General features: G+C 38.7%; 3 protein-coding genes and 1 non-coding gene across 9 annotated transcripts; 1 reads left to right on the top strand and 3 right to left on the bottom strand.

The window, feature by feature from the left end:
• The first annotated feature begins 50,119 nt into the window (after nt 1-50,119).
• On the top strand, nt 50,120-95,013 carry LOC126336973 (mitochondrial import inner membrane translocase subunit Tim21). Of its 5 annotated transcripts, none has more exons than XM_050001191.1 (6): nt 50,120-50,215; nt 83,294-83,529; nt 85,518-85,752; nt 86,147-86,246; nt 94,197-94,376; nt 94,750-95,013. In XM_050001191.1, the coding sequence occupies exons 2-5, from the start codon at nt 83,307-83,309 to the stop codon at nt 94,332-94,334; spliced, it is 696 nt and encodes a 231-aa protein (XP_049857148.1). In that variant the 5' UTR covers nt 50,120-50,215; nt 83,294-83,306; the 3' UTR covers nt 94,335-94,376; nt 94,750-95,013. The 5 variants fall into 5 exon arrangements, with proteins under 5 accessions (XP_049857148.1, XP_049857147.1, XP_049857146.1 ...); XM_050001189.1 differs by having other exon boundaries at nt 50,151-50,305; XM_050001190.1 differs by lacking the exon at nt 94,750-95,013 and having other exon boundaries at nt 94,197-94,726.
• Nucleotides 95,014-95,098: 85 nt separating this feature from the next.
• LOC126336971 (transmembrane protein 231) lies at nt 95,099-129,277 on the bottom strand. 2 transcript variants are annotated; one of them, XM_050001187.1, is made up of 5 exons: nt 129,117-129,277; nt 128,865-129,031; nt 110,112-110,240; nt 103,406-103,631; nt 95,099-97,027 (listed from the first exon to the last, which is right to left on the bottom strand). In XM_050001187.1, the coding sequence occupies exons 1-5, from the start codon at nt 129,253-129,255 to the stop codon at nt 96,762-96,764; spliced, it is 927 nt and encodes a 308-aa protein (XP_049857144.1). In that variant the 5' UTR covers nt 129,256-129,277; the 3' UTR covers nt 95,099-96,761. The 2 variants fall into 2 exon arrangements, with proteins under 2 accessions (XP_049857144.1, XP_049857142.1); XM_050001185.1 differs by lacking the exon at nt 95,099-97,027 and adding an exon at nt 101,886-103,179 and having other exon boundaries at nt 129,117-129,266.
• On the bottom strand, nt 108,428-110,118 carry LOC126336970 (prolyl 3-hydroxylase OGFOD1-like). Its single transcript, XM_050001184.1, has one exon. It carries the CDS (start codon nt 109,971-109,973, stop codon nt 108,519-108,521), a length of 1,455 nt encoding a protein of 484 aa, XP_049857141.1. The 5' UTR covers nt 109,974-110,118; the 3' UTR covers nt 108,428-108,518.
• A 67,072-nt stretch (nt 129,278-196,349) lies between the features above and the next one.
• Trnas-cga (transfer RNA serine (anticodon CGA)) lies at nt 196,350-196,424 on the bottom strand. Its single transcript has one exon. It is a non-coding gene; the product is annotated as a tRNA-Ser (tRNA).
• Nucleotides 196,425-230,228: the final 33,804 nt, after the last annotated feature.

Here is a 230,228-nt window from a genome sequence, read left to right as displayed (position 1 = left end):
GAATTCTATAAGATATGTGCACTAAATTATTGGTCATCTACTACATTTACAAAGTAGATTTTTATACATAATAATGAAAGAGAATGCTACATGGCTGCTACTTGTAGTGAAAAAAGTACTGTGGCTAGAATCTGATTGATTAGATCATAGAATTTATTTGTATGTTGTCAGACACTTTTATACAAGATGACACAAATTTCAGTCATATTTATCATGAGTTTGTTGGTGGCAATTTGTAGTTCATGATTTTAAAGAAATGTACAGTAAATATTGGAATTATGAGTTTGGACTTTGTATGATAGACATGACAAGGAAAGCGGGTGAAGGAAAATATAGAGCCAAAGTAAAAGATTTCTTTACAACATAAGGGTAACGAATCGCTCCTCTTGAACAATGAACATAAACACTTAACACATTCAAGATAAACATAAAGCATTCAACATAAACATAAAACAGTTGACATAAACATACAACGTCTAACACAAACATAAAACGTTCAACACAAACGTTAAGAAACGTTTAATTAATGTTTTTTCATCCCTAATAAATGTTTGCAAAATGTGATATACAAGTTGTTAAAAAAGCTAGGTGAAAGAGAAGAGTAAAAGAACAATACAAAGAAGAATTTTAAAAATGGAAGGAAGTATCAGAAACGGAATACGAAAAATTTGAAAAAAATATCAACCCAGTATCAATGCAATTGAAAAAGTTAGACAAGGTAAAAAAGGATTAGGAGTTAATGTTTTGAAAGCTATTGAAGAAAATAGAGAAGTTGAAAAGCAAATGCATACTTATTCCCATTATCAGTTACAAGAATTAAATGATATACCACCAATTAAATAATATGAAAGTCGATGGTGTGACCACACTTTAAGTGGATCAGAAATACAATACCTATTAACGAAATATGAAGAGCAGAGAAAAAAGAATAAAAATGTTAAAAAATAAATGTAAGTGAAGAAATGTTAGAACATATTAATTTCAGTGAAGATACAACTTTTTAATTAAGACATGTTGGTTCATTTAAATTCTTTGGTAAATTACCAGTAAATTTTAATAGAGATAAATTAACTATTCGTGATAGGACATATGAAGGTGCAGATGGATTAATAAATCTTTGAACTAAAAAACTGATGACTATAGAAGACATGAATAAACTATTTACAGGTACTGACTTAGCAAGTTATGCATATATATTGTATCATTGAGGAGCATTACATTCTGTTAATAATCCAAATAAAATAAAATCGACTAAAGGAAATAGGTAGACATACAAATATCTGATAAAGAAAATCGTTTATGACTTTTTACAGCATTTAGACAAATAATAGGTGATTCGTTGCGAAGTGATGGAGAAAACGTTGGTGAAGGCTTAGTAAAATAGTATTCAGAAAAACCAATTGAATGTGTCTGAATGAATGATTTTCATCAATTAATTGTTAGAGTAGCTGTAATACATGTGGAAGAATTAGCTGGAAATAAAAATTATCACATTGAAAAAGTGGGAATAATGCAAATCTTGACAAATAAATTTAGCGATTTCGTCGTCAAAAATCCAAAAGGAATTCAATATTTGATTAGATTTTTGGATAATCTTCATCAGACATTTTGGGCAAGTGAAAAATATGGTAAAGGATTAGTCTATTGGGATTTCAATTTTCGTACCAATGCCAGAAAAATTCACCTACCAGGATATCCGTACTGCAGGCCTTTTACTAAACTTGAAGAAAGAGTAGCACATGGTGAGTAAATAAATTAGTTGAAGCTTGCAAACGACATGACATTGCCTATCGTGATAATAAAGATTTAGAAAAACAACATGAAGCTGATAAAAAAATTAGCCATAAAAGAAGAATGGAAGGAAGCGATGCTTCATTAGGAGAAAAATTAGCAGCAACTGCAGTTTGAGGAGTGGGATTAGGCATGGATGACAATGGTTGGAGAGTGTAAAAAATATTAATACCTATAAAATTTTTAATCTATATAAATGAATAACTTATCAACCGATTATACTTTGCTACCAAGTGGCAAGACTAAACCAAAATCAATTACATTTAAACTAAATAGTATTGAACGGTTTTTACCTGATGCTCAGAAAAAAGAAAGAGAAAAAACTGGTGGTAATAATTAATTATTATTCAACTCTTACTGAATTAAAAGCATCTGTTGAAGAACGATTTAACAGAACACTTAAAGAAAAAATGTCGAAGGAATTTGCTCTTCAAGAAAATTACTAATGGGTTGACTTAGTCTCTAGATTGGTTGATGAATACAATAAAACGAGACATACAACTATAAAAATGGTTCCAAAAGACGCAGAAAAGATCTTATTGAAAACTGTTTATGCAACAAATTTGCTAGATGCTGAGCCCAAATTTAAAAATTAGCCAGAAAGAGAGAATAAGCAAATTGAAAAGACTTTTTGGAAAGTATATACCGCCAATTGGTCAACAGAAAATTTCGAAATTGTAGATGTTATCCTCTCCGATCCAATCACATATAAATTGAAGTATATTGACGGACATTTTTATGTACGAGAACTAAAAAACAAAAAATCGTGATGTTTATCTAGTTGAAAAACTTTTGAGGATGAAAGGAGATAAAGTAAAATAAGTACTACATCAATCTATGTTCTTATTTATACATACTCCATTCTTATTCTCTGCCCAGCTCTTGTAACATATAATTCACTTTTAGCTTTCAGATATCTCTCTCTCTTGTGGAATAACAATCAATGTCTCCATATAATCATGTAATAATTGCAGTGTGTCATCGAACTAAAGTAAATGATGCACAATACGACGACACAGAAATACGAAATATTCGTTCACATAGCGAAAACAAACATCTGGTTTAGCAGAATATGACACCACTCTCTCACGAACATCATTTCTTTCATCCTGAGAAACCTTGACTGTGACATCACGTTTCATTTGTCCTTGTTCCATTCTGTTGGCGGCCTGTAAGAATGCTACCATTGAAACGTACTGTGTAATGTTTGAAGATTCTGTCCCATCACATTCCATTCCATCAACTGTGAATCAGATTTTAGCTTTTATAATACCTGCACAAGAAAAGCCTATACTGTCTCTAGATAATAACATAAATCGATGTGACAGCTTTCATTAAAAACATTAACAATGAAACAGTTAGCTAGAATGAATAAAAAATTACTATAGTTTTGGACATTATTTGGTACTTCGAATGAAAAATATGTAATGGATTATTTAAAAGAGCTATTATATCTATTGCATTATAAGTTTCTTTGTATGTATATATTTTCTTGAGCGAATAAATGTCGTTCTTAGGAAATGTTTGTATGATGCTTTTCCCTTTGTTTCACTTCTCAGGAGTTCTCCATACAAACTAAGTCAACAACATACAGTGTGAATTTTGTTTCTGTAATTAATAAATTTCATCATAGCTAGTTCCTTGATTCAGATACTACATTCTTACTGTTTGTATCACAAATGGTCTCTCTTTAGCTTTTCCATATTGTGCTAAGTGGAGCTACAGCGTGTTGATGTTCCATCTAGTGTGAATACACCACCATCCGAAGGTGAGATTGCCTTCTGTCTTGGTCTGTTTCATTCATTTCCAGTGTGAATCGGCCTCAAATGGTCTTCACATGGAGTATCTGAAGAAGATGATTCTGTCTTTGTAATTTAGCTAGAATTTTAGTTGTGAACAGTACTTCATATCCTATTACTATTTTCCACAGGTATTCCAATTTGTTGTTAATGAAAGTATTAATAACTGCAATAAATGTAGGTTTGCAAATTCTGCAAGCACATTTCTGTTCTTATTAATTAATTTAAAACATATGTATAAACCACTGTGAAATTCTTGGTAGAGAGTTAAGAGTTCATATTCCAGTCACTTATGAAGTGCAAGTAAGATGATTGATTAAATCTCTCTGTTTGTGATGTAATTAGTCTAACCTTGTCTTTACAGTTCTTATGGAGCAATATGTAGTTTGTAAACCTATTACATCAGTAGTAACTGTACATTAAAAACCATGTGAATGAGACCTCATCTGTGAAGCAAATGAAGTGCTCTTTAAGGGCTGGTTGCACAATCTCTGGATAAATCCAGGGATAGAAAATGGAGGAACAGGCTAACCATGGGTTAACTTGGAGTGTGCATTGTACAATGCCATTTGATTTCCTTGTTAGTTATACCCAAAACAGTGTTGTCATTCGGTTAAGTTGGCAACAGCTGCAGAGCACTCTGGGAATTTTCACTTATATCATTTCATACTACCACAGTTGCTGACTGCAGACATATTTGTCAAATGTGAGTAATCAGCATTCTAGACCGGAAAACTATTGGCTGTGGGATATTTTGAGGTCGGTAGATATTGTAAACAAGCTCAAGAGTGTAGCAAAAAACACAAAAACTGTTGCAGTCTCATTCAGTGAAAATATTAGTGCAAAACATTTAATTAAATTGGTAGAGTACTTACATGTATGTCAACATAACGATCTATCTTTAAATTAGTTGAAGGATCAGATATTTGTTGCTTGACCAGTAAGACATCTTTCTTGATTTCCGAAAAAAGTGTGACAAATAATATGCAACTGTTTCTATTCATAAATAACTTTACACAGATGGGCAGAGCAGCTGTAACAGATGTACGATTTTTTAAAGAAATAATAACGTAATTATTATGCCCAGAATAGGCAAAAGGGGGAACGAATTGGTGGCACCCCATATGTGGACTCTATGTTCCAAATTCTGTACAACGAAATACACAATTTGATAAAGTTGTCAATTGAAGAACGCCACAGTCAGTTCAGTTCAGCTGCAACATTTCTACACACGATAGTATTCCATTAAATGTACCTGTTTGGTAGATGGTAAACTGTAGGCAGTCACATAAATATAGAAGCAACTATGAAATGCAGTCTGCTTTTTGAAACAATTGGTCTTTCAGCCTCTCAAACAAACTGTGATGATACAGACATCATGATATTGATTTGTCTGGAAATTCTGAGAGGGTTTAATGGTTAACATGCTGTTGTATTTATGTCTTAGAATGATTAATTCAACCGAGTGAGGTGGCGCAGTGGTTAGCATTCGGGAGGACGACGGTTCAATCCCGCGTCTGGCCATCCTGATTTAGATTTTCAGTGATTTCCCTAAATCGCTCCAGGCAAATGCCAAGATGGTTCCTTTGAAAGGACACGGCCGACTTCCTTCCCCATCCTTCCCTAATCCAATGACCTCACAGTTTGGTCTCTTCCCCCAAACAACCAACTAACCCACCAATGATTAATTCATTATAGCAGCAATGGGCTTTCTACAGAAAATACCCTTGCTGAATTACTGAACACTATTTGTGCATCCACTTTAGCAGCTCTTGGTTGTATATAAATCCTGTTCCTATGATGTGGTGATTATTAATTATATTGAGGGTATGTAAGATGAATAAGATGCCAACATTTACAGTAAGAAACCACTATCTTTTTATGGTCATAGGGTAGAAATGTCCCTATGGCACACATCAAACTGGAGGGTGTTATTGTTCTCATCCTAAATGTTTGAGGAACAGTAATATTTCATATATAATTTTGGCCTGTTACAATCATCTCTAGCAGCTGTGTGTAATCTGAGAGGGAAGGAGAAGTAACATGAGGATTGACACTCTCACTGTGTTCTTCCTTTGTTTTTCTACAGTCATCTCAGCTTAGAACTGTCAGTTTTCTTTTCAGAATAAAAGCACATGTTCTCAAATGTGAAAAGTTAACAGAGTTCCAAATGGTCCTGCTTCAAAAGAAGCTTGACAAGAAGCACAGAAGGGAGGAAGAGATATTTTGTTTAAAAAACAGCATAAAGCTCAAAATTATGACCAGAAAATAACAATTAAAACAAAATGATTTCAGAATAAAAATATACTGATACATATATCTTTGTTTATTTTATTTACATTTAATTACTTCAGAGAACTGAAATAACTGAAAAACTGTGTCCTGTGCATGTTGTCCAGTGTCATACACATCCTTTTAATAATCCTGCTGGTTGTTCCATTACCAGTGGACAGAAGGTATCACCAGGAGCAAAAATCAGAGTGTCCATAGTAGCTGGTTCATTGGTGGAACAGAGTCATTTCTGAAAAAAGGAAAGACTGACATGAGACAGTTCAAGAGCCACTTGTCAGCCACTCCTTCCACTGTTATGATTATATAGACTCAATAACTAAAAATTCTCAGCCACTCCTTCCACTGTTATGATTATGAAGATTGAATTACTAAAGATTTCTGAGAGCTGAAAAACAAGTATATATGTTCTAGTAACACATAGATAACAACTACTTTATGGTAATTATGGGTGTGGTTATGTGGGTAATACTAGTAACTGAGAATTACAACAGCGATCTGCTATAGTTTTCTGCAAAAAGCTGATTTTCCTGCTAATTTTGCAAAATCAAGCTTAGTTCCAGTAAGCACAAATGATTGATTTGTTTATGGAAATAATGCTAGTTGGTGAACAATTCTGTTGCTCTGAAGCATTCACTGAAATATTGAAAGTTTTTATCACAATGAAAGATAAGAGTCAACAATCTGTTTTTGCTATAGATGTGGCTGAGTGAACTCAGGATATTAGTGTACAATCAAACTTTTTGTTACATTAAAGAATCATAATAAGTTATTAGTTCACATAAAAATTGTACTTCATACAAGCACAACATAACACATTTCAGTTTATGTTATCTTCAACTAGCTACAATTTGACATAAAGGAGGACTTGAAATTAACACGTTATTCAAGGAAAGTTAAAAATATCGCATTCCAGGCTCTGCTTCCACATGCCATAATTATGCAGATTCAGTAATTACATTCTCGTTCTGCTCTTATAATGTACACATATAGCTACCATTTTATTATAATTATGGATAGGCTTATGTGGATAATACTGACACTCGAGTAACGCAACAGCTATGTTCTACAGCTGGGGAAGCATCACCTTTCTTAAAAAAGAAAAAGGAAAAAATGCTGACTTTTTCTTAATCTTACTGTGTTAAATTCAGCCTGAGTAAGCAGAAAAAGTTCATACACCTCAGTGAATAATGGTAAGTGGGAGTCAATGTTGTTGAACTGAAGCATTAATGGGCCTATGATCCTAATATCTTCACTAAAAGGCGGAATGTTGTTTTGACACTGCTGTGGTGTATGCAAAAAGGGGCATTCTCAATAGAAAACAGAGTGGAACAATGCTCTCTGCTACTGCTGTAGTGTGGTTAAGTGAAACTGGTACACTACTGGTATATCAAAACATTCTGCAACACGAAAAATCGACGTTTTGTCTAAAACAGGAGAAAGCTGTTAATACAAATAGTACAGAAAACTTGTGTGGTTTTTCGATTTGGTTACGTCTATTATGGCATTGACTGCTAAATAAAACGAAATGGTCCTTTTCACTATTGCAGCAACATTATCACACTCCAGCCTATTTGGCCACGAATCGCAGTTTGAATGTGCCTGAATTACAGAAATAACACAACGCAATTCACGAGGTACTAAAATCAAATGCATCTTACTACAAATAAAAAGTTTTATTTAAGAAAACAGAAAAATAGTCTCACTTGTCTGTGATACTCTCCAGTTTCTCATGTACAATATTGAAAAGACGAAGTACGGCGTCCTTTGATAAGCGAAATCTGGAATTAAATTTGGAATCATGTCGTCTCACTTTCTTCTCCATCCTCATACTCATGAACAATTCAGTCAAAATCTCTGGCTGCATCCGTCACTATTCCCACCATCTTGAAAAAATATTCCCCCGGTTAAGCTAACTGCCCAGAAATGCCCGGTTAAGTTATCAGCTGACTACAGATTAATAATGGAATCTGGAAATTTGTTAATGCCCCATCCAAACACAATTTCTTATCAGCTGCCTCTTCCAGCTGTGCTGCTACGAGACTGATGGCTTTGTATGATTTGTGAGCTCCTTCAGTGAAGTTATTATCACTTTTCTTCTTGGCTTCTTCCATGTCAATTCTAAAAATTCTTTTTGCCGTAATTATTTGCTGTAAAAATTTCCTTTGAGCTGGGACCTGTTGGCGCTTTGAAGTGATCATGTAACTGTGATAAAATTATTTTCAATGTTTTCATTTCGCTAGTATAACACATTTTTTCTTTCCCTAATTTTACCTATGTTACAACATGCTTGCACAAAAATTTTTGGTCTTCTATGGATAGATATAGTCAAATTTGGTTTTAACAGTATGGAAGACTGCTTGAAATTCATCAGTTGCCGCAATATCCTGTAATCCAGGATATCATTCTACTGCAGACTGCATTGTTTGAAAATCAATTAATGTTTCCTTGTTTATGACCCTCTTGTGAACAAGTAGAATGCCAGGAAACAGCTGTATGGTTATTAAGTCTTTTCGTATATTGTTCTATAAATAATCAGCTGTAGCTGCTGCAAACCTTGTGACGCAAACTGATTGGGGAGGAATGGTTTAAATTCGCGACTGGTTATCTTTTATTGCTTTGTTTTAAGCATTTTCTATTGCTTTTTGTCATTTTCTTTATTCGTTCATTGATACATCATGTTCCATAAATCTCATTCAGCACATTAACCATCAGAAGGATGTTGACATTCCCAGTGGTGTAACTCATGGTGAAAAAAGTCTCTTCACTGATGACAGCAATATTATAGTCGCTGAGGAAACAAGAGGACTGCTTGCCAAGAAAACAAATGAAACTCTCAACGATGTTTATGATTGGCCAATTGGAAATAAAGTGACATTGAAGAGGAAAAATGACAATCTTAAATTAAGTGTAGATGGCACCTCTATAGACTGTGTAACAAATGCAAAATTTTTAGGAATGAATATTGATTCTTAGTTAAGTCATCAGCATGTTATGCCCTTAGAATCCTATCATCAGTGTGCAACATGCCATGTCTTTTAGTAACCTATTATTCATATGTTCACTTAATTCTTAGCTATGACATTCTTTTTTGGGGAACAAATGCACAAAATGTGAACACAATTTTCAAACTCCAGAAAAGAGTCACAAGAATAATAACCAAAAATACTAGTCGAGCTCATTGTAAAGATCTGTTCAAAACACTGGGCATTTTAACTGCTCTATGTGAATACATTTATTAGTCATTTGTGCACATAAAAAATAACATTGGTACTTACGGTACAAACAGCTCTGCCAATGACCATGCAACAAGAGATAGACTCAACTTACACTTACCAAGAAAAATAAACATAAAACTCCAAATAGCATTTTCTACCAAGGAATAAAACTGTACAATAAATTACCAAAAGAGATTAAAGACATTTCAAAAATGCACTTATTTAAAAAGGCAACTAAAAAGTACCTGTTATGCAATACATTTTATACATTGAAGGATTGCTTAGCTAAAACATAGTAGGGGTTTGATAAAATTATGTTATACAAATAAATAATAATAATATTGATTATAAAATATCCAGCATTCCACACAACAGCTTCACTTTATGTTTTTTTCCTTTCTATAAATACTTACTCCCAAGCTATGCATAGCACAATACTAACACCTCTTCCTTTTTCTGAGCTCAACGTCTCACTCATTATGGAGGGATGCTGACTTAGTTTTTCAGGATAGCAAATGGGAAGTTGTGGTACGAAAATGGCCCAGAGATCACCAGTGTGTGTGTGTGTGTGTGTGTGTGTGTGTGTTGTGAGTGAAGTGTTATGAAACAACGGCTGTATAGTGTGTGTGGTGACTGATAGTGAGATATGAGTGAACAGTGTGGCATTACATTATTTAATAAGTTATTTGTAAAAAAGTATTGTATATCAGGAGTAAATCTAATGATTGTCTCTAGCCGGAAGTCTGTAAATATATGCAAATATGAATTAGATTATTTAAATTGATCTAAATTTGTAAATACTTTCATATGTCCTGTGTCCTTGTAAAAGAGATCTACGGATGAATAAAATATTACTACTACTACTACTATTCATAAGGAGTATACAAATAATAAATCATGGCAGGAGAGAAGTAGTTGGTTTGAAACAAAATCACCACATTACTTTTGTAATATCCATCTGCTGTTTTTATTTACTATTTCATGCTAAATATTTATGTAACTTTATCTATTTTACAGATTATCATCATCTGTCTACATTTTGGAATAAAAAACTAGTTAATAATATGCAATAGTGTGCACTGGAAGTTACATACCCGAGTCTGAAGATTCTGATGAAATATGGGAGTGGCTAGTAATAACACCCTTTTAGTTTTTTTAATATCTTGGGATTTCTGATTTTCTGGCTGTTATCTTCCAAGACTTGTTAGATTTTTTAGCGGAAGCAACTTCTGTTTCCTCTTCTGTTACCTCTGAAATATTTTAAAGGGAAAGTGTATTCATAACACTGTGGCAATGTTTTTTGGAGAAATATTTAATTCTCACCTTTATGACCTTAGTAAACTTCCTCTCATTGTTCATGTAGAAAATTCTAACTGAATGATCAGCATTTATGATTCCGAATAACTGTACTTTCTCTTCTTTAACTGAACATGACGGATGAAGATGTTTTATTGCTGAACTATGACCATCATTGGCAGCTAAACCATTTACTATGGAGTTCAGATCTGTTTCATGAAAGACAACTATAATTAGAGCATCAATGATTGATAAATTATTCTATGTCCTCTTTTAGTTGGGACTATTACTATGCAAAAGATATCTAAGTTGAACAACAATGCTCTCAACCAGTATTTTGGTATTATTCAAGAGGAAATTAATATCGAAACAGGCACTTTCTAGTTATTTCTACTATTTTGTTGTTGTTGTTGTTGTTGTTGTTGTGGTCTTCAGTCCAGAGACTGATTTCATGCAGCTCCCCATGCTACTCTATCCTGTGCAAGCTTCTTCATCTCCCAGTACCTACTGCAACCTACATCCTTCTGAATCTGCTTAGTGTAGTCATCTCGTGGTCTCCTTCTACGATTTTTACCCTCCACACTGCCCTCCAATACGAAATTGGTGATCCCTTGATGCCTCAGAACATGTCCCTTCTTCTGGTCAAGTTGTGCCACAAACTTCTCTTCTCCCCAATCCTATTCAATACTTCCTCATTAGTTATGTGATCTACCCATCTAATCTTCAGCATTCTTCTGTACCACCACATTTCGAAAGCTTCTATTCTCTTCTTGTCCAAACTATTTATCGTCCATGTTTCACTTCCATACATGGCTACACTCCATACAAATACTTCCAGAAATGACTTCCTGACACTTAAATCTATACTCGATGTTAACAAATTTCTCTTCTTCAGAAACGTTTTCCTTGCCATTGCCAGTCTACATTTTATATCCTCTCTACTTGGACCATCATCAGTTATTTTGCTCCCCAAATAACAAAGCTCTTTTACTACTTTAAGTGTCTCATTTCCTAATCTAATTCCCTCAGCATCACCCGACTTAATTCGACTACATTCCATTATCCTCGTTTTGCTTTTGTTGATGTTCATCTTATATCCTCCTTTCAAGACACTATCCATTCCGTTCAACTGCTCTTCCAAGTCCTTGGCTATCTCTGACAGAATGACAATGTCATCGGCGAACCTCAAAGTTTTTATTTCTTCTACATGGAAATTATTTTGAAATGACGGATGGAACAGCCATGGGTTCGCCACTGGCACCAGCAATAGCGAATTTTTTCATGGAAGATTTAGAAGAACGAGGGTTGAGCAGTGCTCACCTCCGCCCATAATGCTTCTACAGATACGTCGACGATACTTTCTTAATCTGGCCACATGGCAGAGACATGCTGCAGCAGTTTGTCGAACATTTAAATGGTGCACATCCAAACATAAAATTTACATTGGAGGTAGAGAAGGAAGGGAAGTTATCTTTTTTAGATGTGTTGGTGGAGCGAAAGCCAGATGGACGACTGGGCCATTCTGTGTACAGCAAGCCAACCCATACAGACTTATATCTGCAAAGCCACAGCTTCCATCATCTGTCTCAGAAGACAGCTATGCTGAATACTTTAGTTCACAGAGCCAGGACTATTTCCGACAAGGACCACCTCGGTCCCGAGATTAACCATTTGATGACTGTTTTCAAGTGGAATTGTTATTCTGCCAGTGAAATTAAATCAGTATTGTCCAAGAAAGTAAGACACGATGCCAACCATATACAAGAAGAGGACCAACACATAGTGCGGCTTCCTTTTTGCGGTGCTACAACAAGCAAGGTAGGCAGAGTCCTAAAGCGGCAAGGAATAAAATCTGTTTTCCGACCACCTAGGAAAATTAAGGAAATGTTGAGGCCAGTTAAAGATAGTCTCGGCTTAAGAGTGCCGGGAATTTATACTATTCATTGCGAATGCGGCAAGAATTACGTGGGCCAGTCTGTAAGAACCGTTGCCGACCGCTGCATCGAGCACCAGCGCCGCCTGAAATACAGGTATTTGGAAAAATCAGCGGTGGCTGAACATAGCCTGCTCAACAAGCACAAGATTTTATTTGAAGAAACCAGAGTAATAGCTCACGCATCGAATTACTGGGACTCTGTGATCCGGTAAGCAGTCGAAATTAGTCTTAGCGATAATAACTTTAATAGAGACAACGACTATGCACTTAGAAACGCTTGGAAGAGTGCACTGGACAAAGAAAAATCTCACGGAAAAACTTCCCGAACTTTACCTCCTGATTCAAGGGATGGCGCTGCAAGCAACGCAGGATAGAAACTACACCTATGGAAGTAGAGGGCACCACCTCACTACGCGCCATATCGCTGTTGCTATGACTTATTCCAGCCAATCAGAAGCCTTCCTTTGCATATAAATGTGGGAGCCTCGCGAGTTCACGACAGTCAGTTTTAGCCCTGACGACGACCATGGAGGTAGTGGTCGAAAGCTTGGAGTTTTACCCTGAATTGAAGCGACATGTACACCGAGAGAGTTTTATTCAAGAAATACGTCGCGAAAGACTTCGTAGCCATATTACAAATGATTTTTGTTGGATATAATAGAGCTGTAGGTTTACTTTTCGATTTTTCTGTTACTTTTAGTTATATGAGAATCTCATCTTCCTTATTTGTCATGCCTATTATGTTTTCATGAAAAAGACTAAATTTATTTCGATAAGGTATCCTGCAAAGTTAAGAGTGGGCATAATTTTACTTCTGTAAAGTTTGACTTTTAGTTTGTGCACAACTTTCTGCAGCAGATACGAAGAAATGGATTTGTTTCTACAGTGAGACAAAAAACTGTAAGTACCTTGTATTGTATTGCTGCATGTGTTATGTATCTGTTTGACTTTTTGTAATGGTTTAATGATTCATATTAGCATGCAACTTTTTTGTACTGAGCAATAAATTTACATCTCTCTTGATTTTTGTGTTTTGAGGATATTTTATTTCAAAGATCTGCAGGATAATTTTGGTAACTTATACGAATATAGCTATTCCTTAAAGAATTCTCAACTTAAATAATCTTTGACACTTTTTAATGAGTACAATGTTTCACAGGTTAAGCAATGAAGGAAGTAAAATTTCAAGTTAAGTGCCTCACAATTAAATTAATAGCACACACTGCCAGAATTTTCAGTTAGGGATATAAACTTCACATAAAATATCCATGTTTAAGGTTCCTACAGACATGGAAAATCAGGGAAGTAAAAGATCTTTGTCACGTTTCTTGATTTAATGAGCATTGTCTCAGGAGATGCTTCATTCCATCGAATGATATGGGTTTCATGTGCAGTCAGCACATCTTGAAAGATATGTGGAAACGAAAATCTACTAAAGTACCCCACAAAATGAATACTAATGTTCTGTAGGAGCCCTGTTGGTTGATTGCAAAATGGAAACGTCTCGGTGTTGATGCATATGAGTGATTTTTAACTGCAAGAAAAGGTAAATCTCCAAGGCGAGAGAGAAAGAACGAAATTAAAAGTACAATTTGTCTTCAGGCCTATAAATGCATATTTACAGTATATTGACAAAACAATTTTAGATGCTAACAAATTCTGAGGAAGTTTTATTCGATTATTTTATGGAATAGTACAAAATTTCCTTAGTTTATTTATAAGGCTATGTAGGAAAGGAAAGCACAAAAAAACTCTTTCCATTCTGACAGAGATTCGGCCATCTGTGTGTGATGTTACCAGGGTGCATGCAGGTCTGTAGTCACATAGTTTTGATCAGATCAGTGGAAACCCATCCAAGGTAGAAGTTACTACAGTACGTCAAAGAATAGTTTCTCCCAAGGAGAGTGCCAGAAATTTCATAAAGCCTATGAGCAGCTGCAAGGACAGATGCTTCGAGTAGTAGAGTTGGTGCAGCATTCACTACATCAGCAGAAGAGAGTTTTGGTGACATAAGGGAACTGAACAGGACAATGAAGGCAGTCAAGAAGTTGGCTAAGTATAAAAAGTAAGAGGTGATGTAGCATACCACACAGTAGAGGACTTGTAGAGAAGAGTGCTAAACAACACATGTATGCACCAGAACCGAGAGGATGGACTAACAAAAGGCATGAGAGAACAACATGAACTGGGACATGGGTATCATGCAAGCTCGAGCAGAAGTTCTAGACACAAGAGTAACCTTGAAAAGTTTGCAAGCCTTTGGTTGCTTTAATCATAAATATATATCTGAGTGATGCCAAAATTTATTATTTTACTTAAATGAAAATATTATCTTCTCAATAACCTTCAAATCGTGAGCTACACCCTTAATTTTTATATATTAATTAATGAATTTATTCACGTCACTTTTGTTGCCTTTGCTTGTGCTCACTTTTAGAATTCAATTTAATAATCATGTTAATTAATTTAATAATACTGAACCTTAAATTCCTGGTGTACCCATGTACCACCACAATAAAAGGAAAACAGTGAGTAGTTGAGGGAGTATGAATAAGAATAGTGGTGTACTTAAGTTTACAAAATAATGACAAGTTTTATTAATCCTTCTGTAACTGCAACTAGCTGATAACTCTAACACAAAAATGACAAACACAAACGAGAAGAGGACTGGTGTTTGATTTACAAAGCATATGTTGTGGTGGAAGCTATACAAATTCTCCACTGAATTAGTCCCTTTTACAGTGCACTCTGATTTTGTTTGCATGAATCCACTGTGAGGAGCAACTCTATTCAAATGGAATCAACTACAGCCAAGTATACCACAAACTACGGTTCACATGAGAACAGAGAGCTGTGAATATCATTTAACAACTCTACACCAGTGCAACAGTATTTTACCATTTCACTTTGATTCAGGCAGCAGCAGAAAACAGCGCACTGTGAGCGAGGAGCAGTGCGCTGAAACAGCTGTAATGTACTGACACATCCACGAAAATTTAGCATATATGCGCTCTGGCGTTCTGATTATCAGAATGTAGGAAACTTCCCTATCAGTGCCCTAAAATCCCGACAGATTTCAGTGTGCAGTTCACCCATTTGCTGCTCTGGTCAAACCAATTTGACTCACAGGTATGACGGTGCACGCTGAAATTATCAGATGTCAAATGGCCTACTCAGGACGTTTAAGTTCGTCATTGTGACACATGATATGTCCGAGATGAAATGCAGTTCCACTGTCGGTACAGTTGGTAACTGCCACTGGCTCTTAGTCCACCACAACATACACATCACAAAGGAAAGACATAAAGTTCTCCATCAGGGGAGGACCAGAAGATGCAAAGAATCACAACCACTTTCCACCAAGCCGAATTAGGAAAAACGAAACCTCCCACACATTGCACAAACCAATCGAACTATCCTGTACTCATTGAACCTCCCCTTTTGACTGTTCTGTTGACCTGGTAGCCAGTCCAGGCACAGAATTGGAGGCCTCACGAGAAGCATGGCCATGTTTTGGCAAAAAAAACATCTACCTAGATGGGACCACAGTCTCTAATTTATGGATGGATCTAATGTTACGGGGCCGACCATTTCCAATTTGTAAAAGAGGGCTGTTAAGTTTCACAGTCAGTCATACCTGTGAAATTTATGTTTTTGCCATTCTCTAAAATAACCAGGTGACTTCCTGTTGTCAGAGGGAAGGTGGGGGGGGGGGGGGGAGGGTTACAGTCTTGCCTCCGCTAAAAATGTGTGCTAGCCGCTCTGCCTGTACCGTCCCAGCTTCTAACATGAAAATGCACGGAGTTTTAAGACTTCGCACCGTTTGCACAGAAGCTCATTTTACAGTAGTCTCTCTTCAATGGCTTCCTCCACCCATTTTCACCACCTGCCTGTCTTCGCGACAGACTGCCGCCTGGCTAAGGTAAAATGTTTTGCAAACGCATCCTACTGTCTGACCCTAAAGGGAAGGAGGAGAGGGCTTTGGCCAGAAGTCCCTATGCAGTACAATCCACTAACCGCTGCTTCTCAGAATCACTCACACAGCCAGGCCACTGCACTCAGCATATGACCCCCAATTCGTCTCTGTCCCTGTCCTCTGTCACCGCCACTGTGGCCCCCAATTTGTCTCTGTCCTTGTTCTCTGTCTCCACCACTATGGCCCCTCGTGTACACATTCTCTACAGGTTACACGTGCAATTATAAGAACATAATTTCCCCATGTAAAAAGTCACATACCACACATACCAAATGTAGTACTGAGGAACACCGAGATCATGATCTAAAATATTAACGTTAATCTAACTGACAGTGTTTTTAAAGTGACAGAGTGGCGTCCCACCTCTCAGCAACCACTAGTGGACAGTATCTGAGATGCAAGAGTGGAGATGAGGAGTTTCCAAGAGGCTATTCATCACCTGTTACATATGAAGTTGACTCCTTTCTTGTTGTCACAAGAAAAGTATGTGTCGAGATTGAGAAAAGTGCAGAGAGTAAGACATGCCTAGGATTGATAATGGGGCATAGTGGGCAAAACTGCCTTTTTATTACCATGTTGCATCAGTGGAAGTGCGGATCGACCAGGCACAATTGTATGTGCTGGTCAGAATCCTAGTATCAGGCAGATATGCTCATTTTAAGTGCTACATCAAACCATCCTATCTAATGAAATTGGGAGCCATATCGAAATTTGTGCAGGTGAGAACAGGTGGTGTGTTACTGATATCTGAAGAGGAAGACAGTTGTGCAGTGTTGACAGTGGAAAAGATGCAGCAATGTCAGAGGGAGGAAGTTACAGTCTGTCCACTCCATGTGATTCAGACAAGTGTGAATGAATGTGACTGCAGTTATTCATGGACAGAGCAGAGTGTCAGCATTGTCCAAGGGTGCAGCACAGTGTCTTTCCAAGAAACGGATCTACACTGGATTTATTGAATATATGACAGGGTGGTAGTAGTAGCGAGATGCTGCAAGCAAATAAGGCTCACGGGGGGAAGACGGTTGGAACTGGAAGTTAGTGTGTTGTTAATTAATAGGACAGCATTCATTATAACCTGACCAACTTTCTTCCATTTACGAGCCATGATGACTGAAGTTATTCACTTGAATGTAACATGCCCACAGCTGTATTGGCTGCACTAACCACTATAGATACTCTCTAAGCCAAACCTAAGCCTCTAAACCAAAATCTCTGTGCAGCAGTTAATACAGCATGTTAAACAATACTGGGATAGGCAGCGATAAGTAACTGTGACCTTCAGTGTCATGACACCTTGCACCTTAGTGACTGTAACTGCTGCACATAGCCTTCATCTATCTGAGGTGGACAGGCACCCGGCAGACCAGTCCACCGATAATACAGATCCTGGTAAATTGGATTCTTAGAGCAGAAAAGGAAATATGGTCTTGTGAAAAAAAATTGTATCTGATAGAATTTAAGAGGATATAAGGCTGTGAAATTAGCAGCGAATGTTTGCAAATTGTCAAAGGCATATGTTTTGACAAAATGTGAGAAGCGCAGAAGCACAAAGTGATGTATGCTCTCGAGGAACTAATAGACTGTTAAATAGCGTAGATGTAAGCAAAATAGCATAAGAAGTCATTTAGCATGTAGTTGTTGTGGACAGATATGGACTGTGAACTTTGAAAATGTTTTGTAAGGCGAACTGGTATTGTGTATGTGACACATGGTGGGAAACCGGTCCAAAGGAACACCTGAGAGGCTGAGTCTCCTCCATGGACAGGGTATCAGATTAAAAATAACATTTGTGAGATGCAGTGGAACATCACATTAGCTACTGGTGGTCAATGACACTGGCATGTTGACGTTTGGGTTAAGACGAAAAGTCAGTGCAATTATTACCATATGGCCTAGCCTCAGTCGATGTGACTTGTTTAAAGGCACATTTGCAGTATGGGCATCGATGCATTGCAAAAAAACGTACATATAAGTTGAGAATATAAATAAAGAATTACAATATTAATTAGTATATGCAGATGTTTCGACTGTGGTGAGCAACCGCTGAAAAATTAGAGTAATTACGCAGTTCACTTGTTTTGCCGAGAAGGCGGCACCTTTTTTGTTCTTGTAGTGGCCCAGATCTGATGCAAATCTACCATCACTGCAGATAATTATTTGGCACACCGCAGTTGTTCTATTTTATTGAGAAGCAACCTCACTAGGCCTACTCATAGTTGCACACAGCAACAGAATTAATGTAAGTGTCTGTAATTTAATTCAGTATAATATTTTGTGAATACAATGATATTATTTAATCTTGTATTTCATTTATGTTGTAAGCTATAGTTACAATTGAATGGTGTCTTGGTATGGCTAAAGGTTACATGCTACAAATCTTATGGGCGATGCAGCAGGAGCCAAAAAATTTGGAATTATTAAATCTATGATGTCCGATAAAGAAATATTTTCAGATTAGTCACTAATGGTCAAACTTAGAATGAACAGACCTTATGCACAGAGCCATTGTCAAGGGCGCAAAGTTTTTATTAAGCACCATTTGAAATTTATACTCTGATCACATAATATTATCATTATCTATTATTATTATTGTTTGTCTGTTGTCTGATATACCAACTGAATCCAACTTGGGCATTGAACAAAACACTGACAATGACTTCAGAGTTGACTCCAATAATAATGATCAGTCAGCAGTTAACATACCCTAGTGACGTAAATTTAGTAAACAGGCCGACCACTAGTCAAAGAGTTAAATCCAGCTCAGAGCCTATTCATGTCCGTGACATATTGCCAAACGACATGGCGGGGGCAGAGCAGTTTACGTTGACACTTATTGCCAATATGTTTGACGCAATTATCAAGCAAATGACGGAAAACAAAAATCACATGACATCAATACATACTCAGATGACTGAAAACAAGAAGGACACATTGACAAACACATGACAGTTTTAAAACTGCGACCTGACGAGACTAAGGCTGAATTAAGAACACTAAAAACTTTGTGTGAAAGAGTAGACGAGATTAACAGGAGACTGAGCGGCCAAGCGTCCAAACTTGACTCAAAATTTTCCGAACTGAACTTACAGCAGGAAAAACCACAAAAGACGTAAAAGATATTCAAATTGTAGTCAAACATTTAAACGCTACATGCGAGGCTGTTACCACTCAAGTCAAATCTTATCTGTCAGTTCATGACTCAATAAAAACATGCCTTACTGTAATTGAAGACGAAGTTAACACAATGGATAAACAACTTTCAGAGAAACTGCAATTACACACTGACAACCATTTTGCCAATAGAAATAAAGAATTTCATGACTGGGTTTATCAGAAAAATAAATATTTTGACCAATGTGTAGAGGAAAAATTACCAACGGTTGTGCATGACACCGTAGCCGAATTTGTCAAAGATAATAAACATGTCATAGGTGAGGCAGTTCAATCCAAAGCTGCACAACAAAAATAACTAAATGTTAACATACGACTGGAGTGTAGTAGTGGTAATAATCAAAATGCTCACTTTGGTAACCTGAACAGATACGTGTATGACACCTAATTACAGTCGTGACATTTATGGGCAGTGCATTCCTTTCCATTCACCAGCCGATCACTACTATAATTACAGTGAAAGCAATCGACATTTCAGTGGCAAAGAAGAAGAAAGTCTGATTAAACATCGGCAATTTCAACCTTTCATCCCAGAAAAACGGACTTTACAATCTGTTATTTTTCATAAAGCGTTTAGAAATGCGTCCCCAAGGGCATGGAGTGACCGAAAGAGAATTTCTTACATCCAGGGCGACGGAGCTGTCTGGGCATGTAACGAAGACGACAGATGCGTGACATATGAGCAGGAAACAGATTGTGGAACCAAGGCCTTTCAGTACTAAACATCGTAATTTACGCAGTTGTTTTGAGAAATACTTGAATATGGGACACTTCCTTGCTGAACCTGTAGCTAAGCGCTATATATTCCGGGCACTGAAAGCCAGATTGCCTTTTAACATGAAAGAGAAGTTACAGCACATTCCAGCCAATGATGAAGAATATTTTCCGACTGTGCTTGATTCTGTTGATATGTGAGATCAACGTTCTGCTCGGCAAAACAACTGCCACAATGTTTATGTCAGTGGCATGCAAAACGCGAAGGCTAGCCAACTTAATCCTGGCGCGCCGGCCTCTGTCGGTTATGTAGCGCAGCAGAATCAACAGCATCCTTCCGCAAACCAATACACATACAAAAATCAGCAGACACACGCCATTACGAACAAGAATCGTATCACAGACAACAAGAGACAACCCACAAAGAGCCATTGCAACAACAATAATGGAAACAACAGAAACGGAGACAACAAAAACAGAAACAATTATCAGCCTGTACAAAATCAACAGCAAAACTGAAATAATAACTACGGTAATGCGTACCAAAATGCTGGTTCCCCATCTCAGTACAGCATCAACACAGGACCGTGGAAAATGCTGCCACAGCGTGTACAAAATCAAAATTGGACTTTACCCACCAATTAGCAGGTAAGTCAAAAAGCACAACCACAAAATCCACAGCAGATTGGAGAGTGGAATACACAATACCCCAATGTAAACGTGATAGAAGTGTCAAGTGAAACTCCACTTCCGCCTGTATCATCACCTGCACCAATTACGACAACATCAAATTAAAGACACTCACTACTGTGCTCCAGGTCGTGGCTGAAGAGGGTTTGGGGGCCGACTTCAATATCAAATCACTGCTTGACACACCCACTGAACAACAACATAATGATTATGTAGCAAATAGTTTTAAGCAGCAACCATTGTTATTTATACGCTGAAATAATGATGAGAGCTCATCTTTTAACTATTGCAGGAAAATTCACAATGTCGTTCATCTAGCAAAAAATAGTTTTAGCTACAACTATTTGTATAGTAGGAGGTATTACAACCCGTATTGTTTTGGACACAGGAGCTGCTGTGAGTGTTCGGTCGTATAATATCTATAAGAAAATGACTGAATTTGAACCTGTACCAGAGCGTCCAGTTCAAAAGTATAAGATTTTAATTGCCATAGGTAATAAGTCTAGAGTTACGAAACAGTTTTTTGTGACCATTAAGACAGGAAATGGAACAGTACAATGGCCATTCCTCGTGGTTCCGAATCTAGTTAGTAATTGTATTATGGGTTTAGATATGTTATGTGAGAAGGACAGTATTATTGACATCTTGAAACATACATAAGGGCAGTGAAATTACGATTGACTTGGATACCATGACTCTCAAACATGGCAAGTATTGTGCTGGGTACAAAATTCAATTTTTGCAAGAGAGCGACGAAACAAACTTAGAGACACTCGCACCTGATGCAGAATATGATGATTTGAAAACACTGATTAGCCATAAGTGAAGTGAAACCAATGCTATTACTGGGGATAAACGCAATAAGTTTTAATTAGTACTGTCTAAGTATATGCAGGTCTTTACTAAACGACCAGGTGTCATTAAGACATACACTTATAAAATTGAAGTCAAACATCGCCAAATCTTCTATCACAAAACCTACAATGTACCTCTATCTCAACGATATGTGCTGTGGCAAGAACTTAAACCGATGATACAGTGGAAGATCATCGAACCTTCCACATCTCCCTACTGTAGTCCATTACCCGTTGTCAAGAAACCTAATGGAAACATTAGAGTGGTGTTGGACACACGTGCTATAAATGAAAATACTACCTATGCACACTAAACCAGAAAATTTAGAGGAACAATTTCAGAAATTTTTTAATTCTAATTACTTTTCCATGATCGACTTGACACATTCTTTTTGGCAAGTGGCAATCACTCCTGATTCCAGAAAATGTACTGCTATCATATTCCAGGGGTGAAAATATCAGTTCTGTGTTCTTCCTTTCGGATTTAGCGTCAGTTCTGGCGTATTTATTACTACTTTGGATACTGTGCATGGTGATGAGTTAGTTGAGACTGTTACACATTATGTCAATGATCTTTCGATAGCCACTAAAATTTGGAATGAACATCGTGACACCCTTGAAAAGATTCTGGATAAATTTGCACAATCTTGTGTAACAGCTAACCTAAAGAAGTCAAAATTTGCTTGTAGGGGGGTTAGGTATCTTGGACACATAATTAATGCAGGTAAGTTGGACGCTACTAGAAATTTTCGTAGTCATCGCACTAAAAAGCAACTAAAGTCATTTTTAGGACTCTGTTCTTCCTTTCGTCGTTTCCTGCCACAACTATTGAACAGTAAGCAGCCCCTGGATTTACTTAAGAAGAATCAGGTATGGATCTGGTCTGAGAAGTGCCAACAAGTTTTTGCTAGCATTAAGCACACATTTGTGAATGCAAACATTTTAGACCATCCAGACTTAAGCTTAGATATTTGTATGACGTGTGACACGATAGGCAGTGGCTCAGGTTGTTACCTATTTCAAGTGGTTAAGAACAGAGACGAGGAACAGGCAAAATCACTGGATTTGCATGCCGTACTTTAAGCGAATGTGAATGGACTTATTCAGCCACAGAACTTGAAACTCTTTCTACTATCTGGGCTTCCAAAAAGTTTAACTATTATTTGTATGGTAACCACACAAAAATTTATACAGATCACCAAGCTCTGACATTTTTGTTAACATGGAAGTTAGTTCCTCCCAGATGATCATGTTGAGTTTTATCTATGGAGAATTACTCATTTGAGATTGTATACATTAAAGGTAAAGATAACATCATTGCTGATACTTTTTCTCGTCTTCCACAAGGTATGAATGATTGTAACAATGATCTTGATGATATGAATGACTACAGAATACTAATAATGCAGGGTAAGCAATATTACCAATATTAAATTGATTTGTGTAGAAATATGTCAGCTTTACAAACATCTGATCTGCACTGGAACAAGGTAAGAACTTTAGTCATAGATCAACTTGACCATTCACTGTCTAGGCGTTTTCTGATATATAATGATGTGTTATTCTATCATCGTCATCCTGACGGCTCTAAAAGGTGTGTATATATTCCCAGGGACTCTGAACACAATTTAATCTGGCTCACACACTTAGTTTGGGGTCATCATGGAACAAAGAAGTGGCTTGTAAAACTTAGCTTGTATTGTTATTTCCCTAATATGAGACAAAAGATTCACAATGTACTTAAAACATGAATATCTTGTCAGAAATCTAAAACTCAGAACCTATCTTCAAAGACAGATCTACAGTCCATACTACCAGCAAACCCCTGGAGACTGTAAATACAGACGTAAGTGGTTCACATTCAACAAGTAGTGGTGGTGTGAAGTATATTTTTGCATATTATGACACATTTTCCAAACATGTTAAGGTGTATGCTAGAAGATCTGCAACTACTAATGCAATCATCATACGATTCTCGTGTGACTACATTCCTGACGTGGGAAAACCCAAGGCAATTTTATCTGACAACGCCACATACTACACAGGGTACACACGTCGTAAATTCTTAAAGGACAGTAGCATTAAGAGCATTTTTATCTCGAAGTTTAGCTCAGAATCTAATCCAACTAGACGAATTTTCAGAGAACTGAACAAATTTATAGGGACATATACATCTACACAACGTTCTAATTGGGTAAGTTATTTGTCACTATTTGAAGATGTTCACAACAACCTGAATATGTATGACACAACCTATACATCTAACGAGTTTATGTTCGACCGCAAAGAATGAAATGAGTAGAGCGATGTGTTGTAAAAGCTTTTATCTTAGCAGTTGTCACATGAAGAAAAAGAGAAGTACTAACCAAGCTGACGCTGCATGCTAATGGAAGAAATAGATACTACACTAGTACTATTAAGGGAAAGCAGGAATTCAAGTTAGGCATGCAAGTACTATTGTGTACTCATCACAAATATTCTTCATGAAATATTTTCAGAAGAGTCACTAACGGTCAAACTTAGAATGAACGGACCTTAGGCAAATAGCCATTCTCAAGCGCCCAAAGTTTGTGTTAAGCACCATTTGAAATGTATGCTCTGATCACATACTATTATCATTATCTATTATAATTTGACTGTTGTCTCACATACTCAAACCAGACCGGAAATTCCGATAAATTAAACTTCCCAACACAGCGGTAATGCAAGGCACAGGCAAAGCGATGGCTCAATCATCAGGGTTTTCGTTGCATTGCCGAGTATGTGACGAGAAGCAGTACATTAGCACAACAAGTGCACTGCTATCTAGTGTAAAATGGTTCAAATGGCTCTGAGCACTATGCGACTTAACTTCTGAGGTCATCAGTCGCCTAGAACTTAGAACTAATTAAACCTAACTAACCTAAGGATATCACACACATCCATGCCCCAGGCAGGATTCGAACCTGCGACCATAGCGGTCACGCGGTTCCAGACTGAAGCGCCTAGAACCGCACAGCCACACCGACCGGCCTATCTAGTGTAAATAACTATTGATTTTGTAGCAAATTCTTTCACAGTCCAGCAATAACAAAGAGACACAGGAGCTATACTATATGAGGAGATGTAGTGGAACCACTAACCACAGCCATAGGTATGAGGTTTCCCCAGGGTACGTGCTTCCTGCACTAAGTCTACCCATTGGACTTGGTGCTGCAGTGCAGTGGGCCCGCCCGTCTACTCCAGCAGCAGCCAGAGTGCCAGGAGGCAGCTGGTCGGTCGCACCCTGGGCATGGCAGCCACCTTCCACAACACAGTCGACATGCCCCTTGCAGCTCACCTTGGCTGCATCAGTACAGTCATTCCTCTAAGAGATGCTACCTCTGAAAGAGTCCGGTACACGCAACTGACGTCGGTGGCATGACTCACACGGGCCTGAAGTGAAGCAAAGCAGGGCAGGGCACCAGTGTTACAACCAGTTGGACAGACGCTAGCCACTGGCTGACCAAGGACTGTCTGAAAAGTTCTTGGCCCCACACAGAGATTACAGCACTACTCGCCTGATTTTCTCTCGTTATGTTGCCACACGTGTTAGTAGACGCTGCATAAAATTACAAGGCGTTCCAAGAAGCAGGTGTGATGTGCAGGGTGTTGAAAATGGAAAAAAATATATTATCGCGAAGTGATTAAATTCTTCGTAAAAGAAGGTTTAACAGCGACCGGAATTCATTTGTGGCTTGTAAATATGTATGGCGGCTCTTCACTGTCTATTTTACATGATGAAGAAATGGGCAGCCGAGTTTAAACGTGGCGTGAAAGTGTGTGAAATGATCCACGCCAAGGACGCCCAAAAAGTGCGAGCACGCCACAAATCATCGACAAAGTGCATTGATAAAATTAGGTAACATCGCTGTATAAAGGTGTATGTAATTGATAATGCTCTAGGGTTATCAAAGTCATATACTGGTCACGTCTTTCACCAGGAATTCTAAGTAAGAAAGCTTCCTGAAAGATGGGTGCAACATGTGCTCAATGCAGATCACAAACACATTGGCATGACACTTTTTGAGAACTGTTTGGTGCGTTTAAAGAAAAACAGAAATGACTTTTTGAGTCAACTCGTGACACGGGAAGAAGATCACCACTACACACAAAGCAGCAATCTATGCAATGGGCAAAGGCCAGTTCTTCAGTTCCAGAGAAGGCAATGATGGTTCCACAGCGGGTAAGATAATAGCGTCGTTGTTTTGGGATGCAAAAGGTAGTTTGTTGATTGACCATCTTGAAAAGGTAAAACCATTCCTGAATAATACGACTCTCGACTTCTAATGAAACTGGACGCAAGCATTCTTTCATCTTACATCAGCACAATGCACCTGCCCATAAAAGTTTATTGGCAGTGGGAAAATGAGGGATTTGCACTATAAAGTGCAACAACATCCACCCCATTCCCCAGATTTGGCTCCTTACATGAAGAAATTCCTCGCTGGTCAGCCCTTTTTGTCCAGCCAAGAAGCTATTGCGTCTGTAGTTGGGAATTTCGCAGCACTTCTACAGAGAGGGGTAATGGAATTGGAACTCCTCTGGATGAAATATATTGATATTAGAGCAGATTATGCTGAAAACAAAATATTTTTGAAAGGCTTAATTGTCGTTTTCACTATCAGGACAACGACTTCCCTGACTGCCCTCACATTGTTAATTTTGACAGCCACTTCTACATGGGCCTCATTGGTCTGCCATCCAGTATCACCCATCGGCCACCCACCCCCCTGACAATGTAGTTGTCCCGCGGCACTCCGCTATGATACTAATGAAATATGCCTCAGTGTCAACCACAAAAATACTGACTGATTATGTATCGGTCATTTCCTACTAATTTAGTTATTTGGGTGTTGGACGTTCTCAAATTCACCTGATCTGTGGTATGAAACAAAGAAATTTTAGAATCTTGTCCTCTACTTCATTAAATCTCTGCAGACACCCAAAGGGTTCCAGTCAGCATGAGCGACGGCCTCTATAGTGTTTTTCTGTGCATGATGGACTCCAAGGAAGCCTGTATGGCATTAAATATACAGGAAGTTTTTCGATTTGTGCAGTCGATCAAGGGTCGCGTAACAATACGCAATGTGATGTAATGCTGTTTTTGAAAACTTATAGGACGTTCTGGGCTCTGCTGAAGGTTCTCGCTTGTGTAAAATTGCATTTGCTTTCAGATATATTTCTGCTACCTTCGAGACCCATTACAGCACTATATCAGCCTGAAGAATAGCTTCTAATGCACTTGCTATTGTTTACTATTTCTTCTTTGTGGATAGATGCCTTCCTTACATTGCTTGGTCTAGCAGTTCTAGGCGCACAGTCTGGAACCGCGCGACTGCTACGGTCGCAGGTTCGAATCCTGCCTCGGGCATGGATGTGTGTGATGTCCTTAGGTTAGTTAGGTTTAAGTAGTTCTAAGTTCTAGGGGACTGATGACCACAGATGTTAAGTCCCATAGTGCTCAGAGCCATTTAAACCATTTGAACATTACATGCTGAATCATTGTGACCCTAACCATCATATCTGCGTATGGAATTTCAGAATAGAATTTTCGCATTTAAACTGACATCGCATAAGTCTGTGATCCGCTGTTTATATGACACATGTGGCCATTTCAGAATCGAATTTTCGTATTTGAACTGATACCGCGTAAGTATGTGATTCACTGATTATATGACACATGTTGCCATTTAGTGGGCCAAAATAAAGAGAAATGGAGTGATCCACTAAGAAGTTTTCCAAAAACCGCTGAAACAGATGCTTCTAATGTATAGAAGACAGATTTTTTGGAATAATGTGAAACATGGCGCACCGCTGACGCTCGTTATTTGTTTTGGGATCTTGAAAATGTTGGTATGAGTGTGGCACATAAAGTGTCTCAACCATACTTGGTGGTACAGAACTATGAAAGAGTAGGCAGATTTGATGACACTGACGGCGGTGTGTGTCCCTGGTGGTGACTGTGGAGTCCGTTATTTCTGCTGGGTCACTAGTTTACTACACTGTCTGTTGTAGCTGCTGTTGTCGTTAACTCGAGTTTTTAAGCTTTCGGCAACAGCTGAATCGATGTTGTCTCACTGTGCGGTATCACATGTCAATTCTTTGTAGGGTAAGGTGTCCCATTTTCGAATGGTGCCCAAATTTCGTATAGATGGTGTAAGATGGCTATCTTTTGATGATGTCATTGAATGTGTTAATATTCGTAGAAAATGATATATTTGGAGAATTGTGGTCAAAGAACAGTTGTTAGGCAAGAGTATCTGTGTCTGCAATGGCAGCATTGTGGAATCGTAGAATCTCTGACAGCCAGTAGTGGATAGCTTCAGGGTGATTTTATTCTTTGAGTGTACTGTGTAATACATGAACACGTTTTTGGAACTATGTGAGTTGCAGATTTATTATGAGGAGGAATGATGACTCAGAACAACGGCTGGATAGCATACGGACATAAAAAAGTTTTTGAAATGAAGAACGAGGAATTATTTGATGAGGTAAAAAGTTTATTTTTATTTTGTAGACTTGTATTGTTGGTCCATTTCACCCTTGTCACAGTTGAGTTTTTGATAATTATTCTATTGATTGAGCTTCTTAGTTAATTTGCAGTAACATGAAACTTATTAGATTAAATGAATTTTCAGTTACAGTATATAATTGTTTTCTTTGATAAGTTCCTTCATAAATGAAATTTCAAAACTTAAAGGTTGAGTCATGTGTTTAATTGACATTCTGTGTCAAGTTTATGAACCAAATTTCCCTGGACCAACTATAGTTAGTTTTTAGCAGTATTTTTTGGCTGTTGTGAAGTCTTGCTGTATTTCTGTCTCTGCCAGAACATCATTTTGCAGGTGAGATTCATAATACCTGATTGTTTCATTTCCTTTGCGAAAAGTAGGTTCTGTCAGTTTCTTTATTTTACCAGGGCCATATGTCAGTGCACAAAATATCGTGTGTTTCAGGTTGTGTTCTTACACCGGCCGACATTGGAGGTTTTTTTTTATGCAGTTACGTTTCTTCAAACAGTTCGCACTGACCAAGTCTACTAAGCATGAAATTATTGGTTTGCTGATTTATTTGCTTATGAGTGAGATCGTTTATCACACACATAGGATTCTTTGCAGTTTCATGTAAGTGATATGGCTTTGATCTCAGTATCACATTTAGGTCCTTAGTTCATATTCCCAGGTTTGTATTTAAGATAACACACACTCACGTAAGGACTACTCACTTACAATGGATATTTGCTCAAGGGACATTACTGCTGATGTGGAAATTACGTAAACTTCTTTTTACTTCCGCCACTTCAGTGTCCTGCTAAGTCCCAAGAGTGTCATTTGCATTCTGTAGTTGACTTTTTCTTAACATCTTTCATCTGATTTTTCAATGTAACATTTTTTAGGCACAAAAAAGCATCACAGCTGCATAGTAAGTAATTTGATATTTGGTATCAGTTATTAATGATACTTCATATTTAATTAAACTTATGAGCATGTTTCGGTGTAACATAATCCAGGTTGTGGCTAAACCATGTCTCCACAAAATTCTTTCATCCAGGAGTACTAGTCCACAAGTTTTGCAGGAGAACTTCTGTGAAATTTGGAGGGTAGGAAATGTGGTAGTGGTGGAAGTACATCTGTCAGGATGGGTTGTGAGTAGCACTTGGGTATCTCAGTCACTAAAGCACTTAGCTGTTTAAGGCATAGGTCCTCAGGTCGAGTCTCGGCACAACACACAGTTTTAGTCTGAACGGAAGTATCATATTCCCAAAGGTACGCAATCTTGAATTTTCCTTACAAAATTACCCTATCCAAAATCAGGGCCTACACTATCCGAAACTGCGCATCCTTTCAGTACAATTCTCCAAAACGCACAAGTTTCCTAAACACAAATTATTAAATATAATCTGTTGTCTTTCGCTATAAAAGGTAATATGTAACCAAATTAATTATGTGTTACCTACATAAATCGTTTTCAGAGAGCTTTCAGCTCATTTGTAACCAAGCATCTCCCTAGATTTCCTTAGCTACCTAGATTTGCTTGGGGAACATAACCCAATTATTACTGGCGGTAGGTACAACAACTATAATTTTGTTTCACACTTTGTCCACTCGATTTGCATCTTAAACCGCTGCTAGGCACAAGGGTCGATAACGAAGTGGCGTATTTTGTCTAGGAGCCCAGCAGCTGGATGATACCCTAGCCCAGAGACAGATATTCTTGGCTGTGACACGATGGTTACGAAACCTATGTGAGGTGTACTGGTGACCAGTAGGGTACTATCAGTTTGAGTCTTGTGTAACGCAAGAACAGCGGAAACATGTGCACAAGCACAGTGGCTACGCCAGCTAGGAGGGAGGGGCTGCCAGACTAGCATCACAAATGAGATTTGATTTCACGTGATCTGGACTCTCGTGGAAGCAGACAGCTGGAGGCAGTTGTGTGAGCAGCTGGTGAACGACGGAAGGAGGGACGGCGGCGGTACCTGATGCTGCTGTGGCGCAACGAATATGAGGAAGAGTTTAAAATAAGCGGCGGTGACTTCGGACCTTATACCGTTGGTGTACAAAGCTGGTTGACCGACAAACTGGCCTCTCACTTGATATCTGTCTCCTGGTATTGGGCAAATATCATTTCTGCGGAGCGAGGTGGCGCAGTGGCTAGACACTGGACTCGCATTCGGGAGGACGACGGTTCAATCCCGCGTTCGGCCATCCTAATTTAGGTTTTCCGTGATTTCCCTAAATCACTCCAGGCAAATGCCGGGATGGTTCCTCTGAAAGGGCATGGCCGACTTCCTTCCCCATCCTTCCCCATCCTTTCCTAATCCGATGAGACCGATGACCACGCTGTCTGGCCTCCTTCCCCAAAACAACCAACCATCATTTCTGCGACTTCAGGGGAAGGCGTTGCCCCTTCGAGTTGGACATAACGTTGCTCAGCGATCTTGCATCTTCTGGAGGCGCGGAAAATTAGGTGCCACACGCTTCAGACAGTGCCACACATGAAGGAAAGATTTCTAATCCCAAGCAGTTGCAGAAAGAGGACATCTGTACCTCATTGTTGTTCCATCATCCAATATTTCACTTTTCGTCCAACCATGGGAAAAGAAGAAGCTATGAAATGTAGGCAATAAATGAATATAATACGTTTAAGATACTTGGTGAAACACATCTGATAGAGGAAAGATCAGTCCTAAAATACTCTTTACATAACAACAGAAGCGGAAGGCAATAGCAAACTGACTTCATTAAGGCCTTCTTCCTGACAATTTATGCATACCCAGTGCCCACTTTGTTTTTTGTACAAAGATCTGAAGAGCTCTCAGTATTTGTATTGACTTACCCATAGAATTATCATTCGTCTTGAAAAACTGCTGGTGTCACTGTGAAAAAAAGTGCAGTTATTGAATAAGAAGGCCTTGTGAAGTCTTGCTAAGGGCTCAGTGGAGCATGGTCATCAGAACTAGGTCGGTGAGACAAATGTGGTCAGGCTGCACAATCAGATGTGAAAGGATAGGCGATGCTAGTCCAGATACTGTTAGCTGTAACAGTGTCATCTTTGGACATCCTGACTGTTGATATGTGATATCTGTTTGGTGTACTCGTCTGTCTGACTTCCGTCTTATTTCCGTCGTGCTGGCATGTCTCTTTCGTAATGCTGTGCAGTTTCTTCTCATAACTGTTATAGAGTAATTTTGTTTGGTCCATTACGTTTCAAGGCGATCCGACTATAATTTACTCGTATTTTCAACGGAATGCTAGTTATACAGAGTGTCCATAAAAGATTGTCCCGATTATAAATTTTAACAGTATCAACTGTAGGCGTTGTAGCACGGGTTCAAGGTTACAATGAAATAGTAAGAGTAATTCAAAGAGTTTTAGATAAATGCATACACGAATACTGCTTTGTTGTTTTCCCTCTTGCAACAGCGCAAATTCAAAATGGCAAATTCTGAGTGTAAAGCGTTTTGTGTTCCGCTGCTTGCTAAGCGTGAATCTGTAATTTCAGATCAACATTCGTTTCTTTTAAAGTTTAAGTGCGATTCCCCATATAGCGAAAACATCCGAAGATGGTACAGTCAATTCGAACCGACCAGATGTGTGATCAGAAGTGTCTAAAGAGGGTGTTGATCATGTCAGAGCGTCTTACCCACATAGTCACTTCAGCAACCTCAGTTGCCAAAGACGATAGTGTTGAAGGTTTTAAGAAGTCGTTTACAAATGTATCCACACCGTTTACAGTTTGTATACGCTTTAACGCCAGATGACTATGGTGTTCTTTATAACTTTTCAAGTGAAGTATTGCAGTGGGAAGATGACATTCTTGATGATGTGGTGTTCAGTAACAAGTCAGCTTTTTAACTAAGTGGAAAGGTAAATATCCATAATGTTCGTATCTGCGGCAAGAACATCCTCATTAACCTGTTCGATACCAAAGAGATTCCAAAAAATTAAACGTTTTCTGTGCTATGTCACATTGTCGAGTAAGCGAACTTTTTTTTTTCGAGAAGCAACCGTAAAAGGGAAATTATCTGGGTACGATGCAAGAATGGTTCTTTCCCCAGATAGAAAATGAACCTCAATATTTTATTTGGCAACAAGATGGAATCAGTCTTCATTGACATCTCTTTACACGAGAGTGGGTGAATGCTGAAGACCCTGACCTTAGGATTCATCGTAATGGTCAATACGACAGAGGTCTTTTCCACTGACTTCCATGTACACCTGACAGCACGTCAGGCGATTTTTTCCCTTGGGGCTTTGTAAAAGGTCGTGTATACGTTCTGCCACTACCTAATGATTTGCCAGAGTTGAGACACAGGATTGAAGGGGCTTTTGCTTCCATTACTCAAGACTTGTTAACCAAAGTGTGGGCAGAATCGGACTTCAGGTTGGATGTGTACTGTATAACTAAGGTGCACTTATTGAACATCTGTAAGAAAACGAAATTAGTTTATCCTCAATTTTAGGTATGATTTGATGTAAACAGTATAAATTAAACTGTTGTATCATCCTACTGAAACTGGGAAATTCTTTTATGGAACCCTGTATTGTTATTGCTATAATTTAAATACACTTTTGGCAATTAAACTTACAACAATAGGAAGGATATTCAATAACACAATTTTATCTGTTATTGATCATGTGCAGTATACTAGACAGAACGCATGATTAAATCTGTAGATTATTTGGCGGTATACAGGGTGTGAACTAAAGTATGCAAGTGGCAACAGTGGTTCAACACTGCTAGGCATCAAGTCAAACTGATACAGATTTTGGTACACCGTCTTATCCCACTTCAATTCTATGTCAGAGTTCATCAGTTGAATTGGCTGGTGAATTGTAATGGTCTTGCATTATGTTGTTTAAAGATAGTCACAGAGACCTCAAAGCTATGGTACAGCCACCGGCCTTAACATCTAAGAAATTTAGCACATGCTGTCCACATGACCTTGCAAACCAGAGGTGATAGTGCTGTGTATCCAATGACACCCTATGCCATGAAGCCATGTATGAGGTCCATATAATGATGAAAAATGCGATCTGGCAACATTGGTTCTCTGGCAACGTTCGTCTCCACATATGGCCCATGGTGATGCTTTACACAGATATAGAGCTTACCTGAAAAAATGGCATTGTTCCTCTCCTCTGTGCAGTGTTTTCATTGGGCACACCACTGTCACATCACCTCTCTTCGCTTACATGTCAAGGAAAGCCACAACAACAGTCGCCATGCTTACAGTCCATGGTTCTCCAGGACTCATCGTAGTAGCCACATGAATATTTATTTTGCTGTAAACAAGCCCGCTTCTCAAGGTCGAAAAACGGAGCTACGATTCTGCACGGCTGAGAGAACAATATGTCTGTCCTTTCAGGAGCTGTGGGGCTGTTGAGATCATGCATGGCGTTGAGTGTGGCCCCCTTGAACACACCAATTATATATTTGCATGACGTTCGTGGAATCCTGTCCAATGTGAGCGGCAATATTGTGAAACGATAAGCTACCGTCTCTTCAAGCCATGATCCTGCCACTGTTCCTCCTTGTTACACAAGACACAAAACGATCTTCTCACAAGCAACCAACAGTCAAATGCGATTTCTGGATGAAAAACTCAATGTGTAATCTGTCTTATAATACAGGGTGTAGATGGCGATACTTCTACGTACTTCATGAGGCTATACTGAAATGATAAATGTGTTGCATATACAAGCATTAGTACTCTTCACGCCACTTTTAAGTTTCAAAGATTTTCGATGAAATTAGCCACGTCTGGGCATTGAAATGAAATTTTCACGTTATCATCGATTTGTTTAGATGTCCAAATGCGGCTAAAGTAATTGAAAACTGTTGAATAGCATTTGTACAGCTGCTGGAGCACATAAGGTGTCTGTTCTATCGCATACGTCCGAAACAACAGGCCACACACGCACGCGTACACGCACACACACACACACACACACACACACACACACACACACACACACACACATAAAATTTTTAAGTCTGTTGAATGTAGTAATTTTACTGACAGGACCGTATGTGATTTCTAAGTAACTTAATGTTCCTAGTCTTCCAATCACATTCCTTGTATTCCCTCAGTTTATGAGTTTCTATATATAACAATACATGCCATTGAATGAGGTGATGAAGTGTATATTACATTGGGTTCGCATATAATAGGATCCCTATCTGGTTATCCTGATTTAGATATTCTGTATTTACTTCAATGCCAGGACGATTCATTTGAGGACACATTCTTGTTTCCGTTATTCCCTTTCTGAGCTTGAGTTCAATCGTCGATGGAATGCTCAACGCTATTCTTCCTGCCTTCATTCGCACCAAGTCGGTGACAACTTGGGGGCATTCAGGGGTAACACTTAGTCCTCTGACAACCATATTCAAGGCAGACTAACCTGACATTATCGAAAAATACTGTTAGCCAAGAGACCACCACAACTGAGATCACGCTAGTTTCGTTGTATCACAGGCTGCTTGTAAATGCCTCAACTTGGCTACTGGTTCACAAGCAGAACCTTTATTCGCAAATATTCATCCTATGAAAGGGAGTCGACGTTGATCGGAAAGTATTAGAATGTAATGTCAACTGTCTCTGAAGTCTGAGACATTTAAGTCGAATTTATGTATGCAACTAAAGCGACTCCTCATTAGCGACGTCACAGAGGTAACAAGTGGAAACATTCAAATGCAAGTGGCGACACTCTACCTTGTATAATTTTAATGACACATTGAGGCATTACCTGTCATCGATTAGTGTCATTCGATTGCCATCTGGTGTCTGCATTTCAAAATATGGTCTGATACAGTTTGCATGGCTGAGTCCTCATGTGCGAGATTCATTATACTCCCATCCTATTCTATATTGTCGTGGGTGGCACACAAGAAGTAAAGTAGTCGACACATGTCAGTATATCTCTAACTTCCCCACTATGGTCATTTAACAAGATATATTTTGGAGAAAATAGTATGTTTGTTGACACATTTTGAAACATGGACTCTCAGAATTTAATGAATGGGGCTTTTAGCGCTGGACGTCACATTTTCCACTGCAGTGCGTTGAGTATTTCCAGCAACCTCAGGCTGAATTAACAAATCTGTAATGAAAAGAGCAATACTTCTTGGGACCATGTATCTCTCTGTCTCTTCCATTAATCCAACTGACAAGATTTCCTTACAGTCGAATAATGTTCACGAACTATTTCAGTTATGGTTTTATTAGCAACCACTTCAGTGCACGAAATGCTCCTCTGGAATATTCATTCAAGAAATCTGAGTGTAGCGTCTACTTTCTATTTGGCTAGATGTATGTATTCGTTACATTTTAAATCACTCTGAACAAACTCTTCCATATTTTTTGTTGTGAATATCGATGGTTGTGTAGTCAAACGACATAAAACTTTCTCGTTTACCTATGCACACAGGTGACTACAGAAATTTTTTGAAGAAGGGATAAAATTCTGGAACAGGCATTTATTATGTAACGAAACTGCTTTGCTGAGTTTGAAAACTTGTCGTGCCCCAATAGCTAAATTTGACAAGAAGTACACAAAACCTATTGTATCTCAAACGAATGGTAGTTATCAAATTACTATTTTAAGAAAGGTTGCTTTGGTGTTGAAATGGTAAATGTATTCAATTACATAATCAAAATCCATGTTTTTTGTTACGAACGTGGATGTTACTTTTTTTGGTTTGACTATGTAAAATTTGACAAACTGCCCATTGGCTTCTGTCTCGGGTTCTTCAGCCGACGCTCGTCTGATGATTTCACTGATCAAATATTAAATGCTCTGAATAACCGGACATCACCCATTGGTATTTTTTGTGATCTCTCAAAGGCCTTTGATTGTGTAAATCATGGAATTCGTTTAGATAAGCTAAATCATTATGGTTTGAGGGGGCAGTGCACAAATGGTTTAATTCATACTTAACTGGAAGAATGCAGAAAGTTGAAATAAGTGGTTCATGTAATGTTAATACAACAGCTGATTCCTCAAACTGGGGGGCTATCAAGTATGGGTCCTTTACTGTTCTTGATATACATTAATGACTTACCATTCCATATTGATGAAGATGCAAAGTTAGTTCTTTTTGCTGATGATACAAGTATAGTAATAACATCCAAAAACCACGAACTAAGTGATGTAATTGTAGATGATGTTTTTCACAAAATTATTAAGTGGTTCTCAGCAAACAGACTCTCTTTAAATTTTGATAAAACACAGTATATACAGTTCCATACAGTAAATGGCACAACTCCAGTAATAAATATAGACTTTGAACATAAGTCTGTAGCTAAGGTAGAATTTTCAAAATTTTGAGGTGTGTCCATTGATGAGAGGTTAAACTGGAAGCAACACATTGATGGTCTGCTGAAACGTCTGAGTTCGGCTACGTATGCTATTAGGGTTATTGCAAATTTTGGTGATAAGAATCTCAGTAAATTAGCTTACTATGCCTACTTTCATTCACTGCTTTCGTATGGTATCATATTCTGGGGTAATTCATCGTTGAGTAGAAAAGTATTCATTACTCAAAAACGTGTAATCAGAATAATTGCTGGAGCCCAGCCACGGTCATCCTGCAGACATCTATTTAAGGATCTAGGGATCCTCACAGTAACCTCACAGTATATATTTTCACTTATGAAATTTGTTGTAAATAATCCAGCCCAGTTCAAAAGTAATAGCAGTGTGCATAGCTATAACACCAGGAGAAAGGATGATCTTCATTATGCAGGGTTAAATCTGACTTTGGCACAGAAGGGGGTAAATTATGCTGCCACAAAAGTCTTTGGTCACCTACCAAACAGCATCAAAAGCCTGAGATAGTTAACCAACATTTAAAAATAAATTAAAAGAATTTCTAGATGACAACTCCTTCTACTCATTGGCTAAATTTTTAGATATAAATTAAGGGAGGGAAAAAAACTAACTTAAGCATTAGTGTCATGCAATATTTTGTGTAATGAAATATCTTGTACAGACATCTTTCATTAACCTGACACATTCCACATCATTACGAAGTATCGTATTCATGATCTATGGAACAAGTATTAATCTAATCTAACTGACGTTTCGCCAGCACGAGTGGCTGGCATTGTCATAGCTTCACCCTCCATTGCCGGTGGTGAACTGGAGCTGAGCTCGAGGCCGCAGACTATACATACCGTACCTGTTGCGGCAACGACCGAAGGTATCTACGCGGTCATTTCCAGTTGGGTTCTCCTCTTGCTACCTGTGGCGGTCGTTCGCTGCAGCGCGGGAAGTGAGGATCCGTTTACCTTAAGGCTTTCTTCTTTCTCATAGAAGCTATTCCCGTGTTTTTGTATTTCTATAGCTTCTCTGAACAAGCGGGTGCGATAGTGATTCTCTACAGCCAGAACTTCCGTGTAGGCGAATTTTATTACGTGATCTGTCTCATTCAGTGCTCTCTCATCGGTTCCATTTTCCCGCTAGACATCCCAAAGCTGTTTCATGCATGTCTCACCACGAGCTATTTTACGTGCAATGGCAATTTCTACGAACAGCTAGAAGGCGTCGCCATGGTTAGTCCTCTTAGTCCAGTGGTGGCCAACTTTTTCATGGAACATTTCGAGCACAGGCACTGGACTTGGCGACTTGTAAACCTAAGGTGTGGTACAGGCGCGTCGATGATACTTTCTTGTGTGGAGCCATGGTGAAGAACAGCTCGGTGACTTCCTAAGACATCTGAACAGCCTCCATGTCAACATAAAATTTACCCTGGAAGTAGAAAAGGACAAAAAACCACCATTTCTAGATGTGCTGGTCACGAGGGATGGCGAAAACTTGGAACACAGCATGTATCGAAAGCCGACACACATGGACCGATACATGCACAAGCTATCAAACCACCACCCGAGCCAGAAGAGAGGCATGATTAATACGCTCGTAACGCGAGCACGACGAATATGTGAGCCACAGCACCTCAGACGCGAAATACGACACCTGGAACTTGTTCTGAGGAGCAATGGTAACTCCATATTAGAAGTGTAACAGAGCCAAACACTAGGCGAAGTAACAAATTAGAAAAAGAATGTCGGGTATGGCCTTTCTGCATTACATTCCCAGAGTGACGGACAGAATAGGCCGTATATTGCGCAAACATGGTGTAAATACGATTTTCAAACCGACAAGGAAGATCAAAGAGTGTCTTAGATCGGCAAAGGAGAAAAGGGACCTACTCGCAATACCATGCATACCATGCATATGCGGAAAAGCTTATGTCGGAATGACTGGACGATCAATCAACACCAAGATCAAAGAACATAAGCGACATTGCAGGGTGGGGCAGGTGGAGTAATCGACCTTGGCAGAGCACGCACTGAGACAGACCACGTAATAAAATTCGCCTACATGGAAGTTCTGGCTGTAGAGAAGCGCTATCACACCTGCTTGTTCAGAGAAGCTATAAAAATACAAAAACACGGGAATAGCTTCAACAAGAAAGAAGAAAGCCTTAAGGTAAACGGATCCTAGCTTCCCGCGCTGCAGCGAACGACCGTCGCAAGAGGAGAAACCAACCGGAAATGACCACGCAAAGTCGCTACATATAGTCTGCGGCCGCGAGTTCGGCTCTAGTTCATCACCAGCAATGGAGGGTAAAGATTTGACAGTGCCAGCCACTCGTGCTGGCGAAACGTCAGTAAAACTCATCGGTCGAAGAACCCGACACAGAAGCCAACAGGCAGTTTGTCAACAAGTGGTCACGGAAGCCTTAACAATTCTGTAACGTCAAATTTCATCATCATATGATTAAATCCAGTGTATCCAACCAGTCTTGAAATGAAGCTAGAAAATATTTACAAAAAAAAATATTTATAGCCCCATAATGTTGTATGAAACGAAAATTAAAATCCGAAACAGAAAAGGGTCAGAGACTGTGAGAAAATCCTGTTAGGGATCAGCAAAAAGGAAGAGAAAAAATCTATGAAAAAAAGACTTACTAGATTTGATGTCATTTACAATACTTCCTTTGCTCTGAAAAATTTCTGACCATATTAATGGACTTTATCACTTTCATACTTTTTATTTTTTGAAGTTAATTGGTATAATTAATACTGAACAACAGTGTTTTGAGAACCATTATTTTGGCTTGGCTATGTAAAGTGGAGCTTACAGTCTGTAACTGACTAGATGAAAGTGAGAAGCATTCCACAACAGCCCTCAAATTCGCCACTAGATCTACTTTTAATGGCCTTGGACTGAAGCAAGTTAATCCTCATCTCTCCAGTTTGTCACATTACTGTGCAGCTCTGCTAAGTCGATTGCTGAATCCGTAGCTCCACAACTGCATGTGGCACTAGGTTACACCCCACAGGCATGAGAAGGTTCCATTTCATGGAGAGGATATTTTTTTGACCTCGAATTTTCACACCTTTTTCGTTTTGACTAAAGCACCTGATCTCATAGATTAAATGCAGACTGCAGTGTTTTCAGAGTCTAATGCAGTAGCTTAAAACATGTCAGTGGCATGCCATGACACTGCACATGCTCATCTCAGCGTTAATAATTTGGCAATTGAAATAATGAAGGGGAGAAGGAATCAGATGGAATCACATGTAGAGGGATGTAAAATGTCATTAAAGTGATCTCGGTTAAAACCACACCATGATTGAGTGAAGAATCATGAGACATTGGAATTTTAAAAATAAATTTTCACTCTGCAGTGGAGTGTGTGTTGATACGAAACTTCATGGCAGGTTAAAACTATGTGCTGGACCAAGACCTAACTCAGGACCTTTACCTTTCATAGAGAAGTGCCCTACCAACAGAGCTACCCAAGCACACTCGCGACCCATCCTTACAACTTTACTTCCCCAGTTCCTTATCTCCTGCCTTCCAAATTTCATAGAAGTCCTTATTTGAATTTTAATTATGCTTAATGATACGCATTCAGCACACAGCCATTTCCGCTGGGCCGGGTGAAGGTGGGCACAAAAATACAAGTTATCATGGTGGGAATTTAGACTATGGCATTTGGATGTTCGAAGGTGGGTGTCAGATTACTAACAGTGACTGAAATAAAAATATAGCGAAGTCTTTATGGATGGACACGCCTCAGTTATGACCTAGTGGAACAGTCCAAGGGATTGCAGAAGGGGGAGGAAAAATAAACCATCTCAAAACTGCAGACAGCCTTAGTTGGAGATATGAGAAATTGTGTTATGTACCATTCCATGAGCGTCTGCACTGGAGCCATCGATTTAACCTATTATATTATCAGAGGCATTAATATTCCTAAAGTGAGTGGTCTGGCGTCACTGCAGCCCTGGAAAGGTAGCAGTGGAGGTGACACACCATTGTTAGGGTGAACATCGGTGGTGTTGGAAGAGGTCGGATGTTTAGTGAATGTCAGCTTCACTTCTATATCATAGTAGACTTTGTTTTTGCTCCTATTGAGTTAACAACGTCTAATAAAGTACAGTCACTTAGACAATACACACAGGTTTAGACGATGCGAGGTAATGAGCAAAGTTTATGGCATGGTACACGCCATCACTTCAACTCATATCAGTAAGCTGGATGCTGCGACTATTCCAATGTTCACTACATCAGTGTTGCGAGTTCTTGTTGCAGATGACCACTTGATTCCGACAGTGCATTTAGCTTATTTTTGTGTCTTGAAGAAGATTGGGCTATTAATTGCCAATCCTAAACTATCCTGGCACTGTAGTTTGAAGCCCATATGGCAGATAGCATAAATCATATGCCTCACAACTTGTCAAAGTTGTGGCAGCTTAGAACTAATAGATTCGCATATATGTAATTTTTCTGTAGTATTGATAGTATCGAGTCGGGAGGAAGGAGTTACGGTCGTCTGAGCTCCACAAGCTCTGATAAGAGCACTTGTAACTTTTTTGAAATTGATATAACAACTGCACACCTACAAAACTGTAACACATTGGGCATCAACAATATACTGTATTAAGATTTTACCAGATTTGTTTGCCATTCATTTACAAATGAACCAACCTCTCCTAGTGTTGTGATCTTAGAATAATTAATCATTAGATTTCATATATTAGAGCACAAATACGAAAAACTGCGCTGCAGGTAAGGCCAGGTAAGTTTAACAGGTGTGCAGATGGACATGAAAACGTAGGGCGAACAGGTAGATCTGCAATTCAGTTGAGTCATGCACCTTGGTTAGGCTTCCACTTCCCGATACAGGCATTTTTTATCATAGTACATCGTTGGTTAGGGTCTGAACGGTTTTCTCTCGACGTTAGTCGCTGTATTTTGTGTCAATTAGCACCAAAAGGCAGATCAGGAAGTAACAGAAATGTTTCAAGCCCTGATCTGTAAAACAGAATACAGAATTTGCAAGCCATCATAGGTATTCTTCGTCCACAGACAAACGATAAACTACTATTGAAATCCCATTGTGGAAGGACATAGCCAGAATTTTGTCAAAGGGGGAGGAGTTTGAATGCGATTTGTTAAAGAGCACCTTGAACGGCTCCTATACGAGAGGCGTTTGAAATGTTGGTGCAAAGTCCGAGAGATGGCACCACCAGCGCGTATCGAGGTCACATTTAGTTAGTAGCATCTTTGGGAAAAACGCATACCAAGTTTCAGCCATATTGGTCTATTTTTTGTGTTCGGCATTCGTGTGAATGAAGGAAGTCGATTGATTGTCAAGGAATGGACGAAAAAGCATTTCATGTGGTGATTAAACATTACTTTATAAAAGGCAAAACGCCTCAGGTGACGAAAGAGAAGCTTGATAAACATTACAGTGATTCTGCACCTTCCTTTATAAGTGTTTTCAAAGTTTTCGGAATGGCCATATGGGTACAAGTGATGCTGAGCGTTCTGGACGCCCTGTGGAGGTTACGATTCCAGAAATTATTGATAAAATCCATGATATGGTGATGGATGACAGAAGAGTTAAGGTGAGTTAGGTTGCTAGTGCTGTGGGCATCTCGAATGAATAGGTAGATAATATTTTGCTATACATTTGGACATGAGCAAGCTATTCACAAGATAGGTTCTGCGATTGCTCACACTTGACCAAAATCGGGATTGTGTGGAGTGTTGGAAGGGTGCAGCTGTTCACGAAGAATCCACAGGACTTAAAACATCGTTTCGTCCCTGTGGATGAAACATGGATACATTACTATACTCCTAAGACCAAACAACAATCTCAACAATGGGTTACCAAGGGAGAATCCGCACAACAAAGGCGAAGACCATCCCTTCAGCCAGAAAGGTTATGGCGACTGTCTTTTGGGATTCGCAAGGAACAATCCTCATCAACTATCTGGAAAAGGATAAAACTATTGCAGGTGCATATTATTCATCGTTATTTTATTCAACCGAGGAGGTGATTGCAGGAACCAATAGCTATTTTGCAGACTTCGACAATTCCTATTATTCAGAAGTGATCAACAAATCAGAACAGCGTTGGGCGAAGTATATAAGACTAAAAGGAGACTATGTCGAAAAATAAAAAAGGTTTACCTCAAACGCGTAAGTAGTTTTTATATTTTTACCGGTTTTTCAAATGCCCCTCGTATATGGTACGCATAAAAACCTCGTAACTCCATCTGTCTGTGAAAACTCCTAATTATAGTAACGAGTAACTCCACAATCAAAGAGAGATTAAAAAGTGCATGGATTTCTCTAATCTGTCAAAACTAAGCTTCTACTATACAGTTACGTGTGTCAACTTTCTTTATCACTTTATATTATTTTTTAACCTTTTTTGCCTCACCTGCAAAATTTAACAAAACGGAGTTATGAGGTCGATATAGACTGAATCACTTAAAATTTGCACAGCAAATGTTGCAGAAATGGAAACTGTTATTGATATGCAGTTTTCACTGAATGGATTGGTAGTCAGGAGTTCGTATTATTAGCTAATCAACAAACTTTAGTAATACTTAATAAAGTGTATTTTTGTGCTACCATACAATTTTTAAATGGAACAATGCCTATTGACATTAACAAACTAATATTAGGGTAACTTAGAATGCTAGTCGTGTTTGTTGCAGGATTCTAGTGCGAGTCGTTTACGAGTCGCCATATTTTGAGACGTTCTCCTACCGACACTCTGTACGTTACCTGTGGTAGCACACACTAAAGAACAGCACAAGTCCATACACTAGCTGTGTGGATTATGCTCAGTAACGAGGCAACTGACCATCACAAATTGTGTTCAAAATGACCACCAACAGTGGCAATACACGCTTTCAGTATGACATGGAAAGACTGCTGCACATTTTCTAACATTTCAGCGTTGAGTTGCAGCATATGTCATTGTATCAGGGAGATTTGGCTGTTTTAGATGTATATCATGATCAGTCATGTGCCTTGATAATTTACTAGTGCTTGGAATAATGTAACAACTGTTTTGCTAATTAACTAGAACAATAGTTCAAAACAAATTTTAACTTTACGACTTATTTCTCCGCGCTTTGGGTGCTAATGTCGCACCAACTGTCAGACGGAAACAATTTTCACAGCAGTGAATGTCGTAGCTGTATATGTTAAGGTGCGTTTACATCTGTGAGCCTTGCGGCTAGTCGCCGTGCGCATGTAGCTTGCCCCTCACGTAAGAGAGGCGCCTAGTATGAAAACAGGTGCGAACGGACTCCACTCGCACGCACATGCTGAGGAAGAGGCATGCAGCTGCACACATGCCTCTACTTGCATGTGGGTCAAGCACACCGGCTACAGTGTTTGACACAACAAAACTCCTCTGTGATTTCCAACATATGTTATCGCCTATTTGACGTTTATTTACAGATACGTTAGAATTGTGACGATTGGACTTACTGTACCAAGGATATTACGAGTAAGACATTTCACCATCTTTCTTGCAGTGAAACTTGAAAACATGATGTATCGCTGTTTCAAAAGTGAGCCATCTTTATGCACAGATACATAGCACAAAATGATTATCGCTAGCTGCATTCCAATGTAAGTATCGCTGATCTGCGGACATTGTCGAAGTATTATGCAAAAGAACATTAAAATAAATACTGCCTGCCAGAGAAATAAATAACTATTCACCAAATAAAGGTAAGTATTGTTAGGAAAGTAACGAAAAAATTCGGAAAAATTATTTTTTATATTATTGTTTCTACAATTTAAAAAGATTAAACTTTGAAGATAATCATATGTCTCAAAAAGCTTGAGCTATTTATATAGAGTATGGAGGAGAGTGGAGGCGGAGGGGCAAGGGGGGGGGGGATGAAGGTGCAGTTGACTTGGACGAATTCAAGTGGCCCACTGAAAAAAATCTTTATGAACGAACTAACTATAGAATGTGTTACCATCATATACCTCTTCCACTCTCCACAGATCAGTCCCTATCGTTAAATCGCAACTAGTTTTCGTAACTGAGTACTGCCGAGGTGACCATATTGGGCGATAATTTGACATTGGGCTACTAGTGACATAATTTCGAAATTTTTTGCAAGGAAATGCAGCCATCGCAGCTTGTGCGATATTTCTGTTAATCAGTGCGATTTTTGGGCGACACAGGCACATACATGTGTTTCTAAGCAATTATTTTAATTAAATGTTATTTATAGTTATTTTTACTGCTCCGCTATTTTGTGAAATACTAAACCCCAAAGTTCTATCAGTACCCAAATAACGACTCCAGTGCGTACATTAAATTGCTACAGATAGGTAATTGTACTATTATAGTAGTGCATTAATATTTTCAACTCATCTTAACGTCAGTGGACGAACAAAATTGTTTTTTCTCTTCTTTATTGTTATAAATTTACCTGCAACTAGAAACTATCACAATAGCTCACAGAAAAACGCAGCAAATGGCAGCATGTACATCAAATTCAACTGCAAGTGAAAACTGAACTGATTAACAAAAGAACTGAGCTCAAGTTAGGCAAAAAACGTATAGTAGTTGGTCTTGGCTAAAGTATGGATGGGCGACAGCTGATAATGCTTTCGAGATATTGATAATTTAAAGCTAATGAGTGCTTGTTTGACTACTGACAGTGCATATCCCTTTTTTGTCATGTGACTGAAACTCAAAATCTCTTTCAATTACACCACATGCCAACTAAGTTCTGTGTAATTTCATTCAGGTGAAAGGGGGCGCCCAGATCCCTGGACGCTCCTTTGGTTATGTTCTTGCGTTGTGAAACAAAGGGAAGGGACATTCTTGATGAAGTTGGTCTGATGAAAGGCATGTATACTGCTCCTGTGCTCATGTCGTTCAGGGTACTGGATCAGTCTTCTTCCACCTCAAAAAGGGCTGTACGAAGAAGAGCCTGGTGACACTACACCAGCACTGTTCTGTAAAGGTTGATGTACACTAGTACTAAAACTGGCTGGCACAAAGGAGTCAGTATAATTTCTCGTAAGTGGAATGGAAACCAAAAATTACGAAGACAGACAGTCATTGCTAAAGTCACAGGCAATTTTAATCTGTGGTTCAGTAATGTTGCGGACAGTTATTGCTAAAATTTCAAGGGAATTCTCTAATGAATAAAAAACCTGCACTAGGTTCCTAATGGGGGCAAGTGTCCTCTCTTGTCCCACCCTGCGAACGCCTATGCTTTCTCGCAATACATTATATGTTAGGTGCTGCAATATTTTCAACAGATGCTGGTCATCTTTCTCTCAGAATTTCGTAGCATTTCCTGGTGATGTCATCTTTCTGTATACGACTACACCGTATGTAAACAAGTTCAGACAGCCTGCAGTTTCACTCAGAACCAGTACCAGATTCCTCATGTGAATAACTAATTTATGAATGGATCTCAATAAATGTCTCAACAAGTTCTAAAAATTTTAGTAACTTGGAAACGGTTCTCAGATAAATATTCGTCTTTGAGTGCTATTTATTTGTTTGATGCCTCCCTGTTAATTCTACTTGGAATTCTCTTTTGCCGCCAGCATTTACGTTTTACGTTCTTCTTGTTGTTGGCGTAGTTCTAATACTATAACAAGTATGAGAACTACCTTTATCTGGATAATCTCAGCTGACACTATGTCTAAAACCGTGCCATTAGATGTCGCGTGTATGAACGGCAAAAAGGCGCATCAACAGTCCTTGAAGTCCCTTCACAAGTGGTGGCGTCACAATTACTGCACACGAAATGCTGCTTACTTTCTACACTCTGTATAATGCATGTTGTTTGCCAGAGCTCTCCTTGGTACAAAATTTAAATAATACTCTGATGAGCTATAACATTTTTCCACCTGCTTAATATCGTGTTGGTCCACTTTTGCAATACAATAGAGCAAGAATTCTGCTTGGCATGGATTCGACAAGTCCTTCATAGGTTTCCAGGAGTATGCAAAGCCAGATGTATATGTACAGGTCACGTGGTTATAGTAAATAAGGGGTACATTGTTTGGGCGCGGAGCTGGCATCCAGTACCAGCCCAGATGTTTCCCAGCTAGGTTCAAATCAGGCAAATTTAGTGGCCAAGACATCAACCTGAGTTCACTATGATGCTGCTGATACCATTGTAGCACGATTCTACTGTTGTGACATAGACTGTTATCCCTCAAGACATCAAACACCAAGAGATGTAGGTGGTTCGCAGTAATGTTCATGATGTGTTCATTTATTACCACAGCTCCCAGGGAAGCCCAGGCGAATGTCGCCCTGCAGCCTATAGCGTCCCACTAGCCTGTTTCTCTGGTGTAACGCATGTTTCGAACAGTTGTTCGGCTTGATGACCCAACCATGGGCCTAGTGTAGCAATAAACGTGATTTATCCGACCAAGGAAAACGTTTCCATTCATCCACTGTCCAATCTCGATGATTACATGCGTGCAGTAAACGTAATTGAAGATGTTGGCTCAACATGGGAATACGTAAAGGTCATCGTCTGTGGTGCACCATGTTTAACTATGTACACTGAGCGATGTGATCTTATACAAGTGTGACTGCATTAGCACCGTGCTCTGTCATCAGATCTGCCACAGATAACTGTCTATCCTGCATTACAGTGAAGGCAAGATTCTGACCTCCACATTTTCTGATGAAGTGTGGATGTTCAACACATTGTCGATCACTCATGGTTTTACCTTCTTTCAACCACTTTCCATAGAGCTCGTGACAGTAACATCTGGAGGACCAGCTTCGCCATTTCTGACACACTCATATCCAGTTTCCGGTCCATAACAATCCTCCTTTGTCACAAGTCCCTTATGTTAGAGGGTTTCCCGATTTCGTGCCTGTATCGTCACTAGAACGATTCCTAATTAGTCTGCGCTCTTTCCTTGTTGTGTCAAATGCCTGAAATGCCACAGCGACTTCAATATTGCAGTATGCAGCGGTCTTAATGTTTTTGCTCATCAGTTAAAGCCTCTACTACAGAAGGTAAATGTGTGAAATACCCAGTGTTTCTAAACAATTATCGGTGTTTTAAGGCTTACATACAACTTACAATTATAAATAAGCCATAAAATGGAAGAGCAGCACAAACAGCTTTTCTAACAAGTGTTCAATACGAGATAAGTCACACATCAAGTCGATATGTGTGTTCTTCCCAATCCTTGATAATAATGCCTGGAGTAATTCCTGCAACAACGCTGTTTCTAAAGTCAGGTATATCAGCTGGTAGCAGAGGACATACAAGTGATACTTCATGAAGCCCCAAAGGCAAAAATAACACAGCATCAGATCGAGTAATTGTTGGTGGCATGCAAAAAACACGCTCTGTCATTCAGCCACTTGCAGCCAATACAGCGACTGGGCACAATGTGATGTAACCAATCATATACTGGTTATGCCAATGAGCTGGCACAGTATCTTGCTGGCAAATAAAGTTCTGTGGTTCGGCCTCTTCCAGTTAAGGAAAGAGCCATAGGTATAGCACATCTAGTAAGAAACACCAGTAAGGCTTGCTTTTCCTTCCAAAAACTGTCCTGTTTGTCATGAAAGAGGTTATTGCCTTCCACATAAGTTAAAAGTTGGCATTTCATTATTTATTCCATCACGGGGATCATATAGAGAGGCCTGTAGCTTGATATTTCACTGTTGTCACTTTTCTTTGCAAACTGGTACAATGCCTGCTAGTCTGAAGAAGTTAGGGAATTCACCAGCAGTTGAACCAAATTACACCCCACAAATCGCCATACTCATGTGTATCAGGTGTTTCTAAAGAATATCAGGGTTTTAAGACTTTGTGCGTAGCATTTATTACATTCAACTTATAAATAATACTTCAAATAAAAGAGCAACTCAAACAGTTTTATTTGTATGCTTGTGCGCTCGTGAATGCACTGTTTCATATGTCTTCCATTAGAAAGTGCTAGTAGCAAAGATGGCGACTAGCGATCAGAAAGTGTTTCGTGTTTTACATGTCGAAAAGACTAATCTGTTGACACAGCGCAACATGTGTACCGTAAATGGTACCATGAATTTGAAGACACTGGTTGTCTTTGAAAAGGAAAGAGTATGTGACAACCAAGAGTGACTGAAGACTGTGTTGAACAACAGAGAGAATCTTTCACAGCTAGCAACAAAAAATCAGTTGATAAGGCTAGTTGTGCATTGCATTAGGAATTTCAGTGACATCTGTGTAGAGACTTTTAAAGAGATGCTTACAAATATGTCCTTATCATCTCCAGGTGTTACAAGCTCTAAAGCCAACAAACTATAGTTTCATGTCAACTTTGCAAATAAAATGTTGCTTCCTGACAATGAAGATTTTCTGTATAATGTCTTCAGTGATGAATGGACATTTCACCTTAGCAGAAATGTGAACACAATGTGCACACCTGGGGGTCACAAAATCCCTACAAGATGGCACGGTAGCAGTTGAATTGAATATCAGTTATACAGATGATGGTTGCCTATACATTTCTTGTATTTCATAACGGCTGTAATTGCCGCATTTCCTATTGAACATGCATGCATGTCCGAAAGATCTTTGCACCGTAATTCGTAATAACACAGGCACTACGACCAATGACCTTGCTGTTTGGTCCCCTGCCCCAAATTAACCAACATAGGCACTACAACGCCGCAAAAGGACATCTGTCGATGAATCCTTTTTTAACGATAGAACATTAACTATGTGGATGCAACTCAATGCTATGCCACTAGCAAGAACATTATTATACTTTAAACGTTATTATAATGTCAATTTTATTGTTGTACCACTATTGTACGTTAATGTAATCCTAGTACACCCCATCCCGTACTAACTGATCAGTGATGCAGCACTGGCATGGTGTAGCACTTAGTTTAGTAGGAACCCAGAAACTCTTCATCGGCTAGCACAGTGGTGGTTGAAGGCAATGCAGCCAGGAGAGGGATTTTGTAGAAATATTCCTTCTATAATATTCTTCACAACGATGCCACGAAAGGATTTTAAATCCGCAACTTGTTAACTTGTTATAGCACGTATTTCTTTCATGCTAGGTGAAACAGTTATTTTGCTAATATTCTTATATCCTTCGGCAGCATTTCTAGTACCAATGAGAAACAAACATGCGATATGTATGATATGTATGCCCATAACACAGCACCAAAACACAGTACACGAAATGGCGAGCGGCAGTAGACCTTCACAACAAGAAATCGTGAATATTCAGTGTTACAGAAAGTGCTGTGTGCCAAAATAGACCACATTTATGTAGAAGGGCGTGACGAACGGCGTAAGATGCAAAAAAAATTGACCACTGGAGATTCTTTATTATAAAACGACACGCGTTTGGTCTTAATAAGACTTTTATTAGTCACACAAGACGGTATTAACCAAGCTGACTTTATTCTTCCAGCTACATTTAGTTAGAACTACTCCTAAACACCAGAACACTGGTATTAGAGCAGTAATTCTCACGATACATCTTAAAATGTTTCTCATTACTCTGACCAGCAATCAGGCGCATCGCTACTGCTGCAAGTGGATACTCTATGATGCGATTGTGTACCTTTGAGACTCGTCTCAAAGTAATTGGTAGAGTTGTCTGCTGCCGGTGCGTAGAAAAATAAAGTAGATAAAACCAAGGGGGTGACTGGAGAAACTATCAGGAATATGTTGATTGTAATTACTTAATACGCGAAGTGTAAGTTTGGGAAAATTTTAAACTGGCTTGAAGTTATCGAACGTCTTGTGATATTAATATATCTATAATCCTTATTGCTGCTGTTCACTTTATACTGAAGTGGTTCACTAGCTGACGAGACGTATGCATGGCAAAACTTCTAATGTGCCCCAAACTTTCTGTTATTGTAAAGGAAAACATATTTTGAACAGTTTTTACTCCTGTTTTGTATCTCCACAGCCCCCGGCTCTGCTCTCTTGACGGGTCAGGATTTGTTCCCGCCATTGCGCGTACAGCTTTATATTAAAGGATACTGTCAAAAATGCTGTTACTTAGACGGTTGAATTATGTCAGCATTTTTATTGTTATTCCGATATAATCCCTTTTATGTAGTTAAGATACTGACTGTTCCAATCTGTGAGATATTTCTTGGTGAGAGTCACATTTCTTGGGACATGTATATCAGTAACCGTGTGCTTTTTTTCATATTGCTGCAGTGGAGCAACCCTATACCGTGTTGTAATTACTTTCTATGTTTAGCACTGACCTTGCAAACGACCTGTTCAGGACTTATTTGCTATCCTTTTGAAGTAGGTTTAGTTTTCATATATGTCAGTGAGTGAGAGACATTACTTTTATGCGAATTAGAGACACAGAAGTCGGCGGAAACAGATATGTTACTGTGAGTGATACTGGTAATAGTTATAAATGACAAATGTTGATATCAGACACGAATATTTTCAATAACTCTTATATTTCAGGTTGTATACGTCCCTAACATTCTCTATATTAGTGGCAGCCTGTACTCCTTTGGGGCAGCCTGTACTCCTTTGGATATATTTCTCATCTACTTCTTCCACAAAGCTTTAGCTCAGCGCTAAAGACTTTATTGCCATGTGTGTAGTATTTTCTTATGTGCTCTTATTCGTTGTGGCAGATAGCTTCTTTCTCCATAAAATTTAGTTTTTTGGAAATTATTTTCTTTGTGGAAGATTAAGATAAAGTCCAGTTAATAGAATCAATTGTAAAATTTAATTTTTTGGGACATACAGTGAGAGTACATTCAGTGAGTAAAACTGCACATACATGAAGAACTGTAAACATTTTGTACCTAAATTTACAAATTGTTTACCTGATAAGGCACAACTCTCACAATTACTAATGGATTCACATGACAATAACAGCCTCCAGAACAAAAGGTTCCTACTTCAGAGATTAGTGTGAAATTTTTATGGAGTAAAATGTGTTGTAGGGGAGGAGATGGGGTAGCTGGCCACTTAAAACTTGTGCTAAAAGGAATCCACTTTGTAGTTTCTGCTTCAACCAACACAAGTTTAAGAAAGAGCAAATTAAAGTAACGAAGAGAAGAAATGTATCAATTACTGATATGCCAATCTCATTAGAACTCTACTGTAAAGGAACTACTAATTGTATAACATTTCATAGGAGAGCTAATATTGGCTGAAAGTTGTATAGAGCAGGGAGATTAAGACTCAGGAGTATAATGATGGTTTATTGCTAGTACAGTATACAGATTGTTTCTGTGAGCTGCTTGTCTTTCATTAATGTATATCTTTACTTGTTACACATCATTGGAGGTTCACTTCCATGATAGGCTTGAGATAGAACAATGTGTAACTAAATGACTTCTCTCCAAAGTACATAGTTACATACCTTGTGTACAGTATCAGATCTCTCAAACTGTACCATCAAAGTCAGTAATTCACTCTTAGCAGCAATCATTACTCAAAAATGTACAATAAGTATAGAAAGTGCTGAACGATAGGTCTAGCAAATGGCTTTTCCAACAACTGTGCACACTGAAACTAGTTTCAAACAAAAGTAACATCCCTAAAGATGGTACTAACAAGGAAAACTCATCACATGCCTCTCAGGTTTAGTGGTACAAGGGCTCATTGGACAGCCTGACAAAAACTAAAAACAGATCAAGCATGGAAACAGGTGTACTGGACTGTGAAGAATTTTTATTTATTTACTTTTTTTTCACACTTCAGTACAGCTTGTTGCTATTTTCATACCTTGTCGGTGTTGAGTTTTTGACAGGCTATTCACTGGACTGTATTACCACTAAATCTGAGGGTGTATGATGGGAGTTTCCCTTGTGAGAATTAAAACATCTCAGCCAGTCATGATCTATTCAATTGTGGCAATGTCCCCCATCAAACTCTTGTTTGTGGTAACAGTTATCTGTAGCATAACCCAAGGTGTAAGATGGATTGGAAGGTTACAGCACGAAGTGAAATAAATGTTGTGGTAACAGACAGAACTGTAGCTCAGCCCAAGACCTATGTTCACCCATATGTAATGCATGTAATAAATTGCTAAAACTGTACTGTAGGTTCAGAAAATGTATATTGTGTAATAGACAAATCTTGGATGAGTTTTTAGTGCTTATTGTTTACATATATCATACATCAACAATGAAAAATAAAAGGAGTGGAAAGAGGGGAGGCACAGCAAGTCTTACAGCTATGGTTTGAAGAAAGAAAAGAATGAGTTGTGTAGGCCTCAGTGCTACCCACTGTCCTGATGCACAGGGTGTGTCGGTGGCCTACGTATATAAACCTAACTCAAAATTATATGATGGACAGCATATTATTGTTCCGACAAATTTTGAATAGGCTATGTATAATCATCAACTTCATGAGTAGGTAATTGATCAATAACTAAACCTAGAATATGTATACAAAATAAACAGCTTAGTAAACACCAACTTTCATATCCTTCTGGCGTGTAGTAGCGTCCACTACAGTGGACAGCTGTCAGTGGTCGCTTCTGTGAGTTTTTCAATCAGTCCTGAGGCTGGAAATGCACAGAGTCCACTGCAGTGGGAACTCCCTACTGGTGTTGTGCCGTGCATGCATTTACAGCCTCATGGCTGAAATAGCAGGAGAAGTCCAGTCCACTGCAGTGAAAATGGTGTACCACAGGGAAATATTGGTCCACTGAATAAAAGTATTGCGAGCATATAGGTAAATTATGTATCATCACAAGTTATTGTGAATATAGGTCATGGATCTTGCAACAAACTATTTACTTTATGCAAAAAGAAAATTCTCTTGAGAAACCTAAAATGAGAGAGAATTGATGACCAGTTCTTACATTGAGAAATATCTGTTCTGCCAATACAAACATTTAAATTACACACACTATCCTATCTTTCAGAACTCATCCTATGATCTGGGTAATCTGTCCTTCCTTTTTAAGCTTCCCAGTTCTATCCCTCTCTCCTGGCAAAGGAATGATTACTTCCTTCCATTTATTTTCTTGATACATAAAATTTACTGTGATACAGGAACTACTTTTGCTGTTGCCACTGTCATCCAAATGTCTCTACCACAAAAATTAAATAATTCATGTTGAGCTACTTTTAGACTGTGAAATACTTCTGGTATAGTGTTGCAGTATTTATAAATTAATAGCTGCAACTGCTATTTATAAGGCCCAGTTAACTGTGCAGTAGCTCTTCAAGATGTATGTAACCATATTCTTTGACTCGAAAAGAAAAGTATTTGTGTAGTAGTATTCATATCTGGCTTAATTGTTATGTTCTCCATCTGTAAACAACTGGTGTGCCAATAGTTGATCAATGTTTTATGTTCTTTATTGAAAAATCCTTGAAACTTAGTAGTCCACCAGAATGAAAGTAAGAAATTCCCTCTAATGAATTCACTGTTGATAGGATGTTAACCAATGTTTCCCTTGCTCTTTTTTTATTTTTTACTGTGAGACATAAGGCTTGTCTTTTGTGTGTTAATTCATTTCAGCAGTGGGCTTACCAGTTAATATTTTAACAGGGTACAATAGTTAACCAAGGAACACAAAATGCTACTGAACATTTGGAGGCAGGTTTGTGGGTCTCTGAAGCTATCATATGGAACTGTGGCCCTAAACTTATTTATTAACACTTCAGTCCCTTCAATTTCAATCATGACTTACCAGCTGACAGTTAACTATTTTGTGGTAGAACATGCTTGGCCTATGAATAAAAGACTTTTCTTTTTGCATATATTGCTCAAGTAGATACAGCAAATTGATGCACACCAGCACATTGTGGCTCATATGTCCTATACTGAACTGTTCAGTGATAGACAATGCCAACAACTCAGTCAAGGTTCAGGTTTACCTCAAAGCCGAGTTTGTTGTTGGTTCACTTCTCTGCTATTACAGTGACCACACACTTTTGTATTGCTGAGTTGCTGGAAACATACCCTTTCATGTATATTAGATGTTTTTCCAGCATGACAGAGCACCATTCCAAATCTGTGTGTCAACAACCATCTTGTAGCTGCATTTCCTGGATTCTAGAGTAAAAGAAGAACTACCCCCCTCTTTTTAGAGTTCTTGGAAAAAATTCCTGAAGAGATAGCTAAAATATGGTTGTCCATGAAACTTCTGTGAGCAGGGACATGAAGTTGTTACTTTAAAGCTTTCCCAATTGATAACTTATGATACTCTTCTCCAGTTTGCAGCTGGATCTTCAAGTCAAGTTGGCACAATATTTCGACAGTCCATCTGGCTGCCATCTGCACTGAGAGAGATGTCGCAGTGATCAGTACACTGGACTCACATTCAGGAGGACAACAGTTCAAAAACCGTGTCTAGTCATCCTGATTTAGGTTTTCCACGATTTTCCTAAATCGCTTCAGGCAAATGCCAGGATGCTTCTTTGAAAGGGCATGGCTGACTGCCTTACCCACCCTTTCCTAACCCACTGGGACTGATGACCTTGCTGTTTGATCCCCTCCCCAAAATCAACCAACCAACCAGCTGTCATATTCAGGTGAGACACAGTTGTTGCTGTGTCTCATTGCTTAACTGATCATCAAAATCTTCTGCAACTAAGTACTTTTTTTAAAATACAGGTCAGTGCAAGGTTCCACGACTTGCTCAGATGATAGCCCTTGTTCCTGTTAATAAGGATATCAGCCAATTTCATTCAAAACACAGACCCAGTAATGAGAAGGGGCAGCAACCATCTGTCTCATGTTTCATTGTGTGCCTTAGCTAAGCAATGCTCCATCAATGAGGATTTTTCCATTTTGTTGTGATTATATGGAGGTGATCCACACATCTTTCCTCAGCAGTATGAATAATTTCAGTATTATACACTTTACCACAGTTGCATGGAATCTTGTAAAAACTGAGCTTCCTTTGTGCTAGATAGTCTTTAACAGAACCTAAAAGCGTATTAATCTTGGATAGCACATGTTGCTGTCCTGCCATATGCTGGGAGTGTACAAGCTAAAAAAGGGATAATTTTAGGAAATTTTAACATTGAGACTGCATTTTGTATGTCAGCCAAGATTAATGTCCTCTTTGGATCTGTTTAAGATAACCTGGGGCTAAGGAAGCTGTTTTTTAATATTTTGTTTATGTATAAATAAGATTCCATGCTACTGTGTTCAAGCATACACTGGTCAAATTATTCAGTTGGTTGAGAACAGACATGTGGAGCACTGCTGCCACACGAGATTACAACATACCAAAATATCAGGTCATGGTGTAGTATTGCGTAGCTGAGGGGGGCCAATAAAAGATTAAACAATGCACTGATTTGTATTACATCAAGATGTTCTCAATTGACAGAAAATATCAATGGTTAGTTATGACAACACATTGTTTTTGTTTGCCTTTCCCACCAGCGGCAGCACTAGTACCTTTTCCGATGTTAGCAACATTCATGGCACTTGTTGTATGTGATAAGTAATTTGTGCTGGTATATGAAGGGGGTGTCAATTCCAATTTACCACAATTTGGCAAGACTCGACAACAGCAGCATCTCACCTGAAGATGACAGACAGGTGGTCTGTTAAATATTGTATCAACATGACTTCATTCAGCTGCAAACTTGAGAAGTATATGGACATGGAATTACTTGCCAGCAATCGTTGTGATATGTGTAACACAACAGGGACGTTGTAAAGAGGGTAGCATATTATTGTGCACCAATTTCTTATGTGTCTTGAAGCTCATGGCCATCACTGCGAGTATTTTATGTCAGAGCTGTGAGTAGTGAACCATTAATATATACCTGTAAATGTCAGTACCGAAGCAAGTTTATGTACAAGTGTGTAAGTAATATGTAAAAATCTGTGTAATTAGTAAATGGATGACATTAAAGTAATTAAAAAATAAGAAGACATAGAGTTGTCTGCAAAGCTTACAGATTTGGTTTAGCATTTCAAGAAATCATCCACCCAGCCCCACACTTCATTGATATACTGGTGTGATGGTTTATTACTAACAATCATAAATATTTATTTTTACATTGAAATGACACTTAGGACATACAAAGAAAGAGGGTACTTCATTACCTTAATTATTGTGTTTACGAAATCATATACACATTGAACTTCAAATGACACATGCTTCACAGGTACAAATTTAGCATTGTGGAAAGCTACATTTTGCACTTGTAATAAAATATTAATTTTGCATCTGTCTCTAGAAACTACTTCCACAAATGTCAATACAACATACTACAACATGTACAGCTTTGTTTCTGCCATTTTTACATAACATTTGAGGCTTTAATGACACAAATTGGTTACACATGAATCATTCACAGTATTTTCCATCGCTGGCCACTACTTTCTCCCATCTTTTGGGCAGTGTATGACTCCTGCGTCGAAAAAATTGTTCATCTTTTGAAGCGATCCACGAATCGAACAAATTTGTGACTTCATGAGATCGGAAGTGTTGGTCAGCCAGGGCATGCGCCATTGATCAAAAGAGGTGATAGTCAGAGGGAGCAATGTCTGGAGAATACGCGGGTGGGGTAGGAAATCCCGTTTTAACGTTTCCAAGTACGTTTTGACCTCTTTTGCAACTTGGGGTCGAGCGTTGTCATGCTGCAAAATCACTTTATCGTGCCTCTCGCTGTGTTGCGGCCATTTGTCTTTTAATGCTCTGCTCAAATGCATTAACTGTGTTTGATAATGAGCAACTGTGATTGTTTCACTTTGTTTTAACACTTCATAGTACACGATGCAGAACTGGTCACACCAAATGCAGAGCATTATCGTGGAGCCGTGAATATTCGGTTTGGCTGTCAACTTGGAAGCATGGCCGGGATATCCATGTGATTTTTTGTTTTTAGGGTTATGGTAATGAACCCATTTTTCGTGCCCGGTCACAATGCAATGCAGAAGTCCCTACCGTTTTTGCCTCTGAAGCAACTGTTCACAAACATACAAATGCTGTTCAACATCTCTTGGTTTCAGCTCACATGGGACCAAAGTTCCTTCATTCTGAATTGTGCCTATAGCCTTGAGACAATTTGAAATGGCTTGCTGTGTCACTCCCATTAATTGTACCAATTCTTCTTGGGTTTGACGTGAGTCTTCACTCAGCAATGTCTCCAATTTTGCATCTTTGAAAACATTCTCTCTTCCACCACTATGCCGGTCTATGACATTAAAATTGCTATTCTTGAAGCATTGAAACCATTCACAACACGTTCTTTCACTAATAGCATTCTTACCATACGTACTTGAGAGCATTCGATGAGACTCAGCCACTGTTTCTTTATATTAAAACAAAACAGTAACACCTCCCGCAAATTAAGAGAATTAGGCTCGTAAACTGACATTTTCAATCAAGAACAACTTTATGATAGACACAAATCAACTAATGTTTGAATGAGGTTATGTTGACCGAGGTCCAAGCTTACTGCCTGACATCTGCAATCTGTTTTTTTCCCCCCAACCGTTGTCGCCATCTTTCGGCAAAAGGCAGAAGCAAAGTTGTACACCTTGTTTCTATTTTATATCATAATGTAAACAGGATCTCAAACACTTAAATGCACCTCGTCCATTATTTATTTTGTTTGTTATGATAAGTTAGCTAATAAATGTGATAATGTACATGTAATTGTTTTCAGTATTACGAGAAGGAAATTTGCTGCACACCATGTAGCAGAGATGCTGAGTCGCAGATAGGCACAACAAAAAGATTTTCACACTTAAAGCTTTCAGCCAGACCAGTGTGATTTCAGTTGCCTGAGACTGCAGTCGTATGTATGTTGCATTTGCAGGAGTGTTTGTGTGCATATGTGTGTCTATATTTGACAAAGGCCATTAGCCAAAAGCTTTAAGTGTGAAAATCTTTTTGTTGTGTTTATCTTTGACTCTGCATCTCCGTTATATGGTGAATAGCAACTTTCATTCTCATTATATTGTACATTTCATCTTGGATTTTCCATTGTTTGATTTGTAAGTGTTTTCACTTATTTCCTATTACATTTTTCCAACCCACACCGACATCGGTGACTGACCTGTGCTGTTTCTTTCCTTCAGTGCATATATAAACTTGTGATTGACCTACATAAAAGATCCATCAATGACTAAAAGTCTGTTCAAAAACCATGATGATTGCTTGTGCTCAAAAGGTAAAGTGCGACAGTTTGTGCTAATCTCATATTATTCAATTCCAAAAAAGCACAAATAACTCACTGCCACCAAAAATGCACATTATTGTCATGTACAATGCAACAATGTGTGTAAAATTTTTGTGTTCCAACTGAAAAACATGACTGAAGAAAGAACACAGTAAACTAACCAAGAAGCTCCGTTTAACATGTTTCACACCTAGTACGCTCGCTTATTGTGTTGACTTGGAAGAGTAGGATGCTACTCATTTCCCAGTTTGTATACTCTTTGTAAGGGTATTCATTTGTTATAATAAAAATTGTTTCTGATTAGCTGTAATTTACAAAATCAGAATATAAGGCACGAAAATAATTTGTATGTAGACCTCATCTCCATTAGGGTTTATAGTTGGTTTCTATAATCTGGTACAAAGGTATTCAGGAAGTATTAAAGAGAGAAACTGCTCTGGGGAAAAAAAAAACTGTTAGTAGGACAAGTTTGGTACATTGCTATAAGTTGGCATCACTGGGATGAGCCCTGATCAGCTGATATATCAACATTATTTTGTTTATAACCTCAAAAATTTGTTTTTTACTTGCTGAAGGTGAGAAACCAAGTGAATACATACTGCAGAATGTCTGAAGTTCATGGTGAAGGTTGTATGAATTGTGCAAATTTTTATAGTTGAGTCGAGTATTTCAAAAATGGTCGTGACAAACACCGATGTGGCCTACCAGTTGCTGTTTCAACTCCATCACTTGAAAGTCGAACTGATGGCATTATTTGTGCTGACCGCCATGTGGCTGTGGAAATGGTAATTGATAAAGTTCAAGTTAGTATTGGTACAGTTAATAACATTACATGTAAGAATCTGAAGTACCACAAAACACCTACAAGATGGGTCCCAAAGGAGTTGACGCGGCTACACAAGGAAATAAGGTTGAGAATGTGCACAGAGCTAAAGGAATGTTATGAAAGAGAAGGTAGGCACCTCAACAAAATTTTGACTTGTGATGAAACTCGAGTTCACTATTATGAGCCAGAATCAAAAAGACAAAGCATGGAGTGGAAGCACACCATCTCACCTGTCAAGAAAAAATTCAAAACTCAAGCATCAGCAGGAAAAGTTGTGTTGACGGTGTTTTGGGATGCTGAAGGTCCAGTTTTTGTGATTATCTTGAAGAGCTGCGTACAGTGAACAGCCAGTACTATTTGAATTTGTTTTTAACAAGGGGAAGCCAGTCATGAGAGAGAGATGACGTGGATCTCAAGAGGAGAGGTGTGATTCTCCAGCAAGACAACGCACATCCTCATATTGCTCAACCAACCGATGAAACCATTGACAAAATGGACTGGGAAGTACTGCCTCATCCCCCTTACATTCCTGGTTTAGCACGTAGTGCTTTCCATTTGTTTGGTGCACTGAAGGAGGCATTACATGGGAAGAGGTTCCAGGACAATGAGGACGAGGACGTGAAAAAGTTTGTGAGGAAATTGATTCAAACATCAAGATAAAAAGAGTTCTTTGCAGCTGGAATAAAAAAGCTTGTAGCCCATTGGGACAAGTGTATAAATGTTGAAACGGATTATGTTGAAAAGTAGAAAATGTATTTTTTTGTAAATATAAATGCTTTTTTCTCCAGACAAATTTGTCTCTCTAATTGTTGAATGAGCCTCATATATTTATGCCAGGGCTTTTTACAATCTTGGAAGCACTTCTTGAACTCACTTTTCATCATGGTGTTCAGCTCCTTCAGTGATTCTGTTTTCATCTTGTCAATGATGGCAAAACAATATCTTTTTATGGTTCTCTTCAGCCTCAAGAATAGCAAGAAGTCACAGGGGGGGGGGGGGGGGCATGGTGAATACAATGGCCCAGGCAAAACAGGTTTGTTTTTCACTAAAAAATCTGACATAAATTGAGTTGTGAACAGGAGCATTATCATGATGCAATTTCCACAAGTGATTTTGACACAATTCTGGTCATTTTATTTGGATTACGTCACATAAATAGCATATAACTCCCAGGTAGTATGCCTTATTGACCATATGACTATAAGACAGGAACTCATGATGCACTATCTCACTGTAATCATAAAACAGTGAGAAGAACCTTCGCATGTGATTGTACTTGAAATTTTTTGGTTTTAGCTCTTCAGGCAGTTTCTCTTGGGGTGATCTGGCCTTATTTCAATGTCATACCCTTATCCTCATTTTTGTCACCTGTTGTAACATTGCTGTCAACTTCATTTGGAAATTTCTGAGCCATGTTTATGAAACACAGCTTTGGTCAAACTTTAACAATTCCGGAACAAACTTTGCTGCTAAACATTTCGTGCTTAGAATCTTTGAAAATTGCTTGGCATTAACCAAAGGGAATGCCGACATTATCAGCAACTCCTCTGATGGTGATTCAGCAATTTCTAGAACCATTTTCTTTACTACTTCTACATTGTTGTCAGTAATTGATGTGCTAGGGTATCCAGGGCAGTTACTGTCTTTGGTGTCTTCTTGACCCTCTCCGAAGTATTTATACAACTCGTAAAACATTGTCTTACTCACAGTACATTCACCAAAAGCCAAGTCAACATTTTGAATGTGGTGCTGAACTTTATTCCATGTTTAAGTAAAATTTAATGCACACTCTTTGATTTATCTTTTTCAAAAATAAAAATTTGTCAACCACTTAAAACATGCATAACCTTTTTGACTGTCAACAATAAATTAAACACTCAAACAGCTGAAAATGCAAACATGCATGAGGAACGTGTACTAACATGATTAAGAAAAGTATGAAAATTGGATGTATAAGGTGAGGGAAATTAAAAAAAAATCCTGTTACTTTTTTATCACACTTCACAGTCTAATTTCTGTCATCATACCAATTTTACCCTCTATGGATCTCTAGTAAAACTACTGTAACCTTTCACACCATTTCTCCAGAAAATTTTGTTTCTCATTAGTCTGCTTGATTTTCAGCATGCTGCTAAACACATCTCACACACACATGTGTTGATTCCCTTCTGTTACAGTTTTTGCTCATTCAGTGGTACCCTACCCTACTAAACCATGCTATCCTCCAGAGGTTCATTTCCAAAAAAAATAATTTTTTTTTCAGATTAAGGCCTGTGTTTCATTTGAGGTATGTTAAGAAAGTAAGTGTATTTGGTGAAAAAGAAAAAGATATTGTTGATACACTTGTTGACTATTTTTCCATATAACTGCCATCCTGTTCTGTGCATATGGTGAGCCATGGCACAAGCTTATTTATACCCTCCTCAAAGAACTCTCCTGCCAGTTCCTTCCTCCCACTTCAGAACCTTTATCTGCAACTGCTTGTCGGTTGAAAATTAGTTCCACTCATGTGTGCCTTCAGAGAGGGAAAAGACGATAATCTGAAGGCATCAAATCAGGGGGAAAAGGGTGTGGGGGTTGAAGACATCCCAACTGAATGAGACCCAGAGCATCTTGGTGGCTAATTCTGTGTAAGGCTGGATGTCCTCGTGCAACAAGCACATCCCTCTTGTCAGCATTCCCCTCTCCTCCTTTTGTTTCAAACACTCCTTTTGAGATTTTAGGGTCTCACAAAATTATTGAGATTAATGGTCCTCCCCTGAGCCAGAAATTCGACCAAAATGATGACTTTTCAGCACCAAAACATTGAGGCCCTGGCATTTTTGCCTGAAATTGTTTTTGAATTATTTGGTTGATAGGGAATTGGTGTGACTTCTGTCTTTTTGTCTTAGGCATATAATAAGTTACCATGTTTCTTCTCTAGACACAATAGAGCTCAGAAAATCCTCACCTTCCAATTCAAGTCACTTGACAAACTCACAGCTGCTATTAACCCGAGTTTTCTTGTGCTGTTGTGTCAGCTATTTTGAGACCCATCTTGAGCATGATTTCCAGTATCCCAGCATTTCTGTGTCTCATATAAGAGAGTGCTGGAGAGTTGTGGAAATATCACAGAAATTTTATCCACTGTCAATCTGCAGTCTTCACGAACAGTTCCCTCTTTTTTTTTCCACCAACTCTTTGACTTCTTTGTTCATCATGAACATTTGTTCTGCCTCCACTAAACTCCTTGCACCAATTACACACTCTTTCTGTTCATAACACCTTAGCCGTAAAACTTTTGATTCACAAAAACATTTTGGTAGGTGTTATTCTTTCCATAAGTAGGAAATGGATCGCAGCTCATGGCTCGCAGCTCATGGCTCGCACTGGATGGGATTATTGAAAACACACAACTGGACACTACAATGTGAGTTTACATACTATGATGTTTCAGCGATGCTTGCTCTGATCACGGTATCCCCCTTTACCACTCAGTGAAGCCAAATCTCAAAAAACAAAAAGACCACGGCCTGTTATAGTCACAGTACACTTACTATCTGAACAAGTCTCATAATAATAAACTTCTTTCTGAGGAAATGCTCTATAACTGTGCTTGAGGATTTCTTACCTCTTTGCTTCACCTTATTGTTCTACCAAGATAGCAGTATTTTTTTACTTCGGCTATGTTGTCCCCAATTTCAATGTCAAGTTTCTGCTACTCCTCATTACGTTCATCTTTTTTTTTTGTTTCCTTTCCATCCATATTGTGTACTCGGTAAACTATTATTCCATTCAACATACCCTGTAATTCTTCCTGACTTACAAAGAAGACATAAGTGTCCTCAGCGAATCTTATTATAGATTTCCTTTCCTCTGAATATTAGTTCCACAACTGTACCTTTCTTTTATTTCCTTAATTGCTTCTTCTGTACATAGAAGAAACAATACAGGAGAAATACTGCAGCTTTGCTGTATGCTCTATTTAATCTGAGCACTCTTCACTTGATATTCAATTCTTATTAGTATCCTCTTGGTCTTGTTCCTATTGTATAATATCCATCTTTCCCTATAGAATATACCTACTTTTCTGAGGATTTCAAAAATCTTGCACCATTTTACAAAGTTGACTCCTTCTGCTCATTTGACAAATCATATAGCAGTGTGCTGATTTTTCATAGACTTTGTTTCCATTATAAAGTGTAACATCGGCACTGCCTCTGTAGTACCTTTCCTAAACCCAAACTGGTGTCATTAACATAAACTTAATTTTTTTTCCATTCTTCTGTATGTGCCTCTAATCAGCATCTTGGATGCATCAGCTGCCAAGTTGACTGCCCTTGCTAATCTTGAGATTGTGTGGAATATATTCTTCTGAAAGTCTGATTCTGAACACTCATATGACGCAAGACATAAAGAAAACTTTATGCTCACCTCTCATCACTTAAAACTATGTGCACAGACTCCTCAGAATATACCCATGAAAATCACAACACAATAAAAGGGTGTGACATAATGAATATGAAGATAAATATTTTAAAAAGCAAGTTGCATGATATTTGAGCCGGATCCCTAAAATAGAATAACATTTATGATAGTTATAGTAGATGTAAATAACGTAGGCTTGACTAATGTTAAGTAAGTAAATTCTCCACAAAGTATTATTGTAAGTGTGACAAAATTTTAAATAAGCAAATTGTAACCTTGACATGTCTCCTGTACATCAGACATATGTTCTGAAATTGTGTGCATTATGAGATGAATAAAACACATTTCACATATCTAATCTAATAGATCGTACACACAAATTGAGAATTTGTTTAGGCTGTAACTTCCTCATGTTCTGCCGTGTTTCCTTACAAGTCTACTTTGTCAAAAACTGACTCTAATGTAAAATACTCTCCGTCCTCCGAATCAACGCCCATTTTTTCTTCTTCCATGTTAGAGGATCTCAGGGTACTGTTCCTGTCTACCTGCTCTGAATTGTTGACAGCTTTCCTTTTAAATTATCTAACAGTTTTTTTTTTTAAATTTTCTACCGCTAATCCCTCTTCTCAACTGCCATTTATATTTCAATTTCTTCACTCTTTTTCTGCAGCCATTTTGTTTTAGCTTCCTTGCAATTTTTATTAAGTTAATTTATACATGACTTAAATTGCATTTGTTATTACAAGGTGACACAATGACTGGCCAGTATACATTTTCAGGAGGCGAAATTGTAAGTGCAGCCAATAAACTCACATAAAAGTCAACACAAGTAATTTTCTCTACCTCTATGTTCGTCTACTGCCAGTACTTCGAATTTTTCCCACAGAAGATAAATAATGACCAGCCATTCCATCTCCTTACAGTTTTTGAAATTTACTGTTTCCTCAAGTGACACTTTCTTTGTGATATGTGATTTATTCATCTCATTATGTACAATTTTTCAAATAATTTGTTTTGATGTACAGGAGACATGTCAAGGTTTACAAAAGAAACTGTTTTCACTTTTTTAAAGAGAAATACAAAACTTTACAGTATATTTTACATTTGTAAGTTACAGCTACACATGTACATAAAATAATACATGTAATACAATCCCTGTGCTGAGACTGTGAAGCTGTCCTCAATGAATTCATCGACAGAATAATAACACTTTTCCACCAGAAGAGTAAAGAGCAATCTTTTCAGTGAACCAAACTCCATTTTAAATATATACTGCCTTTTATTTTATTGAAAATTTTTAACACCATATACGCTGGGGTTTGGGCATAAAGTTTTAAACGATGTGTTGGAAGTTTGAAGTTATATTGTTGTACTCCTTTCCTCTCCCAGACATTTTTGTATTTCCTTCTTTCATTTATCAATTGGAGGTTTTCTTCTCAAAATAAATTATTTAGATAGACAAAAAAATCTACTCACAAAGTGGCGGCAGAACACACACATAAGTAGAGGCTATAATTAGGCAAGCTTTCAGAGCCAGTGGCTTCTTCAGGAAGAAGGATTCAAGGGGAAGGAAGAGGGGTGAAGGAAAATGACTGGAGAGGTCTAGGAAAAGGGGGAAAATTTTGGAAAGTCACCCAGAACTGTGGGTCTGGGGAGACTTACTGGATGGGATGAGAAGGAAAGACTCAGTAGAGGAGGATTTCTTCTGTTCTCAATTTCATCCAGGACTCTTATATTGTATTGTATTGCCCAAGCCAAGCATGTACATGGAGTACTTTACTGAAAACAAGGGAGGTTTAAACCTGGATAACCACCTAACTTTAAAGGAGCCTTTTTACTGTAACGCTGTATGTGTGTGTGTGTGTGTGTGTGTGTGTGTGTGTGTGTGTGTGTGTGAGAGAGAGAGAGAGAGAGAGAGAGAGAGAGAGAGAGGGAGAGGGGGGGGGGGAGGGGGGGACTACCACGTTCTTTGGCTACTAAGCTGTCCCCATAATTCTGTTGCCTCTTGTGCATAACTGGCAGAACTACACTGAAGAGCCAAAACATTGTAACTACTTACTTAATAACATATTGTTCTGCATTTGGAATGCAATATAGCATGGATTTGACAAGTCTTCAGTAGGTTTCCTTAGGTGTGTGGCATAAAATGTCTACATGCGGGTTATGCAGTTCCCATAACATTGAGACTGGTGGTTTGCGGGCACAGAGCTGGTGCATGATTGCATGTCAGATGTGTTCTATCAGGATCAGTTCAGCCAAATTTATGGCCAAGCCGTCAACATGAATTCACTAACAAGCTCCTCGAAATCACAGTAGCAAGGGTCTTGCCTTGTGAAATGGACAGTTATCCTGCTAGGTGATGCCACCACTGTCAGAGAAGACATCAAGCATAAAGTGATACAGATGGTCTGCAGTAATACTAACTTAGTCCACAGCCATCATGGTGCTTTTGATTACTATCAGAGGCTCCTTGGAAGCCCATGTGAACGTACTGCATGTTATCTCCACTGTCCTCCATCCAGGCACGATGCGTGTTTCGAACAACTGTTCACCTGGATGATGGCGTTTCGACACACAGCCATTGACAGGTGTAACAAGAAATGTGATTCATCTGGTCAAAAACACAGTACCTGTGAACCACAGTCCAATCTTGATGATCCCATACCCATTGCAATCATAACTGAAGATGAAACTTCCTGGCAGATTAAAACTGTGTGCCCGACCGAGACTCGAACTCGGGACCTTTGCCTTTCGCGGGCAAGTGCTCTACCAACTGAGCTACCGAAGCACGACTCACGTCCGGTACTCACAGCTTTACTTCTGCCAGTACCTCGTCTCCTACCTTCCAAACTTTACAGAAGCTCTTCTGCGAACCTTGCAGAACTAGCACTCCTGAAAGAAAGGATATTGCGGAGACATGGCTTAGCCACAGCCTGGGGGATGTTTCCAGAATGAGATTTTCACTCTGCAGCGGAGTGTGCGCTGATATGAAACTTCCTGGCAGATTAAAACTGTGTGCCCGACCGAGACTCGAACTCGGGACCTTTGCCTTTCGCGGGCAAGTGCTCTACCAACTGAGCTACCGAAGCACGACTCACGTCCGGTACTCACAGCTTTACTTCTGCCAGTACCTCGTCTCCTACCTTCCAAACTTTACAGAAGCTCTTCTGCGAACCTTGCAGAACTAGCACTCCTGAAAGAAAGGATATTGCGGAGACATGGCTTAGCCACAGCCTGGGGGATGTTTCCAGAATGAGATTTTCACTCTGCAGCGGAGTGTGCGCTGATATGAAACTTCCTGGCAGATTAAAACTGTGTGCCCGACCGAGACTCGAACTCGGGACCTTTGCCTTTCGCGGGCAAGTGCTCTACCAACTGAGCTACCGAAGCACGACTCACGTCCGGTACTCACAGCTTTACTTCTGCCAGTACCTCGTCTCCTACCTTCCAAACTTTACAGAAGCTCTTCTGCGAACCTTGCAGAACTAGCACTCCTGAAAGAAAGGATATTGCGGAGACATGGCTTAGCCACAGCCTGGGGGATGTTTCCAGAATGAGATTTTCACTCTGCAGCGGAGTGTGCGCTGATATGAAACTTCCTGGCAGATTAAAACTGTGTGCCCGACCGAGACTCGAACTCGGGACCTTTGCCTTTCGCGGGCAAGTGCTCTACCAACTGAGCTACCGAAGCACGACTCACGTCCGGTACTCACAGCTTTACTTCTGCCAGTACCTCGTCTCCTACCTTCCAAACTTTACAGAAGCTCTTCTGCGAACCTTGCAGAACTAGCACTCCTGAAAGAAAGGATATTGCGGAGACATGGCTTAGCCACAGCCTGGGGGATGTTTCCAGAATGAGATTTTCACTCTGCAGCGGAGTGTGCGCTGATATGAAACTTCCTGGCAGATTAAAACTGTGTGCCCGACCGAGACTCGAACTCGGGACCTTTGCCTTTCGCAGGCAAGTGCTCTACCAACTGAGCTACCGAAGCACGACTCACGTCCGGTACTCACAGCTTTACTTCTGCCAGTACCTCGTCTCCTACCTTCCAAACTTTACAGAAGCTCTTCTGCGAACCTTGCAGAACTAGCACTCCTGAAAGAAAGGATATTGCGGAGACATGGCTTAGCCACAGCCTGGGGGATGTTTCCAGAATGAGATTTTCACTCTGCAGCGGAGTGTGCGCTGATATGAAACTTCCTGGCAGATTAAAACTGTGTGCCCGACCGAGACTCGAACTCGGGACCTTTGCCTTTCGCGGGCAAGTGCTCTACCAACTGAGCTACCGAAGCACGACTCACGTCCGGTACTCACAGCTTTACTTCTGCCAGTACCTCGTCTCCTACCTTCCAAACTTTACAGAAGCTCTTCTGCGAACCTTGCAGAACTAGCACTCCTGAAAGAAAGGATATTGCGGAGACATGGCTTAGCCACAGCCTGGGGGATGTTTCCAGAATGAGATTTTCACTCTGCAGCGGAGTGTGCGCTGATATGAAACTTCCTGGCAGATTAAAACTGTGTGCCCGACCGAGACTCGAACTCGGGACCTTTGCCTTTCGCGGGCAAGTGCTCTACCAACTGAGCTACCGAAGCACGACTCACGTCCGGTACTCACAGCTTTACTTCTGCCAGTACCTCGTCTCCTACCTTCCAAACTTTACAGAAGCTCTTCTGCGAACCTTGCAGAACTAGCACTCCTGAAAGAAAGGATATTGCGGAGACATGGCTTAGCCACAGCCTGGGGGATGTTTCCAGAATGAGATTTTCACTCTGCAGCGGAGTGTGCGCTGATATGAAACTTCCTGGCAGATTAAAACTGTGTGCCCGACCGAGACTCGAACTCGGGACCTTTGCCTTTCGCGGGCAAGTGCTCTACCAACTGAGCTACCGAAGCACGACTCACGTCCGGTACTCACAGCTTTACTTCTGCCAGTACCTCGTCTCCTACCTTCCAAGGCAAAGGTCCCGAGTTCGAGTCTCGGTCGGGCACACAGTTTTAATCTGCCAGGAAGTTTCATATCAGCGCACACTCCGCTGCAGAGTGAAAATCTCATTCTGGAAACATCCCCCAGGCTGTGGCTAAGCCATGTCTCCGCAATATCCTTTCTTTCAGGAGTGCTAGTTCTGCATGGTTCGCAGAAGAGCTTCTGTAAAGTTTGGAAGGTAGGAGACGAGGTACTGGCAGAAGTAAAGCTGTGAGTACCGGACGTGAGTCGTGCTTCGGTAGCTCAGTTGGTAGAGCACTTGCCCGCGAAAGGCAAAGGTCCCGAGTTCGAGTCTCGGTCGGGCACACAGTTTTAATCTGCCAGGAAGTTTCATATCAGCGCACACTCCGCTGCAGAGTGAAAATCTCATTCTGGAAACATCCCCCAGGCTGTGGCTAAGCCATGTCTCCGCAATATCCTTTCTTTCAGGAGTGCTAGTTCTGCAAGGTTCGCAGAAGAGCTTCTGTAAAGTTTGGAAGGTAGGAGACGAGGTACTGGCAGAAGTAAAGCTGTGAGTACCGGACGTGAGTCGTGCTTCGGTAGCTCAGTTGGTAGAGCACTTGCCCGCGAAAGGCAAAGGTCCCGAGTTCGAGTCTCGGTCGGGCACACAGTTTTAATCTGCCAGGAAGTTTCATATCAGCGCACACTCCGCTGCAGAGTGAAAATCTCATTCTGGAAACATCCCCCAGGCTGTGGCTAAGCCATGTCTCCGCAATATCCTTTCTTTCAGGAGTGCTAGTTCTGCAAGGTTCGCAGAAGAGCTTCTGTAAAGTTTGGAAGGTAGGAGACGAGGTACTGGCAGAAGTAAAGCTGTGAGTACCGGACGTGAGTCGTGCTTCGGTAGCTCAGTTGGTAGAGCACTTGCCCGCGAAAGGCAAAGGTCCCGAGTTCGAGTCTCGGTCGGGCACACAGTTTTAATCTGCCAGGAAGTTTCATATCAGCGCACACTCCACTGCAGAGTGAAAATCTCATTCTGGAAACATCCCCCAGGCTGTGGCTAAGCCATGTCTCCGCAATATCCTTTCTTTCAGGAGTGCTAGTTCTGCAAGGTTCGCAGAAGAGCTTCTGTAAAGTTTGGAAGGTAGGAGACGAGGTACTGGCAGAAGTAAAGCTGTGAGTACCGGACGTGAGTCGTGCTTCGGTAGCTCAGTTGGTAGAGCACTTGCCCGCGAAAGGCAAAGGTCCCGAGTTCGAGTCTTGGTCGGGCACACAGTTTTAATCTGCCAGGAAGTTTCATATCAGCGCACACTCCGCTGCAGAGTGAAAATCTCATTCTGGAAACATCCCCCAGGCTGTGGCTAAGCCATGTCTCCGCAATATCCTTTCTTTCAGGAGTGCTAGTTCTGCAAGGTTCGCAGAAGAGCTTCTGTAAAGTTTGGAAGGTAGGAGACGAGGTACTGGCAGAAGTAAAGCTGTGAGTACCGGACGTGAGTCGTGCTTCGGTAGCTCAGTTGGTAGAGCACTTGCCCGCGAAAGGCAAAGGTCCCGAGTTCGAGTCTCGGTCGGGCACACAGTTTTAATCTGCCAGGAAGTTTCATATCAGCGCACACTCCGCTGCAGAGTGAAAATCTCATTCTGGAAACATCCCCCAGGCTGTGGCTAAGCCATGTCTCCGCAATATCCTTTCTTTCAGGAGTGCTAGTTCTGCAAGGTTCGCAGAAGAGCTTCTGTAAAGTTTGGAAGGTAGGAGACGAGGTACTGGCAGAAGTAAAGCTGTGAGTACCGGACGTGAGTCGTGCTTCGGTAGCTCAGTTGGTAGAGCACTTGCCCGCGAAAGGCAAAGGTCCCGAGTTCGAGTCTCGGTCGGGCACACAGTTTTAATCTGCCAGGAAGTTTCATATCAGCGCACACTCCGCTGCAGAGTGAAAATCTCATTCTGGAAACATCCCCCAGGCTGTGGCTAAGCCATGTCTCCGCAATATCCTTTCTTTCAGGAGTGCTAGTTCTGCAAGGTTCGCAGAAGAGCTTCTGTAAAGTTTGGAAGGTAGGAGACGAGGTACTGGCAGAAGTAAAGCTGTGAGTACCGGACGTGAGTCGTGCTTCGGTAGCTCAGTTGGTAGAGCACTTGCCCGCGAAAGGCAAAGGTCCCGAGTTCGAGTCTCGGTCGGGCACACAGTTTTAATCTGCCAGGAAGTTTCATATCAGCGCACACTCCGCTGCAGAGTGAAAATCTCATTCTAGAAACATCCCCCAGGCTGTGGCTAAGCCATGTCTCCGCAATATCCTTTCTTTCAGGAGTGCTAGTTCTGCAAGGTTCGCAGAAGAGCTTCTGTAAAGTTTGGAAGGTAGGAGACGAGGTACTGGCAGAAGTAAAGCTGTGAGTACCGGACGTGAGTCGTGCTTCGGTAGCTCAGTTGGTAGAGCACTTGCCCGCGAAAGGCAAAGGTCCCGAGTTCGAGTCTCGGTCGGGCACACAGTTTTAATCTGCCAGGAAGTTTCATATCAGCGCACACTCCGCTGCAGAGTGAAAATCTCATTCTGGAAACATCCCCCAGGCTGTGGCTAAGCCATGTCTCCGCAATATCCTTTCTTTCAGGAGTGCTAGTTCTGCAAGGTTCGCAGAAGAGCTTCTGTAAAGTTTGGAAGGTAGGAGACGAGGTACTGGCAGAAGTAAAGCTGTGAGTACCGGACGTGAGTCGTGCTTCGGTAGCTCAGTTGGTAGAGCACTTGCCCGCGAAAGGCAAAGGTCCCGAGTTCGAGTCTCGGTCGGGCACACAGTTTTAATCTGCCAGGAAGTTTCATATCAGCGCACACTCCGCTGCAGAGTGAAAATCTCATTCTGGAAACATCCCCCAGGCTGTGGCTAAGCCATGTCTCCGCAATATCCTTTCTTTCAGGAGTGCTAGTTCTGCAAGGTTCGCAGAAGAGCTTCTGTAAAGTTTGGAAGGTAGGAGACGAGGTACTGGCAGAAGTAAAGCTGTGAGTACCGGACGTGAGTCGTGCTTCGGTAGCTCAGTTGGTAGAGCACTTGCCCGCGAAAGGCAAAGGTCCCGAGTTCGAGTCTCGGTCGGGCACACAGTTTTAATCTGCCAGGAAGTTTCATATCAGCGCACACTCCGCTGCAGAGTGAAAATCTCATTCTGGAAACATCCCCCAGGCTGTGGCTAAGCCATGTCTCCGCAATATCCTTTCTTTCAGGAGTGCTAGTTCTGCAAGGTTCGCAGAAGAGCTTCTGTAAAGTTTGGAAGGTAGGAGACGAGGTACTGGCAGAAGTAAAGCTGTGAGTACCGGACGTGAGTCGTGCTTCGGTAGCTCAGTTGGTAGAGCACTTGCCCGCGAAAGGCAAAGGTCCCGAGTTCGAGTCTCGGTCGGGCACACAGTTTTAATCTGCCAGGAAGTTTCATATCAGCGCACACTCCGCTGCAGAGTGAAAATCTCATTCTGGAAACATCCCCCAGGCTGTGGCTAAGCCATGTCTCCGCAATATCCTTTCTTTCAGGAGTGCTAGTTCTGCAAGGTTCGCAGAAGAGCTTCTGTAAAGTTTGGAAGGTAGGAGACGAGGTACTGGCAGAAGTAAAGCTGTGAGTACCGGACGTGAGTCGTGCTTCGGTAGCTCAGTTGGTAGAGCACTTGCCCGCGAAAGGCAAAGGTCCCGAGTTCGAGTCTCGGTCGGGCACACAGTTTTAATCTGCCAGGAAGTTTCATATCAGCGCACACTCCGCTGCAGAGTGAAAATCTCATTCTGGAAACATCCCCCAGGCTGTGGCTAAGCCATGTCTCCGCAATATCCTTTCTTTCAGGAGTGCTAGTTCTGCAAGGTTCGCAGAAGAGCTTCTGTAAAGTTTGGAAGGTAGGAGACGAGGTACTGGCAGAAGTAAAGCTGTGAGTACCGGACGTGAGTCGTGCTTCGGTAGCTCAGTTGGTAGAGCACTTGCCCGCGAAAGGCAAAGGTCCCGAGTTCGAGTCTCGGTCGGGCACACAGTTTTAATCTGCCAGGAAGTTTCATATCAGCGCACACTCCGCTGCAGAGTGAAAATCTCATTCTGGAAACATCCCCCAGGCTGTGGCTAAGCCATGTCTCCGCAATATCCTTTCTTTCAGGAGTGCTAGTTCTGCAAGGTTCGCAGAAGAGCTTCTGTAAAGTTTGGAAGGTAGGAGACGAGGTACTGGCAGAAGTAAAGCTGTGAGTACCGGACGTGAGTCGTGCTTCGGTAGCTCAGTTGGTAGAGCACTTGCCCGCGAAAGGCAAAGGTCCCGAGTTCGAGTCTCGGTCGGGCACACAGTTTTAATCTGCCAGGAAGTTTCATATCAGCGCACACTCCGCTGCAGAGTGAAAATCTCATTCTGGATAACTGAAGATGTTGCTGGAAGCTGGGAACACATGGGGGTCATCCGCTGAGGATCCCCAACTTCAGCAATGTGCACTCAACAGTGTGCTCCAAAACATATGTGGCTGCACTAGTATTACACTCAAGCATCAAATCTGCCACAGATTGTCAATTATCGTGCTATAAAGACAGGACAAGCCTATGACCTCTACATTCTGTAAGAAGGTGTGGGTACACAGCACTTCGTTGCCTATTCATGGATCCACTGATCTTCAATCACTTTACACAGATGCCGATGACAGCAGCATGTGTAAACCTGACCAGCTTCACCATTTGTGGATATCTGTTCTCAGGCACTGGACCATAACAGTCTGCTCTTCTCGTTTTGAAGTCCCTTATGTAAGTGAACTTTTGTGGCCCTTATCATACTGAGAAAGATTCCCCACTTTCCTCTGATTATCTACTTCACTAAAAAGTCATGTACTCACTCTGTAATTCCAGAAGGAAGAATATTCAAGACACCCAGCATATCCTTCTTGTTACTTTGTGACAGGGTGCTAAATGTCGTTTTGACAAACACTGATACTGTCATTCTCTTGAGACGGCTTTCTTGTGAGATTGCTGATTGTACTGTGATTGCTGAATATAATTTTAACTTCCTTACATGCAAATGAGAAAAAAATCTGCCCTTAAAGACTTGCAGCAGTAAACTCCAGGTATAATTGTTAACACGTTTTTACTACTGAGATAAGGCATATACTGCCAGCATTGATCAAATTTAGTGTGGGTATCTGCTTGTCATCTTGTTCGTTTCTGCCTGCATTTAATAATTTTTAGTGCACTAGACTGTTTTTTTTTATATATCATAGCGGTCCTTGTTCTTCTTTGGTGTAAACAGTTAATGATACAGCCATATTTTTGCAAATGGTTGTATGCTAGATGATGTGCAAAAAGTGATAGATTAGGAAAATTACATCAGTAGGTGACAGATGGATCAGATTTCCTAGATTGCATGCATATATGTATCAGCTTTGCTGCCATTGTCTTGCAACATTTTACAATTGTCATTTGATTACAAATTTTCAAAGTAAGATAGACTAAAATTTTTGCTGTTTTTAAATTGGACATGCATTGTATTATTTTCACACAAAATTAGAATGAATGACTATTTAACTGTCACAAAATACTTGATTAACTTTGTATGTAATGCTGTTTGTGATCTGTGACACACTTAGCACCACATCCCTCCTCTCACAAATCTGACTGATTTTCAATATTTCATATAATTGTGCACCTAATTTAAAATGCTCAGTATATGTTAAAGGTTTCATACAGTAAGACAAGTATTACTGTTAGAAACTGTGTAACATATCTTAAGATAGAGTAACTCACAGCACTGTTGTAACATTAGTTGCAAAAGTTCATTGAATCACATCAACAGCTCATAATAGTAATTCAATTATCACAGCATATTGTTACAAAGGCACAACATAAAAGGATAAGAAAAAGGAACATAATTTGACGAACTTTCAAACTGTAAATGAGAGGGAGGGGAACACTACATTCATGTAGGAAATAAGTAACAGCACTTCATACAATGATCTGTTGCTGAGCTTTCATGCTCTTTTTCATTGATGGTAAGTAATCAAAAAGATGACAGTGTTGTTGTCATCTCACATTCCCACGTACTTGGAGTCTTGAAATGTGTCAACACTTTTACAGTAATGAAAATAATAAATTTCTGACAATATGATGTAATTGGATAGGTAAAAAATCTGCTCACCAATCAGTGGCAGCAATATATAAAGTGGAAGAGTTCCAGAAAAGTCACCCAGAACCCTGGTCAAGGGGGGCTTCCTTTCTCATCCTGTCTGATAAGTATCCCCTGACGGGTTCTGTGTGACTTTTCTAAATTCTACCCCTTTATATAAAACTTGTTTATGGTGATACACATATTTGCCTATGTTATTAGGCGACCCAAGAAGAGTAAGAGAATTATTATTTATGAGAAGAACACTCTGTGAGTAAACTCTCTCTGTTACATTAGAAATTACATAAGTTCATATTTTACAAATGTTCAAACATATTAGCTTTTGTGAAATGTGTTATTTAATTAGTTGACTAGCTGGATGGATTATAATTAGTTGATATGATAGGAAAAAAAACCTCAAATCTCACAAAGAAACTGTATTGTTGATAAGCGTTTATTTCAAAGTGCCAGATAGTTGGCGATGTTTGTCGACTATGAAAATAATTATTGATATTGAAAAGCACTAATTTGGAGGAATCAACAATGCGTTCATAAGGTTAGTCTGAAATCAAAAAATTCAAGTTTTGAGCCATTACTAACAACTCTGAATAAAAATGCCCAGTCACAGCCTGTGATGATATACTAGATGTGGTTGCAGAAGACTCAAGAACCAGGCAGGAAAGAAAACCATGTGATGTGTTTGGTATGATGCAAAAGTGTTACTCATGTAATAAATTGTAAAGCACAGCAAGTAAGACTACGTACCAGTGGTTCAGTGGCAACCTCTCCCACTCTGAGAATTGGGGAAGCTCTAGTCTGCTGAACAGAGGTATGTAAGTTTTTAGACACACAACTGAATGAGAGGCATAACTTTCACACGTGCATCTCTCAAATATTTCAGAAATCAGCCAATGTTACAAATAACATTCGGCAAGACTGGGCACAATTGACTTTAAGATCCCATTGTAACTGCTTACACACTATCAAAAGCAATTCCCACTGGCATTATAGGGTTTGCAGTCAGTGCTTGGGCACACGAATTGTGATATAATTGATAAGTCAATTGTAAGGTGGGGGTTTACTAAGACTCTTGACACAAAATTAGCAGCTGCTTGAATAAAGAAGCAGCCAGCATCATCAGGATTAATCTACTGGCAATAAGGGCCTGCGGGATTGGTGACGTGCTGATCATGTGTCACGATCATACACTGAGGTGACAAAGGTTGTGGAATACCTCCTAATATTGTGTCAGACCACCTTTTGCCCAGCTAAGTACAACGATTCGACATGGCAGGGACATAACAAGTTGTTGGAAGTCCCCTACAGAAATACTGAGCCATACTTACCCCTATAGCCATCCATAATTGTGATAGTGATGCTGGTGCAGGGTTTTATGCACAAACTGACTTCTTGATTGCCCCATAAATGTTCAGTGGGATTCATGTGAGTTATCTGGGTGGCCAAATCATTCACTCAAATTATCCAGAATCTTCTTCAAACCAATAGTGAATAATCATGATCCAGTGAAATGGTGCAATGTCGTCCATAAAAATTCCATCATTATTTGGGAACACGGAGTCCATGAATGGCTGCAAATGGTCTATTCTAGTCCATGGTCAGTTGTACCAGAGGATGCAGTCCATTCGATGTAAACACAGACCACACTGTTTTGGAGTCAACCTAGGTCCATGCTTTGTGGGGCCTGAACCACACTGGATACCTACCATCACCTATTACCAACTGTCATTGAGATTCAACTGACAGGCCATGGTTTTTCAGTCATCTAAAATCCAACTGATATGGTCACGAGCCCAGGAGAGGTGCTGCAGGCAATGTTGTGCTGTTAGCACAGGCACTTGTCTGCTGCCATAGCCCATTAATGCGCATTGTCCTAACAGATATGTTTGTCGTACATTTCACACTGATTTCTGCAGTTATTTCATGCAGTGCACACTACTACCACTATCCGTGTATGTGCATTTTGTTGCTCCATGACTTTTGTCACCTCAGTGGAGATTATTTACTGCCCCTTCTTTGAAGGCAGCAGTCGGAACATACCTAATGTCTGAGTGGTGTTCACATTTTACTACAACTAAAATTACAGTAAGTGCATGAGTGGCAAAGAGATTGGGACAGTAGCACAACAGATCACAGTGAAGATGACAGATTTCCAAACATGAAGAAGAATATGCTTATGAACCATATAGGTCCATCTACATGTATGATTCACTTTGTGACAGACCATACACCATACCCAGAATATTTACATATGCCGGCATGTTGCGTCATAGGTACAACAGACTATATGCTACTGGGGACCTTGATTGTGAAATTTTGAGGACTCAAATAACAGGCATTGAAAGACTAAGTGACAATGTTGGAGAGAAATGGCACTTATGAACGAAGTGGCTAATTGGGTATCTGGGGCGCAATTTAGAAAATATTTAAAAAATAAATGCACTGTTAGTGAGAACCACATTTTATGTGATGGTGCTGAAGTAAATACTGTGACCGCAGTGAATATTACAGAGCATTCACCAATGTCAGAATTCATTGCTACGTAGAGGATGATCAGATGCAGTGGATATGTGGTCAACAACATGACAGCTGTGGCAGATTCAGCAGACTGAATGAGAACTTTTTGGTGACTTGTGTGGTTTCCTAGCTAGAGCCGGCTGCTGTATGGTGGTGTGTTGGATCCAATAGGTCCTACTGGTTGACTCCACTGGGACTGTGGACAACTGTGTTACATCACCTTTGGCTACATCTCAGGGCTGATGCATGATGGATTTGATTGTTTGGGTTTCCTGCAACTTCGATTCTAGATATTTTGCTCATTATCTCTGGTGATCAGGGGCTCACTTGCGTAGACAAAGTGTAGGTCATAGGTGCAGAATTCTGCAAGAGTGGTTTCTTGAAGAATATAACTTTCTTAGCCCTGAGTGTCGCAGTGGTTAAGATCAGGAACTGCCAGTATGCCATCTGTGTAGATTACTAACAAATGTGTTACCATGCTGTATTTAGGGTAGATTTTCATTCTTTCTTTTATATTTAATTTAATCAGTTATTGTAAATGCTTTAAGTACATTACCTAACAGGAAGTGAATTTTTAATCAAAGGTGAATACAATTTTCTGTAGCTATAGGGAAATAAGACCCACATTAGAATCTAGGTGAAGGGTACTGAGATTGTAAGCAGTAATAAATAAATATCCAAAAATATAAATCTTGAAACACACAAGAAATGAAAAGCCCTGTCTGGAGCATGGCTCTGTATCGGTAGAAATCCTGAGCAATGGGGCAAATGGAAATAAGCTTTCTAAATATATTACTGGAGACTGTTGAAGATCGGATGAGTTGACTGAATAGGCGAGGAAGATTTCCAGCAAAGACTCAATGATGAAAATTACCTATTGAATAATATAATGAATTAAAGAGACAAAATAGTATGGCACACAATGTGGCATGAGTTGCAGCTGGAAAGTGTGATTGGAGGGATGGCAGAAGGGAACAATTACATGACTATATAATGTATATCAGAAATGATACAACAACCTTGCTGTCATGCTGAAATGAAGATGACTGAAGAACTGCACCTGACCACCCTTAGGATTTACAATCAGAACAAAAGATGTAGTGAAATAGGTTACAGTACCAGCAAAGAGATTAATTCAGTCATTGGAGCTATGCTGATCATGTTGGAGATATTATTTTAAACTGATCTTCATGTACTTCATTAACTGTGCCAGTGTTTTAATTGCCCAGCACTCAATTTTTTATAGATATTTTAGTAATTCTTTTTTCCAATAAGTATGCCTAGGATCTGTTCTGCTAGTAACTAAAGAAGAGTCTTACTGTGGCTAAGTAGACAACCAAATGACAGTCTTACTTCGGCTTTAATTTTGGGGTTACATCAAGTATTTGTTTTCCAGTACAACAATATTTCAACCTGCCATCAAAAATTGGTGTGTGTGACATACTGTTTCCTTGTTTGGGGAACATGTCTTCTTTATCACATAAGTAACAAAAGACATTAATGTAAATGTGTTTGGTTAGTAGGTACTGGGAGATGAAGCAGCTTGCACAGGATAGAGTAGCATGGAGAGCTGCATCAAACCAGTCTCAGGACTGAAGACAACAACAACAACAACAACAACAACAACATCAGAAAGGCAACATGTGAAATCTTCAGTAACTACCCAGGACAAATATTGTCATAAGACCTGCCAGGAACCCCAAGAAATTTTGGCCCTACATTAACCGTGTTATTGTTGTGAAAAACACTGCCCATACACTTATGAGACAGCATTTAATACAAAATTTGAAAATGAAGCATGAAATTTTGAATTCTGGCTTCAAATCTTCCATTACAAAGAAAAACAAACAATGTTTCCATATTCAATAGTTGTATAGCTGCTGAGAAGAGTTTCAAAGAAATCACTACTAGTTGTGTTTGAAAAGCAGAAATACACAAAACTTAATAACGTATCTCAGCCCAATTGAATTCTACCAAGCTTTGTAGGGGTTGTTAGATAACTGACTACACTCTCAACCTTAATTTACTGCAGATCCCTTGAGCAGAGAGGTGGTCCCCATGACTGGAAAAAAGTACAGGTCAAAGTAGAACTGATCCAGAGAAGTACATTCCTATATCACTTACATTTGGTGGTAGCATAATCCTAGAACATACTCAGATTTTAAACATTATGACTACCTTGACACTTCCCACGTAAATCAGCATAGGTTCCCAAAACATTGCTCATATTAAACTCAATGCACTGTTTTCACAGATTATATCCACAGTTCCGAGAATAGCAGAAACCAGGCTGATATGACTGTTTGTGGACTTTTGATCCAGTATTACATAGGTGCTTTCTAAAGAAATTATGTTTCTGTAGGATATCTAATCAGGTTTTTGACAGGATTGAAAACCCCCTAACATTATCCAGGATGGAAAGTCATCTACAGTTGGATATGTCCCAGAGGAACTGCTATTCCTGTTACACATTAATGACTTACCAAGCAGTATTGGTTGCAGTCTCAGGCTTATTACAGACAATTCAGTCTGTGAAGAAATTCTGTCTGATAAGAGTAGCAGTAATGTGCCAATAACTCTCAACAAAACATTAGTCTTGTGGAACTACTGGCAACTGGTACTTAACTCTCGAGCAGTGTGCCTTTCTACAAAGTGTGCCACTCACAAATAACTTTGTTTTGTACCATTTCCTGTTGTTTAACAATTTTGAGCCCATATCTATTTCTTTATTATTGCTTCAGCTAACACAGCGTTGTCGTACATTCAAGTGAGCAGCCACAATATAAAAAAGCCGCAAAATAGATGAGAAAAAATTTACAATTGGTGCAAGAAAATGACACAGATTATGAGCTAGCAGCACAGTTATTTATGAGATAGTTAGTAATCAAATAAATGAATGGCAGAAATCTGATGCAACTGTGCTATTTGATGCCTCAGGTGGGTCATTTCTATGGGGTAACACTTGTTTATGGCAATAGAGGGATTCAATGCAAGGTTTATTTTATTACTATCTTAATTAAATAGTGATTTAGCACACACAATATTAGTTTACTTAATTGCTGATTAATTAAACTAAGAGTAAACTGTAATCTTGTTCATACACGTTTACCTTGGTAACATAAAGGTATTCTTTGTATATGTGTGAAGTGTGCCGCACACCTGCCTGTGTTATGAAAAATGGCATGCCTGATCAAGGGTTAATTGAGAAGTCCACCTTCATAGATCCGTATGTCTGAGTGCTGTGCAGAGGAACTTGGTTTGATTCGCAGTACTGCCAAGGACTTCTTCCTTTGTGGGAGGACTGGATGGGATGTACAAACACTTGTGTAGCCGACTGAGGAGCTACTTGAGTGAGAAGAAGTGGCTGCAAGGTTTAGGCAGCTGATGATGTCCACTGTAATGGTGTGTTGACCTTGTGGCTCTCTATAGCACATCCGAATGATGCCACTGACAAGGATGATACAGCGGACAGTTGATACTGAATAGCTAATAGATGCAGGTTTACTTAACTGAGAAATTCATGTTGGACACTTCATGAGATATAGTGTGAGGGTTAATTGGTCACAACTACATTCATACAAATATTTTGTAGTAATAATGTATAGAGATTCGAAATGTGATGACCACATAGTTCAATTGTGGGTAAAGCAACTGGCAGGCTACAATTTGTCAGCAAGATATCGAAAAACTGCAGCTTGTCTACAAAGAGACTGGATACAAAACACTTGTATTACCCATACTTCAGTACTGCTCTAGTGTATGACGTGTATATCTGATTAGACTGACAGGGGACAGTGAGTGTACACAACAAAGTGTGGTGTAAGTGCTCACAGGCATATCTGACTGGTGAACAGAATAGTAACTGAATATTGAAAAATCTTAATTTGCAGGCACTCTGACAAATATGCTATACACCTTGCAAAATAAAGTATAGCAAACTTCAAGAACAATCTTACACAGCAGAGACTATGAAGATTTTTCATCCACTTATGTATCTATGCATAGAGATCATACAGATGAAATAGGCAAATAAAGGGCTCAAGACAGGTATGCAAGTAGTCATTTTTTACATGCTTCATCCATGAATGAAACAAAAGACAGCTTTGATAAATGATACAATAAAAAGTACCTCTGCTGGGTAGGCTTTCTTCTTGGGAATAAATTTGAAATACATTAGACATGATGTCATACTGCTGCAGCTGTGAGGTAAATCATAGATCTGCTCAGTGTATCCGGATAAACACTGAAGTCAACAATGTAGGAAAAGATAGATTGCTACTTTTCGTAAAGATGACACCTTAAGTTGCAGACAGGCACAATTAAAAGACTTTTACATGTAAGTTTTCAACCACAGCCTACGTCAGAAAAAGCAGCACACAACGTTCATTCACACAAGCAAGCACACCTCGTGTGCACACATGACCGCCAGCTTGGATCAGGGGAAGTCTTCTGAATAGGGCACTCCCTCCTGTTGCCACTGATACTACCATAAAATCTGAAATAAAGTCCAGGCAGAACAAATGGAGGGGTCAACCGTTTTTATAGTGGGGCTGGCTAACTGATGATTAATTTGTAGCTGCTGCATTGTTCACTCTCTCTGCTTCTCTGGTCTTTGATGGAAGGCAGCGGAGACACATTGACACTGTGTGCTCTAATACACTTTGAGTCACACAGGGAGGCAGGTGCATTAAAGTTAATATAGATTCAAGGATTCTTCAAGAGAAAGTTATTTACTTGAGAATATTCTTACATTTGTCATTGGAAATTTTTTTATATACATCAAAACTACTGAAATTTGATGCATTGCAGTCTCTTTAAAAAGAAAGGGACAAAAACAAGCTATATGTAGCTTGTGTGGCGTCCTATGCCATGGGTGAAGAAATGCCTAATCACTACACTCATTTTAAAACAATGCCCCCAAAAATTATTGTAATGATGAAGGAGAAAAAACTGGAAGAGTTGAAGTAGGGGATATGTTGGCTGTGTCAGGCCAATCCACACAGCTAAAGAAGCCATCTGGACTGGCCTAACACAGCTGCAACATTTCTGCTGTTGCAGAAAATGAAACACTTCACAAAACTCCATTTTGTCAATAGGCTGCACCATTTTGCTTTGTGTACTCTAGGTCAAGGGTGTGCAGACTTGCTGGTAATGTGAGCCATAAACCCATCACTGTGCCTACATAGGGACTGAAATAGAGAGAGAGAGAGAGAGAGAGAGAGAGAGAGAGAGAGAGAGAGAGAGAGAGGCACGTGAGCAGTGGGCCACATGCAGCCCGGGGCTGGTGCATTACTGCACTAGTGGTTGCTACAATAATGTGGTGTGGCAATTTTGATGTGTATCAGAACTGAAGACATGTGTCTACAACAAACAAAATAAATTATGTAACTTTATTTTTTCAAGTTGGTAATCAAAATTTTATGACTACCCCTTGTATTTGTTTCTTTTCCCTTGGCTCTTAAGTTATTCTCAACATGTGTTTCTCAGGTGCCCACAGAACTTCTCAATACTTTTGGCATTAACAATGCAAAAGTTCAAGTTGATTGTAAAATTTGTATTCGCCTACACACGATGGCAGGTTAATATTGGAAACTATTTTGTTCACCAAAAATTCAGTTTTTTTTATTCTTATATTTATTGCTTTTGTAATATATTCAGTTGTTATCATAAACTATCCCAAATACGAGATGTCATCAATTGGCTCTGTGAAGTCATAGTGCATTTCTACAGTATAATATGATCTTAAATTCTTACTGTGTGTGTCACATGAAATACCTGATGTGACTTTATCACTTGTGTAATTTCCTTTCCGCAGAAATAGTTGACAAATGACTTCATTTGCAAAAACAATATTACGTTACTACACACTGCATTCAGGAAGATTGGCTATAACATTTTGTGGCTGCCAAGCACAAGACAGAGCAGTAACAAAAATTGTTAAGCAGAGTTCACTTATAAACAGAAGATTTTATAGTAATGAAGAGAAAAAGAAGTCGTCACTTACTGTCAAGAGGAAAGATGAAGTTGGAGCACCAAAAACACTTGAAAATGGTTTGTATACATTATTTAATTTTAGGAAAAACAACTGTAGGTTAAAATGATGGAAGCTGACTGTTTCATTATTAAGTCATTGTGCATCCTGTTTTTTAATTGTTTACGTCTCTCTTGGGTTTAGTTCATATTAACCACGAGTGATAATAGATGAGGTTACACATTATTTATCACACGCTTGATTCACGAATGAATTGTTTCAGAACTTTTCTCTTTTAACAACAATTTTGTCTGTATAGTCACATTAATAATTATTATTTAGGATACTGCTGGAGAGTATTCTGTAACCTACCTTAGTAGTCATGGTCATATGCTGTGCTTATTAGTGATGCTTTCCAGGATGGTCAATTTAATGGTCATTTATGTGCATATTTTATCTCTCAATATAAAGGCCAAACAATGACCTTTAAAAAATGGTAAATGTAATCTGAGTGAAGTAGGATGGATGGTGTTGGCATATCATCAATGGATGATGACAAGTGACAACAACACACAGAATTTGTAGCATCAAAGTCAAATAATAAATTTTGAGAATGGAGTGAAAACAAATTAAAATACATTTATTAATCAATAAATACAACAGCTACAAACACCACATTTTGTGTAGGGACTGTCATACCACTTTTGAGAGCAATTCTCCTCTCAGTCTACTGCATTGTTAACTGAGAGTGTATCCTGCTTGTGAGATCAGTCATTCAGAAGCTAATAATGTGACTAAACAGCTCAAATATTTAAGTGTAATTTTTTGTTGCTCTCGATAGGCAGTGTTACCAGTGAAGTGATTCCATACTTCTATTGGATCTATTTTAAGATCTAGAAGGTGATCTGTCAGTTAAAAACTGGACTGTGATGGTAGGCCTGTTTCTGTTCCACTTAGAAAATTATTCTTTTTTGTGCTATCTTATAATGTTTACTCCACGAATCAAATATGGTTTCTCTGTTTCCCTGCTGTGTATCAATGTATTGACCATCCTCACTTAGAGTTGTCTCAATGTTCTTGAATCTAGGCTCAAGCACTGTTGATATGACTAATATTTTAACATGTTCAGTTGGTAGCAATCACATTTTCATGTGTGTAATGACATTACTCTTCAGATTATCTTCAGTGTCTGTATTGTTTGCATGCCAGATGTTTCACTTACCTGTTATTGGGTTTACTTTACTGCGTGAAAGACATTTTTTTCCACAAGTAGACACTTCCACAGGTTTTAAATGCCACAACCATCTGCCAGTTTACAGTTTCCGCAGCCGTTAGCACAGGTGGTGCACTAGCATGGCAATTCTTAACATTCTTAATCACTAGGTATGACTGCAAAAATCTTTCAATAATATACAATGTTGAATTCCATCTAGTGTTTACTTCATGAGTTAATTTGATGTATGATTTTTTTTCTCATTACATGCTACTGCACTATGTTTAAACCACATTTCAATCCTTTTCACAGAATCAATCAGCTCTGGCAATAGAATTTTTTGCTACCAAATTGAGCATATGTGCGAAAGAGGATGGTATGACTTTTTCTTCCATATATTATTTATACTCCTCTAACCACAGCACTGATGTCTTCATAAGATACGTTTAAAAAATATATTATTTTAATGATGAAAAAAAGTATTGACAGTATTAACAAGCCAATGTCGAAGGTTGATATATTCTCTTTAATGTCCATGTTATGTTGTTTCAAAGACTTTGGTATCGATATTTTTAAACTCCTAACATTGATATTTTGTAAATATTGATAATCATTGCTCATCCCTAGACTGTGGTGTCTGCTCATTATATTCAATAGTGTGTGTGTGTGTGTGTGTAAATGAGTTTGCCACTACTTTTATGTGATAGGATTTTGTATTTATTTTGTTATGCTGTACAGATACCAACAGAATTTGCATTGTTCTTACTTGTTTCTTACACATTTCATTTAACTTTTGAATTTGCGTATTATGCACATTTTAATTTATTGTAATTTTAATAATTTACTTTCTTGCAGTGAAAGAAGCAACAAAAACTGTTTCCTATATGGGAATCATTCTTGCTGGTTTGGGATTAACAGGTGTCATGTTTTATACAGTGTTCAAGGAATTATTTTCTAGTAAAAGCCCAAATAGTGTTTACTCAAAAACTTTGGAGAGATGCATTGAAGATCCTCGTATTATAAATGCTCTTGGTGAACCAATTAAGGGTTTCGGCGAACAAACAAGAAGAGGCAGAAGACGACATGTCAGGTAGGACAATTTTTTTAAACTGTTTAGTCCATATAAGCATTACCACATTCATAAAATGATATGTGAGAGGCAGCATTCTGTCATTCACCAGCCATGTCTAAGAATATGAAAAGTAAAAACAAGAGGCAATGGTTTGGAGGAACAAACAGAGAAAAAACATTCAGAATGGGTAACAGGAGACAAATGACTGAACTTGGTACATCATCATGAATCATTCAAAGGTTACCGTAAAAAAATTTTATTGACCAACTACAAATCATTACCTTTTTTGTGTCTGTTTTTCATATGTTTTGCACTTAATGCTTCTTTCATTACATAGATTTGTTTGATTTTTAAAAATGAACATCCACTCTTTACTTAAACTTTCCTCAATTGTCTGCTTATTTAATTGCAGCCACCTGTTCTACGAACGAGATGGAATCAACCACCTAAGAATGAAATTTTATATTCAAGGCAGCATGAGACGTGGGACAGTGCACTTAGAAATGAGAGAGGTAATTGCATGGTATTATTTCTTTATGTCAGTTCTAATGATTTTTTCCCCCTTTGGAACTCTGCGCAGTTTTTATTGTCTGACTATCCAGAGTAATTAGTTAGCATCTTAACTTTACAGATATTGTACTGTTTATTGAGTAGGTAAGGTAAATTTTGCTTGCCTACTAGTGGAACACTGAATCTAATCTCAGAGAACCTGAACACAGACTGTCAGTTTACTAGCACAAACAGGAAGCTGTTCTTTGAATCTGAATCAGGACTGATTAGTGGCAAGAGTACATCTAAATAGCAGTGATAAGACAGCTAAAACACACACACACACACACACACACACACACACACACACACACACACACAAGGCTTTTAAATTAAATGAAGAGATTTATAGAAAGCAATTGCAACATGATACTGGCACAAACCAGAAACTATTTAATCAGTGTGGGGAAAAAATTAAGTGATGAAAGAATATGATAATGATTGGTGACCTGCTATTGTCTGTCTGAAAGCCTTCTTATGGATTCCCCCAATTCCCAGGATGCAGTGGAACAATTTATTAAGTATTTCTATCTCAGACTGATTGTGGTTTCGCCTTCACTATGTGAAATGATGCAACATACTCTGCAAGTTAGCATTTGAAGATCTGCAGAGCCTTAGAGCCAAGTTTAATTGAAGAATGACACTTGTAGTTCCACTGTGAGACAGTGTTGCATCAGAGGCTCGTTTGGAGCTTTTGGGCACCTGTTTCAGTAGCATTGTTAGTATCCTTGTAATGTGATCCACCTAGTGTAAGGTACAACCTAGGTGCCCTAGACCAAACCTGTGTAACAGCAGCAAGCTTGCATGTGTTGATCATTCATCTTGCCAACTTCCTTTTCAGTACTGCTTTACCTGGTGGGAGGATCATACAAAGTGGTTACTTGAGGAAAGTGAACAGTCACTTTCCACTGAGCAATGTTTGTAAAGCCAAAGGGTGTAGTGTGATGTGAAAAGGTGACCCAATTCCAGTGTTGATGCATTCTTCTGACAATATGATGCTCTCAACAACTCAACTCTGGGGTGTATGGAGGCAGTTCCTCTAACCCCTCCTCCCAATCCACATGTGCATTGTAATCTCTTGAGTGCTCTTTACTTTCTTTAGTTGTGAGGAATGGAGGATTTGAAAACAAATTATTGTTTTCAGTCTGCAGTGCTACTAAAATGATTTGTAGGAATCATTTCAATGATTAATGCCACTATATTTGAGAAAGTGCTAAGGTTTTTTTTTTTTTTTTTTTTTTTTTTTTTTTTTTTTTTTTTTTTTTTTTTTTTTCAGTGAGAGAGGTATTGGGGTTGTCAGCTATGAGTTACCACTTTATGATCTGGATTATCCTGCACGATAGAAGAATGCCTTAACTGTATCCAAGTGTCTTGCTTCCATGTGGGATCTTGATTCTGCATTGTCTGCAGTCTGTGATAAATAACTTAGTCATATTGGGATCAATTACAATGTGTTAAAGGATTTTATAGAAGACACTAACCAATCATCCTCACCCTTTATAGTTTTACCTGTATGTAACATAACCCGCAAACTGCTGTGCAGTGAATGGCAGAGGGTACTTAGTACCACTATTGGTAATGTTCTTTCACATTCTATTAATGTATGGTGCAAGGGTAAAAAAATGACTATCTATATATCTTGATACATACTTTAATCTCTAATATGTTACTGTCACTATCCCCAACAATACATGAGGGAGGCAGCGATGTTACTGAAATTTTCCTTGAACACTGGTTCTCTGAATGTGCTCAACAGGATTCTACAAGAACAGACATTTCTCTATCAGGGAGGACTATTTTAGTTCCGTCATCACCTCTGTTACACTTTCAGATTGGTTGTATTGATTTGTTATGATGTAGCAACAGATTTCTGAATTTATTCTATTACTGTTGTAAAGTCTACTTGATAAGGACTTCAAACACTGGAGCAATACTTGAGAAGTGGCCACACAAGTATCGTGTATGTGTGTTTTTTTTGCTGATGCATTGTACTGTCCGTGAACAGCATGATTTCTTACTTCTAGATACTTAATCTTGCCGATAGCACAATTTCCTAACTCAGGGCAGGATCCCATTTTACAAGGGCCATTTTTACCTTTTTACAAAAACAGTTGAGGAGAACCATTTTTTGGTACAAATAATACTACTGTTCCTCAGAATATTCGCCCCTAACATTTTGCATGTGTTCTAACCATTTTTCTTGTCCGATGTTGGTAACTCAAAAACAAGATTTCGGAAGGTTTAACAGCTTTTCTTGCGATGATAAAAAATAACTGTCAACATATTTTCGGTTTGATATGAGGTAACAAAGAGAAGTTGTAATGTGATGAGACATTAATTTGATGATGTTTTCATTTGACAAATAATCAATTGTTTTATGCACAGTATGGGCTGATGTTGTCATAATGAATAGGGATTTAACATTTTTGGTAATTTTTCTTGGTGTTCGTATGTAAATTATGGCTACTAATTGTGTTATGATTCAGCATTAACTGCTATTTGATGATTCCAACAAGTCTGTATAATCAAAGAAACAGCTGATCTTAATCTTGGAAGTGCTTCAATAAAGGACCATTTCAGTTAGTTTTGGTTCACCTTGAAACACCTGAACAGCTGATTGCTGCTTAGTTTCTGACTCATATGAAAATATGTAAGTGTCACTTCCTGTTACGATGATGTATGTGGATTTCGATTTTCCAGAAATGAATTTTCTTTTTATTATTTTCTTACACCAGTTAACACGGGCCTGTTTCTGAGCATGTGTGGCACAATTGGTAAGGAATCTCTTTCATAACTAAGTCTCCATACTAAATCAAATCCAAATTCGTCTCCTCTACACCTTAAGATACCTCCATCTCCCAGTAAGTCACATTCCAGTCCTCTTTTTAGTTTTCAGATTCCCCTTCCAGCCCAAGTATCTGTACGGAAAAAAGATTAGATACTTGGGCTTCATACCACAGCCAGGGCGACAGCTTGCTCATACATGCAGGGCGCTGCTGCTGCTGCAGCAGCAGGAATTTCATATAGACTCAACTATGACATGAGTGTGTCTATAAAAACTGTGGTCCACATTTGTCTGGCAGTTGTCGCTATTCTCTGAATTCTTCGAAATGCTCCGATGTTAGTAGAGTGATTGACCTTGCTTGTGTTTACATTTCTCGATTTGGATTGCTTGATGGACTATTTGAGCATGCTTATGGTGACTTTTGCTATGTTCTGGACTTTGCTTCTGTCCAAACATTAGCTTCATGCCATCCTTGACCGCAGTAACCACCTGTGTCAGTGCCAGTATGAGTATAAACTGTGTTCTACATACATGGTACAGAAAACTCTTCTATCATGTTGCACACAGCATCAGTGGTTTTTGGAACAACTGATTTTGTTCAGCCATTACAAAATTTATTGCTGATGGAAGCATGATCTTGGCAAAATTCTACAAAAGAATTTAGAGAGTCCTTTTTTAAGGTAATTGATTACCAAATGTTGAATGAAGCAGTTTGTGATGTGAAAACCTTCGCATGAAATTTCTATTCCTTTCTGAACGCTGTTTCTGAAATCACTTAACAAAGGAGTATTTGGCCAATTTAATAGCTGCCATTGTTTTAACAGTAACAGATTTTGAAATGATAGTAATTTTATGTCAAAATTCACTCTCTAGTGGCTGTTGGTAAAAAGCGGCCTGTCTAGAGAACTGGGTGAGTACGAGGTATGTCCAGAAATAAAGAGTATTCAGTTATTTAAAAATAGAAAAGGCAATATATTTAAGAAAAATTTTCAAATTCATAGATGTACATTGAACATTATTTTTCAACATAGTCGTTTTTGTTCTCAATGTACTTTGTGAGGTGGAAGATGAGTTTTCTATCTTCAGTAAAGTCGTCTCTTGCCGCCTTATTGCCCCATTGTTTGACAACACTGTGGGCCTTTTCCCATCCATACATAATTTCACAAAAATAAAATGATGAAAATCTTGAGGTCCCATATCAGGACTAATTGCGGTGCAGTGTTCATAATGCCCTAACTGCTGAATAAATCCAAGAGGCCTCTTTATTCTTTATGGTGGTGCTTACATGCGAATGTGCACCACGATGCAGCAAGCACAGTCCGTTTGTTAGCATTCCCCTTCTCTTGTTCTTTATCATCCTCAATACTTCTTTAGGGATTAACAGTACCACAAAACATTAATTGTTTCTCCCTGAGACAAAAAATTCAATGAGAACACCTTTACAGTCTCAAAAGACAGACAGTGCTAACTGTGGCCGAAACAACAATTTTGAATGTTTTGACTGATGATGAAGAGGGTTGATGCTGCTGCATTGATTGTCTCTGTATCAGGGGCGTAGTGGGCCCCCCACATTTTGTCACGATTCACCTGTTCGAGCCACTCAAGTAATTTCCATGACGGTGCGATTCTAGTGACTTTGTGTTGATCTGTGAGCTGTTTTGGTACCAACACTGCACACAATTTTAAAAAACAAAGTGTTTCAGTAATGATTTCCTGCGGAAGAGATTTGGAGATTTCAGGAAACATTGTGATCATCTCGCCCAAAGTGAAATGAGGGTCACAATGAATCATTTCTGTAATTTGTTCCAGCTTATCAGTCGTAATTGAGAGAAGACCTTCCTTCGTCCGTCATGATCATTTGTTTTGTCAGCATTAAACCTGCATCACATTAGTACGATCATTACACCACTCCCATAAACAGTTTTAAATTCTGTTTCCCTTTGCAAGAAGAAAATAGATTTTGCTTGTAATTCCCCTGCTTTCAGTGTAAACAAAAGTTGCCACAAAATCATTTCAGTTTTTACAAGTAATAAAATGAGTTTATTGCAGCATCTTAGATGTTTTAAAGCAGAAATTGATGCTAATAATGATTGATCGTCATCCCCCCCCCCCCCCCTGCCTCCAGCAAATGTCCAGGATGTGGAATATGTTTTGTAGTTTTGAAACAAGTTTCAACATCCAAGTTAGTAATTTCCTCATTCATAAACAATTTCCACTCCTGGAATTCCAACTACTGAACATCTATTTTACTTGTACTTGCATACTGGTCACAACAACTGCTTTAAAATAGTATCATAACTGCTTTCGTCTAATACTGGCCCTTATGTAGAATTTTGACAATACCTCACAATCATAGTATTATTACAATTTATGCTATATCACAAAAGATTTGTATACATAATTTAACATGTAACATCAAGACAAGAGAAGAGTCAGTGTAGCAGAAATGGTTACCAATGTGCTAATAAAAAGTAAAAAGGTTTCAAACGCTATGCATATTTTTTGATTTAAATAAGGTGTTTGATTGTGTTGATCACAAAATATTGCTTCAGAAGTTGGAACATTACGGAATATGGGGAGTAGCTCACAATTGGTTCACCTCTTACTTTAAAAACAGACAGCAAAAGGTCTTATTCACAGTTTTGAGCTTCCTTATTTATGTAAGTGATATGCCCTATAGTATTATAGGTAACTCTAAAATATTTCTGTTTGCTGATGACACTAGCTTGGTAGTAAAGGGTGTGTGCAACATTGGCTCGGTTTCAAATAGTGTAATTCATGACACAAGTTCATGACTTGCAGAAAATAAACAAATGATAAATCACAGTAAGACTGAAGTTTTAGTTTCTAACACCCAGTTCAACAAAACCCGATATTTCAATTTTGCAGAATGGGCTTATGATTAGTGAAACTGAACAGTTCAAATTTCTATGTTTTCAGATAGATAGTGACCTGCCATGGAAAGCCGGCGTTCAGGATCTTGTTCAAAGACTTAATGCTGCCATTTTTATTATTTGAACGGTATCTGAAGTAAGTCATTGTTCAACACGAAAATTAGTCTGCTTCGCTTGTGTCATATGGCATTATATTTGGGGTAACTCTTCCCTTTCTAAAAGGATACGTTTGGCTCAGAAACGGGTGGTTCGTGCAGTAAGTGGTGTAAGTTTGCGAACCTCTTGTTGACCCCTGTTCACTAGTCTAGATATTTTTGACATTGGCCTCTCAATATACATATTCTTTACTGTCATATCTTGTTATCAATATCAGCGTATTCCCAAGAATAAGCAGCTTTCACTCAGTTAATACTCGGCAGAAATCCAACCTGCATTTGGATCGGACTTCCTTAACTCTTGTGCAGAAAGGTGTGCAGCATACTGCTGTATCCATTTTCAATAAGCTACCACGAGAATTAAAGAATCCAAGCACACTAATCCACATGCTTTCAAATCGAAAGTGAAGAATTTCTCATGGGTCACACCTATTCTGTTGAGGAGTTCCTCGAAAAATTAAGCTGATTCTTATGTTATATTGTTGATTGCGTTTACTGAAACATATGGGTTGACTGTTTTGGGTTCATAAACATTTTATTTTTATCTGTTATAACTTTTATGTTGTAATTTCACCTACTGACATGTTCCGTGACCTTGGAGATTTGCTCCTCAATTTGGTCCTACGGAACGAATAATAAATAACCAGGTCATTGACATACATGGTGGTTCTGTCAGCACAGTCAAGGTTCTCCACAAGATTTAATAGACGTTCTACTGTTAGGTCCCAGAAGATGGGCCCACACATGGATCCTTGTCGGCATGCCTTAGTGAGACTTACAACCATTCCCCGGTTACCTGGTAGGCAGTCAGCAACCCTGTCCCTACAGTAATCTTCGGAGGCTGGTACCTACAGCTCCCTAAGATGTGAAACTCTGCAGGCCCACACGGCCTGCAATGTCTATCATTATGGTTACACATATTTCCGATCTGTGTTTTCTATTATGCAGAGTGCTTGGTTCATGGTGTCATCATTAGTCTGTCACACAGAAGGCTTTCTTTGACCTTCAAGATTGTGCATTCAGTAAGCAGATTGCTAGGTAGGATTGTCGATAGGTTGGGTTTTTATGCGCAGCTTTTTGTGGATTACAGTATTAGCTGGTATTTCTTTTGTGTCTCCATTGGGAAAGGGGTAATGAGCCTGCCATCTGTTATGCCATTGGAGCCAGGGACTTTGTTCCTCTTTAATTGCTCAGACACTTCCTGTTGCATAAAAGGACACGTGATGTTTCACTTTTGTAGCCAACTACTAGTTCTGTTTTTAGGTTGGTGTGTATCTATAGATCTGTGTTTTCATCATCAGGTAGAAGATTTGCAGCAAATACTCTGGGGAGCATCTCCAACTGGGCATTCGCATGCCTTCATGCTGTTGAGGGCGATACACAGTCACCGGAGGGGGGGGGGGGGGAAGCTTAACCAATATTCAATCAGATGTTGATAATCTTGTTAAGTGGTGCAGAGTGGCAAATTCATCCACGATAAATGTCAATTATCCTGTAAAAGTGTACTTACAAGGTTTCAAGTATCAGTATGAAGTATATTTCTTCGATAGGGCCCATGACAACATGATTAGATTAATTACAGTGCATACAGAGGCATTTAAGCAGTCTTTTATCCTTTGCTCTGCATGTGATTGTAATAGGAAAAATTGTAACAAGTCATACAATGGAAATTACCCATTCTCGTGTTGTTCAGAGGATGGAGACATAGGACTTGACCAATCCCCAAACAGTGGTACCAGTAAAGAGTTTTGGAGTATTTTACTTTTCAGACACACACAGTATATATAGTTTGTACCTGCAATATTGTTGTTTCAGTAATACATATTTTGCATTACATTTATATAGCTCAAGTAATTGAATAGATAAAAACTCTAATCACATGAAATGGTGGTAAGGGAACACACATACAAACGATATTACAGTGTGCAAGCTTTCGGAACCAGTGGCTCCTCCTTTTGCTGCAGCTTGGGGAGGAGGCTTTTTATCTATCCAATTACATTATATTTTCAAGAATTGATTATTTTGTTGATTTATATAGCTTGGTCATATACAACAACCTATCTTCTTGTCTCTTTCCAGAATGATAAGAAGGAGTTTGAATACAGGTATTTATTCGTACAGATGGATGATTTTCCAAGAGAAACAATAATTCTTGAAGACAATAGATATGATGTGCCATCACCAGTTGAAAAGCCATTTGACAATCTGCTTGTGTAAAGCAGTTAATTGATTTCCTTGTGCTGTCAGGATCTCTTTTGTGTGGGTATATTTTATACAAGAATGCATAGAATGCTTTATACAAATAAGGTAATCATTGTCAGGAATAATTTAACTCAATTGATGCAGCAGATATATTTTGAAAGAACATCTTATGTCGATCATGTATAATACTTGGTAATTAATATTTTTCTTTTTTGGATATTTTTAACTCTTCTATACAATATAAGATTGTGGAGACTGAATTGTGCAAAGAGCACATATACAAGTCATGTACAAAACAAACACAGTACCTTTACAATATTCTGATGTCAAGTTTCAATGAGTAATTAATATCTTTAGAATCCTTTTACTGAAAAAGAAAATTTATAATAAAAATTGAGAATAATTTAGGTGTCTTTTTTATTGCCTTCAGACTCTCACTCACAACAGTCATGTAGACTGAGCCATCCCATAGGTGCTGGAAGTGGAGTGATTATAGATTTCGCAGTGAAGATCAAATGGTTGCACATTATGAGAGGTGACAGTCCTTATCACATACTTTCAAAGTAAATGTTAGCTTACATAAATCCCTGGAGGATGACAGAAGGGTAGCTTGGTTGAGAATGGTGGTTACTAAGATAACTGGTTATGACAGATTATAGTCTCTTTTAAAATAATGAAATCTCTTCCGACTTCATATCATTGTTATGTGTATTTATTTTTCTGTTTGATTTTTCATTGATGAATGTTTGTAGAATTTTTTTCCAGAAGCTTCCCATTTTATTACAGCAGCTGTGAATAGTTAATGCAAAGAGGTTTAGTGACACGGCTGAAAGGTACTGCAGTCATGTATCAAGAAACAGCACTCATCAAAAAAGGAGTAGAGGACAGCAAAAGAAATTTCTTGTTACAGGCAGTGTCTTGGAAATATACCATGGAGGTCTACACCACAACTTCCCTCTGATAAGCTGACAGAATAAGTGCCAAGTACACATTTAAAATCCTTTATAAAAATTTCACTTAGAATTACTGTAGGTAACACACTGTCATTAATAGATGACTGTATTGAGGCCAGCTACATGGGTTGCTCTTCCGAAAAACATATGTACAATGTGTACACAATCTCATAGTGGGAACTTCAATGGCTGAACTCATATATACATGGAAGAGTCACTCTCCTGAGGCACGAAGCATGGTATTGAAATATGCCTGAGAGATACTTCACGAAACTGATGCACAAGTGTCTGTTACAAGCTATGTTCACTGATGAAACCACATTTTTCCCACAATGTGTAATAATTAGGTACAATGTTCAAACTTGAGAGCCCAAACAACAGCACAGCATCATCTAAATACATGCAGCAGTTATAAACTGAGTCTTTTTAATACAACACTCTCAGGCATGCTATGTTGACCTCTTTCCTTGATGGAGAAACTCTTAAGTCTCTTAAATGTGGATATACTGGTACTGAGGCAGAAGGAATACACAGCAAGAGGTCACATTGTTATCGCACAAATCTAAAGGCTATAAATTCAACTAAATACTTGGGGATTACAATTACAAATAAACTGCAACAATTATACACACAATTTTGTGGATAAAGCAAAGCAAAGCAAAGCAAAGACAGTGATTTATTGGCAAGTGCAACTGTTTTACTAAAGGGACTGCTTACAAAACACTTGTCAGCCCTCTGCTGGAGTATTGCTTTGCAGTGTTACATGTCAAGAAATTTCTAAACCAAATACACGTTATCTGACCGTACATTCAGTATTAGGCAGTCAAGATCACTTTCTTTTAGTGGTGTATTTGTGATAGTCATTAATTTCATAGTTTTGTCAATAACTGGCAACAGATTTCATTAGAGAGATAATGTGCTATGCGCATTCTCAATGGCTTACATATTGACGGCAACAGCATGAACTAAGTGTTCTAAGAAATAATGGAATCTGCATAGGGGTAGAAGTCCGGAGGCCAACTATATATATATTACAGGAACAAATTTGTAAAACAATGCTGTTTGAATTCATAACTTGGTCTCAATTTCAAAAGTTAGTGACCAGTTCTGCTACAGTTCCATATTTTATCCCTATAATTAATTTCTCCTTATCTATGAGTCCCTTAATACTTACAACACACATGTGTGTGCTAAGTTTGGTGTGGTTTATGGCAACACCATTTTTTTAGTTCCTTAATTAAAGGATTATTCAAACACTTCTAAAGCTGTTACACTTAGCTCTTACTTAACTTGCTTGAGGCAACTCGTTTTGCTGTTTACTGCAAGATCTCAGGACTGGCCAAGGTTTAAGTTATAGTACAAAGTTTGTATACATCTATTTTATTACATAAAAAGGTAAAAAATGTTCATACAAAATTACGAGTGGCATTATTAACCACAGAAATATCACAGATGTAAATATACTTTGAGTCAACAAGTGAAATAGCACTCATACACCTTTTTTCCAAGGTACAATTCTGAAGCTGGAGATGAGGTAGTTCCCAAATACATAGCCTTTTATTTTGTTGGTAATATACATTATTACCACCAGCACTGATAAATACTGTACCCATGCCCACTTGACAACTTGCCAGAAACCAGGCTTATACAGAATAGTATCTTCTGGATAGTAAATTGTGGCTGATATAACAAATGGGGCACCAGCAGCTCTTCCGACAGTCCACAGTGGATATGAATTTGTTACTGCAGTAGAAACTGAAATGATTTAACCATTTAAACTAAGTTCATTACATTAAAAAACTGAAATACTATACCGACATATATGCATTTACAGCAAGAACAATGGAATAAGCAAAGAAACGCACATGTTCTACAGTGCAGGCACTACAATGAATCACCACATAGACACACTCCTAGCACCATGATCTGACTTGTACCAATTGTTTTTATTATTTCCATTTCAAATGTGTAAAATAATGATATTCACAAGTTTTCTACTAAACCTTGTGCTGTTTAGTGAGCTAATTGCACAAAGAAGGTCAAATGACAACTAACTGAAGAAATGACAAAACTCTTAAACAGCATAAATAAAAAAGGGCACACAAAACATCAGTTGTAAGATTATTATCTAATTAGGCTAGACTACACTAGTTGTATCATTTGCCTTGAAGCCTTTTCTAATGCATTAATGCCATATGCAGAGAAATTTCACGTTACAAACTAAAGAAGTTTCTTATATGTGTGTTAAACTACTTCATTGGTACCCACCATGTTTCTATAATGAGGGGGCTAATGTTGTGTAGCACTAAAATTAAATTAGTACAGAACTAAAAATTTTTGATGCATTGTGTCAGAAACATTTTTTAGCTTCACATCATTGATAGCAAAGAACATCCTGTTATATCACACATCAGTTTGGAATATGTCCTAAAACTTGTGCGAGACAGTGATGACCGTAATACAATATGCACTTTTCATCGTGCTTCTACTACAAGGAAAATTTGAATTTTGTTTTATGACAGCAAAAGAAGCACATTTCGTGTTACCATGCAGTGAATTCATGCAAACTGCTCAACAATTTTTCATCATCTGCTTCTGCAAATGTGTATGCACTTCAATTCAAGGGGAGCAAAGAATAAACCTTATGGAATAAACTTAACTACCTTCACTGTTAAATTAAAAAAAAAAAAGCAAATTAAAACAATTATGTTTAAAAGTGCACTATTCTGAGACCAAAATCTGCTTCTGGTTGACATTTAATACTGTGTTGTTCCATCCTGTGTACTGTAAGATGATCAGATACTATTTGACATGCTGTCCTGGTATGAGACTTGTCAATCAAATCTGTCCCACTTTTCATTGGCAGCCCTCTTGAGATCACCCACTGCAGGTTTCAAATAGTTCCAAACACAGCAGATCATTCCACTTGGTTAATTGCTGCCTCCTGGACAAAGATGGGTGGTCGCAAACCCTGACAACAACACGAGGCATCTGACATTAGTAAATGATGGTATTTGAATGTTCAAATGATGTCACTGAGGCATATGTCTGTCTGAGTATGTTCCTCTGGAAACGATTCCTCTTGCTGTTAAATTATTATATATGTACCACATAACATAAGCTTATAATGACCCTTCATCGGTTCAAATCCACGTCCAGTCATCCTGATTTAGGTTTTTCATGATTTCCCTAAATTGCTTCATGTTACACAAATGTATGTGTTCAAAAGAGTATCCAGATAAATTTAACGGGGGTGGTGCAATTTTTTTTTTAATTTTTTTTTTTTAGCAGTTTAGAACTGACTTGTCCAGTTCTTGACTTTCCTGCTACATGCAATACCACTTAAACATCACTTTACAAAATTAGATTTTTATTGCCGATTACTGATTGACATGAGTGTCATCACTTCAAGCGTCATGTAAACAAGTAATGGAAAGTCCAGTATGGAATAATAACAATATGGATAGGTTGCTACTCACCACATAAATCAGGTGTTGAGTTTGTCACAATGAAAAAGACTGCTAAAATATTAAGTGTTTGGGCAAGGTCCTCCTCCTGTCATGTTTGAATGTGAAAAAGATGGGGAAATACCTGGCAAGCACATAAATGTTCCTACAAGTCGATAGTACAAGGGCATCATTAATGATCGTTATCAGGAAAATCCGTTCATCCACCTGGTCTCAATTGCCTGAGGCTGCAGTCGTGTGTGAGTTGCGTTTGCATTTGTGTGTTTTATTTAATTTTGACAAAGGCCTTACTGACCAAAAGCTATATTTGTGACAGTCTTTGTATTGTACCTATCTAAAACTCATCATCTTCTCACATTATATTGACAGATAGAACAGTTGTGGAGCTGTAATGTCTTCCACAGTGAAACATTTAACAACAGCAATTCTGGCACGCATATCTGCACCAAAACATCTTGCAATACGTAAAACCTCCAGTGCCCATACAATGACATATCTGTCAAATCTCCATCTGTCTTAATGTAACTTATTTACATGCCGAGCATTTCTTAAAATTCAGTGATACTATTGCTTGTAATTAAGAATCTCCACAATGGCTATAATTTCCTGAACTAGCAACTGGACTGAGGGCAACCACTGTTCAATGCTCACCACAAAATCTTCCATCAAATATTCAGTCTTCAGTGAGTGGCTATATCTCACTTATCACTGACAAGTTATCTGGTTATTTGTCTCCAGCAAGAAGAAAGAGGAAAGTTCAAACTTAATACTGTATTGATATGAAGATCTCTTCGTTATGAGCAATAGCTTGCTCCGATGATGCAGCAAAAGGAATATGCCATTTCCATACAGAAGGAATAATCACGGCATTTACCAGAAGTGATGACAGAAATTACGAAAGTCCTAAACAAGAACTGTTGGGAACCAATTTTTGTTAGTGACTGATGATGATTAAAATTGCTGTTTTTATACAAACTGCTAAAATATTGCTGCATAATTAAAAAAAAAATTAGTATTTTGTCAGCACAAGACTGAATTATTTTTTTAAATACAGCTGTAAATAATTTAATTTAAAACCATGTTTACATGATTATAAGATGACCTCCACCTTTTTTTTTTTTTAAAAAAAAAAAAAAAAGTGACTCCTTCAGAAAGATTTATTTTTTAACCCATTCTGACTAATCAAAATTATAAACTTTTTATTGATGTAAAGGAGCTGTTTAAAAAGTGGAAAAATAAAATAAATAAATAAATAAATAAAATTGTTTATCTCTGTTGTATTTTTTGTTTGTTTAGAACACAGCTACCATCCCCCTGTGGATCTTGCTTCTATACTGATGTGAGACTGTTAGTGTCTCTTGCTTCCGAACATACTGTCTTCCCGCCACTCTCTCACTGACTGTGTAGAACCAGCAGCTGACACACCCCCAACCATTACCGTCACTCCTCAAAATGAATGTTGACAACATTTCTGCATGAAACATGTAAATATGGCACTGACCCCATCACTTTTAGCACCTCCTATAGACACGTATGCTATTCTTCAATATTTGTCCAATTTTGAAGTCAATTTGATTCTGAGTGCAAACAGATTCAAGCAAAGTCAAGTTTTATAACTATGCCCCCTCCAACTTTCTGTTGTGCTGTGTTCAAGCAACAGCAAAACATGGACGGCAATATCTTCTAGGGTGCAGGTCATATGTAACAGCAGCAACTAATACATAAATAAAAGATCACAATCACTATTCAGTCCTAGAACTGAACTATCACTTGCCCCATAATAGAATGACATCTGTTTGTACTATCTCCGTAACAGGTCTTTCAACTGTAATTTATCCTCTTGACAATAATAGTCAGTTTAATTTGTTTCATTCTGGATTAATTTTCCTTCTAATTTCATCTGAATGTCATCATCTTGTTCTGAAGCTGATTAATAGCTGATAACAATTTTCTCCAATATGAAATGTTTGTATAGTGATTGAATTTCTCATTTGCAACCCACTTGGTCAATCACTGGTTTCTCATACCCAAATAAAATATTAACTTTGGTTCAGCATCAAGTAATGGTTTTTGAAGGAGAAGATTTTCGCGTATGAAATTTATCTTTACTTAAAAAGCAGCGTGAATGAATGTATGTATGTATATGGCATCAATACACGTATGAGATCTTTTATTGCAAATCAGTTGAACTACAACAAAAGTTTGTAAGTTAACAGTATTTAATGTTATTTACTCCTGTGTTTAACAAATTCGTCCATTTTTAAGCAGAGTATTTTATTATTCTTGTAGCTAGTTCATAGTTTGTTGAATACCCTTTGCCATACAGCCCTAGGGCCATGAGTCATACGTCATGTCATTGTTCAAGCAAGGTCGATACTATTGAAAGTGCATTCAAACATAAGTATTGTTTGCTATGTCCTACCCTTCAGTATTGTTCAAAATAAATCTGTACAAAACCTCAATAGCCAAAGCTTCTTCTGTAAATGTAAAACAACCCCTATCTTAATCTATTATACACTGTATAAAAGTTGATCGCAGCAGCACTAGTTTAATCTACAAATGAAAGTTGACCCCCTAATTTGGGAAAAAACCACGTCTTACAATCGGGTTACTACAATTTGTCATTTACAGAGTATAAAATGTGATCCCTGGTTCTAATTCATGATCTCTGTTACTTGTGGAAATAAATTAGGTCTGTAAGCTGCATTCCATTATTTAAAGTATACTATATCGTTTTAAAAGCAATTTATTAAAAAGCGGTGAATGCGAGTGAAACATCATCTGTAGCATGATCGTTGGATAAAGTTAAGTTTCTAGAAGCATTGAAAACTTGCATGTTACTCCACTACCAGCTCTTGTGCCAACTACCTCGCTTGTGGAAACTTCAAAGTACTGGGCCACTGTCATAGCAGCCAGGAAAGTTAAAAGCGGTTTGACTTCCTGTCCTAATGCAGCTTGCCCCACTACTGCACAAGAGCTTCAGCAACTACAGCTACATGGAACTACTCTCATTCTTTCGTTTGCTCAACAACACAAGTATTTAGCTGTCTGCTTGTGTTGAGGGTTAACTATTTGCTTACAACAATATTGAAAAGTCAGAATGTTCTTAAAGCTTCTGGCCTGCAGCAGTCCTTTTTAATCACTGATTAATAGTACAGTAACACAGCATCATTTGCAGTAATGCAACACATTGTTAAAGTACTTTGACTTAAGGAGTGACCTTGCTGAGGTTCACATTACTGCAGAACTAGTTAACCACTTAACATAAAACCGTGAGTTACCATGTTTTCATTATTCCGACACGGAAACTAAATCCCAAGTACACTTGGGCAACTTAACAACAGACCTTCAAAAAGTGAAACCCCAGTTATATCCATTTCAGCACTGATAGTTCAATGTTTGACTGCTAGAGAGCACATGGTCCTACATTTGTAGCCTGGCTGAGGTGGTTGCCTCCACAGATCGTAGGCAGCTTTGGATGCTTCACAACAAAATGTGCGCTTTCAGTGTCTCTCCTGTCTTTTTGTTTAGCCTATGCTTTCAAAAAAGGATGGGTTTGTCCTGTGATCCTGAGTTCAAAACTGAATCTAACGGCTCAGAAAGTGAAGGAGGAAGGTAGGACAGTTGGTCAGTTAATAGACAAGTGCTTATCAGTGGTACAACATATATTCACTCTGCTCTAGTGAGCTACTACAACATTTATGTGAAATACACCGTTAGACTTAATAGCGAGGACGTTTTAGTGAAAGTCCAGTACACAACTATACTTGGGATTTTATTATTGATGATCTTCAAAATTTTGTAACTCATTATTTTGAGCTTTATAAGCTATCTTATATGTCTATGTGTGATGCCATTGATTATTATAACACCTGTGATTTTTCAGAACACTAACTACGAGGGAGAAAAAAAGGGCAGAACTAGTGAGATTAGAGCTTTACTTTCAGATATATCTTAAGAGTATTGTAAATAGCACCAAGCATTCGACAGACAAATTTAGAAATTGAGCTAATGGGAATGCAGTAAGCGTACAACAGTGAGAGTGTTTCCAGTTGTCTGGTGTGTGACTGTTACTTGTAGCTTCATGTGAACTGGCATGACATGTCACACACATGTATCTGACCTTTGCGTAGAAGAAGAAATAAAGCTCAATTTTACTTATTCAAAAGTTATTTACAAACATACAGTGTCTCCTGCTAACAACTGTTTGATCGGCACATTTGACAACCACAAATGATTTACATGAGAAATCTATTTTTGTATCCATTTGCTCTTCATTAAAGTCTTCTGCAAGCTCCTTAGCTAAAATCTGTGCTACCACAATAACACTTGTATCAATTACCTCATTTGATGCCATCAAGAAAAAACTGTGAGAGTGGAAAAAAGAGGACTTTTGCAAACACACAAATTGGCCTCTGAAGATGGTGATTCCTATGCTTGCTGAAAGACAATTTAACTACTGTTAGAGTGTCCACAAAGAAGCAAAAAAGTAAGCAACTACAGCGACAGCCCCATGCTACCAAATGTTTCTACGTGACGAAAGAATGAAAGCTTGTGAACTTATAACCTCTAAACTGATATGAAGAAATCAGTTTGTAGTAATGTTGTAATATATCTGCTTAAAAAAAATCCAACACACCAATTTTTTGTAAGCTGTAATACTTACCATTCCTGCCAACATATTCTTTTATAATTTTCTGCAAATTAAACACTTGCGGGTCAGTGCTTTCTTCATCTATGCAAGAATAATTTAAGCTCACATCTCTTCCATCATGAAAAAGTGGTTGTTTTTGAACTAGTTTCAGGTCACCTACTATGTCAAATCTTGCACCTGGCAGACTAGATGAATGCTGAATGATGGCAAGTGACTCCATTTGAAATGCACTGTACTTCTGCAATAAAAATTTACAATTACTTCTGAAACATTTTCTTACGTTTATGACAAAATGTAATGAATTTCGAAAACTGTCCTGTGGGCGATTGCATCTCAAATCACATAGGTCAAGAGTGAATGTGTCACATCACTATTTCAAAGTTTGCTGGGAAAAAATAAAAATAAATAAATAAAAATGTTAAGTTCCACATGATACCTCTCCAAAACTACAATAATTTTGATTTTCTGATGATTTGTTAAAATGCTGCAGACCTATCTAAATGAGAGTGTTTGCAAAAATGTCGTAATGAATGGGAAAGTTGAAAAATTATGATTAAAAAACCGAAAGTGATAGAGATCAGAATTTATTTTTAGTGAACACTTTGTTCCCAAGTTATGAAAATTTGTAATGCGAATTTAAAAATTATGTTCTGAAAATATGTGTAGTCACAGGATGTTAAGTGTCTTGAGAAATGATAGAGCAGAAGGACTGCTAACTGTCAGTTATGACATTAATGCATGAAATTCTTAAATTGTTAAAATAATTGGAACATAAAGATGAAAAAATCTGAATTTTTTTGGTTCTTTGACCTACCTCTGTCCTCAAGGTAAAAAAGCCATGGACATTTAAATATTTAAATTGATCGCTGATTTTATGTAAAACTGGTATTTATGAATCAAAATAATTACTTTACAACATTATGAGCAAATGGAAAAGCAATTCATAACTTTGTTCGAAAGCATTTTATAACAAAAATGAGATATAAAATATTTATACCCATTTTTCTTTTTGTGATGTTATTCACAAATTGTTATCGTCTTCGGTAATGATTTTACTTCTTTGTGACTTTCCACGAATTAAAATCGCCTACAGTGTAACAATCAACAATGCACTATTGAAAAGAGTCAATTTGTTTTTTTCATCTGCTCCTCATTGAAGTTATATAGCCGAGCTGAATTTGCACACAGACCAAGGGCGATTCAACAAGAGCAGTACTTGGGAAATAGAAACAGGACACTGGTCTTATGAGGATAGCCATTGGAAAGCATTAGCAGTACCATGAGGTGTCAAAGGAGACATTTATACCTTTCAGCTCATTAGACACACTTATTATCTGTCCTGCCCACCACTGATTGTCATACACATCAGAAAAATGAAGTGCTTCACACAAAGTCTTCTAATGTATACCATGATCTCTGCATTTCACATACAGTAACAGGCTGCATTTCGTGAAGAACTGTTCTTGCAATGTATGTGCCACTCCAGGATGCAACCCAGTAGTTAACTGATTGCATTACTACCACACGCTTAATAGCGGACCACTTTTCTCGTTTTTTAAACGGAACTCCCTTAATGTACCTTCATTTAGAATTAAGAGTTTCAGGTTTGTTACTAATGTTGATATGGTGTGTACAGATCCAGTAACATCTCTTATAGCATCAACAGTTTCATGCTGGAGATTAAATCTTTTTTCAAGATGTTTAAGAGGCCTCCTACTCCATCATATGCACTTTTTCTGTTACCTGTTGCTGAAAACATCCATTTTTTGTCTTAATTCCCATACTATAGTGTAGACAAGCCCACACAGCTGAAAACGAATTTTAAAATGAGATGCTGCACCATCAGTATCATACACATGTTTAGGACACGCATGGCCTCTAAATGCTACGCCATCAATTTATGTAGAATGCGTGTGCACTGTGATGAAAGAGATCATCACTGACAATAGCAAAACAGACCGATGTTCCAAGGAAGTGTGCACCACTTGTGAATATTGATACCTGTGATGTGTGCCAGTGGTAACTTTGAATTTCATTCCGCAAGGCAACAGATCAGTTCTCAGCCAAGTCAAAATGGAGAACTAATATGTCCGTATTCTGAGATGTGGCCGATTTTACTTCTGCTATGGCCTATCTCTGAATCCTCTGGATAAGATGGTGAGCTATTTCTTTCATGACCCAATGCCTAATGTCTGTTAACAAACTTCTCTGGCTCTACTGTCTTCTTCACTAAACTTTCTCCCTCCCACAACTCAACTCATAGGTTACGTCATTGTCAGCACCCTGAAGGTGTAATGCTTCAACAGTCATTACCTTAGCACCAGGACATATTGCATACTCCTGCAACCAACATATATCTTGCTGCTCTCGAAATATACACAAAAGCATCAGGTCCATCTCTGTGAACATCTTTCCTGTGACACTGCTTATGGCAAAACAAACACGTTTCAAATTAGTGCAGTAAATACATAAGCACACTTCCTTCACTGGCTGGCATTTTGTGTGTTTTAGTTGTAAGGGGTAGAATTTTGAGACACCAATTTTTAAATTCGTGTTCTTCTTTTTCATTAGGAGATATGCTCCTCTTATTGTTCTTGTCATATATCTTTTAACTTTTTCACCATTTTCACTAACAGAGATGACATTAGCCCGGTTAGGACTTTGCTGTTGCAATCTTTGTCATCGCTTAGGTAATATTCCAGAGCAACAGTAAGCATATCATCTTGCAATGGATGCCCACAGTAAGAATATGGGCATGCTCAACTGCCTTTCTCATTCTTGACTTTACGAGCTTTTGAAATCAAATAATGTGAAGAAGTGGGTGTGCGTTTCTGTATCTGCTGATTAGAGCAGCTACCTGGTATCAGTGTCAGTAACTGTATCTTCTCAGTATAAGTGGCGGCTGAGAGAGCAGTATTTAGGTTTTCAAATCACACATCACATTTCATGAACAATTCACTATCTTCAGGTTTTGCACCAAGTGCATCTACATTATACACTTCACAAAGTTTTGAAGATGTTGCTTGTGTAAAACTCGTTTCAATTTCTTATTCTTTTCTTTTTGCATAATGTTTTGTTCTTGTGCTTCTTACCTTTCCTGGTAAGCAGGAATGCTAACATTCAACACTCAACGATTTCACACCCAGGAATATAAACATCTGCATTGTCTTCTTCAGTTTCACATTTGAGTGACTGTAATCGTTCAGGTAGGTTGTCACCAAGTTCCTTCCGGTAGTGAGTGTACCAACTCCTGCACAATGGATATGACGCTAATACCATTACTTGAGGACCAAGACATTTCTGCAATACCTCTAACAGGTTTCCAACAACTGGGAAGCATTTTTCACCTTTCTTAAACACCATCTTCTTGTGTTTTTTTTTCATAGTCCACCCACCTCATTCTTTCACTACTGTATTTTCTCACTGTCATTGTGTCTAACAAAAAGTTCAAACCAAACACAAAACTTAATGCAGAATGGTTTACGTGCTAGCTCTCACTCATTTGTTATAAACAGAAGAGCGATGTAAACGGTGTTGCCAACAAGCATATTTTACACTAGACAATTCAGTGTTGCGAAATATGTTGAAATTTTTTTAACACTTTACACTCAAAAATACTCCTCACTGTGTTTGCACTGATTACTAACATATCAACCAAACAATATTGTGTATATAATAGAGGAAAACATTCCACATGGGAAAAATATATCTAAAAACAAAGATGATGTAACTTACCAAACGAAAGCGTTGGTATGTTGATACACACAAACACACACACAAAATTCAAGCTTTCGCAACCCACGGTTGTTTCATTGGGAAAGAGGGAAGGAGAGGGAAAGAGGGAAGGATGTAGGTTTTAAGAGAGAGGTTAAAGAGTCATTTCAATCCCGAGAGCGGAAAGATTTACCTTAGGGAGAAAAAAAGGGCAGGTATACACTCGCGCGCACACACACACACACACACATATCCATCCCCACATATACAGGCACAAGCAGAGATATGTAAAGGCAAAGAGTTTGGGCAGATTTGTCAGTCGAGGTGGAAGTACAGAGGCAAAGATATTGTTGAATGACAGGTGAGGTATGAGTGGCAGCAACTTGAAATTAGCGAACGTTGAGGCCTGGTGGGTAACGGGAAGAGAGGATATATTGAAGGGCAAGTTCCCATCTCTGGAGTTCTGATAAGTTGGTGTTAGTGGGAAGTATCCAGATAACTCGGACGGTGTAACACTGTGCCAAGATGTGCTGGTTGTGCACCAAGGCATGATTAGCCACAGGGTGATCCTCATTACCAACAAACACTGTCTGCCTGTGTCCTTTCATGCGAATGGACAGTTTGTTGCTGGTCATTCCCACATAGAAAGCTTCACAGTGTAGGCAGGTCAGTTGGTAAATCACGTGGCTCTGCCTTTGATCGTGTACACCTTCCGGGTTACAGGACTGGACTAGGTGGTGGTGGGAGGGTGCATGGGACAGGTTTTACACCGGGGATGGTTACAAGGGTAGGAGCCAGAGGGTAGGGAAGGTGGTTTAAGAGCCCCAAAAGTGCCCCACTTGTGACAGGATACTTTCCGGGACTGGATCAGACTCTGAATGTGGCTCTCCAGCAGGGATACGACTTCCTCAAATCCTGCCCTGAAATGAGATCCATTCTTCATGAAATCCTCCCCACTCCACCAAGTGTGTCTTTCCGCCGTCCACCTAACCTTCGTAACCTCTTGGTTCATCCATATGAAATCCCCAAATCACCTTCCCTACCCTCTGGTGTTATTTAGCTCTGCTTTCATTTTTTTGCAATACCTTGAGATGTGCGAACACACACACACACACACACACACACACACACAGTGATTTCAGTCTGATAAGCTTTCGTAGACTAATCACAACAGACAAAACACCACTGTCGATGGCTAAAAGAGAAAATACAACAACATTTGACAATGAAAACTTCTGATAATTCTATCAATTCTGGATTCATCAACTACTTCCCAGTCATGCAGATAACTCTGAGGAATGGTTTGTATGGAAACACTGTTTTGTATTTCATAGTTTATTTACTTATAAGTACAAAGCTGGCAATTAATTGTCTTTACATTCAAACACAATCTGTAACAAACTGGTGAATTTCAAGCCTGTTCCACACAAGAAAAATTAATTGTGTAGAAATCTCCTCTGAAGTTATGATTAATGTACTTAACAAAACAAGCAGTATTTGATTCTCTGTATGTAACAGATAGAGAATTAGGTCTAGGAGAAGCACAAAGTAGTTCTTCCTCCTCTTCTGGAGAAATGTACACTGTTGATCCTCCACATTCACTACAGTTCTCACAATTCAAGTAAAGTGTGACATCTAACAAGCTTTCTTTAGAAAAGCTTGTATCATTTACCAATGAATAATATCCTGACTTCCACCTTCTAATTTCATATGAGCAAGCAGAAACTTTGATAGTTTTGTCACAAGATTTCTTCATCTTACCAATGCATGTGAGATCTAGACATGTCAACACGGAAAGTAACTGGAACAGCTTTTCTGATTTCATAAGCGTAAGTAATCCTTGTACCTCAGAACTCAGAGTGGACTCATCTGCTGTATCATATAACCAATAATTAACAGGTCTTTTTCTTAACCAAGATACTGTACTTCTAGAAAGTGCTTTACAACAACTGTCATAAAATTCTTTACAGAGAAAATCTTCCAGCATGATTGAACTAGTCTTCTCAAAATGTAAATTAAGTGTTTTCAGTAATTCATCACCATTATAATATACACTGTTTATCACATTTGAGGAAAATGAATCTTCAACCCGCAACAGAGGAACTGTAACAGAGTCACTATTTCCCAACTTATGCTCCCTTCTTTTAATTTTTCTGGAACCATAAAACCAACCATTCACAGTTATTCTCGTTCTATCCATCGTAAATACTTCTTGTACCTGATGGAATGATATTTCTGACACCTCAAAGAAAACAAAAGAATTAAATTGTGGCAATATTGATTTAACAATATTTCCTGGCTCTGTTTCCATGGTGTTAAATAGTTGCAACGCTCCACCATCATCTGCAGTCCAGTTACGATTCAGATAAAAAATATACGCTATGCATCTATCCTCACACTGGTCATCATGACAGAGAAGATAATCTGTATCATCATAACATGAACAATTTGCAGATATTTTCTCCCTCAGTTGTATATTGGTAACATCTTCTAACCATTGTCGAATGGTATTATTTAGAAGGTATCTGAACGAATTAATAGCAGGCAAGTCAAAACCAAAAAGATCATCAGATTGACGATACTGGTATAAGTCATTATTCTTCATTTGGAATTCTAAGCTAAGTAGCTCAACCTTCAGTTTCTCCAAGTATGCATGATCAGATATAAGATTCGTCAAAGTGCAAATCTTAAAAGGTTCACTAAGTAGAGAAATGCCCCACTTCTCACTAGGGCCTGAATCAGATTTGCCTGACCAATGACTTGACAACCAATCCTTTACATCATTTTGAAGTAGATCAGGCCTAACTTCAACACAATTTTCAGCTGAAACATTTGATTGTGAATTTCCACAGCCTTTCGCTGACATGGTGGGATGATGTAATTGTAGACTTAATGCTTAATATATCCTTTCCTTTTTTAGCTTATTAGACACTATTACACAAGATACTAGATGTGTCTCAAGTTTAAATATTCATTTTTCATCAGGGTAATATTCTATACTTACATAGAGCTTATAATCAAAAACTAGAAAGAGTATCAGTGAGAAAACTGCTTCAGTTCTGTGTAAGAGAAGCTCCATTTCAAAAAACAGTAATTCATTTTTTCCATCAATATCTCTGTCTTCTTCTCTTGTCTGAAAAACACAAAGCTATGTCTCAATAAATGCCTTCTTTGCACAATATAATGAAATAATTAACTTACTCAAGGCAATTTTGATGGTTTACATGTAAGTGTAGCAACAGATAATGCTTTAGATAAAACTTCTGCACTGAGAGGAAGTGTTTAATACATAAAACTATTCACTGACATTTTGTCCCCATCTGTTGGAGACATCTCCAGAGATAAATTGAAACTGCATCAAAAAGTCCAGGTGGTCTGGAAATTATACAGCTGTAATACAGGGCACCATCATTTGTCACATGGTGCTCTATGCATATCTCTGACTTGTGGCATCATTCTCAATTAAAATTAATCAAAGTAAACACTGGAAGTGAAAACCTACACTGTATTAACAAATAATGCTTTTAATGGAGTACTGTTTTCTTTATTGTTTTCTTTATTCATTTTTATAGATAACATCACTCAAATGACACTGTTATTGACATCAAACAATGAAAAATTTGGGATAAATTGTTACTGATGTAAATTTATTGAAGCCACCACTGGTTTCAACTGCACAAAAGTCAAATGCGCGACCAAGTAAACCAATTAATGTCACCACACAGAGACATCAGATAACTGGCAAACATTTCTGGGGCTGATATTGGGGCACCAGACTGGAATTTTTTTGTGGAAGCTAAGTCTTGTTAACTGGAAATTGAATATAAGAGTGCATCTTTCCTGCTCAGTAACAAATAAAATACATCGGCAGCTTAGATGAGTAATAGTTGGAGTCACTGAATCGTAATGGGATTATCTTTGTCTCTGTCAGGAGGCTATCTGTGGTTCTCATCTGAAAGGCATGGTTACAGGTATGATCCTATGGTAATGAACAGTATCTAAAAGGCATAGCATCAATGGGTCTGCTAATCCATAGGCCAGGCTTTCTTAACCTAAGCGGGATAACATGGAAAGCAAAGTCACTAAAGATTGGAGCAAATGGCACCTCAAGAAGTGTTGCTGAGGTAACATAGAGTAGTGGTCGCCAAACTGTGGCCCGTGGGTGACATGCAGCTTGAATCAAGTACTCATGTGGACCATGGTTCTCAGCCATATTTTATAATAATACGCATCTAGCAACTAACAGCTAAATCCAAAACCGCCAACTAACATTAAGATCTTCTTAAGAATACACCTTTCCTGCTCAGTAACAAATAAAAATAATTACAGAGACAGCAATGTTTTAAGGTGTGTTTAATTTTAATTTGGCCATGAGCCAAATACAGAACATATTAGAGAGATGGTCACTTCAAATATAGTTAAGTATTTGTAGCAAGAAACAGTCATTTAAATTAAGGGTGCTGTAATACAACATGAATAGAAGAAAAAAGACATTCAAAACATATAGAAAATATTTGTGATCGCATCTGATATTGCAAAATGCAGTTAAATGTAAGTACAGTTACTGTTATTAATCAATTGGTCCTCCATTCACACAAACACAGCAACTACTGAGGATGGGTGCAATCGGAAATAGAGAACAGTTGGCATAAAGCATTCTTAAATGTGCTGACTTTTAACTTGGGTCCAGGATGCCGCTCCCCAAAATCAATATTGGCTCTTGCAAAAAATGTTGACAACTACTGGCATAGAGCATTAAGTTTTGTCTGGCACATCCATTTCAGGAATGATAGCTCAGCATCAGAAACTAGCCCTAGAAAGTGATATGTTTCTACCATCTTAAGTACTTCACATGGAAATACAAGTTTGATGTAGGTGGATGGATTGGTGATGGGAGATGTGCATTTACACACGTTTTGAAAGTAAAACCTTGTGCTACTGTCAATAATTCACTGGAACATATCCAGTGATCCAGAAAATATTTAAAACTGTCAGCATTTGTAAATCCATATCTCAAAGATTATGCCATACCATTTGCCCTGTCAGATCTAATATTCTGCACAGATGCCAGTGGTGAGCAGTATGTGCAGCTATAGAAAAGGATGCCAGGAAAATGTGACCTGCAGAACCTGCAGATGCATACAGGAATAAACCACGAGTTCATATTTAAACTGATGTGCCACACCTAAAGTGAGAATGTTCACTATGATAATTCAGTTCCTAATTCAACGAGGTGCTGCCAGCACTTCCGTTTAAGCTGACGAAGCTGAGGAAGCCAAGTCAATCGGGTGTCGAAAACCAGTCCTAAAAACTGATATGTCTCCACTACAGTGAGGGGATCCTCAGCAAGGTAAGGTTTTGATTCCGTACGAACAGTATGACACCAACAGAAATGCGTAACATATGACTTTGCAGCCAAAAACTGGAAGCTGTGACTAGAGTCCATGACTGTGCCTTATGGATGGTTCCCTGTAGGTGCCGCTCAGCAACATCAGTATTGGTGGACCAGTACGAAATAAAGAAGTCGTCCGGATACAGTGACGGTGAGACGGACTGCCCTACAGCTGCTGCTAGACCGTTAATGGCCACTAAAAATAGAGATACACTCAATATAGAGCCCTGTGGGACCCCATTCGCCTGGATATGGGGGAAACTATGGGAGGCACCAACTTCGACACTGAAAGTATGGAGCGAAAGGACATTCTGGATAAAAATCGGGAGCGGACCTCGGAGACACCACTTATTTAATGTGACGAGGATATGATGTCGCCAGGTGATGTCATACACTTTTCGTAAATAAAAAAAGACAGCAACAAGATGTTGACATCTGGAAAAGGCTGTTTGGATGGCAGACTCGAGACACACAAGATTATCAGTGGTAGAGCTACCCAGGCGAAAACCTCCCTGGCATGGAGGCAGTAGGCCATGTGACTCCAGGACCTGACCCAACCACTGACACACCATACATTCCAGCAGATTACAAAGAACGTTGGTGAGGCTGATGGGCCGATATCTATCCACATTAAGGGGGTTTTTCCGGGTTTGAGCACTAGTATGATAGTAGCTATCCACATTAAGCGGGTTTTTGCCGGGTTTGAACACTAGTATGATGGTGCTCTCCCGCCAGTGAGGTGGAAAGATGCCACCGCACTAGATCCGGTTGCAGATCACGAGGAGATGTTGCTTGTAGTCAGATGAGAGATGATTAACCATCTGACTGGGGATCCACTCAGGCCCAGGAGCTGTGTCGGGGCAATATGCAATAGCACTGAGGAGCTACCACTCTGTAAATGGGGCGTTATAGGGTTGACTGTGGTGTGTAGTGAACGAGAGGACTTTAACTTCCATCCGCCATTTGACAGTGTGCCAAAGGCTGGGGTGTAATTCTCTGACACAGAAGTGCAAGCATAGTGCTCAGCAAAGTGCTGGGCAATTGCGTTTGCGTCGGTAGAAAACACGCCATTTACGTTAATACCGGGAACACCCATTGGGGTCTGGTAGTCAAAAACTAGTTTGGTCTTTGCTCAGACTTGGGAAGGTGGCGTATGGCACCCAATGGTCAAGATGTATCTCTCCTAACACTCCTGTTTCCGTCTTTTGATAAGCTAGTGAACACGGGCGCAGAGTCGTTGAGATGCTCCAGGGAAGGGTGTCGCTTATGCCACTGTAGAGCTCACCGAAGCTCCTTAATTCCCTCCGCAACTTCCAGTGACCACCAAGGGACCGTCTTTCACTGGGGGCACCCTAAAGAACGAGGGATTGCGTTTTCTGCCGCAATCAGTGCAGCCAATGTGTTCAGGGGTACTGCACCATCTGGAGGAAGATATATGTTGCAGACAGTTATTTACTGTGTCGTCCTTATCCTGACAGCCACTGCTCCAAGAGGTGTTTGAAGGGGCACAGGTGCACTGCATACTGAGTTCGGGACATAGACACAAACTCTACCACTAGTACAGGCAAAGAGGGCATTCCTGACCAAGAAAAGTCTACTAGTATAAAACAGAGGCTTTAATTTGAGGCAGAGATTTCTGAGAATGTATGTTTGGAGCACAACATAGTATAGAACTGAATCGTGGGCAGTGGGAAGATTTGATCAGAAGAGAATTAAAGTGTTTTGGGTTATGGTTCTACAGAAGAATATTGAAAATTAGGTGGACTGACGATATGTTTCTCCGAAGAATCAGCAGAAAAAGGAACATATGGAAATCAATGACAAGAAGAGGTACTCCCAAGATTGGAAATGTGTTAGGCATAGTCCATATCAATTCAGGCAGGCTAGGAAAAAATCTTACCTTCATAGTCTCGGATGTTATTGAATTTAACATATGTTAAAATGAAGGACTAAGTAAGGAACAAGTATTTTTTTTTGTTTTCTCCAAAAAAAAAAAAAAAAAAAATTCTGCTCCTCCAAAGATGACACTGTGCATACTATTTTGATGATGGAAATTTTTGAATTTTTTTTACACTGATGCATCTCTGGAACAGTTCTAGATTATTTTTTAACTTGAGAGATAATTGCTTTATGATTACAAAGAAATCCTCTATTTGGACTTATCTGTCAAAGATGCATTCTGAACTTTTTTATAATTAATGGATTTTTTTAAAAATGCCAATCCATAAAATTTTGATTTTTTTCTGCTGATTAGCATCATATAGTTCTTCATTCCCTGAAAAGAATAAGTTCCACTTTTAGGTTGGAGAGGTTTTATAAACAATTGAAGTTTTTGCCATGTATAAAACCTGTTTTATCATCACATAACAGGCTCATAAAAATCAAAGCCTAGGCTTATTTAACATAATTTTAGTTTTGAAAGATGAGTAAGGGACTCATTTTTCAAGCATTTTAAATGGTTCCAAAATTTATGTGAAAGGTCCAAAGACTTAAAGGTTTCAATTTATACAACTTCTGTGCACTCCGATTTGCCAGTCAATGAACTAAAAATGTGTTCCACTGCTTCAGTATCTTCCTTTGATATAGAGTGATGCATTCCTGTTGAACCAATAGTACCTGGACCACTTACCATCTTCAAAACATTGTGAACAGGAAGTGAGCACTGATGGCGCTGTTGCTGTCCTTTAGCTGGAAACCTATATCCGGCAGGTGGTCCATGTGGTAGCATAAAGTTCATTACAATTTCATTTAACTCTTAACTGATGTCTATAATCTCTGCAATCCACCAATCACAGTCATAGACACATGCCATAAAAATCCCCCTTCTCAGGTTGTGAATGTGAATATTATCCTGTTGTTTCTGAGGTGTTGGCCAAACGAATGAAATTTATTGTTTCTTGCTCTTTAAAGTGCATGCAATATGAATTCACCCATCACTTTGTGTCCAAAAATATGTCTTCTGAATTCCTTTCACAGGAGTAGTTTGTTAGGACAATTCTGCTTTTTTTCTGCTCATGAAATTCTTCGATTTCCTCTTTGGGCAAAAGAATGAGGGCTGTGGATGTGTAAGATTTCACGACTCTTGTAAAATCCCCAGAATTCTGAATCACAGTTGTATTTGGCCAGGAAAAATTGTTTTGTAGCATGGTGCTTTAGCATCAAAGGCCCCTTCCTGTGACCAGTAGCACTGTGTACCCACTCAGTTGGCACAAGTGACTTAATCAACTCAAACAGCTGGTAATGATTTACGAAATGACCAAGAGCACCATGAGAAATAATGATGATCTCCTCTGCCCCTGTTTGCTGTTGAAGAATTTTGCGCATTGCTAGCAAATCATGTGCAGAGTCGTGTCCTGTGTCATCACTTATAACTGCAACACTTGTGGTCTTGTTTTAAAAATATGTCACTCCTGTAAAAACTGAAACCAGGTCATTATTCCAATGATAGCCATGTACTTCTTGTGGGAGAATTACAGACCATTTTGCAGCAAAATCACAGTGAAGCACCCTTTCACTTCTGCAATGTGTTGTTGTTGCTGCAATTGCTTCAGATGCTGGTGTGTTACTGCTTTCACTGGCAATTTAAAAAGTTCATCAATGAATCTGTCAAAGACAACAGTTTTCTTTATTAGTTCATTTACCTCCATGTCGCATATATAATTTCTGCAGAGTTATCAACTATGTCTTCCAGGCCAAGTGTCTGTAAAGACAGTCTTCCCATTCCAGGGCAGTCACCACATTCTTCAAACAAACAAGTCTCTTGCTTTACGTCACAGACTACTAATGACTTCACACGCCCCACCAAGGTGTCATATGTCACGTGCTCCAATAACTTCTTCAAAGTTACCACACACAGTTAAAAATTCACACAGTACACACAGACAGACATCTCTGGGTGGGTGTGGAACTATCCACTTAGTCTGTGGCACATAAAATGTTGATCTTCCAATATGTGAAGTTGTATAGTTGCTCTCATAAACTGCAAAAGTTTCTTTGATACTGTGAGTCCTGTACCTCTTCATTTTCACAACTTTTTGACCTTCAACTGTTACAGTTATAGTGTCTTTTTGTTGGCACTCTGGTGACAACAGTCCCATTTATCTTCCAGATAAAATGACTGCACTATCTGAACTTGAGCTGCTTCTACAGGATGAGCTATTAATAGAGACCTGGTCTATCAAAGACTCTTTTTACAGACCTCACATTTCTTGATTTGTCTACCATATACTCTGATACTGATGGAACCTGGTTCAAAATTGTTTTCTTTGAAAATGTCTCTGGAATAATAGTTAAAACTTCCACCTTTTCATTGTAGGATGCACAATATTCAACAGCTGAACTGATATTTGTGAAAAATTCCTGGCAAGAGGTGCAAGAGCGCTTTGGTTTATTTTCTGCTGAAGATGGAATTTCTACTTTGAAGATTGTGGCCAGTTTTACTGTAGTGTCTACATCTATAGCTTTAGTAATTTCTCTACACTTTCTTGATGCATGGGGCTTATGACTCAACTTCACTGACCATGGTTTCTAAACAGAACTAATGCCTATACCTATGTAGCTGACTGACTCAGGGTATTTAATTCTTCCTCTACTGATGCGAAATCTGAATCATCTGCACTATGGGAGGCTTCACCTTGTTGAGATACCATCATTGGTACTCTGTCAAAACAAAAAATCGTCAATTGAAGCATCTTCTCGCTTTGAAACAGTCTTCAAATGAAAACACTTATTCCTAACCTGAACAAAGTCTGTTGTTTTGTTTGTCTAATATATCACTCTTTTATGGATATGCAAATAGTCAGCACACTTCAGTCTCCTGTGGCCCCAGTCAGAAGCCATTTCAAACAGTTCTTTTCACAAAACACACAGCAGCTGTGTCAACTGGCAAATTCCTCGCGAAAACACAGAACTCTCTGGATGGTCTCAGATTTCTTAGAAGCCTCTTCAGTAAACAAATTAGCACTGAACAACTAAAATACAGAAACCCACAATGAACAACTACGACAATGAAACTGACAAGAACTACAACAAAGTGTAAGAAACCCTTGAAAGTGAAAAGAAATAACTGCAACGAAGGAAGTGATATGAAAAAACTGCAACAAACACAATAAAATAAATGTTGTACAAAGAAATTAGTAAGAAACAACTACAGTGAATACATACATTACCCTTTAAAGTTAAAAAAGAATGATTTTTTAAAATAAAACCTGTCCAACTTAAATGTGGAAGCTTTCCTTCACAGAGAATATCGTACTACATGGCACTAATCAACAGAAAAAATTAAACTTTTCTGGATTGGCATTTTTGGGAATTTTTTTTCTATAAATTAAAAAAAAAATTCAAAAGGCTACAGTCAAAGATCTTTGACAAATATGTACAAACAGAGGATACCACTGTAATCATAAAGCAATTACCTTTCAAATAATAATAATAAAAATTAATAAAAACTGTAACAAAATATCTAGAACTGTAACAGCGATACAACATTTTAAATTTTTTTTCTGAAATTCGCATCTTCAAAATGGTGTTCGCTGTGTCATTTTTGGAGGCCTGTATCTCAGGGCAAGAAGTTTTTTTGGAGAAAACAAAAAAAATACATGTTTCTTACTTACACTTGAATTTTAACATAGGCAATTGCTAAATTCAATAACATCCGAGACTATGAAGGTAAACGCCCTGCCTGGAGTGATACAGATTATGCCGTTAAGAAATCAGGGAGAATCTAACATGATACCATTGAGGAAAGTCTAATGTGTGCCATTCATGGAATTAGAGGGAGCTGTAGATGGGTAAAAACTGTTAGGGAAGGCAGAGATTGAAATATGCCAAAGAAGTAAGTGAGGACATAGGGTGCAAGTGCTACTTTAAGATGAAGATGTTGACACACGAGAGGAATTTGTGGTAGACCACATCAAACAAGTAAGAAGACTGATGACTCTTAGAAGACACACACACACACACACACACACACACACACACACACACACAGATGGGGTCTCCGACCAAAAGGCTGATATCCTTGGGTGAGCCAGCCATAACTTAACTACTCCACCTGGTGTGCAAGATATATGAGATGGGGGAAATACCACCAGACTTCAAGAAGAATGCTAACAGGTGTGCACAGTACAAAACTATAACTTTAATAAGTCATGTTTGCAAAATACTGACACAAATTATTTAGAGAAGAATGGAAAAACTGATAGAAGCCAACCTCATGGAAGATCAGTTTGGGTTATGGAGAAATAATGGAACATGTGAGGCAGTACTGATCCTCCTGCTCACCTCAGAAATTAGGTTAAGAAATGGCAAGCCTAAATTTACAGCGCGTGCAGATTCGGAGAAAGCTTTTGGCAGGTTTGAGTATAGTACACTTTTTAAATTTCTGAAGGTGAAAGGGGTAAACTACAGGGAGCAAAAAGTTACTTACAACTTGTATAGAAGCCAGACAGAAATTACATGTGTCAAAGGCTATGAAAGGGAAGCAGTGGTAGAGACGAGAGTGAGACAGGTTTGAAGCCTATCCTCAAAGTTAATAATCTGTACACTGAGCAGTCTGGAAGGGAAATTATGAGAAACTGAGGGTCATCGGAGCCATACAGACAGTCATTCCCCCCCCCCCCCCCCCCCCCCCCCCCATATCTGTGAGTGGAACAGGAGGGGAAACGACAAGTAGTGGTACAGGGTACCCTCTGCCACACACCTTACAGTGGATTGCTGAGTATCGGTGTAGATGTAGAAAACAAGGAGAAATTTGGAACGGGAACTGAAGTTCAAGGAGCAGAAATAAAAATTTTGCAGTTTGCCGTTGACACTGTTAAACACGATGGGCATTGCCTTGAAAGGATGTAAGAGAACAACAACAAAGCAAAACAATGGTAACAGAATGTAGTCAAATTAAATAATGCAATGCTGAGGGAATTAGATCAGGAAAATAATCATGACGGCTGAAGAAGAACCAGGATATCAAATGTAGAATGGCATTGGAAAGGAAATCATTTCCAAGAAGAGAAATTTAGGAAGTCTTTCCTGAAAGCATCTGTCAGGAGTGCAGCCTTGTATGGATGTTAAACATGAACGATAAGCACTTGAAACAAGAAGAGAATAGCAGCTTCTGAAATGAGGTGCTGAAGAAAAATACTGAAAATTAGCTGAGTAGGTAATGTACCTAATGAGATGATGCTGAATAGAATCGGTGAGAAAAGAAATTTGTGGCATAACTTGACTAAAAAAAGAGCCGATACATCAAGGAATCATCAAATTCATATTAGAGGCAATTGAGGAGGGTAGAAATTGTAGAAAGAGACGAAGAGGCAAGTACAGTAAGCACGTTCAAACAGACATGTAGCAGTAGTTATTTGCAGATGAAGAGGTTTGCAAATGCCTCAAAAACAAATGTGCATCTGTTTTTTTTATTAAAGCCTCAGCTTCACACAATTTGCATAGAGAAATGCCAGCTGAATATTCGCAACATCATGACATCTTTCAATTTCTTTGGTTTTGTTTAGAAAGACGAAAATGAGTACTTGCACTGTACCCTCGAGTTTTCAGTAAATTTGATACATAACATCTCTGGCAATATTTTCTTGAAAGAAACAAAACTGGGCCATTTTGTTCGACTTGCGATCTCTTAAACAAAATTAAAGAGTCATTTTCATACTGTGACAATTTGAAGTAAAGTTAGCTTTTTACATACCCGGAAGGAACACGGAATTTTGCATGTAATAGCTTACCGATAGAAGATCTTAGAATAAATTTCATTCTCCTATTGGTTTCCAGTAGTTTACAAACTAAGGGCAAAGTGACAACATATGGCCAGCAGTATAGTTTTCCTCATGATATTCTACATCAAATTAATGTAAGCTGTATATATTCAAGTAAGCTGAAGTAAGCATATGCTTAGGATTCTAAAACAGCCCTCTTCTAGCTTTGGCCTCTGACAATGAAATGTATCACCAGGCTTGAGATCTTGTGTAAAGAAACCATTATCAGACTTGGGAATGAAAATAGAGAAGCATCTGATTCCATCCATCTGCTTTGACCCATGACGTCACAAATACGGCAGAAACGACCATACACTACGACTCCAATACGGCGCCTTTGACATCATTACGTAAACATGACAACAAACATGAAAATACATTGAAAAACCAACAACACACACAGGCGCGCGCGTGCACGCACCCACACACACACACACACACACACACACACACAACACACACACACACACACACGCTCCACAAAAAACCTAATGAAACTAACGGGACAAGCCTGAGAATTTTTTTTTTAAACAAATTTACACACACACCACTTTACCAAACCACACAAAATGATGAAAAAACAGACAACACAAAACTCCCCAATTCCACTAAACACAATATTGTCTGAAATCGGACACTTCCCTTGCTCAACGGCAGCTCCCGAGCCCAAAAATTGGATTTGAACACTTTCCTTGACCTACACAGCTCAACGGCAGCTCCAAATACCACAAATTGGAACCTATATAGCTCAACAGCAATGCCCGATACCGGAACAACCACAGCCACAAACACACATTGGAAGTGTTCTTCCCTTGACCCCAACACACAACAAATACACACTAAAAACAAGAAAAATAAAAACTTACACAACAAAGTTCTGGTGCCCGCAACTAGGTTGGCCACTACAATCACACACACACACACACACACACACACACACACACACACACACACACACACACACACACACACAACCACAAACCAACGAAAAAATACACAAACAAAAGAAAGACCCAACCCACCCACACTCCAACCTCCCCCCCCCAAAATAAAATACCCATAAACAAAAAACAAATGCAAAATAAAGAAATCTCAAACATTACAACTCAACAAAAACTGCAACAAAATAAATCATTCAGAACTAAATCACAAATCAACACCCCTCCCCCATAAACAGTACCAACAACTAACACCTCCCCCCCCCCCCCCGAGCCGCAGCCAACCACCCACCTAAACCACCCAAACTAACCACCTTCGGCCTGTACATCTTACTAATAGCTTTTTTTTAAAGTGTACGCATCTATTTTTTTTTTCTTTTTCTTTTTAAAAAGAGTACTCATCTAAATGAGACCTAAGGTTAGAAGAGCACCTCTTCCCCCTCCCAAGACTGTCTTAATGCCCCCCCCCCCCCCCACATCCCCTTTAAAGGGTTTGTACAAGCCCCCGTCTCATAAATTTTAAACTCTAAACTCTGGTTCACAACTAAATGATTGTACCCCCTATAAGAAGAAAAAACATCGAAAACTACAGTGGAACCCAGTTCTATAAACTCCTCAAAATTAACCCCACTAATTCCGCCTTAGACTGCTCCGCCACAACCCTAAAAACACATTCCGAACACCCAATCCCCAGTACAAGACCCCCACACCCAGAAACCAACCACAAACTTCCTTTTCTCAAACTGTGACTCGTCCAACTCTACCACAACCCCAGGCCCACCCAACTTACTCTTGTACTTAATAAACTCAAAACATACTTCACAAAAAAACGAAAACCAGTCAATCACACTCCCTGACTCACGCCAGCCTCATGTGCGCAAAAACTGAGAGAGGATCTATAACAAAAGTAATATGCCAACAACACAATCATGCGTATGCCCAACCTCGACTTCTCAAACCAGGAACCACGACGTATGGAGCACCATAGATTATCCCTATGGCCCCGCCACATATAACCGCCCCTGGTCCGAGACGCCGCAACTTTTGCCAATGTCGTTTCGTGCCGACAAACAGCGCACTTAACTGTCTCCGCAATCAACCCAAACAGCTGTGGAAATTTTATCAATTCCAACGGCGTTGCACCCATCATGGCATAGAGTTGCACACTATTAATTTTATCGGTCATATCCATACCTAACAAGAGGAACAACAAATTAATTTAGCCTACTCAAATTAACACACGACCTAGAGCGAACAGCACTACAATAACTTTCACACAAAAACCCTAAATCATTTCCTCAATGAAACCAATTCCACTGCAAACACAGCCAAAACGAGAACCAGCCAGACAAATCAGTAACACCAAACTGAACCCAATACACCACACACCACAAAACCCCTAAACACACTACCAGAGGCCACCACGAACCGCAACACAATGACACCTACAAACACGCCACACTTACAAACCACACTCCGCGCCTTCATGACATCACACACAACAGCCTTACATTACGGGTCAAAACCGATGGATGGCATCAGACGCTTCGGTTGATCCCTTGGGAAACTATGGAAGGAAACTCACCTCACCTGTAGTTGCTCTTGCACAGGTATTGGGTGCAGCCCCTACGGCAATGAAAATGCTAGTTTTCTCACTTTAAGAGAAACCGGCAGTGCTTAAGCTGCCATGGGCCATAGCAATACATTTATACCATTTTCCATCAATACCCTAAAGTTCCACTCAAACTGCAATCTATGTGAACACTAAATATGCTACACCTTAAACCAGAATTAATATAGCACATCAGCAACATTACACAATATAAAGACATTCCCTGTAGCATAAATCATTAAAAATATAAAAGGGGGGCACTATAAACTTCACTAAAATTTGCAGAATGTGAAAACTTGAAGGCAATTTATATGATGTATGCAGCAGCTGTTACACAAAAGTTTTACCACCATGAGGTCAGGTGCCTTTATAACACACAGTTACATTTTGAAGTTTATAACCAGTTTGATTCCGTAGTTATTATATATAGCAGAAAAACAAGCTGAAATATGCCACAATGAGTCATGCAAAAGACACCACTTCTTTTACATTTCATTAGTTCTTCTGACTCAGTTTCACTTCATAGCTATCAGGACTTTTAGACTTTTGATATTACTTTACCCACAGAGTAATAAAGAACTGTATGTGGAACATAACAACAGATGTAAGATTTAATTTGAATACCAATGAAATATGTGTTTATTTTCAATGCACTGTCACCCAGCCGAGAGAGAGAGAGAGAGAGAGAGAGAGAGAGAGAGAGAGAGAGAGAGAGAGAGAGAGAGAGAGAGAGAGAGAACTACATTTCAGGAGGTTTATGCCCTGGTCTTTCTACTGAAAATGGTTTAAAATCTTTTGGTCTCTTTTTTGTAAAAGTGGACTAAAATATTCTTTTTTGAAGTTTTTATAAACATTGTTAACTTTGTCCTCAATTTGTACACTATGGGAAAGTAATAGAAGAACAAAAATTTATGTTCTAAGACCTTCTCTTGGTATGTTATGATGCACAAAGTTCCATATTTATTCCATGATTACTTCTAGAGATATAAAAAGCTAAAATTCACAATTTTTTTCAAAGTTGTACAAGATGGCCTGGTTTTGTTCTTTCAAGAAAATATTGTCAGAGATATTATTTCTGAAGGTTGCCGAAAACTCTGGGGATCCACAGTTGATAACTGTGCTATGGAGTCAAACAAATGACTATATCTCTGCAACTAGTGAATTTGTTATCTTGAAACTTTACCAGTGTTAATTGGGAACCTGTGTGAATGTTCACACAAAATTTTATCAACATCCATGATGGTCATGCGGGGAATTCTAGACCACTTGGCATGGAATGACCCACAATCAGCTGCAATGAATCACGAAATTTAGTTCTAATAATGGTAGCTCTCTGGTACACCCTGCCTGTAATGTAAGAAAGTGGCTCAGAATATAAGCAAAGAATTACTGATTACCTACCAAACCAATCACAATTTATGCAGAATAAGATATTAGTAAGTCACATGCATACAACATCAAAACAATTTGGATTCTACTCTCAGACATTAGCATGCCGAGAGACAATTTTTCTGTCTTTATTTCAACAGAGACACACTACTTATGCATTAAATAACTTCACTTTATTTTTTGGATTTATGATCTGAACTGCAATAGGTTTACGTATCCACCAATGAGAGTAATTAGTTTACAATATCTTCACATTTGCTTTAGTGAATATGTTTGACACAGCAAATCTAAGCACCAGAGAAATGTAGAAGTTATTGTCATTACAAAAGCACATTTACTGAAAGGAAGTGAAATACCATCTCAAAGACTGTTGGGTTAAAATGTATGTTACCCACTGAGTGGGGTCGAGGCCCCAGTTATGGCCACATTAAGGGCAATTTGAGATAAATCACATTTTTAATATAGGAAAAAATATACAAATTACTTCAAAAAATCGTATCTATTGCTTCAAAGTCTACACATTACAACCATGTAAAAACAAATACTCTAAGTTGTATAACAAAAGCAGAAGAAAATACTGAAAAATAAATGGCGCATTTACTCGGTTTTGGCCATATTAACCCTACCTACGCCCAGTTGTTTCCCCACTTATGGCCACTTCATATTATTATAAAACTATGGCTTAAGTACTTGTCAATCCATGTTCCAGAAAATAATTTGTGCTTTATACAAGTATATAAGACACAGACAACAAACGTGCATCAAATAGGTAAAAGGTACAGCAACTGAATGAACAGAAAAAAAATCATTAGGCAAAGTATCGCCCCAGTAATTACTTAAATCAACTTCCAGACAAGGTTATTTCTCACAAGTATCAACGGAACCAGGAAACTTTGTTTTTAATGAACGCCCTTCTTGCATCAAGACTGGATCTGGCAGTTTCCCTATATCATCTTCACCTGTTGTAGTCGAAACATCATTTTCAATGTATTCGAAACAAGTTTTCTGAACATTAGAATGTATTCGAAACAAGTTTTCTGAACATTAGAACTTTTTAGGCACTGAATTTCATATTAAAAATCAGAAAGCACTTTCAAAATTACAGATACACACTTAAAAATTGCACGTCTTGTTCGTAAAGTCCCCTACTTTCAAATTCTCACTCGAAGATAGTTTCACATTTTCTGGTATTTCATCTTCATCTCCTTCTACGTAGTCATCTAAACTGCTTCCACTGTCTGTCCATTTTTCTTCCTCAGAAGAACTTGTTGGCCTATCAACTCTTGTCTGTTACTTGTTTTCCCTTTTTTACATAAGATAGTGCCAAGTGCTGCTCTTTGGACTTTAAACGCCTTCATAGCTTTTCTCTTCCTTTTCTCCTGCTTCTCTTTCTCCTTCAGTTCATGATATGCCACCCACTTGTCACTAGTCACAACAGTGGGTGTTCTTTCTCTCTCTTTGTGCCTCGTTGTTTGGGTTTTGGCCAACTGATGACACTTTCAAAAACTGTTGCTAATGATTTTGGTGGTGCCACTTGGATACGCACTATATATGGACTATGGTTGGATGTTGGAGTACCTGAATTATGTGAAATACTATTGGGGGTTGTCGATATATCTGCAGAAATAAGACTGTTGATGGGTGTTGAAGGAATATCTGAATTTTGTAAAATGCTGCTGTGTGTTGAAGATATGTCAATATTATCAACATTTTGAATGGATGAAGGATTAAGTCTGCCTGTGTTTTGTGAAAGATTCTCTGTTGGATTATCTTCAGAGGGAGGTGCTATGCTATATGTCAGAATGTCATCAGTGTTACCACTAGCACCATGCATTTCAACCTAATCAGCTATTTTTCTCCAGATCTTGAAAAGTAATAATACTTCTTGATTTCCTTCCCACTCATGATTCCTTTTGTTGGTTGCTCTGAACTCATCTAAAAGGATAGGATCAATTTGCTTTTCTATATATGAGAAATATCTCTGAAGCTTCTCATTTGTCTGAACTGTGGTTGAGGCTGGTATACTACGAACAACTATCTTGCTGTAATCGACATTGTTCACATTAAATGGAAACAGACAAGTTGCCCTGAAAACAGCATGAATATTTGCCACCATTTTAGGTTCTGTAATAATTTGTGACAGAACAGAAGATACATCAGATTTTGAAATTTCAGTGCCATTCTTCTCAAATCGCCATTTCTGAACAATCTTCTTCCACATTTTTTTCATAGGTTCAAAGACAGCTACATCTCATGGTTGCAAGCTGTGTGTAGAATTGAGATGGAGAGCAACTAGAATGATCTGATTTTGCCTACAATATCTGCTCAAATGAAGTGTCACATGAGAGCAGCCATCCAAAAATATTACTACAGGCCGGGGAATTTCAGTTTCTTGCAAGAACGGATCAAATACATTTATTATATACTCAAAAAAACTTTCACCTGTCACCCATCCCTTTTCTGTTTTTCCAATGCCTCAGTTTGGAGGAGTTGCTTTCACCAATGATGCTGGAATCCTTACATATTTGAACAATGTTAAGGGAGGAGCAAATTTTCCAGCAGCATTCAGTGCAAACAATGTAGTAACGTTATCTTTGTCAGAGTTACATGGCTCATCATAAACATGACGGTCATGAGGACCTATGATTAATTCCCCTTTAGGAGCCAGAAAAAAAGTTTCATCCATATTAAAAATTCTATTTCGGTCACTAAACACATCCATATCATTTAAAGTGATGGATACTTCGTTAAACCAGTTTCTTATTTTCTCTTCTGTAACAGAACCTCTAGCCATATTCTGCATGTTTTTGTGACAGAACCCTGTGTCTCTTAAGAAATCCATAACACCACATTTTTCCAGGTCAATTGTTAGTAAATGTAGCTGTACAACTTTCCATATCTGCACTCTCAAGTTTTTGCACAGATATTTTCTTTAGTAATTGGAAATCCCATGCTAGAAGAGTCCAAAACACAGTCCACCAATTTTGTTTTCAATTTGTTCTCCTAAGACAGAACGTGGACCACAGTGCCCTGTATATTCTTGTTGAGATACCCCAGAAATATTGTTTTTTAAAGTAGTCCTTGGAACTTTGTACAACTTGCTTGCAGTAGCAACCTTCATTCCCTCATCAATAGCCTTTAAAGCTGCTTTAACTTTGCTGGGAGAATACTGAAACCTCTTATTCTTTGGTTGACTCATTTTTCCTATAAATAATGCACAAAGATGGAATTAAAAATGTTGCATATTTGAATAGTGCCTATTGTATATTTTGTATCTCACAAGCATAAGTAAATTAGTATGATATGCCAAGACAATACTAACAATGAGGTATATATTGATATAAAAAATACCAAAAATAGTTTAATAAGCCTACTTACATAAAATTAGCCCAGTGTAATCTAGGACAGAACACCAATATTGATGTTTTAGTATCAGTTATTAGAAGTGGCCAAAACAGGATACATGTATGTCTCCAGTTATGGCCACATGCATGGCCATAACATGGAACCAGGGCTAAATATGGATCTGTTAATGGCCACATACTTTTGATAACATGTTTTTAGGCTGAGCCATATAAAACTTATAAGAAATGAAAATAGAATGTCTTATCTTACCTCCGAACAGATTAAGTTTCTTCTGATGTTTTATTTAAACATATAAAATACAAAAAAACAGATCATGTGTTGCTTAAAGAAAATTTCTGCAAAACCCAGCTCCTTCAACACTGATCATTTCACAAAATGGTGTCTCCAAACAATAACAGACAAAAGAATGATTATGTAGACAAATGAATAGAGCCTTTCACGAAGTTTATAATAATCTATGGTAGAACTGGCTGGTATTCCAGAGAAGCTTATAAATTAACCTTTGACATCGAGGTGGCCATAAGAGGGGTAGTGGCCAAAACTAGAGCCTTCACACTAACATAAAAAAAAAAAAAAAAATCAGATGTGCCCTCACCTTCATAAATAATGTTCTATGAAGACGATTTCAAACACAATTCTTAGTCGCATTTACCTGAACATATGAGAGCTGCCATTGCTTAACCAATGAAGTCACAAGAAAACATATGAGCAGTTGAAACAGTTTTAGGCTACACAGTTTTCAACCTTCAAACTAAAAACGAAGAAATGCTACATTCATTTCACGGTCATAAATGCTCAATAACATGTAGGCTACTACGTGCAATCAATTGCGCAAGAATATGATGTCGTGTTTGATTCTGTAGTTATCCACACTGTCCATAATCTGATTCTGCAAATCTTCCTTTTGTTTTGCAGTGAGTGGCACTCAAAGCATTTCACACAAAATTGTGAGTAAACGCTGTATTTGTATGTCAAACAATATTGCAGAAGACACAGCAATCAGCTTTTTCCAACGTTGTACACAGTCCAGACTAAAAACTTACTAATCTGATATTCAAGGAGATGTGAGATTTTTCACTCAATAATCCCTATAAATCTCAAAAAACACAATAGTGATAAGAAATACTACTACAGGTCGACAAACAGCACCGAAGAAGCTACATTGCTGAAATATTAATGAATCTTACAACTAAAATGTGAAATCAACATATCTATGCATGAAACTAGCAGCTCCATGTTCATCGATAAAAATGTACATATCATTAACAATACTACGGTTTCTTACTGAAAACTTTTTTACCTTGACGACTGAACAGTGGTTGTAGTCACTCAGAATACTATTCAGATTCCAGAAGTTGCTGCAGATAATTGGTTTGTCCAACTGATTTGACTCTGCAACTGCGATAAACTTGTGCTTAAAATGCACATCTGGTTGCTCCCTGTAAGTATCTGCTTTGATCCAGAATCCTGAACAAATGCAAACGTTGCATGTTAATACACACGATTCCTTTTCTAGGGTCTCCTATTACACATTATAAATTTAGACAATCACCGTAACTTCGGTACGCTATAATTAAGGGTATTATTACTGTAGTTGCCGTAATAAATAACACAAAAACAGTGGCTTTAGAACAAACAGTAGCCCTATACGTACACACTACGTTTTGAGTAAACACATTGTAAACCGCCATAGCAGTGTTATTGTAGTGTTGCCAACAAACATTTGTTTCGCTTCCCTAGTAACAAACATTGTTGGCCAGTTCATTTATTAACAAATTAATATTAGTTTTAAAAGTACATATTGCAATAACGGAATTAATTATGTAATTTCTTGCTGTCTCTGTTTCCAATTTTTATTATGTGCAGTTGTATATCTCAGGTATGGCATATCGTTGGTGAAGAAACTTTACCGCGTAAGTAGCAAAATAAGAATTTTACACGAGAGACAAACAAGTGTCTAAACTGCCTAATACATTTCACAGCGGTGCTAAATTTGCATCGTAGTACTACAAGGAAATATTGGATCAAATAAAAATATGAAACAAAAGAAAATACGCTTTAGAAAGTATAATTACAGCATATACGATGAATTGTCTCGGTATTTATGCGATGATCTGCAACTTACGCGGTATTTGTTTGTCAGTCTCCCGGGACGACTTGACACATTTACGTTGGTACTTGGTGCTGAGAAAGCTAGGAAGCATTGGAGCATTAATCATTTTTATTGAAAGATTTCATAGAAACAGTTTAAATAAATATACTGTTTACATAGTTGCGATAATGTCAGCACATTTCTTAAAGAAAAATCCTAAACGTCACTCAAAGCAGCAACAGACAATTACACTGCACTGATACTCGTCACACAGTTACCTCCGCGATAATTTTCATTCATAAGGAATCTTATCATAATAACTATGACAATCTTTAAGAAGAACAGATTTAAGTTGTTGTAAATGATCCCATTTGGATTTCTTGATTTTCCGACTTTCCTTGTATAGTTTCGGGAAGCAAACATATCCAAGAATTTTCCTCGGACGCCTCGGTAATTCTTGCCACACCTCGTTGAAAGAGCACATATAGTAAATAATACCATTTGGGCGGTACTGCAGCGCCCTCAGATCGGTAACTGTAGGCTACTTTTTTACATCTCTTCCAGGCCACAAACTTTTCTCTGGGTAGTTGATGAAAAATGAATAATCTAGGTAACGGACTTCTTATGGCTGTGGATAAAATCGTGCTTCCTTAGATATTATAGTTATTGGCTAGGAAGTGTAACTTTACGACCTTTAAGCTTGCACTCAATGGAACTGTGAACTGAGTCACATTCCATCTGAGTATGGCCTTTCTCAAAAAACTTTTGTGTAATCAATACTCGACATCAATTGCTAATTTTAAAAGAGCATTTGATAATGTCACATTTCTGTTCTGATATGTGCAGCTGTCAGAAATCAGAATACAGAATGACTTGAATGGGATTTTCCTTAATCGTTCTGGATAGGATGTTCACGATGCATTGAGGCAAAAAATGATGCAACCCAATCACCTCGCGTTTCATCGAACCAGTAACATACTGCACCACGACTTTCTAAATTATACATTGTTAAGTTATGAACAGCCAACTTTGTTTTATAATAAACTGCACTTGAACTTAAAAATGGAGCTACTTCCACAGCCTGTAAGTCCATGATGTACATTGAGCAGAGCTTCTGCTGGGCTTCTTCCTTGTCAGCATATTTTTTGCGTCCTTGTCTGCTCTTTCCGTTCTGTGTGTCGCTTCTACACATCTTCACTCAAGTTACCAAGCTTGTAACTACAACACAAGTCGCTCTGGTCTGTCTTGGGGGAAAATAAGCTAATATTACCATCTTCTAAAATCAAGTTAAAGGTAGCCCGACTTAATGGTGAAACCTTCTCTGCATGAAATTTTTCCACATAGAGTCCATACAGCTGTTGTTTGGATTGTAGAATAGGCTCAAGGTACAACTTCAAGGATGATTTCCTGCAGTAATGCGACGGAAGAGAGCCCAGGAATTCTTTCATGAAGGTTCTCTCATCTTTGTTCTTCATCTGTTTGATTCGAAGTCGTAACGATTCTATATCAGAACTCATCCCATGTGTGGAATTACCCAGCCAATATCGGACTGTCCATTCTTTACTCCCAAGAGTATTGAGAAACATCTTTTTGCTTGCTTTATGTTTCCCCAGCTAATTTTAAAATGATAAATGAGCGTCCCTTTTCTCCTGGATTCGCCAGTGATCTTCCCTGGACGTATGGTTGGAAATACATCCACAAGGTTGATATCGTAAAACTTTCTCTCATCCCATGACATCGTTTCCCCAAATGTGTTAAATACAGCCTGCCTATCAGCACCATAAAACTGATGACACCTTCTGTGAACGGATTTCTTTCACATCTTCGAAGTATATGTTGGACCTAATTTTCGTGCCTCTCTTGGAATATCATGAGTAATTTTACCAATTCAACTTCTTTTGTATCCAAAATACGCCTGTCCACGCATTCGCAGAATCTTATTGTCATTTTTCTTCCAATCTTCAGGATGTGGTTTAGACTTCCTTTTCCTGTCACTTCTCACGCCACCATAAAATTCTTGGCCTTCATTGTCAGCATCATTATTGCTCTCAAAATCTTTTGATATTTTATCCAGAGTGTTTGGCAAACAATGAGCACCATCGCATAGCAATGAGTGTGAAGTACTGTCGTCTCTAGTGGAAACAGTGGCTGTAGTTTCATTTTCAGCATTGTTGGAAACAGCCACTAAAGTTTCTAGATGGAAAAATATTTATATATTAATTTAAGCAGACAAAGATGAAGCTCAAATTCATGTATTTATGAGAACGACGGCATCAGTAATACTATTAACAATTATCCCAAGAAAATCTACCTGTGTCATTAGATGTTGCTGGAACAGTAACTGAGAACCCCATATAGGAAATTAATTATTCTTCGGTAAATGTAACTTCAGCGTTACGACTTTCCTCGCATGTTGATTGATCTGCATTTATGGGAGATCCTACAAGAAAGTGGACAGTCTAGAAATCTTTGGCAGAAATGAATAAAGCACAGAACGAGTGAAGTGCGGGCGTTCTGATTCATATCACAATAAGACACTTGCGGTGCTACTAACATTCAAAGGGTGAATAATAAAACAATTTTCTTACCTCTATCAGTCACTCTCAGGAAAGATTCTCCGGTTTCATAAGCTGATTTCAGCTGAGAAACAATTTCTTCTTTAGTAGAAAGATCATCTATATCGCTGTCCATTATCACGAATGAAGCTACAAGCATGGAACCACTTTCGAGCACTGTTAAAGACATAATAAGGCAGTAACAATGTGCTGTGGCTGAGCGCACATTTTTATTTACGTGGTATTGTTTACAGTATCCATAGATTGTAGATACGCGGTATTTAATTCTCTATAGTTCCGCGGTATTGCCATCTGTTTATTTGCTGTATCAGATGCGCGGTATTGTTTTAGATAATTTTTTCATGGTAAATAATTAAAAATTCGTCATTATGGCGTTAAGAGCAGATGTGCATATGGTCAACGACATCATCTGACTGAAAAACGAAAAATCGGCAATTTGTCAGTTACGCGGGTTTGTTTCTTCATCGACGATATGTTTATAATAAATTTAAAATGAAAAACTTTCACTGTATGGAACTAGGTTTGCTGAAGATAAAATTATGCGCTATCCTAGTGCAAAATTTTTTTTATTCACTCACGGTATTTTTAAATGATGAAGAAGACGTCTTTGTAGAGCAAAGGCCAATTCACACTGTCCGTCACGTCAAGGGCAAGATGTATTCACATTGTCCGTCATGTCAATGCAATTCAAGTCACACAATCTCAACTCGCATTGCATATACAACTGTTCTTTCCGCGGGAATTGCGACCTTAGCAAGATGATTTTCAACTGCTTTTATGCGCGATGTGCTCATACCCAACGCAGTAGCTTATATGGGTAGATGCTGGATCCTACGTTTGTACGAAATTGACATTTATTGGACTCAAATGGTTTGCAGATTGCAAGGATGGCTTGTATATTAGAGAAGAAAGATAAAAGTGGGAAACAAAGAAAATGCGTGGGTTCGAAAAAATGTCATTATGTGGTTAGAAGGGAAGCTTCACACATTATACAAGGAGCTTGAGGAAGAGGAACCTGAATTTTATATTCTGGAAGAGGAAGCATCAGTTTCTTCGTTTGTTACATCTAACTACACCCAGAATTACTAAAATGAACACAGTGTAACGAGCTGCACCACAACTCGTGAAAATTTGGATTAAAGTTAACTTTAGTTGCTAGTCCAGTACAAATTTTTGTGAACTCGTCGTATCTCCCTCAATGTCTTTCCCTTAAAGATATATAGGTTGTATTTGACTTTATGAAGTTCAAGTGCCTTTATTTGTACTGGGGTTAACTAGTAAAACCATATAAATATTGATGACTGATGCTTGCAAAATTGTTTCAGTCACATTTCAGAGAGCTGTTTTAACAATAAATAGGCCTGCCACAAATACATATCTAAACAAACAACTTGCAAATGCCTGAAAGTTTCAGTGCATTTCTGTATATAACACTAAAGATGCCTCACAACATACAAATAAATTCCATCTACTAATCAATATGATTCTACCCACAGCACATTTATCATTTCAAGTTGCAGCCATGTTGCAAGCGATTTCATTGTAAAGTATTGAATACGGTACCAATATCTGTAAAAACCCACTTTATAAATGTAGTAGAGGTCAAGTAATTTAGTATGCTCATGTCGCACAATTTCGACTGCTGTCTCACTACTTCAGCTATTCTTTCGTCATTTATTATAAAGTTTAAAAAAATTAATAATGAAACGAAACACTTTATACAAATAACGAACAATAAACAACAGAGACCAACCACAAACACCACAATGAAACGAAATATGGAGATCTGCCCACAGCAGTGTACCAGGAGGAAATGAGCTTGAGGGTCACATGATCAGCAAAGGATGTATGACTTCAGCTGTCAAAACTTTCCGCCATAGAAACCATGACGGAGCCGTGAGTTATATGATGTGACAGGGCAGCCCGTGTGGATGCCGTCATTTGAAATGCATTGCAGAATGTTTTGACGGGACGGATGTGACATGACATGATTGCCAGTGTGAATTGGCCTTAATGAAACACATCTGTAATGCTCTTTGTAGACCAAGGTTGTTTTTGTTTTTTGTTTACACATTGCCTGTATCTCTGATACAGTATCTGTATTGAGGACGCTCCTGTACCTTGAAGCAATGATTTATATATGTACATCATAATACGATACAATTCTGATTCTGAGTGATGTCTCTGGAGTTAGTACAGCGTAATGCCACCAAGGAGGTTAGACTAATGGCCATTTCACAATGGCTCTTAAGTCCCATAAGATTTCACCCACACAATGGCTGTCACGGCATCATCACGTCATGGCACCATCACTTCAAGGTGTATTCACACTAACTGCCACGTTACAGAACATGCTCTTTCAAGTCACATAATCTCGACTCAGGTGGCTGTCCTCAACTGTTTTTTTTTTTTTTTTTTTTTTTTTTTTTGCGGGTCTTCCGATCTATGCAAGATGATTTTCAACTGTTGTTACATGCAATGTGCTGCTTGCAGGAACACCCTGTGTATTAGAAAAGGAAGACAGAAGTGCAAAACAACACATAAAGAATGTGGGCCCAAAAATTATCATTATGTGATACAGAAGTGGAATTACACACACTCTACAAGGAACTCGATTGAAGCAAAATCTGTATTTTATACGTATTTTAGGATCTCGAAGCACCAGTTGTTTCTTTTTATATCAAGTAGCACCCAGAATTTCTACCAACAACACAATGTTACGAGCAGCCTTCACACCCCGCAAAAAATTGGTTTGTGTAAGGCTCAGTTTAGTGGCCAGTCAGTAAAAATTTTTGTGCAATAGTCATATCTCCCACAATAGCTTTCCCTTCAAGATTTACAGGTTTTTTTACATCTTGTATTTGGCTTTTAATAGTTCAATAATTTTATTTGTACTGGGATTAGCTAGTCAAACCACATAAATATTGACCACTGATAATTTCAAAATCGTTTCACACACAATCCAGAGAGGTACTTAAAAATAAATAAGCATGTATACACAATCAACTCCAATACATTACTTGATGTATACTTCACAAAAAAGCACTATGCTACTGTCGCAGTGACTGAAGATTTCAGTCCATTTCTTTATGAAACATTACAAATACCTGACAACATACAAACATGTTCCACTTACTAATCAATCTGGTTTTACCCACAGTGTTTTTTTTTTCACTTCAAGTTGCAGACATATTGCAATCCAGCTCATTGTAACATATTAAATACGGTACTGGTATATATTAAAATGAAATTTATTAATTTAATAGTGGGCAAGTAATTTAGTAGCTAATTTAATACAGTTCAGACTGCTGCCTCATTGCTTTAATTAATCTTTCGTCGTTTATTCTAAAATTAAAACTTTTAACAAACGAAATGGCGAAACAAAACAATTTATAGTAGTAAATAACAAATACATATCAACCACAAAAACTATGACCAAACGAAATATTGAGATGTGCATATAGCTGTGTATTGGGTGGAAATGAGCTTTGGTGTCACAAGATCAACAATGGATGGATGATGTCAGCTATTAAAACTTTCTTCCCAAGAAACTTGGATGGTGCCATGATATGGCATGACGGAATCGGATGCTCAGTGTGGATGCCGCTATTTGAAATGCATTTCAGAATGTTTTGACTTGACATGATGTGTTGTGATGTGACATGATGGACAGTGTGAATTGGCGCTAAAGGGAGATGGTGTCATATTGCATTTCCACATAAAAAATGTGACGCCGCTTAGTCGCCTATTTTCAGTTTCTCACACTTAAATAACACTCACAAAATATTAAAATTTTATTTGATTTAATTAAATGGAAAAAGTAAATGGAACAAATGAGCAACGAAAAATGGAAACAAGCTTGCTTTTAAATCTTTGAAGGTACTTAATGTAAATCACAGATACAATCATTGAATTGAAATCTCAAGAGCCCTTCTCCATTTAATGAAATAACGTTCAACATTACTAAAAATTAAGACAAACCCAACAAACTTCTCAAAGCGATGAACCTAGGAGCCGCTAAGCCTTTGGTAAAGATGTCTGCAATCTGGTCCTCTGTATGTACATGCTCAGTGGTGAAGAGTTTGCAGTCATGAAGTTGACGCACAAAGTTATGTTTAATGCCTATGTGCCTCAACTGATGATGTTTCGATTTCTTCAGTAACTGTCAAGGAGGTTAACTTCCTTGGTACCTATATAAAGGACTGATTATCCTGGAATATACGAACTAGAAACTGGAGTGGAATTCAAAAATAGTCGAGCTGGTATTTAAGAAAGAGTACCTCAGCAACAGCTGTTGCCAGAGCTACATATTTCACCTCTGTAGAAGGCAAAGCAAAATGAGTCTGTTTCTATTTTGCCAAAAAATTGTAACAGATAACCTGAGGTAGATCTTTCATCTTCCTTCTTGTTCCAGTTTTTATCGGCATAGACTAGAAGAACATCTTGAACACCGATTTGGATAATGTAGTTTCGTATCGATGGCTTGTTTGATTTATCTTAAAACTCTTTTGAAGCATCTGCAGAGTGTGTCCAATGAATACTTTTGGTATCTGCTCAAAAACGTGACCACAGCATATGATTCAAGTCTTGTTGCAATCACTGTGTACGTCAAATATCCAATCAACTCTCTGCATGGCTTATCAATCCTTTTCCTACCTTGATTTCCAATTTAACTTCCATAAGTGTCTTGACAGGGTTATTTCTTGCACATTGAATCCGTGTGGCAAACTCTTCAAATATGGCGTTTGGTTCAGATACATTCTTCCTTTGTTCCTTGAAATCTCGATTCCCAAGTATGAATGTGTATCTCCCAGTTCCTTTATTCTAAACTCCTGCTTTAACTTAAATTCCGTTATGCCCATGTCCTCTCTCTTATTTCCTGCCCTCAGAGTGTCATCAACATGGAGGATATGGAAATGACAAATTCCTTTAAAATCGTCTAGCAAAGACATTTATCTGTTTCTGACTGAGTGAATCTTATAGACATAAGAAATGAGCAAATACAATGATTCCATGCTAGTGGTGCTTGTTTTAAGTTGTGTAAAGACGTCTGTAACCTGTAAACCAAACCAGTTGTGTCTTTCAGTTCTTCAGGAATAGCCACTCCTTTGGGAATAATGATGTGTATCTCCTCCTTGAGTAATCCTTGAAGAACAGCATTGTGTTGATGCAAAGGACCTCAAAACGGACCCACATTTGTTTGGAACATCAGAAAATGTTGTTTTGGCAAACAGATGTGACAACTCTTCATTTACACTGGATATGCTGTGAAGCACTCAAATACTTTTTATCTATGTAGTTCTTCTTCTGTAAGGGCTTTATTGCATGATCCAAATGACTGTTCCATTGCTTGAGATGACAATTTGGTTGCCGAAGAAGCTTGATTTCTTTCCTGTTTTCATGTTTAATTCACACACAGGTTACAACTTTCTCTTGATATGAATGAAGTTCCATGACATTGTGCATCTAGAGTGAGTGGAACCTTTTTGGCAACACTACAAAACAAAAAATCCGAAAATTTTAACTGTATCTCAAAATTTTTGATACACTTAAATTATTATAACTTTCAGGAGCAGCAGATGTCGAAACAAACTAAACTCTTGCAGCTTGACAATTAGAAACATAATCATATGCAAACAAAAAGTAATTAATATGCTTACTTTTTAAATTAATAATTTATGACCAGGTCACAACACTCAGTTGCTGAATTACCTCAAACAAAAACATTTCTAAAAAAATATACAATTCATAGACGACTGCTGTGACACCAACTACCAACAACGAAGGAAATCATGTCTAACATCAAATTCTGTCAAATAAATAGGTATCATATATTGAAACATTGCAACATTTATGAAAAATTGTATGCAACTTATATTCTGAACATATGAGAGAAACACTGGAAAAAAAAATGCAATGCTCTGATGCTAACACATGATGTTGAAGTTCGATCAAACTGAGCACTAGAGAATGGCTCAGAACATATTGTGCTATACTTTTGTGGTGGGCCATATTTTGTTGCAAAACCTTGACCCACAATCTTTTCTTTGCATTGTTTATCTTCTACCTACATATTTTAAACATACTAGTCAGTGAGTGAAAATATCAAACTCATATTCCATATTTAAACCAAAAGTACTATTTTAGCTAAAGCTTTTACAAGTAGAAAGTAATATCAGATTTTCCACTTCTGTTTGTGCATCCACAGGTAACATGAGTAACCATTCTTACACAAATTCATGTATACATTTTCATGACAAGCACTACAATACACACACACTACTCACAATAGTTTGGCCTCAATATATATTGGAATGCTTCACATTTACAGCATTAGGACATTTCCACAGACTGCCATGTACTAATACATACACACACACACACACACACACACACACACCCACACACACAAACACCTGAAGCAAATGTGATGTCATTTACATCAAATGACATGGCATACTGTATCGAAGACAGCAGGAGCTGTCTGTCGACTTTCATGATTGCCTGGAGCTTGAGAACAGCCAAATTGGATTCAACTTAGTTGAAGCTTGTATTTGATGAGTTTTATCTAACTTTTACCTATGAATAAATGCTATTCCAAAACGGCAGCACATTCACAATTTCTTGAAAATGTGTCAGTATTATTAGAATTTCCTGTAATAAAATAATGAAAAAGTTGTAGGCGACCTTGCTACAACAAATAATTGATTAGCCCTCCAGTATAATGTGTTAACGAAAAAATATTTATTCGCAAAAACTCACAATGAGAAGAAACTAAAAAAAACAACAGAGAAGTAACAAAAACTAGGAGACTCTACAGTCTTACGGCAAAGATAAAAAACAACACATGACTAGAAAAAAACTCTCGCATGCTTTTGATATCACTTTGCACCAGACATGAAAAATATCACTGCCAGACAGCCCCCCCTTAAAGTGCAGAGACCCAGGGATGTCTTTATACTTGAATTTTATTCGACTTCCAGGTCTGGTGTGCGTCGGGTGTCTCGGGGCCGGTGATGTTGTTGTTTGTGGTGGTGATTCAACTGTCTCGGACTATGTACTGAGCGGTGTTTCGGTATGCTCTGCGTTCATCATGTGTTGATGCACACGCGTGGTGTCAGAGGTTGGAGACGATAAAACCCATGCTGGCTTGACACTTCAATCGATACCTTTGTCGGAACACCATTGTACATTATGTCCACGGTATGCTTATTTCTACTCAGTACCTGAAATGGGCCCGTATATGGTGGTTGTAAAGGCGATTTGTCTGAGTCTATTCGCAACACTACGTGAGAGCAATCGTATAAGTCTTTGTGTACACTTTACGGTTGCCATGGCGAGAAAGTGGCGGGCAACGTTTATTTGTGCTGTGACATTTTAGCTGCTGCACCCAGTGTGTGAGGCCCTCTGATCCTGGTAGTGAGGTTGGTACTAAATAATCTGCAGGAATCCGTAGCGGCTCACCATAAACCATCTCGGCAGCTGATGCACTAATATCGGGTTTGTGAGCTGTCTGCAGGCCTAGCAACACTAATGCTTCCGTCCATCAATGCTGCTTTGAGTGTTCTGTGCCATCGTTCGACCATACCATTCCTGGCAGGGTGATAGGTAGTCGTGTGGTGGCGTTGGAAACCGCACATTTCGGATAGCTCGAGGAACAACGTAGATTCGAACGGATGTCCTTGGTCAGTTGTGACATGAAGAGGGCATCCAAAATGGGGAACCCAAGTACACAGAAACGTCTTTGCAGTAGTTTCGGCTGAAATATCGACTATTGGAGTTGCTTCTGCCCATCTTGTGCACCTATCTATGGCTGTAAACAAATATCTGTAGCCCTCCCACTGTGGGAAAGGTCCAACCAGGTCCACGTGAACGCGTGCGAATCTAGCAGAGGTACCTTGAAAATCTCCAATATCAGCCTGCACATGTCGTCCTACTTTACTTTGTTGACAAGGGATATAGGAACCTACCCAAAGGCGCGCGTCTCTTTTCATAGAAGGCCACACATAGTGGCCTGTCAGCAGCTTGATTGTAGCGTTCGCTCCTGGGTGCGATAGTGTGTGGACACTGTCGAATGCCGTCTTGCGCAATATTTCTGAAATGAATGGTCTCGGTCTGCCTTGAGAAAAGTCGCACCACAGCTTCTGCTTGGAGTTAGGCAACAGAATTTGCTCGAACTTCAGACCTGTAGACGGGTTGCTTAACAGCTGTCGTAGCTCTGTATCCTTGGTCTGTTCCACTGCAAGTTTATCATAGTCTATAATTTTTGAAATCCCGCAAATACGTGAAAAATAGTCAGCCACTAAATTTTCTGCGCCTCTTAAATGGCGTATAACTGTCGTGAACTGACTTATGAATATATAACAGAACTGTCTTGGTGAGCACCTATCACTGGTGTTTTTAAAAGCCGATGTTATGGGTTTGTGGTCTGTAAATACAGTCACTGGTATAGCATCTATTTGCAGTTTGTAAATCTCTAATTTCGTTTGAACTTTTTGTTGTTTGTCGCGTTGCGACCGCGGCACAGTTTACTGTTATATCGTCAGTTTGGTCTTGTTGGTACTGGTAGTTATCGTACGTGGCATCTGTCAACGTTATTGCGACTGTTGCAGTAGGCTCGTGCGTCGCGTAGATTCTGTTTGCAGCGAGCAGCAGTTTGTCAACTGATCTTTCGTCATATATAGCTAGTGTAGTTCTTACTTGCGTTGGTAGCTGTTGTTGCCATACATGGAGTAACAGTCCATCAGAGACTGTCGAACTATCTACCAGGCTGCGTAAATGACGCCAGTATTCTGATTGGGTCCTATCTCCCCATTTCTCTTGGTACAGTACTTGTTTGACTCTGATGTCTACTGACTTCACTCACCGAGAAATTAATTTTTCTTTCAGTCTACAGAATGTCCTTCTGTAGGAGGGTTCACTACAGTGTCAGATATCAAAGCCGAGGTCTTATGGTCCAAATTACTTATTACCAAGGTGAACTTCTCGTGGTCACTGACTATTCTTTGTTGTAGAAATATATTTTCCATTTCCGCGAACCATGTGTGTGGCTGAGAAGGCATGAATGGGGGTGCTCGTAATTGCAACAGTTGAGGTGAAGCGTTGAAACCAGCGGGTAGTTCCATTGCTGTTACTTGTTCTGGTTGTGTTGCAGTAGTCCCAGTTTCTGATGATGTTGCCTTGCTGGTGTGTGCCATGGTTGTTGAACCAACGTCATTCCTTTGGTCTGGTATATGCTTGAAGTTCATATCTTTCGAAATATGCAACTGTAAAGTTTCTATCTCATTCTGAAGCCTATGAATTTCTTCCGTTATCGAACCGTATCGTTTGCCGCCGCCATTCATTGCTTTTGCAGTTAATGTTCGACGTAGCTAACGAAAGGTTTAAAGTTCTTTAATCAGAGGTCACCAATTATGTAGGCGACTTGCCTATAACATATAATTGCATAGCCGTCTGGTATAATGTGTTAACGAAAAAATATTTAATCGCAAAAACTCAAAATGAGAAGAAACTAAAAAAAACAACAGAGAAGTAACAAAAACTAGGAGACTCTATAGTATTACGTCAAAGATAAAAAAAAACACATGAAAAAGCTCTCATGCACTTTTGATATCACTTTGGACCAGACATGAAAAATATCACTGCCACAAAGTCATACAGGGGCTAAAGAATTTTTGTATTTGCTTGTTTCTGCATTATAACTCATGTGTTATGAAAGTATGCTGTTTCAAACCAATGAAACATTGAAGATTTATCAAAAACACGTCATTCTTAGTACGTTTGTTATAATTATACATCAAATAATGACATCAACATTTCAAGAGTGTTGTAGTGGTTAAAAATGTGGAATTACAAAGTATAAAATAGCTGGTTCACATCCTACTATTTCAAAATTTTTTATTCAGCTATGCATTTAATTTAAAAGAGGTTAATATTTGATGTTATGTACATATAAGAGTCCTTTTCCTCCCCCCCTTTCTCTCTATGTTAGAAGTAAGAAGCACACAAATGTCAGTAAATATTCGAAACATGTTGATCATCTGGTAAAACAAACTACCACTCAGAATAAAAAGCACAGAACAGACAGACACATTTATCAAAGAATTTAAAGGTAACCTAATCCCAACACAGATGCGATTTTAAGAGAACCTCAGTGTGCTAGTGTTTAGAAACACCATTTATTCACAGGACAAATGTTAAATTAGCTGCTGCTTTAATTAGTCTGCTAGAATGGCTATCCACTCCTGAAACCAATTTTCAGAGTTTCTAAAAATAAACTTGGTGCTTGGTACACCATAATGAACCCTGCTGATATCCTGTGATACAGGATTCAATGCTGGCTGGCTTCCACTTATGTCTTACTTGTAAATCAACACGGCTTGTCGTTTTTTGGTTTTATGAAGATATATTGGGAAATACACTTAGCAACAACTCTTTCATTAAGTTTCAGAATTAGTTCTTACATACACTTTAATTTCTCCCTTATCAAAAGCCCAGTTCACATGAACACAGAACTTAACACATTGTTTATTGAAACACAAAAAAGAGGCACAAGTTTAGGATATCAAGCACTACATGAAACTGTGTGTGGTATGTGGGGAAAATATCTCAGTCATGATTTACATATTCGAAAAGCTAAAAAAAGAAGCAGTTGCAATGCCTAGATCAATGAAAACAACAGTGTGTTGAAATCTTAGAAGAGAGGTACAGTTACAGGTGTATCTGTCAGCCAAAAACATTCATTTTTGAAAATATGTAGCAACAGTATATTTGTTAATAAAATACACTCCTGGAAATGGAAAAAAGAACACATTGACACCGGTGTGTCAGACCCACCATACTTGCTCCGGACACTGCGAGAGGGCTGTACAAGCAATGATCACACGCACGGCACAGCGGACACACCAGGAACCGCGGTGTTGGCCGTCGAATGGCGCTAGCTGCGCAGCATTTGTGCACCGCCGCCGTCAGTGTCAGCCAGTTTGCCGTGGCATACGGAGCTCCATCGCAGTCTTTAACACTGGTAGCATGCCGCGACATTGTGGATGTGAACCGTATGTGCAGTTGACGGACTTTGAGCGAGGGCGTATAGTGGGCATGCGGGAGGCCGGGTGGGCGTACCGCCGAATTGTTCAACACGTGGGGCGTGAGGTCTCCACAGTACATCGATGTTGTCGCCAGTGGTCGGCGGAAGGTGCACATGCCCGTCGACCTGGGACCGGACCGCAGCGACGCACGGATGCACGCCAAGACCGTAGGATCCTACGCAGTGCCGTAGGGGACCGTACCGCCACTTCCCAGCAAATTAGGGACACTGTTGCTCCTGGGGTATCGGCGAGGACCATTCGCAACCGTCTCCATGAAGCTGGGCTACGGTCCCGCACACTGTTAGGCCGTCTTCCGCTCACGTTCCAACATCGTGCAGCCCGCCTCCAGTGGTGTCGCGTCAGGCGTGAATGGAGGGACGAATGGAGAAGTGTCGTCTTCAGCGATGAGAGTCGCTTCTGCCTTGGTGCCAATGATGGTCGTATGTGTGTTTGGCGCCGTGCAGGTGAGCGCCACAATCAGGACTGCATACGACCGAGGCACACAGGGCCAACACCCGGCATCATGGTGTGGGGAGCGATCTCCTACATTGGCCGTACACCTCTGGTGATCGTCGAGGGGACACTGAATAGTGCATGGTACATCCAAACCGTCATCGAACCCATCGTTCTACCATTCCTAGACCGGCAAGGGAACTTGCTGTTCCAACACGACAATGCACGTCCGCATGTATCCCGTGCCACCCAACGTGCTCTAGAAGGTGTAAGTCAACTACCCTGGCCAGTAAGATCTCCGGATCTGTCCCCCATTGAGCATGTTTGGGACTGGATGAAGCGTCGTCTCACGCGATCTGCACGTCCAGCACGAACGCTGGTCCAACTGAGGCGCCAGGTGGAAATGGCATGGCAAGCCGTTCCACAGGACTACATCCAGCATCTCTACAATCGTCTCCATGGGAGAATAGCAGCCTGCATTGCTGCGAAAGGTGGCTATACACTGTACTAGTGCCGACATTGTGCATGCTCTGTTGCCTGTGTCTATGTGCCTGTGGTTCTGTCAGTGTGATCATGTGATGTATCTGACCCCAGGAATGTGTCAATAAAGTTTCCCCTTCCTGGGACAATGAATTCACGGTGTTCTTATTTCAATTTCCAGGAGTGTAAGTTACAGTTTAATTTTTTTCATGCAAACTTAGAAAAAAATTCCAGAATTTTTTAAACTACAAATGACACAGTCATGAAAGTAGGATAAAATAATTACTGTACACACAAAAACACAGTGTTGTATGGTGCATGGTAGGTGCTCATCTATCACAACAACAACATGATGGGGAGTATGATTCCATCATGTACGGTGAGTACACAACCAACTCTGACAATAGTATACGAATGTTTTTATTCTATGTGGCAAGTGGCCTGCATCATGACAAAATATTGTTTCTTTTAACATGAGCATAATATTAACTTTCTACATTCAAAGTTGCTGGTAGTTAAAGATTTTGCCATTGCAGTTGTTTCCACATAATCGTTATCTTATGTGACAAAAGTTTTCGATATTTTTATTACATATTGCATAGATAAGATCTGTGTGTGTGTAAGCTAGTATTATTGCGTAATTAGTGAAAGTCGATTCATAGATTCAGAACAGCCCACTTAACTGAAAAATGGTAAAAATTAATGCAATATTGGCAGTATGTTCAGATTCTAGTACTGGTAACTTCAATGTTCTTAAACACTTACCCATTACACTTGAAGAAAAGAAAGTAACAAGGTATCCACTGGCAGTATAATTTTAGTTTGACTGTGCCTATTTAATAAAGGAAACCACCAGCCATATTACAGTGCCTTTAAATGCATCTGCACAAAGCATATCTCCTAAATTCGGCTAGGAATAACTTTAATATTGCTTTCTATTTATCTAATGTGTATTGTAGAGTGAAAATATTAACTTTTAATTAAGTCTTCAGGATATTGTAATAGTATCCAACACAATACACAAGAATTTTGAAATCATATGTTTGAGAATGTGGTATAATTATTGAAAGGATGACAGATAATCACCAGATGTCAAATATTGAGTTGTCACTTCTAGTTTCACTTTAGCCAAAACTACATATCTAATGTTTGTATCGAATTCCTTAGCAGAGGTCGAGCCACAAGTAATCGAAATTGGTTTTCCTTATTAGAAAGTGATACCTGAATGGGTCTTAATTTATGAGTGCTACTTTAACACTAGGAGGACTGGCATTAGTGAACTACCTAGGACTGCTACTGGTCATTTTGACTGTTGAAGTTCTTCTTCTTTGTTTTCAGTTTTACTTCTTAAGTTAGTTTAGTACTGCATCTTTATAGCTCAGTAGTGCAGTATGCTCATCATACAAATGCATTATGCTAAAGATTTCCATAGAAAAAATATTTATTTAAATAAAAAAGATCGAATGACATTTAGGAAGGGAGAAAAAATATCACCCAAACACAGTATAGCTCTATACAGTGAATCACTACAAATAGAGGAGAAATATAAATATCTGAAAATTACATTACAGACAACACCATTATACTCCTGTAGTCCTATGATGTTCAGAAAAGAGTAGCAGCAACCATTGAAATCTCATACATGCCAAACATAACCAGTCTATCAACAATCACAGCAATGACACTATTCAAAGTGGCAGTGGTGACAGTAAGGACATATGGAATAGAGATCATATGGAGAAACTTAACCCTGTAGTGCATGGTGTTCACAATAGTGGATGGCTTTTATTGGTCACTTTTACCTTCACTGTGACAGTGTTTTTAAGCCTCCAATCCAGTCCAGTGGACACTCAAAACATGGTGCTGTCATCTGTAGGATGGTAGCAGAACTACTAGAGTCTCTGTTTGCGTACAAACGTCAGAAGTGATCAAGATTGTTCCTTCGAGGTGTGACCATGCACCATCTTGTACTATTTCAGCGAAAGACTTGTATGGGCGTTCAAGTCGTAGGGTAAGCTAATTCTTAATGAATCTAAATAGATAATGCTCCATTTCGAAATAATCAAACCTCTCCAAAACATATTTTTACGATTACTACGAAGGAAAAAGTATCTGTCCATTGCAGTGCACATCATGCAGTAATGGCATTGGTCATGAGCTGTCTTACAACGAGACATAGTACCTCAGCACACTGAAATATTTAGTTTGTGTCTTATTTTACAGTTTTTAGTATAGTTTCTTAGTTTAGGCTAGATCTTATGATTTATGGTACACAAAATCCTATAATTAGTACCGAAATTTCGAATTTCGGGAAGTAATCGAAGAGTTGCCATCTGATTCAGAGTGCTCACTGGCAGATGAAACTGATGATGAAGTCAGGGAAACACAGTCATCGAGAAACGTAATTGTGGAAACAAGTTCCAGCTCTGACGACAATGGTTCTGATTCTGATGACAGTGAGACTGATATTCTGTGTGATGCTACAAGTTCCCAACCAATGAAAAATCAGGGCTGTCAAACTACAAGTGGCAGCAGATCGACAGAAAATTTGTACCGCTACCAAAATTTACAGGTGTGGAAAAAATAAAAGTAACTTGAAAGAGGCCTGTTAATTTCTTCACAGGAATAATTTCTGACAATAAGTGTTTCAGACTAATGTGTATTCTCTTCAGAATGGTAAATTAAATCTTGGACTGACAGTTCCTGAACTGAAAACAACTGACAATAAGTGTTTCAGACTAATGTGTATTCTCTTCAGAATGGTAAATTAAATCTTGGACTGACAGTTCCTGAACTGAAAACATTTTTAGGTGTGAACATAGTGATGACATGTATCAAGCACTCTTGTACCTGATCATATTGGTCACCAGATGAAGGACTAAGAATGAATTTAACAGGCAACTCTTTACCAATCAATCGGTATTATAACATACTGCATTTTATTCATTTTGTGGATAACAGTGCAGTGGTTCAAAGAAACACAGATAGTCTGTACAAAATCTGTCCATTTCTGGAGTGTCTGCAAAAAAACTTTCTTCATGCTGCAGAAACTGAGGAGCATCAGTGTAGTGATGAGCAGATCATACATTTCAACGGTCATAGCAATATCAAACGGTATGTTGCTAATAAACCGAGGAAATGGGGACTGAAAGTGTGGGTGAGAGCTGGTTGTTCTTATTATGTCTACCGTTTTGAAATATACTGAGGTGAATCTCGTGGGAGGCAGCCAGTTAGTGGTTCAAATGGCTCTAAGCACTATGAGACTCAACTGCTGTGGTCATTAGTCCTCTAGAACTTAGAACTACTTAAACCTAACTAACCTAAGGACATCACACACATCCATGCCCGAGGCAGGATTCGAACCTGTGACCGTAGCAGTCGCATGCCAGTTAGTGAATTTGGAACTTGTAGTGATGTGGTTCTACGACTTTGTGCTGATATCAAGCACAAGAACCACAAAGCAGAGACGCTGAATCGCAGATAGGCACAACAAAAAGACTCTCACAATTAAAGCTTTCGGCTATCGGCTTTCTTTAACAACAGACACAAATACGCACACACACACTCATGCAAATGCAGCTCACACATATGACTGCAGTCCCAGGCAACTGAGTGCGGTTTCAGTTGCCTGAGACTGCAGTTGTGTGTGAGATGCGTTTGCTTGAATGTTGGTGTGTGTTTGTGTACACATGTGTGTCTATTGTTGACGAAGGCCAATGGTCATAACTTTAATTGTGAGACTTTTTTTGTTGTGCCTATCTGCGACTCAGCATCTCCACTACATGATGAGTAGCAACATTCCTTCTCATAATATTGTTACATTTCATCCTGGATTTTCCATTGTTTGACAAGAACCACAAAGCATTTTTTGAAAACTTATTTACAAGTACCCCACTACTCCAAGAGCTCAAAAAAATTGCATTTGGGGCACTGGGACGTGCTGAGTAAACCAACTTGGAGGTGCTCAGTCAGTGTTTCCTTCAGACAAAGGCAGGAGAAAGGATGCACTAGGGGACTGTGCCTCTGTCATGTCTAAAGAGTGCATAACCGTTACAAAATGGTTTGACAATAAGTGCATATGTCTTGTACCTGTGTTGGTGCACAGCCTATATCACAAATTCAGTACTGAAGCAAGAAAGAGAACAAGACCATCAGTTTACCTCAACCATTCAGCGTCACATTACAATCGTTGTATGGGAGGTGTAGACATTATGGACCAGTGTCTAACATGTCCACATCGTCGACTAAACAGGAGGTGGTACCTGTTTGTCTTTCTGCATTTTATTGATGTGGCTATTGTGAACTTGTGGTTGCTATGTAAGCAGGCAGGAAATGACATCTGTCTTCTGGATTTCAAGGCGTTCAGTGGCGCGGTTCCTCATAAACCTGGGAAAACACGAATAGTCACCAGGAAGGAGAGGAGGACCTGTTTCAACTCCAATATCCCAGAAACAGAGACCAGTTTGTAAAGCAATAGATGAGGTGAGATTTCATCAAAGAAATCATCTGCCGACAGTTTTGGATATAAAAAATGCAAACAGATGGCATGATCAATTGTGCAAAAGGAAAGCTAAGTACATTTGCACCAAATGTAAGGAACCTCTTCGTCCACATTGCTTTCAGAGTTTCTGTACAAAAATAAATGATTAAGAGATGAAGACACGGCAGCTCTTAAGTGCATAGTAAATAGCAGATTTGAATAAAACTTTGTATTTGTGATAATAGGCTTAGTTCTTTACTATATAAACACCATTTCAAAAAGTTTTTCTCACTTGTTAATAATTCAAGCATGACAGGTTTAAGTTTGGCGATATGAAACAAATAGGAAAAAACCAAGATTATGTTCATGTAACAGATACTAGGGGTAGGAGAAAAGGCCATTCTGACATGCATTTGGGCCCATGACAGAATGTCATAGAAGATATCAGATTAAAATTCTCGCAGTCTACAACAGGACCATAACATCATCGAGTGAAAGGAAAAGGAGATAGGTTTAGAGTTTTACAACACATCAGCTGCTTTGGATGACAAGCGGACCAGAGAATGTAGGAACCAGAGACATGTAACAACAAGACTTGCAATACATAGGTTTCATCATAAAATACATACCAAAGGGAAATTCCATGGATTGACTGACGAGTCTAGAGATGTGATATGTGGAGAAGAGTGTAAAAAATACCACATTAAAACGTATGCAAAGAGAACTGAAAGTACAACAGAAAAGGCTAAAAATAGTAAAACTTGCAAAAACATGTATATTACAGCTCAGTCAGAGTGCACTTTCCCCATGAATAAATCCAACATTTGTCTCTTCTTCTTGTTGGATTCTTGCTTCAGTTCTAATGCCATAACCTGAATGACCACACCAATGACAGTAAGAAAAATCCTAGCTGACTTCATACTGAAAACAGTGTCACTGAATTTTGACAGAAGAGTGTAGAAGCGACAGCCATAGTGCCACTGTCATGTGGGCTGTCATGGCACTTACTGTGGCGTCATTTTTGTTGCACGTGGAAATTCGCCATAATAAGCTGTCATGAAGTGGGTGTGGGTTACCGAACAGCTTATCACAAAGGTTAGCAATCATTGTAATGAAATGAGGATGTATAATGAGACAGTAAAATCGCCTCATTCACTGACAGATTAGTGTTTCAGCGTTACTGTTATATTTACTTGGAATCATTTCTACAAAAAGGATGAGAGACATAACTGTAATACATTATTGGTACTGCAGAAGAGACTAAAATTACATCTTCTTCTTTGATATAAGTGGGTGCATAGGGATAACTGTACATTAATGAATTCCAGTTCGTTTCTGTGAATTTTAGACTGCTATGAATAAATAAATATGTTAATGATTTACAATTTGTAATTACTGTCTGTTAATGAGAAAGGTGTGTCTCTTTTACTTGCACAGCCCTTAAGGTATTTATTAGGTGGGATAGACTAAACCGTCAAAATTTTCACATTGATTTTCAAATGGCTGCATAAACACAGTCTGTTAACAGAATGGAACAGGACATAAAACCAAGGTTTCTCATGAAGGGACTTGGGTCGTCACCAGGTAAGTTAACATATTTTTGCAGAGTTCACTCAATGATAGTGTGTGGTGTTCCTTCTTCGATTTTGTATTATTTTCATAGTACATTGCAAATGTTCCATGACAACTTGTATATTTTTTACACTGAGTGTTCTACCACAAGCGAGGCCAGAAACCTGAAAGGGAAAATTAATTTGGTCTTAACAGTAACTGAATGGAGCAGATGCCTACATTTTGTCTCGCCAGTTCTTGATTTTGATGAAGTCTGGATACACTGACAAATCTTAATAATTTCTATTTTTATGTAGTAAAATTACTATTATCATCTTCTGGTGTCATTTCATTCTTTAATACCTATACACTTGTTTATGATGTTCACACTTAGAGTATTCCAAGTCTGAAAAAGGGCTACTGAAGAAGCATAAAAAGCAACTTAGTGTATGATGGAAAATAACAATAGTGAAATCAGAAACTTCAGTTGCTGATTTGAAAAAGTAAAAAAGGGCTATGTATTCAGTTTATGATTTGTTAAATAATGAAAATTTGATGGATCTGTTGAAGTAGCTTTTGGATTTCAAGCTAGTAGAAAAGTATCGCAATATTCATAGCATATGAGGAAACTGACTCTGACCCTAAGTTTTTATTCTGCTACGGCATATAACTACTTATGAATTTTTGTGAAATTATCTCACTGCAGAATTTAGATTAAATTATCTCACTGAAGAATTTAGGTTAAATTATCTCACTGAAGAATGTAGGCTATTATTATTACTGCATTATTTTTGTTAGTTGATTGTAATTCATAATTTTTAAACAATATTCCTATGTATAGAGGACTAGTGTTTGAGGCTGTGACTATGCATAAAATACAAACAAAAATACAGAATTTCTGCGCCAGTCATCATTTTTATTAGGTAACCACACCCCAATTCAAATTCTAATAGATAAGCTTCAGGTAGGACCTGCTCAAATTGCACTGATATGCTTTCAATTAGTGTGTAACAAGAAGTTATTGTGAGTGTATGAACATGTTTTCAGATGTCTTGCAATTTTATCTAAATCGAAATGTTCGACTAAAGCTTTCCTTGTTACTTCCAATGTACACAGGAATCACCCACGTTAGTTTTTTTGAAAAAAAATCTAGCATGAGCTATTTTATGTTAGCCATTGCAGTTTCAACTGTGTGTGATATAGCACACGATGCATTAGAATACAGATAAAATAGTGGATGGAAATTCAGTTTGCTTCAGATGTGGCAGATGTATAGCCACCTTATCAAATTTAAGCTTATTGGTGTCTCTGGTGCAGCAGACATACATTGCTAGACCAGGGACAAAATTTATGTTCTCGTGGATTGTTGTATTTTAAATATGGTTTGAGACACTATAATTGAAACCAGACCCTTCTTGCTACAAAGGGGTATAGTAGTTGGAATGGTACTTGAATAATTATAACAATGTTATTAAGATTTCCAGTAATGAAACACGGAACGAATTCTTAGGAGTTTTCTGAGTACAGTATTTCTTCCTTTACATACACTTTTATTTAATACGCTGGAATGATACATGAGTTAATTATTGCCAAAATCATGAATTAATTACTTGAATGGATTTCTTTCTATTGAAAATCATCGCCAATCTAAATTTTGCCTTAAGTTAAAAGTACCTCTTGATTTATGATGGTACATGCCACTGTCATGGTATCACATAACAGATTACATGATACCAAAAAACAATTGCCTGAAAAAATTCCCACTCATACTGCAGGAAAGGACTGTCACTAATAAGGTGCTGTTTTGTCATTTCACTATTTCAATTAAAAAATTGTTTTCAATACATGTCAAAGAATCATAGGGTGCTTTGAAGAAAAATTCGTGAACTAGCAATGTCACAAAATAACTTTTTGTGTAGAATGTATAGAAAGTTGTACAATGTTCATGACACTATAAAGTGTAATTACTTCAATTTTTCATAAGAGTTTCATACCATAAATTGCTCCATTGATGCATCTGGAATCAGTTAAGGCTAGATCTTTGTGTTTGATGGGTGAATAAATTTTATGCACTCTCAACTTGTGATTTACTCAATATTTTTACTTAGATTGTGGTATGTGTTTATAAGTGACCCATTTGATTGTGCATCCAAGTATACATTCAAAGGTTACCTCCATTCATCTGAGGGAACTGCATAATCAAGAAATATCAAAGAAACAATGCAGACTTTTTGAATAACATATTTTATATATAATTTTTTTAATGAGACTAGGTGACCAAAATCGCTCCTGATCTCTGTATAAAGTGCGAAAAAGTACTGGCTTTAGTATCTTTTCATTTAGTACAGAGGGAGAGAAAAAGAGTCATCCCCTTGTTTGTACAGAATGTTACCTAGTTACTGTAAAGTCATTCTGATAGAAAATTTACAGTATGGTGTGAAGAAGTGGAGACTGAATTGTTGAAAACAGGTCTCAAGCCAGTGCTTCTCTATAATGGGAACTAGTAGGCATTAATACCTATAGGGCGTTCTTTGCATATGAAAGAATACTTTGTGACCTTAATTTTCATTCTCATGAAACAAAAATACACTGATCGTTGATAGATCATAATATGTCGATTGGAAATTTTATTTTCATCCTTTTTTGGAGACTGGTTAAGTTACATAAATTGAGTTTTGATAGATACCAACACTATACTGCGAAGGACTGGTCTGCCAAAATGGACATGAGCAGATATTTAACAACAAAGAGGACTGCGAGTGTTATATAGAAGTAACCAGTACTAGTTTTTCTGACATTATGGAACTAAAATGTTAATAAAGAAGGGAAACAATAAGAAATTTAAAGTTATTGAGAAATATATATAAAAACAAAATAAGGATTTTCAATAGTATACTGAAACGGCTGCACTGGGACAGAGACCAAAATGCGATGTAGGAAAGATAAGTCAAATTTTTTTACTGGTCATATACATTGTTATGACATGGGCAGTACCACGAAAAAAATTTAAGTCAATGAGATATCCAACACATGGCTACACAGTAGATTACAAAATCAGCAACATCATTAGAAACTTCAGCAGGCCAGCCAAAATGCATACAACTATAAAAACAAGCCTTAGGAAATACAAAAGATTGACTGAGGGGTTTTAAGGGCAACGAAAAGGCTAATCAATGACACATATATCAACAGTAGAAAGAACAAAACAAAATCGATTTTGAAGGTTATAGATAATATTTTGAAGGTTATGAATAATAATACAGGAAAACGAAAAATAAAAACCCATAACCTTGAACTTTAAAGTGACTGTAAAGTTATGTATGATGCTCAACATACAGCAAATTTATTTCACTTGAAAGTTTAGTAAAAAATGTGTAAGTCAACTAATAAGAACATAAACTATCAGTTAGTGAAAGATAGGACTATATATCCTACAGGAACTGAAGTCAGAAATAATATTAATACACTCAAATAATAAAATGTCTAGTAGGGTTGATAAAATTGCATGCAAGGTAATCAAACAAAGGTCTGCCAGTTTAAAATCTTATAATACTGACAACACCAATACTTTTTTTCAGAACAGAGGCGTTTTTGTCAAACCTAAAACTGTCCCTCATGATGCCCCACTATAGAAGGAGTAGTACATTTGGCTTAAATAATTATAGACTGATGTCACTACTGACAGGTTCTTATTAAAAATAACTAAACAAGTACTATATGAAAGAATAGCTGATTACCTGAATAAAAATAACACATTAAAATGCGCAGAATGGATTTAGGAGTAACGAATCTACAGGAACAGCAGTCTTTCATTTGTTAAAATGATCTTAAAATGTTTTAGTCGAGAATGAATTAAGATCCAGAACATTTATCTAATCAGCCATAATTTACTGCATATGAAAATTGATTTTTAACAATGTGTGGTCTACCACAGGTTCTAATCCTATCTCTCTGAGACAATAGAGAGTGATAATATGTGAGAAGGCTAGGAATACTTTGAAAAAATAGGTATCGAGTGTCTCAGGGTTTTCTTTTAGGTTTTCTGTTATTTCTGGTATATGATAATGATTTGTCAAATCACTTGATAAAGGCAGATGCAATGATACATGTATCGATAATGTACAACAGAAATTATCTGTGGTAATAAATGAGGAAGGAAAATAGTTTAGGGCTAACACTTTGGTCATAAATAAGGAGAAAACTAGTATGAATGGTTTCAGTAATACTATTAGTAAAGTTTGAAGCAGTATGACAGCTGAATTAGTGGACTGCACTGTTGCACAAAAGCCTAAGCACATGGATGAATGAACTATTGAGATATGATAAGCATCTAGAATTAGAAAACTAAGAAAATGTAATGTATTAAAAATGTTTCTGGAGTGTTGCAGCACTGAATCGTTATTGTGTGTCTTTTTATGCATACATGAACAACTTGCTTGGATGTGGTGTGTCTGTCTGAGTAGACACAGGTATAGCAACATTTTCTTTCATACTTCAAAAAAAGGAGTTTCTTGTAGAATATTGTGCAGGGAAAGAGTTAAAGAGTTTGAAATAATGACATGCCTTGGCTTATTCATTAATAAAATTGTTTTTTGAAATCTAATCAAGAATTTTTAACAGTGTACAGCCTGAATCGTATCTATGGAACAAGAAACAGAAATAATTTTCATAGAGACATGCACGCAAGCCCTTTATAAAAAAAGTGTTCTTCATCTGTTCAAAATACTTTTAGTGCATTGACTATAACGATAAAGAAAATTAAAGTATTTCATAAATTCAGTCCAGAATTGAAATACTTCTTAATGGCACATAGTATTTATAACAGTGAAGGATATCTGAAATTGTAAATGGGAGATTATTTATGTACAGCTCAGGAAAATAAACATCTTTATGTGTGAGCTTGTTAATAACCTAGATATATGAAGCTTTTCTGTGACTAGATTTGCAATATATATATATATATATATATATATATATATATATATATATATCAACAAGTGTTTTACACACACACACACACACACACACACACACACACACACACACATATATATATATATATATATATATATATATATATATATATATATATATATGTGTGTGTGTGTGTGTGTGTGTGTGTGTGTGTGTGTGTGTTGGGAGGGTATAAAACACTTATAAATCTCTGTAAATCATTTTCTTAATGGCGAATAAATAAACTGAAGGAGACTTTGCACCTAGAAGAAAAAACTTAGTACACAATAGTTTAGTTGTCCACAAAACAAGTTTTTATATCTGTCCTTGACATTAAGGGAGTAAATAAAACAGCTAGTGGAGACTTAACACAATTATACTAATTCTCTAAAGTGATCCACCATGCATTATGACAACTCATTATTTGTTTCTTTGACATTATTTACTCATAGCAGTGCTGAAAACTATTCATGATCCGTTTGAAGCTAGTTGGAATTGAAAGTCAACTCATACAAAGCAGTTTTATATACATATCGACTGTAAGATTTGAGGAAAGATGCTGACCATTTATGGAGATACTTCCCCCACAATAAAGAAAACAGCGCAGTCAGTCACGAAATTTCAACCGGATGTGACTGTAATTGCAGTTTACATTTTAATTGTTAGGTTAGATCTACAGATAAGTGATGAACATCGGTGTCAGTTGCATTGGTCTCCAATAGACAATTGAGTCTTATAGCAGAGTTAGTTATATTCTCCAGCAGATTTCTTATGGTAGTGTCTTATGGGGGTAATGAGCCATGGAGATCAATATCATAACAGCATCACATTTAATTAGAGGAGTCTCGAAAATTTTATCGATATGTATAGGCACACTTATGGAACTAAAGGTGTAGGAGATATTTTATGGTACAGCTTCCCATACTTTCAGTCAATAGATGGTTATAGCTGAGATCTGGAGTGTTATTTGCCATTGCATGCTAAGCACTAAACACTGCATTTTAAATGTTTTGTTGTAATTCCTCACATAAATTTTAATCGCTTGTATGTTATATGTAAGACTCTAACATTTCCAGCATATTTCTAAATAATGACAGCTGAGGAATGTCAAGACATGGTTTGTATGTGAAACATGTTCGTAATCGACTGGAGGGATAGAGGGACTTCTATTAGCAACTTTACACAGTTCTGTAGGATTTCTAGGTCTTTTCTGACGAATGTCAATATGATTCCTTGAACAAGGACGCTTGTGCAGGCTGCCAATTTGCTGGTCACGGTAGTGAGCCTCAGGAGATGATAACTGAAATGATCCCGTATGTAGACTTGGAGGCATTCCTCAATGTTCTGGAAATACACTAAGGCGACAAAAGTCATGGGATACCTCCAAAGATCGTGTCGGATATCCTTTTGTCCAGTGTAGTGCAGCAACCCGACGTGGCATGAACTTAACAAGTCGCTGGAACTGCCCTGAGGAAATATTGAGCCATGCTGCCTCTGTAGCCGCTCATAATTGTGGAAGTGTTGCCATGCAGGGGTTTGTATCCTAATTGACCTCTCTATTATGTCCCATAAATGTTCCATGCGATTCATGTTGGGCGATCTGGGTGGTCAAATAATTGAAATCATTCAGTTGAACTGTCCAGAATCTTCGTCAAACAAACAACGAACAATTGTGGCCTGGTGACATGGCATATTGTTGCCCATAAGAACTTCATAGTTGTTTGGGAACATGAAGTCCATGAATGACTGTAAATGATCTCCAAGCATCCAGAACATAGCCATTTCCAGTTAATGATGGCATCTATTCGACCAGATGACCAAATCCATTCTATGTTAACACATCCCACACCATTATGGAGCCACAAACAGCTGGCGCAAAGCCTTGTTGACAACTTGGGTCCATGGCTTCGTGGGGTCTGCGCCACACTCTAACCAACTGTCAGCTCTTACCAACTGAAATTGAAATTCACCTAACCAGGTTAGGGTTTTACAGTTGTCTAAGATCCAACTGATATGGTCATGAGCTCAGGAAAGGTGCTGCTGGCGATGATGTGTTGTTAGCAAAGGCACTCGCGTCGCTCATTTGCTGACATGGCCCATTAATGTCAAATTTCAGAGCACTGTCCTCACAGAAGCGTTCGTCGTACATCCCACATTAATTTCTGTGGTTATTGCACAAGAAGTTTCTTAACTGTTAGCCACTGCTCTCGGTCGTTAAGCGAATGACGTTGGGCACTAAGTTGTCCATGCTGAGAGGTAATGCCTGAAATCTAGTATTCTTGGCACACATTGTGCACTGTGGAACTCGGAGTACTGAATTCCTAATTTCCGGAATGGAATATCCCATGTTTCTAGCTCTAACTAGCACTCCATGTTTGCATGGCCAGACTCTCATACTTTTGTTTTGCAGATACTTATAGATGTGACAAAGCAGCCTTTTTGTTGATGAAACCCATGTCTTGCTGCATATTAGATGAGCAGAGATAAGGGTCATAGACTTGCGATCGGAAAACACATGCAGATCAGAGGTACACAACCATCGAGATGTATGTATCTTTTGGAGATGCCATAGCGAGAAGTGATGTATAATCTCAGAAGGTTGGTTGGTTGGTTGATTTGGGTAAGTGGACCAAACAGAGAGGTCATTCGTTCCGTCGGGTTAGGGAAGGATGGGGAAGGAAGTCTTCTGTGACTTTACAAAGGTACCACCCCAGTATTTTCCTGAAGCAGTTTAGGAAAAACACAGAAAACCTAAATCAGGATGGCTGAACGAGGGTTTGAACTGCCATGCTCGCAAATGCGAATGCAACACTCAGTGACTATCAGACAGCAAAGCTATTCCAACAGGTGAAAGCAGCTGATGGAGAAGTCTTCCGTTTCTGAGAGGCTGTAGCAATATTATAGATGAGAGAATGGTTTTGCTGGCTGCTGTGGCCGAGCGGTTCTAGGCGCTTCAGTCCGAAACCGCGCTGCTGCTATGGTCGCTGGTTCGAATTCTGCCTCAGGCACAGATGTGTGTGACGTCAGATTAGTTAGGTTTAAGTAACTCTAAGTGTAGGGTACTGATGACCTCAGATGTTAAGTCGCATAGTGCTTAGAGCCATTTTAGAATGGTTTTCATACACGTCAGTAGAATTGAATCTTAAGCAGATAAATCTTCTGTGAGGCTGGAAAATCCCTTGGAGTGTGTTCTGAAACACTCAGATGCTTTGCGTGCATCGCACAAGAGTTTGAGGTGCTCTGAACTGTCCTGTTCAAAAGACTATACTTGAGGAACATGTAACTAATATGTAGAGTCACTACCTAGTTTTTAGTAGAACTTAATGTAATTTTAAGAAAGCAACCATGAAGTGTTGCAGGAGCAGTGGTGGGCTGGTAAGCTTAGTATGGTGACATATGCTTTAGAATAACAGACACGTAAAAGGATTGGGAGATGGGCCAAAATCTGCACTATGCATTGTTAATAGCCAAACAGGCTGGACAGTTTCACCACACATGTTGTGAGCTACTTGACCATGGACTAGGCATGACTGCAAAAATGCGCCTCTGAACCATATAAACAAATGTGAATTTTGAGGCAAATTCATTCAGAGGCCAGCAGCACCACCACGCCACCAGGTCCATGATACACAACAAGATGACTGGCCAGCACCAGCTGCAGCTATGGGTTCGAGACTAGTTCACACCAGCCATTCTGCACTGAGTCTGTTTGTCGACTTGGTGGTAGAGCTGCATTGACCTCTCGCCGATGTGTGCCATTGCCGCACTGGCAGTGGCTCATGTCCTGTGTATGGCAGTCTTCACCTGCCTCCCTTGTGAATGCGACGAAGCCTGAGTCGCCAAGTGCGGCCGCTTGGCAGGAGAATGCCTATGCAACCCTATGCAACAGAAGTAGGAGAGCATTGCTCATGTCACGGCTGTGGGCTACTGTCAGCCCATCGCCCATTTCTCAGCTCAACATTACCAATGCAGGGTGTCTACACATGCAGCTATTTGGTGGTGCAGAAGCCAGCTGCCTGTGAGCTGAAGGCCAGGGTTGCTGGAGTGAGGTGTGTCTGCCTCACATGTGATATGTATTTGCTTTTTCGTGGCACTACAGGGAATGACAACGTCTATAACTGTCGTCAATGGATGACTCGACTACTGCAGGGGTGCAGTTTTGTCGACATTGTGAATTAAATACAGTTGTTTTTTTTCGAATGCAAGTGTTATGTTTTGCCAGTGGTTGAGTTTGTCTGTATGTGACATGTGAGTGCAGACAGTATTCTGAAGAGGCGTAAATATATGTGTCGGTTTTCACATGATTGATATGGGAAAATGGGTGTCATGAACAAGAGATGTGGCTCATTGTCTAACAGTGTATTAGCTGTTAACCATGGGTAACTATTCAGGAGGTGAATCTAAGTCTAGTCGTTGTTTCTGTGTGTAGTAGTAATGATGGGCAGCCACTCAGGCGAGAGTAATTTGATTATAGTAAGAAGTAGTATGGTAGTGGTAAGGTTAACCATTCTTGTAATTTGATTTTCTTTTGTGCTAGGCATGAAATATAGCTCAGTATTTAAGCATGTAATGTAGTGAGAAATATTATCTTAGTGGTATATGTAAGATTTTTTTATTTATGTTGTGCATTTGGAAAGATGTAATTATGTCGTGGTCGTTAGCACAGGGAGCAGGGCTTTCAATACAATAAAGGGTGGGCACAGAGGACATACCAAGAATTGTAAGAGACATAGTAGATAAGGTGCGAGTGGACAATAGAAAATGGTCTAAGAGAATACAAATACTTGATTTCGAGGAGAATGAAGTAGCTTATCTCAAATCTGCAGAGTATAGAGTGAAGTAGCGGAGAGAGCATGATGTTTGGTTGATCGGAAGCGGATGTGAGGGGTATGTTGATTATGAGGAGAAAGAAAATAAGGGAAAGATAGGAAGCAGAGAGGAGGGAGAAGGAAAAAACTGAAAGGGAGAATAGCAAGCATGTGGATAGTTTATCCGTTGCTGCAGGATGTCTAACTTTTGATAATGTAGTTAAGACCGTCGATCCTGCGATGAGTAGGAAGGAATGTCACAGATGGGTGGACAATATTTTGAGTTGGAAGATTAGGGTAATTGTAGATGGTGTCATGATATGAGTTCCTGAGAACTGATGCAAGGTACAGAATAATGGCGTTGCTGACAGGAAGGGTAGTAACGCTGATATTCCAGATCTGATTCCAGTGGAATTGTGGAGTCTGAGATGGAGGAATAAGTGTGGATTGTATCAAAGTAATACTGTGCAGGGGATAGCAACATGAGTGATTTGAGTGCAGTAGTATCTGCCCTATTGAGTAATACTAGGAGTTGTGTTGAGGCCAGGGAATCTGGGCCAGATGGCCAGGGAAATAGACTTGCCAATGATTTTTGTGTAGTGCAGAGTGGAACTGTTATTGTGTTGGGTACACAGGGAGTGCACAAAAAGTTGTTGATAGTTATATTGTAGTTTTTGTGGTAGGAATGGTAGACACACATTTTTCCTCAGAAACAGGGTGAAGAGAGGCAAAGGAAGAGGAAATAATATCATAAAAACGTCAGTAGGGTTGAATCTGTTGGAGTTTGTAGGCAGAGGTTCAGAAAGTAGCATGGGAGCAAGTACTGGACTACAGCGTTGTAGGGCAAGCAGCTGACACTTACAGCGAGCTGTCTATGGCACAGCCATAGTCTGATGTACGCGACGAGTATGAAATTGGTGATGGGTGCATTCTACCTGAACATCATGCTCAAGTTAAGCTTCTGTGACAGAAAACTATTACCAGTGTAGAGTTGTTGCAAGGAGCATATGTTGTATAAGACAAACCAATCAAACCGTGTACAAATACCTTAAGGCGCAGTTCGCATAATATTGTGTCACCAGGCACCAGGAAATTGTTTGGGGTGAGCATGACTACAAGAACACCAAGATTTCAGTCTGTAATGAGTGCTACATTAGGTGGAATAGGTGAGACTACTTGTCAAAGTGTTGTGAATGGTAGTGGTGTACATGTCTTTCTAATGAAATAGTTTTGGGCGTATATTTTCTTATAAATCAGGAGGAGAACAGTTGTCACATAGATAATGTTCCAAAAGTTGCTCTGTAAGAAAGGGTTAAGAAACCATTGTTTGGACAGTAGAGATGAGAAACACAAGAATTTAGTGAAACCAGACCATGTTTTTTTCAAGTTAATAATAATTTATTAAGAAAGAGAGTGTGTCATTTCTAATTTGTAAGTGTAGAACAGAGAGTTAGAAGTTGTTTGCGCATAAGCATGACAAGGTGCTTAGCAGTATTTGAGATGATGGGCAAGGAAAGGGACCCTTGAACAATATTGTGAGACTCTTCCCACAACAGCAGGAACATGATAGGAGTAAGTCCAGTAATGGTCATATGTTGAAAGAAAGTACAAGAAGCTCTGTGAGGAAATTTAACTTTTAGACCTTAGACAATATATATACTGTGAAGATTTCAGGTATTGTTTGTCAAACTGCTTAAAGATTTGTTCTGTAACATTACAAGCAACACATAGCAGTAGTAGTGATCTAAGTTACATGATAAAGTGTACACCTCTGTGACTGATTTCTGCTGTCATTATAGTGAAAACTGTAAGCTATTTCAATGAAACTTGTCCTTGCAGGTCAGTACCTATAGGGTAACGCCGCAGAAATAACTCTGTAATGTGATTTACTGTCTTACATTTCAGGAGAGTGGAAAACATGGTTTTAGACTTATAATAGTATTGATGTGGAAGTAGGACTGCTATAAATAGCCGATGGAATGTTTTGTTTAGATACGTTTATGTTGGCTTCTTCCTTTAGGGTTATGTTATAGGGGAATGAAGAATAGAAACAGTATTCTTCAGCAAAGCAAAATCTGGAAACAATTCTGTATATTGTGTTCCACTCTATCATTATCATGGTGCTTATCTACAACCAATTGTGTGTGCTGCTCCAGTATATTGGACACTACATTTGATGTACTGAGTTCAGAATTTTAGATATTCTTCATGTATTACAAGCCTCAGAAACTATATATGTTGCCCTAAGGCTATATGCTTCTAGTAGATTTATGACATTTGGTTACTACTTTCCCCTCATTTAGGTCTGTTAGTTCTGATATTACGAATTATTAACGGCAAAGGACATGTAAACAGTGCAGGAATAAAGAATGTGCCTAACTGGTGAGCTGAAAAGAGGTCAATTGGTACTCACTACTATAACACGCTGTATTCTATAAATAAAATGTTCCTTGGGTAAAAGTTAGAAAGATTCGATCAGAATGCTTCAGAATGTCTCAGACTATTCCTGCGTGTTGTACACAATGCATTAAGATGTTCCAGATCACACTCAAAGATTTATTTCACGTTTATGTAAGATATACCCATTTAAGAATCAATTCTATTGACCTGTATGCCAATGGTTCTTCTGTAATGTGGATATGTCTTCTCAGACACAGAAGTCATCCACATCACTTTCACATGTATAGGATGACTTTGCCTATTGACATGATGCATCACTATGAGAGTTCAGCTTAAAGGCATATTTTTTTAAGAAATCCAATATTTCAATTGTGATGTTTCTCCCATTTAAAAATTTGTCTGTATCTGCAAACAAAATTTTCATTTATTTTAAAAAATGAAAATCAAATAAATTTTTTAATAAATAAGTTCTCCAAGACTTTCTTTATCTATATCCATGAACCAAACTTCCGTTTATTTGAAAATTAAATATCTAGAAATTTTTTTTCTTTATTAAAAATTCCTTTGAGGTCTTGTTTATGTATGACAGCAAACGATATTTTCATTGAATTTAAAAACTTAGTAATGCAGCAATTTATCTTTATAACTGAGTTCCAGCAAACCTTGTCTATCTGTAGTATTTTCGTTTTATTTAAAAAGATAATCTATAATAAATTGGTTTCTTTATAAATCAGTTCTTTCAAACATCGTCTATCTATACAAATCTTTGAAATTTTCATTTAAAAACTCAGAAGCATATTTCAACAATAAAAGTTTTATTTTTAAAATATCTAAATTTCTTTCTATATGAATAAAAGCAAAACAAAATATACTCAAAAGTTGAAATATTTCAAAAGTTAGAAAATTGTTGTAAAGAAAAAGTGGATTAAATTATGTTTATTTAAAAATGTATGAAAAGAAAAAAGGTTTTAAAATTTAACTAAAAAGGTCTATTGAAATTAATTGATTATTTTAATATGAAATAAATGAAGAAGAGAGCAGTAAAATATAAAAATATAAAAGTACTTCAAAAAATTTGTAATACTAAATGTTAAAAAAACTATTCTAAACTTAATAAAGAAACATTAATCGATGTTATTACTAAATAGTGTTAACAATATTGATAATAATTATAAGAAATTGAATAAAAAATCTTTAAAAGAACTCCATGAAATCTAGAAAATAGAAAAATTTAAGGAATCTTTCTACACTTCATAAACAACATTAATCACTCTAGTCAAAAGCTCTGAGGACATATTAATAATAATGATAATGGAATTGGAGAAATCATTTTAAAACATCTTCAAAAAATCTGTTCATCAAGAAATTTAAAAAAATGTTCTAACTTTATTAAAGAAAAATTAATAGATCTTATCACTACATCTCTGAGTGATGTGTAAAATTACTCAGGTCCAAATTTGTAAATGACGATGTTTTTTAAAATCGCCTAAACCAATGAATAGAAAAGCTTCTAGTTTCAAATGTAGAATAATAACTTGCATAATTAGTAATGTTGATAATTAATAATAAAATCACTAAATTTCCTTCTTAATATTTGTTTCATTACAACTATTTTATAATAATAATTTTGATTTCTGGCTAAATCTTCACCATCAACAGCTTTTACTCTATCAATTAATTGACAAATCTCATTCACTGAAATATATTCAATTCGTTTTTCTTAATATTTTTTACTAAATCTGCATCAACATTTTCAACTGATTCATTAAGAGCACATTCTGAAAAAGTATAAAAATAATCTTCAACACTTTTTTATCAAATTATTATATCCTTTACTTGATATAATTTTATTTCAATTATTATCTGAATATCCAGCATTTGAGTTGTATAAAACTATATACCAATTTATAAATCTAGAGATTTAAGTTTATGAGCTAAATCATCTATAGTAATTTTTGTAGTTAAAAGATTCATTAATCCATCTGTAGTTTCATATTCATTTTTGCCATTAGTTATTTAATCATAATTAAATTTAACTGATATATTACCAACATATTTAAACTGACAGGCGTTAATCTGGAGGTTGTATCCTCACTATGATTGAAAATTCTATATTCCTTCACTTATATTTGTTTTGTTAACATCCTAATGTTTTAATTTTTTATCTCTAACTTCTCTTCATATTCATTGAATCAACTATTTATTTCTGATTCACTTGATGGAGTCTCTTTTATTATTATCAGAATGTTTAACTGTTGGAATATGGTTAAATTGTTCTAAATAATGTTGATTATAGGAAACCATTTGATTTCAATTTTATATTTTCTACAATTGCTTTTAACATATTATAGCCTAACCCTTGGATTCAACCCTAATCCTTGGATTCCTTGTGTTTATTATTAAATTGCATCGATAACTGTATGTTTTTTTACTGTTTTGTTTTCTGTTCTTGGTTGTTGTACTATTTTGAAACTTTACTTTTAATACTTCTTTTATCTTTCTATTTCATCTATCTTCCTTTAACAACCTTTGGGCCATATTTTGAAAACATTTCTTAAGGGTAAAAACACAATCATTTTTATTTTGCATTCAACGTTTATGTTCATCATTTATGTTCAGCAGTTGTATGTTCAACATTTTATGTTTTCCATTTTGATGATCAATGTTTTTTTAACACATTTATTTTTATCATTAAGAATTCTCAATATTTTCTCTGTATTTACCATTATTAATTTTTTTGTTGTATGTATTATAATAAAACAAAATTCATATTTATTCCAACATTTACTACAAAATTCTTTAAAATCGTCATACTTTAAATCACTATAAACTAATTCATAGTAAATATGATTTAAATTTGTGTCATCTTGTCCAAAAGCTTTTAAAAGATTTAGGTTACCTTTGACTAATTATTTTAGTATTTTTGAAAACATATGTGGTAAGTAAAACGACTTTAATTCCTTATGTGTATCTCTAAAAATCATCTCTTGATTTGCTGGACTGCAATCTTCAAAACATCAAGTGAATTTATTTTTCTTTCATCTAACAGATTAATTTCACCATTATTTTCGAGAAAAACAGTAATTTTTTCATTAATTGTGTCTTTAATTTTTACACTTTTTTATAAATTCTTGATATTTTGTTGAGATAATCCTTTAGAATAAACATGCAAATGGATGATTTTATTCAATTCAGTTATCCAGGTGCTAAAATATGATTATCAATCTTTAGTTTGTTTTTAAACAACCATTTGATTCCATTACTGAATACCAAATTGAATTTGTAAAATTTTATTTAAAAATTTTTCAGGAATTCTTATTTTTGGTTCTCAATCTGTCGATTAGTTACATAATTTTTAATGTAAGTGCATGGTTATTTCAATAGATCGGTAATTCATCTATTCTTAAAAAAGATTTGTTATTCCAATGAGAGACAAATATAAACATGTCTCACTAGTTTCTTATTCAGCTATGTTAACTCCCAATATTACAGAAAAATATTAAATTATACAATAAGGAAGAAATGACACAAAATCCTGATCGTCAACATAGTTAGAAAAATTTAGAAAAATGTAATCAATTGGAAGAACCAATATGCACATTAATTACAATAAAACTTCAAAATTGTTGTTATTGTACATGGTATTAAGTTATTTGTGGATAAAGAAGATTTATTGGACAAATTTTAGGATTTAACAACTTAATTATTGAAGCTAATTAAAATATAATACCTATTAACTTTGCTAAAACTATCCCATTTGAATTAATAATATAGGATTTAATCTAGTTGATGGAATGTTTGTAAACATACTGACCATTTCTGTAGAGAAACTAATATTATTTGTTGTCAATTTGAAGGAACATTAGTGTATGAACGAAATTATTCTCTAAGTATTCAGATTTTCGATACTATTAAAAGTTTTAAAATTACTATCCTGATGAAAACGATAATTTGATTGATTTTAATGGTGCTTGTGTAACAGCAATTTTAAAAATGAATTAATCCATTTTTCCTTTATAAATAAAAAAATTAAGATTTGCTAATTTTACACTTTTCCCTTTTAAAGGGAAACCAAAAACTAATTTAAATTTTCCTAACAAGGAAACAGAAACTAATATTAATATTGTTGACAGATGGATTCATCCTAATTGCTTACAGATTTATTTAACATTTGATGGTTTTCTCACAGGTGGAATAGGTTCTTAAACATGCAATGATAAATTAAATATTTAACTAAATGGCCATTATGTGCTACAATTCGTTGAAGTCATTATAAGTAAAGAAGGATAGAATATTTTATATAGAGTAGAACATCCATTTCTTTCCTCATCAGCTTATTTGATTAACTTCATATTTATCATATGAATCAACTATGGAAGCACATATTCTTAACAATGATAAAATGAAAAGCAAAGAAAATGAAGAACTTATTCCTTTAAATTATTTTTCAGATTTTTATCGATTTTAAACAAATAATATGTGAAAGAGCTTTAACAATAATTTTGACTTCAAATTCGAGAAAATATCAAGAAGGTTCTATTCTTTGATGGACTAGTAAAAATGATAATAGTACTTTTCCAAAAGTAGGTAATACTCTTGTAAAAAGTAAGGAAATTCGTGCTCCTGTTGTTAAATATGAACCAGAATATTCTCTTGAACTAGAATAAGAAAGACAGAAACATCAAAAGATTTCAGTCTTTTTCTTTGACCTACAATCAGTTGAATTTACTGGTAAAAATGGATGAAGAAATTTCCAGCTAGGTACCACCAATTATTATAATATAAATGATTTTTTTTGTTTTTTCGAAACTAATTCATTCATGTTAAATTGCAATATATCTATGTAAAAATGGAAGAAACGAGGTTAAGAATTATGGGATCTTGATCCACCAAATTAGTTTTAAAAAGCTTCCAATGGATGTAGTAATTTAAGAAGAATAACAAAATTGAATAACAATGTAAGTGTAAATGGATTCTGTTTTATCCAAAATTATCGTATCTATGTAATAATTACATATTACATCTAGAAGAAATAATGTTTTATCTACTCAAAACTAATGATGAAATTACATAAATGTTTAATGAAAATATACTTGACGATACAGTCACATGTATAATTATATTTGGTAGAAATAATTTAACTTATGATTCACAATATAGAATTTTAACTAAAAACCTTTATTTAAATTTAACTTCATATTTATATTTGCTTTTGAAATATTTGCAAAGTAGAATGGAAAAATGAGACCTGAAATAATTTACGTTTTTTTTAAATTAAAACTTTTACAAACATTTTAATACTTTGAAATGTAAATTTTTAAAATCTTTGAAATTTTAAAGTATTTAGTACTTAAATTATTAAAATTTTCAATTTTAGATTATAATAACTTAAAACTTTTGGTAAAGAAAATGAACAAGAATGGTAGCACTGAAAATCTAGTAAATGAACTTAACAGTTTTTGTAATGGTTGTGCAGAAATTTTGGAGTGTTTCAAAAGCTGAAATTTTAATAAGTAAGTATGGTGAAAAGGTTTTCTTATTGTTAGATGATAAATATGAAATTACTCCTCCAGATCGTTATACTTAAGTTTTTTCAGAAGATGAAGAAAAGTTACAGAAAATTTTTGGATTAAATTTTATTTACTGCTGTAAAAAAAAAGATCTTTCGACTCTTATTATTGAATTTGAATAAATTTTGGTATTCTTTTATTTTTAATAACAGTTTTTCGAATATTAAATTTTAATTAAATAAATATTTTTTAATTAAATGAATTTTCGTTCACAGATGTAGATAAATTTTTAAATAGGGGAAACAACAAAACTAAACCTTGATTTTAAACCTGAGAATTTTTAAGAAAGTATGCTCTTTGCACCAGAAATCTGATAAACATACTACTGCTACTGCTCACTTCAGTTTCTCCAAGGGTCACATACATCTCATTGTGGATGCTCCTCCAGTTGGCATGTCTTCTCTGATCACAAAACTATGACTCTCATCTCTGTTCATCTAGACTCCTGGAAACTGAAATAAGAACACCGTGAATTCATTGTCCCAGGAAGGGGAAACTTTATTGACACATTCCTGGGGTCAGATACATCACATGATCACACTGACAGAACCACAGGCACATAGACACAGGCAACAGAGCATGCACAATGTCGGCACTAGTACAGTGTATATCCACCTTTCGCAGCAATGCAGGCTGCTATTCTCCCATGGAGACGATCGTAGAGATGCTGGATGTAGTCCTGTGGAACGGCTTGCCATGCCATTTCCACCTGGCGCCTCAGTTGGACCAGCGTTCGTGCTGGACGTGCAGACCGCGTGAGACGACGCTTCATCCAGTCCCAAACATGCTCAATGGGGGACAGATCCAGAGATCTTGCTGGCCAGGGTAGTTGACTTACACCTTCTAGAGCACGTTGGGTGGCACGGGATACATGCGGACGTGCATTGTCCTGTTGGAACAGCAAGTTCCCTTGCCGGTCTAGGAATGGTAGAACGATGGGTTCGATGACGGTTTGGATGTACCGTGCACACCAGAGGTGTACGGCCAATGTAGGAGATCGCTCCCCACACCATGATGCCGGGTGTTGGCCCTGTGTGCCTCGGTTGTATGCAGTCCTGATTGTGGCGCTCACCTGCACGGCGCCAAACACGCATACAACCATCATTGGCACCAAGGCAGAAGCGACTCTCATCGCTGAAGACGACACATCTCTATTCGTCCCTCCATTCACGCCTGTCGCGACACCACTGGAGGCGGGCTGCACGATGTTGGGGCGTGAGCGGAAGACGGCCTAACAGTGTGCGGAACCGTAGCCCAGCTTCATGGAGACGGTTTCGAATGGTCCTCGCCGATACCCCAGGAGCAACAGTGTCCCTAATTTGCTGGGAAGTGGCGGTGCGGTCCCCTACGGCACTGCGTAGGATCCTACGGTCTTGGCATGCATCCGTGCGTCGCTGCGGTCCAGTCCCAGGTCGACGGGCACGTGCACCTTCCGCCGACCACTGGCGACAACATCGATGTACTGTGGAGACCTCACGCCCCACGTGTTGAGCAATTCAGAGGTACGTCCACCCGGCCTCCCGCATGCCCACTATACGCCCTCGCTCAAAGTCCGTCAACTGCACATACAGTTCACGTCCATGCTGTCGCGGCATGCAACCAGTGTTAAAGACTGCGATGGAGCTCCGTATGCCACGGCAAACTGGCTGACACTGACGGCGGCGGTGCACAAATGCTGCGCAGCTAGCGCCATTCGACGGCCAACACCGCAGTTCCTGGTGTGTCCGCTGTGCCGTGCGTGTGATCATTGCTTGTACAGCCCTCTCGCAGTGTCCGGAGCAAGTATGGTGGGTCTGACACAACGGTGTCAATGTGTTCTTTTTTCCATTTCCAGGAGTGTATTATGCAGCAAGATGTTAATTTCATCAAGAAAAAGGGTCTTTGTCACATCTATAACCATCTGCAACAGATAATTAGAAGACTTTCACACTTGTATTACTAATCTACAAAATGTGACCTTAGAAAAGCGACTTTATAGACTGTGATTAATTTATATGGCATAATCTTTTTCAATATCAAATTCCTTGATTTCATTCTGAAATGAAAAATCAAGTTGCACTCCCTATTGGAGTACAGTTTTGAAGTACCGTACATAATGTAGCACTATGGTGACATTGACCACAATGGCTCAAGGGTCCCCCTGATGTTGAACCACATAAGACTGTAGCATAAGAAACCCGCTGTAAAATTTTCCTGCACAGCCAACTGTATAAATGACTGTGATATTAGATTCAGTCATGTTACTGCAGACCAAGGCGGCTAACACCAGCATTCATCAAAAATGGTTTAGAAACCTCTTGGAACAACTGACTGTCATACAATGAGTATTGAAATATGGTCATTCACAGTCCAGTTGAAACATCCCCTTAGAAAATTTATGAATGGTTGTGCTGAAAAACCCCTTTCGTTATTTGATTTTCAAAAAGCTGAGCAAAACTGAACACACTCAGACATTACTCTCTTTACTTATTCTGATCCTCACTCAACTGACACACAATATTTTTAGCGCAACCTATACCTTTCATGAATGACTTACCTCACAAACATCTTTGTTACTCAAACTACGGCAATACAGCGTGCACCACTACTGCCAGCTAAATAAAAGATTCTAACTACTGTAGGCCCTAACTACTGATAGGCATAGTCAGCAACTGAAAGATTTTGATAGAGAACAATCAAAGTATTCACCTTAATAATGTTCCAAAGTCATTATATATATATATATATATATATATATATATATATATATATATATATATATATATATATATATATATATATACTGCGCAACACTATGCACTGTTCACATCAAACTGCCCAACACTACAATGGCGAATATTCCAACAATGCCAACCAGCCACAGACTGTACACAGCACAGCTAGCGATTTTGATACAGAGTGCTAGGTGACGTTACCAACATAAAAACCTAAACAGCCTACTTACACAGTATAATGAACTGTATTCTGTCTTCCAGCAGAATGAGTGTGCTAGGAGGGGTGAATTGTACTGCTTTCCTTTGAGGGTGTATGTAGTTCACTTTGATAGTAGTTTAACACATACAGTCAAATAATTTCTGCTATGTTAACTGTGTGCTATTGACTGTAGGGTCATGGAGTTATGTTAGATGAATTGCAAGGAATGCCCTACTGTGAATCATTGTATCAAACTAAAAAAACGTTCTCCATCACGTATGGTATACTTCACAGCCTTAACCAGCAAAGCGAATTCCAATGCATACGTATTGTCGGAAGGATTACACCTGCATTCATCGGACAAGATTTAGAAATATGTGAATATATGTCCAACAATTAACTCACTGCACAACTTCTGTCATACTTCTGAGTGGACATATGGCTGTACCACCATTTTTGATCATTAAACTGTGACATTTGTAGTCAATCTTAGAAATACTGAGTGACATAAATTACAAACAGCGCACTTCCATCTCAGTGCTTCCATAGTGATAAGCAAGACAATATCAGAGATATATTCTACTGAGGTCTATCCATAAAGTACCTATGTTCATCTCCCTTACAATAACACTGAGTTCGGTTCCTTTACATGTTGTGAAACCACAGAAGAAGGAACTACAGGAAATCCACACTTATAATTTATGTAAGTGATGACTTAAATTCACCTGAGTACTAGATCAGTTTCTGTTTATATGAGGGATGACTGAAGTTTAATGTACTGCTGTACACTCACGCTCGTCAGGAACATATTTGGAACAGTCAGCTTCCAAGTTGTATCGATTTGGAGTCTATAGTAGAAATGTAGTCATCTTAATCTGATAATTCAGTGGATGGTACTACCATATGTTAGAGCTTCATCTACTAATTTCCACCTTTTCTGTGAGCTCGAAGATATAGTAGAAATTTAAAATGTACAAAGTTTGAAATATGTGAACACTGTCTATATTATCATTCTCAGGACTTTGAGAAAATGGAAAGGCGTATCATCAGCTAAACATGTAAACACAATGTACTTGAGAAATGTAGTACAGCTGAACATGCAAAACTGTATGAAACATATCAAATTGTTACGATTATGATCATGAAGTTCTCTCACAGTGAGATGAGTCGTTCTTTGGCTTCATAGTCTAGGGGTAGCGTCTTTGATTCATAATCAAAACGCATTCAGTCCTGGGTTCGATCCCCCCACTGCCTAAATTTTGGTAAATAATCAGCATTGGCGGCTGAAGACTTCCGGCATAAGAAGGCAGCCTCATTCTGCCAATGGCCTTGTCAAAGAGGGCGGAGGAGTGGATAGAGGTTTAGGGCACTCTCTTGTCCTAGGCGTGGGAAATTGCCCCTAAAGGCGGAAGAATCAGCAATGATCAATGACATGAGGATGCAGAAGGCAATGGAAACCACTGCATTAAAGACACGTAACGTGTATCAGCAAGACATGTGGCCTGTAGTTGAAGAATTGTCATGATGATCTCTCCATTGGCAAAAGATTCCGGAATAGTCCCCCATTCAGATCTCCAGGAGGGGACTGCCAAGGGGGAGGTTACCACGAGAAAAAGATTGAATAATCAACTAAAGGGTAATGTTCTACGAGTCAGGGTGTGGAATGTGAGAAGCTTGAACGTGGTAGGGAAACTAGAAAATCTGAAAAGGGGAATGCAAAGGCTCAATCTAGATATAGTAGGGGTCAGTGAAGTGAAGTGGAAGGAAGACAAGGATTTCTGGTCAGATGAGTATTGGGTAATATCAACAGCAGCAGAAAATGGTATAACAGGGGTAGGATTCGTTATGAATAGGAAGGTAGGGCAGAGGGTGTGTTACTGTGAACAGTTCAGTGACCGGGTTGTTCTAATCAGAATCGACAGCAGACCAACACCGACAACGATAGTTCAGGTATACATGCCGACGTCGCAAGCTGAAGATGAACAGATAGAGAAAGTGTATGAGGATATTGAAAGGGTAATGCAGTATGTAAATGGGGACGAAAATCTGATAGCCATGGGCGACTGGAATGCAGTTCTAGGGGAAGGAGTAGAAGAAAAGGTTACAGGGAATATGGGCTTGGGACAAGGAATGAAAGAGGAGAAAGACTAATTGAGTTCTGTAACAAGTTTCAGCTAGTAATAGCGAATACCCTGTTCAAGAATCACAAGAGGAGGAGGTATGCTTGGAAAAGGCTGGGAGATACGGGAAGATTTCAATTAGATTACATCATGGTCAGACAGAGATTCCGAAATCAGATACTGGATTGTAAGGCGTACCCAGAAGCAGATATAAACTCAGATCACAACATAGTAGTGATGAAGAGTAGGCTGAAGTTCAAGACGTTAATCAGGAAGAATCAATACGCTAAGAAGTGGGATACGGAAGTTCTAAGGAATGACGAGATACGTTTGAAGTTCTCTAACGCTATAGATACAGCAATAAGGAATAGCGCAGTAGGCAGCACAGTTGAAGAGGAATGGACATCTCTAAAAAGGGTCATCACAGAAGTTGGGAAGGAAAACATAGGTACAAATAAGGTAGCTGCGAGGAAACCATGGGTAACAGAAGAAATACTTCAGTTGATTGATGAAAGGGGGAAGTACAAACATGTTCCAGGAAAATCAGGAATACAGAAATACAAGTCGCTGAGGAATGAAATAAATAGGAAGTTCAGGGAAGCTAAGACGAAATGGCTGCAGGAAAAATGTGAAGACATCGAAAAACATACGATTGTCGGAAGGACAGACTCAGCATACAGGAAAGTCAAAACAACCTTTGGTGACATTAAAACAGCGGTGGTAACATTAAGAGTGCAACAGGAATTCCACTGTTAAATGCAGAGGAGAGAGCAGATAGGTGGAAAGAATACATTGAAAGCCTCTATGAGGGTGAAGATTTGTCTGATGTGATAGAAGAAGAAACAGGAGTTGATTTAGAAGAGATAGGAGATCCAGTATTAGAATCGGAATTTAAAAGAGCTTTGGAGGACTTACGGTCAAATAAGGAAGAAGGGATAGATAACATTCCATCAGAATTTCTAAAATCATTAGGGGAAGTGGCAACAAAACGACTATTCACGTTGGTGTGTAGAATATATGAGTCTGGCGACATACCATCTGACTTTCGGAAAAGCATCATCCACACAATTCCGAAGACGGCAAGAGCTGAAAAGTGCGAGAATTATCGCACAATCTACTTAACACCTCATGCATCGAAGCTGCTTACAAGAATAATATACAGAAGAATGGAAAAGAAAATTGAGAATGCGCTAGGTGACGATCAGTTTGGCTTTAGGAAAAGTAAAGGCACGAGAGAGGCAATTCTGACGTTACGGCTAATAATGGAAGCAAGGCTGAAGAAAAATCAAGACACGTTCATAGGATTTGTCGACCTGGAAAAAGCGTTCGACAATATAAAATGGTGCAAGCTGTTCGAGATTCTGAAAAAAGTAGGGGTAAGCTATAGGGAGAGATGGGTCATTTACAATATGTACAACAACCAAGAGGGAATAATAAGAGTGGACGATCAAGAACGAAGCGCTCGTATTAAGAAGGGTGTAAGTCAAGGCTGTAGCCTTTCGCCCCTACTCTTCAATCTGTACATCGAGGAAGCAATGATGGAAATAAAAGAAAGGTTCAGGAGTGGAATTAAAATACAAGGTGAAAGGATATCAATGATAGGATTCGCTGATGACATTGCTATCCTGAGTGAAAGTGAAGAAGAATTAAATGATCTGCTGAACGGAATGAACAGTCTAATGAGTACACAGTATGGTTTGAGAGTAAATCGGAGAAAGACGAAGGTAATGAGAAGTAGTAGAAATGAGAACAGCGAGAAACTTAACATCAGGATTGATGGTCACGAAGTCAGTGAAGTTAAGGAATTCTGCTACCTAAGCAGTAAAATAACCAATGACGGACAGAGCAAGGAGGACATCAAAAGCAGACTCGCTTTGGCAAAAAAAGGCATTTCTGGCCAAGAGAAGTCTACTAATATCAAATACCGGCCCTAATTTGAGGAAGAAATTTCTGAGGATGTACGTCAGGAGTACAGCATCCTATGGTAGTGAAACATGGACTGTGGGAAAACCGGAACAGAAGAGAATCGAAGCATTTGAGATGTGGTGCTATAGACGAATGTTGAAAATTAGGTGGACTGATAAGGTAAGGAATGAGGAGGTTCTACGCAGAATCGGAGAGGAAAGGAATATGTGGAAAACACTGATAAGGAGAAGGGAGAGGATGATAGGACATCTGCTACGACATGAGGGAATGACTTCCATGGTACTAGAGGGAGCTGTAGAGGGCAAAAACTGTAGAGGAAGACAGAGATTGGAATACGTCAAGCAAATGATTGAGGACATAGGTTGCTACTCTGAGATGAAGAGGTTAGCACAGGGGAGGAATTCGTGGCGGGCCGCATCAAACCAGTCAATAGACTGATGACCCAAAAAAAAGAGAACATGAAAACCGATGAGACTTCGAGTTGCTGTAATACTACTAGGAAAACGACACATTCTGGAAAGACACTAGTATGTACAATTCTGGAGTGGACTGCAACATACTTTGAATGATATCAGAGAAATCTTGCTGGGATCATAACAGTTATGTACATGTCTGTTGCAGTTGTAGTAGTTTGATATGAAATTGACTTCTTTAGGTACAGTATTAATCGACTTCAGCATAAAGGTGGTCAATTTTCATGTACATTCAATTATCATCTGTGTGTACATCAGCTGGCTTCCCTTAGAAATCGTTTGGAGATGTCTGATGGTATGTGTGCAACGTGAAACAGATGGTGAGGTGGGGACCTTAGATATATAGCTCTCTTACATGCTTTCTCTTATGTGTCATTTCCTGAACTGGTAACTACATTTGATTCTTAGATGTTTATGTCCGACAGTATGGGGTAGATTTGACACAGGAATTCTCTTATTTACGTGGAGAATTGATTAGTTTGTAGCATATTCGCTGATTAGAATGTAAGAATCTGTGTTGTCCGTATAATACTTGTTGTAGTAAGCATAAGACTACACTTGAAGATGGACTTCACACTTCTTTATGGACGAATTTCATTTATTTAGTTACAACATTCGTTGATTTCAGTATGAAACTGACATCACACTTCACTAGTTTGGATTATCGCCCACTACCTATCGGCACAGTCATAACAATGTTTGAAAAGTTGAACCCAGCTAATGGTTGTGGAGCGGTGGTTTGGATAGCGCTGCAGTGGCACACTGCTGCTGGCAGAGACACTCACGCTCATTTGGCGGCGACAGTTGCTCTTGACTACATATTATGTACAGTAGATGGCGAGGGAATTTGCAGTTCCATCTTTTCGTATTGAAATTTGGTATAGAAATAGCGTACTGATCTTTACTCTCTTAGAAAATATCAAACTTCCCTGTCCTACGTATATGCCGCAGTTTTGATGGCTGCAGTTCGACGTGTAAATAAGTATAAGTTAGTTTTATTCTGAAACGTTTTACTGCGCAGACCACACAGTCATTTTCTTGGTGAATTTTTCAAGCATAGTACCTAACCTTACGTTGCACAACTTTTGCTCACAAGACTAGTGGCATCATCGCTGATTTTTAAATTTCACCTGCAGAACATATGCTATTAATTAAAAAAGTGTAATGCTTACATTTCATGTTTCTCCTGCCATTTTAACTAGTTAAATATAAGCTGTAGCTGTAACAGTATCACAGACAGTATTCTAGAGAGGAAAACTAGGAATACTATTCTGCATATTGTGTTAGGCTATCGAATTGGTTGTATGTGTACAGTGCCTCTATGCACTTAGTTCTCACAGGCCTATATCAACTTGACTCAGAGTTCCCTGGCTGGTGTTGTGTTGGACTCACATGCCTACTACGATGCAATATCAGTAGCAGTAGTAACAAGAAGCTGTGACTGGCCAGCTGAGCACTACATATCACTCTAGCATGGCTCAGTGTGGGCGTCAGTAATGTATGCGATCATGGAAATACAGGGAGGGGGATGAAGGTCATTATCCTGATGTGTTGTTAAAGATATAAACATCGCACAAATGGTAAGATTCGAACTTAGAGGAAGTGGATATAGGAGAAGCAGTATGCAGAAACTCTTTAAGTGACCACACTGCTATGAAAATAACCATAAGAGCTTGGGTAAACATGTGAAGTAGGTCAACGGACTAGCATCCCTTGTGTAACAGACAGTCCTGGACCTGCAGGGGAAACAAATACTTTTGTCTCAGAAGGGAAACCCAGGAAATCTGACAACTATTCAGGCTGCACTCATATTCCAGGTCACCTATCTTGCAATGTGGTGTCACAGAGCTACACCAGTAATCCAGGTCACCCAGGTTGAATTCTATACGAAGAATAAGTGATGTACTTTCAGCAGCATGACAATGTGCTGTTTTCGAATTTTGAATTCCCTGTCAGTTTATACTTAGGACAACAGCCCTGCTTTTCTGAACCAAAGCTCTGATTTAGCGGACCAGAATGTAGGAAGCTTGATGTTGCGCAAGTTTGAGAACACACTCACATTTTGTGAGTTATTGCTAATTTGTGTCCCCTTCCGAATAATAGGAATTGTCCAAGTCTGCAAAATAGCTATTAGTTGCTGCAATCACCTCCTTGTTTGAATAAAATCTTTGTCCCACCAGCCATTACATGAAATTGGGGAACAAACAATAGTTCGAGGGAGCCTCATCTGGAGAGTAGGGGGGATGTGAAACTCGTTGGAATCCTATTTCCGCGATCACAACTGCTGAGGTGTGCTGGTGCATTGTCGTGAGAGAAAAGGATATTTTTGCGGTCCAATCGCCGGCATTTCTCTTACAGATCTGTTTACAGACGATCCAATTCCGATGAATAATATGCACCTGTAATAGTTTCACCCTTTTCCAGATAGTCGATGAGGACTATCTCTTGCGAGTCCCAAAAGACAGTCGCCATAACCTTTCCATCCGAAGGAATAGTTTTCGCCTTTTTTGGTGCAGATTCTCCATTGGTAACCTATTGTTTAGATTGTTCTTCGGTCTCAGTAGTGTAGTAATGTATCTATGTTTCATCCACAGTGACGAAATGACGCTTAAAATCTTGCGGATTCTTCCTGAACAGCTGCAAACCATCCCTGCAACACTGCAGACGATTCCGTTATTGGTCAAGCGTGAGCATCGCGCAACCCATCTTGCGGATAGCTTTTCATGTCTCATGCACCTTAACTCTTCTGTCATCCATCGCCATATAATGGATTTTATCAATGATTTCTGGAGTCGTAACCTCCACAGGGCGTCCAGAACGTTCAGCAACATTTGTGCCTATATGGCCACTACGAAAATTTTGAAACCACTTCTAAAATGTTCTAATCGAAGGTGCAGAGTCACTGTAATGTTTATAAAGCTTCTCTTTAGTCTCCTAAGGCGTTCTGCCTTTGATGAGGCAATGTTTAATCACCCCACAAAATTATTCTTCGTCCATTTTTTGACAATCACTCGACTTCTTTGATTCACAGAAATAGACCAATATAGCTGAAAATTGGTGTGCGTTATTTCCAAAGATGATACTAACTAAACATGGCCTCGATACTCGCCGGTGGTACCATCTCTCGGACTTAGCACGGACTTTTCAAACGCTCCTCGTATGAACCATGTTGTGGATGTTTCATTCTGGCTTCATCGGCGGCGCGCGCAATCGGAAATAATTTTGCTACATCAGATCAGTTTTCTCGAGATTGATGACAGGTGGCGACCTGCACCCTAGTCTAATGAAGAATTCGATATGTCAGCCAAATATCATATGCAGAAACGTGTAATATAATATGTACCAAACACAAAATCAAAGCGACCCCCATTTTTCTTTGCAAAGTTATCAGAATTTCGCGCAGTGTTTTTTCTTCAAATATCACAATAACTATGACCATTAACGAAATGACGGGCAAGTCATCATGAAGCTGACATATGAATCTGTAACTAACGCGAAAACGAATTTTTTTCCGAATTGTTCCTGTGAAATCGTTTGAGAAACATTGGAGAGTATGTGCCTCGATTCTATCATCGCAACATGTAGCCCACACACCGAAAGCGGACAAACAATGTCGGTCTCGCCTTCCGAAGGGAGAAAATTGGTCACTGCGCATCGGGTATATATCCTGCGTGGACTCTACCATTGGGCTATACGGGCCGTCCCAGTAAGGTGGCGTAAAGGTGTCGGATTGAACGGAGATTGTGTTGAAAAACAAGGTTTTTTAGCGAAAAGAATACGAAATACTGTAGTGTATTGCAACCCCGAATAAAACCAGCTGTTTCCAGAAAAAAGTCTTGTACTGCTTATTGCACATCCTTCGTGTTATATATTATATAAGAAGCCATTAATAATTTTCAAATACTTTTCTAGTATTTTTAGAGCACAGCACAGTTTTGGACTAGTTAGTGTAGAGTAGTAGATGATGTTGTGGAGAATGCAAACCAAAGACTGCGTTTTACTGGCAAAACACTTGAAAGATGCAACAGGTCTACTAGAGACACTGCCTACATTGGGTGTGTACGTTCTCTGGTAGAGTATTGCTGTGTAGATGGGATCCTTACCAGATTGGATCGACAGAGAACATAGAAAAAGTTCAAAGAAGGGCAGCTCGTCTTGTGTTAATAAGAAATATGGAAGAGAGTGTCAAAGATATGATACGCACCTTCAGGTGGCAATCGTTAAAACAAAGGCGTTTTACGTTGAAACGAGATCTTATCACGAAATTTCGATCTCCAACGTTCTTCTCCGAATGCGTAAATATTTTGTTGGCATCCACCTGTAAAAGGAGAAACGATGATCGTAGTAAAATAAGAGAAATCAAAGCTGGACGGAAAGATTTAAGTGTTCGTTTTTCCCACGTGCTGTTAGTGATGGGAACGCTAGAGGAATACCATGAAAGTGGTTTGATGAACCATGTGCCAGGCACTTAAACATGTCTTGGAGACTAGTCATGTATTGTAGATGTGAATGTAGTGGAGCACTTACGGTCTTGTTTCAGGAACTGTTTCACAGCAGAATAGCTGAATAGAAATACAGAACTAACTAGACCAGGGCCAAACATTTTACATCTATGATGAGATGGAAATGTTTATATTCCATAGGGACGTCACAATAAAACAGGATTCAGAGGTCATTATCCTCTAATTCGATAGCGAGAATGAGACTTTTCGGGGAGATGCAGATGTAAGGGCCTATGCGTGATAGACGTATCATCATGTAATTTCTTCCTGGTAAAAACTAAGGAACATTCCACTTGCCTTTGTGTCAAACAAAACTCGCCCCAGATCAGGGCCAATATATGATAATACTAACATATGATTAATATGTTCAATTAATGATGAGTTAGGGGAATTAGCAGATCAGGAATAACCAGAATTTACATCTCACAAAACCCCTAGAGGAAACGTGTTGTGGGGATAAGCACACTTTCATGCTATATAAAGGTAGCATTCAGTGTATGAAGTTAGGCTACACAGAATCTTCAACATACTGTTGTGGTGTCTCTAAACTCGCAAGCACTGGGAGAAGTAATCAGAAGCCTAAACTGATTACCGGTTAAGCAGTCAAACAAAGGCGACTAGCGCCTGCCGTACGATTGTAAACCTATGGAATTTAAGAAAGGAAGAAATGAAAATTATGGTTTAATACCCCATGGTCGATGTGGTCATTAGTGATGAAACACATGGGGAAGGATGAGAGAGATAATCAGAAGTGCTCTTTCAATGGAACCATCCAGGACTTCACCTTAAGAGATGGAGGGAAACAACAGATAACTCAAATCCACATAAATGAAGAACACCAGTCCTTCCGAATACGAGTGCGTTGTCTTACCACTGCGCGATCTCGCTCCTTCCAATGACAGTTAACTATGCGGTTTATTGTGGCCTCAGATCTTGCTATGGTATTAATCAGAGCTAATGTTCTTGTAAAGAATCAGAGTCTGTCAAACGAGTCGCGAAACTCGCAGAGATTTTCTGCAACTTCGCTACTGCAGCGCTGCCAAGCTGCTTGCCTGTATAAACATAACATACAGCGAAACGATTGTGTATATGTATATGGAGAGGAGAAGTATATGGAGAGGAGAGAAGTATATTCAAAATGTGGTCATATTTCGGAGCTTATTGTGGCGCTGTAAATTGTAGCACCAATATTATAATCCGGAAACATCCCTTTTTCGATTTACAAAGGATGCCGAGAGTTATAAGTAAATAATGTTACGAATAACAAATGCTCGTTTTAGGATTGTTAATTTTGGGGATGCGATAAAATGTTTATTTCCATTACTCCTCGTGTCGTCCTAACCTCGGCTCTTAATGAGAATCGCAACATCTTAAACACCATTTCGTGATCTTACTACTGTATAGTAATTTTTTGAATAGGGCCTACTTAGTTTCATATGTCAGTTCCACAAAAAGTATAGGCCTACACACCGGCATATTTTTAGAATTACCTACTTGACTGAGGAAGAAAATACTTAGTTGCAAGTAATTTCTTTGATAGTACATAAACGTTCAAGAAATTGTTAAAATTAGCGTTCATAATAAGGTCATGAAAACAAGTAAATGTTCCAGATTGCATTAGGCTAGATTATGCGGATATAAACGAAGAGATAGTTATAATAATTTACGGATAGTGTGAAAATGAAACTCACAACGAAGCTCACAAACTGCAGCATTGTCTCCACAACTGAATGTGGCCCTTTGGTTCTGACTTGAGTGAAAGGACTAAACCAAAGACTTCGAAGGTTCTGTGACAATCTAGGCCGGGACTTCCTGGACTTGCGCCATATGATTTAGAACTGTGGGGTCGCTCCTAAATGGGTCAGGTGTGCACCACATATCAGAGACTACTACTCAGGTATGTGACAGTGTGTGGGGTACATACAAGGTTTTTTTAGATCAGGCGACACTCCATCCAATCCAGGTAGCAACAGCTGTAAGAAACACAGAAGTATCAGTGTAAGTTCGAAAGGAATGGCTCTCACAGGTGAGAATATTAAAATCCAACTGGTAAACTGCCGAAGCATTCGCAACAAAGTGTCAGAATTTGAAGCGCTCACATAATACTGGGTACAGAAAGCTGGTTGAAACCTGAAATTGATAGCAGTGAGATTTTTGGGGAGAGTATAAATGTACATCCAAAGGACAGGCAATGAGAAATGGAGGTGATATATTTGTCACAGTAGACAAGAAACTCAAAGCCACCGAGATAGATATGGAAGCTGTAAGTGAGATTGTTTGGGCAAGACTCAGTATCAGGGTTGGGCATAAAATGATAATTGAATTCTTCTATGGCCCACCAGACTGATCTCCTGATGTAACCGAAGACTTTAGAGAAAACCCCAGTTCACTTGTACATAAGGTCCCCAATCATATTGTAATCTTAATAATCTAACAGTTAACTGGGGAAATTACAGTTTTGGTAGTGGTGGGCGTGATAAGACATCATGTGAAACTTCAGTCAATGCCTTCTCTGAAAACTACCTAGAACAGATAGTCAGAAATCCCACTCGTGATGGAAACATATTGGATCTAATGGCAAAAAACAGACCTAACCTCTTTGAGGATATCCACATCGAAACTGGTACTTACGTTCAGTAAACTAGATAAAAAATCACTTGTGTCATATCTTAATGAGTAACTGAAAACTTTCAGCACAGGGCAGGAGCATGTAGAGCAACTATGGCTCAAGTTAAAAAGACTAGTTGACCACGCACTAGATAGGTATGTAGTACCCAGTAGAATAGTACATAATGGGAGGGACCCCCCATAGTATACAATCACTGCAAAGAAACTTCTAAAGAAACAGAGGTTACTGCATAAACAAAGCCAAGGGCTATAGATACAGATATGCTGAATGAAACGCGTTTGGCAGTCAAGAGAGCAATTCGTCATGCCTTCTATAACTACCGTAGCAAAATACAGACAAATGATCTCTCACAGAACCCCAAAAAATTTTGGTCGTATGTAAAGGCTGTTACTGACACCAAAGTTCGTGTTTAGCCCCTAGCGAATGAGACAGGAACTGAAATCGAGTGTAGCAAAGTAAAAGCTGAAATGCTGAACTGCATTTTCAAATGTTCCTTTAAAAAGGAAAACCCAGGAGAATTGCCCCAATTTAATCCTCTAACCAGTGAAAAAATGATTGAAATAAGTACTAATGTCAGTAATGTTGAGAAACAGCTCAAATCGTTAAAACGGGGCAAAGTTCCATAGCCCGATGGAATCCCTGTCAGATTATATGCTGAATTTGCGGCTGAGTTAGCCCCTCTTCTAATTATAACGTATTTGAGAGCTTTTGAACAAAAAGCTGTGTCCAGTTCTTGGAAATACTTAGTCACACCTGTCTTCAAGAAGCGCAGTAGAAGCGATCGACAAAACTACCGTCTAATGTCCTTGACATCGATTTCTTGTAGAATCTTAGAACACATTCAGAGGTCAAACATAATGAGGTATCTTCAACAGAATGAACTCCTCAATGCCAACCAGCACAGATTCCGAAAATATCGATCATGTGAAACTCAACTGCACTTTTCGCACATGACATACTGTAAGCTTTAGATCAAGGCAATCACGTAGATACAGTATTTCCTGATTTCCTAAAATCCTTTGACTCATTACCACATTTACGATTATTGTAATAGTTCGATCATATGGGTTATCAAGTGAAATTTGTGACTGGATTGAGAACTTTTTGGTAGGGAGAACACAGCATGTTATCTTGGATGGAGAGTCTTCGTCAGATGTAGAAGTAACTGTGGGCGTAACCTAGGGAAATGTGTTGGGACCCTTGCTGTTCACATTGTACATTAATGGCGAGGCAGACAATATTAATAGAAAAATCATCCTTTTTGCAGATGATGCAGTTATCTATAATGAAGTACTACCTGAAAGAAGTTGCATAAATATTCAGCCAGGTCTTGATAAGATTTCAAAGTGGTGCAAAGTTTGGCAACTTGCTTTAAATGTTCAGAAATATAAAAATTGTGCACTTCGCAAAACGAAAATACATAGTAACCTATGACTAGAATATCAATGAGTCACTGTTGGAATCGGCCAGCTCATGCAGATACGTGGGTGTAACACTCTGCACGGATACGAAATGGAATGATCACATAGGCTCAGACTTGGGTAAGGCAGGTGGTAGACTTTTGTTTATTGGTAGAACAGTGGTGAAGTGCAATCAATCTACAAAGGAGGTTGTTTACAAATCACTCGTGTGACCGGTCTAGAATATTGCTCAAATGTGTGGAACCCATACCAGATAGAACAAACGGGGGATACTGAATGTATACAGAAAAGGGCAGCACGAATGGTCACAGGTTTATTTAATCTTTGAGAGAGTGTCAAAAGGTACTGAAGGAAATGAATTGGAAGACTCTTGAAGATGGGCGTAAACTGTCCCGAGAACTTCAAGAACCACCTTTTAATGGACTCTAGGTACGTAGTATAATCCCCTAAGTACTGCTCAAATAGGGATCCTCAGAATAAGATCAGAATAATTACCGCATGCACAGAGATATTCAAACAATCATTCTTCCCACGCTCTATACTTGAATGGAACGGGAAGAAAACCAAATAACTGATAGAGTGTAAGGTACACTCTGCCATGCCCCTCATGGGGGTTTGCAGAGTAAAGCTGGATTATGGTCCAGTATGCATGCATTTATTAGAGAAATCGTTTATTTACACTCCACAGGAGCAATAAGTGGTTTATAAATATTAGAAGGGCGATCTTATAAAGAAGGACACGCAAGGTGTACACAAGAATATTACGTGCTTTTTATTTTGAGGCGTGCCATTTCATGCATTCAGAAGAGAGGAATTTTTTGTGGATTGCAATGGCAAGATTGTTTGATGTTCTACATCAACCTCCAGCTCTTTCACTCACTCAAACCCAAATTGCCGAACAGATGCATAGTAAATAGTGTCATTCTCTGTGGATGCCACTGATTGAAGCGAATTGAATACACCAGTGAGCGCCCTGAATACAGACACTCTTTGATTTATGCATGCCACTCAATCCATGCGAGGAAAAAGTAATTAAATTAGATGGAACAAGTCATCCTCAGAAGAAGCAATGAAAATACTGTATAAAGCTGCCGAGATTGTTCATTTGAATCAAGGGTGCAGACAGTTGAAGAGTAACGTGTACTGTCCAAGAAATACAAAAAGAAAGCTGAATGCAAAAAATGTCACTAAGACGGAGAGACATATAAGACCGGAGGGTATCAGTATCTTATGAAGAAAGCTTTACATCACTTTTTGAACCAAGTTAGAATACCTATTAAGGGGTAACGTGGGCTTCCACTTGAAGATAAAATAAATGTGTTTGCTCTGAGTGTGTTATATTGCAGTGCACTTACATGTAAATATTATCAGAATATTTTTATTTTTCAATAATAAGAACTTTACAGAAATATGTGGAAAGTAACAAACTAAAATTTGGTGTTAATGAAAAACTTTTCACTTGTTGAAAGATGAAGCACTTTACTAAAAGTGAAATTTTTTAAAATCTGTGTATGGACGTAATGACATTAGTGTCAAATTTATCATACAATGTTTAATCAGATGCTGTAACTACTTTGTGCTACATGTAGTGGAAAATATGCTAGCTGTAATTTAAGATATGCACATAATTAAAATTCACAGAAATTTTAATATTTCATAACTAAACAGTGGTTAGATCGTTTTGTTAGATCATAGTTCATTCTACTATTATTCGAGGGGAAATCATATCATATTTACAGTTTTTTTCTAGATACTGGATAGCAAGATAATAATTGATATGTAACATTTTGTGACATTTATGGCAGCGTCCACCAGTATTTTATTTTGCTAGAAGCTCGCCTTGATGCAGCTTGACACACGTGAAGTAGCATATGGTACAAAAGTGGAGTGACGTACAAGCGACAGATGGTGCAGTATGTACCAACCCTGTGGGAGAGCCCGCCAATTGTACTGAATTTGCTTCTGATTGGTCGGCACGTTCGAGTGCTAGGTGCCAAAATGCCTAACTTCTCTTATTAATTATTTATCTACCTTTCATTGTATTTAACCCAGTTTTTAGTATGGCGGTCTGTCATGGCTACCCTACGAGTCTATCGCTTTTCTTTATTAAATTTCACCAGTTTTGAGAAACATAAGAGTAATGATATTGCAACTGAAGTGCTTTGAACACCTTCGGGTCGCTTTGGCGCACCTGGGAGACGAAGTACTTCGGCTGCGCTAGTCACTCTGTTTCGGGCGTTCTGGAGGGGCGGACATGTTATCTCAGTATTGTGCGCTACTTAGGTGTGAATATGTAATAGTCACTCTGTTTCGGGTTTCTTCGGAGCCAGACACGTTGTACTTTATACCGGGCTTAACGTAGTTGTGAATATGTAACAATCACACCGTCTAGTGCGTACCGGAGAACCAGACATGTGTATCATATTTCAGAAGTTGGATGGAAAGTTACCATGTCGAATGTTGTCAAAGACAGTCTAAAATGTGTGAATGTTTGAATAATAGCTAAGCATGATACATTAAAGAGAAGTGCCGCCTACCACCATTGTCAGCACTAGAGATCTTGCCCACTGTAGACTAACTTGGGCAAGTGGCATTCCACAAAAAGCACAATCACAGGTTCGAATTGACAGCGTAGCAGCCTCTACCCAAGAAGGTCCCACGACCAACGAGCTTTCTTCTGAGCTATTGACACATAATTTATAATTTCTTGTATAATCAGTGCATAGATGACTGAAGCAATTCGTTGTATGTTATACATACTCATCTGTGGTTGAGATATTACAAAAGTTTTCTTGATTGTATTTCTTGACTAACAATTTTATTCATTCTTGAGACATCTTGGGTTTTTGACATCTCCGGTTGTTGGCATTTCGGATTGTCAATGTGTCGGTGGAGTAGCATCGTGTTGCTCTAGGCGAGGCTGTAATACGTTCAGATATATAGAACCCTCAGGGATAGGGAAAGATCGGCTAGCAGAAGCGCCATCTCGCATCAGACGGCCCGAACATATGAAACAACACTAAAAATATTAAAAGCACTAATTAACTTCATATTTCTATGGAAAGAACCATGTAACCAATTAGTATTCAACGGGAGACAGGGGTATCTCTCACGTGACAACATTTTTATCGAACATAGTGTGAAATAGAGCGGATTAGGGATGGACAGACTGTGATAAAATTTCTTTTCCACACTGGTTAGCGCAGTGTTTGTTTCCTGTACGAGCCAGTTCATTGTGTGTCACTTGGCGGTCTGTGATACATCTTTAATCATAGTGTTCCATTAAACTCTGCGTCTGTGTGGTCAGCTAATTGCAGTCATTTTGAAACTTCTTCTTTAAGTTTAAAGTGTCTGCTACATAAAGACATCTTCTAACAATGCCGTTAACCAACATAGTTTGTCACCCCTACAACAGTTGCTTAGTAACCGACCGCACCTTCTTACCGTTAGGGACACCTCAGCAAGAAACAAGAATAATCAGTAGCTGAGATCGGAACGCGGTAACGTGACGTCCATCTGTTCGGCTGATATCGGGAATCGATCACGTGACTACATTCTCTCGATGCGTGGTATGATCTTTTTCTTGACCGCCTAATTTACGAAAGCGTTGTTAAGGATTCGATGGCAGCTAAATATTTGTGACAAGCAAGACTATAAATGTGATCACTGCTAGTTTCATTCCCACCAATTTAAGCTATGTTCTTAGATTCCCACCTAACGACGTCTGTGAAAATTTTGAGATTTACCAAATAAATAGCAAATGTTTTCATAATAAGCCAGGCTGTAGATATTATTGCTGCTCGTTTCGTTCGCAGCGGTTTAAGCTGTGATGTTAGGTTCCTGCCTCTCCACACCGTTGGAAATCTTGACGTATTCGGAAATAAACAACCAAATGTTTGCGATAGACAAGAATATAAATGTCATTTAAGCTGGACTCTTAGATTTCTGACTAGCTACTCCCGCAGGAAACGCGACGTGTTAGGGAACAACAGTCAACTATTTGTGACGGGAGGGAACACTGCTAGTTGTTTAATTCGCAGCAATTTCATCTTCCGTTTTTTAATCAGGCTGAAGTCAAGAAAGGGAAGAAACTCGTTACTGAGAGGGCACGCTCTTATATGTAAGTATCATAGACTATTGCAGAATATACTTCTGTTACATGGATAAGAGTGTTCCAGAATGTGTTGCAAAAGCAAAGATAAAAAAAATATTAACACACTCTAGGACTTGAACCTACGTCAGTGGTTGTATAACTGCATGTTTCTAAACACAGGACCACAGCGATCACTGACAGTGTTACTGGATTACTATTCATGTTAAAGTCTCCTTAGCAGTTTTACAGCCAAAGCGACATTAGTTAACATTTAATTATAAGAAATCACGCCTAGAGTGACATATCTACGATAAATCTTCATCGTACCATTGCCTTGAAACGACATATTGTCATAAAACGCAAGTAATACCCAAATACAATGAACCCAACATGGCTTCTCATAAGTAGTGAGCAAAGAATATCACGCGACGTGAACTCTAGACACGCCGTGATACTTCTGAATCAGTCTTAATGGCTCTCAATAACGTGAAATACCGTTTGTTACTCTTGTATCAGGCCGAGCTGTCCCTAATGATAAGTACTTCCTGACCTGTGGTCACATATGTAGTGCAAAGCGTTTCTCACACCTCGGAATTACTGTTCATGACTGTAGGTGCACCCATGACACACACATTATGAACTTCACTTTCTGGTAACGGAGCTCGCACCAAAGGTAAGTGCTGCTCACAGTTTATCTTTATAAGCACAGGTGTCGTTTACCGTTCTTGACTCACACCTACGTGTCAGTATTAGACTTGCCTAAGTAACGTTTTAATGTTCCTATTATCAACCTTTGTAGTTGAATCTACTAATCAGGATCAATTCGTATCTTCCAAATACAACATCTTTTAGACTGCCATCCCAGATCCAGCGAGACTGCTGACTATAGTTTTGACAGTGCAATGAATACAATAACATATATACATATATAATTTATTATCCGCGAATATAAATGCAGTAAATTCTCTTAGCATCTCTACTCTATCACTGCTGTGGGTATGCCCTAGACCGGTAGTTTAGTACAGTTGTATGAATACAGAGAGTACAGTGTGGCATGGTTTTCTTATGTACTTTGATACTGGCCTCTCATTACCAAGGACTGAGAAAATTACTGCCAAATGCAGAATGAGTGCATCAGAAAAATTTAAAGAAAGAATGCACAGTTTCTTAATGATATCTATATGCTCTTCACAACATTTGCATTGTTATTAATAAATCATTTACATATAGAGTAGATCTGGTCTGAACAGAGAACCCAGTGCGGCAATAAATACGGCAGCACTAACATTTAGATTGAATGGTAACACTTTGAACTGACAGCTGTTTCCAGCATAAATGAAAGCAATGTACTTTTCCTACATCTCATTTAGTACAATCTGCCAGTATGAGACTTTTAAATCAGTACTGGTCAGCTGTTTGACACCATGAAAGTTTTGGGTATCTTCATCTAGGTTTTTGAACTGTGTGTGGATGGGTACAATGATGTAGCCTTCATGTACATTACTAGCCTGACATTCCCTCCTTTGTTCCAGCAGGTAGTGGACTGCAATACAGACTCATAGCGGATTCGGTTATCTCCATTCCAATACTGTCTGGGTCTCTCGAGCAATGGCCAGTCTTTTTGCCCATGGAGAAGAGTAGGATGTGTTGCAGAAAATGTCATGGGATTGTGACAATTAGGTGACATTTATATCCCCAGTTTCCTTCTAATACTTTGACATATCTTAACACAATACTGATTAGTACTTCATGCTGCTGAATATTCGAATATGTGGACGCTATTGTCTTTTTTGCAATCTGCTTCTTAATATTGGTAAAACAGTCTGTTCAGGTAGCTGCCTAACGGCGCATTTCGCCTCTCTGCTTATCATTTCGATTCACAGGCTTTGGCAGTATCTGCATGTCTAGATCTGATTTTAATGTATCTACCTGCAGAATTATGCCGTTAATCATGAGCTGATATTTCTCCAAAGAAAAGTCGATTGTTGCATCCCTCTCTCAAAGAAATCCCATGCCTAGAATGCAATCCACACTCAGTAAATATGACACTAAGAACATGCGTGGAATAGCTACATTTCCTAGTCTTTTTGGAATGCTGTCTGGCTACTTTCCATTGCAAAACCTGTTGCCTATCATTCCCAGTATCCTGCACTTACTAACTGGTAAGACAGGTACGTTACTCTCTTCACATATCCTTTTATTAATGTCATTCAATACTTCACAACAGCACCTGTGTCTAAAATAACATTTGTTAACATATTACCTATATATAAGTTTATAGCAGATTGTGTTGTAGTCATGTGCTTACACTCACATTTGATGCCATCAGAGTATAAATTGTCCTTAACGTCGTCATTACCATACCTAATCAGTATGCTTAGATTCTGTCATTACTCCGTTCCTCGATCATTATTTCAGGGCCTAATACAGTGGTGATTCATTTTCGTGAAAACATGTAGATGGCCATATTATGTCCTCCACTATGTGTTCTCTCTCAGGTACTGAACTCTGCCTGTTATGATTAGTATAGCTCTTCTGTCTTGGGATTTGCCACTGTATATGGTCATTATGATTTACATGGCCAGCGTTATATCTGTTATTGCTTTTGCATCTTCGTGCAAAGATTATTGTTGTTTTCATTACGCTGATCTCCTGCCACACTTTACTGTTTCTTATGACCTGTGCAATGACTTGTGCATATTTGTGATTTCCATTGTTGCCATTGACAACTTTACATTTAATACTCACAACAAATCTCTATGCAATATTGGATTACCTCAGTATCTAGTCTTGTTAATATACTTCTTGAAGTATTTTCATAAGTTGCTCTGCCATCCCTGGAATGGCTCTGGATTAAGACTTGTTTCAAAAGTCGCATTTGGACTCCAACCAACCAATATTTTGCTAAAAATGATTTTCTGCCATATGTCCTACACTATTGAACAGCTTCTGTGGCCCACAACGACGCATCTCCTTGGATATGGCTACCGACAAACCTATATTTTGTGTGCCAGACCATGGTATTGGAACGGCTACACGAAATGAATGAATAAATACGACCGGATGTATTGTTCGTTTATCTGACAAAACACTTAGCATTTCTGGTGCTATATTACTTCTCCTTGAGTAAAATGGACGTGAGCAGTGGCCCAGCCCCCATATTAAACGATGTGTTGTGCATCGATGCATTCAACATTCCCACTTGCATAACATTCCCACTTGCATTCGCTACGGCTTGCTTGATGTAGGTTCGGAAATCTGATTTATTCCAGAACCTTGTGTAATCGACTGTTCATCGTTACTTCTTTCACCCCCACAAGTTCTTGTTTAACACTTTCTATGTGTTTGCAAAAATCTTTTTGCCATTCCCTCAAAGTTTTGCTAATTTTTCTGTTACATAACCATCTGTATTTTTATTTGCTTTGCCGAACGATTATGTTTGGACATAGCCTCTGTTGTGACCCTTTCCATGGCTTCTTGGCTTTGTGTCAGTTGTGACTATTACTTGATTGTCCTTGGGTTCGCTTAATCATGATGAATACATTAGTAAATTTTTGTACTGCTTCAGGCACACCCGCATGAGCTGCTTTTAATTATAACATTTCAGTTGCTAAGGCATCCTGCTTTGCTGAAATCTCATACGCTAAGTCGTTCTATTTTGTAGAAATCTATGCTTGCAAAGACGACATATTGTCTTGCTTTTGCATCGGTTCGCCTACGCGATTCTGTACTATGGCCATTGTCCTGGGTATCATTACTAAATTTCTTAATAATTCTGTTAAAGTACTGACTGGTTGAGTTTCATGAGCTGTATATTGGTCAACTGCACAGATCATTTCGTTTTCGCTAGCCTGATTCACGTCCACTGGTATTTTTCTTGCTGTCTTTACATGTTCGAACAAATTATTTAAAAGTTAAACTTGCTGACTTGTGAAATAATTAATTATGCTACTGACGGGAAAGTGGCAACACCAAAATCTTATTAAAGTAGAGTAATGACATTTTGGGAATATATTTGTATAATTAAAATATGTAAGATATTACATTGGAAGATCACAGGTGCGAGATAAGCCATTGCAAATGTGAAATGCTGGTACACAAATAACCGGTATAGCCGCCAGATCGTTGAACACATGAATGTAAACGTGCATGCACTGTGTTTTACAGGTGCCGGACGTCATTTTGTGGATGGGAGTTCCATGTCTGTTGTACTTGGTTCGTCAATATACTCGTAGGGACGGTTAATGCTGCTTGTCGTTGATGCTGGACTTGTCATCGGATGATGTCCCATATGAACTCGATTGGAAACTGATATGGTGATTGAGTAGTATAGAACAACATGTCAACGCTCTGCAGAGCATCTTGGGTTACAACAGCGGTACTTGGGCTAACGTTAACTTGTTGGAAAGCAGCTGCTGGAATGCTGTTCATGAATGGCATGACAGACTGAATCGCCAGACTGACATAGAAGTTTACAATCAGGGTGCGTGGGATAACCACAGAGCTCTATTGCTGTCGTACGAAACCACACCCCAGACCAATACTACAGGTGTAGGTCCAGTGTGTCTAGCATGCACACAGGTTGGGTGCAGGCCGTTAACTGGCCTCTTCCTAACGAAAACACGGCCATCACTGGCATCGAGGCAGAATGAGGTTTCATCAGAAAGTACAACTTATCTCCACTCTGCCGTCCAATGATCTGTCTTTGAAGTAATCGATTTGTAACAATTCATTGTCTCACTGTGGTGTCAACTGCTGCTCAGATTACTCCCGTAGATGCAGTACGATGCGTTAGAGCCGTATGCTGAATATGATCTGTTTATCTGCATAGTTTAGTTTTCCACGGTCTTTGATATGGACAGGGACTGCGATTGTTGTGTGCGGACGCGAGCCAAGTTGGTGAAACTTCACTCTCAGCTTCAGGCTGTGATGGCTTCAGTTCCACAGCTTGAGGCTGCAGTGGCTGGGCACCACTTTTGTGGGCTGGCCGTGGGGATCCAAGAGACGTCCAGAACGCCAGAGTCCTCTGGTCGGTCCTCACCAGTGGCCAATCCAGTTACTGCTCACACTGAGGTTGACCCTTCACCTGTGGTCAAGTGGGATGTCGCCCCGGGGCGAAGCAGGCGACGAAAGACTTCCCAGGCAGTGGCACGTAAGGCCTCCCCGGTTTGTCTCACAAACACGTTTCAGGTGCTGTCTGTGGCTGACACTGTCGCTGAGCCAGATGCTGTCGCCCGTCCTGTTTCATTGGAAACCACTCAGCCTGCAAGATCCAGGCAATGGCAGAGGGTGGGATTATTGGTAGTTGAGAGCTCCAACGTTAGGTGCGTTATGAGGCTCCTTAGGGTCTTGGCTGACAAGAAGGGTAAGAAAACCAATGTGCACTCCGTGTGCATACCGTTGGAGTCATTCCAGATGTGGTAAGGTTCCTCCCAGATGCCATGAAGAGCACAGAGTGCAGCCAACTGCAGGTGGATGCTCACGTCGATAACAAAGACGTGTGTCACTTTGGATCAGAAGAGATTCTCTCTGGTTTGGAGCGGTTAACAGAAGTGGTAAAGGCTGCCAGTCTTGCTTGCAAGATGAAAGCAGAGCCAGCCATTTGCAGCATAGTCGACAGGACCGATTGCGGACCTTTGGTACAGAGCCTAGTAGAGGGTCTGAATCAGAGGCTCAGACGGTTCTGCGACCGCCTAGGCTGCAGATTCCTAGACTTACGCCAAAGGGTGGTTGGGTTTGGATTCCGCTGAGCAGGTCAGGTGTCCACTATACGCAGGAGACGGCTATACGGGTAGCAGGGGCTGTGTGGCGTGGACTGGGTGGTTTTTTAGGTTAGAGGGTCTTGGGAAAACACAATATGGGCTTCAGTCACAAAGGGTGCAGGCTGAACTACAGCTCAGCCGAAATTTTTGTAAGAACCTAACGGTGTTCCGAAAGGATAGGCTAAACACGGTTGGCGGTGGCGTGTTTGTTGCTGTCAGAAGTAGTTTATCTTGTCACGAAATTGAAGTGTGAGTTAGTATGGGCAGAGGTCATTGTTGGCAACCGGAATAAAATAATAATTGGATATTTTTACCGACCTCCCAAGTCAAATGATACAGTTGCTGAAAGGTTCAAAGAAAACTAGAATTTGACTTCAAACACGTACCCGACTCATACGATAATAGTTGGTGGTGACTTTAATTTACCATCGATATGTTGGCGAAAATACGTGTTTAATTCCGAAAGTACGCATAAAATATCATCCGAAATTGTGCTAAACGCATTCTCTGAAAGTTATATCGAGCAGTTAGTTCATGAGCCCACGCGAATAGTAAACGGTTGTGAAAACACTCTTGACCTCTTAGCAACAAATAATCCTGAATTAATAACGAGCATCAAAAACGATTCAGGGATTAGTGAACACACAGTTGGCGTAGCAAGATTGAATACTGTAATCACCAAATTCTCGAAAAATAAGCGAAAAATATACCTATTCAAAAAAGCAGACAAAAATTCACTTGACGCCTTCCTAAGAGACAATCTCCACTCATTCCAAATTAATAATTTAAGTGGAGACCAGATGTAGCTTAAATTCAAAGCAATAGTATCGGCAACAATTGAGAGATTTATGCCAAACAAACGACGAAGCTGATCCTCCTTGGTACATAACACGGGTTGGAACACTGTTGTAGAAATTACGAAACAAGCACGCCAAATTTAAACAGACGCAAAATCCACAAGATTGGCGATCTTTTACAGAAGCTCGAAGTTTAGCGCGGGCTTCAATGCGAGATGCCTATAACAGTGTCCACAACGAAACTTTGTCTCGAAACTTGGCAGAAAATCCAAAGAGATTCTGGTCGTATGTGAAGCATGTTAGCAGCAAGAAACAATCAATGCCTTTTCTGCGCGATAGCAATTGAGATACTATCGAAGACAGTGCTGCCAAATCAAAGTTACTAAACACAGCCTTCCGAAATGCCTTCACAATAGAAGACGAAGAAAATATTCCAGAATTCGAATAGAGAACAACTGCCAACATGACTAACGTAGAAGTTAATATCCTCGGAGTAGTGAAGCAACTGAAATCACTTAATAAAAGCAAGTATTTTGGTGCAGACCGTATACCAATTAGGTTCCTTTTGGAGTATGCTGATGCATTAGCTCCATACTTATCAATCATATACAACCGTTCGCTCGACGAAAGATCTGTACCCAAACGCTGGAAAGTTGCACAGGTCACACCAATATTCAAGAAAAGTAGTAGGAGTAATCCACTAAATTACTGGCCCATATCGTTAACCGCGATATGCATCAGGATTTTAGAACATATATTGTGTTTGAACATCATGAATTACCTCGAAGAAAACGGTCTATTGACACACAGCCAACATGGGTTTAGAAAACGTCGTTCCTGTGAAACACAACTAGCTCTTTATTCACGTGAAGTGTTGAGTGCTACTGACAAGGGATTCAGATCGATTCCATATTTCTGGATTTCCGGAAGGCTTTTGACACTGTACCACAAATGATTTCTGGCGTTCCCCAAGGTAGTGTTGTAGGGACTTAGCTGTTCCTCATCTACATATACGATTTTGGAGACAATCTGAGTAGCCGTCTGAGGTTGTTTGCAGAGGACGCTGTCATTTATCGACAAATAAAGTCATCAGAAGATCAAAACAAACTGCAAAACGATTTAGAAAAGATATCTCAATGGTGCTAAAAGTGGAAATTGTCCCTAAATAACGAAAAGTGTAAGATCATCCACATGAGTGCTAAAAGGAACTCGTTAAACTGAAACGTCCCCTTAGAAAAATTATACACGAATGTGCTTAAACTGACACACAATATTTTTAGCGCAACGCAAAATCCCTACGAAAGAATGGCCCTGACTAACATTAACCTATACAGAATGAGATTTTCACTCTGCAGCGGAGTGTGCACTGATATGAAACTTCCTGGCAGATTAAAACTGTGTGCCCAACCGAGACTCGAACTCGGGACCTTTGCCTTTCGCGGGCAAGTGCTCTACCAACTGAGCTACCGAAGCACGACTCACGACCGGCACTCACAGCTTTACTTCTGCCAGTATCCGTCTCCTACCTTCCAAACTTTACAGAAGCTCTTCTACGAAACATGCAGAACTAGCACTCCTGAAAGAAAGGATACTGTGGAGACATGGCTTAGCCACAGCCTGGGGGATGTTTCCAGAATGAGATTTTCACTCTGCAGCGGAGTGTGCGCTGAAATGAAACTTCCTGGCAGATTAAAACTGTGTGCCCGACCGAGATTCGAACTCGGGACCTTTGCCTTTCGCGGGCAAGTGCTCTACCAACTGAGCTACCGAAGCACGACTCACGACTGGTACTCACAGCTGCCGCTGCCCAACAGTACAATGGCAGACAACAATGCAAACCAGCCACAGACTGCACACGGCACAGCCAGTGATTTTTATACAGAGCGCTACGTGGAGGCGGCGTTACCAATAAAAAAACCTAAACAGCCTACTTACATAGCCCTCATGCTCCCCACAAAAAAATTTACAAATTGTTTTGGGCAGTGGCCAATACAGATTTGAAAAATTTTTTCATAATTACAATGACAAAGAAACGAAATGCACACACTTATCGATACAATGTTGGTCAAAAGCTAAAATTTTCTCACAGTCCATAAAGACAGTCCTGAACATTCATCAAAGTAAAATTGCAGTGTTTTTCTCAAAGTCTGAGTAGTAAAAGAAAATGCACACGGAAGTAGTGGATTTCCATGCAGTCTTGAAGAAGCAGTGTTGTCCTTCCAACGGAAAGACAGTGCTGACTCTTGACATGCAGACAGGTAATGGGCCACAACAGAGCAAACCCACAGCAGAGTCAGTCGAAGTTTTCAAGAATATTGGTAGGTAGTCATCACAGAGTAGACCCATTGTAGTCCTGGTAGAGATTACGGTATTGGTGGGCCACCAGAGGTGGAGACCCACTGCAGTCCTTGTAGAAATAATGGTATCGGTGGGTCGTCAAAGGTGTAGACCTACTGTAGTCCTTGTAGAGACGGCCAGCAGCCATCTGTTTGACTGTGCAGGTGCACAATCACCATTGAAGAGTCTTGCGGATAATATAGCAAGTCCATAACCACCACTTGTGCACTCACAAAAATTGTTTTTGAAATGTCCTTACAACCAGCAATGCTGTTATCCAGTCCCTTACTGAATTATTAACACACGTGCAAACACTATCAGTCCCTACTTCTCACATATTGTCCATATACTACGACCAACAGAAACGTATGCAGTGAAATGTAATTTACAAGTTACTTAATTTGATGAACTGGTGTCAATTACAATTTTATAACATAAGAATACAATAACAAAGGTACAAAATATATCATTAAAGAACATAACAATACAGATAACATTAGCAGTAGTACAGGCTTTACAAAAGAATCGAAATAGCAAATACATCAGTGTTACAAAATTACGACATAAGTACATACATAAAAGATCAGAATAACTTTTGAAACATCAACTTCACACATGAGCATTAAAACAGAACAGAATAAATAATTTCTAAACATATTTACAAAGAAAACGACATATTATTCATGCAAATTACATTTGAGGATAAGAGTATTCCTCATCATAGTGAATGTAGCTGAATATTAGAAAATTCTACAACATAAGTCTTATCAGATGAACATATAAAGACAGGAAGAACATAAATACACAAGGGTACACAAACACATAGTGGGATAACACAAGGAAAGGGCAGGGTTTGTTTTACTGCAGTATTTTGCAAACAAAACTTTCTTTACTTCTCGGAGATCTCCCTTCGTTCTTCATTATTTCCAAAAAGTCCTATCTATAATTGCTTTCTGTACTTTTCTTATATAACCTCTCAGTACATTTCTTCAAATTCATCGCAACTCATTCTCTTATATAGGTTACCCCCCTCTTAAGCTAACTTAAATCTACTGAGCTCAGATGCTTAACTAAGGGATGAGGCAATGCAGCAGCACAAAACAATTTACACAATGATAAAAAAATGGAAATTGGCAAAAAAGGCAGCAATATTACAACTAATATAAGGCAATGCGCAGCAAACAAGAAAAATAAATCAGTAATTCAAAGTGACATTCAGTAGCACTATGAATGGCAAACAGCTGCAGCAAATGCTATAACTTATACCTAAACATGACAAAGCTCAAGCAGAAAAAATGTTACACTAAAGACAAGAATGCAGATAAGGACAATGTCTATTCACATCTTAATGTCTATGCAATTAAAGTGGTGCACCACAAAAACTAATGCCACAACAAATTACCAAGTACTTGAAAAGGAAATTATATATACAGTTACTGTTATTAGTCGCTTCTTATTGCTCTTTCCATTCCAAGAGCTCCTTTTTCGAAGAATGTGGATCATAAAATAATTATTTAATAGATCTGTCGACAGAAAGTGTTCACATTAGCAAATGCATTTAATTTTATAAAACCAATGCTGCAACACAGCTGGAAAACAGATATCAAATGAAATAAGCAACTATGGACAAAGCATAAAAATATCATTCAATAGTCATGTGACATTTCATAAGTTAGTAGAATTCTCTCAACTCTCTTAGAAAGACATTTGTTATAATCAGGTGTCAGATGTAAGTATCTTTCTCAGTAATGAGCGTGTCGTATTTGCGGTGCTTTCTACAAAGGAATGTCAATAGCGAGGATAATGGCCTCCTTTTTTTTTTCACCTGTGCCTCTGAAAGGCACACACTAATGGCTTTCTTTTGTCAGGTGGTTGTCGCCCAGCTGGGTGCCCACGACGCATTACGTGCAGGTGGTCACTTAACTGTCTTATCGAAATATTTATGACACCAGTTTCTGCTACAGTGGCAGTCTCATATAAAAATATTTTCACAGGTTGAGAATTTGCGTTAGAAATCTGTAGAAACAAAATCCTTTAAATATAATAGTGTCCAAAAAAATTTCACCAGCATAGTGATACATTCACGCATATACACACATTTCATAACACTTAAAGTACGATTCTCGGTTTCCAACATCCTTTTTCACAAACAAGAGTCCCTAACCACTACTCATTATTCCTTGCTTTGTTACACATATACATATTCGTAGACACTTCTTCAATATTTCATCATAATAAATAAGTAGCATAATCAAATTCCTCATATAGCATCAGCTTATTGATCATAAACATACCTCAGCAGCATAATACACATAGTCATCGTAATAATAACATCATAACACCTCAGTCAACCCCCAAAATCGTCGTAGCTTCCTCCAATAATTTCAAAACCTAAAAAAAGATTCTCTGGTCATGTCAAAAGTGTCATCTACCTCAAACGTACTTTAAAAATCATGATCCCATACCAAATACATCATTCAAAGCTCTCATAATATCACAATGGTTCCGAAAAAGTATGAACAGTTCACAAAGTACAGACAAAATACAATTTCATAAGTGTGAAGTTATCCAACTGTGTAATTACATAAACATCTGTCACTGATGTAGTAAAAAAAGTTTGTCTCTCAGTTAAATTATCACACAGCTGTGTAATTTATGTGTTAGAGAAATATGGTACCGATGTGTAAAGTTGTATAAGTAAATACCATATTAGCTAGGGCTCCTTGTGCTTGACAAACACATGGTACACAAAGTAAGCGTGTACCCCCTGAGGATTAATGTAATTATATCCTCAGGTGTTACAGATTACAGCAATGGAATGAAATGTATCACGGAAAACTTTATTTGTAGTTCAAATATGTTGAAAAATAAATGGTTTAAGTACAAACTTAATCACTTAAATGCATGTCCTGTAGCGCTAAATGTGCGTCTTGCTGTAAGACAATCTCTGTGGAAGTGTCGTAGTTATTGTCCTCCGAAAGCTAAGTTCTGCAGAAGTCAATGTACTTACCTCATGATAAACGAAAGTGAAATGCTTTGCGTATAGATATCTTAGTTATTACGCTTATTGCTGTGATGAAGTAAGTACTGTACTATAACGTATTATTGTGCTACAGAAAAGGCTGTCTCATTGTAGCTATACCACAAAGTTACAACTAAAACATGTTTTCCTTTCCAGAAGAAAACAGCAAAACTGTGCAGATATAAAACAGATACACCGCAAAAGCAACATTGTAAATTATCACTCATTAGTAGCGTCGTGATAAAATCGTGTAGCTGTCAAATAAACTAACCACAGTGTCCTCTGCTGTCTATAACAATGCATTCGTAATTTCTGTTTAAATAAGTTTTCTTGGTTCTTGATTGGATATTTAACTTCAAACATTGTTGCATGTTAACAGTTTCTAAGTGTGACAACGCGTACTAGTAACGTGAAGCGAAAAATATTATGGCACAGGCTAAGTTAAAAAGCAGATTATCTCTCAAGAAACGGTTTTACATGGAAATGTGGTGTAAACCTTTACTCTTCCTAGTACGCAGAGTTTCAACTTGAACGCAATTATCATGTGGTACACGTCGGTAAAGAATACTGGAATTTTTCTCAAGGTTAGCGTCTATGTTATTTTTCTCAAGCCCAGCCGGCGCACGTGGCTGCCTGCCGGTGTGAGTCATTGTCTGTTTCTTTGTTGGCGCGCGTCGTTATTAGGATTAGGAGACCTAACTTCTACAAATTAACCTTGCCGAGAGGGCCCTGCTCTGTTTGACTCCCGCCAGTTCTGATGCAATTCAGGTCTGTCGTTACGATCATATCGTCTGTCGTCATGCCGGTAATTTCTGTAATTAATTTCTTGTCGGCCACGTGGTGGAGAATTTCTCCCTGAATCGTAACTGCGCGCTGGACCGTTGCGTCTGAAGTTATTCTGTCTCCCTTGATAGTAATTGTTTTGGCTTCCATATTGTCTGTTTCTACGATTGTCTCTGTTATAATCATTACTACGGAAATCCGATGTTTCTCTGTAGCTATTACTCTGCCAGTGGTTCTCATATGCGTGGTGTCTGTTTTGGTCACGATTTGCGTTGTAAGAATAGACTTGTCGTCTCCTGTCATTGTTTCTGTCGTCACGGAATTGTGACGGATGTGACCTGTAGTGATTGTTTTCCTGTTTTCGTATCCGGCTACGGTCTGTGTCAATTTCTAATTCTTGTAAGAATTTCCTGAAAAGCTTCAATGTCATCTTTGCAACGTCCCACCAAAATCATATGTCGTAAATGTTCAGGCAATTTCATTAAGCAAATGTGGATGAGTTCTGTGGGGTTTGAAAGATATTGATTCTTATGTAACATGTCTTCAAAATATTTCACAGGAATGGAAAATTCAGATTGTTCGAAATGTTTCATCATTATGATGCCATGTTTTACTCGGTCTTGTGTAGCTTGAGACCAATATGCTGAGAGGAAGGCATTGGTAAAATTCTCCTTCACTGTGGCAATCGTGAATGACCGATCGCATTCTTACAGCTGGTTCATTCTCTAAGTAGCCACACATAAATTCTAATCTGTGCTCTAGTGACCAGGTGGGAGGAAAATAATGAGAGAATTGATGAAGCCACGCTTGTGGATGAATGTCGTTGCCAGAATTCCTAAATGTTTTGAATTTACGTGTAGTAATGAACAGCTTATAGTCAAAATCATCATGTCGGCGAGTCGCATGTCGGTCATTGTTACGTCGTTTCGGCAGTTCCACCTCAAAATTCGGTGTACCTTGCCAATTTCTTTCATGATTTCCGAAATGCCCTGTGTTGTTATTTTGTGGCAGTTCCGTATTTATATGTCCCTCTTCCCGTATTGGAGTGCGAGTGTCCTCTGAAATACGTAAATCTTGTATTACCTGTGTCAGCTGATCTTGTACTTCCCGGATTTCTCTTTGGTATTGCGTATTAATTTGATTCTGATTTTGTTTGAATTTCCTAATTTGTTCGAACTCTTCTGTGTCATTAAAGACTACCGGTTTTGTGTCATTCAGATTATCATCTACCTTCGTAGATAAATTATTTAGCTGATCCGAAAGTTCAACTACTTTCTCTGATAATGAACTAATGTCCTCCATGTGTCTTTCTGAACCAATTTTCAGAGTATCTACTGTGTCCTTTAAGTTTTCTTGAGTTTTTGCAAGTTGCGTAACCGAATCGCTAGATGTAACTGAGTCAATTTTAGCTTGCAAGGTCTCATGATTTTCATGAACAATTGTTTGCAGTTCTTTTATGGCTGCTTCGTGATTCTGTAATGCATTTTCATGCCGCGGGAAAATAGGTTGGAAATGCTCACAAATTTGTGTTTTTACGTCATTACAGACTTTTTGACATTTCGATTCGATTTTATGTAATTCAATAGTTAAATCTTCACGTGTTTGTTCAAGTGTATGTTCCACTGAGTCTAACTTTTGAAGCTTTTGCTCCATTGCGTCTAACTTTTGCTGTGTTTGTCTCTGATTTTGTTCCATTGTGTCTAACTTTTGAAGCTTTTGCTGTGTTTGTCTCTGATTTTGTTCCATTGTGTCTAACTTTTGAAGCTTTTGTCCCATTTTGCATTAATTGTAATAACAATGCACTGGTGTCTGAAACATGTTCCTTAGTGCTATTCGGCAATGCATTTGAACCGGCAATATTCGCAGTTTGAAAAATAGAAAATGTGTCTTGACTTATTTGAGAAAGCGGTGAGGACGCAAAACCTGAATCTACAGTATTCGAAAGAATGTGTCCTGTCATTTCGGAATCCTGAGGCGAGCTGATGCCGACTGATCGATCGGTAATTGTTCCCTGTTCACTACTTATTTCACTGTCTACACCATTGTTTGCAGCCCGCTCCATTTCCCTGTGTACAGTTACTAAATTACTACTTTGAACATTAGTTAATTCATTACTCGGTGGCGCTAACACACTGCTTTCGTCTTCACTGTCATTTCTCAGTTTACAATGACTGCATCAGTAATTGACCATGTGGCCACAAATATAGACAGGGAAAAATGTGATGTAGCTGTAAAAGATCTCGGACTATCAGACCATCTCTGTCAAATAACAACAGTAAAATCAGGCATAGAATCATTCCCTAAACTACAAGCCTATAAACGACATCTATCAGAAATCAAAATAAAAGATTTTTCAAAAGAACTAGAAAAACAAAGCTGGGATGAAGTGTATAACGAAACCAATGTGAATATGAAATTCTCCAAATTCTCCACATTGTTTAAATTGAACTTTGAAACAGCATTTCCAAAAGTATGCATGACTGTATCAACATCTCACAAAAACAGATGGATAACAGCAGGTATTAAGAAGTCCTCCCAAACACTTAAACACCTCAGTTCCATGAAAAAGATTCACAATGATCCAGAATTCTTAAATTTCTATCATAGATACAAAAAGATTTATAGGAAGGTGCTGATTGCTGCAAAAAAGTCATTTAATGACAAAATAATATATAATGCAGAGAATAAAAGCAAAGCAGTCTGGAATGTTATAAAAAAGGAAACGGGGAGAGGCAAACAAACGCAGAATAACATACTGCTAAGGGAGGGGGATAAGGTAATAAATGATCCACAACACTTAGCAAACTATGTAAACGAGCATTTTTCAAGTATTGCAGATAAGTTACAGCAAAAATTCCCCAAAACAAATATAACACCTGCAAAAATTGTTGCACTAGATACAATGATGTTACTTCCAACCACAGAGAATGAAGTCAATAAAACTGTTCAAAAGCTAAAAAATAAAAAGTCAGAAGGCTTAGATGATGTACCAATGTGTGTACTGAAACAATGCATAGGGATTATACAAGGCCCATTAACAAATATAATAAATGAATCCTTCACATCAGGGACATTTCCAGAGCAGCTAAAACAGGCAAGAGTTGTACCTTTGCTTAAGAAAGGTAATGCAGAAGACATAGAAAATTACCGGCCCATTTCCCTGCTGTCAGCATTCTCAAAAATAATAGAAGCAATTATGAAAGACAGATTAATGAATTATCTGAATAAATACAATCTTTTAAGCAAATCACAGTTTGGTTTTCGAAGTGGCAAAAATACGGAGTCAGCCATAGTAGAATTCACAAAAGTTGTACTTAATGCTCTTGATAAAGATGAGTGTGTCACAGGCATATTTTTGGATGTTTCTAAGGCTTTTGATACAGTCAACCACAAGATTCTATTAAATAAATTAGAAGCATTAGGAATAAGAGGGGTAGCTAATGACTGGTTTCGATCATACCTAACAGATAGGGTACAAAGAGTAGAGATAACACATACTTCAAATAGATCTAAACTTTTAGTAAAATACTTATCAGAACCAAAACACATTAATATAGGGGTTCCACAAGGTAGCATATTAGGACCAATACTATTCCTGATATACATCAATGACTTTCCCAGTAGTGTTACTCATGGTGAGAAAATTCTCTTCGCTGATGACAGCAATATTATAGTCACTGAGAGAACAAGAGAACTCCTTACCGAGAAAGCAAATGAAACTCTCAAGGAAGTTTACGATTGGTCAATAAGCAACAAATTGACATTAAACATAAAGAAAACTAATGCCATGAACTTCAGTTTGAAGAGGAAAAATGACAATGTTAAATTAAATGTAGATGGCACCTCTATAGACTGTGTAACAAATGCAAAATTTCTAGGAATGAATATTGACTCTCAGCTGAAGTGGTGCGAACACACAAAGGTACTTGCAAACAGAATGTCATCAGCATGTTATGCCCTTGGAATTCTATCATCTGTGTGTAACATGCAGTGTCTTTTAGTTACATATTATTCATATGTACACTCAATTCTTAGCTATGGCATTCTTTTTTGGGGAACAAATCCACAAAATATGAACACAATTTTCAAACTCCAGAAAAGAGCCATAAGAATAATAACCAGAAATAGTAGTCGAGCTCATTGTAAAGATCTGTTCAAAACACTGGGAATTTTAACTGCTCCATGTGAACACATTTACCAGTCAGTTGTACACATCAAAAGTAACATTGGCAATTACTGCACAAACAGCTCTGTCCATGATCATGCAACAAGAGATAGACTCAACTTACATTTACCAAGAAAAAATAAACATAAAACTCAAAACAGCATTTTCTACCAAGGAATAAAACTGTACAATAAATTACCAAAAGAGATTAAAGAAATTTCAAAAATACACTTATTTAAGAAGGCAGCTAAAAAGTACCTGTTATGCAATACATTTTATACATTGAAGGATTACTTAGATAAAGCAGAGTAGGGGTTTGATAAAAAATGTTATACAAACAAATAATAATAATAATGATGATTATAAAACATCCAATATTCCACATAACACCTTCACTTTATTATTTTTCTTCTTTTTTCCTTTCTAGAGACACTCTCCCCTCAAGCTATGCATAGCACAATACTAACACCTCTTCCTCTTTCTGAGCTCAACATCTCACTAATTATGAAGGGATGCTGACTCAGTTTTTCAGGATAGCAAATGGGAACTTGCAGTACAGAAAATGGCCCAAGGATCACCTGTGTGTGTGTGTGTGTGTGTGTGTGTGTGTGTGTGTGTATGTAGTGAGTGAAGTGTTATGAAACAATGTGTGTATAATGTGTGCAGTGACTGATAGTGAAATATGAGTGAATAGTGTGGCATTACATTATTTAATGAGTTATTTGTAAATAAATTATTGTATACCAGGAGTAAAATCTAATGATTGTCTCTAACTAGAAGTCTGTAAATATATGTGTATACGAATTAGCTTATTGTAAATTGATCTAAGCTTGTAAATACTTTGACATGTCCTATATCCTTGTAAAAAGAGATCTACGGATGAATAAAACTACTACTACTACTACTACTACTTTGGAGCCTAGTATTACGTTTTTCACACGCCATTATTGTCACAATATTTCACACGACAACACAGAAAAAAAACAATTTGAAGAGCAAAAATAAGAGAATACATTAACATAGAAAATAATATCTAGTTAATTGCAAGCGCAGCTGCGAAATACTTGGTGCAACTCTACATGCATGCTACAACTGTTGTACTGTACAACAATGAAAGACTACAACTACAAAGGAGATTCTCTCTACAATTACACGCTAGCAATAAACAAAATCTACATTAATTACACAAACTACAAGAAAAAATCAGAAGATTCCAGTGAGGTATCCTTGGCTAAGGGTCGACATATGAAACGTCCCCTTAGAAAAATTGTACACGACTGTGCTTAAACTGGCACACAATATTTTTAGCGCAACGCAATCTGACTTCCTAAAATCCCTACAAAAGAATGGCCCTGACTAACATTAACCTATACGTTACACAAATCACTTACCTCACAAAAATCTTCGTTACTCGAACTACTGCAATACAGCGAGCACCACTACTGCCAGCTAAATAAAAGATTCAAACTACTGAAGGCACTAACTACTGATAGGCACAGTTAGCGAATGAAAGATTTTAATAGAGTACAAACAATGTATTTACCTTAATAGTCATAATATATATATTAGTTCATGACACGAATTCTCACAAATTTCAAAACTCCGCCATATCTCTCCCCACGTCCAGCACTGCTGGCGGCTCACCTCCAACTGCGCAACGCTACGCGCTGTTAGCATCCAGCTGCCGCTGCCCAACAGTACAATGGCAGACAACAATGCAAACCAGCCACAGACTGCACACGGCACAGCCAGTGATTTTTATACAGAGCGCTACGTGGCGGCGGCGTTACCAATAAAAAAACCTAAACAGCCTACTTACAAAACTTCTGTTACACGATAAATTAGTCTAATCTGAAAACCGTAAATTCAATTAAATGCCTAGGTATTACAATTACGAACAACTTAAATTGGAAGGAACACAAAGAAAAGTTGTCGGGAAGACTAACCAGAGATTGCGTTTTATTGGCAGGACACTTAGAAAAAGTAACAGACCTACTAAGGAGACTGCCTACAGTACGCTTGTCCATTCTCTTTTAGAATACTGCTGCGCGGTGTGGGATCTTTACCCAATAGAACTGACGGAGTACATCGGAAAAGTTCAAAGAAAGGCAGCACGTTTTGTATTATCGCGAAATATGGGAGAGAGTGTCACAGAAATGATACAGGATTTGGGATGGGCTTCATTAAAAGAAAGTCGTTGCGACGGAATCTTCTCACGAAATTCCAATCGCCAACTTCATCCTCCGAATGGAAAATATTTTGTTGATACCGACCTACGTAGGGAGGAACGATCACCACGAAAAAATAAGGGAAATCAGAGCTCGTACGGGAAAATGTGGGTGTTCATCCTTTCCTCGCGCTATACGAGATTAGAATAATAGAGAATTGTGAAGGTGGTTCGGTGAACGCTCTGCCAGGCACTTGAATGTGATTTGCAGAGTATCCATGTAGATGTAGATGTAGACGATGGTCTTTCCTCTCGGTAGGGCATGTGGCCATCTGGAGCCCAGCCTTCTTGCGACTATACTTTTTCGTGACTGCTGCCGCCAGCAATAATGCACAGTGGTTACATTCTTGCCATGTCTATCTGCAATATCGGAGAAGGGAGCTCTGTTACACGACCTCATTCAAACTCAGAGAATTGTTGATAATGGCGTCTTTGTCGCTCTAAAGGCATTACTAACATCATCTCACCTAGTCCGGTTCAAATGGTTCAAATGGCTCTGAGCACTATGGGACTTAACATCTGTGGTCATCGGTCCCCTAGAACTTAGAACTACTTAAACCTAACTAACCTAAGGACATCACACACATCCATGCCCGAGGCAGGATTCGAACCTGCGACCGTAACAGTCCCGCGGTTCCGGACTGAGCGCCTGAACCGCTAGACCGCCCCAGCCGGCAATTAACGCTCACGAACGTTACAGTGTATATTTAAAGCAAAACTGATTTGCATCCCCATAGTGGCGCTACTGTCACCATTCTTATGCGACTGGTGCGAAATATGAACAGACGTCACATTTCAGATGTAGAAACACGCCTACCAACTTTCAGTTTATGTCGCACAACTACTTCTTGGTGATGCGATTTTTTTCCGTTGTTGTATAAGGGACGGCCAAGAAGTTTCAGTCTGAAGGCACTGCTACAGCGAATATGCAACGTAGCACTATTCTGAGGCGCGTATATAAGCAAGGTATCTGTGTGGCTTTCGTATATTTCTGAAACGCGTACGGTATAGTGCGCGCAAAATGCCCTGGCCGCTAGATGCGCAGACGGCAGGGCACACGTGGGGCGAGCGACAATGATGAGTGGTCGCTCAGAGAATAATAGGGATATGCCAAGCGTTGAAGGGGAAGTGCCGTTCTAAACTGATGCCTACACTCACATTTTTGGTAAATATTAAACGGGACCCCTCGACGCCCCCATACCATTCAAAGAGATCTGTCACCTCTTCTTTGGTTAGCATCTAAAAAGAATTCCGCCCCAAATGCAGCTATTTATTTTCGCCTGGTTTGTTTCAGAGAAGAGTCAAGAGCAGAGAATTTTAAAAACAATCTACACATGTCTCTTGCTACCGTGTTAAAATTTGCTTATTTTGCCAAAACTCAGCGGAGTTTACACATTCTGACCTCACTAACGTGTTGTGGAGAGGCAATTGAGAGAGAATTCTGAAACAACGGCTGATTAAGTGAGGGACTGAGGAAAAGTAAGGTCAACATCTTATGAAAAAGCACATCCTTGGTACAAAGTAAACGTGTAATGCCTTCACTCGTGTTGTTCCAAACCCCATAGCATTCCTCGTTTCAGCCCTCTTAAAAATTACATTCTCTCATCGGAAAAGTCTGTAGTTAGTGGAGTACTGCAGTATATAATGAAGTTTTGCGTAATAACCATATGGAAAAATACTCTCCTCTTTGTGTGCTATAATTTGCCAAAATCTCATTTCGATATATCAAACCGCTTGTGAAATATGAGGAATGTAGATATTTCACTCATATGCGATAGAACAGAGCCAGCGATAAGGTAACAGATAGAGACCTCCGATCAAGTCCAAACAAAAATTCAATATGTTAGCTAAATTTCATACACAGCAACATATTAAGTAATATGCACCAGACGCAAAATCAAGCGGCCCGTACTTTTCATTGCAAACTCTTTCAAATTTCGCTCCGTGTCTTAGTTCCATGTAAATATCACAATAACTATGACTATTAAAGAAATGATAGGCACATCATAATGAACCTGAAATATAAAGCTACAAGTCAAGCAAAATTAATTTTCTTTCCTAATAGTTTCTGTAAAATCGTTTGCGAAAGAATGAAGAGTGTGCGCGTCGACTCTGTCCTCACCGACCGGCCGAGAGGTGGCAAGCTCTCGCCTCCTGAACAAACGGATGAACTCGCCCAGCTTGGACGAAAACTAGTCACTGTGCATCGCCCACATATCCTGCGCGACCTATAAATGCGGCACTCTATACTATGCAACGTTATTACTGTAATCCGTTCATCATAAGAATGAACATGATGTAAACAAAAACAAACGCGATGATTGGTCAGAAGCCATAGCACACGTTCACTGGTGTTACGCTCTTGGAAAGAGGTCCTACTTTTGTATTAGGTATCTTATTACTAAGTTACGTTAAATGAAACTTTAAGATATTCAAATGTATTAACAGCTATCAACGTTTTTCTCAATCACGCTTTAGCTACGTAGTTTTTATTTCAAAAATCGTATACAGTCACAGCCTCTGTGGCGTTGTGCCGGCCGGTGTGATGTCCTTAGGTTAGTTAGGTTTAAGTAGTTCTAAGTTCGAGGGGACTGATGACCTCAGCAGTTAAGTTCCACAGTGCTCAGAGCCATTTTTTTTGTAGCGTTGTGCCTGATTGTCGCGCTGTTAATGCGCAGTAGGAAAATGGCTCAGGCTGTTTCTGTTCCGTAGTGAACCACGCGTGGAACACGGTTAAAAAGTGCCGAGAAGTAGGCTGTTCTTAGTGTTTTTCATAAATTTACTGAGGTAATCGGCTATGAAGTTATCCAAAAGTTGTATACAATGTAGTTGACGAAGTAAGTTGTATTACACGTGTAGCGCAGTCGGTAGCTTAATGGCATGTGGAACCAAATGCGGTTATTCGTGCTTAGTTTCAAATCTCCAAAGTGTATCTTTTTTCTCCTTCAATTTGAAATATCTACATCTCGTAATTATAAAATTCATCATCACCTTTTATGAATAATGCACGTCTTCTTGTTTCTAATTACTTATTGGGCGCGAAATTCCTGCTCCCATTTCAAACACAAATTCTTAATTATCGATGTTTTATGAAGGACTGTTCATAAAAGTTGTTTAAATTAAGAAAACATAACAATTTAATTTTTAAGGCAAAAATTAGAAACCAAATCCTCTTTATTTAGGCTATGTCCATCGTTTTATACCACAGAGGTGGATAAGTATCCCAGAAACATGAAAACCAATCATTTTCACAGCACCGAGCACATCATTCAAATGCTGCATTTTCACATTTGCTACTGTACCATTACAATATGAACCCAACAGAACTGATCTGGATCCAAGCTGCCAGATATACGGGAACTAAGGCGCGCAGAGCGCTGGCGGGGTATAGAACGCCTCGTCATAAAATAAGAAGAGATAATTCTGCTCCTGGTTGGCTTCGTGTATTCTGTTGTTGACAGGCTCGTTATCATCGTAGCATGTGCTACTTCCCCTCCGCCCTCCCCCCCCCCCCCCCCCGCCCCCTCCCAAAAAAGGTTCAAATGGCTCTGGGCACTATGAGACTTAACATCTGAGGTCACCAGTCCCCTAGAACTCTAGAACTACTTAAACCTAAGGACATCACATCACACACATCCATGCCCGAGGCAAGACTCGAACCTGCGACCGTAGCGGTCGCGCGGTTTCGGACTGAAGCGCCTAGAACCGCTAGGTTACTCTGGCCGGCATAAGGGAGCACCTAACAGATTACCAGACGACTGTCTTGTAAGTAATATCTTCAGTGACTTCAATATTTAACTATGCAATGAAATCCTTCAATACTCTCTTACGTTACACACAGCTTATGCAGAAAAATTACCCTATGGTTAAGTCAGGATTTTCATCATTCTTGTTTTTAATTACAGTAGTACGTAAGCTAAAAACGATAACGTGTTGCAGTTTTCGTCTAGTCGTCTAACGAGCTTATTGTGTGAGATTTGCAGTGTACTATTTCATACTGCTTAAAAATTAAATGACATTCGAAGCTGTATTGCTTCTCTGTTCGCCTCTTTTTTCGTGTGAACTGCAGCTGTCCACGTCACTGCAAGTTAGCCGTAACAGCTGACCGGCCAGTGCTGTCCAAGTTAAATGCGGTGGTAAAGCTGTTGTCCCGTACTATCGCTAAATCGATGTGCGCGAAACGCGCAGCACAAAACGTACCCTTATTATCGTACTTGACAGTACTCGACATAGCTTGGCTGCTGTCCCATGTGAAACGGAAAACCAGTGAGGTTCCAGCAAACGCGGAAGAATACTAAGTGCAGTGTTTACATCAGGTTTATTCTTATATATATAACGGATTATAGATGCGTCCATACAGGACCAACGTGCTGTTATTCTGTTATTGTCTGCCGAAGGATACACACCGGTAGACATCCATCGGAGAGCGACGAACGTGTGTGAGGCAACATGTCTATCGAAAACCGCCGTTGTTGACTAGGGGTACTGCTGCTTCATGAAAACGCACGCAAATGTAACGCAAAAGGTACGCCAACTCGTGTGGAAGACACGAGGGCACCAACCCTATAGTCTCGACGTTTCCCCATGCGATTATCACGCCTTCAGTCCATTAAAACAGGCCTTGAAGGGTCGACGATTCCTGTCGGACGAGTATGTGCAGCAAACAATTACGCACTTCTTCACACAGCAGGAAACGCTGTTTTGTCAAACCTCGTTTGTCGGTGGGGTGATTGCCTGAATGCTTGCGGCGATTTTAACTGATTGGCTTACCGATTCTGGAATGTACAGCCTCCGAATGGAAACTTTTTGATCTCCCCATATACTGTTCAGTGCAATGGCCTGTAACAATAGTGGTTACTTCACAATGGGTTTTCAAAGAAAACGAATAAAGCAGTGCCTAACTTAACTGTTGGTTCATTGCAGTAATTTTACTTTTGCGTTAGAATATTAATTATTGAATGCATTTCAGTAAAAGCTATGGATTGTAATTAGGCTACTGCTTCGTGTCAAGAAAACCAGTATGAAAATACGTAAAGTTGAGCGTGAGTTTAGTGCTCCACCGACGACATCCTACATCTATATCTACGCAAGTACTTCGTAAGCCACCTGACGGTGTGTGACGAACGGTACTTCTGGTACCGATACCTGCACCCCCTTCCATTTTCCACTCACAAATGGCGCATATAAATCTTTGTATTAGCTCAAATTTTCCAAATTTTCCGTCATGGTCATTTCGTGAGATGTATGTGGGAGAAGGTAATATTTATGTCGTCCGACTCTTCCAGGAAAGTGCTCTCTCTTAATTTCAGTAGTAGACTTCTCATGAAGTATAACACCTCTCTTGTATCGTCTGGAGTTTGTTGAAAGAAGGGAACATTATTGTAGCACCTTCATGGTTGGTAAGCTTGATTACTCCAAGGAACGTATAAAAATTTCAACAATGTACACCGTACAGTTCATTGTTGACAGCCGTCTGAATTCGGAATTGCTCAGTGAGTCGACTGCGGTTGGAAAGGGAGAAAACCGAGTTTCATGCTATTACTAAACATTTTCGATTGGAGGGTTAGACTGCCGCACAAATCAAACAGAATTGGATGACGTTCACGCGGACTCTACACCATCATTGAAGACCATTTACTTTTAGATTAATGAATTTAAATGCGGTCTGACAAGCACCGAAGACGAAGCGCTCTCCTGCCTTGTGATTGAGGTCACCACGAAGGAAACAGTGAGAAAATCCATGATACGGTAATTCAAGGCCGCCGAATAAAAATTGGTGAGACTGCGTAGACTATAGGCGTCACAACTGAGCGAGTGGATAATGTCCTGCACAGAGACTTGACTATGAAGAAGCTGTGTGTAAGCTGTGTGCAGCTAATCGCTCACAGTGGACCAAAAGCGCATCTAGCACAACATTTTAACGTAATGTCTGACGGTGTTCAATCGCAATCCGTAAGAATTTTACACAGATTTGTGACTGTTGATGAAACCTCGATCATCATTGCACACCAGAGTCAAAACGGCAATCAAAACGATGGACAAGGGCTGGTGAAACATGCCCCGAAGAAGGCGAAGACAAATATTTGCCAGCTGGTATGATAATGGCCACTGTGTTTTGGGATTCCCAAGATTACTTGGAAAAAGACAGAGCCATAACTGAATCCTATCATGCTTCATTGCTAGACCGTTCAGAGCTTGCTTTGGCTGAAAAAAAAAAAAGGCCAAGGTTGTTACGCAAAAAAATTGCGCTTTCATGAGGATAATGCACCATCCCACAAATCAGCCATAATAATGCCAAAACACATGAAATAGGCTTTGAATGGCTACCTCATCCACCCTTTCCACCAGGCTTAATTCCAAGTGACTTCTTCCTGTTCGTTAACTTGAAACTTTGGTTCGCTGGGATGAAATTTCCATTAAACGCAGTCAGCGAGTTTTTTGCAGAGTTTCGCAGAATCTGCTTTTCCGATGGGATGAAAAACGTGGAGGATCCCTGGACCAAGTGTATATCCCCCAAAGGAGACTATGTCGAGAAATAAGGTGAGTGGTTACAGAACAAACATTTTTTCTTGCTTTTTTACCAGACTTATCACACCACCCTCGTGTGTTGTCCGACTCTTCCCGGAAAGAGCTCTCTCGAAATTTCAATAGTAAACATCTTCGTGATGCACAAAGCCTCTCTTGTATCTTCTGCCACTGAAGTTTTTGAACATTCTGCAACGCTCTCACGCGCCGACGAAGCAATCCCGTGACGAAACGCGCCTCTGTTCGTTGGATGTTCTCCATCCCTTCTATCAGTCCTGCCTGGTAAGGGACCAAGACTGACGAACGATACTCGGTCGAAAAAGCCCCTTGTAAGCCACTTTCCATTTCCTTGCGGTGTGCCGTTATAGGTTCTCCACGAAAGCTAATTTATATATTGTGGCACGTCCGCTTGTCCTGTCTGGTGGCTGGGCGTGAATGACGTAATTTTGATTGCAATTTATAAGGTAATTTTCTCTTTGAGAAAGAGAGCGAAGCTGCAGGCTCTATTTATCACCAGAACAAGTAAGAGCATATGGCGTCTCAATTAATATTTACACCAGATAGAAATGTGAATACATTACACATTATAAACAATAGCATTTATCTTTTCAGATTTTCTATTTTCAAGATCAGTTAAAGCTCTGAATAATAACTCTTCTGTCAGAGAATCTCTGATAATAACGAGAGATTAAATGTAGCAAATATTTAAGAGTTTTATTAGTATAGCACAATACAACTGACTTTTATCTAGACTGTATCGGTCAAGAAGAAAAACAGAATGGGACTGCAAAATGGCTGTTCATTATTTTTATCACTTTAATTAGCCAGAAAGTAACTAGAATACGACCGCAGTTTGAACTGCAAGCGTAATACTGCCTTAGGAATAGTCCATAGTCGCTGGCAAAGATCGCAAACATCAAGAATTATAGTATAATGTTACGATATGTTGCACCAGGAATGGAGAACTCCTTGGGCACAGAATGAAATTTTCACTCTGCCGCTGACTGTGCGCTGATATGAAACTACCTGGCAGATTAAAGCAGTGTGCCGGATCGATACTCGAACTTGGAACCTTTGTCTTTCGCGGGAAAGTGCGCTGCCAACTCAGCTACCCAGGCACGACTCACGGGCGCGTCCTCACAGCTTAGATGCATTCCGAGTCGAGTCTCGGTCCGGCACACAGTTTTTAATCTGCCAGGTAGTTTCCTTAGGAACATTTCCGTGAATGTGCTAGCAGAATCACAATCATCACAATCCTCGCTTTGTGAGCATTTTCTGATGTGACGACAGCTGACGGCCGACTGGCATCAGTCCTTGTTGGAGCGGTTTTTAAGCGCTTGTACCAGTCATAAGTCTGTGCTGACCCGAAATGTTGTCTCCAAAAGATTGCTTCAACATCTGATGTGTTTCTGCATCGGCTTTCCTGCGTTTAAAACACAACGCTGCCGTATCATGTCGGCCATCGCAAATCCGCACTCATGGAAATACGACAATGGAAGAACGCTCACGAACTATTAACCAAACAACTCAGTTCCTAACCACTTGCGCAATGTTTCAAGTTCGCTTTATAGGGAGACTTCTAGCAATATTTCAGTGTACTCGTAACGATTTGCGTGTAAAATTCAAATTTCGGGAACTCGGTGGATATCACCTTTTAATAAGACATTTTTCTGTAGCGTTATAGAAATCTTCAATGGAGGCACAAATTTGCAGTTGTTTCAGCTAGTCTTGTGGTATTTTGTTGCGACTGACTGTAAAAATAATGGTAAGTAGAATTACAATAATTCTTTGATGCATTTACAAAAATAAATAAAATTTCTTGGTGATTTTAGCAAAACCGAAGGTGGTTCCATGATGAATTTTCAAGCATATGACGTGTTTTCTTCATGAATTAAAACCACATCAACAAATGGTTGTGCTATGATAGACAAATTTTAAAGGAAGGCTGTAGTAGTTCCTTACGGAGGTAATGGTGTCATTAGAGGACAATGGAAGAATTCTAACATGCTTATGATGTTAATGTAGAGGTGATTGGTGTGGTAGGTCCTTGAAAACAGAGGAACGAATATAAAAGAAACAGTCAGAAGTAGGAAAATATTCTATTTTAGGAAGTGTCACAGGAAACAATTTGAAGATTTAGCAGGAAACGGAGAATGACATGCAGAAGAATGGAGTACTGAATTCCGTCTTCCTAAATCGTTTCACTACAGAAATATATAACACAGCTTATTCTTCCAATCATCGCAGGGACGCCGAAGTGGCAGATATTGAGATACATGGTCGCGGAATAGGGATTTAACTAAAATTGCCCTGGAGAAAGACATCATGACGACTTGGCGAGGAGTCTGTACGATTCCATACAGGTTATGTAAAAGAATTGGCTACCTCTGTTGCAGTACTCTTACTGAAGCAAACAAAGGTTCTACGTGACTGAAAGAAGGACCAAATCACTCCATTTTCAGGAAGCTTCATCGTACAGATGCTCATAATTATCGCTGACTCAGTCTGTTGTGGAATTATAGAACATGTTTTATGCTCGCATTTGAACGAAAATTTCGTATTGTAAGTAGGCTGTTTAGGTTTTTATATTGGTAACGCCAAGTAGCACTCTGTATGAAAATCACTGGCTGTGCTGTGTGCAGTCTGTGGCTGTTTGGCATTGTTGTAATTTTCGCTATTGTAGTGTTGGGCAGTTGGATGTGAACAGCGCGTAGCGTAGCGCAGTTGGAGGTGAGCCGCCAGCAGTGGTGAATGTGGGGAAAGAGATGGCGGAGTTTTGAGAGCGGATGGTCTGGATGTGTGTCCATCAGAAACAGTAAATTTGTAAGACTGAATGAATGTCATGAACTGACTTTTGAACAATATTAAGGTAAATACATTGTTTGTTCTCTAGCAAAATCTTTCATTTGCTAACTATGCCTGTCAGTAGTTAGCGACTTCAGTAGTTAGAATCTTTTAATTAGCTGGCAGTATTGGCGCTCGCTGTATTGCAGTAGTTCGAGTAACGAAGATTTTTGTGAGATAAGTGATTCATGGAAGGTATAGGTTATTGTTAGTCAGGACCATTCTTTTGTAGAGATTATTGAAAGTCAGATTGCGTTGTGCTAAAAATATTGTGTCAGTTTATTGATGATCTGAATAAGTAAAGAGAGAAATGTCTGTGCACGTTCAGTTTTGCTCAGCTGTTTGGAAATCAAATAACGTAAGGGGTTTATAAGCACAATCATTCATAAATTTTTCTAAGGGGAGGTTTCAGTATGTAGGAATCAACGAGGATTTCGCAGACTGAGATCTGGTGAAATCCGCTTCATTCGCTCCGTTTATTAGATTCAAAGGGCAGTAGGTAACAGTAGCAGGGTGGTACTGTGTTCCTTCCTCGATACAATTATGCATGGTCAGCTGCTGAACATTACAGGAGGTTGATGAACTGCGGACCAGTTACGTGAGTGGATTCAGAATTTCCTAACGTCGTTGTTAACGGACCAAACTTTTAGATGCATAAATAATCCCAGGGCAGTGTTGTATGGCCATAACAGTTCACGATATATATAAATGATCTGATGGATAATGTTGATAGCTGTGTTGAGCTGTTCGCGGATAAAGTGAGCTCTAAGGAATCTTCATCCACGGAAGAGGCAGCTTTGAAAACCCTCGGTTTTGTGTGCTACTCGTCTCTCTTAGACCTTTAAGGTAGGCTTCACGGATGATACAGAGCTTTAGAAGACGTTCCATCGAACAAGGGGTGGATAATTATCGTTTCTTCAGACTAACTACTTTCGGAATCTATGGGAAGGGAGACGTACCATCGAGCTTTCGAAAAAATATCATCCACGCAATCCCAAGCATAATAAAGGCAGATAAATGCGAGAACTATTGTACAATCAGCATAACAGCTTTTACATCCAAATTCGGCCAAGAATAATATACAGAAAATGGAAAAGAAAGTTGAGGAACTGCTAGACGACAATCAGTATGTCTGTAGGAAATGTAAAGGCACTAGAGAGGCAGTTCCGACGCTGCACTTGATAGTCTACATGTCTACATCTACATGACTACTCTGCAATTCACATTTAAGTGCTTGGCAGAACCACAATCATACTATCTCTCTACTATTCCACTCCCGAACAGCGAGCGGGAAAAACGAACACCTAAACCTTTCTGTTCGAGCTCTGATTTCTCTTATTTTATTTTGATGATCATTCCTACCTATGTAGGTTGGGCTCAACAAAATATTTTCGCATTCGGAAGAGAAAGTTGGTGACTGAAATTACGTAAAAAGGTCTCGCCGCGACGAAAAACGTCTATGCTGTAATGACTTCCATCCCAACTCGTGTATCATATCTGCCACACTCTCTCCCCTATAACGCGATAATACAAAACGAGCTGCCCTTCTTTGCACCCTCTCGGTGTCCTCCGTCAATCCCACCTGGTAAGGATCCCACACCGCGCAGCAATATTCTAACAGAGGACGAACGAGTGTAGTGTAAGCTGTCTCTTTAGTGGACTTGTTGCATCTTCTAAGTGTCCTGCCAATGAAACGCAACCTTTGGCTCGCATTCCCGACAATATTATCTATGTGGTCCTTCCAACTGAAGTTGTTCGTAATTTTAACACCCAGGTACTTAGTTGAATTGACAGCCTTGAGAATTGTACTATTTATCGAGTAATCGAATTCCAACGGATTTCTTTTGGAACTCATGTGGATCATCTCACACTTTTCGTTATTTAGCGTCAACTGCCACCTGACACACCATACAGCAATCTTTTCTAAATCGCTTTGCAGCTGATACTGGTCTTCGGATGACCTTACAAGACGGTAAATTACAGCATCATCTGCGAACAACCTAAGAGAACTGCTCAGATTGTCACCCAGGTCATTTATATAGATCAGGAACAGTAGAGGTCCCAGGACGCTTCCCTGGGGAACACCTGATATCACTTCAGTTTTACTCGATGATTTGCCGTCTATTACTACGAACTGCGACCTTCCTGACAGGAAATCACGAATCCAGTCGCACAACTGAGACGATACCCCATAGCTCCGCAGCTTGATTAGAAGTCGCTTGTGAGGAACGGTGTCAAAAGCTTTCCGGAAATCTAGAAATACGGAATCAACTTGAGATCCCCTGTAGATAGCGGCCATTACTTCGTGCGAATAAAGAGCTAGCTGCGTTGCACAAGAGCGATGTTTTCTGAAGCCATGCTGATTACGTGTCAATAGATCGTTCCCTTCGAGGTGATTCATAATGTTTGAATACAGTATATGCTCCAAAACCCTACTGCAAACCGACGTCAATGATATAGGTCTGTAGTTAAATGGATTACTCCTACTACCCTTCTTGAACACTGGTGCGACCTGCGCAATTTTCCAGTCTGTAGGTATAGATCTATCGGTGAGCGAGCGGTTGTATATGAGTGCTAAGTAGGGAGCTATAGTATCAGCGTAATCTGAAAGGAACCTAATCGGTATACAATCTGGACCTGAAGACTTGCCCGTATCAAGCGATTTGAGTTGCTTCGCAACCCCTAAGGTATCTACTTCTAAGAGACTCATGCTAGCAGATGTTCGTGTTTCAAATTCTGGAATATTCCATTCGTCTTCCCTGGTGAAGGAATTTCGGAAAACTGCGTTCAATAACTCCGCTTTAGCGGCACAGTCGTCGATAACAGTACCATCGGCACTGCGCAGCGAAGGTATTGACTGCGTCTTGCCGCTTGTGTACTTTACATACGACCAGAATTTCTTAGGATTTTCTACCAAATTTCGAGACAATGTTTCGTTGTGGAACCTATTAAAGGCATCTCGCATCGAAGTACGTGCCAAATTTCGCGCGTCTGTAAATTTTAGCCCATCCTCGGGATTTCGCGTTCTTCTGAACTTCGCATGCTTTTTCCGTTGCCTCTGCAACAGCGTTCGGACCTTTTTTGTGTACCACGGGGGATCCGTTCCATCTCTTACCAATTTATGAGGTATGAAGATCTCAATTGCTGTTGCTACTATATCTTTGAATTTGAGCCACATCTCGTCTACATTCGCATAGTCAGTTCGGAAGGAATGGAAATTGTCTTTTAGGAAGGCTTCTAGTGGCACTTTATCCGCTTTTTTAAATAAAATTATTTTGCGTTTGTTTCTGATGGATTTGGAAGAAATGGTATTGAGCCTAGCTACAATGACCTTGTGATCACTAATCCCTGTATCAGTCATGATGCTCTCTATCAGCTCTGGATTGTTTGTGGCCAAGAGGTCAAGTGTGTTTTCGCAACCATTTACAATTCGCGTGGGTTCGTGGACTAACTGCTCTAAATAATTTTCGGAGAATGCATTTAGGACAATCTCGGAAGACGTTTTCTGCCTACCACCAGTTTTGAACAAGTATTTTTGCCAACATACCGAGGGTAGGTTGAAGTCCCCACCAACTATAACCGTATGAGTGGGGTATTTATTTGTTACGAGACTCAAACTTTCTCTGAACTGTTCCGCAACTGTATCATCGGAGTCTGGGGGTCGGTAGAAGGAGCCAATTATTAACATAATTCGGCTGTTAAGTATAACCTCCACCCACACCAATTCGCACGGAGTATCTACTTCGACTTCACTACAAGATAAACCACTACTGACAGACACCAACACTCCACCACCAATTCTGCCTAATCTATCTTTCCTGAACACCGTCTGAGACTTCGTAAAAATTTCTGCAGAACTTATTTCAGGCTTTAGCCAGCTTTCTGTACCTATAACGATATCAGCTTCTGTGCTTTCTATTAGCGCTTGAAGCTCAGGGACTTTTCCAGCGCAACTACAACAGTTTACAACTATAATTCCGACTGTTCCTTGATCCAAGCACGTCCTGTAATTGCCAAGCACCCTTTGACATTGCAGCCCATCCCGCACTTTCCCGAGGCCTTCTAACCTAAAAAACCGCCCAGTCCACGCCACACAGCCTCCGCTACCCGTGTAGCCGCCAGCTGAGTGTAGTGAACTCCTGACCTATTCAGCGGAACCCGAAACCCCACCACCCTATGGCGCAAGTCAAGGAATCTGCAGCCAATACGGTCGCAAAACCGTCTGAGCCTCTGATACAGACCCTCCACCCGGCTCTGCACCAAAGGTCCGCAGTCGGTTCTGTCAAAGATGCTGCAGATGGTGAGCTCTGCCTTCATCTCGTAAGCAAGACCGGCAGCCTTCACCAAATCAGATAGCCGCTGGAATCCAGAGAGAATTTCCTCAGATCCAAAGCGACACACGTCATTAGTGCCGACGTGTGCCACCACCTGCAGCTGGCTGCACCCTGTGCTCTTCATAGTGGAGACAAAGGAAAAATCAGGACACCATCATAGGATTTGTCGACCTATAACAAGTGTCAGACGATATGAAATAACTATAGGCTTTAGAGGAAGACATGCAATATACTATGCGAGGAATCAAGAGGAAACAATAAGACTGGAAGATCAAGAGGGAAATGCTCGGCTTGAAAAGTGCGCAAGGCAAGGATGTAATCTTTCTTCGCTGCTGTTAAATATGTGCATCAAATAAACATAGACGGGAATAAAGAAAGTTTTAGTGGTGGCTTTAAAGTTCAGTCTGGAGGTATGTCAACGACAAGATTCGCTGATAGAATTGCTAACCTCCGAGAAAGAGATGACAAACTAGATGCATTGAACGTAAAGAAAGAGTCGAAACGGACACAGGATATGGATTGGGAGTAAATCGAAGAAAGACGAATGTCATGAGAAACAGCAGAAATAAGTTTAATGTCAAAGACAAAACCTCGGAATGATCTTGTAGACGAAATGAAGGATTTCTGCTCCTTTGGAAGCAAAATAATGTATGATAGATGAAACAAGGGGGAATTAAGAAGCAAACTAGCGCAGGCAAAGAGGGCTCTTCACACAAACGAAGTCAGCTAGTATTAAGCATCAATAGTAGGGTTATAACATTCTGAACTCTTTCTGCACACCGGTCGTTTCTTGGACTGTGACAGATGCATCTCACGCCTGTCTGACATCACACTCCAAGATGGTGGTAGCCATGCCCTCTTGTCTATGACGTGACAAGCTATGTTTATCTATCACATGACAAGCCATGCCCCTTCTTCTGTCACTATTCTCCAGCCAATCTCAGTCTAATATTACAATTATGTATAAAAATAGGGTGAAATTTGAAGATATGCAGTAAATAATAATGATTATAACTGTGTAAATTGTTGTTGGTCATCAGCACACACACAAACACGCACACACACACACACACACACACACACACACACACACACACACACACACACACATATATATATATATATATATATATATATATATATATATATATAATGTGCCATCTCTATCTCCTCTCTGCTCTGCTCATCTATTCTCTTCCAAGCAGAGCTTAGTATTTATGCCACCATTCAAGAGTCAATTACAACGTAGCCCCATTCAGGCTGTGCTCAGAAGTGACTGGACGACCTGAAATATTTATCAAAAAATACATTACACAGATATCTCTCTTCTCTACCAATAAGAGCCTAGTATTTTAACCACCAATAAATAAACGAGGCAGTTACATTGTAGCTCCACATGGACTGTGCTCAAAACAGCCATCATTATAATGAAACAGCCAATTATAATGCAGCCCATGTAGGCTGTGTTCACAAATTATCCAAAGGACCTGAAATATTTATAAAAGATTACGTCTCACACCTCCCTCTCCTATCGTTAAATCAAAGCCTAGTGTTTTAGCCAACATTAAAATGAGAGAACCAGTTACAAATAGCCCCATCTGAGCTGTGCTCAAAAGTATCTGAACAACCTGAATTGTTTATAAATAAAATGAGACACACTTAAAAAGTATCTGTATTCCGAAAATGGCTAAAATATTGTCAACCATATTATCATTACTGACTTCTAAATAATGTTTATATCCTGATTCACCACTCACACCAGTAAATTTCACTGAAAAATTATTTATCATTCACTATGGAATATCACTATGGAAATGTAAAACGCTCAATAGGTATACCATAGTGTAAGACATAACTGACACTCAAATTAATTATTTTTTACATTTATGATGTTCGTCAAATGTCACATTATCTTTCCAAGTCTGCAAAAACGCATGAGAAATGCAAAAGCGGGCAATGTTTACATCAAATTGCTGTTGAAAACGTGGTTATGAACTCTGAATTAGGTAAATTAGGTATCACAATGCTATTTTCATGCCTAAACACTTGTGGCCTGTTAAACAGACAAAATGAAAACGAGTATGAAATAGATTCTGTGTTCTCGGAAAATCCATCGTTTTAGAAATGGTACATTATGAAATATGTGTTTTGAAACTCCACGAAATGCTTTCTGTTTCTTTTCAGTAGTACATAATACTTATTGAATCATCAGTTTTCTGAGTAGTTTGATGTGAAACATCACGAATTCCTCTCCCGTGCCAACCTCTTCATCTCAGATAGCAATTGCAGCCTACATCCTCAATTATTTGTTGAATGTATTCTAATCTCTCTCTAACTCTACAATTTTTAGCCATCTACTTATAATACCATGAAACTATCCCCTGATGTCTTAAGACATCTCGTTCATCAGAGCCCATTCCTCTTGTCAGTGATTTACAAGAAATAGTAGGCAGGCAGTCAGTTCCAAAATGAAATAATTATTTAAACCATGGTTTCAGCGTTTATAAAACCATTTTCTTCAGAAGGATATTAATGACAGCTTCAACAGATTAACAGTGGATACATATTAAGCTGTTACCCGGGGCTGAGCTTGCGAATCAGTATTTGGTTATTATCAATGATGGCGAGTAGGTTAGCTAGTACTTAACAAATATCTACGTATGTAGTGGTGTACAGAAGTATGTATAAAAAATTATTCAATGGTGGTATGTAGATAATAATAACGCGTTTCTGTTATTTTGTTGTATGTCGAATCTGAAAGCATGCATTATACTTCCTAATTATATTTATAAGATGCCTCGATTCATTACATTCGTACAGAAGTAGAGGTTTCAGTCATTCCACTGTCTACAGAGGTGTGAGGTTCTGCCACCAGAGCAACAAATACCAACCGTTTCCTCTTTCCATTCAATACACTATAGAGCCAACGTTTTGATCCATCCCCCTAAAATGACTAATTTGTGATTAACATAGTCAATTACTAGACCATATTCAAATACAACTCACCGAAAGCCTGCCACTTTCCACACGTAAAGGTATGACGTGTCTCTGTTTGCTGGGCAGGCATTAAATGACGCCGTCATTGTGAGTCTTAAAGTGTCTCGGAAGCTATAAAAGATGCGTGACGACCAGCGACCAAAATGTTACGAGCTTTTGATGGTTCTTCTATTTCCGCACCTCTTAGGGCTGAATGATGTTCTGCATCCAAGTTCCGGCGGACTCGAGAGTGCTTCGAGATTTCTTGCGTTCGAGTAACTATCGCAGGTTGAGCTCTCTTAGAAAACTCTATGCGCTAAATCAGACTTACATTTTCAAGGCCTATCATAGTAGTTTTAAATATTGTTCTCGGGATTACCGTCGAATTTTATTGCTGTATCCGCACAGAAACTGTCCATCTAAGCCAGGTGGTGTAGCAATTCACTGTCATAAAACATGCGCAGAATAACATTGGATTCGCACTGTTGCGGAATACGTTATAAACGCTAAGAGTCGCCGACCACCGTGCCAGCCTCGTCTGCATCACACTCACGTATACTCAAAAAGGTAACGCACCTTTCTTAAGTAGCCCTATCTCCATACCAAATTTCATCGGAATCGGCTCAGCGGTTGAGTCGTGAAAACGTAAGAGATAGAGTCACTTTCACATCTAATAATAATGAAATTAGTGTGGAAGTATGGATGAAACACGTTGAGAATTATGTATGCATTGTATTGACTACGATCAATCGTATTACGTACAATATATCAATCAACAGAAACATTTTGAGAAATGTTCACAAGTGAAAGAGTAAATAGCTTTTTCAAGAATAATTTTTTCCCGTAATTCCCGTAATATTCTGCAAATCAACAAATATCTTGTACTACACACAATGTAAGGCAGTCTATGTTCTTCCTCCGGATTCACGCTATCTTGTACCAAATTTCATCGAAATCGTTTCAGCGGTTTAGTCATGTTAAGGTAACAGACGGAGTTATTTTTGCGTTTGTGATATTAGTATAGAAGAATGAATTAGTACGGATTAAACACGATGACAATTGTGTAAGCCATGTATTCTAGCTGTTATCTGTTTCCCCGCGCTCTCCTATCAATAAAATGGAATGAAATGGGCGTATCGCTTTATTGGCCGGGAGACATTGATTGGGAGTTTGGTACAAGTCTTTTTATTTGACTACGCTTCGGCGACTTGCGCGTCGACAATGATAAAATAATGATGAAGACAACACACACATCCAGGCGCAGGCGAAAAAAATCCAACCCAGGGCCGCGTGACCAAGAGTCAGTGATGCTAACCAAGTGACAACGAACTGTTCACATAAATCAGAATGCGTTATAGAAATTATAATAGACGCGTGACTCTCAGCGGCGAAAATGCAATGGGCTTCTGACAAATGGTAGTATGGAGGTATGAATTAAACACGTAGAGGATTAATAAGAGTTGTATTCATTACATTGAATCGTATTATGTAGAACATATGAAACAATAAAACCAATTTCACAAATATGATACAGTTCAGAGCTGGTAGATTGGTGTGGAGGTTAAAGGGACTAAACTGCAGTGTTATCAGTCCATTTTTCCTTAGTCACATAGTTCTTGGATCAGGTTCATAAGTCAAAGAGTAAACAGCTTTTTCAAAGACTGATTATTATTTTATTGATGCATGTAATTTTCAGCTAACGTAGTAATATTTTTTCAGGATAAATTTCAGTCATCAGTTGCAAATGAAATTTATTATATTTTACCAGTTTCGATAAATTCACAGAAGGATAACACCATGGTAAGTTCAGAAATTTACATATTGTGTGTGATTATTTTAAACACTGTTTGACAGTTTACAATAACTGAATCACATCTATGTATCTGTTATGCTAGTAGCAAGGTTCAGATGGTTCAAATGACTCTGAGCACTATGGGACTCAACTGCTGAGGTCATTAGTCGCCTAGAACTTAGAACTACTTAAACCTAACTAACCTAAGGACAACACACATATCCATGCCCGAGGCAGGATTCGAACCCGCGACCGTAACGGTCGCGCTGTTCCAGACTAAAGCGCCTAGAACCGCACGGCCACACCGGCCGGCTAGTAGCAAGGAACATGTATTAAAGCATATGTAAAAAATGTAACCAAGCATGTAAAGAATTTATATATAATACATTTGAACAAAACATGACACATAATCTAATACTTGGAAGGGTTGAGCCAGTTATCACATTTTAGAGGAGATGATATGCGATAAAAATAGTGTCTCTTATTTAATGCAAGTTCATCATTCAACAAATCTTTAGGATTTAGGTGAGATAGCGTTCTCGCTTCCCACGCCCGGGTTCCCGGGTTCGATTCCAGGCGGGGTCAGGGATTTTCTCTGCCTCGTGATGGCTGGGTGTTGTGTGATGTCCTTAGGTTAGTTAGGTTTAAGTAGTTCTAAGTTCTAGGGGACTGGTGACCATAGCTGTTAAGTCCCATAGTGCTCAGAGCCATTTGAACCAAGCCATTTAGGTGAGAATGTTTATATTTTTCAAATTCTTCTAAATGATTCATTTTGTAGCCCTTGTCAGTTATATGCAAAATTTCCACGTTAACCAAGGATGTGTGCTCCTCCGTTTTGAGGTGCTCTGCAAAAGCTGACTTATATGAATTATCTCCATTTTGATGAGCAGCGCTCACGAAAGCACGTCTTAAATACCCTCCCTGTCTCTCCTATATAAAAAGTTATCGAGCCACCACCAGCTTGCACAGTGCCTTGTTGACAACTTGCGTCCGTGGCTTCTTGGGATCTGGGCTACACTCGAAACCTACCATTAGCTCTTTACCAACTGAAATCCACTCATCTGACAGGACACAGTTTTCCAGTAGTATATAGTACAACCGATATGGTCACGAGCCCAGGAGAGGTAACGCAGGCGATGTCACGCTGTTAGCAAAGGCACTCGCGTCGGACGTCTGCTCCCATAACCCATTGAAGCCAGATTTTGCCGCACCGTCCTAACGTATACGTCCGTCCTACGTCCCACATTGATTTCTGTGGTTATTTCACGTAGTGTTCTTTGTCTGTTAGCACTGAAAACCCTATGCGAACGCCTCTGCTCTCGGTCATTAAGTGAAGGCCACCTGCGTTGTCTAAGGTGAGCGATAATGCCTGAAATCTAGTATTCTCGGTACACTCTTGACACTGTAGACATCGGAATATTGAATTCCCTAACGATTTCCGATATGGAATGTCCCGTGCTTCTAGCTCCAATAACCATTCAGCGTTCAAAGTCTGTTAATTTCCGTCGTGCGACCTTAATCACTTGGGACACGTTTTCACATGAATCACCTACATCTACATCTGTATGGATACTCTGCAACAAATCACTTTTAAGTACTTGGCAGAGGGGTCATCTAACCACCTTCACAACTCTCTATTATCCCAATCTCGTATAGCGCGCGGAAAGAACGAACACTTGTATCTTTCCGTACGAGCTCTGATTTCCCGTATTTTATCGTGGTGATCGTTTCTCCCTATGTAGGTCGGTGTCAACAAAATATTTTCGCATTCGGAGGAGAAAGTTGGTGATTCGAATTTCGTGAGAGGGTCCGTCGTAACGAAAAAAGCCTTTGTTTTAATGATGTCCAGTCCAAATTCTGTATCATTTCTGTGACACTCTGTCCCATACTTTGCGATAATATAAAACGTGCTGCCCTTCTTTGAACTTTTTCGATGTACTCCATCAGTCCTATTTGGTAAAGATCCTACACCGAGCAGCAGTATTCTAAACGAGGATGGACAAGCGTAGTGTAGGCAGTCTCCTTAGTAGATCTGTTATCCTGCGAATAAAACGCGGTCTTTGGTTAAGCTTCTTCACAACATTTTCTATGTGTTCCTTCCAGTTTAAGTTGTTCGTAATTGTAGTTCCTAAGTATTTAGTTGAATTTACGGCCTTAAGATTTGACTGATTTATCGTGTAACCGAAGTTTAACGAATTCCTTTTAGCACTCATGTGGATGTTCTCACACTTTTCGTTATTTAGGGTCAACTGCCAATTTTCGCACCATACAAATATCTTTTGTAAGTCGTTCTGCAATTGGTTTGATCTTCTGATGACTTCAGTAATCGATAAACGACAGTGTCATCTGCAAACAACCTAAGACGGCTGCTCATATTTTGTCTCCCAAATCGTTTATGCAGATAAGAAACAGCAAAGGGCCTATAACACTACCTTGGGGAACGCGAGAAATCAGTTCTGTTTTACTCGATACCTTTTCGTCACGAACTATGACCTCTCTGACAGGAAATCACAAATACAGTCACATAGCCGAGCATATATTTCATAAGCACGCAATTTTACTACAAGCCGCTTGTGTGGTACAGTGTCAAAAACCTTCCGGAAATCCAGAAATACGGAATCGATCTGAACTTCCTTGTCAATGTCTGCCCCCGGTAGCTGAGTGCTCTGAGCGACAGAATGTCAATCGTAAGGGCCCGGGTTCGATTCCCGGCTGCGTCGGAAATGTTCTCTGCTCAGGGACTGGGTGTTATGTTGTCGTAATCATCATCATTTCATCCCCATCGACGCGCAAGTCGCCGAAGTGGCGTCAACTCGAAAGACTTGCACCCGGCGAATGGTCTACCCGACGTGAGGCCCTAGCCAAAAGCGACCGACCATCCCTTGTCAATAGCACTCAACACTTCGTGCGAATAAAGGGCTAGTTGTGTTCCACAAGAACGATGTTTTCTAAACCCATGTTGACCGTGTGTCAACAGACCGTTTTCTTAGAGGTAATTCATAACGTTCGAACACAATATATGTTCAAAAATCCTGCTGCATATCGACGTTAATGATATTGGCCTATAATTTAGTGGATTGCTCCTACTACCTTTCTCGAATATTGGTGTGACCTGTGCAACTTTCCAGTCTTTGGATACGGATCTTTCGTCGAACGAACGGTTGTATATGGAGCTAATGCATCAGTATACTCCGAAAGGAACCTAATTGGTATACAGTCTGAACCAGAATACTTGCTTTTATTGATTTAAGTTGCTTCACTACAAATGACAGCTCCGCCAATGCACTGCCCTGTTATAGCTTGTGTACACAGTACTACCACTGTCTGTATGTGTGCATATGGCTATCCCATGACTTCTGTCATCTCTGTGTATTTCGCCTATCTACAGCTCGTGCACTAGTCTTGGGTTCATAAGGCTTCCGGCGAGGGAGGTCACTACCAGTATGCGCGAGAATTTGTGACTGAACATTATTTCGCTAAAATTGCTGGAAACCAGATCGTATTTAGCTATGCACACATGTGAAATTAATAAAATGACAATAAATAAGTTACCATTAAGAAAATCTTACAGTAGTAAAGACAAATTACGTGAACTGTGAGATAGTGCTAATACTATACAATACAGTAAGACAACAGAGAGGGGGGGAGGGGGGAGGAGGGAGCCAGTAAAGTGGGCTGTAAGAATAGGGTGGCGCGACCGAGAGAAAAGGAGGGGGGAGATGGTAAAACTATGTATGACTAAAAAATATAACTTATCTGAGAAATTGTGAACATAAAAACATCAAGAAATACATCACCATAGACAAAGAAGAGACAAAGTATCACAAGCATTAACAGACGAGGAAAATGAAATGTCCAAGAGTCATACGTAAGATCGAGCCACGTTACAAAAGGAGAGTTTTGAAATTATCTACAAAATTTCTATTTGTGAGTTGCATCTCTGCATTTAAGATGGAGCCATCTTTGTGAGCAAAATGTTTAAGACTTTCTAATTCTTTAAGAGGTCAGGCCTGTAACCTTTACTTTCTTTATGCAAAAGTTTTAAGCCTTCTAGCCTGCATGTATGTGTCGGAGAAGAAGCGGATGTCCAGGAAAAACGGATTTGTACACATTTCCCTCAGGTTACTTTTTATATCTTACTTTAAAGGTCTCCTTGTCTGTCCTACTTAAGAGTTTTAATTTTATAAACACCTGAGTTAGTGAAACGATCTTCTTGTGTTTTGATAGCATGGATTAGCCTTTTAGACTATTGTCTACAGTGAAAGCAACCCCGAAGTCATATTTCTTGCTTAAAACGCTGCTTATTCTGTGCGATTTCTTAGAAATGCTATAGAAATGAACTTAATACTCTCACTTCCTATCTACAAGTGGCTTTTGCCTAAATTTGAACATTTAACAGCTGTTTTTTTCTCTACGATGTGCTCAATAAAATTAGGGTCATATCCTTTGTTAACTGCAATGGATTTTATTATGGATATTTCTTTTTGAAAAAAGATCTATTCTAAAGTAACAATGAGCGCTGTATTGCTGAGTGGAAAAAAGTGGTTCCATGGATTTGTGGATGACATGAGTA

The sequence above is a fragment of the Schistocerca gregaria genome, chromosome 2 (genome assembly GCF_023897955.1).
Source record: "Schistocerca gregaria isolate iqSchGreg1 chromosome 2, iqSchGreg1.2, whole genome shotgun sequence".
NCBI classification, from domain to species: Eukaryota; Metazoa; Arthropoda; class Insecta; order Orthoptera; family Acrididae; genus Schistocerca; species Schistocerca gregaria.
Note: the sequence above shows the minus strand (reverse complement) of the source record. Positions and strands in the feature narration are given on the sequence as shown.

What these genes read in the sequence shown, in the direction of transcription:
- LOC126336973 (XM_050001191.1), top strand. Translation starts at nt 83,307, where the DNA reads ATGACTTCATTTGCAAAAACAATATTACGTTACTACACACTGCATTCA. An exon ending in ACCAAAAACACTTGAAAATG is followed by an intron (nt 83,530 to 85,517) that starts GTTTGTATACAT and finishes ACTTTCTTGCAG; the next exon opens with TGAAAGAAGCAACAAAAACT. An exon ending in GGCAGAAGACGACATGTCAG is followed by an intron (nt 85,753 to 86,146) that starts GTAGGACAATTT and finishes ATTTAATTGCAG; the next exon opens with CCACCTGTTCTACGAACGAG.
- LOC126336970 (XM_050001184.1), bottom strand. Translation starts at nt 109,973, where the DNA reads ATGTCAGCGAAAGGCTGTGGAAATTCACAATCAAATGTTTCAGCTGAA.
- LOC126336971 (XM_050001185.1), bottom strand. Translation starts at nt 129,255, where the DNA reads ATGGCGGTTTACAATGTGTTTACTCAAAACGTAGTGTGTACGTATAGG. An exon ending in ACCACTGTTCAGTCGTCAAG is followed by an intron (nt 110,241 to 128,864) that starts GTAAAAAAGTTT and finishes TGTGTTTTTCAG; the next exon opens with ACAAGAGAAGAAGACAGAGA. An exon ending in TTTTTGATTATAAGCTCTAT is followed by an intron (nt 103,632 to 110,111) that starts GTAAGTATAGAA and finishes TTTTTATTGCAG; the next exon opens with AAGTACAGTGCATTTCAAAT.